The sequence below is a fragment of a genome, unplaced genomic scaffold (assembly GCF_019419815.1).
Source record: "Pyrus x bretschneideri cultivar Hongxiangsu unplaced genomic scaffold, Pyrus_bretschneideri_v1 Contig58, whole genome shotgun sequence".
NCBI lineage: Eukaryota > Viridiplantae > Streptophyta > Magnoliopsida > Rosales > Rosaceae > Pyrus > Pyrus x bretschneideri.
The window spans coordinates 1,220,243-1,508,600 of NW_025999796.1; the positions used below are offsets into that span (position 1 = coordinate 1,220,243).

The 288,358-nt window shown below is 37.9% G+C and overlaps 11 protein-coding genes and 2 long non-coding RNA genes across 26 annotated transcripts; 3 read left to right on the forward strand and 10 right to left on the reverse strand.

Moving 5' to 3' along the window:
• Positions 1-1,605: 1,605 nt before the first annotated feature.
• On the reverse strand, positions 1,606-26,087 carry LOC125471154 (the record flags this gene model as incomplete). Its single annotated transcript, XM_048571273.1, has 5 exons — positions 25,967-26,087; positions 11,417-11,960; positions 8,556-8,579; positions 2,609-2,719; positions 1,606-2,485 (listed from the first exon to the last, which is right to left on the reverse strand). Coding segments are annotated over exons 1-5 (1,680 nt in total), but the record flags the coding sequence as incomplete, so codon positions are not given.
• Positions 26,088-29,466: 3,379 nt separating this feature from the next.
• Positions 29,467-32,826, forward strand: LOC103957985 (succinate dehydrogenase subunit 6, mitochondrial). The gene is made up of 3 exons (XM_009370214.3): positions 29,467-29,676; positions 31,283-31,385; positions 32,492-32,826. The coding sequence occupies exons 1-3, from the start codon at positions 29,482-29,484 to the stop codon at positions 32,644-32,646; spliced, it is 453 nt and encodes a 150-aa protein (XP_009368489.1). The 5' UTR covers positions 29,467-29,481; the 3' UTR covers positions 32,647-32,826.
• A 229-nt stretch (positions 32,827-33,055) lies between these two features.
• Positions 33,056-37,784, reverse strand: LOC103958322. 2 transcript variants are annotated; one of them, XM_009370579.3, is made up of 7 exons: positions 37,635-37,784; positions 37,255-37,336; positions 35,549-37,153; positions 34,515-35,239; positions 33,681-34,444; positions 33,496-33,552; positions 33,056-33,346 (listed from the first exon to the last, which is right to left on the reverse strand). In XM_009370579.3, the coding sequence occupies exons 3-5, from the start codon at positions 37,125-37,127 to the stop codon at positions 33,707-33,709; spliced, it is 3,042 nt and encodes a 1,013-aa protein (XP_009368854.2). In that variant the 5' UTR covers positions 37,128-37,153; positions 37,255-37,336; positions 37,635-37,784; the 3' UTR covers positions 33,056-33,346; positions 33,496-33,552; positions 33,681-33,706. The 2 variants fall into 2 exon arrangements, with proteins under 2 accessions (XP_009368854.2, XP_048427251.1); XM_048571294.1 differs by having other exon boundaries at positions 33,496-34,444.
• Positions 37,785-50,566: 12,782 nt separating this feature from the next.
• LOC103957998 (E3 ubiquitin-protein ligase RHF2A) lies at positions 50,567-58,382 on the reverse strand. 2 transcript variants are annotated; one of them, XR_007253417.1, is made up of 10 exons: positions 58,145-58,382; positions 57,334-57,474; positions 57,207-57,253; positions 55,497-55,559; positions 55,294-55,402; positions 54,798-55,186; positions 54,574-54,681; positions 54,112-54,467; positions 53,504-53,620; positions 50,567-50,875 (listed from the first exon to the last, which is right to left on the reverse strand). XR_007253417.1 is itself a non-coding variant. In XM_009370224.3 (9 exons), exons 1-8 carry the CDS (start codon positions 58,148-58,150, stop codon positions 54,158-54,160), a joined length of 1,173 nt encoding a protein of 390 aa, XP_009368499.1. In that variant the 5' UTR covers positions 58,151-58,382; the 3' UTR covers positions 50,567-50,875; positions 54,112-54,157. The 2 variants fall into 2 exon arrangements, 1 of the variants encoding a protein (XP_009368499.1); XM_009370224.3 differs by lacking the exon at positions 53,504-53,620.
• A 23,831-nt stretch (positions 58,383-82,213) lies between these two features.
• On the reverse strand, positions 82,214-91,535 carry LOC103958009 (kinesin-like protein KIN-12E). The gene is made up of 22 exons (XM_009370236.3): positions 91,142-91,535; positions 90,775-90,930; positions 90,602-90,685; positions 90,340-90,459; positions 89,933-90,046; positions 89,745-89,837; positions 89,442-89,531; positions 89,247-89,317; positions 88,862-88,936; positions 88,650-88,737; positions 88,362-88,420; positions 88,057-88,120; positions 87,773-87,838; positions 86,757-86,915; positions 86,562-86,666; positions 86,063-86,298; positions 85,670-85,739; positions 85,520-85,576; positions 85,371-85,433; positions 84,787-84,846; positions 84,628-84,707; positions 82,214-84,497 (listed from the first exon to the last, which is right to left on the reverse strand). The coding sequence occupies exons 1-22, from the start codon at positions 91,391-91,393 to the stop codon at positions 82,466-82,468; spliced, it is 4,194 nt and encodes a 1,397-aa protein (XP_009368511.1). The 5' UTR covers positions 91,394-91,535; the 3' UTR covers positions 82,214-82,465.
• A 2,191-nt stretch (positions 91,536-93,726) lies between these two features.
• On the reverse strand, positions 93,727-95,812 carry LOC103958333 (probable carboxylesterase 15). Of its 2 annotated transcripts, XM_048571283.1 has the most exons (3): positions 95,087-95,812; positions 94,492-94,534; positions 94,069-94,209 (listed from the first exon to the last, which is right to left on the reverse strand). In XM_048571283.1, exons 1-3 carry the CDS (start codon positions 95,776-95,778, stop codon positions 94,138-94,140), a joined length of 807 nt encoding a protein of 268 aa, XP_048427240.1. In that variant the 5' UTR covers positions 95,779-95,812; the 3' UTR covers positions 94,069-94,137. The 2 variants fall into 2 exon arrangements, with proteins under 2 accessions (XP_048427239.1, XP_048427240.1); XM_048571282.1 differs by lacking the exon at positions 94,492-94,534 and having other exon boundaries at positions 93,727-94,209; positions 95,087-95,793.
• Positions 95,813-101,243: 5,431 nt separating this feature from the next.
• Positions 101,244-102,852, reverse strand: LOC125471160. Its single transcript, XR_007253425.1, has 3 exons — positions 102,744-102,852; positions 102,135-102,196; positions 101,244-101,449 (listed from the first exon to the last, which is right to left on the reverse strand). It is a non-coding gene; the product is annotated as an uncharacterized LOC125471160 (long non-coding RNA).
• Positions 102,853-108,781: 5,929 nt separating this feature from the next.
• LOC103958037 (probable carboxylesterase 15) lies at positions 108,782-110,764 on the reverse strand. The gene is made up of 2 exons (XM_018650122.2): positions 109,923-110,764; positions 108,782-109,363 (listed from the first exon to the last, which is right to left on the reverse strand). Exons 1-2 carry the CDS (start codon positions 110,612-110,614, stop codon positions 109,051-109,053), a joined length of 1,005 nt encoding a protein of 334 aa, XP_018505638.2. The 5' UTR covers positions 110,615-110,764; the 3' UTR covers positions 108,782-109,050.
• Positions 110,765-114,330: 3,566 nt separating this feature from the next.
• LOC125471166 lies at positions 114,331-116,018 on the forward strand. Of its 4 annotated transcripts, XR_007253429.1 has the most exons (6): positions 114,331-114,504; positions 114,619-114,695; positions 114,800-115,051; positions 115,204-115,267; positions 115,475-115,530; positions 115,764-116,018. It is a non-coding gene; the product is annotated as an uncharacterized LOC125471166 (long non-coding RNA). The 4 variants fall into 4 exon arrangements; XR_007253428.1 differs by having other exon boundaries at positions 114,331-114,695; positions 114,781-115,051; XR_007253427.1 differs by having other exon boundaries at positions 114,331-114,695.
• Positions 116,019-131,666: 15,648 nt separating this feature from the next.
• Positions 131,667-134,465, reverse strand: LOC103958019 (protein disulfide-isomerase LQY1, chloroplastic-like). Its single transcript, XM_009370254.3, has 4 exons — positions 134,098-134,465; positions 133,754-133,790; positions 132,457-132,540; positions 131,667-131,904 (listed from the first exon to the last, which is right to left on the reverse strand). Exons 1-4 carry the CDS (start codon positions 134,431-134,433, stop codon positions 131,852-131,854), a joined length of 510 nt encoding a protein of 169 aa, XP_009368529.2. The 5' UTR covers positions 134,434-134,465; the 3' UTR covers positions 131,667-131,851.
• Positions 134,466-135,692: 1,227 nt separating this feature from the next.
• On the reverse strand, positions 135,693-175,095 carry LOC103958051 (ubiquitin C-terminal hydrolase 12-like). Of its 8 annotated transcripts, none has more exons than XM_048571245.1 (33): positions 174,869-175,095; positions 174,480-174,549; positions 174,026-174,176; positions 173,776-173,933; positions 172,872-173,137; positions 172,571-172,789; positions 172,378-172,486; positions 172,186-172,301; positions 170,120-170,218; positions 169,320-169,429; positions 167,820-167,894; positions 166,906-166,984; positions 166,658-166,804; positions 166,238-166,318; positions 166,012-166,131; positions 161,038-161,151; positions 160,281-160,358; positions 160,103-160,191; positions 159,898-160,006; positions 159,457-159,525; positions 159,274-159,375; positions 158,649-158,704; positions 158,333-158,510; positions 158,158-158,259; positions 158,008-158,079; positions 157,745-157,810; positions 137,585-137,650; positions 137,395-137,460; positions 137,183-137,269; positions 136,938-137,054; positions 136,725-136,799; positions 136,489-136,575; positions 135,693-136,326 (listed from the first exon to the last, which is right to left on the reverse strand). In XM_048571245.1, exons 1-33 carry the CDS (start codon positions 174,896-174,898, stop codon positions 136,285-136,287), a joined length of 3,405 nt encoding a protein of 1,134 aa, XP_048427202.1. In that variant the 5' UTR covers positions 174,899-175,095; the 3' UTR covers positions 135,693-136,284. The 8 variants fall into 8 exon arrangements, with proteins under 8 accessions (XP_048427202.1, XP_009368548.2, XP_048427203.1 ...); XM_009370273.3 differs by having other exon boundaries at positions 159,274-159,381; positions 174,869-175,094; XM_048571246.1 differs by having other exon boundaries at positions 159,274-159,381; positions 174,800-175,094.
• A 30,963-nt stretch (positions 175,096-206,058) lies between these two features.
• Positions 206,059-206,556, forward strand: LOC125471147 (the record flags this gene model as incomplete). The annotated part of the gene is made up of 1 exon (XM_048571241.1): positions 206,059-206,556. A coding segment is annotated over one exon (498 nt), but the record flags the coding sequence as incomplete, so codon positions are not given.
• A 30,220-nt stretch (positions 206,557-236,776) lies between these two features.
• LOC103958066 lies at positions 236,777-242,120 on the reverse strand. Its single transcript, XM_009370291.3, has 7 exons — positions 241,646-242,120; positions 241,177-241,290; positions 240,924-241,082; positions 239,063-239,224; positions 238,815-238,931; positions 237,364-237,486; positions 236,777-237,259 (listed from the first exon to the last, which is right to left on the reverse strand). The coding sequence occupies exons 1-7, from the start codon at positions 242,006-242,008 to the stop codon at positions 236,777-236,779; spliced, it is 1,521 nt and encodes a 506-aa protein (XP_009368566.2). The 5' UTR covers positions 242,009-242,120.
• Positions 242,121-288,358: the final 46,238 nt, after the last annotated feature.

The window sequence follows — 288,358 nt, forward strand, 5'->3', positions numbered from 1 at the left end:
AATCAGCACATATATTTGTTGCGCTTGTCTCCACATGCTTCGATCTACCGTTTCCTCCTGCCTTATCTGTATTCCAAGCATCTGGTATCTTCTTTGGGGGTACATCAATGGTTGAATAGGTGTTCTCAAGGGAAGAAGAAAACTGAGCATGTTGAGAGGTTTGGTTGCAGCTACATTCTCGGGCGAGAACAAAAGTCATGCGTTTTTGGATGTATGCCTTGCCATGAATGTTGATGTATATAGGAATTTTAATCGCAAGTAGTAGTGCGGATGCGGCTTTGTCACCCACGCTTGTCGGCAAAAGTGTGAGATCTTTGACAAAGTTGCACGCGTTATCTGAAAAGCCGAGATTGCGGCTTTGTCACCCACGCTTGTCGGCAAAAGTGTGTAGTTGGGATAATGACCTCCACGCGTTTTCAACTTTGTCAGAGATCTTTTGACAAAGTTGCACGCGTTATCTGAAAAGTCGAGATTGTGTCTGAAGAGTGTTGACGAACTTTACGCAGGAAAATCCGGCTTTTAAGATTTGAAGAGTGGTGTCTCTTCAATTTTTTGGAATCGGTGGTTGTGTCGCCTCTCCTTTTATAGAGGTATCGATCACCACTAACATGCACACTTTGACGATTGCCCATTCGTGAAAATCGTCTCCAGCCCTTTGAGATTTTACTCCATCCAACTCTTCTCTTTTAACATCTTTGAAAATGGCTAACCCATCTAACATTTGCTTAGATTTGAGTCTCGGCAGTGATACGGGTGCGCCGCGTAAGGGTAATGTATGGTGCCCGTCTTTCTTATCTTCTAATGGCCCTCTTACAGGTGAAGACTCCGTGATGACAGATGCAACAACAGCTACGATAGTAGCTAGGAACCTCCTCACTCCTAAAGATAGTAGGCTGCTTTCAGGACGGTCCGATGAGTTGGCCGTTCAAGAGTCCCTAGCTCTCAGTGTTCAGTGTGCGGGCTCTGTGTCCAACATGGGCCAACGCCTACTTGCTCGATCCCGTCAAGTTGAATCATTGATGGCGGAGGTGGAAAATCTTAAGCAAGAGATCAAACAGCTTAAGCGCGAGAATAGAGGTTTGCACGTGCTTGCAAATAATTATTCGACGAGCATGAAGAGGAAGCTTGATCAGCTACAAGAATCTGAAGGTCGAATTCAAAGTGACCGTCAAAGGCTTGCGGCTTTCTTCCAGAGGCACCTTTTTCCTTCGTCATCTAGCGTTCCACCAAGTATTGAGGCCTCGAATGATCTATCTTCGATGCCTCCCGCTCCTGGAGTTTTGCCAAGTAGTGAGGCTTCACGTAAACAACCTTTGTGAAAGCTCCATCTTTCTTTCTTCTTGTTTTTTTTTTTTTTTTTTTGGAAGTACTTGTAATTTCTCCGAGATCAACGGACATGCTTTATTTTATTCAGTGTATGGGGTTGCCTCCCAAGTAGCGCTTTCTTTTACGTCTTGCAGCCGGACGATGCCACATTGATCAACCTTCATGGGAACCCATGGCATAGTGGGTTGTCTCCCCCACATTATGTTCCACAAAGCTCTCGTAGTAAGGCTTCAATCGATGCCCATTCACCTTGAACTCTTGACCTATTTTGAAACTACGAACTTGGACTGCACCATGAGGAAAAACATTAGTAATAACAAAGGGTCCAATCCAACGTGAACGTAACTTACCCGGAAATAGACGAAGACGAGAATTAAACAACAACACTTTCTGTCCAACAGAGAATGCCTTGGTGCGAATCATCTTATCATGAAAGGCCTTTGTCTTTTCCTTGTAAATGTGGGCATTCTCGTAAGCTTCATTCCATATTTCCTCAAGTTCATTCAATTGAAGCTTACGATGAATTCCTGCCTCATCTACATCCATGTTGAACTTCCTCACGGCCCAATGAGCCTTGTGCTCCAACTCCACAGGTAAGTGACATGGTTTGCCATAAACAAGCCGAAAGAGGGACATTCCTATGGGTGTTTTGTAGGCGGTCCTATACGCCCACAATGCATCCTCTAACCTCAAGCTCCAATCTTTTCTTGTTGGCCCAACCGTCTTCTCAAGAATCTGTTTTATCTCCCGATTCGACACCTCGGCTTGCCCGCTTGTTTGAGGATGATAGGGTGTCGAAACCCTATGTGTAACGTTGTACTTCTTGAGCAGTGCCTCGATCGTGCGATTACAAAAATGTGAACCTCCATCACTTATAAAGACTCGAGGCATTCCAAACCTAGCAAAAATGTTAGACTTCACAAAATCTGTAACCACTTTAGAATCGTTACTCCGGGTGGCTTTTGCTTCCACCCATTTGGAAACATAATCCACCGCCAACAAGATATAGAGAAAACCATGTGATGAAGGAAAAGGACCCTTAAAATCAATTCCCCACACATCAAATATTTCAACAGAAAGTATAGGGTTTTGTGGCATTTGATCCTTAACACTTATATTACCCATTCGTTGACAACGATCACATGTAAGGCAAAATATCCTAGCATCTCTAAAAATGGTTGGCCAATAAAACCCACATTCTAAGACTTTCAGGGCAGTGCATTGGGTGCCAAAATGTCCCCCACATGCATATGAATGATAGAATGTTAAAATAGATTGAAACTCAGATTCATTCACACAATGTCTTACAATCTGATCGGGACAAAATTTCCAAAGGTATGGGTCATCCCAAACATAAAACCTAGCATCCTTTTTAAGCTTATCACGTTGATTCCTATTAAGTGTGCTAGGGGTATGTTTAGACACTAAAAAGTTCACCAAATCTACATACCAAGGCTCACTTACCTGGATAGACATTAATTGCTCATCGGGGAAGGTTTCAGAAATTGGCGATGCTTCCTCATGCACCATTCGACTTAGGTGGTTAGCCACCACATTCTCCACGCCCTTCTTATCCCGAATCTCAATGTCAAACTCTTGTAGAAGCAACATCCATCGAATTAGTCTAGGCTTGGCCTCCTTTTTCGTGAGCAAATACTTGAAAGCTGCATGATCAGTAAAAATAATAACTTTAGTACCAAGTAAGTAGGATCGGAACTTATCTAATGCAAATACCACAGCAAGTAATTCTTTTTCAGTGGTTGAGTAATTTAATTGAGCATCATTTAGTGTCCTAGATGCATAATAAATAACATGAGGTTGTTTGTTCTTTCGCTGCCCCAAAACAACACCAATTGCATAGTCCGAAGCATCGCACATCAACTCGAATGGAAAGCTCCAATCTGGAGGTGTGATAATGGGAGCCGAAGTGAGAGCCTCTTTTAAGTGCTTGAATGCCATGGAGCATGCATCATCAAACTTGAAAACCACCTCTTTTTGAAGCAATCGGCATAGTGGTTGCACAATCTTGGAGAAATCCTTTATGAAACGCCTATAAAAACCTGCGTGACCAAGAAACGAACGAACCTCTCTAACCGAAGTTGGAGAGGGTAAGTGACGAACAAGGTCTACCTTAGATTTATCCACTTCAATGCCTTTTTCAGAAATAATATGTCCTAGAACAATACCTTGCTTAACCATGAAGTGACATTTTTCCCAATTAAGCACAAGATTCGTTTCAACACAACGTCTCAAAATTAAGGTCAGATTATTCAAGCAATGATCGAATGAATTACCAAACACGCTAAAGTCATCCATAAATATCTCAATAATTTTCTCCACATAATCAAAAAATATACTCACCATGCATCGTTGAAATGTCGCAGGGGCATTACACAAACCAAAGGGCATGCGCCTATATGCAAAGGTGCCGAAGGGGCACGTGAATGTTGTCTTCTCTTGGTCCTCCATAGCTATCACAATTTGGTTATATCCGGAATATCCATCAAGAAAGCAATAAAATTTATAACCGGTTAACCTTTCTAGCATTTGTCAAGGAATGGCAATGGAAAGTGATCATTCCTTGTCATGGCATTTAACTTCCTGTAATCAATACAAACACGCCAACCGGTCACAACACGAGTGGGTATAAGCTCTTGTTCTTCATTCTTCACCACCGTGACTCCGGACTTCTTTGGAACAACCTGCACAGGTGACACCCAACGACTATCAGAAATAGGATATATAACACCACAATCAAGCAATGTTATAACCTCCTTTTTCACTACTTCCAACATGGGTGGATTAAGGCGACGTTGAGCTTCACGAGATGGCTTGGCTCCCTCCTCCAAAAGGATGCGATGCATGCACGTGGTGGGACTAATGCCTTTGATATCCGCCAAGGTCCATCCAATGGCAGATTTGTGCTCCTTTAACACCCTTATCAACTTGTCTTCTTCTTGGGCTGTGAGTGAGCTTGATATGATGACGGGTAGTGTTTGATCTTCTCCCAAGAAAATATACTTCAAGTGACTAGGTAAAAGTTTTAACTCAAGTGTAGGTGGCTGCACAATTGATGGAAGTAACTTGTTAGTCAAAACCGAATCCAAAATTGAGAGTGGAGACTTACCAGAGTGTGAGGGCAATGACTCGAGGGCAGCAACCATTTCAATCACTTCACCACAAGCGGGCACGGCGATATGGTCAGATTGCATGCCGTAGGTTGCAAGAATTCCCCCACCCTCATTTCTTGCTCCTATGTCGTGCACTAAGGCTACATCGAGTGCATCTTCGCTCATTTGATCCAAATGCACTTGTGCCAACGAATCCACAATGTCAATAGCAAAACAAGAATGGTCCTCAATTGGATATTTAATGGTTTCAGAAAGATTAAAATTAATAATGTCCCCATCAAACTCCATGGTTAATGTTCCCGTAAACACGTCTATCTTTGTTCTCGCTGTTTTCATGAATGGACGGCCTAGCAAGATTGGCAATGATGGAGTATGGCTCGAATCCTCCATTTCTAAGACATAAAAATCTGCAGGAAAAATAAGATGATTGACCTGCACTAAAACATCCTCAAGGACTCCCTTGGGATAAGCGTTAGAACGATCGGCCAATTAAATTATAACGCCATCTTGTTTTAACTCACTGATGCGAGATTTATACGCACACAAATTAAACCCTCTTTTTGTCAATTGTAGTATAAGTATAAGTAGGGATCGTTCTGGACCGGGGATTAGGAGGGATTGTTAATCTCTTGGAAACTGACTCAAAAACGTAAAAACAATATAAAACACTAAACTAGACTCAAAGAATGTGAAACTAAACGTTAAAACACTAAGACAAACCAAAAGACTCAAAATGCTTTAAAAACACAAACTAAATTGATTTCTAACTAAATTGAACATTAAAGCAAAAAGGGGATTGAGGTTTGACAAAAATTGAAATAACGAAACAAGTTAATAAACTAGACAGAATGTAAATATGAAATTGATGAAATGGAATGAATGGATGCTAGCCAAGGGGTTCATCTCCACACATGTTATACTTGCATAATAAAAAGATTTCCAATTGCATTTCAATGAATTATGAAACTCATCACCCCGGGTTAATTAGGTCCGCTTAAATTAACCTTCAAATCTTCCTAACGTTATTGAATTGGATAATTGCATACGACAACCCAAAACATTCCCCACAAGTCCCCTACATGATTGCATAATAGAGATACAAGCAAGAATCATTACGCTCTATGAAAATTATAACTGTTGACGAGGCATTCGTTAATATGATTGCATGAAACTTATGCCAAGAATTTGTTTAACGTGATTGTTTATAAGCAACCTCCACTACTTGTGAATATAAGTTCATAACTATTACGTGAAACTCACTTATATTCTAGCGTCATATTCATGCATGAAAATTAAGCGTGAACTCTCAATAAACATACATAAATAGGTTATCAATCAAATAGTTAAACAAATTGAATTCACAACTTATGAAACGCAATTAGAAGTAATCAAATCAAAACGCAAACATAAACATATATTTCGAATCACCCCCTAGCTAAGGGGGGTTTAGTTCCTCATACGTACAAAACAAAGAGAATTGAAATTAAACATTGAAATCAAAGAAACGCCTAAACATTCCAACAACTCAAACTTGAATTGTATGAACGTTTAGGCCCTCTTATCTTCCTCTTTATTGTGGCACAAGGTCTAAGGGATGTTGTTGGTGTGTTGAATGGATTGGGGAATTATGGAAATGGATGAGGAATGGTGTTTGGATTATAAGGGAATGGGGACTCACGGCTAGGAAGAAGTGGATGTGTTTGTGATGTGGTGTTGTGTATGAAATGAGATGTGTTTGAATGAATGAAATGAGGTGTTTATTTATAGGTAAATAAGGGGGAACATGACAGCTAGGAGGTGGGTGGAAATGTGGCTGCAAGGTGAGTGAATGATTATGATTAAATGCATGTGGATGTGGCTAGGTTGGAAAGTGGAATGGTGATGATTTGCACGGCAAAGGGTGGAGTTTCTGTGGCTGCATGTTTGGGTTTGTTTAAAGGGTGCATGTGGGTGAATGTTAGGTTGGAAAGCATGTGCAATGGATGGAAATGAGTGTGTAGATGCTGGAAATAGGAGTGAAAGCCACGGTAAAGGGGATTTTTGGGTGTAAATACATGTGTTTGTGGAGATGTAAAGCAAAAGATGTGCTGGAAATGCATTTGAAGGCATGTGAAAGCTGGAAATGGGAGGTAGGCCACGGCATGGAGTGTGGGATGAGCTGATTTGTGGTGCAATGATGAAGAATACATGTGGAATGGATGCAATGATGAAGGAATAATCTGGAAATGCAAGGTGGAAAGCTGGAAGTGTGAGTGAAGGCCACGGCAAGGGTGTTTTCTTGATGGTTTTGGGGTTGTGATGCATGTGAATGCATGTGAATGATAGCTAGGGTGTGTGATGATGAGTGTATGTGGAATAAAGAATGAATGGTGGCTGAATTGAAGGAGTGTAATGGCTGAAAATGGGATGAATATGCAAGGGCCACGACAAAGGATGTTTTGATGGTGCATGTGACATTGTTTTGTGACATAGAATGGATAGGGTGAATGATTATGTGGCTGCATGTTTGAATGATTAAAGTGCATGTGGGTTGAAATGTAAAGGGAATGCAAGGTGAATGAATAATGAATGCATGTGTTGATGAAATTGCATTTGGAAAGGTTGGAAAGTGGAAGGGAAAGACACGGCAAAGAAGAATGTTTAGTGCTTGAAATGCATATGAGTGCATGTCTGTGTGAATGGTGGAAATCTGAAAATGGCATAAAACAACTAGGCTAAGGGAAAGGCACGGCAAAGAGATGTTTGTTGGTGTAAATGTGCAATGGTTGCAATGATGAAATGGATGGGAGTGCATGTGGATTAAAGGGGTGTGAATGGTTGTGGTTATGATAAGTGATAAGTGAATGGAAGTGATAAGTGAATGGTTATGATCTTCAATTTCGTCCATCTACTTGGCTTTAAGCATATGCAATCCATTCCAATCTCTAATTTGCTCCAAAAGGCTCCAAAAGGCATCCTTTTGCATACTTTGCCCTTAGAACTTGAAAACACACAAAAGAAGCATAAAGGACTAAAATAACTGTGAATTAACAACATAGATGCACGAAAACAAGCTAAGTAAGTCGCCTAAATATGCTCCTATCAAACTCCCCCACACTTAACTTTTGCTAGTCCTCGAGCAAAACAGAATAAAAACAAATAAACAAAACGACACTAAACACGTAAAACACAACCTAAACCTTCCAACAACCGTCTTAGGGATTTCCAATGCACATGACATGTTAAAAATCATCATTCTCACAGATTTTAGTCATCTTCACACTTAAGTACATTCTTAATCATAGTCACCACATACTATTTCACAATTAAACATTTAAAACCATGTTTTGAATGTAGTAACATGCCTTAGAGAATTTGCTCAATTCCTTACAAGATATGCACTCGATTTTCACTCAGATTTTCTAACTACACACCCTAATCTAGTCATATGTGAGAAGATTAATGAAAACGAACACTCATATATATATATCACAAAGAGAGCAATTTCTGGAGTTAATAAGCATGTTTAGATATGATCTCATGAATGGAATGCTACCACTTAGATGCGAGAACCAGTGACACCATATGCTCATACCAAGTTCAAACTCCACAAATTGAAACACATAACACTCAAGATTGAAGTCACGGGTTGTAATGGGGTTCGGGGCGTGTGGATAACAAAGAAGGGATATGGAAAACAAAGGTTCTTAAAGAAATAGTGAGCAAAGCACTTGAATCAACTTAGAATTCACTTTTGAATGAAAACTCAACTTTTGAACAAAAAGGGAGAATTTAGACAATTTACGGCCAGAATTGGTGTTTTGAACCCTTTCTTCAATCACTCATTCTTTCATTTTTTTCAAGCTCTTTTTTCTTTCTTTCTTTCTTTTCTTTTCTGTTTTTCTTTTCTTTTGAATCTCAAACATACTTAAAAACAAGCATTCCTTCCCCCACACTCATTTTCTTGCATAATGTAACTCAAAAGGAATTCATTTAAGTCATGCTCACTATCTTTTAAGAACAAGGGTGTGGATTGTCCTAAACTAGGCTAGGTGAGGATAATGTGGGTTAACAAAGAATAAAGGCTAAACAAAACTCAACGGGGGTAAAACTTACAACATATACGAAATATGGGAAGTGAGGCTATTTGGCTATGGTGGCAATTACACAACTTCATCTTGATATATGTTATGCAAATCAATAATATGCTTTGAATGAAATGGGCATGAGTTCTAGCATTTGGAACTATATGATGAAACGCCTTTTAAGTAGTAACCAAGCAAAGAATAATGAGATCATGCAACGACTTTAGAAAACAAGAAATCACAGATTATACTCTCCAAAGAACGTTATAGGCTCAAGTCTCTCAAGGTTGTAGCGTTTGTTTGAGTTCCTTCCTTCAGGCATGTTACAAAAACGAATTTTTCTTTTATGATTGCATGTGAAGTCATACATTATAACCATAACCAAGCATATACCAAGAGTAAATCAAACTTTTCTCTATGTTTATAACTCTTTTTAACAGTCATGCAATTAGAAACCAAATCCTTATCATTGTGTTGGAAGGTGACCTACGACACAAAAACGACTCAAAACACTCTTTTTAGGCTTTTCAAAACATGTTTTTCAAATTTTTATATAATTTTCGAATTTTTAAGTCAAAACACACTAAACACACTTAAAAACAGCAAGAAACAACATTTGAAGTTATGGTGGATAAAATCCTCCGAATTTGCATCAAAACACTTTAGTTACCAAAAGCCGGGAGCTTTTGACAAAGTGGCACACGCTTTCTGAAAATCCTGGATTGCGTCTGAAGAGCTGGCGATCTTTACGCCGGAAAATCCGGCTTTGAAGAGTGGTGTCTCTTCATTTCTGAATCGGTGAATGCCTCTCCTTTAATAGAGGTGATCGATCACCTCTATCATGCACACTCTGAAAATTGCCCAGAAATCGTCTCCGGCCCGTCGAGATTTCACTCCATCCAACCCTTCTCTTTTAACTTCTTGAAAAATGGCTAGCTCATCTAACCCATCGAACATTTGCTTAGATTTGAGTCTAAGCAATGATCCGGTTGCGCCGCGTCAGGATAAGGTATGGTGCCCGTCTTTCTTATCTTCTCATGGCCCTCTTACAGGTGAGGACTCTGTGATGACGGATGCAACAACGGCTACGATAGTAGCTCGGAACCTCCTCACTCCCAAAGATAGTCAGTTGCTTTCAGGACGGTCCGATGAGTTAGCCGTTCAAGAGTCCTTGGCTCTTAGCGTTCAGTGCGCTGGCTCTGTGTCCAACATGGGCCAACGCCTTCTTGCTCGCTCCTGTCAGGTTGAATCCTTGATGGCGGAGGTGGAGAGTCTTAAGCAGGAGATCAAACAGCTTAAGTACGAGAACCGATGTTTGCACGTGCTTGCTAATAATTATTCGACAGGCATGAAGAGGAAGCTTGATGAGCTTGATGACCGTCAAAGGCTTGCAGCTTTCTTCCAGAGGCACCTTTTTCCTGGGTCATCCAGCGTTCCACCAAGGATTGGGGCCTTGAATGATCTATCTTCGGTGCCTCCCGCTCCTATGCCTCTTGCTCCGATGCCTTCTGCTCCGATGCCTCCTGCTTCGATGCCTCCTGCTCCAAGAGTGTTGCCACGTAGTGGGGCCTCACGTACACAACTTGTGAAGGCTCCATCTTTCTCTTTCTTTGTTAGATACAATTGTAATTTCTCGAAAAATCAATGAACAAGCTTTGTTTTATTCACTGTATTGGGTTGCCTCCCAAGTAGCGCTTTCTTTTACGTCTTGCAGCCGGACGAGACCTTCTTAGGCTCACTTAGGACCCATGACATGGAATTTATCTCTGAATGGGGGGTGATACTTGAGATGATCCGGTAATGGTTCAAATTCTAAAGTGGGTGCCTAGATCATTAACAACATATTAGTATAAAAGAAAATTGAAATTCGGGGAGGCGGCTTACCTGTGTGCTTCGACAAGAACTCAAGGATAAACACATCTTCTTTGAACGTTTCAGGGACTTTGCACTCGCCCAGATGTGGTGTGAGGATTGGTCCTTGTCCTGTGTCATAAAATTCAATTTCTTTGGGGTTGTTTGCCTCAAGTATATCCTCTTCTAGACATTCCCCAGTCACATCTTGCTCTTGATTCTTTGGAAACGATTCGAAGATGCCTTTCTCACCCTCTTCTTCCTTGGATTGCATGATCCTGCAAGGACTAGGGATATTCAGTGGAACGGGGTTAGCAATAATTAACTTTGGAACAACCTTACCTGAATTGGATGGCGTAGGAGCAATAGGTGCCCATGGCAAAGGATGTTTTGATGGTGCATGTGACATTGTTTTGTGACATAGAATGGATAGGGTGAATGATTATGTGGCTGCATGTTTGAATGATTAAAGTGCATGTGGGTTGAAATGTAAAGGGAATGCAAGGTGAATGAATAATGAATGCATGTGTTGATGAAATTGCATTTGGAAAGGTTGGAAAGTGGAAGGGAAAGGCACGGCAAAGAAGAATGTTTAGTGCTTGAAATGCATGTGAGTGCATGTGTGTGTGAATGGTGGAAATCTGAAAATGGCATAAAACAACTAGGCTAAGGGAAAGGCATGGCAAAGAGATGTTTGTTGGTGTAAATGTGCAATGGTTGCAATGATGAAATGGATGGGAGTGCATGTGGATTAAAAGGGTGTGAATGGTTGTGGTTATGATAAGTGATAAGTGAATGGTTTTGATAAGTGATAAGTGAATGGTTATGATCTTCAATTTCGTCCATCTACTTGGCTTTAAGCATATGCAATCCATTGCAATCTCTAATTTGCTCCAAAAGGCTCCAAAAGGCATCCTTTTGCATACTTTGCCCTTAGAACCTGAAAACACACAAAAGAAGCATAAAGGACTAAAATAACTGTGAATTAACAACATAGATGCACGAAAACAAGCTAAGTAAGTCGCCTAAATATGCTCGTATCACTCACCAAGGTTCATAGATGCATAAATGGAATATGGCATGACATTAATAGAAGCACCTAAATCTAACATGCATTGTTCAAATCTAGTGTTTCCAATTATGCATGGAATAGTAAAGCTCCCTGGATCCTTACACTTTGGAGGTAACTTTCGTTGCAAAACGGCAGATACATTTTCACTTACTTTCACAACTTCCTTGTTTGAAATTCTTTTCCTAGTTGTGCATAACTCTTTTAAAAACTTTGCATACCTGAGCACTTGCTTAATGGCATCAAGTAAAGGAATGTTTACTTGGACTTTTCGAAAGGTATCCAAAATGTCCTTTTCGCTTTCTTCCTTCTTCGATTGTGCAAATCTGCGAGGGAAAGGAACATTGGGCAGATTAGTGTTCGAAATCACAACATTTGGGACAACATTACCTGAGATGGACGGATGGGAAGGCTTAGATGGTTGCGGCTTGGGTGGTGTTACACTTGCCGTGGGGTAGGATTGCTCATCTTCTTCAATTTGTATCTTCTCATCTTCCTTGTTTTGGGCAGATTCATGTGCTTTGCTTCCCACTTCTTTTCCACTTCTTAGGGTGATAGCTTTTGCAGATTCGAAACCACCCTTTGGATTGACCACCGTAGTGCTTGGTAACTTACCATTTTCATGAAATTGTCCCAAAAATTCGGCCATTTGTCCCATTTGCTTCTTTAGCTCATTAACCTCTTTTGCTTGGTTTTGCATTCCCTGTGCCATTGTGGTTAATAATTGATATGTTTTATAATCATTCATAGACGTACCTGAGTTGGTTTGGGATGATTGTGCTTGAGGAGGTGGTTGTGGTGCCATTGGCCTTGGAAAGAAACCCGGGGGTTGTCGGAATCCACTTTGTTGGGCAGGTTGTTATGCATCTCTCCATCTAAAATTTGGGTGGTCACGCCATCCTTGATTGTAAGTATTGGAGAAAGGATCACCCCTTGGTTGGTTTTGATTCCCATAACCCATGACATTGGCAGATTCCCACCCTCCATTCTCAATTAATTGAGGGCATTGATCAGATTGGTGTCCTTGAATGGAGCATACACCACAGATTGTAGCTCCTTGCGCTCTGGGGCCTTCAACAAACTGCGACAACATAGACGTAAGGTTAGCCATTTGGGATTGTAACTCAGAAATAGAACTTACCTCATTTACATGATGTGGCCGTGGGGTGTCTATTTGCCCAACACCTTCATATTGTTGTGCATTGAGTGCTCGATTAGCAATGAGAGTTTTGGCATCCCTGGGTGTCTTGTCCACTAGAGCTCCTCCCGCGGATGCATCCAACATTTACCGTTCAAGTGGTAAAAGACCTTCGTAAAAATATTGAAGAAGTAGCTCCTCCTTCATTTGGTGCTGTGGACATGAAGCAACAAGAGTTTTAAAACGTTCATAATAAGTTGGAAAATATTCACCTTGGCTTTGTTGAATTCCACTAATCTTCTTGCGAAGAAGAATGACTCGTGATGTCGGAAAGAACTTCTCCAAGAAGGCTCGCTTCATACTCTCCCATGATGTGACAGTTCCGGGAACCAACTCATACAACCAATCTTTGGCCTTCTCCAACAAAGAAAAAGGAAAAGCCTTCATCTTCAATATGTTGCTGTCCACATTCACCGGTGTCATACTTGAGCATACTACTTCGAACTCCTTTAAATGCTTATTAGGGTCCTCCATTGATAACCCATGGAACTTGGGTATATGATGTAGCAAACTGGACTTCAACTCAAACTCATCGGTCTTCTCAGGGGCTGCACTAGGGTATTGGATGCAAAGAGGGGCTGCATTGGCCAAACCCGAGGTAGAAAGCTCCTTGATGGTTCGATTGTCCGCTGCCATGGTTGGTACTTCCTCTTCAAACCTTGTCGTGGCCTCCTCTTCAACCTCAACTTCTTGCTTTTCTACTTCAGGTTCGGGACTAAGAGGATTAGACTCTTGCAATTTCTTGTTTCTTCTCAAAGTCCTCTCGAAATCACCGTCAAAGTCGGAGATATGCTCACGAACAGGTTGTGAGCTACGGGTCATAAACTAGTACCTACACACAAGAGCAAACAAGATAAGTAACCAACTTAATAGACTCAGCACAAGTAAGAAAATAAATTGCCAAGCCTTCTTGTAAGTAGTTTTAATCATTTCTTATATTTATGTACTACTGATGCGTGAATTATACGCACACAAATTAAACCCTCTTTTTGTCAATTGTAGTGAAGTGTATAAGTAGGGATCGTTCTGGACCGGGGATTAGGAGGGATTGTTAATCACTTGGATTTTGACTCAAAAACGTAAAAACAAGTTTAAAACACTAATTAATGCGAAGAATACAAAACTAAAAGTAAGAAAGACTAAGACTTAAACAAAATAAAGGGGGATTGGATTTGGACAAAAATTGAAATAACGAAACAAGTAAATAAACTAGATAGAATGTAAATATGAAATTGATGAAATGGAATGAATGGATGCTAGCCAAGGGGTTCATATCCACACATGTTACACTTGCATAATAAAAAGATTTCTAATTGTATTTCAATAAACCATGAATTCTCAACGCCCCGGGTTAATTAGGTCCGCTTAAATTAACCGTCAAGTTTTCCTTAAGTTAATGAATTGGATGATTGCATACGACAACCCAAAGCATTCCTCACAAGTTCCCTACATGAATTGCATAATAGAGATACAAGCAAGAATCATTAAGCAACATGAAAACTATAAGTGTTGACGAGGCATTCGTTACTATGATTGCATGAAACTTATGCCAAGAATTTGTTTAACGCGATTGTTTATAAGCAACCTCCACTACTTGTGAATATAAGTTCATAACTATTATGTGAAACTCACTTATATTCTAGCGTCAAATTCATGCATGAAAATTAAGCGTTCATTCTTAATAAACATACATAAATAGGATATCAATCAAATAGTTAAACAAATTGAATTCACAACTTATGAAACGTAATTAAAAGTAATCAAATCATATTGCAAGCATAAACATATATTTCGAATCACCCCCTAGCTAAGGGGGGTTTAGTTCCTCATACTTACAAAACAAAGAGAATTGAAATTAAACATTGAAATCAAAGAAACGCTTAAACATTCCAACAACTCAATCTTGAATTGTATGAACGTTTAGGCCCTCTTATCTTCCTCTTTATTGTAGCATAAGGTCTAGGGATAGTTGGTTGGGGGGATGGAAGTGTTGGGGAATTATGGAAATGGATGAGGAGTGGTGGAAATGGAAGATGGTTTTTGGATTCTAAGGGAGACTCACGGCTAAGGAAGGTGGATGTGTTTGTGGTGTTGTGTTGTGTTGTGAATGAGATGATTTTTGAATGAATGAATGCAAGGGTATTTATAGGAGGAGTGGAGATGTATATGGCTATTTGTTTAAGGTGTTTGTGGTTGCAATGATGAAGAATTGCATGTGGAAATAAAAGGGAAAATGTGGTGAAATGATGAAGTAGGAAGGTGGAAATGCATGTGAGATGTTGGAAAGGAAATGGGAATATGAGTAGGCCATGGCATGGGAGTTGTTTTGTTGGTGTAAATGTGCCATGGTTGCAATGATGAAGAATAAAGGGTGCATGTGGGGTGGAATTGAATGAATGCAAAGTGAATGAATAATGAAATGAGTTAAAGAGGGAGAATGTGGTGAAATGATGAAGTAGGAAGGTGGAAATGCATGTGACTTGTTTGTGGAATAAAGAATGAATGGTGGAATGATGAAGAGTTGCATAAAGAATGCATGTAGGGTTAGCTAGGTTGGCTTTGTTTGGGTGCATGTGTGTTAATGGTGGTTTTGCATGTGAATTGATGGATTGTTTTTTATGGAATGGATGGTTCTTTGCATGGCTTTTGAAGTGATTGTGGGCTTTGGAATTGGAAGGAAATGCATGGCCTTGGGGTTGGTTTAAGAGAGAATGGGCTAGGCCCTTTGTTTTATGTCCAAAATGAATACAAGGCCTTCAAATTCGTCCAACACTTTGGCTCCAATCATATGCTATCCATTCCAAGCCCAATTTTGCTCCAAAATGCTCCAAAATGCATCTTTTTGCTTCCTTAGCCATATGAACCTAAAAACACACGAAAATGGCTTAAACTACTAAAACAACTATGAATTAACAACATAGATGCACGAAAACAAGCTAAGTAAGTCGCCTAAATATGCTCCTATCAACTACCAGATCTCCTACCATCACCCCTTTTCAGCCAGCCAAAACACAAGAAAGTACACATCTAAAGAATTCCCAGTGTAAGTAGCTAGTAAGAAACGACACTAAGAACACTGTAGGCCCTACCCAAAAAATTTCAAGGCGAACCTAGTCTTGACTCTTGACAACACCTTTCTCAAGAAAGACAACATGCAACTTAATGGTTACAGACTTCCAACCTTTGAACAAAAACAAAAAACAAAAAGATAACACTTAGTCAGGGGATTAAGAAAAAATATAAAAACATATATTAACCACCAAGACCAAAATTTGACTCCAAAGAGTAAAGAAGAATCAAGACTGGAACAGAGAACTCACTGCCAGTATAACTCTACTTGAAGCAAAGAACAATTCACCAGCAATAGGATCTTTAGCAAAAAAAATCAAAATCTGGGGAACAATTAAAGAAAAAAAAAATCTAAAAACAATTAAAGAAATATAGAGAAACAAAGTAACTTGTTGTCAACTGAAAGAACTTGAGAAAAAATCGAACTTTTCTTTCCCCAATTTGATCTTGTTATGTCAGAGAGATAAGAGAGTTAGTGAATGAGAATCAAAGCATGGGAGAATGGCTGAGGGAGGGAGACGAAGGAGAGGTGGTAGTCGCTGTCGTTGGCAACCACCAAGTAGCTGGTCATCGAAGTCAGGGTGAAGGAGTAGATGAACGGGTGATGAAGACTGGGAAGAAATGAGAATAAATGGATAGGTTTTGTTATTTGGGGGTTTTGACAATTGCATCTATATTTTTTATTTTTTATTTTTAATTCAATATTATATGTCAGGAATGGCCAGGTAGCCTTCCCTCTTCTTATGTGATGAATTTAACATTGTGTCACATACTAAAATTTCGTTTGGGGGTAAACTTTCCTGCCCACTTTTTTGTGCCGAATCCAAAAGTATAAGTGCAAAATATTTTGGAGTCCTCCAAAAATCTTAAAGTGACGATTTTTAAAAAAGCATCACTTGTTTTACCTATATGTGATGAATTTCACGCACCACAAAAAATTCAGTCACTTAATCCATGTTTTCTTGTAGTGTGACCCAATGTCATTACTTTGTTTCCACGATCAACCCTGTTTGGTTTTGATCAACCATGTTTGGTTCCACTATTAATGATTCAATATTTTATTATTTTTCTTTGAACTGTTAACATGCTTTCGTAGTCCTGAAGCTACTTACACTTGAGTTCCTCAAGCAACCCAAATTACACTTTAGTTGTAATTGTATTTTGCATTCTTACATGTACCACTTTTATGAACCAGAAGTTCGTACCAAACTCGAACTTGTAGTTTCAAATTTAGTGCCTTTGATACCTGAAGTTTTCATAAAACAATAAACTCATGAAAACCCAAATTTTTTTCATGTAAACTATGTCTTAGTACCCGAATGTTCTAACTTTGATGCTTATGTATGTTTTATTTCCCATAGCACTAATCACAATCTTGATCCCTCCATTTGATTTCACTAGTTTGGATATTTCTCACAGAAACTACATCATATGGGTACAAGATGTGAAGGAGATTGGACTATCAAGAAGCAAAGAAACCATTGAAGCCAACAATGGTATGGAAGAGTTGAATAAGCATCCGCCATGATTTTCATTTGAAGACACATGCCCGAAGCATTACAAACAGAAGTATACATCACTAAAAAAGGATTCTATGGCTCCTTAGCTGAGTCTATGGACTCTTTAATCATGACGTTGTCTGAAGCAAACAATGATTAAAACCTTTATGTCCATGAATATGTACGATTTTGAAGCTTATAAAATCCGATCGAATTTTGATTGGAGAAGATTTTTCTTGTCCTTCCATGTCTCTAACACGCTCTTGAAGCAACATTGTACAAAGTGAAAGTTTACCAAATCCTTGGATCTGATTAATACCATAAATGTGAGAGAAAGGTACCCAAGTGATTCGGCTGGGAGGTATTGAATAATATAGGCTCAGTTTTGCTAAAGTCTATTGAATGTCCTCACCCAGTTTTGGTTAGAGCCTACCGAATGGCAATGTCCTACTTCAACATGGATGTATGAACAGAGTCACATAGTTTGGCTCAAACCTTTCAAACCTAAGTTTGTCTCTTTCTCACCCACTCTAGGGTTTATTATACAACCTATGGTAGAATCAAGGCCCGTCAAGAGGTGGCATCATGGCCAGAAGTGTGATCCTTGGCACCTATGACTTGAAACTTCAAGAATGTGAAATGGTATTCCCGAAACTCAACCTTGCAAAATCTACTTCCGTTTTGATCGAAGAAATCATTGGTTACACACTTATCTATGCCCTACCAATGTCGTTAAGGAGTACCATTCTCGTAGTCAATCTGTGAGACTAATTTTGCTCCACCTAAGACATTTGGAAGAGAATAATTTAACAGGGATGGCCTTTTTGGCCGAATCCACTTTGTAAACAATTTCCTATGTTCCCGGATTCAAGTTGGTATTTGTTTTATTTCTAGATAATCTTATGGATATTGTCTTCGAATATGAATTAAGAGAAGAATTTTAACAGGGATGGCCTTTTTGGCCGAATCCCCTTTGTAAACAATTTCCTATGTTCCCGGATTCAAGTTGGTATTTGTTTTATTTCTAGATAATCTTATGGATAGTCTTCAAATATGAGTTAATTGAATCATGTTTCTATACATTTTACCAAATTCAATTAAACATATTATTGGGTACAAACGTTGAAAAGTTAGTTGTTTGGATGAATATGTTGTTATGCACACTAACTTTATACGTAAATCACCTCTCTAGAAATGACTTCAGGTCTATCCAACCCGATTAAGAGCATTGGCACACTTCTCGTTGCATGATGGTACATAATTACCAATTTAAAAGACTTTATATTATCTCCGTTCCAGAAGAACGTTGTTAAGTCTTAAGGATATTCAAGATGACAATGATTATGATTGAAACCATTAAAGGAAATAATAGGGCTAATGTGCTGCCTCCTAATTGAGACATGCCATATGTGACATGCCTGCAACTGGGTGATTCAAGCAATTTACTTATTTTGGCATGAACGTTTAGGACACTTAGGTCCAACAATGATGCCCGTATTATACGACGTATCTCCTTACCTGAAGTTAGGATCTCTTATAAGCACACTTTGCCAAACCTGCTCGTTGGAGAAATTGGATTTCTGTACCATCCCTAACAAAGATACGAAAATGACCCTCTCTTCATAGTGGATTCAAATGAATAATTATGGACTAGTCTAACCAAAATGTAGACCATACAAATAATTATTGTTTTGGTTGATGGTATCAAAAATATGATCATATGTTTGTCCACACACACGTTGTTGCTAAACCTCCTGGCTAATTTTTACCCAAGGGTTCACCACCCTGATTTTCCCATAAAGTCTGGAAAATTGGATATTGCCCGAGTGTTATCAAATGTTTTCAATAAGTATTGTATGCCTTTTAGGTTTGTAATTGAAAATTAAATTCCCCGTGTTCACCACAAAACAACCTCGCAAAGCGATCATAAAGCGCAATTAAAATGATCGCCCAAACCTTGTTAAATGCACCAAGCTTTCATTTTCTTCCTAGGGTTATGTAATCTTATATGTTGGTCTACCTTGAGGCCCATTTCCACCCAACCATATCTGCATTTTCTATGCCAAGTTGTGCCACCATAGCGTACCAATATGGGCCCTCAAAGAAGGCTGTAAATCTTTGTCAATTATGATTCTCCTTCGCACTAGCTCTTTGGAGCCCTTGCAAGCGATATTTTCATTGCTTATTTTGTGGATTGTCAGTTCAATGAGACAATCTTCCCACTATTAACGGGAGATAAAAACGTCAATGTTCCTAAAGAATAACACTAATTTATGTGGACGTTACCCACTATATCTCATCTCGATCCCCGTAAAGCATAAGTATGCTAAGCAAGTGCGATATATTCTAGTTTTTAGAATGTTGCTCCAGACGCATTCCTCTAGTCTAGCTAAAGTGACACAATTATATACCAACTGCAATCATCCTTGCAAGGATAGACGTACCTAACAACGTTGAGTTAACATCCCTAAAAGGTGTGCGGTCCCTGTTGGATTGTCAGTACATCGACAGATAGTCAATCAATCTGTCTTGACCTGAAGCATAACATATCACTCTGTTCATATGATTCACTTCCCTTGAAGAGGAAGGTCAAGGCACAAAATGATTCCATACTCAATCGCCGTCAATCATTTTCATCTCATGAGATTAATCCAGATTACTCTTGAGACTTGAAGTTCTTGGTCAAGTATACTAGTTTAAATGAGATATAGAATTGGAATGAGATTATCATTGATGATGTTTTCACTTACATGGTAGCTACCAATATAAATGAAAATGATGATATTGGACCGTCTTCCATTGATTAATGACCACAATCCAGGTTTAATTCCTTACCAAAGTGTGTTTAGACATGTCATTCCTGAAGGAAATTATTTGAAAAAACTAAGTTCATTAAGCAATATAATGCATGCATTTAACGATTAAATGGAGAAAACATGCTTGTATGCACTTTTAAACAAAACTTAAACCATGAACTTCAAAACCTAGTAGTGGTGGTGAAACAAGACTCAACTCAAAACAAAATGAGTTGAGAAACTTTTATACCTTTGAAGCACCTCTTTCCTTAGCAAAGGATATTCACCCATGTGAGTGTCTTCTTTCTTTTGTCTCCTTGATCCTTGGCTCCATGGATGTATATGGAAGAACTTTGCATCTTGGCTCCATATCTTCTTAGATTTGGATGGAAGAATGGATTCTCCAAAAGACTCCAAAGTTGGAGGTCTCTAAGTTTTGACACCAAGCATGGTTGAGGAAGAAGATGAGTGACCATGGAAGAACAAAATGCTAGCAAAGTTCTCCCATGGTGGCTACCTCTTTGAAGACAAGGAGATAAATGTTTTCTCTCTTTTGCATCTTAGAAAACCCTAATGAACAAAAGGCTATAAAGTTGCTTTTATACTTTCCTAAATTTGAGTGGCAAACTTGTAATAAGTCCAAGACCACTCATTTCCTCTCTATGGTTGGCTTCCTTCTGTTAGAGGGCCTTGTGCTCTTTTGTGTTAATTTTTCATACAACTTAAGCTTATGGATTTGACCTTTCAATGCCCATTTGGGCCCCAAGGCCCAAAACTAACCCGAGTTCTAAAATGAACTTATTCGTTAGATTAATTAACATATCAATTAATCCTAACATAAATATTAAACTATTTAATTGTCCATAATCATCTTCGTTATATCCTTCAATCATTACTTTACACGTTATGCAATCCATTAGGTTCCTTTTGGTGGGCAATTAGAGCGATTAGAACTCTTTTTCTAAATCGATTGTGAATTGAAACTTACTTTCAATTCTCTCTTTAGTGATTATACATCTTTGAGGCTTCCACAAGCCATGAGTGACACCCAGCTATGTCATGGCTACCCAAGTTAATCAGAAGAGGTTAGAGAACCTATTCAATTTGGGATTATAAATGCAATACGGTCTTTCTTTAATACAATACTCTTGATCACATTGTTTGGTTTGATAGTTTATTCATATCTACTATCCAATGTGATTCTCTTACTTATATGATTACCTTGTATGTGATTTGGAAGGACTTTCTAAATCTCATTCATACTCTGGCCAGAAATTCTTAATTATATCATAAAGTATACTCCCTTAACGGTTTGAAGGTTAAAGATATTTTGTTGTACATTCACATATCCCCATGATTAACTAGCTTAACCCCAACTATGCCATGGACACTTTAATGGAATGCCTTTAACATAGTCAAAGACTAAGGACCTAACCACAAAACAACCGTGATATCTCGGGTCAAAGAACTATTTTGCATTATCCCAACTATGAATTCTCATGTGACATGACTACGAGAACTCTTCATTGATCGCGTTCAATGAACTCATTCTTTATTGAGCACTTACATACTTACCTTGGTATCAGTCACATTAATGACTCAAGACCAGTCACTCTCCCAGAGAGAAGTCATAACATGTACTGATCTTAACAGATCGTCAATGCCCAATTGGCAATCCTATGATTGAGAACGCTTAGGGTATATATATGAAAGAGAATGGTCTCATGAATCTAAAATCTTTAGATCACATTCTCGTAGTTACATATTTTTTGGACTTATTATTTACGTGTATAACATTTAATGAGACGGCTTTAAACAATAATCGTTGCTCTTACATTAAACTATTTAGTTTGACATGTGAAATGTTCGTAAAGTATGATCTTAGGATTGGGCTTAGGGCACATTTCCAACAGTTCCTACACTACCGAAGGTAACCCTGTCGTGTTACAAGTTAGAAAGAAAGTGTAATGAGATGAATGAAATGGTGCAATGTAATGCATGCCTTATGGCGCAAGGCTTTTCTTAAATGCCCTGTGATTGATTACATGGACTGTTCCAAAAGTTCCAAACCATAGAACACCCTCTGATAGGAGCATATTTAGGCGACTTACTTAGCTTGTTTTCGTGCATCTATGTTGTTAATTCATAGTTGTTTTAGTAGTTTAAGCCATTTTCGTGTGTTTTTAGGTTCATATGGCTAAGGAAGCAAAAAGATGCATTTTGGAGCATTTTGGAGCAAAATTGGGCTTGGAATGGATAGCATATGATTGGAGCCAAAGTGTTGGACGAATTTGAAGGCCTTGTATTCATTTTGGACATAAAACAAAGGGCCTAGCCCATTCTCTCTTAAACCAACCCCAAGGCCATGCATTTCCTTCCAATTCCAAAGCCCACAATCACTTCAAAAGCCATGCAAAGAACCATCCATTCCATCAAAAACAATCCATCAATTCACATGCAAAACCACCATTAACACACATGCACCCAAACAAAGCCAACCTAGCTAACCCTACATGTATTCTTTATGCAACTCTTCATCATTGCACCACAAATCATTCACCCACATGCACTCATATTCCCATTTCCTTTCCAACATCTCACATGCATTTCCACCTTCCTACTTCATCATTTCACCACATTCTCCCTCTTTAACTCATTTCATTATTCATTCACTTTGCATTCATTCAATTCCACCCCACATGCACCCTTTATTCTTCATCATTGCAACCATGGCACATTTACACCAACAAAACAACTCCCATGCCATGGCCTACTCATATTCCCATTTCCTTTCCAACATCTCACATGCATTTCCACCTTCCTACTTCATCATTTCACCACATTTTCCCTTTTATTTCCACATGCAATTCTTCATCATTGCAACCACAAACACCTTAAACAAATAGCCATATACATCTCCACTCCTCCTATAAATACCCTTGCATTCATTCATTCAAATATCATCTCATTTCATACACAACACACCACAAACACTTCCATCTTCTCCCTAGCCGTGAGTTTCTCTCCATTTTATGCACCATTTTCTCCACCACTCCTCATCCATTTCCATAATCCCCCAATCCATTCAACACACCAACAACATTCCTTAGTCCTTGTGCCACAATAAAGAGGAAGATAAGAGGGCCTAAACGTTCATACAATTCAAGTTTGAGTTGTTGGAATGTTTATGCGTTTCTTTGATTTCAATGTTTAAATTCAATTCTCTTTGTTTTGTAATATGAGGAATGGAAGAGAAGAGTGCCTAAACGTTCATACAATTCAAGTTTGAGTTGTTGGAATGTTTAGGTGTTTCTTTGATTTCAAAGTTATGAGGAACTAAACCCTTTTTGGCTAGGGGTGATTTCAATACCATGATTATTTATGTAATATGAATTGATGAATTCCGGTTATGAACTCTTGATTCGTGAATGCAATTGGCTTAACTATTTGATGATTAACTTATTTGTGTTTGTTGATTGAGGGTCGACACTTAATTAGCATGCATGAATATGTGGCTAAAGTTTAAGAAGGTTTCACATAATCGTTGCTAACTTATACTTGAAAGTAGTGAAGGTCGCTTGTCACGATCGCGTTAAGTTTAATTCTTAGCATGAGTAACATGATGTCATAGTTGCAAATGCTTTGTCAATGCTTATGGTTTTCATTATTCTTAATGATCTTCGATTGTATCTCTATTATGATGACATGTAGGGAACTTTTGAGAATATTTTAGGTTGTCGAATGATGTCATCCAATCCAATAATTTAAGGAAAATCTGAGGGTTAACTAGTGATGTCACGGTTAATTTGGGGCATTGTCGTTCATAATTCAATGAAGGAATAACTGGAAATTGATTCATATGCATAAATATCATGTGTGGAGAAAGAACCTCTAGCTAATTCACCAACCATCTAATTTCACAACACTTGTTTGCAATCTATCCATATTTACAATTTGTTTTGTTTCCAAGTATCCATTTTAGTTTAAATTCGTCCAAATCCAATTCCCCCCTATTTCGTTGAAGTCTTAGTCTTAATCTTTCTTATTTTTAGTTTTGCTTTCTTCGAGCATTAAATAGTGTTTTATATTGAGTTTTTATGTTTTTAAGTCAATTTAGAAGGTTTTAGCAAGCCCTCCTAATCCCCGGTCTAGAACGATCCCTCACTTATCCATTCTATTACAATTGTCAAACGAGGGTTTAATTTGAGTGTCAAGTAATTCTCGCATCACCCTCTCAACTCGTCTGAGGTGTTCACTTTACGAATTGAAGCAATCCCCGGCTAAGTTATTATTTGATTAGTAAGGGATATGAAATTATGCCCTTACGTGTTAAATTAAGAAGTTATATTCTGAATTGCTAAAGTTTCAATTTATATCAATGACATGAATCTCACTAAGGCTCCAGAAGAGCTTGACAAAATTACCTCGCACTTGAAGACAAAATTTAAGATGAAATATCTTGGGAAAACTCATTTATATCTTAACCTGGAGTTCAAAGCACTGTTCTCACGGTATTTTGGTTTACCAGTTGAACTACACCTGAACATGTTACCTTTGAGTATACCTATGGTCATCCATACACTATATGCAAATAAGACCCTTGAAAAGGTTATAGAATCTAAAGTTCCATATCTGAGTTGAACTTTCTGCTTTGTTTTACTTAACTCATTGCATTAGACATGACATCTCTTTTACTATTGATCTATTGGTAAAGATGCAGCACTGCGCCTACATGCACCCACTGAATTGGTATTAAAGACGTTTTCCCTCCACCTTGAAGATACTACGGATTTCGGCTAATCTATATGCATCCCGAGCGGATCCAACCCCTATGATCCTTGGAATGATGCTTTTCTTTATACTATGCCGCATGTATCAATCAGACGAAGGCATGCTACATTAATGCCAAGACATATTGCGTCTACATCACATCAACAAAGAATTAGGAGATTGAAGTCAAGCAATCTGATCCCAGACAACCTGGCCAACCTTTTCACGATGCCACTACCAAAGTCTACCTTCTAGAAGCCTATTTGAGAATTGGTATGTGTCACTATCTCATATGCAATGCTTGTAGTTCTCATTTGGAAGTTTTGTTAAACTCATGGGGTATCCAGAAGTATACTCACTTGATCGTAATGTAATCTTTTTCCCTACACTTAAGAGCATTTTTCCTACTAGATTTTTGCTACCTAACTAAATTTTTGCTACTTGCGTCCAAAAGACATATAGTTTTAACTTAATGTAACTTCTCGTGTTGCTTCTTAGTCTATCGGTTTTTATCCCACCTTGGGCTTTATCATAGTGAGGTTTTGTGTGTTTGACCTTTTTTTATGCATTCTTCCGTTGATTTGAGACTCGCATTAGCTTATTGTGCCAACAACTTCATTAATTGTATTTCCTTTATTGTTGAAGACCTGATGCGTTATTTACTTGAATATTTACACACTTAATGAGAAGTGTTGCGATCCTAATTAGGTTAAGAATGTGATTATATTTACGTACTCAATGTGTGAAATCCCATTCCCGGATTTCACTGTTATAATCTACGTATTTGTATTATTGAGATTTTATATTATTTTTGAGAAATTATATTAATTTATTTGAAATTAGATTTCAATTAAACTAGGTACAAAGGGTGAAGTTTGGAAAATTATTATTTACTTGTTGACCTTTTAAGGTCACAAGTAACGTTTTCGAATAGGTCTCGAAGCCACGAGCGCATAGGCGAAAACCGTTTGCAAGTCCGGGTTATAATGATATAGTTACGGATATTTGAAGTTGTGAAACTTTAGGTTGTGAAAATTATTTAATTTCCAGTAGAGGGTAAAAGGCCCAAATATATATTTGGGTTAACGGAACCGGTTAAGGGGAGAAGAAAGGAACCAAGGAAAAAAAAAAAAAAAAAAAAAAAAAGGGCTGCTGCTAACCCGTTTTGGGATTGAATTGGACCCGTTAACCCACAAACTTGATCTGCTTGTATCTCCTTCATCCGAACTCCGTTTTGAGTGATCTTGGTGTCCATGGAAAGCTCTTGATGAGCCCTACATCCTTGTAGTGTTAGATTTCCCAATTTCTTTCCCATTTTTCCTGTTTGAAGCCACAAACCCACGGGTGTTCCGGCGGCTTTATCCCTTTTTACGGTGGCTCCGGCAAGTTTCACCGTCCATGAACACCACCAAAAGACTTCCCTCAACCCTAGGAACAAATCCCAAGCGGTGTTAGAGGCGTCGGAGTTCGATTGGAAGCCGTATTCGAAGCACACCCACCTTAGGGTTCCGACGGTTCGTGGCCAGTTTGGGGTGTTTTCTGGCCAAATTGGCCTTGGCTGCATGTATAAATTTTACTCTACTCATTGAGATCTTCATTCCTGTAAATTTTGGTAATTTTTGGAGATAGTTGGATTTTTCCGACGAGTCGAGGCGACCGACCGCCACCTGCGGAGGCGCTTGCGGCGGTGCGTGGCCTATAGGCCGATGATATCTTTTAAAGCACTTTTAGATGCCATGATTTCATGTTTGATATCCGTACGACGTAAATTGATTGTCTGGACTTAGCTTCTTTTCGATACGTGAATAGGTCAAAATATAAACCGATGATCCGACCGTTGGATCGTCACCAAACTTCAAGACACTATAATAAGTAATATTTGAGGATGTTAGGAACTTACGGATCGGGAATCCGACATACGGATCTTCCCGAATTAGATTTCTAAGTTTGTAAAATAAATTGTTGATCGCCATTTAACTTTAGTAATTGGTGGAGATCCGACTGTCGGATCGCGATGAGATTTTTAGTATGTTGTTCTTTAAGAATAATGTGGACCTTAGGAAGTTACGGACCTAGATTATGATGTGCGGATCTTCTGGATCAAATTTTGTAGCGTTGTGGATCCTATTGTTGACCGAGAATTGACTTTTGGTCAACATGTCTCAAAACGTTCTAAATACTAAAATTAATACTACAGGGGACTAATTGGAGTCTAGTGGGCTTACATTGGTTAGAGAGTGACTTGAGCATATGAGATATGAATATTAATTTCTTTTCTTTTATTAATATCGTATGTGAATATGTCTTGGTCTTATAAATGGGATTTGTATTGAAATGTGATTTTATATATTAGCCATAGACTATGTTATTAAACATGAATTGGTTTGTGTACTGATGATGGTTGGGATACATTTGAGTTTAATTATCTTTTAGTACTGTGATTGATGTGTATGATTATTTTTTTTTTATGATAAGGTTATCCTAGAATCCTATTTGAAGCATGTTGTAGCACCTATATGCTTGTGTGACATATTAGTAATGGCCTTGACAAGTTGATGGTGTAGATGACTACGTTGAAACTCATAGAGGTTGAGATGTGGTTAAGTTGTGTGTTGAAGTTGTTACACCATGTAGCAAAGGTACATGGATGGTCCTGCCTGGTATATCCGCATTGGGTGATCATCGTCTGCACAATTATGTTGAAACATAATGATGTTTATGATGGAGGAAATAGAAACCTTGGTTATCATGTGGGTTATTATGTAGCTTGAATTGAATAATTCATGCTTGTCAAGTCCAAATGTTTGATTGAGGAATGTTATGCCTTTTTGGCTTGTACGAATCGTGTTATATGTCAAGTTATAGAGAAGTTGAACTACGAATGGCTTGATCCTTAATGAGGGTACGTAGTTAGTCTAATGAAGAGATTAGATGCAGCCATAAAGTATACAAAAAATTATTATGCAATTGGATCTTGAATGTTACTTTGTTTATATTCAGGAGGTGGGGTATATTAGATATACGGGTATTTGGAGACGTCACGTGTCGATACTGGACGTATGTCGAGATCGGGACGTGACACAACGACTTCACCAATTGTATTTACTTCATATCAAAATATTTACTCTGCACACTTTTCTCAAATATGAATTACCCCGTAGATCAATAAACTAAAAAATTGTAACTTATGCGTAGCACACCATGATTAAGAAAAACCTCTCGTCATGCATGAAAAAGTGTGTGCATAAAGGTTAATTAGAAAATTACTTTTTAAATAATCAAAATTGCATATTACTAGAATGCTCTTTGTCAACCAAAATAGGATGAAAATAATATTTAGTTTTCTATGAAAACAAAAAATTTAAGAGCAGTGATGTAATTTCACAAAACAAAATTTTACTATTTTTTGTTTCAGTCTCACCCACAGATAGACTTGGCATTCGTGTCGTGTTTCTCGTGTTTGTGTCATACTTGACAGCCTAACAGGTCGTGTCGTGTAATACTCGTTAAAGTAAACGGGTAATATGACCCGACCCGTTACCCGTTAAGAAAAATATATTTTAAATCAATAAAAATGAAAATGAAAAACATAATTTGACCCAAAAGAATGTAAAACATAATACTAAATTAGTATATACATACTAAATTTCGGAGTTAACGCCTTCATGAAAGTTGTAAAGCTTTTCATTACGAGTGATTACATTTTTCACACTTCTACAATAATTATTATTAATTTTATTAATTTTTCACTCAAATAAAAAACATTGTTCATGAGATTTGGAGGTTTTTAAAAATCTAAATGACCATGTAACCATCATCTAAACGTTGAGGATGCAATTATAAACGTTTATTATGCTTTCACATCTTTCAGACTTATACATTACTGATTATGAATTTTGTTTATTTTGAACTCCCTTAAAAATACTATTCATGAAAGTTTGTATGGTTTTAAAAACTCAAACGATCATACATCCATCCTCAAAGCGTAAAGGATGTGACTAAGAGCGTTTTCATATTTTTTCATATTTTTTGCACATGTAAATTAATTATTATAATTTTTTTAATGTGTTTGGTATTTTTAAATTACTTGATATTTTTATTTTTAATGTGTTTTATGATTTTTAATCTCAATCTTTGCCTATAATATACTACAAAAATAAATAAAAATTAAATTTTAAAATTATATAGAATAATAATTAATAAACAATATATACATATTCATTATATCTATTGTATTTTATAGTAAGTTTTTTTTAGTAGTTTAAAAAATTAAAATCATCAGAATAATTTTTTTCTTATCGTGTCGAAACAGATTACTCGTGTGTCATTCTCGTGTAACTTGTTAAGGACCCGTTATTAACGGGTTATTATGGTGTTACTCGATAATGATCCGATTAGCTATCGTGTTGATCCGAAACCCGTTATTTTCATGTCATTTATGTGTCGTGTTAACAGATCATATAAGAAATTCCCATGTGTACCTATTGATGATTTTAACATCTTTAATTTAAAAAAATAAAAAATAGAAAATAATACTCCCTCTCTATACTCCCACGTTCTCTGTCCTCTCTCCTTCAATTTTAAAAACAAAAATAAATTTTTTAATATTTTATAAACACATGATCTAGTTGGTGTAATCAGATGCGAAAATTAACGAGAGAAATCTACATTTTCTACGACCAAGCGAACAAGAGGAATAGAGGGTTACCATGGCCGATTCATCTTCGTCTCCTTCACAGTCCTTCGTTACAAAGCATTGGGAGGGTTACAAGGATTTCTGGTGCGAGCGATTCTCCTTCCTCAACAACTACTCCAAGTTCGTCAAGCGGGACAAGCCCCTCCCTTCCTGGTCCGACTCTGACGTCGAAGCCTTCATTGCTCTCGACCCTGTCAATGGCTCCGCTGTAATTTCTTACCCTTCTGTCTTTCTTCCATTTTATTCCTGTTTATAATTGTTTAGGGTATATGGGTGTCTTTGATTTCGTGTTTTTCTGACCTTTGTGGATCAGGGTGTACGTATTTTTGTTTCTGTTTTGATCTTTTTTCTGTTTTTTCATCTGGGTATTTGTTAATTTTTCTCGTTGATTCAATTTTGGTGGTGTGCCCCTTTTTGTCTAATTTCTTGATTTCATTTTGGAGCTGTGCCCCCTTTCTTTTTTCGAGATGAATAATGTTGGTTTGAGTTGATGTATTCATCTGGGTGAGGTATTTTTCCGTCTATCGTTTCATTATTTTTGTCTAATTTCTTGATTTCATTTTGGAGCTGTGCCCCCTTTCTTTTTTCGAGATGAATAATGTTGGTTTGAGTTGATGTATTCATCTGGGTGAGGTATTTTTCCGTCTATCGTTTCATTATTTTTTCGCTTATTGTTTATGCTTGGTGCCTTTCGGTTACAAATGAGTGAGGTTGGTGCTTTAATGTTTGGATGGTCTACGGGCGGGGCGTTTAAATGGCTTAGGCAAAACGATGAATGGATCTTCAGAAATTTGCATAGATTTGATTCGAGACTGTTGTTCTTTTGGCATGAAAGTAATCAAAATAAGCGACATGCAGTGTTTGGATTTGAATTTTAGTTTAATGATGTTTTGAAGAGAAGGAGTAACGAACCTGAAATCAAACTGATGCGTATGAACTAGTAGAGAAAGCAAAGAGCTATGTGGCTGGAGACTCCGTCCTTATTTTCTGTCATGTATTTCTGGTGGCATTTTGTTTAGGACCCTTTGAAAATGCTTTGTAAGCAGACATGTCTGGTTATTCGTGGAAACAGTCAAGATTCTTGATTGTTAAGAAATTTTGTCTAGTTACCTGAGCAAGCAAGTAAACAACTAATCAGTCTTGCCCTCAGAAATTATTGAGGTTCACTCCAAACAAACTGTATTTTGTATTTCAAGTGTGGAAAAAAACACGTCTAAATTGCTATTCTCTTCTTTTTGGTATCTTTTCATATTTATGTTGCCACTGGCCTCCACCTGAAATGCCGCATAAATGAAGTGGAAAAGCATACCTGATTTTGTTTACCTTATATATTTAGATTTCTTATTTATTCTTTTGCAGCTCTAAGTAGTGGCTTTGTGCCACTTAGTATTGCGGTCTAATGATATTCCTCTTCACTTGTAAGTGAGAGGTCTTAGGTTCGATTCTCGCCAAAGGCAGATTTGAACCACATTATTGCTAGCCCATTTTGAGGCTAAGCCCACCCCCTCCCCCTTAGTGTAAATAATGTCGCTTGTTCAAAAGAAAAAAGAAGTGGCTTTGTATTTCTTGTTCAAGACAAAAATGAAAGGTTTTCTAAATGCAAACAATTACCATTGGCTAATCTTGACTCCACCAACACTGTTCCACTCATGTATTATACTATTTTCTGGTAACCCAGTTATTTTGCCTGCAACTTGAGAAGATGTCTGCTAATATGATATCCGAGTCTTGTCTTATGGTTCAATGATGCATTTTCTGTACAGCTAAGCTGTGTTTTCTTTGAATAGCTGAGTTAACACATTTTTGTTTTGCAGCTGAAGACTGCTAGGGAAGCAGTGAACTTTGGTCTTACAGGAAGTGTTATTGGAGCGGTATCAACTGCTGGCTTTGCGTGGAAATATTCAAGGAGTTTACATGGTAACAATTTGCCTTTTATTTTAGGGTTTACGATTCTATTTGAAGAAGTACTGCACAAGGATCAGATGTATCTGGTTCCTTGTTTTTACCTTCACTTATTAAGCTGGCTATTAGTTGGATCTCTAATTATAGCACCACTTCTTCAGTTCGGCCTGACATTTTTTTTGCTTTACAGTTCAACATTTTCTTTAAACAACCTTTCAAATTTGTGGATGAATAAAAATGCATATCTAATAATTGGACACATCAACACATCTTGATATCTTATTGATGTACTAAGTTTGTGTTCACTGGCAAAAATGCTACTTATGAAAATGATAGTGCCTATAACTGGGTATGATAAGATGGACTGACATTGATTTCTATCAGTGGCAAAAAGAAAATATTGTATGAATAGTTCATTATTTCTTTCTTATGTTTTGTTTTTTCCATTCCACTTGGCCTGCATTGTCTATCTATATTCTTGAAGCATAAATTTCTGAAAAAATTTGGGTATACTTAGTGCACGAATTTTACCCTTTCCCTTATTGGTTTCTGTATGCTTTGGGTGTTCATGGGTGTGCCGTGTTTCCAATAAACTACCTTCTTTTATCAAGGACTTTGTCTCATTAGTTATTTTGTGGTGTCCTGTAATCTCAAGGTTCATATGCAGTGGAAGAAATTTTCCTTGTAATCTAGGTTCTTGTTTCAACTGTTTCCCTTTCCAAGAGCCGGACTTTATTTAATCTGTAGCCGTCATTGTAGAAAGCAAATTAAGATTAAGCATTCAAGCTTTGGTAGGGCATCATAAAGCAGCGGTAGGTTATGATGCAAATATTCCCCTTGTCTATTTGAGTGAGCTTATGCTCGTGTATACAGAATAGGATGTGAAGATATTAGTAACATGTCTTGGTAGGAATCAACCTTATTCCTATATTACATGTTGTAGTGTATTACAACAGATGAGTGCTATCGCTCGGTGATGCATATGACATCTGTCTTGGAATTTTAACTTGCAATCTTCATATGTTTCTATCAGGAGCATGACAATTGACGATAGGTTCTTTTAGAAAACATTATGTTATGGATGGGAGGATCTGGTTTCTGAACCCTTTTGCACTTGACAGGTGCTGGACTGTCCCTTCTAGCTGGAGGTGTTTTTGGCTGGACATTTGGACAGGAAGTTGCAAATCACTGGCTGCAACTTTACAGGTTCGACACCTTGGCTGCACAATCCAAGTTCCTTGAGTGGTGGCAAGAAAAGAACGAGAGACGATCTTAAACATGGCTTGCTCTCGGAAGCAAAGATAATAACCGTTGTTCCAGTTCTACAATAAGAATCAAACACACCTGTGTTGAAAGTTGTAATGGGAAAAGATTGTATTTACTTTATATTTGTGCTGGATTGTTTCTTTTGGGCTCTTAAGAAAATCAGTCTGATGAAATTGCAACATTTTGTGAACTTGGTCGATTGTGATGGATTTTTCGTGTGCGGAAAAAATTGTTGCATTTGGTGATTATTTAAGATGTTTCAGGTGACGTGCAATCTTGGATGCGCATTTTATTTGTGACCCAAGGACGAGGTTTACAATTAAAATGCGTCTCTCTCGGCGGAAAGTCCAGACTCCGTCGCTTGGTTAGTAAGATGGCATGACGAACTTGAATAAGAGTTTTGACATCACTCAAGTAAATCGTACAAAATCGGCTTACGGTAGTTCTCTATTCCAAGATAAAATCATGTTCATGCAAGCAACACGACAGTCACACGCTTGTAAGCTACATGGATCACAAGACACGGACTGTACATACTAAACTTCCATAGTGTTTGCAGCTAAACAAAACCGTTCACGTATTATCTCCAAAATAGTAAAAAGACGGTAGCAAGATAGAGTCTCTCATGCCAAACCTGCAGGCCACAGTGGGGAGGAGATTTTCCGCGGAGTTGGGAGCGAATGCCATTCAAACAGGGGTAACCTGAGAGGCTGCATGAGAAATAGCACAACAGTTGGTGAATCTTACTTCGCAAAATATGCGTGTCATATAGAGAGTACAAACTGTGAAATCTATGTTAATACATCAGGAAAAGAAGATGAATCTCATATCGATTAGATTGTAAGAACTTGCATCTCACCTTAAACACCTGTACTGCAACCACACACCAGCGATCACAAGCAGCAGGATGACCTCCCTTCAACAAAGACGGCATCCAAGATTAAAGGTTAAAAGTTCTTACAAAATTTCTGTCATGTCTACAGTAGTTGAGATATAAACTAACAAAATTTCTTTACAAGACTAGGTAAGGAAGTTGAGTTCTACCATGACTGCATTTATTTTCCAAACCTTCAAGGGTTTGCTTCCCCCGTTTTCTGAACGCTAATTAAGGAAAGCAATTGTTGGATCTGAACCCAAGTTGCTTCCATCGATTTAAAATTGTTTTTGGCCTGCATAGCTTTCTTCACCCAAGTTTTATCCTGCATACAATGATCCAGAAGCAGCTTCTGGCTGTGCTCAAGCTTGCAACGGAACTCATCCATTTCGGTTTTGTGGTTGGAATTTAACTCCTCCAATTTCTCCAAATTAGCTTTTTCTTCAATCAATTTTTTCTCAAGCTCTTCAACCCTTGATTTTTGCACAATGATGCAAGCTTGCAACTTTTCTTCATCCGCTTGAGCTTTTGAAAAAAGGCGATTGTAGACTTCTACTTCTTGTTCCAGTGCTATCTTCTGATTAAATTTTTTTCTAACTTCAGCTACGGTTCCATTGGCCTTGTGGTACTTGGACTTCACAGAAGCAAGCTTCACCTGGACATTTTCAATGTTCGCATACTCAACTCCAGTTTGGCCATAAGCGTTTAGCAAGATTTCCAATGATGACTTCAAGTTCCGTAAACATTCAATTTCCATGACTTCATCCAGAGAGAGTGTGGTGATACTTTGGATCTTGGCCTTGGCTTGAGAAATCTCATAGGAATCAGGAATGGGAGCATCTTCAGTTATAGCCAAGAGACAAGCATCTGGATGATGATGGAGATAAGTATCCAGAAAGTCCAAAGCTCGGGCAGAATGCAGGGGCTTTGACATCTAAAGTAAGAATCAGTAAGCATCATAACATAAAAGTGGATACGAAATAGTTGAGATAGATACAAATTACCTTGACATCAAGATTGTCATGAAAACGGGAGCGGTAGGAACCACTTTCTTTACTTATAGTATTTGGATGAGATGACACTGCTTGAAGCTGGGATTGAGCTACTTGAGGAGGCCGAGATTCAGCTGATTCTTCACTGGGAGGAGATGAAATTTGACTAGGAAGCTTCGCATTTGAAGCATCCGCAACCTCAGTAGGTGGCACATCTTCCAGCTTAGGAGTACTGTTATATTCAGTTACTTCAGCAATGTGTTGCATATCTATATCAGACTGTTGTCTTTTTGACAGAGGAGTACTCGTGCTTTTCTCATAGATGGCTTGCTTAGCCTGAGAATAGAATTCAGAATCGGACTTTGTTAGATTAATCAAAAGCCGGTGCACTTCTTCTTTGGTTATCCTTGTCTTTCCAAAACTTTTGCCTCGTCTAATCTCGGGTTCATTTTTGGATTGATGAGTGGTTCCTTGGCTTGCCAAAACCTTTGCCTCAGTTGGGTTGGCATGAGATAGATAATTCCCCTTTATTATACTCCTCAAAAACTGAAATGCTTTTTTGGTCGTTCTTTTCTTACAATGAGCTCTCCCTCGTCCACTCAAGCATTGAAAAGTAGGCAGAGGATTTGCTTCTTTTCCATCCTCAACTTGCGGAGCCACACATTTGATTCTTTTTTCTGGTGGGTGTACTTGCAGTCGGTCAGAACCGGGGCGTTCAGTTTGTATAAGGGTTGACTCTGCATAAACAAGAATGAGAAGAGAAAGTTACGAATTTTGAAGATCAAATATTGAAGCCTTCAAACGTAGTCAGCCATCAGAAAGGTCAACTCATGTAACAACTATTGAAGCCTTAAAAACGTAAGCAGGTTGACCAACCCAGTTAAACTTAAAAGCAATCTGAATAAAGTGGAGTACATATTAAATTAAGATACTTGATCCATCAGCCTTTACAATTTTGTTGCAGTAATTCATTAGTATTAATATAATAGTTGATTGATAAACTGTCTCACACAATTCACTAGGCAAGTATTTCGGATTGAACGTACCTTTACGCTTCTTCAAAGCATCATTTGACTTAAGGGGAGGAAGTGGTCTGTTCTGGTCCAAGTCATGAAGCTTGAAAAGATGGATTAAATCTTGATCACGAGGAAACACTTCCTCATAGTATTTTGCCCACCAGCCTTTGAACGATGAGGTGGCTCTAGGTAGAAGTGAAAATGGAACAAATTTAAGTTTCTTGAACAAGTGAGATGCGGTAGCCTCAAGCTCCTGGAATTGTTCAGAACTTTGAAACACTGTCCTCTCAGAAAAGTCTGTATTGAAAGAAAAGAAAGGGGGAGCAGGAATGTCCTGAATCAAGCCGAACTGACGGGCACAGAGATTTGGGCAATATGCTTCCACACCACAAATTTTTTTTCCAGATTTTCCACAAGTGATACAACCAGGAAGATCACGGCTAACCAGAAAGCTTGCCCACATGTCCAGGATTGTAGAAATTCCAGTTTTGGTCATTTCAGACTGAGGAAAGATCAACCATCGAGGTAAAGCATCCGACTTTGAATATGGCATGAAGTTAAAGTTCTCTTCTGTGTCTAAGTGGCACAGGTACAATAAACAATCGTGAAAGGAAAACTCAGGTCCTTCAAAAAATACATATTTCAGTCCTTCACAAGTGAGGTTGGGAACTGAAAAGCAACTGGGACGTACTTTAGGAAAGTATGTGTGAAGCCAAAGTTGAAGAATCCAAATCGGACCACCAGAAGCACCCAACTCTGAATCAAGCAAGTCCTTTATCCCTCTATACAAGTAACCAAGAACAAGGGGTCCTAAAGCGTATGGCTCACCCCTAGATAAAGCCACAGCCAAGGGTAAATTGGATGTAACAATCTTGAACGAACGAGAACAAAGTAGGTAACGACAAAGCCAGTAGTGAAGAAATGCTATATGCTCTTCATCTGTCACAAGGCCCTCAATTTTGTTATGTTGTTTAATAAAGGAAGAAAAAGAGGAGTTCTTTGTAATTCGAATGCCAAAGTTATCATCCGGAATGGAGATGGAATTAGCAACGAGAGCATCAAACTGGGGACCATCTGGTCTAAGTCCTAGCAAAGCACTAAGATCTAACAGAGTAATAGTAAGGGGACCATGACGAAGATGAAAAGAGTTTGTGGAAGTTGACCAAAAGCAGAGTGCAGCAAGTACTAAGGAACGATTGAAAGGGATGGCAAACTTAGAGAATTGGAGAATATCATATATTCCCGCTTTATGCCAAATGTACCCTTTTTGATCTTCGACTCTTTCAAACCAAGGGATCCAATTAGGGTCGTTAGTAGGCCACAAACCACGGTGTTCATAAAACCTTTCGTAGAATTTGGCATTTTGATTGTTTATAAGAAACTCTTCAGTTTTCCGCTTAGGAAACTCACTATTATAACAATCAGGTAACCTTTTTGTGGATTTCAGAGCAGGACCTAAGATAAAGTGTTGGGAAGTCGAATCAGGGATAAGTACTTGAAAATTTGTAGTTTCAGTGCCTATTTGCTCCTTCAGGTGGTTCAATCTGTCAAGAGCCTTGGCGTTGGCGTCAGCGTCGGCCGATTCATTGCTGGTGGATGTAAGAGCCATGTTTCTACTGAGAGGTCCTCCTGCTTCTAGAAAATTTCAACAAAAAATAAAAGTTACTATTTTTCCAGACTGGGATCACCAGTCTTCCATTGTATCATTCAAATTTTTTATTTTAACCAAAACTTACATAAACAATTTGGGTTAAAAAAGAAACTGCCTTGCAGACTTGCAGTGCGCCTTTTTTCCCCCCACAAAGCTCAAGAAAGCAACTGCACAAACAGATTAAGAGCAAATAAAATTAGGGTTACATGTATGACTGTGAGCAGTTAGAAAAGAAACGATCCGACGATTAAGACAAGCATGCAATGCATCAGACAGAAGAAAAATAATAGAAATGGAGTAGATGATAAAACTAGGGTTAGGGTTTAGCCCTTAGTTTTGCACATTTCAATGGACATAATTACTGCTAAGTTGAGGCATGGCATGAAAAAACTTGAACGCACAAACCAACACAAGTAGATAGCTCGAAAGAAGCTTTCCAAGAAAACGAAGAATCATAATTTTTACCGATTCAAACGAAACAAAGGAGATCAGAATCAGTTTTCTTCTTTTCCTACACGTTCTTGTTTTGTTGCTTGTGTTGGAAGAAGTGACGGGATGGAAATCTTTTTACAGTGGAAATGGAGCAACTGAAACCTGCAGGGAGGGGGCTGAGAAGTCTTGTGGTGTACTCTTCTATTACTGTTTATGTCTTTTAAGACACGATATATTTTTACTCACCGGTCAAAGATAATACTCATCATTCTATTTATTATTATCAAGTAAAATTTAAATTTAATGTTAAACGTAAATTTCAATATTTAATTTATTTAATAAAAATAAAAGAACTTTAACAGAAAGTTTTTCGTACTATTCATTTTAACGAAAAATTGCATTTTTATACTAAAAAATAAATCCTAGTACTATTTATTTTACCTTTTATTTTATTCTTATCGTTAAAACTCAAAATTTTCAAATTATTTTCTTTAATTTTTCTTAAAAATAAATAGAATGATTAACACGACTTAGCAAAATTGCACCCTTCCAAACTTTACTTTTTCTCGGGAAGAGCATGTCATTATATCAAACAAAGAATTTTAGTTGTTTTCAAGAAGTTGTATTTGAATTTATTTTTTTCCTTAGTAATTAAGTCCAAAAAGGCGATTAAAGTATTCTTCTTCATTGCTATTTGTATTAAGGTTTAATGATATTTATTTTGGTTTATTAATGGAATATTTTATATTTGAATTTCGTGAATAACAAGTTTGGTATCAATTTATTTATGTAATTAATAATAAATTATAAAAAACAAATAGAGATTTTTAAATTTTAAAGCTTAAATAAAAGTCTTTCTAGAGTGTTGTAAAAAAAATAAAAAAGTCTCTATTTTAGAAACTTACCATATTTAAGCACTTTACTTTACCACATTACTTTCCATCTGAATTTTCTACCATCCATAATTCAGGTATTTTTATTCTTTTTTAATCATATTAATAGATAAAAAATTATTAAAAATTCAATTTTTATAATTAAAAAAAAAAACTAATTCAGTGTTTATGAGCGTAACAAACTTATATTAGCAAAGTCAACATCAATGCAAAAACAATCTATGTTTAAAATGCAAAAACAATCTATGTTTAAAAATAAATCATAGGTACAAAAATATATATCGGGACCTAAGCTTTGGTACGCAATTACATTACGGAAATATTGGTATAAAAGTTTTGATACAAATGTATCAGTATGCAACTATAGTATATAAACATATATAGGTACATAATATGCATATAAATATATATGGAAAAATTCACGCAAGAATAGTTGATGATATATAACTGTTCTTATTATGGGATGGACAAAATTTTAATTGCATGTAAGGATCAATAAATAACCTACACACAAAACAAACTCAATAATTATTATTACAATCTAATTAATAAAAAACTTACAATTAAATGTCAAGGACTAGCGTTTAGCTTTTTAATCTTTCACAAGGTTTTATTCTAGAAAGAATATTTTTCAATGACCATAATGAAATTTTCTGAAAAATATTTGGCTTCACTTGTAGGTAGAAAAGGTTTTACGTTTGACTCTTATATATAGTGTTGACATACCCCGACCTAATTCGAGGTACGCTGGCCGTCACGTGAGGGTGACGTAGCCATGAGCACAGTGCGGAAGTGATAAAGATACGAAAGTGTGAGTAATTAAAAACCAAAACTAACTAATTTACACTCGGTAAGTATAGAAGTGTGAGTGAAGATGATTAAAGAATATATACACATTCTCAGAGCATAGATAACCTAAGTGCAGTCCAGCAGGCTAAATACTTATTATACAGGATATGAAAGAAAACCCTACCTTACTTAGAGTCTATCAGAACCGCCACCAAAATGAACATCTAACCATAACCTGGAGGGGCGCAAAACAGAAAACGTGAGTGGGCAAAAACAAAGCTTTTAAAAACCGTTTCTCTTTCCAAAAGTAATAACCCCTCACCGTAAAACCCGTATAATTTCCTAGAAAATAGTAATACATATGTATTTATAGAAATCAAGCTCAAGAGTACGAAAACCAGGTATATGCCATGTCACTAACTCAGAGTAATTATGTAAGCCAGGTGATATAAATCAATGCAAAAGTGATATGCCAGTCGGAGTCACCTAATGTAACTTGTACGGCTGAACCTATTGCTCATCAGTCCAGCCGGAGTCACCTAATGTGGCATGTACGACACTAAACCTACACACGAGTCGGAATCACCTAATGTGGTCTGTATGACAGGCTGGGTGTAAATAGATACGATTAAGTACTACGATCACGTGAAGGCTGTGCAAAGTATCGCAAGTCACCTAGAAGTCGGAACCACCTAATGTGGTCTGTACGACAGGCTGGCACCTGCCTTGGATCCAAGGTGAGCGTACGGTGCGGGAGGTGAACGATCACATAAAGGTTGGGCCTGGCCTCGGGCGAAGCACTAATATCGGGGTGCAAGACAATAAGCTCTATGTGCATCAACTCATAATCAACTACCATGCAACCATACCGTCAATATATACTCACCTGAACTTAACTGGGCCTCCGCAGCATCATGCAATATTATGCAAAGCTATACTAATGCATATGCTAAAATGTAAAGCAAAAATGACATGGCATTTTAAATGAAATTCCATTTGAAACAGTTCCTGGGAAACGCCTATATATATATATATATATAAAGCCCACTCACTGATATGTAGCAGGGTCGTAACCCTCAAGTCTCGCCTAGCTGCCCTCGTCCTCCAAAAACATCTCACATATATGTGAAACAACTATTTTAACATTAATTTTTAGCACATAACCAAAACCGTGTAATAACTTCTCATACGTTGCTCAATTGGGGTGTTTGAATATACCATTATGGCCTACTTAACACCACGAGCATCCACATATTGTTAGAATAATTTTTCGATTACCCACGTGCCCTCACGCACTAGCCTAGGCACGACCACACGCGCCGGCCACGTGTAGGCATATGCCTAGCACAAGGACAAAATATTTAACGCCGTTAGGGAAGATTCCGTTAAATAGTAGCATATGCCATTAACTTTTACCTAACGCCATTAGTATATTCCGTCAAAGTTGAAGAAATATTATCCTTCCTTCTCTGATGGTTCGCCGGAATTCGACGTTGGCCACCTCTGTGTCACCGGAAACTGGAAAATTGTAAAACTTCAATATCTTCCTCGTTTTTCAACCAAATTTCATGAAATTTATATCAAATTGAAGCTCTGAACGAGTAAAACATGATCTTACCTACAAAGGTTCCCAAATCGACGGAATATGGTCGGAAAATCTTTCGATCGTCTGTCTAAACTTTTAACTTGGTAAACCCGAGTATCTCGACGTCAAAACTACTTTAAAATTGTTCCAACGTACTAGAGAAGTTAGAAAAATATCTTCTTAGGTCTCAAAACTATCTAAAACCTTCATGATCACATCAGAGAAATTCACACTCCTCCCTGGAGCTCGGGTATCTCAAGTTCCGCAAATCCTCTCCTCTAACCAAGGGTACAACTCAACTTGTGAAGTTGAGGGAAGCACGATAATGTTATCCTTACACTCGATCTATGAGTGTGTGACAATGTTTGAAGGTTAGGGGTTTGGTCGTACGGACGTGAAGAGAGTTTGAGAAAGGAAGTGAGAAACGAGGAGAAGGCACCTATGTGAGTGTGTGACTGTGTGGCTCATGGAATTGGGCAATTTTAAATTGCCTCAAATCCTATTGGGCTGCAAGTTTTGGCTAACCATTTGGTCCAAAACAACCCTACAATTTTAATTAGACCCAAGAAAGTAGGAGGTGAAGTAATTGGTCCATTTCCTTAGCCCACTTATACATTCACATCACATCGCTTCAAGGACAAAATTGTCGTTTCGCTTTCGAGGATAAGATATATATTAATTTGGGATGGGTCGTCACAAGTTCGATGTTAATTTATTATTGTTGGTATATTGTGCAAGTTAGCCCAAATCTCTATCTCTTAGGCCTTCCACACGAGACTGAAAAATTGAGTTTGAATCCAATTTTAAAGGAATTAAACTGCTACAAAGCGCTAAAAATTTGAATTATATGAGAGTTATTAGAATCAACTCCTATAAAGGGATGAAAATTTTAAATTATATGAGAGTGATTCTAATTATTTAGTTCAATATATTGAACTCATTAACTTGATTTTTGTAAAACAAATGACCAACTTTATAAGGAGAGAGAAGAGAATAATGAATAGTAGATTGGAATCAAACTAACACCATTGTACCGATTGTTTTATAGGAATCAAACTCACTTAATTATTGTGGAAAGCCTTAGCGTAAATATATCATTGTATAAAAATAAAAAATAAAAATTGAAAAAGAAAAAGACCAAAACAAAATTAAGAACAAGAAGAAGAAGTTATATTAGTTCAAATGATCCATTTTCAATTTTGATTGCCAAAATGATCTACTTCTTGTAAACATGTTAAATTATTAATTTTGTATGTAAAATACCAAAATAGTTAATCGAGAAAGACATCATCAAGCAAACAAGGGGGCCACCATGTGCACCACCATAGAGCCTAACAGCTCCTTCTGAGCGGCTTAGTCGTTTTCAAGAATTTTTTTTTTTTTTGTTGAAATTTGTACTACAATCTTCTATATCTGTTTTTCACTTCCCAAATTCTTTTGTTACAAAAAAAAATGAGTGAGAAAGCAAATTGGTCGATCTAGGAAGACGTTGCTTTACTTGAGGCTTGGGTGCTTGTTACTCATAAGTCAGTCATGGGAAATGAGATAAGGGTACAACACGTGTAGAAGACGATTCATGCACAATTTGTCGAGCAAATTCAAGGCACATCCCAAATCAAACAATCTATGTCGAGTAGGAACAAACATCTACATAAAAATTTATAAGGTTAGCTAGAAGTCCTTGCAAAAGTGAAATGAATTTATAAAAATAGCGATAATCGCGTTATGAGAAGAAGGTTTTCCGTGCAAGATGAGGAAGTTCCGTAGATTCTAAGGGAAGACGAACCGAATCCCACTTGTTGGAACCAAATCGCGCACCACCATGTGTGGAGGAAGTGCTTGACAACTACCTGCAAAACAATAAACAACAGTGAGTAAGCCTAAAACTGGGTGGCGAGGTTGTGCCGACAAAGGCTTCCCATCGGTCAAGTCAGTGAACTATTTTAGACTCAAGCAGTGGACAAGAGAATTCAAGTGTATATATCACACCATCATAGATTACCTAGACATGTGTATTTATACAGTTGTGAGGGAAACCTTTTTAGGATAGAATCCTCGTTCTAAGCCGGCAAAATCCTAGGGGATATCTAGAAGTAATTATTACATTATTTTAGAAGTTGCGACTACTTGTGATACATGCCAATTCCTAGATTGTAGGAACTCCAAGACTTAAGGATCTGACTGTGTCAATATTTGGATCAAATCGTGTGTCTTGCAAAACAAGCATGGTTATCCAGCGAAGTCGCTCAGACTTCACCTATTGCCTCAAAACATGGTGATGGTGAGTCTATGATCGGACTTCTGAGGTAACTGTATTCGAATCAGCCTTACTCCGGTCCAAGAAAATCATTGTCCCATAGTTACCCCTAAAAGGCAACTTGTTTCCTTTGAGGATTTATAGTTATCCAAAGACCATGCCAGTGAATTGGAATGTGTACTGTTTGATCTTCCATTTTCGTGTGGTAATCTAATACTTGGAGAGTAGCTAGGACATTTCGGATTCAAAAGTGCAGTCGTAGGCGTCGTGCCATAAAGTTCACGATGATACAACTTTTTATGCCTACTGCGTGCGCATGAAAAACAAAACATTACCTTTAATATTCTTCTATGATTTCAACTGTCAGATTCACTGATCCCAAAGTGAATCAGTTTTGCATCCAACAACTAGGTGGTCCGACTGTGCGATGTATATAATTAAATTCTTCCTCTTGTTTTACCCAAACTTGCAAATCTAAAAAGGGCTCCAACTTTCTTCACATACAAATTCAAATTTTCCTTAGATTCTTCCATTCTTGATCAATGGCGTCCTCAAGCAAGATTCCTAACCAACCAAACTTTTTCCTTACACCTTTCACTCATAATGGTTCACAACTAGGAAGAATGTCAGGCCTTCATTCAAAGTCATTTGAGATGTTCTGGGTCAGTGTAGGGTCTGGTAGGAACCAAGCCAATATATCTATGCCAATTTGCCACTTCTTCTAATCCACAATGTCTATGTACCAAAATTTCTTGTTTTTCATGCACACATGACAAATGCAGAGTCTCATCATTGTAAAGCTTATGATGTGGTGCTCAAGGCAGCACGTCGAAATCAGAAACACCTTTAGTTCAATGCCAAGAATCAGATCAACACAAAAGATAGAAGATTAAACGGTGCATATTCCAGTTGCCTCTTAGATACATAGTTGGAGCAATAATGGGACCATGATTTTCTAAGGTCGGAGTAAGGCTGATATGAATATAGTTATCTCAGAAGTCCGATCATAAACTTATTGGCTCCGGGCAGAGTTGGAAAAGACGGAGTAGTGGTGCCACCATCTTCTTATTCCAGGACAATAGGCGGGGTCCTAGCTACTCAACCGGATGACCATACTTGTTCCGCAAGATACGCAATTTGATCAAAATATGGACACAATCAGATCTTTTAAGTCTTGGAGTTCCTACAATCCAAGAATGGGCGTGTGCCGCAATTAATCCAAACTCCTAAGAGAGTCCAATATCTACTTTTGGATCCTCTAGGATTCTGCCAACTTATAACGAAGGGTTTTATCCTAAAAATGTCTATCTCTCCATGGTATAAATACACCCTTCTAAGGTCATTTTGGTAATGCAATCTAAACACTTGAATTTTCTTGCACACTGCTTAAGTCTAAAACTATTTACTAATTTGATTGTTGGAGAGTCTTTGGACAGCACATAACCCTCCTGATAGGATTTTTACTACCTGCAAAAGTTGGGATAAAAACACTTAAAATACTTGTAAGTGTACAAGGTAATTGTAGTATAGTTGGCTCTAGCAAGATCGTTCTCCACATGGATTAAATGAATATTTATGTTAAAACCAAATCATAATTAATTATTTGAAAACAAAATTTGGAACAAGTTGATTTTATGACCTAAAATATTGAAAACAAATTTAATTTAAAAAAATTAAGTAAATTGGCAAAGTAAAGAAAACAGAAGCAAATAGTTTTGAAAATCAATTGAAGCACTAGGGTTCCACTATTTCCTTAACAATCCTATGTAGATCTTCCAATTAATTATGAATTACCCATGCAAATTTGAAGGTTAGGTTTTCCTAATATATGTCCTACTTGGAACCTTCAACATAGACCATATATCTAACATGTAACCCATCTGTGTGTCTAGATCAATTGTGAACATGCAAGACTCATTAAGTTTTGTGAAACTTTTTGAAAAACCATGCAACTCTTAAGACGTGACGTCTATCCTAAGTGAAGTTACACATATTAGCTACAGGAAGCTTTAGTCAATTTCAGGGGTAGCCCTCCGTCAAAATTACATCAAATTACTTTTCTAAATATCCTAATGGTGGCCAATCTTCAAGACAAGTAAATAGTTTCAAAGACGATGATTAATAATTCAAAACATGCATGCATAATATCATAAGAAAATTTAAAAAAAAAAAAAAAAAAAAAAAAAAACTACATAATCTAGCTAAGGCTTGTGGCCTCACCCTAGCAAAAGAAATTAGTTACAAGCAATCGTAAACAAACTATTATTAAGAACATGGATAGAAAACACCTTGAAAGAAGAGTACAAATCCTCAAAGCCTAGCAAAGTTCTCCAAATTGATCCCCTTAACCTAATGGCCAAATAGCCTTATTTATACTACTACAAGATAAAATCCTACCTAGAAAGGGTCTTAGAATAAAACTAGTAAACATTATAAAATAAGATAACTAGGAAATAAATTCGTATTCTAACTTTAGGAGATCTGGGCAGCCATAAAGAATGCTACGTTTCTAGATCTTTAGTGTCCCAAAACAAGCTCAAAAGGCTTGAATTAAAGCTTTAGATGTCTTGAACATAATTGCAGAAGGCCTTGAATCCAAAAGTCATCATCTTGGACGCCAAAAAGCCCAAATAAGCCCAAAACGCCACTTTGACAACACTACACGCTGCTCCTTTATTTAATCGCTAGAAAATATCCACTTGGTATTAAATTCTAGAATTTTGGTACAATCATCTTGAAAGACTCATGAACATCCTTCAATTAGAATCACTCCAAAATTCATCCATATGATCACTTTATGCTCAAGAGGATATCGCATGTCCTACATTAGAAATATAAATCAAAGTATCAAAATTCTACCAAAATAATTAATACTAAGAATAGGAAAGTATATTATCGACTCATCACCTCATCTTCCCCTGCCGATCCTAGGCTTACTCATGGTTGTTTTTTGTTTTGCAGGTAGTCGAGTTTAAAGCACTTCCTCCACACATGGTGGTGCACAAATTTGATTCTAACACAAGCCTTCATCTTCATCAAACCCACAGATCTTGATCAACCCAACCCAAAAATCAACTGATTATGGTGGTCATTGTAGTGGTGATCTTGGACGGAAATGGTTTCAAGAAATCCTGAACTACATGCGCTATCTCTTTTTCTTTCTAGAACAAAATTGCAGATCTGTTTCCTTCCCCCTCCTTTCTTTCTTTCTCTCTCTCTCTTCTCATCAGTCCAACAAGTTATTTTTTTCTAAGTTACAAAACCGCTAAGGTCGCCTAGCCTACCTAACCCACCCATCAGACATCTAGACACCGATAATAGTCTTGCCAATATGTTGAACAATTTTCAAATAATCGCGTCGACGGCATGCTGTCCAGCGCCTCAGCACCACCTAGCTGTCTAGCTCGATTTTTAGAACAGTGATGATGGTATACCAGTTAGATCTTCAGGAAAAACGTTAGGAAACTAGTTGACCACGTGCACATCTTCAAGTCACATCGGATTACCTTCTTTCACTGCGACATGAGCTAAAAATCCTTCACAGCCTTTTCACAGCATCTGTTTCAACTGTATGGCAGAGATTAATCCATGCTTCAGTTTCCTATGTTTTCTTATGAAAGTGACCATAGGCATGCCTGGTCGGAAATCCACCAAGGCATGATTTTGATGTAACCAATCCTCAATAAGATCACATCCAAGCCCACGATATCCAACATAATAAGATTAACTGACATCATTCGATTGGCAATGAAAACGGGCATCCTTTATTTCCCACTAGACGTAACAAACTTCACCTTGTGGCATTGCGATTCCCTTGTCGCACCCAATATGATTACCTTGTGGTTAAGTCGTTTGAGCAAACAAAGGTGATATGACAGTGGGTGACACATGGATCAATCGAAACACTAGCAAAGTGAGTGAGGATGTTTAGCGTACCCTTAATTAAGTCAGGATTGTTTTTAGCATCCTAGTGGGTGATATGTTAACACAACTATATATCTGCTCTCCTCTTGCACGACCTGCTTTTCTATTACCTCGATTCTAATTTCCTCTGCCCTATTTGCCTGCCTACCACCTTCCCCATTGTTGGACGTTTCTCCGACATTCTGATATTTTCTAACGTATACCATTGTACACCGTTATCCTGGTACTGAGTAGCTTAGATACAGGTTGACAACTCCCAAACACTAGGTATCATTACCTTGATAGTGGTTGGTACATCCATATGCTAGTGTCGATATAGGTCGATTTCCATGAGTAAGTTTGGCTGATAAGGGACTGCTCTTTGAGCTAAACTTGTTGCTTGAGGGGCCATTAGTTAGACCGTATATGTAGCAAATTGTACTCCCTCGTCGTAGTGATAAGTATTGCATATGAAGAAATTCCAAGCACTGGTGTTGCTGGAATTTCCTTAAGGACGAAAATAGGAATTACCGATGAATTTAGCCCTAAAACGGGGTGTGTTGGAACTCGAACTCGAGTAGAAGATCCAGGATTGTAACCGATTCATTTGAACAATTGACTATGCTAGGAACCAAAGGAAGGCTGCCCTTGGTGTTCTTCCGCTTAATGTTACCATCTTCATCATCAATATTGTCACTCAGGACATTTTTTCGAATCCTTGATGCGAAGTAAAGCATCGTAGAATTCCAAGTATGTAGTACATCTCGCAAATGCCACCAGAGAACTGAGGGGTTTGTAAGTGACATTTTCGAAGTCCTTGACGCGAAGTAAAGCCTCGTAGATTTCTTGGTCTTATATTCCGCTTGAATATACTTTTGTCTTCCGAGTTTGTTCCTTCTCATACCTCCACCACAACTTTGCTAGTCCTTGGAAGAACCATATTACTGTCGTAATCTATTTTGATCAACCAGAAAATTTTCCAGCTTCTGCATAGCGCAGAACATCTTCTCCACATGTTCGAACCAAGCCTCGACTATTTCGAGTTTCTCTATGCCATGGGAGTTTCTCACTTGAAGACAAGTGGCGATCTCCAAGGCATTCTTTCCAGAAGGGCGAAAAGCCTTCTGGATAATGTTGTGATAATTGCTTTGAATTGCCCAAAATCAAGAAAGATGGTGTGGTTCGTGCGCGACAAGGTGGCATAGTTTTGACATTAGAGATCAAGAATGACTAGCATTTAACATAATGTGTGTTATGAGTGTAGGACTACCTAAACATGTGCTCACCCTAACCCAGAATGTCCATACAGACATCATAATCAAGACATGCTAGTCGAAATCTGAAAGATGATGAAGTCATAAAGTGAAGGTTTTGTGGAGAACTATGAATAAATTCAAAAAGTAACTGAAATGAGATTCTGCAGTGTGCATGTTAGAACCCATATTACAAAACATAATGTCAAAGCATAAGTACAAATGCAGTATAAAGTAAAGAATATTCCCATCCTAGAAGGATGGACATTTATATAGAAAGGAAATTTACTTCCTATGTTGTCCGATGTCTTATTTAATGATTGTTTGTAATCCTCGTCGCGACAAGAGCACCACCAATAACACTTGGAGGGGCGTAAAAATAGAAAACATGAGCAGGTCCAAGAATAAAGTAAGCACATAAGTTTATTAAGGGACATTTGTGGGCCCCAACAGTGGGAAGGGCATATAAAGAAAGAGTGTAGAGATGAGAGACTGACGAGTGAACGAGAGAGTGAGATACTCTAGAAAAAAGAGAGAAACTAAGTGGTTTGTATGTGTGTGTGTTTGGGCTAAACCCACAAAGTAAATTATTTAGCCACCTGGCATAATTAGGAATAGTATATGGGCCAACTTGCCCACTTATTTAACAAGTCTAGCTAGCAAACCAACATTACCAGTGTGCAGCCTGCAATATTGACATGAGTAGTAAGACAAAGTTTAAAAAATGCACGAACATTCCAGGATGTGATCAAGGATCGAAGCAAGCTCAAATAACTGTCTTCCTCTCAACTAGCACAAGCTTCATCATATGGGTTTGGAGAAATTTTTTTTTTTTCCCCTCAAATGTATAATCTCATTATGCTACGACCAATGACTATAAAGTAGGAACTATGAGACCAACATGCACCTTAGACCCATCTGGCTTATCTAGGCCTACAGGCAAGTAGCCATGAGAAGGTCTCTCAACCTTTGGTAAAACCGGAACTGGAACCATAAAAGAACTAGAAAACCTAATAAGAAAATTAGGGTATGGTACACGGCAAGAATAACAAGTAATAGGCACAACAAGGAGCGTGAGCACAACAGGTACTGTACTACTAATGACAAGCAAATTTCAGTGGTATTCCTTCACTTGTAAGTGAGAGGTCTTAGGTTCAATTCTTGCCAAATGCAGATTTGAACCACATTATTGCTAGCCCATTATGAGACTAATCACATCCCTCCCCTTTAGTGTAGATACCTAATAGGAAAATTAGGGTATGGTACACGGCAATCATAACAAGTAATAGGCATGACAAGGAGTGCGGGCACAACATGTATTGTACTACTAATGACAAGCAAATTTCGGTGATATTCCTCTTCATTTGTAAATGAGAGGTTTTAAGTTCAATTCTCGCCAAATGCAGATTTGAACCACATATGGGCTAAACACATCCCTCTCCTTTAGTGTAAATAATATCGTTTGTTCAAAAAATAAGTAAAAAATAATAATAATAAAAAAATACATACCCCTCAAGCAAATTTTGGGGCGAAGGGCAGGGTAAAGGCAAACACACATCTTAACAACCTTGTTACAATGGCATCAATAATATACGATTTTATGTAGTGTAAAATCTCCGCCTAGTGCCACATAAGCGCTAGGTGGTTGGTTACCATCCAATTAATCCTTAGAAGTTTGAAAATTAAGAAAGAACGCCTGCTTAGGTGCCTGTCTAGACCGCATAGGCACCTGCCTAAACCTACCTAGGTCACAACTCTCACTTAACAAAAAATATATAACTTTCATTTTGCATTTTAATTTTTTCAATAAATAGTACATGTTGCACATGTTTTTATTATGTTTTTATCCTTTATAATCTATATTGTCATTCTATTTTGCAAGTATGCATCTCAATGCAATATGTATCTTTATGAACATAAATAGACACACTTATTTATAGGATATATAACAAATTTGCTTAAATCCGCTCGACTCTGCCTAGCCACCTAGGCAGTAGATCTCAGCCACCGCCCAACTAGCACCTAGCGTCTTTTAGAACCTTGCATGTCATATAAGGAAAAAAGAAAATACAATATGACAACCACAATGGAATTACATACATCATCCTAAGGTATACTATTTAGTTCAACAATGATAACTTTGGCACCGACTTCCTCGTCAGCGCATCCTAAGCTCGATAATAGACATTTCGACAATTTGATGCTGTTGTGTATAGTACCATAACAGCATTAAGTTCTGAGTCCTAACATAGTTTGGCAAAAGAAAGAAAACTATTCAAAGGACCTACAACACGAAGGAAATTACTGTATATCCATATAAAAGTTAATTGTCTACACGTATGTACGGTTCAAAGATACCTAACATGTGCGACGGAAGTATGTATTCACAAATAAGTTATAAGATAACCAATTTAAAAGCCGATAATGGTGTTCAGGTTTAAAAAGTAGAGCATACATTCTATAGTTTCTTTATTCTGAATTATATCTGAATCAGCAATGCTCTTTCCAAAAGTAGACAGACTATCCTCCACAGGAAGACGATGGCAAATGCGTCGTATCCACAGGGCTCTGGCAGTTCAAAGGGGAGATTCCACCTGCATTTAAACGAGCAATTTTCCCAGCAAATCAAATCTTTAGCAGATGAGACAACAGAAGAAACAATAATAAATAGGTAAACAAAGATGGCAAGAGTAATGAACTCAAATATAGAGAGTAAAATGCCAATAAACAAAACTATGAAATCTTCACTCTTCAGTAAGGGACGGCGCATCTTAAGCTCACAGGTGGCTGAGAATTGTGCAACAAGTTCTTTGGTTCATTTTTTACCATTCCCGGTTGCTTGATTAAGTTTGCAATCAACTAAAGTCTAAATCATGGCATGACAATCAATTCAACTTCCTGCTCACCAACTTACACATATATTCTCCCCACACATCCTTTGAATCCTGCACTGCATTTCAAACTATTGACGTTTGTTGCTTTCCACAACAATGCAGGCAAATTAGCCTTCAGACATGAAATTGTTATATTATGATTCCACAATATAACACTTTCCGAAACCTCCATTATCATTTTTAATCGCATGCCTTCAACTCCTGTAGATGACACGCCCACTAGATAGGTAGATAGACACAAACCAAACAGAAAGGCAAGCACTTCGGACCTTGAAGCTATATACCAGTTGACCATAGTAATGAGAGACTCCAGAAATAGTCAATTGTCCCTTGACTAATGACCCAAAAGGGCTAGCTTCATCCCCACTACCTCAACCTCATTCACCTCTCTTTTTATACTCTACTTTCCCCTTTGGGCCTGTTGCCCACCCCTTCATCTTTTCTTTGCACCTCAGATCACACGAAACCCTAACACACCCACAAAGAAGTGGCCAAGGAGCCCTGTATCCAAGGCCATTGTTGCCACACTCGGGGAGTTATTACTGACCTTGAGGACCTTGTCCCTAACGCTATGTTTGGATTAGAGAGCAGGACTTGATAATAATTAGGTGCAATTCATTTGAGAGAACTATGAAATGCTCCTTGCAAGGTGTATTTTTGTTAGTCCCAATCTCAGTATTTTTATAGTGCAATTAGGGTATGTTTGGGTGAGGAACTTCCAAATTCCAATGAACTTAGACAAAGTATGAAGACATGGATCACAAAAAGTTAAATAGGAGGGATTAGAAATGGATCACAACAAAGGCATATGAGAGGGATTTGCAAATGACTAATGCTGATGTGGCGCATTTTTAACTCCTAATTAATTTTTTTGTGATCAATTTCTTCCTCATTCTGCCTATATCCCTTGGAACTTGGAAGTTCCTCGCCCGATCATACCCATCAGGTGTTTTATTAGTACCTATGTGGTGCTCCAGTAGTTCATTGGTGGAGCTCATGAGTGCATTTTTTAAGAATTGAGACTAAATCTTTTTGGCCCCTCCTCCAAACATAGGGTGTGAGGACTTGAATTTTGGGTCAAATGCCACTCGCTCATGGCAATCCAGCTGGGGGTTTGGGTTAACATGGTCTTTGATTTCATCGATGGTAGTCCATTTCCTGATATAAATATTGAGGAAGAAAGATCAACTCAGATACATGTCCTGCAAATTTCACGATACCCAGAATCCAAATATACAGCAGCGACTCAAAAATTTTTAGTCCATGAACAGGTAGGGCGAGAGTTTGTGCTTTCTAGATAGAGGGGAGATTGGGACCAGACTGAAAGATATGTCGCAGATTTGGTGGTAGTGGATTTTGGCATTTCCATTTCTAGAGTTACGAGGCACAAGAGTTATAGAATAGACTGATAAGTGACGACCATGCATCTTGCTGAAGTCTTAACTGATGACACATTTTGACAGAAACGAATAGATTGTGAAAGAGAAAAAGAGAGTAAGGAGAAAAGCAAACACACATAAATGCTAAAGATATGTGACCAGTACGGAGCTGAGCTAAGTGAGTTGTGGAGCTGGTTTTTATCAACCATACTTTTGGATGAACTGATCAACAACAAAGGCATGGTTTCAGTACAAATAAAAGGCCCATAAGGATTGCTGTTTGACTAATTACGTTACTGAACCAGGCTACCTCATAGATCAATACAACTATTCATATGCATTAGTTTTCAACAGTTAAAAGCTCAGCAATATTTTCAATGAAATGATGCCAAACCATATGGAAGCTGTAGCTCATTCATAAGCACAAGATATTAACTGATTGGGACAGGGATAGGTAGTGCAACTGATACAACATTGAGAAAACTTCTTAAATTTGGTCCTAATTCATCTTAAGAGGCAAACAAATAAATCGAACCATGCAATACACAAACCTGATGAGAATGAAAGGCTGTGTATATTTGGTGTGCAAAAGTTTTAAAGATGAACCATATCAACTCCTCTTAAGGTTTACGATCACACTCCATCCACAAACATCAAAAAACTCTCCAACTTCTGATTACCAAACTGGGCCTCCAACTTATAAATGTCCCAGCTTTACACGACCGAGACTTTAGCTTTCATTACTTGGAACCTTTAAAAAACTTAAATTGTTTTTCTTGACCCTTCCAAAGATAATAGTAGCTGCTGCAACCTTATTCAAAGGCACATTACTAATGTAGGATATCTAACCTAACAGCAGCCATGTTTCAACTTTCATACACATGCACAGATGCACAACTACATTAACAATGAACGACCTCTGACCTTAAGACAAATAAAATTACTCAACTTGAGATGCAAACAATAAAGTTCTACATTCAGCTAAGAGAGCTTCCAGTGAAGAATCCTTGTTCCTACAAAGATACTTGAAGAGAAAATGCTCCTATTTGCAGCATCATTAGAGCAGCTACTGCCAAGGAAAACAGTACACACAAAAAGGCAAGTATCGAATAAGATTTTAAAACAAGCTTTCTCCTCCCTCATGCATTAATCTTGAACTCCCACAGAAATCCATGCTTATTCTTCCACTCTACCAAAATGTAATATGAAGCCACAATACAGAGAAGAAACAAAGACAACACACTAATCAAATAACAATATATTTCATCAAGAAGAGCAATAAACACATTAACCAACTAGAGAAAAAGAAACAAAGACAACACACTAATCAATTACCAATATATTTCATCAAGAAGAGCAATAAATACATCAACCATCTTGAGAAAAAGACACAGGACTCATGCAAAAAACATGGAGACCCGAAAGTAAAGAGAAAAGTAAACTAAATAGAAAGAAAAAAAATTACAGGAAAAATCCAAGTGGATTCAGAGAAAAGGAAAATACAAAAATCACATACTGAGTTCTAAAATGCATAAAAAAATTCAAACCCCAACTTACCTTATATAAGGAACTTCTTTGAGTTAATGCAATTGCTGAAAAATGCTTAATTTGAACTAGAACCTGTAGCACAAGCAGCTGGTTTATTGTGGTCATTTAAAAAAGTTTCACCATCACTTTCTGATATCTGTCGATTGTCTGATCCAGAAACCGGACTGTCTAAACTATTTGACACAGAAGCATCATGAACTCTGTTATTGTCTTTTGTTTCCAGACGCTCCATCATGCGTGATACAGTTTCAAACCCTGCATTAACCTCTCTTTTAACTTCCGAACCAAGATCTGCCATGGAAGTATTGCGAGAGAACAATCTCTCCTTCCAACCTTTTGTGCTTTTTGAAATTGACTCTTTGTATCTAATTGAAAATGAGAACGTGTGATGTTTATGCAACGAGAAAATAGGAAAATAAAACTCATTCAGAAATGGTAGAATAAATTACAAAGGTTAAAGCACATTTATACCTCGTTGATACTGCATTAAATCGAGCTTTCAGAGAGTCTGAAAATGATTGCATGTCTGATGGGCCAGCTCTATCTTGGGTACTTGGGGACGACTGGCTAGGCGACCTCCTAAAGGAAAATGATAATAAGATAGTAGTAAATCAACAACAGAGAAAAAAAAAAAAAAAAAAAAGATGTGCATTTGCGCACCAACATATATCTAATCAAGCTGAAGAATCTAGTACCTATTGCTCATGGAAGATCCTTGTTGATTTGGAGAAGAAACACTAGATCCAGACACAGAGGCAGCCACAGGACCAGATTGTGACGAATGTACGGGAGTTGTCATTTGAGACAATTCTTCCCCTATATTCGTAGGAGGCGAAGGGAAAGTTACTGCAACTGAAGGAGCCGGTTCACCTTCTTCCATCTGATCAGGGGAAGATGAAGCAGGAGCCGGAGGTGTGCTAGGATGGGTAGAGAAGACCAGGTATTGCTGGCGACCTTGAGCTGATGACCTATTTCTTTGTCCTTCCCTTCTGGCAATGTGGCGTGAACGACCCATTGCAGCAGCAGCAGCTAAGTGCTGAATTATACGCTCTTCAAGTTCAGCATCATTTACACCCATGGGTAACTACATCAGGAGCAAAATTGAAAAACTTTTAATAAGAATCTTCAGTTTTGGTGGGTTTATACTACATTTAACTTAATAACGTTAAAGAGCAAAGATAGAATACAAACATGCTGCAATTCAAAATCACCAAGAGTTGGATGATGAAATATTGTAGTATTTCGAGGTGGATTAGACCTAATACTTCTCTCTTGCACTACTGCCTCTAGCAGTTCTTGGCTGTAAATACACAAAATGAAGCTCTTATCATTTTGTAATACTTGTATGAGAGATGAATCAAAGGAATACCAGGACCAAGAAAAAAACTACTAACCCAGTGGGATCCTTCAAGCTGATGGGTTGCCAACACATAGGACATTGGGAGCTTCGCTGACACCTACAAGATTGAAACAAAATTTCAATTTTTGAGAACTTTCAAAAGTCACCGGTATATCTTTTTAAAATAAGGCTTAACATAAAATCACTGTTGCAAAAACTTTCATAGATTGTTTTGAGCGCTAAGGTAATTGCAATCGCTCCTTGCCCATTTTACACGTGGTGTCCCTTAAATTTTTTGTTTAAATTAATTTAACTCACATATTTAAGAACCATGTTTTCCCTACTTAACTCACTTGCCTTCCACTGGTTTCTCCGACCCAACCCGACAGTCCCAACCATTGCTGCACCTTCCAACCTAGCCACTGCCCCTCCTCCAGTTAGTCATCATTGTTCAAACGAAATTTCTAGATTTCTAATTCTGATAAAAACGAAATTGAAATCTTGGGCTTGCAGGAGGGTCTAACATATTCTCCACCAAGAAATTAAAAATGCCATTACATTTTTTATGTAGTTTTGTTTTCTTTGTATTTTCGTTTTGTCTCTTGTTTACCTTCTCCTTGATCATTCCCTCTATTTTTTTTTTTTTAAAATATAATTATGTGTAATTGACTGAGCGTTCCTTCTATTAATTTTCCTTCTTTTAAGTGACTGCAGTCTATTGCTTTTGTTTGGAATTTCAAGCTCTGAATATATGGTTTTATATGGAATCAGAAAGAAATACAGAAATGATTTCTAGGTTTAGGATAAGAGTGGAGAGACAGGATGTAAAAAGCTACAAATGGAGGGAGAGTGAATGGCAATGAGTAAATAAGTAAGACAAACATGGTTCATAAATCTGTAAGTTAAATTAACATATAAAAATTAAAAGGAAAGCCACATGAAAACTGGAAAGAGGGTGTTGCAGCAATTGATGCTAGCATTCCTCTTAAGTTAATAGGGAACTGCATAGAAACAAGCTTCTGGCATCATATCTATCTTGGATTCTTGGTAACCATAATAACTAAAAGCAAGGTGTATTTATTCGTGGGCAAAATGAAAGTTCATGAATCATGTGTGAGAAAGGAGACAAACCTCAAGATGTCAAAGAAAGCTCATTAAAACTACTATTGCAAACATAAAGATAAAAGAAGATAGGATATGAATTCTAATCCTTTCAGCTCAAATTAATATGCCCTAATCATTATTGTACAAGTTGTTAAAGCATGGTGTTGGTAGTACAAAAGTCAAAAGTATAACTAGGTTGACCATCATTACAAAAAGTAGAAATTCAACGCCATGTGAAGAGATTTCATTTGAAGTATCCCTGAAGGCTTTAGCAACTAGAATTTACCTGTTAATCAATTTCGATGAGTTCACAACTAACCAACAAGTAAATATCAGTAAATATGTTCGGTAAATATTTTGTTTCTTAGCCTGGAGTAGTTATGCCAACTATAAAATCACAATTCGCAATGCACACAGCATTCCCTAGAAGTAAGATGTGGAACCAGAACAGGGATTCTGACACAAATGCCTAGACCTAATCTTTAATTCCAACAATGAACTATTTGCAGAGTCACATTATTTGGCTACCTTATAATCCTGTGCTACCATTCATAGGCATTTCATGAACAAGAACAAGAAAATCTAACTATAATATCAACAACAAAAAAATTATAAACGGAAAAGAACTTTAAATACTAAGAAATGGGTATCAGAAAATAACCACTCAAGAATGCACTGAAGATGAAATTCATGCTTGCAACCTGTCAACTGCATACAGAAAACGAGAATTGATTAAAACGGAAACCAGATAAGAAAAGATAATAGTGTCTCAACCATTTTATATATACCGTAGAAGGATCATTTTCACAGAAGGCCTCTAGGCATATACTGCAAGCATCATCACAGGCTTCCTGGATTCCTCCCTCCACAAAAGCTGCTGCTGATGTCAAGCGGGCATCAGAATTGTTGGTCTCTTCTATTCCCGGAACCTGTAAAGCAACGCTATAAGCTTAGCAAATACGATTTGTAAAATTCAGAGAACTTCTTCCACGGGGACATAGAAGCATAAATAACGAAGGTGAAGTACTAACGCAATCAAGAACAATGGAGTTTAAAAAATTTGTATCCATTTTTCATGATATTATGCATGGATCAGATATATCATGGCGAATTCTTCAGAAAAAATTGTGTCTTCCACAATGGAATCTGATAAGTGATATTTCGAGTAAGTGTTTACATAATCTTCTTCTGTCCGTTCCTTAATCAAACCAATACAAAGTATGTTATTACATTGTATTTACAACAAAGGGAACAACTTCAGCACTGAAAGGCCAACACTAAGAACCACCAATAATTTGACCCACCAAGATAATCAGATCAAAAATTCATAAAATCAAATTAAGAGATCTAAAAATTACAAATAAATAACAAATACAACTCCTTTCTTCCCCTTGAATTCAGAATTAAAGCATTGAGGTACACTAAAACATATGAAAACGAACAATCAGAAGAATCAAGGGTCAATTAAACAGTGTTTAACACCTAATTTAAGAGGGAATATTACAATTCATGAGTTTCTCATATTTTCTTACCAATGGAAACCAATTTAATCATTTGATGGACAACCAAAACAGTCAAATCACAAAAGTACTTAATTACCTCCATGAAAATTGCAAAGTCTTGAAATTATACAGCCAAAAAATGGATCCTTGATTGCAGGGATGAAGTTTAAATTGGGATTATGGGAACAGCGAAAACCCTAGAGAGAGGGGGAGGAGAGAGAGTTTGCTAATTAGTCAGCTTTTTGGTTTTTTGTTCACTTTATTCATTGTGAGCGAGCGAAGACTTGACTCTTGAGTGCCGCGGAGTGGCGAAGAAGATTAGCTCTCTCTTTCTCTCTCCTCTCTCTCCCTAGAATTGTATATGCGTCGGCAGTCACCACAGTGTTCACACGTGTCCTTCCCACCGATTCGCTTTTGACTATTCATTCTAACTTATTTTACCCGCCAATCTCTTCGGTCTTTCTCGATTTTTTTTGGCTGTCAGTCCAAACAACTTGGAACAAATTAATTTCACAAACTACTTTTCTTTCATAGTTTTTTTCCTGGAAATTTGGCTGTTTTGATCCATTCTTTCCAATTTGGTTGCTAGAATGATCCATTCCCTAAAAATTTGTTGTTTTCTATTATTTTTTTTTATGTAAAATGTCTAAATTCTTATTGTATAATTGCACACTTTAACGACTTCATCAACTGTTCAAAATTCCAAATCTCCTCCCCCTCTCTTCAAAATTCCAAATCTCCTTTGGGGAGAAAAAAATAATCACAAAAATTCACAAGGAAAACAAGATTGCCCTCATTAAATAAGCAGAGCTCTTAAGCATCCTCATGCGCAGCTCAACAAAAGCTTGCCCAAAGACTAAACAAATCACTTACAATCAATAAGGGTAGTCGGAGCACGTAGTTCAAGTGAAGAGATCAAAAAGCCTATGGCGGGTTATCAACTGCCCAACTCCGTCAATATAACCCATGTCGAAGAAGTACTAGAACTCATCGATAGTCAGGTCCAAGTCAAAGAATTTACTCAGATTGGAAAAAGTCCACTATCATACGGATTGCATTTAGAGAACACTAGGCAGAAACGCAACACAAAGTAGTAAGGATGGAACTTGATCATGTTAGAACCAATCAAATGTCAATTATACAATATATAATAAATTCACAATTTATTTCAAATTACAATTTCACTATATATACAATATACCAGAATATGAACAATTAATAAAATTGCATATAAAATCACAAATCACTGACTTGTTTATGGAAGATAAAAGCTTGAAGTTACAATCTCCTAAGACAAAATTTGCCCCTACACCAGTGCAGTAGTTCAACGGACATCTATCTTACAGGATACAACTATCTAACCTAAGTTCTTGCACTCGAACTTGGATTCTTGGCGAATTACTATGTGTTTCTCTATGAATGATCAAAAAGAGAGGGTCATTGAATTGTATTTACGTTTCTAATATTACTGCCATATATATAATGTCGTTTTTGAACAGTTATGGTTGTTCATGCTTATCTTTCTAGAACAGATGTAACTGTTTATGTAAACAATCTTATCCTTTCGAAAAAAACTGAATCCTAAAATCAAAAACGTAAAAATCGTACTTGTGTTTTTCGTCCATCCAAGCCCAAAAGACCAAAGGCCCAAGGCCCATCTTTGCCATATATACACCCAAACCTTCGAAGTCCAAGGCCCAAGGTCCATGTCTTTGGCCCAATTCCTTTCAAACAATAAGTGAGTGAACTCACTTATAAAGGGGAAGTAGACAAAGTGTATGGGCAGTGTGTGACAAGTTCTAACAATACCCCACATTTTCTATTCAAACTCTAGTAGATGACTCTCTTAGCAGTCCCACTGCATGGTTCATGGTTGCTCTCTTCCTTTGCTCATCTTACGCGAACTCCAGACAGAATCACATGCTTGTACACCTCCTAAAAGTCCTCGAACTGCTCGTTGAAAGAAGGCCTGACAATTCCTGACACGACCTAATAACCCAACACGACACGACACGAAATTAACAGGTGTTCGGGTCAACACGTTAATGAATTGGGTTGTTATAAGGTAACCCGACAAGCACAACGGATTGGTTTGGATATACACGTGGATAACACGATACACAATAAGCAAAATATTGATTTTATAATTTTATAACCCTAAAAAAAACTATAATAATTATATATTAATTTAACAATTTAATACCCCTAAAAACTATAATAATTTTATGTGTGTGTGTGTGTGTGCGTGTTAAATTTAATTTAAAAAATTGGTGACCATTGGATCGGCTGAGATTTAATCTCAGCCGTCCATTGTGCATTAGGTTGGAGGCTATTCTTCTCTTCTTTTTTATTCACTCCGATCTCTCTAGTCCAGACTTACTACTACTCCATCTCCTTAATTCGCATCTCTCTCGCATCTTCCTCCGGTCACTTCCTTCAACTCGACTCTGGCAGCCACAAGAAAACCACACACAAGTAAGCACACGCTAAAGTTATGAATTTTGTATTTTTGGGTATTCTATGTTTTTATTTTCAAAAACTAGTGATTTGGGGTTTTCATTAAAATTATAACTAATGGTTGGGGGATTTTCTGGGTTAGGGGTTTCTAGGGTTCTCTGATTTTGGAGATTCTGAAGTTTCTGGGTTGGGGCATGTTTACAAACATTCAAAAAATCCAGTGATCGAGCAAGCATGCTTCGCAAGCTTGAAAATGACAAAAGGACGAGGCAGAAATAGAATCAAGTATTGGAATTTGGGAGTATAGATGTAGTTATGTAAATTAACTTTATTATGTCATGCCATTTAGTCGTATTGTAAGCCGTAAGGTGAGATTCATTACTTAAAGTCATATATATACATATATATATATATATATATATATATTGGGGATATGTTATCAGGGGACTGGGGAGGTTAGAATTCAGATGGCTTGTGAGGCAAGCAATGACAGAGTAGTGACGCTCCACCTATTTTTGTTTTGTTGTAGTAGATGCAATGTCTTAATTATTTGTATGGAATTATTTCTCCCAAGTATTGGCAATTGGCAGGCAAGTCCTCTTTTTATTGTGAACGTCGCGAGTTCATTTGTATCTATGTTTTATTTGGGGTCTATTTACTTGAAGTTAATAAGTGGGGTCTATAATTGTTTTCCAGATTTGGAGATTTGGAACAAGCAAAGCAATTAAGCAAGGTTGCAACCTGCAAGTGCAAGGTATTTTTAATTGAATTGTGAATTTGAAAGTAATTTGAAATTGATATGGTATGAAATTGGTATGAGCAAGATTTTACAGTTTTGTTTTTCTTTCTTTGGATGTTGTAGAGTAAGATTTTACGAACTTTAGTGATGGAGCGTCAGTGGAAGTCACAATAGGAATACAACTTGATCATGGAAGGGGATGGGTAATATGAATAGACATTTGAAAATGTGCCCTGGACTGACTGGTGGATTATTGTCGATGTATGAATTATGTTCCCAAAACTTTGATCCTGTGGTATTTCGTGGCTTATTGGTAGAGGTCATTATCAAGCATAATCTTCCTTTTAGTTTTTCTGAATATGAGGGAATTAGGACTTTGTTTGCATATATATCTCTTTATATTAAGTTACTGTGTAGAAATACAATTAAAGCCTGTGTGTTGAGGATGTTCAAAAATGAAAAACAAAGGCTTCATAATTTGTTAGGCTTAGTTGAAGGTAAAATTTGTTTGACATCAGACTTATGGACTTTGCAATGCATTGATGGGTATCTTGCTCTTACTGCTTACTTTGTAGACAAAGATTGGAAATTGCATAAAAGAATTTCAAGTTTTTTTCACATGCCTTCTCCGCATACTGGTGTTTCATTATCTGAGAAAATTAATGCATTGGTGACTGAGTGGGGGATTAAGAAGAAGTTATTTTCTATTACTTTGAATAATGATTCTTCAAATATTTCTGTTGTTAGCATTTTGAAGAATCAATTGAATCTTAGAAGTCTTCTCGTGCTGAATGATGACTTCTTTCATGTGCGTTGTGCTCATGTTTTGAATTTGATAGTCCAAGGTGGACTTAAAGAAATTGATTCTTCAGTGATAAAGATTTGTGAATGCATCAAGTATATAAAGGGCTCTGAGGCTAGGAAACTAAAGTTTTATGAATGTGTTAGACAAGTAGGGATATTGGATGGTAAGAGAGGTTTGAGACAAGATGTCCCTACTAGATGGAACTCAACCTATATTATGCTAGATAGTGTAATCTTCTATCGATATGCTTTGATTCATTTAGGGTTGAGTGATTCCAATTTAGTAGTTGTCCTTCTTTTGAAAAGTGGGATAAAATAATAAAGTTTTCCAAGTTTTTGGAGTACTTTTATGAGGTTACGTGCTTATTCTTTGGGACAAAGTCCCCCACATCAAATTTGTTCTTCCCTAAGGTGTTCGTAATCCAACTTCAAATTAAGGCAACCATGGATGACTCTGAAAGTTTCATGAATAAGATGGGGACTTACATGTACATGAAGTTTGAGAAGTCTTGGTCAAAGTACAGTTTGATTTTGGCAATTGCAATCATCTTAGACCCTCATTATAAATTGCATTTTGTGGATTGAGCTTACACAAAGCTTCATGATGTGAATTCAGTCGAATTTACAAAGGTTAATGACAAATTGAATGTTCTTTTTGGTCTGTACTTGGAAAAACTTTCACATCTTGATAATTCAAATACTCCAGTGAATTCAGTGCCTAATCATCAAACATGGAGATGTTCTCTTTGAGGAAACCTAAGTTTGTTTTTATTTACTTTATTTATTTGTAGTAGTAGTACTATAAAAAGTGTTGATATTATATTTGAAATTTACATGATGCATGATTCTTATTACGTTTTCGTTTTTATTTTTATGATGTAGGATTTTGATAATAATTATGATGGTTCAATTTCGATTGAAAAAAAAAAAAGAATTGTAGAAGTATTTAGAGGATAAAGGAATAGATAGAAAAGTAGACATAGATGTTCTTTCTTGGTGGCAAATGGAGCGTTTTCATTATCCGATATTTTCTCAGTTAGCACGAGATGTGTTAACAATTCTCATTTCAACTGTTGCATCAAAATCTGCATTTAGTATTAGGGGTAGAGTACTTGATCGATATCGTAGTTTATTGTTATCAGAAACAATTCAAACTTTGTTGTACACACGAGATTGGCTATTTGGAAAAGGAGGTAATATATTTTTATATGGTATAGTACTATTGTTTTATTTCTTTTCATTATTATTTTGGTAAACTTCTTATAATTTGAATGGTTTTTAATGTTTGGTTTTTCTATACTTAGTTTATGTGGAAGAGAGTTCTGACGTGAAAAAACTTACTGAAAACATCATCAACATAACTCTTGAAGGCAATAGATCAAGCCAAAGTTTCAATAAAATTTCCTCATGATGATTGATGAAAATTAAGGATTTTGTAAAAGGAATAACATGCCAGCTTTGAGTTCTATTGTCAAGGTTTAAACTTTTGAGAAAAGCTTCACAACCTTGAAAATAAAAACTCTTTCATTTTGCATATCCTTGCACATTTAATATTTTGTGATAGACTAGTAGTGTATGGATGTTTTTTTTATTAGGCTCTTATTTTCAAGTGTAGATGTAGTACTTAAACGACAAATGTGTTTTAATGTTTTGAAATAATATTTATGTGGCAATGCGTGGTATGTGCAATTTAAGAAGAAAAAAAATATTTTTCTTAACGGGTCATAACGGGGGTAAAGTGACCCCACCTGTTAATGACTCGTTAAGATAACTGGTGTGACACGACATGACCCATTAAGATAACATGTGTTACACGAAAACAACATGAACACGACAGACACGACTCATTTGCCAAGCCTAGTCGAAAGTGATCTTGACGTGAGCAGCCTTGAAGTAACCTACCTTACCAGAAGATCCTCCCTAACGAAACAATGGCAAAGGGTACTCGTCACCTTTGTGGCTTAAAGGAGACATGTTTAGAAATTTCTACAAAAAATGTGAGAAAAAAAAAATATCTGATGCATGCCCAAGAAATAAAATATATATATGTGGAGTAACGCGCCAGGCCACAACCAACTGGCTGCTCCATGGAGCAACCCAGCACGTCAGACGACCTAACCCACCAAAAGGCCCACACCAGGCAGCCCAGCACGCAAGGTGATGTCTCTCTCTTTCTCAATCCAAAAGGGCTAGCATCTCAAGTAAAACAGGAAGGGGGTTGATGCCCCCGCACTTCCTTTATTCTTTCTCAATCCTGCACAAGCCCGAGCTTATCAACCAATTGGCGGAAGGCCAAGCCCGTGTTAGCTTCCCCTATGCCCTAATGCCCTTTGGCCTAAGCCGAGCCAACACGTGGCCCCAACCAATCGTGTCGCGCCACACTTCTCAACTCCTCGCCAAGCCGTTCAACCTACAGCAATAGCAACAGCACAGTAGCCTCATGGTTACTTTATCCCCATCCTCGGCTAATGCCTAGCCAATTTTCAAGCTCAAAGTTACAGAAAATTAAAAAGAAGAAGAATTAAATTTTTTTTTTTCTTACCTTGGTGTGGCATGGAAAAGAAGAAAAGGAACGAGCAACGATTCTTTACAAGGGCAAGCAAAGAAGAAGGCTAGGAGAGGGGGAATAAATTCTCTCTGGCATTCTTTCTTTCTTGTAGTTTTAAAAATTTCTCTCCAAAATTATTTAACTCCCTACTTAAGGCAGACTTAAATAGGTTTTCGTGGCAATTGATTCCCTTTCCTAGAAGAATTTATCTCCAAGTCAAGGTAGAAGATGTGCATCAAATTAGGAAACAACTCTCTACTTACCTAAGCAACTTAGGATCTCTACACCTATTGCCTTTGTTGCTAGCAACCTTGCAGGTGTTAGGGCATTTTTGGAGCAAAAAATAATCCCAAAAATCCACAAGGTGACACGTGAACTTTTATTCAAGAAATACAAGATTGCCCTCATTAAATAGGTAGGGCTCTCAAGCGTCCCCACACGTAGCTCAGCATCCCTGAAAATTCAAGCACCTGACTATGACTGCTCCCATCTCCCCTGCTCGTGTGAAAAATTCAAGGGTATTAAAGATAAAGATTGATTACCAAATTCAATCTTTAATACAATCTTATACGAAGACCAAAGCATTAAGAATCCTTATCACTATCAATTAGGGATATTCCCATCATCATTCCAAGATATTATCTCCTAATTAATATCTTGGAAATATTCATTCCTTGTGCATCCTATGGATGACATAACTTGGCTAATAGGAAGCCACCATGTGTAGGGCAAAACAATATCCCCATAGTCAGCCACCTCCCTACCCTTATCTCCACAAAATTTTGGTAAGCTTTTTGCTATACAGAAAACCCTAAACATTCACTCTATTCAGAGTAGTTAGTCATCAAAGATCCATTGGCTAAACCCCCCCCCCCAACAATTTTCCCCCACACTCCTCGTGGGCATATGAGACTTTGATCTTTGATCAAAGATGTTAATTGTTTGGTAGATACTTTTTCGTCAAGACTGAAGACAGAGGAAATTTTCTACCACATCCTCCCTTTTCAAACCACATTCTCTTTCATACACTTGCCCTCCCTCTCACTCTCTCTTTAGGTTAAAGTTTCAATCTTCAAGTTTTCCCATTCCTCTTGAGCTTTCCAATGGAAATCAATCAATAGTGCAAAACAACGAAAACCTATAGTTTTTTTTCTCATGAAATATTGCAATTATAAAGTAGAGGTTTTTAGAATCCCCTGCTCTGAGAGATAAAGTAGAGAAAATACGAAAGAAAAGAGAGAATAACCCAAGTATCTTTCACTATCATTATGCCATCTTTATCTGCGGCATCAAATACATGAGTGGTCATCCAAAGATTCTCTATAGTTATCAAAAAGCCTCTCTACATTAATATAATTGTTTATGATGGTTTACTATCATATATTAGATAATAACAACCACTATTCATGTTTCACAACACTCCCCCTTGGATGTCCGTATATCAATGATAAGTTGCCTTGTTAAAGAAACTAGCTAAGTGTCACGTCCTGGACCCAAGGTCGATGGAAAAATATAACTCTACTACCAGTGCGCAAGCTAAAAATTAAACTAAACAAAAAGATTGAAGGCAAAACAAACTTCTCTTAAAAAAAAACTCCAAAATCTTACAAGTTGTAGAGAAATAAATAAATCCTTGAATCCTCGTCTAACACCACCTTAGTTCCCTCTAGCAACTCTCTTACCATATAACTCATTTGTAAAATAAAAGGTGAAGGGTGAGCAACAATCATCGTCGCCCAGTGAGTAGAATATGTAATACACCAATCAAGCATGTTGTTTTACTCACACTATACCAGAGTATAATTATAAACAAGTTTGCATCACATATATGCCATATCACATTACATCATCCCTTCACATGTTGGTCATTCTTCATAATATGTAGCTTACCACGTGATCCCTGAATTGGCATTTATGCCTTAATGTCCTCTTGTGCCATATATTTATCCCTTGAATAACCAAAATACTAAAGTTCTCATGCTCCATGAACAATCTCAACAATTCCACATATAATGTGTATATGAACACCAAAACATTTCCCGAAAGCTAACATGCTTGACTTGAAACTAACAAGATATTTAAAAATAGAGTAACACCCATGATAATTCATGGTTTTTATGTTATCTGAAAATAAGAATTTTTAGAACACATTATATAAACCACTCACCTCGCAAATAGAACCTTGGCATGACAACTATCTATCGATCCCGTATGTCAAATTCTTTCTCTCTCTAGGACTCACTATGCATGCATTCCATTGGTTTTAGGGCACATTTCCAACAATCTCACACTTGCACTAGAGCCAATCAGTCGTGTGTTTAGTGATGATACCTTTTCAGATGTCATTTCAAAGATAGCTGAGTAATAGGCCTCGATAACGGATATTTATATGTCATCTATAAAAGCAACTTTGAGATTAATGACATTACCGATATACATGATTTCAATTGTATGGTTTAGTCTCTCAATTGTGTTTGGAACTTGATGAGACCTTGATTCCCTAGCTTGAGCTATTGCCTTATTAATGTTGTAGTGTGGGTGCACTAATGACGTTTTCTTGTTGTAAGCTTGGCGATATATTTTGCAATGATTTTGAAAAACTAGAGTCATTATTTTTACTGTTTCCATTCAACTATTTCTTTATTCGTAACAAAGAGATATCCAATGCTTGATATGATGTTAGATTCAAAATCTAAATCAGTTTTACACTTCCTTTTGTTACTCTGAATTTTCCTCGTTATTGAGGAATCCTTCCTTTAGTATTTCTCAAACACTTAAGGACTCACTTGATAGTTAACATGGTTTTGATCTTGGGTTTGCATTGATATCGTCTTGTACCATTCTTAGTATAACTCTTACCAGTGTTTTCACACAATAAAAATTACTTCAACCACCTTTCTATGAATGCATAAAGGATTCTCTTTATACATTCCATTTCTTTGGCAATCTTTGGGTACACACTCTTTAAGAAGAGCAACTTCCTAGTCTCATTGGAATTGTTCTTCTATTTGAAGTTTATCATTTGAGAAACTTCCTTGCATCTTTATCTATTAATACGGATTGAGATAAACCACTTAACTCATGAAATCTATCTTATAGCTTTTCTTCCGTAGTGTATAGAGCATGTCTCCCATATACAGCCTATCATAATAGAACGTTTTAAAGTCAACTTTATTAAAGCAGCATTTTATTTTCATTTCCATCTATATGTACAAATTTAGGAATATGAATAACTCCCACTAATCTTTTGTAAACAAGAGATTTATTTACATCTTTATGAGAAATCAAATGATTTGACGTTTTCTCATTAGGTGCTTATAGCTCTCACTAGCTTGCTTAGACTCATGGTGGATGGATCTCTATAATATATACATCTTGTGATTCCTAGACTTAGACATATATCATCAAGACAATCTTGATAATGGTATCGGAAAACCATATTATGTTCAAACGTTAAATCACTGTGTAGTTGTAGCAAGCAATCTCTCAATTAATTGAAATCAAGACTATGTCAAAGATGGTTTCTTCAAAGTTAACCTATCTCTTCGATTGTGGTCACCTTAAGCTACTAATTGGCTTTGTAGGTTTCTATACTTCGGGTTAAATGTTAAATACCATTTCCTTGAGTGTAAATCAAACATACGCTCAATGTAGTCCCAAGGATCTTCTCTTTAATTCCTTTAAATTAAGGAGGTGTAACTCTATGACTAGTCATAACGTTCAAACCATTCAACTAAGATGATTTTTTTTTTTAATATTTTTTTTATCCTTATTGATCTTCTTGGAGCTTGTGGTGCAAGATCTAGGTTTTTAAATTTGTTGAGCAACTTATACCTCAAGGACATATTCCTTGAGTTCTATCTCTTGTTCATTTGCTCTTTCTAAGGCAAATCCTATTTGGAGGACTATAATGAACTACCCAACAAACAACCTTTGTTAGTAGGTCTATAAATATGATATCCATAGTATTATGTATCCCACAAGTGTACTTGCAACACACATTGCTCTTAGAACATATGCAAGTCTATTGACATATGTTTGACAATGCCAAATCTTAACTTAATTAAGACTTGCTTTCTTTCCAACTAAAAGTGTTTGATGACCACTCATGTGCTTGATGCCCTATATAAAGATGGCATAATGATAATGGAAGATATTTGAGTTCTTATTTTTTCTTTCTTATTCTCTATATTTTATTTCTCACATGTAATCAACACACTCTAGGTATAATTCCTTCATCTTTTGAATTTTTTGTTCTTTTATCTATGATACTAGTTAATTCGGATGGGATATGAATCTTTGCAGGTGTATTTGCAGCAGGTATATGTTATTTGTCACTCTTGCTATATTGGTAAATTCCCACAACCATCCCTCATCATTTCCACCTAATAACCGACGAGATTTGATCTCAGTTTCGTGAAGTTTGCACCGACGGGGCTTCGTGGGTGCACGACGGCGATTGGCTATTTTTTAAGGGTATTTCGTCGACCACCACCACCATTAAACATCTCTTGAACCCAAGAACAAAGCCTAAACAAGTTTGGGGGTGGCGGAGTTGCGGATTCAGCGAATTGAACAACATCCACTTTAGGGTTTTCGATGGATTGAGGCCATTTTTAGGTGTTTCTTGGCTGAATTGGACTTCGGCCCAAGTATGAAAAATGTTTCTCTCATTGAACTCTACATGTCTATAAATTTGGTGAATTTTGGAGTTGGATAATTCATGGTTTTCACTCGCCAGAAATCGTCGTCTTCGGTGGCGCGTTGCCAGAGGGCCAATTGTCTTCTTAAGCTAATTTCAATATTCTGAGTTAATATTGGAATTTTTTTTTTTATGTGATTCGATCATGGGGATGTAGTTTCATTTTTATTGGCCACTTGAATATTTTTATTAAATGGTTTAAATTTGACGACAAACTACAAATGGCTTGATCCCATTTAAGGGTACGTAGGCAGTTTAACAAGAAGGTTAGATGCAGTCATAAAATGATCGAATTAAATTTATTGTGGTTAATAGAGTATTGATTAACCATGACTTTATTTTTGGCCTATCACTGAGAATCGTTTCCGAATAAATTTTGGATCGTTACATAGTTGGGGTTAAGCTACTTAATCATGTGGGCATGTGAATGTACAACAAAGGATCTCTAACCTTCAAACCCTTGAGAAGAATACTCTATGATATGATTGAGAAACTCTGGCCAGAGTATGAATGAGATTTAGGAAGATGATCCAAATCACATTCAAGGTAATCATATAGACAAGAGAGTCACATTTAATAGTAGACATGAATAAACTATCAACCAAACAATGTGATTAAGAGTGATGATTTAGAGAATGACATTATTGCATTGTAATCCCCACCTGAATATGTTCTCCAACTTCTATGATTAGCTTGGGTAGCCATGACATAATACTGGGTGTCACTTATGGTTCTTGGAAGCCCTGAAGATGAACAATCACTAATGGGAAATTGAAAGTTTCAATTCACAATTGATTAGTAAGAGTTTTAATCGTCATATGCCTCGCTTAAGGTATCATTTGGTATGCAGACGGGACGGGACGGGACAGGACGAAACGGAACGGAGCGGGAGCAAAGATGCCCTCAGATGGAAACAAGGAGGAAGAAGGAGACGAAGAGGTTATAATTTTGTGTTCCACGGATGTGGAATGAGTTGTTCCAGGGGGTGAGGTGGAACGAAAATTCACCCAAGTCCCGTGGAACAGCTCGTTCCACCCGTTTTAGGCGCACTAAACGTGGGACGGAATGCCTTGTCCCACTCTGTTCCGTCCCGTTCCACGTACCAAACGGTACCTAAGGTATCGTTTGGTATGCATACGGGACGGGACAGAACGGAACGGAATGGGACGGGACGGGACGGAACAGGACAGGATGGAACGGAACGGAGCGGGAGCAAAGATGCCCTCGGATGGAAACAAGGAGGAAGAAGAAGGAGACGGAAAGGTTATAATTTTGTGTTCCACGGATGTGGAACGAGTCGTTCCAGAGGGGTGAGGTGGAACGAAAATTCACCCAAAACTCATCCCGTGGAACAGCTCGTTCCACCCGTTTTAGGCGCACCAAACATGGGACGGAACGCCTTGTCCCACTTTGTTCCGTCCCGTTCCACGTACCAAACAGTACCTAAAGGAACATAATAAATTGCACACCATGTAAGGTAATGATTGAAGGATATAACAAAGTTAAGTAAGGACAATTAAATAATTTACTTATATATGGTAAAGATAATATGTTAATTAGGCTTTAAGTTAATTTTGGGTTTGGGCCCAAATGGGTTTTAGTCCACGAGGACCATTGAGTTTAAATTGTATAACAACTAAAAATTAAATGAAAATTAACCCAAAAATAGTCTCAAAATCGTCCATGCTAGAGGAAGTGTGATGGTGGACTTATTACAAGTTTGCCACTCACTTGAAAAGAGGTATAAAAGTAACATGATAGCTTTAATCCCTTTAGATTTCTTTGAGGAAAGATGAGAGAAAACAAACTCTCTCTCTCTCTAGGAGGCCAGCCATGTAGGAGGAGGATACTAGCATCTTCCTCCTATATAACTCATCTTCTTTCTCAATCATCCTTGGTGTTGAAACTTAGCGGCCTCCAACTTTGTGGCTTTTGGAGAATCCATTCAAGCATCAAAATCCAAGAATCCAAGGAGGCAACATGATAAAGATTAACGCTATGAAGTTCAACTCAAGAAGATGAGTGAAGACCCTCTAATAAGTGATTAGCCTTGCCTATGCAAAGAGGAACTTTAAATGTATAAAGAAGCCTCAACTCTTTCTCTTTGAATTTGAATTGAGCCTTGGTTCACAACTTTGAATTTAATGGGTAAAATTTTGTTTTTGAGTGCATATGCTTTAACTTCCGCCATTTAATTCTTAAATGTTATATGTATGTTGCTCAAGTAAACTTAGTTATACAATATTTCCTTCACCACACTCACTGCATATTCTTAAATGTTATATGTATGTTGCTCAAGTAAACTTAGTTATACAATATTTCCTTCACCACACTCACTGCATATGACTATTTGGCTAGGTGTGAGCTAAAAATATTAACCTCTCAAAAAGCCGCTGATATTGTTCCTTATTGGTTGGTATTTGATCTTCATGCTAACACAACTTGTGATTCATCTATATTGGTGTGTCAACAAGTTTAAAAGCAAACATGTCAGTTTTTGTCAACAAATCCATTAAACACTCAAATAGGAAGTGAGAGATCTTTGGTTCAATTCTCGCAAAAAACAAATTTGATATTTCTAACACATGATAAGATTTAGCTTACTACTCCATTCAATATCATTTGTTAAAAAAAATGAAGTGAAAAATTTGATCTTCAAGTCGTCAGGTGGTAAAAATTCTCTTTTGGCCTTCATGCCGACTTTATATTCTTCATTTTTCAATCATTCCAAAAATATTACATTCTTCACTACCACTTAGTATTCCGAATATTCAACCACGTGTCACAACCACCCAATCAAATCTCACCGGCGGAATAACATCTGTTAACAAAAATGACGTCTCCAATTTCTCTATGTACAACCAATTCCGAATTCGCACAATGCCACATAATCGTTAGCGGATGAAAACGACATGATATTCCAAAATACAACATTCATCATGATTCTCTCCAGGAAGCACTCCTCCAAAATCCGGCACCGTGAAATCAGTCCGACATCTCCTTCTCCAACAAATCAGTGGCCTCCGTTTCAGCATCTGACATCTCCTTCTCCAACAAATCAGTGGCCTCCGTTTCGGCATCGCTCTTATTCTCTCCGTCGTTGTCAGTACAGTTGTTTGCTCTTTTTTCGTCGACATCGTCGCCACCGACCGCGAGCCGTTTGCTTTTCTGAACCGCGCACCACCACTTCTTCGTATAGGCTCAGGCCTTTATGCATAGCCCTTTCGGGACCTTATACACCGTCAATATCCACTTGGCTGCTGTGCCGCCGTCGACTTCTCCGACTTGCCGCTTCTCCCGAGGCGGCGGTCGAGTTAACATTGGCGATTGAAACAGAGGGTCCTGGGTCATTGCGAGTGAAAAACACACGTCAAAATAGAGACTGGAACGATTGGGAAAGAAAATTGTTGGAATTAGGGATCAATGAAGAATTGGAATTTGGGGTGGCAGAGATTGGGATCTTTGTGGATTCATGGTGCTTTTGCTTCATGGGGAAGATCTTTCCCACAAAGCTACAGAATCCAAACCCAAAATGATAAAGAAAGAGAAAAAGAGAGAGAAATGGAGGGGATTGGGTAGCGAAAGTTTCAGAAGAAAAACGGAAAGGCGGTGGAGAGAATAAATATGGCTTTGGTTTGGTTAGAAGACATGAAGGATAAGAAAACTGAAAGGGATCTCCGTGGAATGCACGGAAGCCACCAGAACCGCTCCACGCGGACACGATAAGTCAGACTGATCGAGAGTGGAAATGGAGATAGATGGGACATTAGACTAACAGCCTTTAACGAGTTTTTTTTTCTTTTTTAAAAATAAGGACATATGATGGCCAGCCACTGTTATCCACCTCTTTTAGGTGCCGGTAAAATTCACAAAGGCATTTCAGCCTTTCCTGATCACAAATTTAGCTTCCACACCAGCAATGAGTTTCGAACCCGAAACCTCCAATTTTTAGTTTGAAGGAAATCTCAGCTCATGGTTAGTCTTTAACAAGTTTTTATAAGACCCCTTATGTTTAAGAAATTACACTAACATCTCTTCAAGTTTTAATTCCTTTCATCTAAAAAAAAAAATTCTTCAACATAATTACCCATAAAATTAGTTACACTTGAAAAATACATAAATAAACTTTTATAAAGGAATAGAAAACAGTAATAAAAAAAAAAACCCTAGCAACCAACCATCTCATTCTTAATAACGCACCCATCTCCCTACTTATATGCCATGGCTTCCGGCAAACCTAGTTGCTTTTATTTCACACCTGCAACTTTATCCATAATTGGGTCTCTCTCTCCCTAGCTCCCTCTGTCGTCCATCTGTCCCTCCCTCCCTCCTATGTACACGTCCAATATTGAAAATGATATCCCCTTATTGATTTTCAATAAAAAAAGGAAACTATTATTAGCACTCTAAAAATCTCATTCTACACTCCTCACAAGTGTATTTTTTTTTCTAATTATAGAAAGTTTGGAGTGGCAAATGAGATTTTAAGAGTGCTAATAACAAATCCCATAAAAAATTGTAGCATTTACGTTTACTATTTTTTACATCAACACTATTATCAGTTGAAAGCCTATATTTTTTCATCATGTTACCATAACCAAGTTGAAAATAGATGAATGAACAAACGGATTATAAAACTAGAAATATTATTGAAAACGAACAATACAAATTTGTAGAAACAGCTACATGATGCAAAGAGATTACATTGTGTCTCACTTACTTACTACTAAAGAACAAGGCTCTCTATTTATAATAAACCAACCATAATCTTTAACAAGCAAGGAAACGAAAACCTAATTGCAATGGGCTGAGCCTAGAATCCAAATAATAAAAATAAACAACTAGTTTTCCGACAAACCACACCTCCTGTGAAATGGACACCAATTGTAGTACAAACCCCAGGAAGGAAGCCATGGTACTTTCTTTTCTTAAAAATTGCATAAAAAGTTTCGAAATACCAAAAAATATGACATTTTCTTAATCTTGGGACAGAAATAAGATTTTTTTAATATGCACACGGCATGCACAATAATCGAACAGAAATAGGATTTTTCTTACACGTTGAAATGACCAAATTGCCCTCGTATATAAATGGGTTATTTCCTCCTATTTTCTGATTTCTCTCTCTACTCTCTCTCTCTCTCTCTCTCCCTCCCTCTCTCTACTTTTTTCTGAAATCCATAAGACAACCAAATTTTGTTTCTTTGTAACCCAGTTGGAAGATTTGATTTATTTGGAGATTGTTTGTCTTTGTTGAGTGGCCCTTTTGGGAAATGAACACATTTATGTGCTTGCTGTTGCAAATTGGGGATTTCTTCCTCAAATCATCATCTTTTTCCCCAAATTCGAAATCCCATTCAAAACCCATCTGAGTCAAAACCAATCTGCAGTTTAAAAAATTTTCAGACGTCGAAGAAAATCCATTATGAAAAACTAAAGTCACCATTTTTTTGTGCTACAATCTCTCTCTCTCTCTCTCTCTCTCTCTCTCTCTCCTCCGCCGATGGATGCCTTCTCCTTCTAAGTTCGAATAAAATCCCAAATTTGTTATCTTTATCAATACATGCAACGACATCAGTTTTGTTGTGGACATGCATCGTGCAATTAACAGCATTAAGGGATATATGGGGTCTCAGATTCCAGACCCTTAGAGATCTATAGTTTACAAATCTTTGACCTGAGCCTAGATTCTTAATATCCCATTAAAAATCATCTATTTTCAGTGACATGCACATAGGGATGGGCAATAGTTATGGCGGGCGGGTAATCACAGTTATTTACCCATAACCGTTTAAGCCTATACTCGCATAACCGTTTACCCATTGGGTAATTGCATAAACAGTTATACCCACACCCATAACTGTTTATAAATGGTTAACCATACCCAAAAGCGCCTACCCATTTACCCGTTTATCATTTTTTACTCATTTACCCCTTTTTTACCCGTCTACACGTTTTTTACCCATTTATAGGTACATTTAACATGCATTTCCATATTTCAGTCTTTTGAGTCCTCATACCATTCTAATAATTGAAATTATAGTTTACGGACGATTTTTTTAGCTGTTACCAATGAACATAATATAATAAATTTGCTAAGAATTGATTTGTTTACTAGATCAATGAATGATATTTTTAACAAATTTGCTAAGAATTAAGGAGAAGTATCAACACAAGGGCATATGTCATGCCCCGGACCCGGGGTCAGTGGAAAAATTCAAACCCGAGTCTAAAACGCGAATTAAAAACTAAATAAATTAAATTAAAACTGAAACGGGGTGGAAAATAAAATTCTTCTTGAAATTTCCCTTGAAATATTAGAAGACGGTTTCCAAACGAGGTTTGATAAAATCACTCAAGGAATTCAGAATATTCAGGAAACACTAAAAAATCTGGAGCGGCAAATTGGGCAGCTTGCATATCAATTGGCAGAGCAGGACAACGATTCCAATTCAAATTTTCTTACTCAACCAATTGCCAACTTCAGAAGAGTGTTGTGCAGATCAAGCATTGAGATGGGGAAAAACCTACAATACTAGGATGGAAGAACCCCAATTCGATGACTCACACCCAAAGAAGGAATTAGCACCTGTTGATCTAGAAATTTACACTGCACTTAATTCTACCCAAGTCAATATGCCTTACATACCCAATCCCAAGACTGCAAAGCAACCCACTGAGTTGAATGAATGTATTGAAACTGACGAGTTGGACAGGGCTGTTCACAACAAATCAGATTCTGGAAAATCACATGGTCATCTTGCACAACCCATTAAACCTAAGGAAATTCATGGAAAATCCTATGAGCAACCAAATTCTTCGTCAAGAAATTCGGCCAGTACAAAAATTGTAGGTGTTAAATACAAGGTTTAAGTTTGTTTGATGGAGACACAAGCATCACTGGGAGGGAACTTATTTGATTTCAAAGATACATTCTCATAGAAGGGTGGATATGAAGAACTCAACTACTAAACTTAATTGTACAAATCAAGTCAATCTGTACGTACTATTGCTATATGATGTTGTTAAAGAGTGGTTGATTCTAAGAAAACAAATAACGTAATCATCAATTCATTCCCTTAAATCTAGCTATAGACATTAACTAAAGCGCTTATTGGGAGGAACCCAACTTTTCGAACTTTTTTTTTTTTTTTTATGTTTTTGTTTAATTTTTTTTCTCAGCTTTATTCTTATCACACACACACACACACACACACACAAAAACAATTTTTTTTTTTTATCCTTGTACAATTAGGTTTTTAATTCCTGGTCTTTGCAGGTTACATTCAGATTCAAAGTCGACCCTTAACATCCACCATACATGCACATTCGACTGAATCTTGCATTCGGCAGCATTCATCAGTCACCCATTCATCAACACTTGTCTGAGCTTTCATCATTAATTCATCAACATTCATAAGATTCAACAGTGCAGAAATCAAAGGCATATAGAAACAGAAACAAAGTTGAGGTTCAAAAGTGCTTAGACCATCTCCAAACCTTGGCCTAAAACCTAAAGTTTTTAGCCCAAAAAATTTAGGTTTTAACTCATAAACAGTTTTTCTGCTTCAAACATTTTGCCCTAAATTATTAAAGAATGAATTTAAGTTAATTTTTTTTCAAAATTAACTTTTAAAAAAAAAATTATGTACACTATCCTAAATTAATTTTAACCTAAAAATATCTAAATTCCGATAAATATTGAAAAATCACTAAATTGATACATGAAACACTATGGAAGAATATGAAAATCATGATAGAGATGTATAAACACAAAATACATGAAACACATAAGACACATATGAAACATATACAAAACACATGATAGATCAGTATAATACACCAAACATGTCAGATACATGACACACATGAAATGCAAACCTTCAATCATCCTCTATATAAGCATATGTTGAATATCTAACAATCACACAACATATTCACCAATCTTCTAACTTTCAAAGTGTTTTTGTTTCCTCAAAATCATCAATGGGTGATAGAAAAAGGCATAGCTTGACAATACAGATGGCACAATACCAAGCAAGCCTTGCAACGGCAGATGCAGAAATGAACAACGAAGAAGCTAAACTTGCAAACTCACTTATGCAATATGAGCACTATGCCGAATCTAGTTATTGTGGTTCTGTCAAGGGACGTTCATTTGTGCAATGTGATAAAGAAGAGTGTCATGACCGGATGATGAAAGATTATTTCATCGAACGTCCGAGATATCCTCCTCATGATTTTCGAAAGTTGTATCGGATGAGGAGAGAGCTTTTTGAAAGCATCTTGAATGCAGTTATCCATCATGACCATTACTTTGCAAGGAAGATAAATGTCATAGGCCAACAAAGTCTATCACCACATCAAAAACTCACATCTGCATTTCGGAAGCTAGCTAATGGGTGCTCTGCAGACTCTACTGACGAATATTGTCGACTTGCAGAAAGTACTGTTATTGAGAACCTTCCCCAGATAGGTAGTCTCGATTGTATGCATTGGGAGTAGAAGAATTGCCCTACTGCTTGGGCTAGCCAATTCAAGGGCCTTCACAACAAGCCAACCATCGTGCTTGAGGCTGTGGCGTCTTACGACAAATGGATTTGGCATGCATTCTTCGATGGTCCTGGATCAAACAACGATCTTTGGTCTTATCCTCTGTTCAATGATGTGTTATCAATGGATGGGCAATGAAGACTTGAAGAGGCTTTTACGCAAGGCAGACAAAAGAGGCTTTCCCAGATAGGAAGTTTCGATTGTATGCATTAGGAGTAGAAGAATTGTCTTACTGCTTGGGCTGACCAATTCAAAGGCCTTCACAACAAGCCAACCATCGTGCTTGAGTTTGTGGCATCTTACAACAAATGGATTTGGCATACATTCTTCGACACTCCTGGATCAAACAACGATCTTTGGTCTTCTCCTCTGTTCAATGATGTGTTATCAATGGATGGGCACCAGAATAGAGGTACAAGGTAAATTGTAATAGGCATGAACTAGGTTACTACTTAACTGATGATATTTATCTTAGTTTATCTACCTTTGTGAAAAGTTCTTCTCATCCCAATAATGTGAAGAAGAAATTATTTTCACAAAAACAAGAGTCATACAGGAAGGATGTGGAGAGAGCATTCGTGATCTTACAAGGTCAATGGGCAATTATTAGAGGGATTGTATGATTGTGGAAGACCTCCATTCAATCATGATGGTGTGCATAATTTTGCACAACATGAATGTGGAAGATGAGTACGTAGAAATTGAAGAAGATTTTGACAAAGATGTGGATGATGACCAACCAACATATGCAAGAGCTATGGCAAGAAATGTTGAATATCTCGCTGCAACCACATACGAGACCCGACAGGATAAGGTCACACTAAGTGCGTATATGAGAAGTTTAAATAGAATTCAAGCTTCTCAAGGTCATGACACACTCCGCAAGGATTTGGTTGAGCATATATGGTGTCAAGAAGAAGAACGTTGATGATGGATAATCTTAAGTGTATTAATGTGTTAGTATTGGTGTATTAATGTGCTATGTTGGTGTACTAATGTGTTCTTGTGTTAAATTTAAGTGTGTTATGTTGTTATTTTATGTAATAATTTTAAGTGTATTATGTTGATATTTTCTAGTAATAAATTGAAGTGTCTTCTTGTGACAAGTCTTTTGTCTAGTGTGTTGTCAAAATTATTGAAAGCCGTTTGAATTATTGAAGACATCTATTGTACATCAATGTGCAACAATAAGTACAATAATTATTGAATACATCTAGATTAATAGAAACAATAATTAATAAGCCATAAATTTAATACACACGATAATTATTCAAACGGCCTTTAATAATTTTGACAACGTCCTGGACAAAAGACTTGTCACAAGAAGACGCTTCGATTTATTATACCAACATAGTACACTTAAAATTGTTACATAAAATAACAACGTAGCATACTTAAATTTAACACAAGAACACATTAGTACACCAACATAGCACATTAATACACCAACACTAACACATTAATACACTTAAGATTATCCATCATCAACGTTCTCCTTCTCAACGCCATATATGCTCAACCAAATCTTTGTGGTGTGTCATGACCTTGAGGAGTTTGAATTCTATTTAAATGTCTCATATACTCACTCAATGTGACCCTATCCTATTGGACCAACACATGCATGAGGTTTCACATATTTGCACCATTAAATGCTAATGGACCATAAAATTTGTGCCTTATTTTTTTGTTTTGTTTCCAGCGCCTTTCCCCAGCTCTAGGTCCTATCTTCAAACCCAAGTGTGTCCATTCCCTTTATTTTTTTTTAGTTTTTGTTTTGTTTCTTATTTTGTATTCTGTTTTATTTTCTAGTTTTATTTCTTTATTTGTGTCGTATTCTTTCTAGTCAAGTTAAAATTTATGTATTATTTTTGTTTTATTTTCCACATCTTGAGGACAATGTGTGATTAAGTTTAGGGGTGGGAAATAAGAAAATTTTGGTTTTAATTTTTTGTCAATCAAAATATTTTGTTTTTATGTTAATATCCATAACTTATTTTAAACGTTAAAAGAAATGGACATGGTGAAGATTAATCCCATAGTAGAGCCTTTTCTATTTATTGATGTTTAGGCACTAATTCATGAGTTATACTTTGAAAATTTGCATGTTAGATATACGTTTTATATTGGAGGTTCCAAGTAGGATATACATTAGGAAAACCTAACCTTCAAAATATACATGTGTAAGTCATAAGTAATTAAAAAAACTACGTAGAATTGTTAAGGTGACGGTGGAACCCTAATACTTAAATAGATTTTCAAACTATTTTCTTTTGTTTTCTTTACTTTCCCAATTTATTTAATTGTTTTTAATTAAATTAGTTTTTAATATTTTAGGTCATTAAATCAACCTTTTTAAATTTTGTTTTCAAATAATTAATTAAGATTTGTTTTTAACATAAATTATTCATTCAATCCCTGTGGAAAACGACCTTACTTGAGCTGCTAAACTACGATAACCTTGTACTCTTGCAAGTATTTTTAAGTGTTTTTATCCCTACTTTGGTAAGTGGTAAAAATTCCATCAAGAATTTATGTCAATTTGGATGGAATCTATGGAAAAACTAACGGTAGGGGAGAAATCAACCAAAAAAAAAATAATTAAATCCTTAATTTTCCAAGTAGAAAGTTTAAGAGAAAATCAAAAGCTAAGTGAAAATTGAGTGGGAAATTGCAAGTTTACTCTTACGTTTCTCACCTTAACTGCTTTTTGGCCGTTGGTACTTTGCCACATCATCTCGCACTTTACAAAAGGTTTGGGACTGGGAGTCTTGGAAAAGACTTTGTTGTATTTAAAAGTTTACATGACATGACTACATTGCTAACGTGATTGAGTTAATGCCACATGAAATTGAAATTTATATATGACATTGCATATTTGACACAAATGAATTCACTATTTGTAAAATTGGCATATAACTAATTATTATTGTTATTTTATAAACAAAACACGTGATTAAGAATGTATAACATATTTGCCCCGGTTCGACTCGACCCATAAAAAACATTGCAAATTTTCATTTCCTCTACCATACAGGTTAGCTCCACTCTAGATCCATGCGCTTGTCTAATGGAATAAATCTTGAGCGCCAACATCACACACTTTTGTCGCGAGACTTTCGTTGAACAGTATGTTTGTCAACCTGGCACCTCTATGAATTATCGAAAGTTATTCACACATTTTGTTTTACTTTCCACATATTTTTGTTAATTTTTGTCTATTAATCTTCTTTAATTCATACGATTCAATGGTCGGAAATTGAGAGCGGTGTGTGAAAGGTAAAAATGATTGTGTGGATAACACCACCCTTATCGAAACAATGGCACCCCAACAACTTCTGTGGCTATCCGTAGACGAATTTCCAAAACAATGTCTTCGACCGTGCAAGAAATGGTTTCGGAAGATGATAATTTGTGTCATTAGAAATGATGAGCAAATCATCGTTGTAGTAACAGCCCCTTGGTGTACCAAAATAATTGTGCTTATTCAATATATTAACGCTCAAAACTTGGAAGGTCAACAAAGATCAGTATGGTCAACTCTTGATGGGGCTTGAGATAAAAGGCTAAGCGGTACACAATACAGTTTAAGTGGTTCGCCCTCAAAACTGCACTATGTCTACTGTAGTGATCTGTATATGTTTGATGTGGATTTGTTGATCCTAAAAATTACAAGACTTACATGGAATGCATGCTGAGCAACTATTGAGCTAACTACATCATTCTTGTGAATGCAGGCATGTCAACTCAGGATCAAGATTGGTCGGGTGAGTAGAATATATGTGGTGGTAGTGTCAAATGCGTTGCTGATTTCTACACTTAGCGACTACAGCTAGGGAAGGAACGCATCTCGACATAGGGTTCTATAACCTGAAAACAAGGTAGCTAAATTCCCCACGAAGTTCAAGATCTTCTGCACCAGGTTCGGCAATTTCAACTATATTTTTTAGAATATAAGTGCGTCAAATTGGTATGGTTGTAAGAACAAAGATACTCAAAAAAGATGAGTGTCTTTATCATGAATGTTGTTAAGCCATCTGAATGCCAAACTCAATCATAGAACACCTCACTTCCCTAGGAAAGCTAATAAAGTGACCTTTTGGCAAAAAAATCAAAGATTCTCCATTGGTTGAGACTTAGATAATTGACCCAACTAGAAGTAGTGTTGTTTCACTAAACTAAAGTTACTCCCAGACAAATTAGTTCTATGGTCTAGTGATGTACACCCAATCTGAATATGTTGCCGTTTGCCAACCCAATGATGTTTCAACGAACTGAATATGTGCTAACAAAGAGGTTAGGAGAATTAGTATTTTTCTCAAGGTTGTGAGAAAGATTTTTACAAGATTTACTTTACGCACGGGAGAGACTAATTAAAGATGTATTTTACAGGTTCATTGACAAAATCACTGATAAAACAGATGTTTTTCACTCCTGCTGTTGAAGTTTGAACACTCTAATTTGGAAGATGGACTGACTTAACAAGAAAAACAACAAAAATTGAAATGAAGCAGTAGACAATATTGTTGGCTCATACAAAACAGAAAAGAGGAGTGACTCCTAATTACAAGTGTAACAGTCAAAGCATCTTTTTGTTGAAGTAGTTTTCGATCGGGTTTCAACTGACAGTTGAATTGGCCTCACCTAGCAGCAATGACTTTGCCTCTACAACATATTTCCTAACACTCTGAAGCTCTTCCTCCATCTTTTCTGATAACAAGCATGGATGAGACCTCGTGTCCAACAACTGCATTGTCTTCCCAGCCGCTAAAACCCTTTCTTTGCGCAGCTTTTCCAACTTTCGTAATTCAGTCTGCAAATCTTCCTCCAAAATCTTTGACTCTGCCTCCTTCAATTCCGATTCAAACAAATGCTGCTGGTACTCAATAACCAGGCTTTCAATTTCAGTAATTCCGTTATCACTTACTTCCAACAGCATTTCTTTCTCCTTCATTACATTCTCGAGTGCAAGTTCCATCTCTCCCACTGACTTCGCAGCTTTCTGCATCTCCACTTGTACAGCTACCAGCTCACTATCTACCTTCCCAAACTTCCGGTTCAGATCCTCAAGTTCCCTTCTCGTGACTCCAATATTTTCTCGACATAGTTTCATCTCTGTCTGTAGTTTAGTTTTCTCTTCCGCGGACTTCAGTAACTCGGTAGCTTTACCTCCCAAATGCCAATTTTTCTGTGAGGGGTCTATCTTGTCAACATTATCTATCGCAAAGAGAACCTGTTCGTTCTCTTGTTTTTTATTTTCATCATCCAGCTTTGACTTGAGGCATGCAAGACTTTTCTTTAGTTCGACCTCAGATTGTTGCATTTTCATCTGTTCAGCAGCTATTTCATCCTTTTGTGTTTGTAGGAAGACCAATTCCCCGTTCTTTTGATCCAGATAAGATGTCGAAGCTGCTACCCTTGCTCTTGCCCGAGCTTCTCGCTGCTCAAAGTAAACAACCGAGGAAGAAAAGCTAGATAGGGAGTACTTGAGAGCTGACAACTTTTTGTCAATTAGAGTGCTGTTTTCTTTCAGTTTTTCAGAGAGGAGTTCATAGGATTCAAAAAGCTGCTGCTTGACCTGAATTTCATCTTCCATTGCTTCAATTTCTCTTGAGAGTTTGCCAACCTCTAAAATTAATTTCTCCATGCAACCAAATACGGCAACTGTTTTTGCAGAATCTAGAAGTTGCTCATCTGCTCTTTCCAGATTCATTCTGGCCAAATTGAGATCTTCTGAAAGCTTCACTGCAGTGAGATCTGACATGTCCAGTTCCATGTCAGACGCAATTCCAACATCAGCCTCATTTCCTGAACCCCCCTCAGTGTTAACGGTACATAGACCGGCCATATCAAGCACAGATTTTGAGCCACCACTTTCTTCAATATCCGCTTTCACTTCGTCAGATATATGGCCGAACCCAGTTTGCACATTCGATCCACATAAACCAAATTCCTCCACTGGGACTGGTCCTCCATCAGAACCAGAAAGACCATTATCGCCAATAAAATTCTTTCCCTCCAGAGACATAGGAGATGCACCTCCATCAGAAGCAAGCACATCCACAAGCTTCTTTAGGGAATCAAATTCTCCTTTAGCTTTAACTTTTTCCTGTCCACCAGATGCAAGCACCCTTTTGAGTTCATCCCTCTCTTGCATGGCTCTTTCATACAAACCCATTAGTTTCTCATTCTCTTCATGCAAATCCGCAAGTTGATGCTCTAAATTCTCAACCACTTTATTCATCTCAGCCTCCTTTTCTTTGGCAAGTTCTACAAAACCACCACCATTACTGTGGCGTTTGGTGCCATCATGAGCACATTCAGATTTGTTAGTATTTCTGTAACTAGTCTCTGAAGTCGCCCCTTCATATAATTCAATGAGTTTATTGTTATCTTCAATCAAAACCTTAAGCTTCATACGCAGTTCATCATTTTCTTTGGACAGGATTATTGCTGTTTCATGAGCTTCAGCTTCTCTTTGACTTGCAGCACCAATGGCATCGACCATTGTCTTCAGTTCCAATTGATCACTGAAGTTCATAATCGGCACATCAGCTGAGGATGAAGGAAGCTCAACTTGATGTGTGTTTTCTTTCATTGGTCTCGACGATCTGTCTTCTTCAAGTTTTGTCATCAAATCATTGATATTCCTGCAATGTTAAGCCACTTGTTATAGAGTAGAAACCTAATCTCATTACACTAAAAAGTTAACACCCAAGGATTTGCAGAATATTTCACAAAAAAGTAAAACCTCGCAATAGAAAACTACTAAACTATCACCTTTCCAAAGTCTCTTTCTCTTCAAGGCAGAGGTCTAGTTTCTTTTGGAGTGTGTCCATTTCTGACTGGTTGTGAATGGCCTGCCATGAACAATTTATCATCAAATATGAAACCACTTCTATCGGAAATAAAGCTCAAAATGTTTTTTACATGTTTTACCTGCATACGGAGAAATTCATTCTCCTCCTTAATTGAAGACTGCCAAGGTGATGCTTGTTCCTGTTCACATAGATGTAAAAGAAAAAGAAACATCAAATAAGAGAAAAGCCAACGAACACGAAAATAAAAGCAGAGAGGGTACAATATGGCGCAACTTGAATTCCAATCCAACCTCTTTTAGCGTGACACTCAATCACTCAAGCACCTCCAATCCAAAAATTCAAAATTTAAAAAGAAAATATATAGTATTTCGTTGAATTTGGGACACAAACATGACCATTTCTTCAGGAACTATAAATCTTAATTGAAAGTTAATGTAGTTCAATGCTCTTCGAACAACATGATGCAGATGCAAGATGATTAGATGTTAAAATTAGGTCATAGTAAAAAATTAATTTGATGTCAGACATTGCTCACCATGTCGCTGATGTTACTTTCCAGTTCAACAAGTTATTGAGACAAACAACTCTCACATTAAGGTATCTCACATTTGGTATGTAAAAAATACAACTCGGAAACTAACCATTTAAAAGCAATAAGAGATTAAGCTTCATTGGAAAAGTAGGAAATAGGTTGCAGCTCACCTGATTGGAAATCAGCATATTATCATCATTTTGACCTTCCATCACCACATCTTGGTTTGTATCCTACAGTATAAATGATTTGAAAATATGTTAAGATAAATTCCTTTGTCAACCTTCAAACTTTTAAAAAAAAAAACTGCATGGAATACCTGAACTGTTGAGGGCTCTGACTCATGCATGAGTTTCCAGTCGAGAGCTTCTAATAACTGCATGTATGCAAGAAGAATGTTCATATCAGTGGAAAAGACAAAGGAGAAATTATTAAAGCCAAACAATTGCACACTAGGCGATTTCTTTACCTTGTTTTGTAACACCATGATCTGTTCATTCATTATATCTCGTTCACCTTCCTCGTAAAATGACTTCAACCTATCAAATGTAAATAAGCAATAAAAAAATGGCACCAGTAAATTTTAGAGAAATTATTCAACATATAAGACTAATAGAACAAAAATCAACAAAGTAATTAATATAGCATTTAAATGTAAAAACGGATGATGTAAGTGAACGAGGGTTTCTGAAACTGATACATTTTTAGGCTCTTTAGATAGAATCAAGATGATTTTACATCAATTTAAGACCCTGAAAAATAGTGTATCTTGATTGGTTCCACAACCGTAGGAGACCAGCTGGAAGAACTGTATCTTATGATGTAAGATGGCTCGCATGGCTTAATAAGAACAAAGAGATACCTTCTAATTTCCTCCTTCAGCCGCAAATTTTCCATTGCAAACCTGGTCACTTCTTGGTTACGATCAACTTGGGCTCGTAGGACCTCAATTTCTTTCAAATATTCCTCCTTTTCTTTTAGCAAGTGTGTCTCGGCTGAGATCTTTCCACAGGCAACCGCTTCCAACCTTTTTATTCCAGCTTCTCGAAACCGTAGCCTCATCTTCAGTCCTTGTATTTCATCCTCTCTTTGTTTGGCCTGGTTCACCACCAGTATTTATTTCAGTAATAAAATTTGAATCTTTAATAACTGAAGATAGTTAAATTTGATATATTGGCCAAAACTAAACAAAACTAAAACATAATGGCTTGACTGTACAAGCCATATCCAAAATCAGTTTACGATATGGAATTATAAATCATGACAAATCGAAAAATCTTTTTGTGAAATAACCAAGGAATCTGAAACTTCAATACATAAGGAACTCTAAAAAATAACAAGGGACAATATTTTCAGCATACCAGCTGCAAAGCTGCCTGGCTTTCCCCAGCCAACGTCTGCAATGCAATGTCTTTGTCCTTTTCCCTCCTGAAAGCCCCAACAAGGGCAACTTCGTAGTCTTTTTTCTGAAAATCCAATGAATTTATTTATTAAGAAATTTTAAAAGACACACTTCCAAATTTTTAACTATACAAGTCGTAAAGAAACGCACAAACCTGAGATGTCCTCTTTCCAGAAGTGAATGGACTAAATGATCCATTAGGTCCTTCCCACTTAAAAGATCCTGGAGATCCTGGAAAGCTCACAGCTAACATATCATTGTCCTGATTTCCTGTTCCTCCATTGACCAGTCCTCGCAAGTGGGATACTTCTTTCTGAGAATAAATGAAGGTATACTCGTTGTTATGACAGAAAGTGCTAACTGAGTAAAGTTTGTCTAGTTTGAATCTAGAAAGAAATGTTCCCCAAGGCACTAGGTGTTACTCAGGCGGCGGGAAGGGGCCTCGCGCCTAGGGGACTAAGCGGGGCCTAGGCGGTTTTTATTATCTTAATTAAATTTATTATATGACACAAATAAGTGTCTACTTATAATACATAATTGTATTGGGAAACATAAATTGCAACATAGAATGATGTATAACTTATAAAGTACTAGACATATTGAGAACATAGGGAACAAGCATATAATGTGTTCATCTAAGTATCCAACAAGTCTATTACTATTTATTAAAAACATAAAATGCAACCCTAAACCATTTTCTAAAGACCAAAAAAAAAAAAGTCAAAAACCGCCAACCTACCTAGATCCATCTAGGCTCGCCTACGTGGGCGCCTAACATAATCTTTCACGAGGCGGTGGCCAACCCCTTAGCGCCTAGGCAGGGACTTTTAGAACACTGCTAGGAAGTGATTCTATTAAACAAGCTGCAAGATAGCCTTTCAGCGGTATCCTTAGTCTTCCATTACCTTATTCAAAATCAACATTCAGTGTAAAGTTATCTTAACATATTAGTTATACCATGTTTATCAGTAGTTTTATGACGGTTCCTATTAAAGTGTTTGTGAAGCCATGCATTTTATAATGAATAAACCAGTAAAGCTATAATCCCCAACATAATCTTTCACGAAAGATATCGAAGCAAGAAAGGCAATAATTAGCAAACATAATCTATATGACAAAAATATTGGCAATTTGGTAGTCCCCAAACACAGAGAAGATCAAACATTATACCTTGAGTTGTTGAATTTGCACCCTCATGGCAATGACATCTCCAGATGCGTCCTCATTCACAATTGCCTGAGTAAACATAGAACAATAACTGAGATAAATCTTTTTTCCCACTTGGAGAAATAAAGTAGTACCAAAATTCTCAATGTTCAAATACCAGCAGAATGCAAATAATAAGTCATGTATTTTATGTTCTGCTCATCTAATTATTTACCAAAATGTTCAAAGCAGCAAAACGATTACTTAAGAATGTACATGCAGAAAAGAAAAGAAAAAAACTAATATACATTGTTCTTAATGAATTTAGCGCGCTGTGCAAACTTCAAAGTGCTCAGTGTCTCCAACGAACAGCTGCAAAAACCCACATAAGACACTAAACGTAATTGATTATGTCGTAAATAAACTTGAAAATGTAATGTACAACAACAAGAAATCTACAAGATCAAAATTAAAACATAAAACAGGGCTTCGCAACCAATGACCCCTAGGAACTGCAAAACATAGTTAGCATAGATACATAACATAGCTTATGATTATATGGTATAAACGGAAAGTAAAATGAGAGAAGTGTAAGAAAAAGAGATTTACTAACCAGCTAGCAGGGCTAATATTTGCTATTATAGTTGTCTTTGAATTCCCTCCTAAAGAATCCTGAAAAGGAAACAATATGAAGTTTTTTATGCTACACACATCCAGATTATACAAGAAATTCAGAATTTCAAACAACTAGGCTTACAACGCCCAAATTTGTAGCCCACAAATACATGATGTTATCAAACATATAATTCTTCACTATACTATTCTATAATACTAACCACATATATACACAAATAAGAACTAACTGAAATTGATAGCATTTTAAAATAATATCACAAGTTACCTGAAGCAAAAATGTAAGCTTTGAATCCCTGTATGGAACATGGAGTGACTTCCCATTGGACATGTTCACCAGATTCATAATCACAAGTCTGAAAATATAAAATTCATTTCAACAAAATGAATTTTTAATTTATTTAGCACTTGGCATCAACGATAACCAAATTTTTAGGATTTTTTTTAACCACAAAAGGCTAAAGATTAGAGAAAACATACCCCAATGTTGAAAGAGACTTGTTAATATTTGTTGCTTCCTTTAGACGCTCACCTTCAGCTCCAGAGCTCTTTTGCCTGCCATGAACACTTAGACATATCAATAAACTGGACACTTTTATTCACTGCGGGCACCGAATGAATGATGAAGTATTTCCGGTATGGATATTGGGACCAATGCATAGATACGGTGAGTCATACTTCCCCAGAGATTCACACTTTATCAAAAAGAGCAAAGAACTGAATAAAAACTAGCTTCTTACAGCATACATTTTATCATATCTCTTCCTTTCCCTTTTATTACTACATATAGAGGCAGGTTGAACACTCAATAACATCCTTCTATTTACCACCAACCACTTTCCTTGAATTGAAGATTCACATTTACCTTTCAGATCCTGCTAAGTCAACAAGATTAAGACGAGCAAAACGATGGTGAGCTACTCCTTGGCATTCCCTCTGATAACAAAAGATCAATTAAAATCTCAAACTAACCAAAACTTGGAAAAGAAAGAAGAAGAGTAAGCCAAAATTATTAAACTTTTGTAAGGAAATGTAAATAGAAAACAGAGAATTCACTCACTTTACTCTCAATGATGCATGTAAATACACTATGAGACCGACTGCTAGCATGATTCATATTAGTAGCAGCTACCTTTCTGTTAGCTGCACCCTGTAACAAAATGGAGTTTGGTAAATAATGCAAATTCACTGCAGAAAAGTAAGTGCCCACAAATTCGGCAAGAGATAAAGACAAACTTTTCTATCAATCAAAATACAACATTAAAGATTCACAGAATGACTGGAAAGCACTATTATACAAATTACTAATTCAAATGTTTAAAGCTTAAATGATATAAGAACATTGAGAAGAGGTCTTATATACTTGAATAAGTTGTTGGATAACATCTCGAGCACTTGTCACTTCAACCTCTTTGAGATTTTCCACATAAACTCCTTTCTTTATGTCTTCTCTGATCTGCAATATGCTCATGATATTCACAACGAAGTCATATATTATATTTTTATTGATACCGTAGAAACAGAAAACTCTCTGTTGTATGTGATCTTTACCTGCAAGTTGTTAGATGAAGGGTCCAAAAGGTCTAAAATTTGTTCGTTGTATATTTCCAAAAAAGAACATTTACATATAAACTTTAATTTCTCATCTCGGCCACCCTCTTTTTCCTGGTACACCACAATAAACAAAGAAAGATGCATTAGTATCTTGTAATGAATTAAACATAGATAAGAATCGATGTGCAACTCCCATCTAACTGTCAGCTTTGAATAGTACTAAATGGTGGAAAGTGAGTCATGTAGCCAACCTTATACTCATGCTAGATTAAAGATGACTGTTTTTTGAGTTAGGTGGATTTCTTAATTTGATACTGAAAAATTGCTGGGACCGATACTGAAAAATTGCCCCATAAAAATGTTGCAGCATCAAAATTATACCACTAGTTCTACAAGTCACACACCTTTTGAATTCTCGAGAACAAGTATTCGAATACTCTAGGTGTCATCCCGCAATTGGCACTGTGCCTTCGGGTGCCTCCCTCAATATCTCCAAGCATTGTGTGGGTCTTCCCACTTCCAGTCTGCATAGACACAGTTAAAGTCATATGAAAACACATCCTCCAACCTCCAAATATCCTTTCAAAGACAAACTAATCACCGAGAACATACGCACATAAACAAGAATAACTTTTATTATGGAAACAGAAAATGTTGAACCCTCACTTGGCCATAAGCAAACATGCAGCTATTATAGCCTATCATGCAGTTGTCCACCATCGGCAACCCGGCCACTTTGAACAGTTGCTCCTGCATATGACAAACCTCAATAAAGCACACACCCGATGGAAACAAAAGGCCGCAAAAATGAAGAAGCACGGCCAAATGATATAACTAACCTGGCTAACATTCTCATCTGCAACAATGTCAAAAGTAAACCGTGACTCTGGATGGCCAGTCCAAGTAATTGTCTGACAGCTCTCTTGTCGAACGCATTTGCCATAGCCTTGCACTGATACTTCAGCGCTGTTAAGCGGACGAACCCGAATAATAACCTAACCAAAACAAATTTACTCTAAGCGCTTCAATTCTAAAACAAAAGGCTAGAAATATGATTTCGAGATTTAGGAACCTCAAAACTACATCAAAATTAATACGAATCGGAGAAGCATATGAGATTATAAGCACAAATTAACCTGCATTTGGAAGAAATAAAATTAATTTCGAAAAAAATCCACAGAACTAATGTTTCTTTGTATAAGGTACCTGCACGTTGTGGTCCTTCCAAAAGGAAGGGTCTTCATGAAACTCGAAGCTTTGGTTTGAGGAAGTCGTAGCGGCACTGGCTTTTCCGTCGTCATCATCGTCGTCCCAGTCTCCGATGCTCCGTAGCGCCGAGAAACTCTCTTTGGAAGCGGATTTGTGGAGACTGGGAGTGCTCCGGACCGGGTCTGAAGAGTGGTCGTGGAACCCGAAGCGGGTCTTGATGGCGCTGGCGGTGTCCGATAAGAACGGCATTTCGGGTCGGAGCAAAGTGAGTGGTTCGGGTCAGGGAGTGGAGATGGAGGTGTTGGTGTGGGAGTAGAGGGGAGATGACCAGATTGGAGGAGAAGTCGATTTGAATTTTGGGGGGGACGGGTTAGGGTGAAAGTGAATTTGAATTTGAATTTGGGAGAGGCGATCGGACGGTAAATACTGGTTTTGATGGACGTTCTGGATGATCTCAGTTATACAAGTATTTGGACAGTTGAATTCTAGAATCAAAATGTTCACGAAACCCATCGTGAAAGATTTTAGGTTTTATTCTCACTAAAATCAAATCTGTGGTGAGATTTTATTTTTAAGTCAATCACTGTGAAGGAAAAAAAATGTTAGAATTTATAAATTGACAAACACTAATTTTCGTCATTTTAAAATTTCTTAGTAATCTTAAATTTCCATATCCAAAGAGAGTGTAAATTCATAGACTAAATTTCGTCAACTAGATTAACATGTTTATTTTTTATTAGTGACATAACACTTAATTTTATAAATTTTGTTCACAAATTTAACCAATCTAGCATTACAGCATTACAGCATTACAAAGTCCATTCAAATACAGAGCAAAGCGGTCCTACTCTTTTTCTTTGGCAAAAAGGTCATTATATTCTCGTTGGCTATCCTTACTCTGCACACCCTATTTTAAGATTAAAGTGATCATTTTGTGTTGGAATAATTAAGGGAAATTTTATTCGGACCCAAAAGTTTAGAAGGATGATGAGTATTTATGATGTGAATAATCAAAGTGATCATTTTGTGTTAGAATAATCAAGGGAAAATTTTCATTCTAAACTTACTCTGAGTAAAATCATTTTGTGAAGGATGATGAGTACTTGTTTAATAAGTGTACTTGTGTCAAGAGGCATGGTTCTTCCATCTTATATTTTGTTTAAGAGAAAACAAGTGAGTAAATTAACCGTAAGATTAATGACCTTGAAAGGGGGTTTATTTTTGCTTTCTTCATCGCGCTTCTGCTCTTATTTTGTTGCACTCGTGCATGCATGTAGATTTTAGTTGTTAATATCATCATGCATGCATGCGTGCGTGCGTGCATGGGATTGGACTGCTAGCTTTGTTGCCAAGTTGGATGAAGGAGATATAGTACTAGACGTTGAACTTTGGCATCTTCCTCGTCAAGATTTGTCTAAAGCAACAAGTTGTGTGGTCAAAAAATTGCTTCTTCCCCGTGCTTGCATCTCTCATCATCTTTGTGATGACATAGATCATCTAGTTCTCATTGCTTGGGACGCCCTCGAGTTCATTTCGACACCCATCGAGTAATATGGTAGCAAGTAAATATGTAACACTTTAGACAAAATAGATGGCTCGACTCGTAGAATCATATGACCTATAAAATACGATGAAGCCAAGAAGCTATGCTGTTCAAAGTTGGCCTTCTCCTCTCTATCAGATTTTCAATGCTCAATTAACAATACGTTTTAGTTCAATAATGAACCGGTTAAATTTATGTTTGAGCAAATGCTAAGAATAATAGGACCTGTAAAATATGATGAAGAAGCCATGAAGCTATGATGTTCAAAGATGACCTTCTCTCTATCAAATTCTTAATGTTCAATTAACAATAGGTTTTAGTTCAATTATGAGCCAGTTAAATTTATGTGAGACTAGATGCCACCTTTATATAGACAAACGCTCCCTACAATTCTCCTACTAGAATACTTAGATGAAACTAATATTGTCTCACAATTTTAATATAAGTGAGTAAGCCAAGATTTATTCCCAATTTCAATCATTTATAAAATTAGAACAAACAAACCTCTTCCAATAAGACCTTTATAAACCAATTTGAACTCAAACATTCGGCCAAAATACACCTACACATAAAGTTCATATTCTAACACGACAAGCACTCGAGACGAACTTGAGTTATTTTCAGGAAGGGGATGGACTTATTCTCGAAGGCCCAGTTTGGTATTACTTTTTTTCACTAAAAGCTGTTTTACTATATCACCACCTCACCACAAACCATATCAGCCACCACTACAAATGCCACTACCATTGTGGTTGCCACCTCACCACCATCGCCACCACCATAAAACACAACCACCACTACTGTCACCAAACCACAACCACAACCACCATCATCGTTCTTATCGCTACTCCCAATCACCATTGTTACCTCTACAGCCTAACCACCACACCCCCTTATTGGCACCATCACCACCACCATCACAACCATTGTCCTCGTCACCGTCATCATCGTCATCACCACACTATCATGTCTATTTTTGTCATTACATACAACTATATGACTTTTTTTTTAAATAAACAATATTATCTACAAGGGATGGTGGGTTCACAATTATATCACTTTTACATTAAAATTTACCAAACATTTTTACACTGCTTTGCATACTCACAACCCTTTAAAAAAATAGTTTATCAAATGTCCAACAACTATAAAGCTTTTTTGTTGTTTTAGAATCTTAGATCCATGGCCGCCATAGCTGCAATGCATGTCTTAGCAGCAAGTGGAATTTTGAGCAATGAATCGTTTGATGAATAACATCAACTCCTTTGCAGGTTGGGAATTGGGTTGGATGGTGAAGAAAGCATGATGCTGTCCTTCAAATTCCACGCAATCAATCTTGTTTCCCCAATTTTTGAGCCTATCTGCGTAATCTTGAGCTCGATCTTTGAGCAGATCGCTTCCACCTACAATCACTAGGATCGGATCAAAAGCCACTCCTTCTAGGCTCCGGCTATTTGGCACAAATGGGTTCACAAGTGGGTGATCTCTGTCCTCTCCAATTGGTATTGACAACCTCCAAAACCTGCATGCATGCTTAATCTTAATTTTCTCATACACAAACCTCTTTTCTTTTTTAATTTAATTACCATTGTTTAGTTTAAGTTTAGAATTGATTACAATACTTACATGTATTTAGTACCATTATCATATAATTGTCGCATCTAATTTATATGAATATATATGTATTTAATACAATCACCACATGTATACATAAAAACATGAAACATCAAAAGTGCCTTTTTGAACCAAAAAACCATTCGTAAGCAAGCTCTTACACAACTAATGTAAATATTTCAACATGCACCTGAAATCTTGTGTTTATTTTACCGCTTCCACATTTGCATTTGCTAACAACAAAACAAAGCCAAATAATATTATAGACATTCCATCAACAATCATATATAATAAGTTGTATTGTAAAAACATCAACGTTATGTGATCGATTAACATAGTCTAAAAATCTAAATATTACTTACTCTAATATACTAAAAATAACGTTATTTACACATCCATTTATATTTTTCACACACCCCACTTTTGTCTCTTCAGTTGTAAACCAAAAAGAAAGGAGTAATGTTATTCATACCATGTTTTTGTACCACATTTTCATACCACCTTAGGTGACATTTGATGTGGACAGCCACATTATTTGAATTAATCAGATTTTTTTTAATTTAGTTCATTATTTAATAAACTAATAATTAAGAAAAATTAGTTAATTAAATAATGATTGTGGTATACGATGAATTTTTCTCCTTCGTTTCCTTGAGTTTTGCAAATTTTTCAAATGATTTGACTGTCCATATCAGATGTCACCTAAGATAGTAGAAATGTAGTATAAAAATATGATATAAATAGTATTACTAAAAAAAAGTGAAGGTAAGGTTAAAAGTTGAAACCTGTCAATGAGCTCCCAATTGAGAAAGGCTTCTTTGGGGCCCTCAGCCTCTGACCTAGTCAAAACCGTCCCACCAAAAAACGGTACCAAAAGTACATACCCTTTCACCCGAACCGGCCCCAATTCAACCGAACCGGCCCCGAGCTGAACCGCCAAGTGATGAGCAATATTCCCGCCAGCCGAGTCACCCGAAACAAACACGTTCCCAAAATCCGCCACATCAGTCAGCCACGTGTCCGGATTGTCAGCCTCGGCTTGGGCTTGAAGCCACTTCATAGCCGCGAAGCCATCGTCGATGGCAGCCGGGAGGCGGTGTTCCGGCGCGAGGCGATAGTCAGGTGCAACGACGACGCATTGGAGCTGGGAAGCAAGCTGAAAGCAGTAGTTCTGGCAGTTGGGCCAAGCGCGCGAGCCGATGCAGAAGCCGCCGCCGTGGATGTAGAAGAAGATGGGGAGCTTTTTGGACAACGACGAGGGGGAGTGTGTCGTTACAGTGGGCTTGTATAGGCGGAGTTGGAGTTGATTGGTTGGATCGAAAACGACGTCCTTCCAGGCAACGGAGCCGTCGTCGTCGACGGGGATGTCGAAGCTTGGTTTGGGAGAGCGGACGATGGAGCCGTCGCTGTAGACGCGGAGAACGCCGCGGCATTCTTCGTAGGGCAAGGTTGGAATGATGGCGGTGTTTGATGACATGTTTGGAGGGTTTGTGATTAATAAATGAGAGAATTGTTAGAAGGAAAAGGAAGTGAAGTGGCAAAGAAATTGGGTGGTGAGCAATGTATTAAAAGCGTGAGGCGTGAGCGAGGCATTCGAGAGATAATCCAATCTAGGCGTGAGGCGTGAGATGACTGGTTTGGTATTGATGTGCTTTAAAAAAAAGTTGCTTCTGTTGTGCTGTGAGAATAAGCAGCTGTGAAATAAAGCAGCAGAGTGTTTGGTAAACTTTTATGTAAAACAAATGTCAAAAAAAGTCGGTTTTTCAAAGTTAGGTTTTGCAGCTTCTTGTTTTTGGCTTTTTTTCATCCAAAACTGTGAAAAAAAGCTGAAGCTGAGTGTTTACCAAACACAAAAACAGCTCCCAGCTTTTTTTGATAGCAGCTTTTTTCAGAATCACCTCAATACCAAACCAGGTCGAAGTCTTATGAGATCTAAATTTTTTAATATATACATTAAGCGTACACATATATTACATTAAAAAAGAAGAAGATTATTAATCAACAACTACCCTGAGCACACACATATATTATAAATACATATACACACATATATATATACATATATTATATTATATATATATATATATATATAATAGAGGATAAAAACACAATGAGCACATATATAATAATGCACGCAGATAACACACACATCTATTATATAAAAAAATAAAAATCAGAAGAAAAAAAAGGTAGAGAGATGATAGTGCAAGGAAGAGATATGAGACAGTTAAAACCCTACCCAAAATTTGGGTTTGGGAATCAAAAAACAAAAAACGAAAAACAAAAACAAAAACCAAAACAAAAAAAAAAAAAAAATATCCCTTGAGGTGCTCCTAGGCGGCTCTGACGACGCCTAAGTACGTCTTGAGGCGAGCCTTTTAAAAATTTGGTGGTGAGTAATGGAGTTGGTCGTTTTGCCTGTCGCTTTTGGTGTTTTTGTATGCAAATGAGAAAAAAATGGTGAAGTGGGGTCCAATGGTGATCAAGTGGAGCAAGTTTCAATGACTTGTGTTTTTGTATCGATATGGTGGTTTGTTGTATGCACACGTAAATTGAGAATCTTTTGTGTTAGAAAAACGGCTCACTACATATCACAATAGGTTAGAATTCTCTTTTATGAGTTTTCAATCTATTATATTAGGTAAAATTGGATAAATGGTTCATGTGGTCTTAAGATATTCGGATGATTGTTTTTGTGGTAAAATAATTCAGACTCCAACCCTATGGTATAGTCCGTTTGTAAATTTAGTCCAATGTGATTTTTCCATTAAATATCTGTTAAATGAAGGGGTAAATTTGTACTTTTCACTTTCATATTTTGTGAAAATCAATGTTTTAGTAGCAATAAATACCTTCATTCCAATTCACCCATGCCACCAATTTTATTGTGGAGGATTTTATTTTTAACTTGTTGATTTTTATTTGTATGGGAATGCCACACAACTCTTGCACTGTGACTCTGAGGAGGAAATGCACTAGCTAAGAAGCTGCTCATCACAAGGCTGAAGACCCCTTCTCTGAGAGAAGCCGTCTTATTCTCACAAATTGTTTTCCAAGTGGGTTGGGTCACAGCAGGAGGTCAATTTTGATCAGCTGCTTCTGGGTTGGATCACAGCAGGAAGCCAATTTAGATGGAATTATATGCAAATTTTCAGAAACAAAGAAGAACCCGGAATCCAGTGTTGGGAAAAATAAAAATTCGTGAATTTTTTCATCTAAAAATCACATTTTGGGGATGAATAGATTAGAGATTACTTGAAATTTAGAAATAAATACTGAAGAACTATGGCCATTGCGAATTGAGAGGCATGGGCGGTGAAGAAATCAATGAGAAACTGAGAAGAATGAATTGGTGAGGCCAAAGGAGATGAGAGGAGAGGGGGTGGTGAGAGAGTTAGGGGATCCAAAACACGAAAGCAAAAGGGGAGAGAGGGAGAAGAGAGATACAACATGGTTTAAATCCGATTTTTTTTACCATATGAGTTATCTTTCGAATACCTTAGAACTACAGGAACTATTTATCCGATTTGACCATTATATTATTATAATTGATATACTGGAAATTGTTCCCAACATAAAAAGATTTCTCGCGTAAATGGATTTAGGTGAAGAGAATCATTTAGGATTGCCAATGGATCAAAATTTAATTATAATATAGGATTGAGATTTCCTATAAACATTCCAAATTCTATAAAGGGAATTTGGCCATAATTCACTAAAAAGTTTACTAATTATTCATATATCAATGCATAAATTTTTTTTTTAAATGTAAATAATGAGCTCATTTTAAATGACGTGTTTACCCTTAAAAGCCATTAGCCAATTAAATCAGCCCCTTCAATTTAGTCGCATGAAGAGAGCCCTAGCGTTCAACAGCTTGTCGCAGCAGAGCTTTAACGGCGATAGATTATTTTGCGACTTTTTACTTTGAGTTTGACCATGATGCTTACTTCTAGTGTCTGAAATGGTTCTTGGACAAGATTAGTATCCCGAAGTGTTTCCTCATCAATTTCTATCAAAGATTCTAGACGTTGTTCAGGGACATTGATATCGTCGTTGTCAACACTAGGATCTCAGTCCGGTATAGCATACACGTTCCTATGATCAATTCTCTGAACAACTTTCCACCCCCTTCCGGCCTTAGGGTTATTTACATAAAAAATATGTTTTGCCAAAACGTAAAGGTCAACATCAAACCAAGTTCTGTTAGTGTTTATAGATGGTACGGGTCAGAATTGGCCATCGTATGAACTAGGATATGAGGGGTTTGGGGCAAAAGAAAAAAAGGAAAATAAAGGATTTTGGGGAAAAAGCTATGAGTAAAAGGGAGAGAGAACTTGTCAATTAATACAACCACAAGACCTTTGCGCGATGCAGATTTCGTCGCGCAAATGCCGCAGTAATTACATTGGCTGAAACGTGCAGTTTTTGTTGGGCTAAAAACTTACCTTACCCATCTTTTTCCTTCCTCTTTGTGTGACGAAGGGTTTGGTTCCTTGAGCAAAAATATCTTGCGCGACAAAATCCTTCGTCGTGTCAAGTTTTCACCATTTGCGCGACGGGTTCCTAATTTCGTCGATCAAACACACTTTAAACGATGAAATTGTCATCGTCGCACAAGCTGTTTTTTTCTACTAGTGTCATTTGGATGAATAACTTTGTGAAAAACAAAGTACTGTTTCAAAGGGTATGGTTCTTCCAGCTTCTACTTTGTTTTAGAGAAAACAAGTGAATAAATCAACCGTACATGTTAATGACTTTGAAAGGGGGTTTATTTTTGTTTTCTTTATCATACTTTGTTGCATGCATGCATGCATGTTGATTTTAGTTATTTATATCATCCTGCATGCATGTACTGACTTTGGCTTCACATATTAGTTGCCAAATCAGGTGGTATGAAAATGTTGTTTAAATAAGGTAGCTAGTCTCCTTGCAGAAAAAGAGAAGCATACATATGAAAAACAAATATAGGCTCTAATGAGATCCGTGCTGAAGGTATGATCAGACATAGGGATGGGAATTGAACTGCTAGCTTTCTTGCCAAGTTGGATGAAGAAAGATATGGTATTAGATGCTAGACATTGGCCTCTTCCTGGTCAAGATTTGTCAAAAGCAACAAGTTTTGTGGCCAAGAATTGCTTCTTCCCCTTGCTCGCATCTCTCATCTTCTTTGCGATGACATAGATCATTTAGTTCTCATTGCTTGAGACGCCCTCGAGAACAACTCGAGTTCATTTCGATACCCCTCGAGTAATATGGTAGCAAGTAAAGATATAACACTTTAGACAAAATAGATGGCTCGACTTGGAGGATAATATGACCTGTAGAATATGATGGAGCCATGAAGTTATGCTGTTCAAAGCTGACCTTCTCCTCTCTATTAGATTCTCAATGCTCAGTTAACAATAGGTTTTAGTTAAATGATGAGCAGGTTAAATTTATGTTTAAGCAAATGCTAAGAATAATATGACTTGTAAAATACGATGAAGAAGCCATGAAGCTATGATGTTCAACAATAACCTTCTCTCCTCTATCAGATTCTTAATGCTCAATTAACAATATATTTTAGTTTAATAATGAGCCGGTTAAATTTATGTGAGAATTCGATGCCACCTTTATATAGACAGACAATCTCTACAATTCTCCTACTAGAATACTTAGAGGAAACTAACATTGTCTCTTAGTTTTAATATAAGTGAGTAGCCAAGATTCATTCCCAATTTCAATCATTTATAAAAGTTGAACAAACAAACTTCTTCCAATAAGACCTTTATAAACCAATTTGAACTCAAACATTCGACAAAAATACATCTGCACTTAAGGCTCATATTCTAACATGACAAGCACTCGAGACGGACTTAAGTTACTTTTGGGAAGGGGATGGACTTATTCTCGAGGACTTCGGCCCAGTTTGGTATTACATTTTTTTACTAAAAATTGTTTATCTTTAAAGTTAAGCAGTAAAAAAAATGTTTCGGTAAAAATAAAATATCCTGCCTATTTTACAAGAAATGACTTTAAGACTGCAGCTTTTAAAAGTAACATGTAGGTTGCTTTTAAAAACTGCTTTAAGAAAAAGCGGAGTTGAACCTTTAATGAATATTTTAAATTCCTATAATACACTCATTAATTTTTAAAAGTGACATTATTTATCCTTCTAGACATTTTATCCTTAGAGAATAAAGTGACCACCACCACCTACCACTACAAACCTTAACTTCTTATGCCACCATTACCATTACCACTGTTGGTGAACAATTTAGAAATAAATAAAAATAACAGAACTTGAAATATTGATTCTTTATTAATGAAAAATACTTGCAATATAGAATGAAATAACAAAAATAATTACAAGAATTAAAATGATACTAACTTGCTTTAATCACAGATAGAGGCTAACGCAAAAATCTATATCCTTCGAACATTATTTTTGTCTCACTTTTATGCTTGTGGTTCTACAACATCTGCTCGACCAGGATACAACTATCTAATTTTACAACCCACACTGGATTATAGAATTCTGGCTAATTGCTTGGGAATTTTGTACGGAAGAGAAAGAGGAAGAAACAATGATTCTAAGGGAAACTGAGATTGCAAACATATAGGTTGTTTCATACCCTTTCAAATACCTGTTGAATGTATTTGAAAGTACACAACCCTTTTCTAAAAGTTGTGTCTCTTAATCAAAACTGTTTTTAATTAATATGTAATTAAAAACTTAATCCGAAATTAAAATTAATGAACTCTGATTAATTGAAATCTTGAACTAGACGACTCAGTGAATATAAAATATTGAACTGTTCATCTCCATAGTTGACACGCCCCGACCCCGAGGTCCTAGAGACATCGAGATGGTCACGTGCTGGCCGACACCCGAAGGGTGACGAAACCATTTAATTAAAACAAAAACTGAGAAAATAAACTAAAGTACGTAATAAAGACTAAAAACCCAAATAAAAGTTCAACCTCTAAATATTGAAATTAGGTAAACCCACAGCACGCCCAGAGCATAATTCTAATACAGAGTACAAGCATAACTCAGAATAAAGAAGTGCTATTACAATAGGTGGCGAAGCGGAGTGAATATGACACAAATCACTGGTAGGGGAACGCCTCGTAGCTTAGGTCGTAATCCTCGTTCCAAGGTCCTGAAGGGGGCGCAAAACAAAGGTGAGTGGACCAAGTTGATATATACAGTAATAGTAAAACAGTTATCAACATACTAACCCCCAGGTTTTATGAAAACACAAGTATAATGATAAATATAGGTTTCCGAAATCTAGCATGACGCGCAAAGTCTCAAATCATAAATCGCATAAATAATAAACACTAGTGAATGTCCGATATAACACTTCAGGCCCCATGCCGGCTCCCTGTCTCTTAGCACACAGTCAGAGGAAAATACACTTCAGGCCCCTTGCCGGCTCCCCGTCTCTGAGCAGACAGTCAGAGGAAAACACACTCCAGGCCCTATGCCAACACCAAACCGTCGCCCGGGACGGACCGGATCTATCCCTACGTCCCGTAGCGGAAAGGACCACTAGGTAGGTCTAAAATCAGTGAACATACATATCTTGAAAATCAACTTCATAGTATAAAGTCATCCATCATCTATACTATAAAGAAGTGTTCTAAACATGTTCTAAATATCATATCGTCATCCATCAGATATTCTATAAGAACATGGGTTATAGGAAAAATAGTAATAATTCAAACTAGCCTCAGTAAGCATATTATCTTAAAACGTTTCATAAAACATAAACGTAAAGTCATGCTTTTCTGTGTATGCAATTCTGCCATTAAAACATGCATTTTTAGAAGGGGTCTACTCACCGTACACCGAGGGTGCAAGCTGTACCAAACAGGAGTAACGAAATCTCCGCTAAGAATCGCACCTAAACACACAATTGTTACTTTCAGTCAAACTCTACTCAAACGATTGAATTTGGGAAAACAGACATCGGAAACGGGTTCAGAACGTCGAAATTAGCCCAGGAGAGGTCCCGCACGAAAACCCAAAAAGTCAACAGTCAAAGTCAACGTTGACCGTTGACCGGGTCAACGGTCAACGGGTCGCGGTCAACGGGTCAACGGGTCAGGGTCAGGGTCAGGGTCACGGGTCATGGGTTTTGGGTTTTTGAACCTCACGGCCCAAGGCCTAATTAAAAAGGGGATATGGGTTTGGGCTGCAACCAAGGCCCTAAGGCCTTTTGGGTTTTTAAAAGAAATAAACTAAAAATAAAAACTGAAAGGGTGAGGGTATTGGGCCAAAGACCAAACGGGCCTAAGGCCCGCGGGTGTGGATAGAGAACGGCCTGAAGGCCTGGGTGCGCCGGAGAAGACCACCGGAGCTTCCACAGCTCCGGCCGACGCCAAACCTACAACCTAGACCCCGATCTAGGTACCAAAATGAAGCACTAGCCGAGAGGAGTAGTTTTATACCTTGGGTTCACCGTGTAACGGCTTGTGGTGGCCAGAAAATCCCTCGGAAAACACGCACTCGCCGGAAAATTGGGTGTACCTCCACCCTTGCCAAAAACACTCCAAAACCTTGAAAATTCACGAATCCATCTCAGTAACTACATTTAACCAACCTCTAACAAGACTAACCGGAAAAACAAGCTAAAATTCGCCGGAGATGCTCGTACCCTCTTCGCACCGTGAGCAAGGGAGAGAGAGAGAAAGCTAAGGTTTGGTGATGATGATGGTGGTTGTGTCCTCAAGCAGGTGCAACAATGGGTGTGTGTGTGTGTGTGTCTTTCACGGGGAAGAAGAAGAGAGAGAGAGAGAGTTTTTGAGAGAGAGAGAAAGAAAAGTGCAGACAAGCCAAAAGAAAAGAAAAGAAAAGAAAAGAAAAAGAAAAAGGAGAAGAAGACAAAGGTGTCACGGAAGGGGGGGGGACAAAAGAGAAAAAGTAAAGGAGTTGGGGTGCTGCCACGTGGCAGCCTAGGTGATAGGGTAATAATTTAAATTTCAGATCTTGGTTTTGTGACAAAAATGAGGACTAAAGTGATAATTCCATAAATTTTTAGGGAGAATTACAGAATTATCCTTATAAGCAGGGGCGGGTGTAACAATAGTAAACCAAGACAATAAGCAAAACATATGTCACACCAACACATCACACATTCATACCTTGTGTATTTTTTGGTCCTGAACAAATCCTGGATTCATTGAGAGCTTTAAAGAATGTAGCCATGTAATTCTCATAAATACGACCCCACATTTACTCTCATATAGGTGATATTGATTAAGTATAAACTGCTACTATTTCACTTGATTTACAAGTATCAATATCATTAAACTTATGTATCCTACAACCATTAGCAGTCACCACATTTCTTCCATCATAGGAATGGGTATGTAAGTGTGTTTCTTCTTTGAATCTAGCCAAACTAGTTTGCCTATTGAACCTAGACCATGAGATCTCCAATCAACTAGGTTAGGTTTCTGTTTGGTAGTTTCATTTTACTCTATTGGCTTTCAACCCATTCCTCTTTAGTAAGCGAATCCACAATATTATCTTTTGGCTTAACATAGTCAATAGAAATTACACCACTAGAGAGCCATTGCTTTATTGTATTATGCCTTCGTCTAATTTGTCTAGACTTCCCATTGTATACACTATTTTTAGCTTGATATTGTGCAACTAAATTGTCACAGTGTATACATGTTGCTGTTACAGGTTTAGGCCATATGGGAACATCTTCCAAAAAATCTCTTAGCCACTCAGTTTCTTCTCTAGCCTTATCGAGAGCTATAAATTCCGATTCCATTGTTGATCGAGCTATGCATGTTTGTTTGGAAGATTTCCAAGATACTGCTACTCCCCTAAAAGTAAATACATATACACTTGTGGATTTCGTATCGGTACAATCGAATATCCCATTCACATCAGTAAATCCTTCAAGCACATGAGGATACCTCCTATAATGCAATCCATAATTCATTGTATGCTTTAAGTATCTCAATACTCGAATTAAAGCTTCCCAATGATCATGCCCTAGATTGCATGTATATCTACTCAGTCTACTCACTGAGTATGCTATATCAGGCCTTGTACAGTTCAAAATGTACATAAGGCTTCCAATAACTTGTGAATATTCACGTTGAGATATAACATCACCACTATTTTACTTTAGTTTGCTATTGGCATCAAAAGGAGTAATCGGCTCTTTACTTTCCAAATGACCATATTTTCTAAGTGTAGCTTCTATATAATGGGATTGTATAAGAATACATCCTTCTTGGTTTCTTTTGATTTTTATACCAAGAATCACATCAGCTATACCACGATCTTTCATATTGAAACTTGATTTCAATATCTTCTTGGTCCAATTTATTATCTCGTTGTTAGTTCCCATTATAAGCATATCATCTAGATATAAACACAACATAATGAAAGCATTATTTTGAGCTTTCGTGTATACATACTTATCACACTCATTTATCTTAAACCATATGCGATCATAATATGGTCAAATTTTTCATGTCATTGCTTTGGAGCTTGTTTAAGTCCATAAAGCAATTTCACAAGTTTACAAACTTTGTGTTCTTGACCTTTAACTACAAACCCCTCGAGTTGTTCCATATATATTTCCTCATCCAAGTCTCCATTCAAGAATGTCGTTTTTACATCCATTTGATGTATTTCCATGTTATGGAGTGCAACTATAGTAATCAATAGTCTTATTGAAGTAATTCTCGTCACATACGAGTATGTATCAAAGAAATCCAAACCATGCTTTTGGCGGTATCCTTTAGCCATGAAACGAGCCTTATATTTGTCAATTGTACCATTTGGTTTTAGTTTCTTCTTAAATATCCATTTGTACCCAATTGGCTTATTGCCAGGGGGCAAATCGACTAATTCCTATGTATGATTTTGCATAATGGAATCTACTTCACTGTTAATTGCATCCTTCCAAAATGGAGCTTCAGGAGTGGACATTGCCTCCTTAAATGATTGAGGTTCTGTCTCAATTAATAAGGTCACAAAATTAGGCCCAAAGTCCTTTTGAATTTTTGTCCCTTTACTTCTTCTAGGTTCAAGTTCTTCTTCTTGAACTCTAGATGAGGATGAATGATCACCATGTTCTCTAGGTTCGTCATTAACCTCAAATACATCATCATGTAATCTCTTTTTCAAGAAATTAGACTTGCCCATTTCGTATGGGAATACATCCTAAAAAAATATTGCATTTATAGATTCTATAATAGCATTGACATTTATATCACTTACTTCGGAATAAAAAACTAAGAATCTATAAGCTAAACTATTGGATGCAAAGCCAAAAAAAACACAATCTATAGTTTTAGGCCCTAATTTTGTTCTCTTTGGCAATGGGGCGTGTACTTTTGCCAAGCAACCCCACACTTTAAGTAATTTAAATGTTGGGGTTCTTCCTTTCCATAATTCATATGGTGACTCCTTTCTCGTTTTAGGTGGAATTTGTTCAAAATTTTATTTGCAGTAAGTAAAGCTTAAACCCACAAATTGTTTGGAAGCCCAAAGCTATTCAACATGGAATTGATCATGTCTTTAAAAGTCATTTTTTTTTTGTTCAGCAACACCATTTGTTGTGGTGTATAGGGGGTTGTTGTTTGATGAATTATGCCATGAGTGGCACAAAATTCAGCAAAGGCATGAGACTCATATTCTCCTCCCCTATCGAACCTTAAGACTTTAATCTTTTTGTTAAGTTGATCCTCAACTTCTGCCTTATAAGTCTTAAACATATATAAGATCCCATCTATACTATGAAGTAAATAAACATAACAATACTTACTGAAATCATCTATAAACATTACATAATAGTTCTTTCCACCAAAAGTTGGATATGATCTAAAATCACACAACTCACTATGAATTAAATCTAACAAATCATTGGATTTTTCATGCATTGATTTAAAGCTTTGACTTGCAAATTTCGATATTATACAAGTCTCACATTTAATATTATCTAAATAATTAAGTTTGGGCAGCAAACCTAAATTATGCATTCTAAAAAGAGAACAAAAATTTACATGTCCTAGCCTAGAGTGCAATAAATTAGACGAATCAACAATATAAGCAGAAGCATTGTTTATTTCATTCATAGCATTAGCAAGTACATTCAGCTTAAATAATCCATCAACAAGGTAACCCTTTCCCACAAACATTCCCCCCTTAGTTAGTACAAACTTATTGGACTCAAAAAACTAGTTTGAATCCCTTATTACTAAGGATAGGCCCAGAAACAAGATTCTTCTTTATATCGGGTACATGCAACATATCAAGGAGGGTTAATTCATTTCCATAAGTAAATTTCATAATACATTTCCCTATTCTAGCCACAATAGATGCATGCGCATTTCCCATAAACAACTGCTCTTTTCCCTCGACTCTCTGGTATGAAAAAGAACATATTTCTGTCACCACATACATGGCGAGTCGCACCGGTATCTATCCACTAATTAGCGTGGTCAGATACAAGATTGATTTCAGAAATCATTGCAGCTAGGACGTCCTTATCATTTTCAATCAGGTTTGTGTAGTTGTTGTTGCCTTGATTTCCAAGACTTTGATCCCTTCAATGGCGACGCTCTTGAGCCATATGGCCTTGCTTCCCATAAACCCATCAACTTTCCTTAATTTTCTTGAAGTTTTTGCCTTTCACACTAGGGACAAAGTTCTTTTCCTTCTTCTTATTTTTTTGAAATTTCGGCCTTTGCTTTGATGAACTTCCTTCAACAACACTCGCCTTAGCTTCCATACTCGAAACCAGACCCTTCTCATTCTTTTTGTTATCTTCCTTAATTTTCAGCCTCACGATGAGATCCTCAAGGGTCATCTCCTTGCGTTTGTGCTTGAGATAATTCTTGAACTCCTTCCAAGAGGGTGACAATTTCTCAATAAAAGACGCCACCTGAATAGACTCATTGATCACCATCCCTTCAACATAAATGTTATGGATGATTTTCTGGAGATCTTCAGTTTGATAGACAACGAATTTGAATCAACCATTTAATAGTCCAAAATTTTACCCACGACAAATTTCTTTGAACCAGCATCCTCTATTTTATATTTTTCTCAAGTGATTCCCAAAGTTCCTTGGCTGTTTTAAATACAACATAGACATCATACAACGAATCATACAATGCATTGAGAATATAGTGTCTACATAGGAAATCATTATGATTCCAGGCATCTATAACCTTCAAAGTGTCTGCATAAATATTGTCTCCTTCTACACTAGGCATAGTCTCATGCATAACATTAGCCAAATTCAGAGTTGCCAAATAAAACAGTATTTTTTGCTGCCATCTTTTGAAGTCTCCACCCTTAAATTTCTCAGGCTTTTCAAAATGAGGTTTAGTTCGAAAATAGTTGGAGAACAATTCAGAAATAAATAAAAATAACAGAACTTGAAATACCGATTCTTTATTAATGAAAAATATTTGCAATACAGAATGAAATAACAAAAACAATTACAAGAATTAAAATGATACTAACTTAATTTAATCACAGATAGAAGCTAGCGCAAAAAGCTGTGTCCTTCGAACAGTATTTCCGTCCCACTCTAGTGCTTGTGGTTTTACGGCGTCTGCTCGACCAGGATACTACTATCTAACTCTATAACGCGTACTGGATTATAGAATTTTGACGAATTGCTTTGTGTGTTTACTCTCTAAGAATTTTGTACGGAAGAGAAAGAGGAAGAAAAGATGATTCTATTGAAACTGAGACTGCAAATATATAGGTTGTTTCATACCCTTTCAAATACATGTTGAACATATTTGAAAGTACACAACTATTTCTAAAAGTTGTGTCTCTTAATCAAGGGTTTTAATTAATATGTTAATTAAAAACTTAATATGAAATTAAAATTAATGAACTCTGATTAATTTTAACTTCCAATGCCTTTGTCTTGATTAATTAATATTAATTATATTAGACTATATAATATAAGCCTAATCCACACAACCATAAGCCTCAAGCCTTCAATCCTTTTCTAAATGGTCCAAATCCTAACTATTAGTACAAAAGACAAAACATATATAAAGACCATTGGGAACCATATGTTCCCCGATGTGGGACATGGAGTCTCAAAAACTTTAACAACCACCACCTCACCACAACCATATCTGCCACCATTACCACCACAACTGCCACTACCATCGTGGCTGCCACCGTCACCACGACCACCACCATAAAAACAACCACCACCACCACCATTGCTACCGAACCACAACCACAACCACCACCATCACCGTTGTCGCCGCTTCTATGACCATTGTTACCTCTACAACCCAACCACCACATCCCTTTATTGGCACCATCACCACCACCATCATAACTATTGCCTTTGCCACCGTTGTTGTTGTCATCACCACACTTTTATGTCTCTTTTTACCATTATATACAATTATATCACTTTTACATTAAAATTTACCAAATGCTTTTACATTGGTTTTCATACTCACAACACTTTTAAAAATACAGTTTACCAAACGCTCAACTGCTTTATTTTGCAGCTGATTATTCTTAAAGTACAAGTAGTTTTTAAACAAAGCACAACCGTCCCAAACTATCCCTAACAATAAGAGAGAATTTTACAACATGCTAAGAATAAATAAGAGAAAAAATACAATTTTACTCTCACATTATTTGTTACTATATTTGACAACATTAAGAGCTTTTGTTGTTGTTGTTGTTTTAGAATCTTAGAGACTTAGATCCATGGCCGCCTATAGCTGCATGCATGTCTTAGCAGCAAGTGGAATTTTGAGCAATGAATCGTTTGATGATTAACATCAATTCCTTTGCAGGTTGGGAACTGGGTTGGATGGTGAAGAAACCATGCTGCTGTCCTTCAAATTCCACGTACTCAACCTTGTTTCCCCAATTTTTGAGCCTATTTGCATAATCTTGAGCTCGATCTTTGAGAAGATCGCTTGCACCTACAACCACTAGGATTGGATCAAAAGCCACTTCTTCTAGGCTCTGGCTATTTGGTCCAAATGGGTTCACAAGTGGGTGATCTCTGTCCTCTCCAATTGGTATCGACAGCCTCCAAAACCTGCATGCATGCTTTAATCTTAATTTTTTCATGCACAAACCTCTTTCATTTTATTTTTAATTTAATGACCAAATAATATATTGGCTACAATACTTACATGCATTTAGTACAATTATCATCTAATAGTTGCATATAATTCATATGGATATGTATTTAATATAATTACCATAGGAATAAATGAAAACATAAAACTTCTAAAGTGTTTTTTTGACCCAAAAACCACTCATAAACAAGCTCTTACGCAACTAATGTAAACATTTCAACATGCACCTGAAGTCTTGTGTTTGTTTTACCGCTTCCACATTTGCGTTTGTTAACAACTAAGCAAAAGAATATTATATACTTATTACACCAACAATCATATATAATGTTATGTGATCAACTAACATAATCTGAACATCTAATTACTACTTACTCTAATATTCATTCATCCATTTTTATTTCTTGCACACCCAATCTTATGTCTCCACAGTTGTAAACTAAAACCAAAAACAAAATCACTATTAACATGAAATGAAATGAAGAAAAAGAAAGTGGGGGGAAGATTGAAAGTTGAAACCTGTCAATGAGCTCCCAATTGAGAAAGGCTTCTTTGGGGCCCTCAGCCTCTGACCTAGCCAAAACCGTCCCACCAAAAAACGGTGCCAAAAGTACGTACCCTCTCACCCGAACCGGCCCCAATTCAACCGAACCGGCCCCGAGCTGAACCGCCAAGTTATGAGCAATATTCCCACCAGCCGAGTCACCCGAAACAAACACGTTCCCAAAATCCGCCACCTCAGTCAGCCACGTGTCCGGATCCTCAGCCTCGGCTTGGACTTGGAGCCATTTCATAGCCGCGAAGCCGTCGTCAATAGCAGCCGGGAGGCGGTGTTCTGGCGCGAGGCGATAGTCAGGTGCAACGACGACGCATTGGAGCTGGGAGGCGAGCTGAAAACAGTAGTTCTGGCAGTTGGGCCAAGCGCGCGAGCCGATGCAGAAGCCGCCGCCGTGGATGTAATAGAAGATGGGGAGCTTTTTGGACAACGACGAGGGGGAGTGTGTAGTTGCAGCAGGCTTGTAGAGGCGGAGTTGGAGTTGATTGGTTGGGTCGAAAACGACGTCTTTCCAGTCAACGGAGCCGTCGTCGTGGACTGGGACGTCGAAGCTTGGTTTGGGAGAGCGGACGATGGAGCCGTCGCTGTAGACGCGGAGAACGCCGCGGCATTCTTCGTAGGGCAAGGTTGGAGAGATGGCGGTGTTTGATGACATGTTTGGAGGGATTGTGATGAATAAATGGGAGAATTGTGAGAAGGGAAAGGAAGTGAAGTGGGAAAGAAATAGGGAGGTGAGTAATGGAGTTGGTGGTTTTGCCTGTCGTTTTTGGTGTTTTCATATGGTTGAAAAAATGGAGAAGTGGGGTCCAATGGTGATTAGGCAAAGCAAGTTTTAGTGACTTGTCTTATGTTTTTGTGTGGACATGGTGGTTGTTATAGGCGGAAATGGTCCTCTCCCGATTTTTTTGTGGGGATCAGAAGATCAATCAATCATATTCGTTTATTGTATATCGTGCGATCAGTTTTCGTTAGATACTATTTATATTCAATTTAAAATTTTACATTTAAAATAATTTCTGACCACACAATATACGATGAACGGACGTGATTGATTTATCCCCGAATCCCCATAAAGAGGATCCGGTGAGGATCCTTTTCCGTTATATGCATATGTAAAATGAGAAATATTTTAATGTGTCGATAACACGCTCGTTACATCAAATGTAATAATATAATTAGTTAGAATTCTCTTATACTAGTTTTCAGTTAATTGTATTTTTACATTTGATATATCAAGCTATGTTTCCAACATATTAAAAAATCTCTCGCATGAATGGGTTTTAATAAAGAGAACCATTTAGGATTGCCAAGGATCGAAATTTAATTATAATAATATGGGATTGAGATTTCCTATCCCTAAAAACATTCCAAATTCTAAAAAGGGAATTTGGCCATAAATCAATAAAAAGTTTACTAATTACACATATATCAATGCATAAGTTTATTTATTTATTTAATCAATGGGCTAATTGAAATGACGTGTTTACCCTTTAAAAGCCATCAGCCAATTAAATCAACCCATTCCATTTAGACGCACGAAGAGAACCGTCACGTTCAACAACTTGGAAGTATCGCAACAGAGCCTTAATGGCGATGGATTTTTTTTTTCTACGATTTTTTACTCCGAGTTCAATCATGATGCTTGGTTGATTCTTACGACTCCAAATCTTCTAAGATTTTCAGATTTCTGTGGTGTTTGGGGATCAATCGTATTTGGTGTTTTATAAATTGAGTAGTGTGTTTGTTTACTTGCATTCTTATGTTTTATGCATTCAATTATTTCTACGTTTTTTCTCTTTGTTTACTTGCTTCAAATTGATGTAATTTTGTATTAAATTTTGAACTTGAATGTTTCAATTGCTTTGCCTATGGTTGTGGATTTGATTTGATAATTTTGTTGTTTTGATATTTTATCGTCCTTGAAATTTCAATTAATTACAGCTTTGGGCGTTGGTGATATAATTTCAATTTTGTAGTAACTTTATTGTAGTGTCTGTTTATGTTTTGTCTTAGTGATTTAAGTCCCTTTTTGTTTTGTTTAGGATAATGGAGCTTTAAATGATAGCAAAGTGTACATACAAAATGGAAATTGTGAGATTTCTAGTTCCACGTTGTTCTTCATTCGTTGATATTTGCAAAACAATTCATTTGAAGTTTAAGGAGTTGTGCACGAGGAGTTTCATACTTAAGTATTCGCAGCCTGATTGTGCACTACAAAATGAGAATGGCTTTGATATGATGTAGGGGCTTTCATGGGGCACTTGGTGCGGATAATGGCTCCCATGTGGTGAGTCAACATGCTATCGAATTTGGCGTCTGCTCGCTGATATCGTGGGTCGTAAATGACCACGATATTGACTTACATTATGCTAGTGGTCCAGTGTGAGGACAAGTCTCAATAAATTCCTCAGACATTCATCTTCTTCACACCCCCAGCTAGGAGTAGTAAAATGAGAATTAGTGGAACTTCATGATGCTTGAGAGTAGTAAAATGAGACAAGTGCTGATCCATTATGAACATTGTGATGAGGCGTAAACTTGTTTATGTTTAGATTTAGAATTGACTATAATACTTACATGTATATAGTACAATCATCATCTTACAATTGCATATAATTCTAGTGAATATAGGTATTGCATACAATCATCACATGAATACATGAAAACGTGGAACATCTAAAGTGTTTTTTTTAACCCAAAAACCACTCATAAACAAGCTCTCACACAACTAATGTAAACATTTCAACATGCACGAAGTCTTGTGTTTGTTTTACCGCTTCCACATTTGCGTTTGTTAACAAATTAAAAAGCAAAGCAAAATAATATTATATCCTTATCACATCAACAATCATTTATAATAGGTTGTTTTGTGAAAACATCAAAGTTCAGTGATCAACTAAAATAATCTGAAAATCTAACCACTACTTACCTAATATACTAAGAAGAGTGTTACTCACACACCTATTTTTATTTCTCACATATTCGGTAGTATGTCTCCACAGTTGTAAACCAAAACCGAAAACAAAATCACTACTAACATGAAATGAGAAATTTTTTAGTATGCCGGAAATACTGCTCGTTGCATCAAGTGTCATTATACAATTAGTTTGAATTTTCTTTTACTAGTTTTCAATTAATTATATTATTACACTTGGTATACCAAACCGGGTTCCCAACACATTGAAAAATCTTTGTGTAAATGGGTTTAGGTGAAGAGAATCATTTAGGATTGCCAATGGATCGAAATTTAATTATATTAACGTAGGATTGAGATTTCCTATCCCATGAACATTCCAAATTCTATAAGGGAGTTTGGCCGTAAATCACTAAAATGTTTACTAATTATCCATGTACCAATGCGTAAGTGTGGCCTCATGCCACTTAGTACTACGATTTAGTTGTATTCTTATTCACTTATAAGTGAGGGGTCTTTAATTCGATTCTTCGTATTACTGCTAAGTCATTGTGAGGCTTAGCCTGCTCCCCCAATCCTTTAGTGTAGATAATATCGTTTGTTAAAAATTAATGGGCCCATTGGAAATCACGTGTTTACCCTTAAAAATCCATCAGCCAATTAAATCAGCCCCTTCAATTTAGGCGCACCAATAGAGCCCTCGCGTTCAACAGCTTGAAGTATCGCACCAGAGCTTTAATGGCGAAGGATTTTTTTCTGTGATTTTTTACTCCGAGTTCGATCATGATGCTTGGTTGATTCTTGCGACTCAAAATACTCTAAAATTTTCAAATTTCTGTGGTGTTTGGAGATCAATCGTATTTGGCATTTTATAGATTGAGTAGCGGGTTTTTATATTTCAATTATGTTCTATGCATTCAATTATTTCTGTGTTTTTTTTTTTGGATTGATGTTTTTGTGATTTTGTAATAAATTTTGAACTTGAATGTTTCAATTTTTGGCTTTGCTTATGTTTGTGGATTTTATTTGATAATTTTATTGCTCTGATATTTAATCTTCCTTCAATTTTCAGTTAATTACAGCTTTAGGTTCAATTTAAGTTTATGTCTGCATGGTTTTGATTTTCATTATTTATCAAAACACTCTGTTAATCAACAATATTTCATAGTGAGTTCAATCAATTGAAAGGATTGATCAATAAACTTTCACAAAAATTGGTGTATTTGCAGCATGGCAGTCAAATTAAAGGTTGTGGCTGCTTAAGTAGAAAAAATCTACTATTATGCAATAAGATCAATGTATGGTTATAACTTGGTTGTATACATAATAATAACAGTACTGATAATAATAGCGTACGACAACGAGTTCAAATTATAAGAACCAATCATGAATTATATATTTAAATAACAAAATGTTACCTCATCTATTTTATCATGACCCCCCCCCCGGGGGTAAGATCAAATCCTGCCTCCGCCACTGTTTTCAATCTGTGAATTTATGGGTTATTACCATGACTGTGATGTGATTTTGTGTTGAAAAATTGAGGGTTTAGGCCCTGTTATTTCTCTGTGCATGCATAACCAGTCCGGTGACGAACTTCGGTGAAAAAATGTCGAGTTCGAAGCCAGCTTGTACGTACCTTCTCTGGGTTTTGGTTTCGTGTTGGTCTGAGGATGAAACGTGGACTATTTTGAGTCCAAATATGTGATTCTAATCCATGCATGCACCCTGTTCTTCTTTTCCAGTTTCCAGTGAGCTGGTTTGAAGGAAATCGGTCAAATCCGAGGTGGATTCGACCCTATTGCACCTAAATCCGTTTTAGGTATGTCCCTGGCCTTTTGGTAGTGTTTTCTACGAATTTGGAAGGCAATTTCATGAATTTTGGGACTGAAATCAAGCTCTGCAAGTCTTGGAAACTTTTTGTAGATTTCAGTGAGGCTCCGGCGTCGGTGATTGGCAGCAGACGACAGTCGTCGTTATGATTAATGGTGACATCAGCAAATCCGTTATCACTTAAACTCTAACCGACAACTGACGCGTGGCAACAACGATGGCAAGTGCGGCTCCTATATGGCGGCGAGTACAGCAACACGTTTACCGGTAACGGCGACCCGATAGGGGCGCGTGACATCATAGCGCCAGCTCGTGGTGACGCGTGGTTGGAGCATGGCAGTGCGTGTAGGACCCCATACTTACCCTTAGGTTTTTCGGTGTTCTGAATCACGTGGGGCCCTTCATTTGTTTAAATTTGAAGCCTAAATAGCAGTTTGGACGATTTTCCCTAAAATGTTCTTTAAAGCTTATTTAAGCTATATATATCTAATTCACAGGCTTAGTAGAGATTAAAAAGGATTCACGCAAGGAGCCTAATGATGAATGACGCTTTGCTTGCCAGTGAGTGGATCCCTTTGAAAACTAAACGTTTTTTTTTTTCCGAGTATTGTTACATGTTGATGCATATTACTATTATTGAATATTAGTCTTTGATGAGACTTTGGTATAACTAATTTAAATGATATCTTGAGACTATTAGTGATTTATTTTCACCACAAGGTTATCATACATATCGTATAACTAGCCACGACTGTATTTATTTTGCAGGTACTTATATTTTCAAAAAAGGCTAGATTCACTAGTAGACGCTAGTCATCAATCAGGTAGATGTCGTTTCACCTGCTTGCTATACATTTTATTTACTTTGATAATGTGATTGAGATTACTTTATTTAATATGACGAGTGATGTGATAAGAACTTGATTACTATTACGATAGTACTCTATGCAAGTAGTTTTCAACTATCTATGTGATTTCAAAATGGAGGTTATTATATTCGAATGATTTTGACTAGAATAAACTTGATCCACTCACACTTTGTTTTTCGACGCTTCAGGATATAGCAAGAACAAGGATAATCCAGGAAGTGGCGAGTGGGCTTGGTAGTGAGACCTTCACCTTCAGATTTTGGTGATAACTCTCTTATTGCAGTTTACTTTAGTTTGTAATAATTGCATGATCATACTTTCGATTATGCATGATATTGCACTACTTTGTGTTTACTGTTGTATGAAACTACTACCAGATATGGTATGTTGTGATAATAATGAGATTGTATCACTCAACATGTGTCCCCAAGTGTTTTTTTTTGGGGGGGTGGGGGGCGGTGGGGTGAGGGGGGAGAGGGAGGTTGATTAGGAACACTTTGTAGTTGCTTTTATTTATGAATAATGAACTGTTTGGTTCAAATTCCTTTACATCATAATTATCTTAAGATGATTTTTGTCATTAAGTTCGGCTTATGAAGTCATCTCATGATGGGGTCATATGGTCAATTTAGTGGCGGCCAACAAATTATAATCTCATAACTTGTGTTATTGGGATTAAGCATGGTCTGATTTGAATCCAATTTGTTTATAAAGGCTTGTCATTTAGATAGGCATGTTTATTAAGAAATATCATGTAATATATTTTGTAATATATTTACTTAATATGGTTTATGTCAAATCCCACCAAAAGAGGGATACGATTTTCTAGGACATTGATGTAGGGTTAATTGGTTGACCTACTAATGTATATATTGTATTGTAAAGTTATCAATAGAAATCAATTCGAAACCAATTCAATCTGCTCCTTTGAATTGCCCTGCCATTCAGACATTTTCATATTCACTCCTTTTTAAGATGGTATCCAGAGCATCAGGTCCTGGTACTTGATTGCCTACTTTTTCAACCCTTGTTTTTTTTTTTTTTTTTTTTTTTTTTCAAGCATCATGTCAGACACAGTACTTTAACCACAACCACAAAATAGTCAAACCCATAGCAAATCAGTATAGATTCATCAAACCCATACTATGTTCATCATTCAGATAGTCCTGGTCCTATGCTCGTACCGGAAAACGTTATCTGGAATCAACGCAATAGTATGATTTTAACGTGGCTCGCTCAATTTGTGGAGCCTGATTTATCCAAAGGAGTTGTTCATGCCAAAAGCGCTTAACAGGTATAGGAAGATTTTAAAGATCAGTTCTCACAAAAGAACACACCAACAATTTATCAAATCCAGAAATCTATCGTATCCCTCTCTCAAGGTGCCATGACAGTTTCGACTTATTTTACAAAACTTAAGGGCCTTTGGGATGAGTTGGAGACTTATCGACCTCTCCTTATTTGCGACTAGACAAAGGCACATAATGAACAAATAGAAGAAGATCGAATGATGCAATTTATCATGGGTCTCAATGATGTCTATAGTGGAGTTCGAAGTAATATTCTCATGATGGCACCTTTGCCTAAAGTTCGTCAAGCCTACTCACTTGTTATTCAGGACGAAACACAGAGACAAATGTCTTCGAGATCGAATGAAAATTTTTCCATTGTTACAGCCGTTCAAAGTCAATCAAACCAATCCTTCAACAATTCCAAAAATTTCCATTGTGAATACTGTGATAAAGACGGACATACAATTGATAATTGTAGGACTCGAAAATTTCATTGCAAGTTTTGTGATAAAAGAGGCCACACCGAGGACAGATGCTGATTTAAAAATGGCACGAATGGAGGAAATCATAAAGCACAGCAGCGTCTCCAAGGCAGCAGCATCCCACGTGCTGCCCATGTCTCTTCTCCTGCTGCCAGTGCAGGGACGGGTCCCATCACTGCTGCAAACGCAACACCTGTCACTCAGACTCAAACACAGCCTTCACCGAACCCGCCGAACACGTTGCAAGGTCTTTTTGCTGACCAACTTCAACAGTTGGCTTAAGTTGTGTCCATGATGAATTTAAACAATACCTCTGGTAATAACAGTGCTTATGCGAATGCAGCAGGTCTGTCTCATTTTATTGTTGCATCCATTAATTCTGTATATACTAAACCTTGGATTTTGGATAGCGGGGCTACCAATCATATCATTTCAGATTCTTCATATTTTTCCCAAAGCACATCTTCACCAATATCCACTGTTAAATTACCCACCGGCTCTTCAGCCAAAATCACTTCTATAGGCATTGTACCATTCAATTTAGATATTACCTTAGACAATGTTTTATGTCTTCCTTCTTTTCACTTAAATCTTATGTCTGCCAGTTAAGTCACTGATTCTCTAAATTGTTGCGCCATTTTGTTTCCCACTTTCTGTGTCTTGCAGGACTTGGCTATGGGGAAGATGATTGGATCGGGTAAGCAACGTGATGGTCTTTATTACATGTCCCCGTTACAACGAATGCCTCTCTCCTGTCAAGTTTCCCATTCCTCCAATTTGTGGCATATGCAACTTGGACATCCTTCACTCGGCTTAAATTAGTATTTCCTTCATTATCTTCAAATAATTTTTCTTTTGATAGTAATTGTACTGTTTGTCCCATGGCTAAACAAACCAAACTTCCATTTCCTTTAAGTTCTATATCAACTCATGCTTCCTTTGATTTGTTACATTGTGATATATGGGGCCCTCATAAAGTTCCTACACATTCAGGAGCTCGATTCTTTCTTACCATAGTTGATGATTTTACTAGGTGCACGTGGGTTTTTTTAATGCAACATAAATCTGAAACTCAACACCTTTTAAAATCTTTTGTTACTTTTGCTCATACACAATTTCATGCAAATATAAAAGCAGTAAGGGTTGACAATGGGTCTGAGTTTTTGTCTATGAAAGATTTTTTTCAAACTAGTGGCATTGAATACCAACGCACCTGTGTTTACACTCCATAACAAAATGGCGTTGTCGAACATAAGCATCGTCACATTCTCACCGTTGCACGTAGCTTACACTTCCAATCTCATGTACCCCTTTCATTTTGGGGTGAGTGTGTATCCACCGTTGTCTATCTTATTAATCGATTACCATCTCCTTTGTTATCTAACAAATCTCCTTTTGAATTATTATATAAACGTCTGCCATCTTTTGACCACTTGAAAGTTTTTGGTTGTTTGTGTTTTGCTACTGTTGTTCACCTTGCTCATAAATTCAATCCTCGTGCTCAACGATGTGTCTTTGTTGGACACCCCACTGGTCAAAAAGGTTATAAACTATACGATTTGGACACTAAAAAATTCTTTGTCAATCGTGACGTTAAATTTACAGAAAATGCCTTCCATTTTTAATCTCTACCTTCATCCCCTATAACCCCCACCCTTCCCCTACACGACAGCGAGCCCCTCATATCTCCCCACCCCACCTACCTGAAGGAAAATTTGTGAAAAACATGTTCATTTAAGCAACATCAATAGCATGCAATTAACAATTAAAGGCGGAATCATGCTTGTATGCACTTAAAACAAAACATTTACCCATGAAATTCAAAGCCTAGTAGATAGGTGAACCAAGACTCAACTCAAAACAAAGTGAGTTGAGAAATCAATACCTTTGTAGATTCCTCTTTGCATAAGCAAAGGCTAATCACCCAAAGAGAGGGCCTTCATTCCTTGCATCTTAGATCCATGGATTTGGATGGATGAAAAGGTTTCTCCAAGTTCCCAAAATTGAGAACCTCTAATGATTCATCACCAAGGCATAATGAAGAAGAAATGAGTGACCTTGGAGGAGTTTGATTGCTAGATGATCCCTCCAAGGTGGCCTAAATTTTAGAGAGAAAGGAGAGCTTGTGTTCTCATCCTTTCCCCAAAAATTACCATATGTAAATTTTAGGCTATAAAGTCCTTTATATAGTCCCTTCAAATAAGTGACCTAATGGACCAAAAGCCCTATTCTTCTAACATGGCAAGCCTATAGGGTTTATTGGGCTTTCAAGCCCTTTGTTTATTCAAGTTGTCATACAACTTGAGTTAATGGGCTTGACATTCAAATCCCATTGGGCCTTGCGGCCCAAAACTAACCCGAGGTCTTTAACGAACTTATTCGTTTGATTAATTAACATATTAATTAATCCTAGCCTTAGATAAATAATTAAACCATTTAATTATTCTTACTCATCTCCGTTGTTTCTTCAAACTCTACCTTACTTGGTGAACGATCCATTAGGTTCCTTTTAGCGAGGCAGTGGGCGATTAAAACTCTTTCTAATCGATTGTGAATTGAAACTTACTTTCAATTCTCCCGTTAGTGATAATACACTTTTAGGGCTTCCACAAACCATGGTTGACGCCTAGCAGCATGTCATGGTTACCCAAGCTAATCAGAAGAGGTGGAGAACCTATTCAGTTTTAGGATTACAAATGCAATACGGTCTTTCTCTAATACAATACTCTTGACCACATTGTTTGGTTTGATAGTTTATTCATGTCTACTATCCAATGTGAGTCTTGTGCTTATATGATTACCTTGAATGTGATTTGGAACACATTCCTAAATCTCATTCATACTTTGGCCAAAGATTCAAAATCATATCATAGAGTATTCTCCCTCAAACAGTTTGAAGGTTAGAGATCCCTTGTTGCGCATTCACTTGCCTCCATGGCTAAGTGGCTTAACCCCAACGATGCCATGGACACCCTCATGATGGAGTGACTTTGACATAATCAAAGATTAAGGACCTAACCACAAGACAACTGTGATGCCTCAGGTCAAAAGACTAATTTGCATTATCCCAACCATGAGTTCTCATGTGACATGAATATGAGAACTCTTCGTTGATCGTGTTCAGTGAACTCATTCTCTATTGAGCACCTACGTACTTGTCTTGATGTCACACACACCAATGACTCGAGACTAGTCACTCTCCCTGAGAGAAGACATAACACGTACTGATCTTAACGGACTGTCAATGCCCAATTGACAATCCTATAATCAGGAACGTTTAGGATGTGTCAACGAAAAAATGGTCTCATGAATCTAACTTCTTTAGATCGCATTCTTCCAATCACATATTCCTTGGACTTATCGTTTAAGCATATAACATTTATATGAGACGACTCAAACAATAATCTTTGCCCTTTACATTTAAACTACATTAGTTTGAAATGTCCATAAAGTATCATCATATGATTGGTTTTAGGGCACATTTCCAACAATCTCCCACTTGCACTAGAGCCAATCAGCTTGTTCATCAGTGATGATACCTCTTCTGTAATTCATTTCATAAATGGCTGAGTAGTAGGCCTAAATAATGGATATCTATATGTTATCCATAGAAGCAACCTTGAGACTAACGACGTCACCATTATACATGATTCTCAATCATGTGGTTTAGTCTCTCATTTGAGTTCGGACCTTGATGAGACCTTGATTCCCTGGCTTGAGCTATCGCCCCATTAGTGTCATACACTTTCTGGTTGGAACCGAATGGAGAGTTCATGAATGAACTTTCCCATCCAAACAACAATGTTGTAAGCTTCTATATGGCAATATATTTTGCATGCATGATGGAACACATTAAAATCATTTACTTTTAACGTTTCCACCCAAATATCTCTTTAGTCATAATAAAGAGATATCTCACTTCATTCATAATGAAGAGATATTCTATGATGGATTAGATTCATAATCTAATACATTTACGCTTCCATTACGTTACTCTAATTCTTCCTCATTCTTGAGGAATCCATCCTTAGTATTTCTTAAATACCTAAGGATTCACTTGACAGTTGCCATGGTTTTGATCCTGGGCTTGCACTGATATCATCTTGTACCGTTCTAGGTACAACTTATATCAATGTTTTCATACAATATGTAATACATAAATCACCTTTCTGCGTATGCATAAAGGATTCTATTTACGCATTATTTCTTTGGGAGTCAAAGGGTACATTCCTTTTGAGAAGAACAACTTCCTAGTCTCACTAGAATTGTCATTCTAATTGAAGTTTATCATCATATGAGAAACTTCTTAGCATCTCTTGTCTATTTTAGGGATTGATATAATCCAATTATATCTTGAAATCTATCATTATAGATTTCCATCCCATGTATATAGACTATGTCTCTCATATACATTCTATCATTATAGAATGTTTAAAGTCATAACTTTAACGATGAAGAATTCCTTTCATTTTCAAAATTAATATATATCATGTATATATATTTAAATTTAGGAATATGATCAACTCCCACTAATCTTTTGTAAACCTAGTAAACAAAAGATTCATTTACATCTTTATGAGAAATCAAACAATTGATCTTTTCTCATAAGACGCTTATAGCTCCCACTAGCTTGCTAAGATCCATGATGGATGGATCTCTACAACTAACATGTCTTAGAAGTATATATCATATATATATGGGTAATTGGTAATGTCCAACGAACTAAATCTTATTTATGTTCATTCTTCTCCTAATGGAGAAATTCATTATCTTACGATGCTACTTTCCTTGATATTTTTCAAGGAAATTAATCTAAAATGTTACTTTTGCCTTGGATCAAATCTAAGGAGGTAAATACTTTAGACGTCTTACTCATCTACTTACATTTCTTGAATTCTTTGAAACCTTTTGCAAAGTATTCGGACTTGTGTTTATTCAAAATAAACTATAGTCCAACCGAGAGTGATCTTCGGTGAATGTCATACAACATGAGTAGTATTATGTTGTGGACAAGTGCCACTAACATCTAAGTGAATTAACCTCAACAACTTTGTGATTCTTTCTTCTTTCCAAAAGAATAAAGATTCGAACATTTCGCCTCTATACAATTTTAACAAGAAGGTATTGGATCCGGATCTAACGATCCAAAGCATCCATCTATGACCAACTCGTAACTTATGTTTTAGAGGTATCACAACTCAGTTGGGATTAGTCACTACCTTGCAACCTTTTGGGTTTTAAGCATCGTTATATTCTTAAACAGTTAACACTACCACATCATCTCTACTATAGAGACAATTAATTAGATTATCATAATCTAATCATTCATTAATAAAGAACAATGTTTTGTCAAACAAAACATTCATCCATCTCTACAATAGTGACGGAATTAAGTTCCTTAAAATTGGGACGTAAAGACAATCTTTGGTTTTTCCAATTTCTTTGGTAGTTCATATGAGGAAGTAAGTACAATCCGCTTTCGCAGAGATCTATATTTTATTCACTTTCCGAATGTGAAGCACTTTCTCTTCTCTCATTAATCTTCTACTTTTTATTAGCACACTTTTACAACAATTGTAAAACATAGTTACTAATACAGAATCAAACATTCAAGTAGAAGAACCAACTGTTTTGAATTATTCAAGAACATTTTACAACACCTTCGAAAGGTGTGTTCTTGACACTTGCAAGACATTTCTTGCAAATACCCCTTCCAATGTCCATCCTTTCATAAAGAAAGTTTGTTCCCTTGAAGTTATTTTTGCTTTCTTCATTTGACTTCCCTTTTGACTACAATAGTCATGGTCCCTAAACTCCCACTATCTCTCTTGAAACTTATTTCAAATGTGTTATACACATCAAACGATTTGGAGAGCGTGCGGTTATTGTTCACTATATAGTTTACAATAAACTTAGTGAACCATTAGGATAGGGACACAAAGGTGAAGTCCTTGCCTAGTTTCCGTCTCGTTAAGTGGTTTAACACTTCAACACTCAATGATTCAAAAATCATCATAAGTCCATATAAATGGACTATTTTTGTCAACCAACCATTATGTTCTAAACATAATAACAAACTTTCAAGAGTTGTTCAAGACAACTCTCATTTCTTCATACAACAATTTGTAAGTGAAGAATCATGGCACATAAAGTGTCCATGCCCTTGTGCTTACTTCAAAAGTTCCTTGTTTATGTAACAAAGAAACAAGCACTAAAGTTTGTGTTAATTAAGGGTTGTTCAAAGCAACTCTTATTTCTTCATACAACAATTTGTATTTGAAGAATTATGACATTAAAAGTGTTGTCCTTCTCATGTTAGACTTATCTAAAATATTCTTCCAATGATACATTATCAATAGGAAGATTGTGAGGATGAGACTACTTAGTTACGTCTACAAGCCATTAAAGACAATCTATGAGATTGTAGAACTAAGTCCGGAAATTAAAGCATTCGGCTTTTCTTTGTCAAGTTTTGGATAGCGTTTGCAAATATATTGGTAAATAAATACATAACGAATATAAATTGATTGATTTTAAGCCATTTGATTCGGGTCTTTAAATCAAATAGCACCACCCACTATTTTTGGCAAATTCCATATCCCTCATCGGAATTCGAGAGTTTTGGAGGAAACTCTTAGTAGGGTATGGGAGGCTCACTATTACCAAGCCCACCTCACGATGATACGATGTTGGTTAGCAAAAATAATGATGAGAGAATAACGCTCTACTCATTTACAACGTTTGTAATTACCCATCTTGTTTGGCCTCTAGAGAATGTTGCCTCACGATGATACGATGTTGGCACTATTGCACTTAGTTAAGTTATTCCCACCATGCTTAGTTCGTGTAGGGGTTCAAGAATAGCCTCACAATGATATGATGTTGGCCATCCTCGTTGCCTACACTCACCTCATCATATGCGTATAGACTCCTCCTGAATGTAAGCATGCACTTTGTACTCCCCCATGATAGGGTGAAGCCGGTGTACAAGTCACAAACTATTGGAGCCTACCACGGTGGAAGGCCACGAAGAGATATTCAAAGCATCTCTCACTTATCAACTTAATATTGATTTGGTTGAGGGTTTTCAGGTCTCATCACATATAAACATACATTTTAATCCAATTAAAACATTTTGGTCCTATTACAACTATTGGTCCATATGATTGATTTAGTAGTATATAATACTCCCACTATGCTTTTAAAACGGTTTTTAAAGCAAGACTATATGGTACTACTAACATAAGATTTGCATTCATTGATGGACTATATAGTTGCCTTAGGGCCTTAGGATGACTATGAACCTTTGATTAGATCCAACACGAGCCTTGTGTTGAATCTCGGTCTAGGGATGGTGATTGATTTTAGTTACGCGTTTAATCACATTAAGGCGTGTTGTCTTATTGGGCGTTGGACCCAACTACTCCATTTCATGCACATCGAATAAAACAAGAAAGGAGTACTTCAAAGTAAATAAGAGCTTATGCTCTTTTACAACAATTGATCAAATCAAATTACTTTAAAGTAAAGAAGAGCTTATGCTCTTTTACAACAATTGATCATATCAAATTACAACCAAAATTTAATCTACACATTCCCATGGTTCAAACAAATTTGAAACGGCCTTTCACATAGCTCAATTATCGTAGGCTAAGGTTCATAATCACCCTTTCTTTAATTAATTAACGCTTTAACTAATTAAACTTGAATGCAACATTTTCATTTGGTTTTTGTATCCATAGAATTGATTTAAATGGAGCTAAATGAAATGAAAATCCAATTCTCATTTAAAGAGACAAAACAATTTTGTTCTCTACCTAATTTGGGCCAAAATGCTATGACCTCAACTTGTTTGGGCCATAGTGCAATTAACCTCAACTTTTGGGCTATTTTGCAAAAACTTAAACTTTTGGGGTCACTTTGTAAAAACACAAAAGTCCACTACTTCATGTAATTACAACTAGAACCCAAAAATTTCCACAAAAAATAAAACTTCATTAAAGGAGCAAAACAATTTGTCCTTTTAGTGATTTTGGACCTTTACGTAAAAACGTAAACTTTTGGGTCAAAATGCAAATACACAAAAGTATCAAAACTTTATATAATTGCATAAAAGCCCCACAAGGACCCTAATTGAGTAGGGTGGCCGGCCACTTTGAAACAAAGTGTATAAAAATTTCAAAGTTTTTTGTAAGTGGGTGTGTGTAATGGAATAAATCATTACACACCAACCCACTAAAATTTCTTTAATTTTTCAAAATAAATATCTAATATATTTAAACATAAGAAATATTTCAAAACAAAAACTTTATGAAATAAATCAAAACTTTGAATCAAAACACCAAACCTTTTGTTCTTGGCAAGAACATATCAAGAACAATGAAGAACATTCATGAAAACCCATAAGAGCTCCATGAACATTCTTCACCCAAAAACATACCAAAACCACTCAAACTTAAGGGAAATAACATACAACCATACTAGGGTACATAGGGGTTCCAAAAGTCACTTTAAAACACTTTTAACAAGTCAAACAAGAACCCAAAAATCCACCCTTTGGATTTGGCCGAATTTCCCCAAAAACATGGCACCAAATTTTAGCTCCAAAATTCATGCTCATATGAACTACATCTACAACATTTGAGATGGCAAATTTTCTAACAAAATTTACATTCAAAGAAGCAAGAATAAAGCTTGTAACAATTACAACATTCAAATCACAAACTATGAACTACAAAACCCAAAAGGATTCACCAACTACTAGACTTAGGCTCTTGATACCACTTGAAGGAAAATTTGTGAAAAACATGTTCATTTAAGCAACATCAATAGCATGCAATTAACAATTAAAGGCGGAATCATGCTTGTATGCACTTAAAACAAAACATTTACCCATGAAATTCAAAGCCTAGTAGATAGGTGAACCAAGACTCAACTCAAAACAAAGTGAGTTGAGAAATCAATACCTTTGTAGATTCCTCTTTGCATAAGCAAAGGCTAATCACCCAAAGAGAGGGCCTTCATTCCTTGCATCTTAGATCCATGGATTTGGATGGATGAAAAGGTTTCTCCAAGTTCCCAAAATTGAGAACCTCTAATGATTCATCACCAAGGCATAATGAAGAAGAAATGAGTGACCTTGGAGGAGTTTGATTGCTAGATGATCCCTCCAAGGTGGCCTAAATTTTAGAGAGAAAGGAGAGCTTGTGTTCTCATCCTTTCCCCAAAAATTACCATATGTAAATTTTAGGCTATAAAGTCCTTTATATAGTCCCTTCAAATAAGTGACCTAATGGACCAAAAGCCCTATTCTTCTAACATGGCAAGCCTATAGGGTTTATTGGGCTTTCAAGCCCTTTGTTTATTCAAGTTGTCATACAACTTGAGTTAATGGGCTTGACATTCAAATCCCATTGGGCCTTGCGGCCCAAAACTAACCCGAGGTCTTTAACGAACTTATTCGTTTGATTAATTAACATATTAATTAATCCTAGCCTTAGATAAATAATTAAACCATTTAATTATTCTTACTCATCTCCGTTGTTTCTTCAAACTCTACCTTACTTGGTGAACGATCCATTAGGTTCCTTTTAGCGAGGCAGTGGGCGATTAAAACTCTTTCTAATCGATTGTGAATTGAAACTTACTTTCAATTCTCCCATTAGTGATAATACACTTTTAGGGCTTCCACAAACCATGGTTGACGCCTAGCAGCATGTCATGGTTACCCAAGCTAATCAGAAGAGGTGGAGAACCTATTCAGTTTTAGGATTACAAATGCAATACGGTCTTTCTCTAATACAATACTCTTGACCACATTGTTTGGTTTGATAGTTTATTCATGTCTACTATCCAATGTGAGTCTTGTGCTTATATGATTACCTTGAATGTGATTTGGAACACATTCCTAAATCTCATTCATACTTTGGCCAAAGATTCAAAATCATATCATAGAGTATTCTCCCTCAAACAGTTTGAAGGTTAGAGATCCCTTGTTGCGCATTCACTTGCCTCCATGGCTAAGTGGCTTAACCCCAACGATGCCATGGACACCCTCATGATGGAGTGACTTTGACATAATCAAAGATTAAGGACCTAACCACAAGACAACTGTGATGCCTCAGGTCAAAAGACTAATTTGCATTATCCCAACCATGAGTTCTCATGTGACATGAATATGAGAACTCTTCGTTGATCGTGTTCAGTGAACTCATTCTCTATTGAGCACCTACGTACTTGTCTTGATGTCACACACACCAATGACTCGAGACTAGTCACTCTCCCTGAGAGAAGACATAGCACGTACTGATCTTAACGGACTGTCAATGCCCAATTGACAATCCTATAATCAGGAACATTTAGGATGTGTCAACGAAAGAATGGTCTCATGAATCTAACTTCTTTAGATCGCATTCTTCCAATCACATATTCCTTGGACTTATCGTTTAAACATATAACATTTATATGAGACGACTCAAACAATAATCTTTGCCCTTTACATTTAAACTACATTAGTTTGAAATGTCCGTAAAGTATCATCATATGATTGGTTTTAGGGCACATTTCCAACACTACCCGATCTTGCTAACACCACAATCTCACGGCCAGCTTGTCAACCTTCTCATCCATCACCCTCCAATCCTAACCTCCAGACCCTACCACCTAATACTACACCACCTGACATGCTTCCACACCTAATCCTACCACTCCTGCCATGCTTCCATCACCCTCCCCACCCAATGCCGTGTCTATCTCTCCTACCTCACAATCCACTGACATATCTGCCCTATCACCTGTCCTCTCCCATCCACCAGATGCCACGTCCGTTTAGTCACCCTCTCCACCCCTTCCACGCCAATCTCACCGTCCTAAGCACCCTCCCATATGGCATAAAGATTATCACGTGACTAACCAGGGCAGTCACTCTCCTTCGGCACCTCGTCCTTCCACAGATAGTCGTTACCCTCTCTTTAATTTTCTTTCTTACTCACGCATTTCTTCTGCCCATTGTGCTTTTCTAGCCAACATTACAGGTCACACTGAACCTAATTCATATGCTCATGCTATCCTTGATCCTAATTGGCAACATGCCGTGCATGCAGAATTAATGGCTTTGCAGCAAAACAATACATGGACCATGGTTTCCTTACCTGCAGGCCATAAACCCATTAGCTGCAAATGGGTTTATAAAATCAAATACAACTCTGATGGCACAATTGAACATTACAAGGCTCGTCTTGTTGCAAAAGGATACACTCAAATTGAGGGCATCGATTATCAGGAGACATTTTCTCCTACTGCCAAACTCACTACTCTTTGTTGTCTCCTTGCTGTTGCCAGTGCACGTCATTGGTTCATTCATCAACTGGATGTTCAAAACGCTTTTCTCCATGGTGATTTGCATGATATTGTTTTCATGGAACCTCCTCCTGGTCTTCGCCAACAGGGGGAGAACATTGTATGTCTGCTTAACAAATCTTTATATGGACTCAAACACGCATCTAGAAATTGGTTTTCGACTTTTTCAGTCACCATTCAAAGAGCAGGTTACCAACAATCAAAAGCTGATTATTCTCTTTTTACCAAGGCTCAAGGTTCTTCGTTTACTGCAGTCTTTATCTACGTGGATGACATACTTCTTACAGGGAATGATCTTCAAGAGATGGAACGCCTCAAAACATTTATTCTCACACGCTTCCGCATCAAAGATCTTGGTAATTTGAAATATTTTTTAGGCATTGAATTTTCTCGTTCTTAGAAAGGCATTTTCATGTCTCAAAGAAAATATGCACTAGACATTTTGCAGGATTCTAGACTTACGGGAGCACGACCAGACAAGTTTCCAATGGAACAAAATTTGAAACTCACTCCCACAGATGGAGCATTGTTAGATGATCCCACCAAGTACAGAAGACTAGTTGGACGATTGATTTATCTTGCTGTCACTAGGCATGACATAGTCTTTTCAGTTCGCACATTGAGTCAATTCATGCATGAGCCTCGCAAGCCTCATTGGGATGCAGCTTTACGAATTCTCAGGTACATCAAAGGTACTCCTAGCCATGGTTTATTATTCCTGTCACTGATAATCTTGAGTTAAAAGCTTTTTGTGATTCTGATTGGGGAGGTTGTCGTGCCACAAGAAGGGCAATTACAGGATATTGTGTTTTTCTTGGAAATTCTCTCATCTCTTGGAAATTCAAGAAACAAGACAATATTTCTCGATCATCTGCAGAAGCCGAATATTGAGCTATGGCCAACACATGTTTAGAGTTAACCTGGCTATGCTATATATTGCAAGATTTAAAGGTTCTGCAAAAGGCTCCTGCACCTTTATTTTGTGATAATCAAGCTGCCCTATATATTGCAACTAATCCTGTTTTTCACGAGTGTACAAAGCATATTGAAATTGATTGTCACATTGTTCGAGAAAAACTGCAAACTGGAATGATTATTCCCTCACATGTGCCTACACGTTTCCAGTTAGAAGATTTATTTACAAAGGCCTTGGGAAAAGATCAATTTGCAACACTACGAACAAGTTGGGAGTTCATAATATTCACTCTACAACTTGAGGGGGAGTATTAAGAAATATCATGTAATATATTTTGTAATATATTTACTTAATATGGTTTATGTCAAATCCCACCAAAAAAGGGATACGATTTTCTAGGACATTGATGTATGGTTAATTGGTTGACCTACTAATGTATATATTGTACTGTAAAGTTATCAATAGAAATCAATTCGAAACCAATTCAGTTTGCTCCTTTCAATTGCCCTGCCATTCAGACATTTTAATATTCACTCCTTTTTAAGAGTGTTCGAGTTTAAGTAGGTTTACATCTCAAACTACAACTAAACCAATGCTAATATTACAGGTTGATTTTGTTTGATTTAAGCTTCAAGCTAACTTAATCTATTCTATTAAGAGAACTCTCATTGTCAAATTTTCTCTCCTTTTTTTTTTTTTTTTTTTTTTTACTATTTTGTACTTTTTGACAAAATGACAATCATGTCCTCATTTTTCCTATTTTATCCTCTTTTTTTTTTTTTTTTTTTTTGAAAGGATGACAATCATATACTTATTTTTCCAATTTTACCCTTACTTTTGATATGCAATATTTACATAAGAAAGACAAAAAAGTAATTATGTAATATTAAAAAAAATGCACTTATTAAGAGAAATTGTTCACACGCACAAAATGTATGCTATCTGCTAGTAATAATAATAATTATTATAATAATCTAAACTGCCTATTAATAAAACTTTGTTTGTCAACTGAAAATCAATGAAATTATTATTATACCCTACAACATATAATTGAAAAAAAAAATTAGAAAAGAAAAAAAATGTAGGCATTAAAATAATTTCACATAATCAAGTTTTTACTGTTTTTTTTCTCAACCTCGCAGCATGTCAACTTATCAATACCTAAGCTGACATTTCTCTCTCCTGGTAACCGTCAACCCCAACTTACATCTCTCTCTCCCTGTCGACCCCCATTTTATTCATGCTGCCCGTTTAAAATAAGTAACTTCTCATAAAAACATTAGGAAAAAAAAAAAAAAACAACTATTTGAGAAAAAAAAAATATTTTTTTTCAAACTGTGGCATTTGCTACTACTAGTAGTAGCAATAATAATAATAATAATAATAATAATAATAATAATAATAATAATTAAAAAAAAACAAACAAAGAGAAAACCTCTTATTTTTTTTAAGATAGGGAAATGACGTCAAATTTTAATTTGTGTATTAAACAAAGGCTTTTGTTGTGAATGGTTTTAAAAATTAATCAAACTCCTCAATTTGGTCTTTAAGTTTCAATGTCAATCAGTTTATTCTTTGGCTTTCACTGTTTCACATCAATGTGGTTCTTTTGGTAAAATTCTATCAATAATTTAGTTAGTGTGTTGACGTAACCGTTTAGTAACCATTTTATTTTCAGTTTTTAGATTTTACTGTTTTTGAAAGCTGAATACTCAAACCACTTTTAATTTTTTGAAAAATGAAAAACTCAAAACCAAAAACTGAAAGTTACTTCTTTGAGTTTTGAAATTTTAGCTTTCAGTTTTTTATTTTTTTTTATTAATTTTATTTTTATAAATAAATAAATTTAATTTTTAACTAAAATCAGTTTCAACACGAGTTATCAGTTTAAAAAATAGTGAAAACGAAACGGCTATCAAACAACCATTTAGTAAATGGTTTTTATCCATTTCTCGCTAACGAACAATGCTTCAGAAGATCTTGATTCTAATAATAAACAAAAAAAAAATATATATATACACACACACACACACACACACAACGGAAGAAAATACGAATTAGAATGGAATAAGCACATGTACATTAGAGAATGTGGCTACCACTTGAATGAACAAAAAGAAGATATGCATCTAGGCAAAAAGGAGTTGGAGCTAGAGAAAGTTCATTCAGAATTGCAAATAGGGAGAGAGATAGAGAGCAAAGTAATATTCTAAAAATTGTTACATAGTTCATAGCCGTCGAGAGTAGCCAGAACCTGCACATTTCTTGCAAAGTACCAATCCTACAAAAAAAGAAAAGAAAATCGATGAAGCTACTGCGAAAGCTACGACCTTATAAATAAATATGTGAGAAAATGAGAGATTGAACCATACAAAACAAATATCGAAAATGTTCACAATCTGGTGAATAACTTGACAATCTGATTACTACCAGAATCTTTGAGGGGCATGCAGAGTTCAAGACTAAAAGATCCTAATAATCTATGTCCCCAGAAACCAAGAGGAATAGCCTAATAGGAGTACAAGACTACTGCTTCACTTGTTCTATGGCATTTCAGTACTTAGTAGTAGTAGTGATGCGATTAGGGTTGCATTAGTATTAATCTACACGATTTACTTCCTGGGTACTCGCTCAGTACTACAACTTGTGACATGTGACACGGTACTTCAGCAGCACTTGTAGTTGTAGTACCGCAGACATTAAAAAATCAGAAGGGTGAGAGAGTATTATTAACCAAAATCCTAGATCGATTATGTTCTTCGATGATCATACATGCCTAATTAAGGTGTAAGGATCGTAATAATTGAGCAAAGAAGATGTCAGAAACTATTACCTGCACCCTTGCAAACCTTGCAGTCAACCAAGCCCGTCTCTAGCTTCATTTTGCCATTGTTGCAGAAGACACATTTCGTACCACCTACCGGTCCCAAACATATTCATGTATTAGGAGAAGACGGACAGTACTGAGACACCACCGGGGGCAAGTCTCAGTGATAGACAAAATGTTCAAACAAATAAAAGAAATACTAAATGTTGAAACAAAGAAACTAAACAGATGGTTTACGTATATTTGAATTCCAGTACTAACATTTTTTGTTTGCAGCATTGTGATCCTAATCCTATATGATAGATCCTTGGATGCTTCAAACTAAGGTTTTGTAGAGTAGGGATCAACAAGTAGATGTTCAACACTACATCACGTTCTAATGGTTGAGTACCAACGTGATTCCCCTGACTCGAGAACTCGTCCAAAACCTAGCTCAAACTGTGCACAATACTGTGAAATGCTCACAAAACGAGACTCCAAGAAGATAAATCGAAGCATCCACATCACATTGAAACTGAGAGAGTTCAAAATCATGTTTAAGATAAAATTCAGAGTAGACTGTTCACAAGTTATAATGTGCGACAGTGCGAGCTACAAAAGGGCTAATTGTACTTAAAACCCTTCAGTCTAAACTGGTTGGGTTCAGTCCCACATTTAAACCTCAACCTACGCTGGTCACCACTGGGAAAATCTTACTTGTCTGGTGACTGAAACTACGTGAAAAATAACATTAATCAAGATCCAAACAACACATGCTGTCAACCAAGTCCATCTTCGGCTTATTTCTTCGCTGCAGATCCTAAGTTTAAAATTGATCAACCATAAGAGACTTTACTGCATGATTAGTGTTACAATTTTCCCTTCCATATTAGCATGAAAAATGCATTAAAAAAAAGGGCTAACTAAAATGCAAATGCCACACAAGTGGACATGAGCCCTAGCGGTCTAAAGCCTCCAGTAGGAAAAGCTGTTTGGTCTCTGCTTGCACCATAAGATAAGCATCTGAGTGTCATATTAAGGGCCTGTATGGGACTACTAGGAGAAGAGTCAAAAGCGTTTTCAGACAACTAAAAGTTCTTTTGACTTAGTTTGGGAGAAAAACTTAAACGTACATATGGGCCATAGAAGTGCTTTTTTGAGAGGCTTGGATTTTTTAATAAAATTTCAACGTGTTTCTCTAGTTCAATGACATAAGTGCTGAAACTTTATCTATATCATATTCATATTCATATTGCTGTCAATCATTCATTTCTTATGTCAAAATTAAAAACGAAGAAAACAAAAGCAACCGGAAAGTGATTACCATTGCCAGCACATCTCTCACAAGGCACAGGGTCACCCTGCAAAAGATTCATCACTTTAACCCAAAAAAGCTAAAATCCATAACCCCCATTTTGTAAAGATAATTATAATTTGGAAAAACAGCTACAATAAACGTATTTTGATATTTGGTTAGCAGAAATGATTAATTTTCAGTACAGACGGCATATTGATCTCATATATCAACGACACAACAACACAACAATGTTACGATGACGACATAATAAACACTGATCATTTCTACAAAGAAATGTTAAAATATGTTTATTGTAGCGAATTGCCCCTATAACTTTTCGAAAAACAAAGGCAGAAGTAGTAGGTAGTTACCTTAAGGCCGAGAAAGAGGGAGAGAGCAATGGCGGCCAAGACACTGATAGTGGCAAGAAAAGTTTGGGTGTCCAAGGGTCTGTCGAAGCCAGCAAATAGGAGAATAGGTTGGACCAACAGCCGAGTGGTTGGCTGAATTATGATTTGACGTCCGGGGGCGGCAATAGTGGCAATGCCGGTGGCGGAGCAGCGGATGAGCGGAGGAGGGGTTTCGGGTTTTGTTTGAGGTTGGTGTGGAAAAGATTGAGATGTTGAAGGAAAAGAAGAAGAAGAAGAAGAAGAAGAAGAAGAAGAAGAGGAAAGAGGGTGGAGGGAATAGCAGGAAAGTGTGGCCATGGATACAAGTTAAATGAGTATGTGGAGCTCAGTTTCGGTACTCCAATTCTTTTTATTTATTTATTTTACCTATTTATTTATAACTTTTTTGCAAGGAAAAGAAAAAGAAACTTTTTTCAATTTTTTTCAATTTTTGGCATTAATTTAATAATTCGAAAAAGAAACAAGGACATAAAAAAAAGGTTGCTTAGAATGGTAAAATGGGTGTGTGAAAACTATTTTACTTTGGAGTTTCATTTCATTGTCATGACTTTGACTGCCAACTATTTGGTAAATATTCCGTCTTTAACTTGTAAGTTGAAGGTCTTTGAGACGAATTTCGTGGATAATGAGTTTGATACAAAGTTATTATGAAAACAAGAATGCTATTTTTAATGTCATTTGTACCAACTATTTATTAGAGATGCAACACACATGTGTTTGTGGATTCTAACTCTATTAGACAGATGATACAAATAAGTAGTAAGTGTATTACTATTCTTATGAAAAACCCATTGTGCTGCTTAGGCCAAATCTACCACCCATAGTATAAATATATTGTTGAACTTAAAAAAAAAAAAAAAAAAAGAGTCGTGTGAAAGCCCAACTAGGCTGTCGTTGGACTTGAATTAACGACCTATGGGCTTAACTCAACATATGTTAGACCTGAACGAATACAATAAAACCTCTATAAAGTTGAGACTAAACCAATTTTATAACTTAGGAAGGTTCTTACTTAATAGAGGTGTAGTTAAAAAATATTAGTTATCGACTTATTTATCCTCAATGAACATTGCATTTACTAAAAAAGATTCTTTAAGCGCCAAGTATTTTATTTCTTGGATATTTTTGTCCTCATTGACAATTAGAAATATGTGGAGGCGTGTTTTCTTAACATGAAACCTAGAAAAATTTATAACTTATTACAACATGGAATTTATTCAATACATAGTTGGGCTCAAGTTGGGATCAAGATTTTTGATGAATTGAAAAAGAGGTTATTCCATTGTAGAGTACTACTTTAAAAATGTTTTATTATAATAGTTGGACCACTAGTAAGGGATTAATTACACTAACATCCCTAAGGTTTTTTAAGTTTTCACAAAACTCCCGCGTCCCTTCCTCTTTCCACCTCTCTTTTGAGTGTCTTTTCCAACAAACAAGAATGTTATGCAGAGATTAGGTATACAAAGGCTTCTATCCAATCTATTCCTATATGGATTTGGTATACAAGAATGTTATGCGGAGATTAGCAAAGAGATGGTGATGACAAATTGACAAAGAGAAAATTTACCAATTCAATAACAGAAAAGAGCATATGTACTGTACTGCCCTCAATTCAATAGCAGCGCCTGGCAAATCTCTTTTACAAAAGTTTAGAAACATGTTTGGGAACTGACTAATCAACCAATGCGCCACCCCATCCATCTCGCTATCTAAACCGACCAGAAACGCGAAGCAAAACATGCAAAAAATGGCTGACTGACACCAAACTATACCTCTATACGTTCACTAGTTCCAAAAATCTTGTTTACTTACTGTCAAAGTTTACATTGATCTGATGACGGAAGTCCATTCACACGTCACCCAACGACGAAGCACCTCTGTCTGAAACTGTAGTTGAGCTCAAGAGGGGATTTTTCTTCAAGACACTGATTTAGGAAATGAGTCGTCCCCAACCACTCTTGATAAAGAATTAAATAGCTAACAAATTCGACTACCGAACGTTGCCAGACACCTTTTCAAAAGTTAGTATCACTGGATGGCTGCACAATCACTTTTCACCAATTCCCACTTTCACAGCCACACGATGTGAAGAATTTGCCCAACGCATCTCTGGAACGACAAAAAGCTCAATCATCCAACTACTTCCTAGTTGTAAATTTTTACTGGCTTTTCAAATGTATGACGATTCTGCAAAACACAAATTGTAAAAGTGGCAGAGTAATGTCAACATACAAGCCTATCCACAAATATATTTGAGCAAAAATATACTCTAGTAGTTTCAATGCCATCCTTGTTTTTAAAGAAAAATGGACACATGGAAGACGAACAAAACGGAAATATGCAACTCACCTGATTAGCTGCATAAGATCTTTTAGGAGAACTGTCAGAGTGCTCCAGCCCAAGATATGGCTCCCAAGCACCATAGACATCTCTTCTCTATATAGGATGGCAGATGAAAAACAAAACAATGGAAGTAAAATCTTAGATTAGAAACATACTACGAAAGTAATAATGTAAACTTCTATCTCTAAAGATTTCCATATCTATAGTAAAATGTTTACTGATTTGCAATTTCTATTTCACACCTGAAACCGACTAGACACAATGTCCGAGTCCTGAAGATATTCTGGGCGACCTAGGGAAATAAATGCAAACTTCCACTGGCAAAGGGAAAAAAAGTGATGTTTCATCAGTAGAATACAAAAATCCCATTTCTTCATTTAAAACTTATGAGAATGTCTATCTTTCTAACAAAATTATAAAAGTGAATATGATGATAATGAGAACTTAGGTTGCACCTTAGCGAACTCCTCATCTGCGACCTGTAATTTCTCTTGTACTCGAGCTTTAATTTCAGCCAAAGTTTCACCTTCATGTATGACCAAGAAAAAAGGTTCCCCAAAGTTTTGAATTTGCTACAAAAGAAAGGGAAAATTTGAGCATATAAGATACACAACATCATATGATATTCATTTTTGAAAGGCAAGCATACATCTGGAAGGCGAAAAATAGCAGAACTGTGAAACTAAATAGTTGCAACTACCATTCGGTTTTGAGCTGTGTCTTTAGTGAAATGGTAAACATGAATTACACGATCATTAGGACCAAGATTTTTCTCTTCCTCAGGAACCTATGAATTGAAAGGATACAAAAACACATCAATTAGACACTCATAACATAAAAAATGCAACCAATAGCTAGAATTAAGACCTCTTAGAGCATAAGCATGAGAGAGAGAGAGAGAGAGAGAGAGACCTCTTCAGCTCGTAATGCCCAGTATTGATCATTTATGTTCTCAATCTTTTCACTGCGAGGAAAAACCTGCAGATATTTTACAGCAAGATTGATTAGTAGCAATAACAATAAAAATCATAAAAAATGCAACCAATAGCTAGAATTAAGACCTCTTAGAGCATAAGCATGAGAGAGAGAGAGAGAGAGAGACCTCTTCAGCTCGTAATGCCCAGTATTGATCATTTATGTTCTCAATCTTTTCACTTTGAGGAAAAACCTGCAGATATTTTACAGCAAGATTGATTAGTAGCAATAACAATAAAAATCAACTTTGTATTTATAAGCATTCTAACGGCCATAGAAAATGGAAAAATGGATAAAAAGCCCCAACTGTAAATAATCCCATTCTTCCAACCAGTTATATCAACATTTGATTGAGAAAAGAACTAGAAAAAAGGAAAGGTAGATCTCAAAGAACCACTGAAAGCCCAAAAGGTAATTAACAGAATAGTGTCATGCCACACAAAAACGGTGTAAACACGAAAAATTCCTGAAACAAGAAACAAGAATACGTGTACAAAATATATTTCTGTATTAATGATTTTGGGGTTACAATCTCTTTGTAATTTGATCCTCTGATTCTATCTTCGTAGGGTGTAAGCTTGTGGATGAGTTGTTGATCCAAAGGGCCGTCGGGGCTTGATCTAAAGATGAACAGTTGATGAATGGATCTTCAAGGGGCGTTGGGCTTGATCTTGAAGAATGGGTGTATGAGTTTGTTGAGGTTGTTGATCCAAAGGGACGTTGGGGCTTGATCTTAGGATGAACGGATGATGAATGATGAACACTTTCTTCAAGGGGCCTTCGGGGCTTGATCTTGAGTTGGTGTGAGTTCTTCAAGGGCCGTTGGGGCTTGATCTTGAAGGAGGATTTGACGAAGAACGAAAAGTGCTTTCTTGATCCTTCGGGATTTGCTTGAGAGCTTTAGAGTTTCAAGGCTTCAAGGTTTTGGTGTAATGTAAATTTCTCTTCCTTTTCTCCTCCAAAATGAATGCCTTGGCTTCCTATTTATATAATTCCAAAACTTGATTTTTGGATTTAAATAATCAGATGAAATAAATCATTTCTACCAGGTATTGACACGTGTCCTATTTGATGACTTTTCCAATTTATTTCGATTTTTTGTTGAGTCACACGCTACATGTAAAATTTATGTGACACGTGGGAGTTGAAATTTTAATTATTGGTCAACATTCATTTCACCGAAATTTTGATGTCTACAAATGCCCCCACTTCAAGGCGCGTCGTAGACATGTGCTTGTCACGTGTAGAAGATGCGTTTTGAAGTCCCTTAATGTAGATGTCAACCCAAGGGTCGTCGAGACTTGATCTTGAACTGGGCTGGAAATTTCTTCAAGGGTCATCGAGGCTTGATCTTGAGTTCGACTGGAAGATTTTCTGGTTTCCTCCAATCGTTGATTTTCCGCAGGCTTAATCTTGAACTGGGCTGGAGGATTCTTTTGGTCTCCTCCGAAGGTCTGAACTTACTTCTTTTATCTAGAGTTGAATTTGATTCAAGGGTGGTGAACACTTGATTTTGAATCCGACTTGTGATTTCTTCAAGGGCCATCGAGGCTTGATCTTGAATTGGAAATAAGACCATGAGTGGTTTCAGGATTCAGACACATGGCAGGCAAGCACGAGGTGGAGGTGATGACCTGTTTCTTTGTTCAATCTGTCCTATTCATATTTGAAGAGGGTTAGAGGATGACTCAGCATATGCAGTTGTTGCGTTTGCTGACGATCAACAAGAATGATGTTTCATTGTCACTCGTCTTAGCTGTTCTCCAAGCAGATGTGGTCCCTTCTCTGGAAGTGTATCAACCGTTGAAGATGACTACTCGATAGCAATGCTAGGTAAGCAACCAGAGAATAGATTCCAGGTAGTCGGTTCCAGATCGGAAGACTGACTCCGAGTGCTGGTTGATTGCTCTCTTTCACTTTGCTATGCGAGTAAGAACAAGGACAAAGTAAAGGACATGGAGAAAGCATGATATGAGATACCTTTGCTTTTGAAGAAGCAGCGAATGAATCAGCACATATATTTGTTGTGCTTGTCTCCACATGCTTCGATGTATCATTTTCACTTGCCTTACTTGCTCCCTTTGCAGAAGTGGTATTTCCTTATGCAGGTTTGTCATCTTCTCTTGTAGTATTTGTCCTCTGATACAGGAGTGGAATGCAAACCTTGCATTTGAATGGACCATCACTTCTTCGTGGCAGCGCAAGTTTGAGTGGAGGTTCCGACATATTGCTTTCTTTGTCTTTGTCTTGGCAGGTGAGAATAAGGGCAAAGGAAAAGACATGGAAAAAAGCATGATATGAGATACCTTTACTTTCACCCTTGATGATATGAGATACTTTTGCTTTTGAAGAAGCAGCGAATGAATCAGCACATATATTTGTTGTGCTTGTCTCCACATGCTTCGATCTACCGTTTCCTCCTGCCTCATCTGTACTCCAGACATCTGGTATCTTCTTTGTGGAAGAAGAAAATTGAGTATTTCGAGAGGCTTTGCTGGGAGTGCGCCCTCAGAGGTGAGGAAGAGTTGGGCATTTTTTTGCAGGTCTGCCTTGCCATAAAAGATGAAGGTCGACATATATAGGGATTTACCAATAACAAGTGGTGGTACTGTTCCTTTACCATTGTCGACAACTGTTGGGTAATTGAAATAGTAAGATTCACGCGTTCTCAACTTTGTCAGAAATCTTTGGCAAAGTTGTTTGTAATGTCTGTAAAGTTGAGGTTACATGTGAAAGGTACTGACAAGTTTTGATCCAGCAAACCCGGTTTTTTTTTTTTTTTTTTTTTTTTTTTTTTTTTTTTTTTTTTAAATTCAAAGAGTAATGACTCTTCGATCATTGAATAAGCGGCCCAGCTTTTAAGGTTCGGAGGGTGTTACCTCTTCGATTTCTGAACAAACGCTTCTTCGATTTTTTTGAGCAAATGCCTCTTCAATTTATGAATAAACAGCCATGTTGATAGGTTTGGTTGCAGCTACATTCTCGACCGAGAAGAAGAGTCATGCGTTTTTGGATGTATGCCTTGCCATGAATGTTGACATATATAGAAATTTTAATGGCAAGTAGTAGTGCGGATGCGGCTTTGACCTCCACGCGTCTTCAACTTTGTCAGAGATCTTTTAACAAAGTTGTACGCGTTTTCTGAAAAGTCGAGATTGCAGCTTTGTCACCCACGCTTGTCGGCAAAACTGTGTAGCTGGGATGATGACCTCCACGTATTTTCAACTTTGTCGGAGAGCTTTTGACAAAGTTACACGCGTTATCTGAAAAGCTGAGATTGCGTCTGAAGAGTTGGCAAAATTTACGCAAGAAAATCTGGCTTTGAAGAGTGGTGTCTCTTCAATTTGAATCAATGGTTGTGTCGCCTCTCCCTTTATAGAGGTGATCGATCACCTCTAACATGCTTATGTAGACATCAAAATTTCGGTGAAATAAATGTTGACCAATAATTAAAATTTCAACTCCCACGTGTCACATAAATTTTACATGTAGCGTGTGACTCAACGAAAAATCGAAATAAATTGGAAAAGTCATCAAATGGGACACGTGTCAATACCTAGCAGAAATGATTTATTTCATCTGATTATTTAAATCCAAAAATCAAGTTTTGGAATTCTATAAATAGGAAGCCAAGACATTCATTTTGAAGAAGAAAAGGAAGAGAAACTTACATTACACCAAAACCTTGAAGCCTTGAAACTCTAAAGCTCTTAAGCAAATCTCGAAGGATCAAGAAAGCACTTTTCGTTCTTCGTCAAATCCTCCTTCAAGATCAAGCCCCAACGGCCCTTGAAGAACTCCCACCAACTCAAGATCAAGCCCCGACGGCCCCTTGAAGAAAGTGTTCATCATTAATCATCCGTTCATCCTAAGATCAAACCCCAACGACCCTTTAGATCAACAACCTCAACAAACTCATACACCCATTCTTCAAGATCAAGCCCAACGTCCCTTAAAGATCCATTCATCAACTGTTCATCTTTAGATCAAGCCCCGACGGCCCTTTGGATCAACAACTCATCCACAAACCTACACCCTACGAAGATAGAATCAGAGGATCAAATTACAAAAATATTGTAACCCCAAAATCATTAATACAAAAATATATTTTGTATACGTATTCTTGTTTTTTGTTTCAGGAATTTTTCGTGTTTACACCGTTTTTGTGTGGCATGAAACTATTCTGTTAATTACCTTTTGGGCTTTCAGTGGTTCTTTGAGATCTACCTTTCCTTTTTTCTAGTTCTTTTCTCAATCAAATGTTGATATAACTGGTTGGAAGAATGAGATTATTTACAGTTGGGGCTTTTTATCCATTTCCGGACTCTGACATGGCTGCCATGTTAGATGACTTGCCTGACGAAAAGGTGTTCTACATCGATATTTTCCCGACATGGACGATGTTCTTCGATGGATCCGCACGAGCAGACGGAGCGGGGGCAGGAGTAGTATTCATGACACCACAAAGGCAAATACTACCTTACTCCTTCCAACTGAATGAGCTATGCTCCGACAATGTTGCTGAGTACCAAGCATTGATAATCGGGCTCTAAATGGCGATCAATATGGAAATCACAGCTCTTGAGGTGTATGACGATTCCAAGCTCATAATCAATCAACTCTTAACTGAATATGAGGTGAGGAAAGATGATCTCGTCCCATACTTCCGACTAGCGACCCAACTACTACAAAAGTTCGAAGCTGTGACCCTAGAACATGTGCCAAGAAAGGAAAATCAAATGGCAGACGCTCTCGCCAATCTAGCCTCGAGTATGACATTAGGAAAAGATGAAGTTGCAGACGTGCCAGTTTGCCAAAGATGGGTGATTCCGCTCATTAATGAAATGTCACTAGATGATACAAATGTAATCTCAGTACTTCCAGTCGATGCTGAAGAGTGGAGACAGCCGCTGATCAACTACTTAGAGCACGGAAAGCTTCCAGATGATCTTAGACACCGTTCCGAAATACGTTGACGAGCACCTCGCTTCCTTTACTACAAATGAACACTCTACCGACGCTCTTTTGAAGGAGTGCACCTGAGATGTCTAGGTGATGAAGAAGTTAATCAAGCCAAGGAAGAAGCACATTCAGGTGTGTGTGGGGCACATTAGTCTGGACCAAAGCTACATTTCCGGCTTAAAAGAATGGGTTACTATTGGCCGAGCATTCAACAAGAAAATCCGCCCAAGGTCTTTCCAAGCCGGAGATCTCGTGCTGGCATTGCGTAGGCCTATCATTATAACTCATAAGACAAAAAGCAAGTTCACATAAAAGTGGGATGGACCCTACGTAATACAAGAGATCTACACTAATGGCGCCAACTTAATCATGATAGAAGACGGGTTGAAGATCGGCCCCATCAACGGCAGATTTTTGAAGCGCTACTACTCCTAAAGCAAACGCCCTACGCTCCTGACCCGCAAGAGCATAAACTGTGTACGGCAAAATCATCATCAAAACCATCATTCATTTGAACTACGTCATGACTTGATCCCTTCTCAACCAAGGGTACGTAGACAACTTGAAACTTCAAAACTTCAAGTACAGTTACATCAAAAAAAAAAAAAAAACACTTTGAAGAATAAAGAGCAAATTCAAGAATGCAAACATTTTATTTCTTTAAAGGAAAAAGTCTGATTACAAAAGAAAAAGGGTAGAAGACACTACTCGAAAACTATGTCCCTAAAACTAAGGAGGCGGTCTTCAAGCAAGCCTTCCAAAGCTTTCAAAGTCTCTACCTCGGTGAGAGACAGGATGGGCAACTCCATAGCCATGTCTTTCTCTTGTTCTAGGCGTGAAATCTCTTCTTGGCATTGAGAAAGTGTAGCTCCCTGCTCCCCGAGAACACTTTCAAGTTTTGATGCCTCGATGCCCAGCTGTTCTTGTTCTCGTATCAACATATCTAGACGTACCCGGACGGAAGCTAAAGAAGTCTCTGTAGATTGATAATCTCCCGAAGCAGCTTGCTGAGAAGACCGGGCTTGGGTTAGGGACAAGTCTATTGCAGCAAGTTGGTGAGCTCTAACATCTGGACTCAAGTTCTTCAAGTAAATAACACGCAAGGAAGAATACTCAGTTGAGGCGGCCATAATTTCAGCAATCTTGATCTTTAAAGATGAAGAATCAATGTTAAGATTGTCAATTGCAGAAATAAGTTTCGACAAGTCCTCCTTAAGCAATGCAAGGTCCTCCGACGGGCATTTCGAAATCTTCCCCTCAATATGGCTCTTGATATCCATTGCCGCACGAAGATTGATGCGATGAATAAGCTGCTCAGTACCACTGAGGTTTGGCCCTCTCAGAGAGATCTCAGAGCTAGCTGGCAAAGGTATAGAATGCATGACGGGATCTTGCATGCCTCCACCTACACACGGCAAACTTGGGAAACTTGACAAACTTGGGATAAGCTCTGTACCAGGTGGAACCCCAATTTCCTCGCCTGTAGGTAGGTCACCCCCAAATAGCATCTCCGCATAAGAATAAATACCTGTGGTTACCAAGTCAAAAGAACAAGAAGGCCCAACCTAAAGAAAACAAAGAAAGCTGTTAGAAACAAAAGCTAGAACAATGAAAGCAGAAGAAGTCAAAAGAGAGAAGAAGATGCAAACGTCTTTCTCAAACGACACACTGCCATCGAGTTGAGGGAGTCTAAACACTTCTTTCTTCTTGTGACGAAAATTGACATCGCTATCGGCCTGAGCGCCTTCAAGACGTCGCTTGTTTAAAACTTGTTGACCCTGCCGCAAAACAAGTCCATCTTCGTGCGAATCAACTTCATCACCAGCCTCTTTAGATACATCCAGATATTGAGAAGACAAGCGTGGGCGTTGAGGGACTAAAACCACTGGTCTATCTTGCAAAGTAGCAGCACTCGCGCAATCAAAAGATATCAGTTGTGTAGGAACCACAGAACACCCCTCCTTCAATACATTAAGGTGTGAATGAGAAGAATTGGTAACACTTGCCATCCCCAAATTCTCATAATATACCTTTAACCACCAACTTACGTAAGCACGGGTTACTGAACTAATCTTGAACTCGTCTTTGGCCGGCAGGGTGATAGAAGCATTTGTACATGCACGGGTACAAGACTCCCAATGCATATACACGGCTTGCAAGGAGTCTAATTGGTTTTTTTCCTTCAACTTGCCTGGCACATGTTGGACAAAACCAAATTGCCTGCTGAAACGGTGGGGACTATACGGTTGAACAATGCATCGATCTTCTTGCCGTAAAGAAACATACCCTGAGCGAAGACTTATAAGGTAAGATAAGTCTGAGAAGCGAATCGTCCATGATGCCTCGCCGCACCGAGCCAACTCTCGTCAGATAGTCCATCTTCACGCCTTCGCAGCTTCTAAACAATGCTTGCGCCTGGGAATCATCGAGGCTCTTCGAAGAAAGCACGCCACAATACTTCGTCATCAAAGGCCCTGACTTGTTTAGAGTTGAAGAAAAAAAATGAGTGCCGAAGTACTCACCCAACCAACCATACACATAGTGGTAGGGAAGAACCACAGCACGATCTTCAGTGTTTTCCGAGTTCGAAACAACACTCAAGCCGTTATAAATATTGGCCAAAACCAGGATAGCAAGACTGAAAGATTCACCTGCAGCCATCTTGCTAGCAACTTTGAAAACCCAGGACAAACAAAGTTGACGTCGCCGATTGGAAAAACAAACTAACAAAGCCAACAAGCTAAGAAAGTAGCTAGGTAAGATTCTTCTACATGCTCTGATGCTATGCCAAGGTCCTCAAACGCTCTCAGCTCGGCAGGGGAACGACGCCTAGCTGAACCAATGGCACCAGACGGATATGGGTCTCCCTTTGGCTTAGTGATTTTGTTGCAACTTCTTCTCTTCGAGGACTTCTTGTACCTCGCGTCCTCCCAATACTAGAAGCGGATCCATGAAGAAATCTTCACGCCTGATTCACCTCGAGCATCTTGAGAAAGCTTGTGATATGCCCAAAATAAACAGCGACAACTCGCAGGCAATCCTCGGTTATTGCAGAGAGAAAGTTCCTCCGCACTAGGAACGACCTCGTCATAAAACTTATCTTGGATTGGCAATCCTCCTATCTTGTGGAGATCCCAAAGTGAAATTGACACCTCTCCTTGAGCTGTATGAAGCGTGTTAGTCGCTGAACACCAATGCTCGAAGAACGCATGAAGGACAGAATGATGGAGATTATAACTAAAAAAAGATGCGTACACGGTATGGTAAAGGCTCATGCTAGTAAGCACATGTTTAGATCGGCTCAAGACATCTTCAAGCCACTCCTAATAAGACTTAGCAAAAACAGCTTCTCCGGTAGTCGACAAGACATCATTCCAAGCCATAGCTCCGCTGCGAATGTGATCTCCGAAAAGCTTAAACGAAACCGGATGATTGTCACGAGCATGGTGCGAAGGGTTCAAGATAAGAATCCCCAGTGTGCACGCCTCCTTCTCCGTATTTGATCGAATAAAGTCTGCCACCTTCCAAGATACTTCAGAAGACCACGAATTAATATGCATGAAATTGTCTTTTGTAGGAAGAGCAAGCACCTTAAGGCCAGTCAGTGGGGCGTAAATCTTCAGCGTTGTTCCCCTATCTTGCGAATCACCTTCCTTCGCGAGAATGGTGATGGTGTTGCTCTTAAAACATTTGAAAAATACCATGACCGCAACAAAGCAAAATCAGCCACAAAACTTGAACAGTAGGACAACAGACAGTGCAATTGTGTGCAGCGAACGGTGCAGCGATGACGGTGCAGCAAGCAGCAGCAAGAGGCATGACAACGTCACCACCGAGGAAAATTATGATCAAAAGGCACTACACAACATAAACTCGCTGCAGTCTTTTGCATAACCCCACACGGTAAAAGTGACACACTGCAACAAGCTCCAAGCAGCGGCAAGAGAAAGGCTGCATAGTTGCTTGAGCGAATGAATCGGTTTGCTGAGCAGCAGACGCAGGTAAAAGCCGATGATCAATCTGAGACCCAGAAAGCACCACCACGTTTTGGCAGTGGCTGTGCAATGGTTGCAGTTGCTGCTATCCAATATAATATATATATATATATATATAAATATATATATATATATATAATGGTCTCCAGAGAGGCACATGAATGAGGGGCCATGCACAGCAGGGGAAATCAGAAACAAAATATTAAAAGCACTGATGGTGTGGTAGAAGTGATGGTGGCGTGCGGAAAGCAAATGTCAAAAAACAAAAGAAGGATGATGGCCATCATTTTGTGAGTAGTGGTGCACACACCAAAGAAAATAATAATACATATCAATTATAAAAGCTTCAGCACCACCGAAAGTAAAGAAAAAAAAGAAAAAAAAGAAAAAAAAAAAAAAAAAAACGTCTTTGGTGGATCAGCGCCACCGAAACCAAAGAAAAAAATAATAATAATAAAATAAAGTAAAAGGGAATGATGATGTTGGCAAGCAATAATGATGTTGGGAAACAATGATGATGTTGGAAAGCAATGATGTTGGAAAACATCTTGGTGATGTATATGTTTTATCTGTATTTAGCACAATACACTGAATAAAATAAAGCATGTCCATTAATCTCCGAGAAATTACAAGTTCGTACAAAAAAAAAAAAAAAGATGGAGCTTTCACAAAGGTTGTTTACGTGAAGCCTCACTACTTGGCAAAACTCCATGAGTGGGAGGCATCGAAGATAGATCATTCGAGGCCCCAATACTTGGTGGAACGCTAGATGACGCAGGAAAGAGGTGCATCTGGAAGAAAGCCGCAAGCCTTTGACGGTCACTTTGAATTCGACCTTCAGATTCTTGCAGCTCATCAAGCTTCCTCTTAATGCCTGTCGAATAATTATTGGCAAGCACGTGGAAACTTCTATTCTCGTACTTAAGCTGTTTGATCTCTTGCTTAAGATTTTCCACCTCCGCCATCAATGATTCAACTTGACGGGTTCGAGCAAGTAGGCGTTGGCCTATGTTGGAAACAGAGCCCGCACACTGAACACTAAGAGTTAGGGACTCTTGAACGGCCAACTCATTGGACCGTCCTGAAAGCAGCCTATTGTCTTTAGGAGTGAGGAGGTTCCTAACTACTATCGTAGCTGTTGTTTATCCGTCATCACGGAGTCTTCACATGTAAGAGGGCCATTAGGAGATAAGAAAGACGGGCACCATACATTACCTTGACGCAGCGCAACCGGATCGCTGCTAAGACTCAAATCTAAGCAAAGATTAGATGAGTTAGCCATTTTCAAAAATGTTAAAAGAGAATGGTTGGATAGAGTAAAATCTCAAAGGGTCGGAGACGATATTCACGGATGTGCAATCTTCAAAGTATGCATGTTAAAGGTGATCGATCACCTCTATAAAGGGAGAGGCAACACAACCACCGATTCAAATTGAAGAGACACCACTCTTCAAAGTCAGATTTTCCTACGTAAATTTCGCCAACTCTTCAGACACAATCTCGGCTTTTCAGATAACACGTGCAACTTTGTCAAAGATCTCTGACAAAGTTGAGAACGCGTGGAGGTCATTATCTCAACTACCACACAATTTTTGCCTCTATAAAAAAAGGAGGAACAGGGTTGTTCATTCAGAAATCGAAGAGGCGCTTGCTCAGAAATCAAATAGGCGTTTGTTCGGAAATCGAAGATACGATTGCTAAAAAATCGAAGAAGCGTCTATTCAGAAATCGAAGAGACGCTTGCTAAAAAATCGAAGAAGCGTTTGTTCAGAAATCAAAGAGGTAACACCCTCCGAACCGGTGGTTGTTCAGAAAATCTGGCTTTGAAGAGTGGTGTCTCTTCAATTTGAATCGGTGGTTGTGTCGCTTCTCCCTTTATAGAGGTGATCGATCACCTCTAACATGCATACTTTGAAGATTGCCCATCCGTGAATATCGTCTCCGACCCTTTGAGATTTTACTCCATCCAACCTTTCTCTTTTAACATTTTTGAAAATGGCTAACTCATCTAACCTTTGCTTAGATTTGAGTTTCAGCAGTGATCCGGTTGCGCCGCGTCAAGGTAATGTATGGTGCCCGTCTTTCTTATCTCCTAATAGGCCTCTTACATGTGAAGACTCCGTGATGACGGATGCAACAACAGCTACGATAGTAGCTAGGAACCTCCTCACTCCTAAAGACAGTAGGCTGCTTTCAGGACGGTCCGATGAGTTGGCCGTTCAAGAGTCCCTAACTCTCAGTGTTCAATGTGCGGGCTCTGTTTCCAACATGGGTCAACGCCTACTTGCTTGATCTCGTCAAGTTGAATAATTGATGACAGAGATGGAAAATCTCAAGCAAGAGATCAAACAGCTTAAGTACGAGAATAGAAGTTTACACGTGTTTGCCAATAATTATTGGACAGACATGAAGAGAAAGCTTGATGAGCTGCAAGAATCTAAAGGTCGAATTCAAGGTGACCGTCAAAGGCTTGCGGCTTTCTTCCAGAGGCACCTCTTTCCTGCGTCATCTAGCGTTCCACCAAGTATTGGGGCCTCGAATGATCTATCTTCGATGCCTCCCGCTCCTGGAGTTTTCCCAAGTAGTGGGGCTTCACGTAAACAACCTTTGTGAAAGTTCCATCTTTTTTTTTTTTTTTTTGTACGCACGTGTAATTTCTCGAAGATTAATGAATATACTTTATTTTATTTAATGTATTGTGCTAAATACAGATAAAACATATATATCACCAAGATGGGTTTTTTTTTTTTTTTTTCACTTGATGCCGTCCATCATCATTTATTTTATTTTATTTTATTATTGTTTTTTTATTCTTTACCTTCATCATTGCTTCCCAACATTATCATTGTTTTCCAACATCATCATTCCCTTTTACTTTATTTTATTATTATTATTATTATTTTTCTTTTCTTTGCTTTCAGTGGCGCTGATCCACCAAAGATGTTTTTTTTCTTTGCTTTCGGTGGTGCTGAAGCTTTTATAATTGATATATATTATTATTTTCTTCGGTGCGTGCACCACTACTCACAAAATGATGGCCATCATCCTTCTTTTGTTTTTTGACATTTGTTTTCCGCACGCGACCATCACTTCTACCACACCATCAGTGCTTTTAATATTTTGTTTCGGATTTCCCCTGCTGTGCATGGCCTCTCATTCATGTGCCTCTCTGGAGACCATTATATATATATATATATATGTTATATGGGATAGCAGCAACTGCAACCATTGCACAGCTACTGCCTAAACGTGGTGGTGCTTTCTGGGTCTCAGATTGATCATCAGCTTGTACCTGCACCTGCGCCTGCTGCTCAGCAAACCGATTCATTCGCTCAAGCAACTATGCAGCCTTTCTCTTTTCGCTGCTTGGAGCTTGTTGCAGTGTGTCACTTTTACCATGTGGGGTTATGCAAAAGACCGCAGCGAGTTTATGCTGCTTGCTGCACCGTCATCGCTGCACCGTTCGCTGCACACCATTGCACTGTCTGTTGTCCTCCTGTTCAAGTTTTGTGGCTGATTTTGCTTTGTTGCGGTCATGATATTTTTCAAATGTTTTAAGAGCAACACCATCACCATTCTCGCGAAGGAAGGTGATTCGCAAGATAGGGGAACAACGCTAAAGATTTACGCCCCACTGACTGGCCTTAAGGCGCTTGCTTTTCCTACAAAAGACAACTCCATGCATATTAAGTCGTGGTCTTCTGAAGTATCTTGGAAGGTGGCAGACTTTATTCGATCAAATACAGAGAAGGAGGCGTGCACACTGGGGTTTCTTATCTTGAACCCTTCACACCATGCTCGTGACAATCATCCGGCTTCGTTTAAGCTTCTCGGAGATCACATTCGCAGCGGAGCTATGACTTGGAATGATGTCTTGTCGACTACCGGAGAAGCTGTTTTTGCTGAGTCTTATTGAGAGTGACTTTAAGATGTCTTGGGCCGATCTAAACATGTGCTTACTAGCATGGGCCTTTACCATGCCGTGTACGCATCTTTGTTTAGTTATGATCTCCATCATTCTGTCCTTCATGCGTTCTTTGAGCATTGGTGTTCAGCGACTAACACGCTTCATACAGCTCAAGGAGAGATGTCAATTTCACTTTGGGATCTCCAGAAGATAGGGGGATTGCCAATCCAAGGTAAGTTTTATGACGAGGTTGTTCCTAGTGCGGAGGAACTTTCTCTCTGCAATAACCGATGATTGCCTGCGAGTTGTCGCTGTTTATTTTGGGCATATCACAAGCTTTCCCAAGATGCTCGAGGTGAATCAGGCGTGAAGATTTCTTCATGGATCCGCTTCTGGTATTGGGAGGACGCGAGGTACAAGAAGTCCTCGAAGAGAAGAAGTTGCAACAAAACCACTAAGCCAAAGAGAGACCTATATCCATCTGGTGCCATTGGTTCAGCTAGGCGCCGTTCTCCTGCCGAGCTGAGAGCGTTTGAGGACCTTGGCATAGCATCAGAGCATGTGGAAGAATCTTACCTAGCTGCTTTCTTAACTTGTTGGCTTTGTAAGTTTGTTTTTCCAATTGGCGACGTCAACTTTGTTCGTCCTGGGGTTTTCAAAGTTGCTAGCAAGATGGCTACAGGTGAATCTTTCAGTCTTGCTATCCCGGTTTTGGCCAATATTTATAACGGCTTGAGTGTTGTTTCGAACTCGGCAAACACTGAAGATCGTGCTGCGGTTCTTCCCTACCACTATGTGTATGGTTGGTTGGGTGAGTACTTCGGCACTTATTTTTTTTCTTCTACTCTAAACAAGTCAGGGCCTTTGATGACGAAGTATTCTGGCGTGCTTTCTTCGAAGAGCTTCGATGATTCTCAGGCACAAGCACTGTTTAGAAGCTGCGAAGGCTTGAAGATGGACTATCTGGCGAGAGTTGGCTCAGTGCGGCGAGGCATCATGGACGATTCGCATCTTCGCTTCTCAGACTTATCTTACCTTATAAGTCTTCGCTCAGGGTATGTTTCTTTGCGGCAAGAAGATCGATGCATTGTTCAACCGTATAGTCCCCACCGTTTCAACAGGCAATTTGGTTTTGTCCAACATGTGCCAGGCAAGTTGAAGGAAAAAAACCAATTAGACTCCTTGCAAGCCGTGTATATGCATTGGGAGTCTTGTACCCATGCATGTACAAATGCTTCTATCACCCTGCCGGCCAAAGACGAGTTCAAGAGTAGTCCAGTAACCCGTGCTTACGTAAGTTGGTGGTCAAAGGTATATTATGAGAATTTGGGGATGGCAAGTGGTACCAATTCTTCTCATTCACACCTTGATGCATTGAAGGAGGGGTGTTCTGTGGTTCCTACACAACTGATATCTTTTGATTGCGCGAGTGCTGCTACTTTGCAAGATAGACCAGTTGTTTTAGTCCCTCAACGTCCACGCTTGTCTTCTCAACATCTGGATGTATCTGAAGAGGCTGGTGATGAAGTTGATTCGCACGAAGATGGACTTGTTTTGCGGCATGGTCAACAAGTTTTAAACAAGCGACGTCTTGAAGGCGCTCAGACCGATAGCGATGTCAATTTTCGTCACAAGAAGAAAGAAGTGTTTAGGCTCCCTCAACTCGATGGCAGTGTGTCGTTTGAGAAAGACGTATGCATCTTCTTCTCTCTTATGACTTCTTCTGCTTTCATTGTTCTAGCTTTTGTTTCTAACAGCTTTCTTTGTTTTCTTTAGGTTGGGCCTTCTTGTTCTTTTGACTTGGTAACCACAGGTATTTATTCTTATGCGGAGATGCTATTTGGAGGTGACCTACCTACAGGCGAGGAGATTGGGGATCCACCTGGTACAGAGCTTATCCCAAGTTTGTCAAGTTTCCCAAGTTTGCCGTGTGTAGGTGGAGGCATGCAAGATCCCGTCATGCATTCTATACCTTTGCCAGCTAGCTCTGAGATCTCTTTGAGAGGGCCAAACCTTAATGGTACTGAGCAGCTTATTCATCGCATCAATCTTCGTGCGGTAATGGATATCAAGAGCCATATTGAGGAGAGGATTTCGAAATGTCCGTCAGAGGACCTTTCGTTGCTTAAGGAGGACTTGTCCAAACTTATTTCTGCAATTGACAATCTTAACATTGATTCTTCATCCTTAAAGATCAAGATTGCTGAAATTATGGCCGCTTCAACTGAATATTCTTCCTTGCGTGTTATTTCCTTGAAGAAGTTGAGTCCAGATGTTAGAGCTCACCAACTTGTTGCAATAGACTTGTCACTAACCCAAGCCCGGTCTTCTCAGCAAGCTGCTTCGGGAGATTATCAATCTACAGAGACTTCTTTAGCTTCCGTCCGGGTACGTCTAGATATGTTGATGCGAGAACAAGAACAGCTGGGCATCGAGGCATCAAAACTTGAAAGTGTTCTCGAGGAGCAGGGAGCTACCCTTTCTCAATGCCAAGAGGAGATTTCACGCCTAGAACAAGAGAAAGACATGGCTATGGAGTTGCCCATCCTGTCTCTCATCGAGGTAGAGACTTTGAAGGCTTTGGAAGGTTTGCTTGAAGACCGCCTCCTTAGTTTTAAGGACATAGTTTTCGAGTAGTGTCTTCTGCCCTCTCTCTTTTGTAATCAGATTTTTTCCTTTAAAGAAATAAAATGTTTGCATTCTTGAATTTGCTCTTTATTCTTTAAAGTGTTTTTTTTTTTTTTTTGATGTGACTGTACTTGAAGTTTTGAAGTTTCAAGTTGCCTACGTACCCTTGGTTGAGGAGGGATCAAGTCATGACGTAGTTCAAATGAGTGATGGTTTTGATTATGATTTTGCCGTACACAGTTTATGCTCTTGCGGGCCAGGAGCGTAGTGCGTTTGCTTTAGGGGTAGTAGCGCTTCAAAAATCTACAATTGATGGGGCCGATCTTCAACCCGTCTTCTGCCATGATTAAATAGGCGCCATTGGTGTAGATCTCTTGTATTACGTAAGGTCCATCCCACTTTGATGTGAACTTACTTTTTGTCTTATGAGTTGTAATGATAGGCCTACGCAATGCCAGCACGAGATCTCCGGCTTGGAAAGACCTTGGGCGGATTTTCTTGTGAATGCCTTGGATAACCGTGCTTGATAGCATTGCAAGTGTTGTTGAGCTTCGAGCTTTCTCTCATCCAGCGCTTCCAACTCCTGAAGGCGCAACTTTGCATTTTCTTCATCAGTCAAGCCTTCTTGTATAGCTATCCTTAGTGAGGGGATTTGACTTTCGAGCGGTAGAACAGCTTCTACGCCATATACGAGAGAATAAGGTGTAGCTCGGGTAGGAGTCCTATGTGTAGTCCTATATGCCCAAAGTGCTTTACTTATTCTTTCATGCCAGTCTCTCTTTGTTCGGCCGATTACCTTTTTCAGGAGGTTGCACAGCGTCTTGTTGAATGCTTCTGCGAGGCCGTTGGCCGGAGCATGATACATGGAAGACTTGTACTGCTTGAACTTATATTTGTCGCAAAGCTCGTCCACGAGTCGGTTGGAGAACTGCTTTCCGTTGTCAGTGATAATGTAGCGAGGCACCCCATATCGGTGGATGATATGCTCCTTGATGAAACGAACAACAGTTTCCTTTTTTACTTCCCTTAAAGGTATGGCTTCAGCCCACTTGGAGAAGTAATCTGTTGCAGCTAGGATGTAAGCTTCCCCTGCAGATGACTTTGGCGTAATTGGTCCTACAACGTCCAATCCCCATGCGTCGAACGGCCATGAAGCAACTGTAGGGTGTAATGGTTTAGGCGGTTGATGTATGAAGTTGGCGTGGAATTGGCAAGCTTGGCACCTTTTGGCGTGTTTCAGGTAGTCCTTCACCATGCTCGACCAGTAGTAACCCATTCTTTTAAGCCGGAAATGTAGCTTTGGTCCAGACTGATGTGCCCCATACACACCTGAATGTGCTTCTTCCATGGCTTGATTAACTTCTTCCTCACCTAGGCATCTCAGGAGCACTCCTTCAAAAGAGCGTCGGTAGAGTGTTCCTTTGTAGTAAAGGACGCGAGGTGCTCGTCGACGTATTTCGGAACGGTGTCTAAGATCATCTGGAAGCTTTCCGTGCTCTAAGTAGTTGATCAGCGGCTGTCTCCACTCTTCAGCATCGACTGGAAGTACTGAGATGACATTTGTATCATCTAGTGACATTTCATTAACGAGCGAAATCACCCATCTTTGGCAAACTGGCACGTCTGCAACTTCATCTTTTCCTAATGTCATGCTCGAGGCTAGATTGGCGAGAGCGTCTGCCATTTGATTTTCCTTTCTTGGCACATGTTCTAGTGTCACAGCTTCAAACTTTTGGAGCAGTTGGGTTGCTAGCCGGAAGTATGGGACGAGATCATCTTTCCTCACCTCATATTCAGTTAAGAGTTGATTGATTATGAGCTTGGAATCGCCATACACCTCAAGAGCTGTGATTTCCATGTTGATCGCCATTTGGAGCCCGATTATCAATGCTTGGTACTCAGCAACATTGTTGGAGCATAGCTCATTCAGTTGGAAGGAGTAAGGTAGTATTTGCCTTTGTGGCGTCATGAATACTACTCCTGCCCCCGCTCCGTCTGCTCGTGCGGATCCATCGAAGAACATCGTCCATGTCGGGAAAATATCGATGTAGAACACCTCTTCGTCAGGCAAGTCGTCTAACATGGCAGCCATGTCAGAGTCAGGAAAAGGATATGTTTTCTGTTCCAACTCTCTCAAGGTGCTCTTGTATCTGTCTTGGGTGCGAGGAGGCTCACTTGTCTTTATCTCCTTCGTTTTCTTCTTGGAGGAGATCTTGATGGGCGCTGAGGAGGTCTTGATGGGCGCTGAGGAGGGCTTGATAGGGGTAGTGTTGATGGTGAAAACTTCCTTAGCGGGTTTCTTCCCGGTCTTGTCTACATTTGGGGCGAATACTTTATCCTTATCGAAGTTAGTAATCGGCTCATTTTTCTCGTGATTAGCGATACTCAGCTCCATGTCGTGGGAACGAGTTGCTAGCTCTTCGAATGTTCTTGGTTTTATGCCTTGGAAGATGTAATGTAACCCCCAGTGCATGCCTTGAACGCACATCTCAATGGCAGAGGTTTCAGAAAGCTGATCTTTGCAATCCAGACTTAAGGAGCGCCATCTATTTATGTAGTCGACGACAGGTTCATCTTTCCACTGTTTCGTACTGGTCAGCTCTAGCATGCTTACAGTACGACGAGTGCTGTAGAAACGGTTGAGGAATTCCCTTTCTAGCTGGTCCCAATTGTTGATAGACTCAGGTTCGAGGTCAGTGTACCAGTCACAAGCGTTACTTTTCAGCGAACGCACGAACTGTTTGACGAGGTAGTCTCCCTCTATCCCAGCATTGTTGCCAAGTTTCAATGAAATGGACGACATGTTGCTTCGGGTTGCCTTTTCTATCGAACTGCATGAATTTTGGGGGCTGATAACCCCTTGGCATCTTCAAAGCATCAATCTTCTTGGAGTAAGGATTTGAGTACAGTACGGAGTCATGCGAGCTTCCTTCGTACTGTGTCTTGATAGTGCTTGCAATCATCTCCTGTAGTTGCTGGATAGAGAGAGATCCCATGAACGCCGTTGCTTGGTCTAGCTTCAGCTTCTCTTCGACTTTCTCTGCTGGAGGCTCCTCTTCTTCGTTAACTTCTTTCTTTACTAGGCCAACATTTGGGTCGACTTTCACGTCGGGCCGTGCATCTAGTTGGTTGACGAGTGCAGCAATCTGCAAGTCCTTCTCTTCCACAGTCCGTGTGAGCTTTGCAATTGCTTCATTCATCTGAGCTAGCTGCTCCTCGATTGAAGTTGCTCTAGTGGTCATGACTTGCATGGTTGTACTGCCGCTCGAATCAGCGTCGGAGAGTAGGGACTCTGAGTATTTCCTCGGGCTTTCCCCCCTTGATGCCCTTAGCGAGGCTAGGGTGATCACAGGCTCGTATCTCAGGTGCTCTTGTTCCTTTGACAGAGTTAATGCAGGGACGGAAGCCGCGACAAAAAAATCTCTTGCCTTACTTCGGGTTATGATGCCCGAAATATCACCACTTGCGACGATGATGTTCTTGTTCTTTGCTTTGATTGCAGGAACAACTTGATCATTTCTTGATGCCATTTGCGTTTTTCGATGATTTGAGGATAGAGATGAGAGGTAGAGATTGTCCCACTGGGCGTGCCAAATTTGTAAACACGAAAAATTCCTGAAACAAGAATACGTGTACAAAATATATTTTTGTATTAATGATTTTGAGGTTACAATCTCTTTGTAATTTGATCCTCTGATTCTATCTTCGTAGGGTGTAGGTTTGTGGATGAGTTGTTGATCCAAAGGGCCGTCGGGGCTTGATCTAAAGATGAACAGTTGATGAATGGATCTTCAAGGGGCGTTGGGCTTGATCTTGAAGAATGGGTGTATAAGTTTGTTGAGGTTGTTGATCCAACTTGATCTTAGGATGAACGGATGATGAATGATGAACACTTTCTTCAAGGGGCCGTCGAGGCTTGATCTTGAGTTGGTGGGAGTATTTCAAGGGCCGTTGGGACTTGATCTTGAAGGAGGATTTGACGAAAAACGAAAAGGGCTTTCTTGATCCTTCGGGATTTGCTTGAGAGCTTTAGAGTTTCAAGGCTTCAAAGTTTTGGTGTAATGTAAATTTCTCTTCCTTTTCTCCTCCAAAATGAATGTCTTGGCTTCCTATTTATAGAATTCCAAAACTTGATTTTTGGATTTAAATAATCAGATGAAATAAATCATTTCTACCAGGTATTGACACGTGTCCTATTTGATGACTTTTCCAATTTATTTCGATTTTTCGTTGAGTCACACGCTACATGTAAAATTTATGTGACACGTGGGAGTTGAAATTTTAATTATTGATCAACATTCATTTCACCGAAATTTTGATGTCTACAAACGGCCTACGTTTTTGTGGTGGACTCATGCTTCATTTTACTCACGGTTGGATTTTATGTCCTCACCCTACCTGTAATGCTTGATAAATATAAATTTTGATAAAAAGCCATGCCTATCGCAGAATTCACGATGTTGTACATTTGACATGCACAGATGTTGAAAACAAGCCAATTAACACTTAGCTCAAATAGCAGGGACATAGAAAACATTAACATCGCAGAGACATTTGACATGCACAGATATAGAAAACAAGCCAATTAACACTCAGCTCACACAGCAGGGACATAGAAAACATTACTTTCAAAGTGTGTTCTTACAAACTGTATCCCTATTTTTGCGATGGTATTGTATAATTTACTTTAGAAAGAATCCGTTAATCAGACCAATACTTATCAATTTTTTCTTTCATATATCTACTTCACAGGTATGGTAGTCAGAGCGTTTTTATTGGAAGATGAAGCTCATACCTTGTAAATCTTGTGATAGAAAATTTCAAGCAACCTAAGTTCTGCATCCGGACGAGACAATTCAACCTGTTCCAAGATGGGATACACCCAGTTAGAGCCATAAACTCAGGGTATTAAACTAAGTAAATAAATGATTAAAGTAAACTGTTGACAAGATCAAAAAAGTGGGCCAAAAAACAAAAAGTTCTACACACTACTAGTAAATAGTTAGTTTCAATTGGCTGGATAGGATGATAGTGACAATAACAAGCCAAAAATGTCACCTTAGTTTTAAGATCATTAATTACATCCCCAACAGTGCTCTGTTTTGGCAATCTTATGGTGTGAATGACCACCTGGTAAAAGACAGATATATCAGAAAATAATTAAAACTAACAAACCATAACTTTGTACGAACTTGTAGGTGTACTCACTTCTTCCTTAGTAGCATGATGGAATGCGACTTTCAGAGTTTTCAAACCTTGTAATTCAGGCAGAGGGATGTCCAACACTTCATAGTACAATATATCTGAAGTCTGTCATAGATTGATGTAAGAGTTTTGTTCTAGGTATTAAAATAAATATCCCCTAGGGATGTGGAATTATTACCTGACTGTAGTGGACCAGCATATCAGTCAAGTGGTCAACCCCACGATACTTAATTGGCTGGGGTTTGGGTTGTTGTGAGTAATAGTTGTGCGGTGTAAGCCTAAGTTTGGATGGATCATCCAAACCAAGTTGTCGAGCTACTCGTTCCACAACATCATCATAGGTATGGAGTTTTGACCTTAAAATCAATACGACAACCCGTGAGATTGTAATGACAAACTCACTTGTAGATCATATACAGGACAGTTAATGAACACAAATGCATTGGTATTGTAAATAATGTAGATAAACTTTAACCAACAATAATGTAGCTTACAGTTCTAGAGAGAAATCCTCTTCTTTGGGTTTCTCAAGGGATCGGAAGTGAACAACCTGTGACATATCAGATGATAAAGACTTAGCCAAACCAAGTTACCTTTTTTTATGAGAAACAATTTTATTAAAATACACAATACTTACCTCCTGAACTCACAGAATTGTGACAATGAGAATATATCACCAACACAGGCATACATAATAGAGATATAGGATACATTATCTGAAATAATGCTCCTCAAGAATATTTATGGTGAAATAACTAGATATTCAGACACAATAGTCATGACAGAACATGGTCTAGTAATCTACAGTATAAAAGTCTACAAAGAAATTAGAAAACATGACTATTCCATCTTATTATACATGATGACGGGACGGCACCCACAGTGCACCACAGTTAACTTCTTATATGGGTGGGTGAAACAAATCAATCATCCAGAAAACAAGCATGTATTTTAAATCCTTTTTCTAGTAACAGGACCAGCATGAGATCAAGCTTCAGTAAGAGTCTCACAACCATACCAAAAGTCTGTTCTCATATGACTACCAATTCAAATAAAGCACCAAAGGAATAGTAGTTTCCAAATTCCAACACATTAAGTATAAGTTTCAGGAAGTCTTACTTGACGGTTGTGCACGTATTTCAGAAAAGATGGGACATCATCATAGCGGAGATGTTCACCTTCAAATGAAGTTGACTTCTGAAAGCAGACAATGTCTCCATCCTGAAGCTGCATACAATGACAAGAAGTTCAAATATTGACGAGCAAAAGTGCTAATGAACACTGATAATATTTAGAAAATACCTGGCAGGCACGAAATGTGAACTTCTTATCGATGGGTTCACACATGACATTGGGCTCAAACTTAATTTCCTGGGAATCAGAGCATCGGTAAGAAACCATGGTTGACAACTAAAGAAAGAATCAAAATAAATCAACCGCCACATAAATAATTAGTAAATAACAGAGACCAGTAATCAGGCAGCTCTACACCAGACAAACTCAACTTATGGCCCATGAACCTTGGATTCAATCGGTGAAGGCACAAGGTTTTGGGTACTTGTTTATAGATGATGCAAACAAATCAAACTTCTTCAACCAGTCATGGTTACTGTCGTGAACTGACTATTGTGCCATCCTTAGCTAAATTGCTAGTTTCATTGTCATAAGGACATATACCATGTAGTTCTAGAAGTTGCCTACAGAATGACATAGAGCTGAGACAAGATGTGATTGCATACAAACCTCATACAGGTCAATCTCTTCCTCGGGAGCATAGCCAGCCATTTCATTTAATTTTGACAAGATTTCAGCTGCCTTACCAGTACTCTTCACGAAAAGTCTTCCAACATATCTGACATTATGGAGAAAATAAGCAAAAAACATAAAACTTCATCTTCTTCCGTAACTTATTGAGTAAGAGTAACCCAAATATGCCAAATTAATGTACCGTAATTCTTCTTTTTCTGGATCATAAAGCTTAAAGAAAAGCAGGATATCATCCTTTGTCTTGTCAGGTGGAGCAACAGGGTGTAAATCCTGAATAAAAATGCAGAAAATCTGGGTAAATGCTATAAAGAACATTCCATACAAGAATGACACAATCTTTAGTAGTAAAGTACAATTACCAGCCCAAGCTCTACTTCTAAGAATAACTTTAGTTCTGCATTATGAACCCTGTTCGATACCTCACTCAACTGTCCAACCTACAATGCAATGAAAGAAAGACTGATGTAAAAAGCACTTTTCTGGACTATGTTTGATGATGTAAAAAGCAAAGTCAAGTCATCCATGTGGCCTTTATTACTCTACTGTACACATCAGCTACTTCCAGAAAATGTTTTCTTTAAAAATACAAAAGCGAAAAACTCTTTACTTGATGTTATAGAATGAATATTTCTGAGTCTTTCCAAAAAATAAAAATCTAATTTTCTTCAAAATTGTAATTTTCCATGGAAAACCTTTCCCAACCAAGACATACTAATTGTTTAACCATTTTTATTGAAACAATGTGGAGCAATTCTCATTGAAACAATGTGGCCTAAAAAAATCAAATAATCTCGGCCAGGCTTCACTACCAGTCAACCATGTGTAACAATAAGTATACATAGTGCACAAATATGGAATTAAGGCTTCTATACATTAACAAATATAATAAGGCATCCGATGTAATGCAACATGAAAGAACTGCTTCAACAACCACAAGTCAAAGACAGAAAGTGTAGCTTTTTTAAAAACGCACTCTCTAAAAAGCATTAGCTTGTACATGCAAACATCATCAAATGGATATGGAGATGAATTTCATCTGTTCCACAAACATTGAAGAAAAAGAAGAAAAAAATATACTTTAAAACATAAAAATAGTAGCAGCACAAGATTAAGTACAGATCGTGTTTCCTCCTTAGGCGTTAATGGACGGTTAGGATGGTTTTGACGCTTTGCCCACAGCCAAAAACGCTGAAAATGCACTGGTATGCCAAACTCTTTCGCAACCTCCTCCTGAATGAATCATTATGGAAAGCAATTAAGAAGCGCAGCAAGGAAACACAATCCATGTTATTGGAAGCAGCACATCACCACTAAAAAGAAAACACAAGATTGGAAGTGAAGACAGTGATACATATTCGGAATTTGGAGGAGGTACCTAGTTATCAATCATTTCTTATACAAATCTTTTTGGGAGCAGCTTTTATATATATATATATATATATATATATGTATATATATATATATATATAATAAATTAAATAAACTTCAGAATGGATATACTATATACCTTGAAGTCCACTTAGAATACTATGCAAAAGGCATAAATCCCTTGGAATGTTTCATTGAAATTTTGATTCATCTGCTAGCAAAACTTATACCTTTGATTTTTAAATCTCAAGAGGAAACCAGAAATTTAATAAAATGGGGATACAAATTGAGCAATCATAGTCACAGAAATTTAAAAACAGCTGAGCACCTTACTCTCAAAACAGAGTAACAACAACAACAACAAAGCCTTTTCTCACTGAGTGGGGTTGGCTATATGAATCCTAGAACGCCATTGATCTCGGTTCTGTGTCATGTCCTCGGTTAGATCCAAGTACTCTAAGTCTTTTCTTAGAGTCTCTTCCAAAGTTTTCCTAGGTCTTCCTCTACCCCTTCGGCCCTGGACCTCTGTCCCGTAGTCGCATCTTCTAACCGGAGCGTCAGTAGGCATTCTTTGCACATGTCCAAACCATCGTAACCGATTTTCTCTCATCTTTTCTTCAATTTCGGCTACTCCTACTTTACCTCAGATATCCTCATTCCTAATCTTATCCTTTCTCGTGTGCCCACACATCCAACGAAGCATCCTCATCTCCGCTGCACCCATGTTATGTACGTGTTGATGCTTCACCGCCCAACATTTCATGCCATACAGCATCGTCGGCCTTATTGCTATCCTATAAAATTTTTCCTTGAGCTTCAATGGCATACGGCTGTCACACAACACGCCGGATGCACTCTTCCACTTCATCTATCCAGCATGTATTCTATGGTTGAGGACTCCATCTAATTCTCTGTTCTTTTGCAAGATAGATCCTAGGTAGCGAAAGCAGTCGCTCTTTGGTACTTTCTGATCTCCGGTCCTCACCCCTAATTCATTTTGGTCTCCATTTGCACTAAAATTGCACTCCATATATTCTCTGTCTTTGATTGGCTTAGGCGAAGACCTTTCAATTCCAACACTTCTCTCCAAAGGTTAAGCTTCGCATTTACCCCTTCCTGAGTTTCATCTATCAACACTAAACCGTCTACGAAAAGCATACACCAAGGAATATCATCTTGAATATGTCTCGTTAACTCATCCATTACCAATGCAAAGAGGTAAGGACTTAAGGATGAGCCTTGATGTAACCCCACAGTTATGGGGAAGCTTTCGGTTTGTCATTCATGAGTTCTTACGGCAGTTTTTGCTCCATCATACATATCCTTTATAGCTTGGATATATGCCACTCGTACTCCTTTCTTCTCTAAAATCCTCCAAAGAATGTCTCTTGGGACCCTATCATACGCTTGTTCCAAATCTATAAAGACCATATGTAAATCCTTTTTCCTCTCTATATCTTTCCATCAATCTTCGTAAGAGATAGATTGCCTCCATGATTGAACGCCCTGGCATGAACCCGAATTGGTTGTCCGAAGCCCGTATCTCTTGCCTCAATCTATATTCATGCAATTTTGTACGTCGCCCTTATTCTTGTAGATAGGCACCAAAGTGCTCTTTCACCACGCATTTGGCATCTTCTTCGTTTTCAAAATCCTATTGAAAAAGTCTGTGACCCAAGCCATACCCTTCTCTCCCAAGACTTTCCACACTTCGATCGGTATATCATCTGAGCCCACTGCTTTTCTATGCTTCATCTTTTTCAAAGCTACAACCACTTCTTCCTTCCTGATTCGACGGTAAAAGGAGTAGTTTCTACACTCTTCTGAGTTACTCAACTCCCCCAAAGAAGTACTCCTTTCATGTCCTTCATTGAAAATATTATGAAAATAACCTCTCCATCTGTCTTTGACCGCGTTCTCTGTAGCAACAACCTTTCCATCCTCATCCTTGATGCACCTCACTTGGTTTAGGTCCCTTGTCTTCTTTTCCCTTTCTCTAGCTAGTTTATAGATATCCAACTCTCCTTCTTTGGTATCTAGTTGCTTATACATATCATCATAAGCCGCTAGCTTAGCTTCTCTCACAGCTTTCTTCGCCTCCTGCTTCGCTATTCTATACCTTTCACCATTTTCATCAGTCCTATCTTTGTATAAGGCTTTACAACATTCCTTCTTAGCCTTCACCTTTGTTTGTACCTCCTCATTCCACCACCAAGATTCCTTTTGGTGTGGAGCAAAGCCCTTGGACTCCCCTAATGCCTCTTTTGCTACTTTTTGGATACAACTAGCCATGGAATCCCACCTTTGGCTAGCTTCCCCCCCTCTATCCCACACGCATTGGGTGATTACTTTCTCTTTGAAAATGGTTTGTTTTTCCCCTTTTAGATTCCACCATCTAGTCCTTGGGCACTTCCAAGTCTTTTTCCATTTTCTCTCTTTTGATATGTACATCCATCACCAACAAGTGATGTTGATTAACCAACCTCTCTCCTGGTGTAACTTTGCAATCCTTACAAGTTATACGATCCCCTTTCCTCAGAAGAAGAAAATCTATTTGTGTTTTTGACAACCCACTCTTGTAGGTGATGACATGTTCTTCTCTCTTCTTAAAGAAGGTGTTGGCTAAGAGGAGATCATATGCCATTGCAAAATCCAAGATGGCTTCCCCATCCTCGTTTCTCTCCCCAAAACCATGGCCACCATGAAAACCTCCATAGTTGCCTGTCTCCTTGCCCACGTGTCCATTTAAATCTCCTCCTATAAATACCTTCTTCGTCTGGGCAATTCCTTGCACCCAGTCTCCAAGATCTTCCCAAAATTTCTCCTTCAAACTTGTATCCAACCCTACTTGAGGTGCGTACGCACTGATCACATTGATGAGTTCTTGTCCTATTACAATCTTGATTGCCATAATTCTATCTCCTACCCTCTTGACATCTACAACATCTTGTGTCAAGGTCTTGTCCACGATGATGCCAACACTGTTTCTCATTCTATTTGTGCCCACTCTCAAACCAGAGTATGCCCAGAAACCCAGACGAGCATACATACCATTCAAGCCTAATTTGGCACATCCCAGATGATGCCATCGTATTAGGAATATTTGCGATAAAGTTAGAGGTACTTTGGTTACCTACGGTTTCCCTTAGGTTTTCTGCTGGACTCTTGTTATTTCATATTATTTAGTTTGGCGTATTTTAGTACTTTTGTTACCCTAGGGTTTTCTTAGGTTTAGGTTCTATAAGTTTCCAACTGTAATCCCTTAGAGAGGATTTTGGAAGATTGAATAAATTTGCAGCTCTATAAGTTCCTTCCAATATTTCATGGGAGCTACCGGTCACCACATGCAACCGGTGTTTGGACTGCTGGATTTGAAGACTGTTCAACAAAATTAAGCGTGGATCAAATCTGGCGGTCCAAACCATGATGCACTTAGTCACCGGTTGCGCGGAAGGAAAATCGGTTTGCTTCTATCAGGATTGTGTGTTGCAACCTAAACTAACCCTACATACAAAGCCACTGGGAGTGATTCTTACAAATTTAAGCCCTGCACCATATGTTTAACAATTACTCAATGGCATCAAATTTAAGCCACTGGGAGGAAAAATATAAATAGCCATATCTCACCATGAAACTTAATCAAAATCATACAAAAAAGAAAAAAAAAAAAGCCAAAACAAGGACCTGCCGTCCCTAATCCATGGTAGAAACAAATAGAACATATCTTTTGGTATACCTATAAATGTCATCCAGTGCTCAAAAGCATCACATGATTATCAATTGAATGAACGCCAAATTTAATCATACATTTGTTCTCTATATATAACTTCACTTGCCAGTTGATATAATATTGTCATGTTTACTACTTTTCTAATTCCCTATAGTGCAGACCCTCAATAATACACACACATATATACATATACATATATATACATATACATACATATATATATATATATATAGAGTTAGGATCCGGATAGTGGAGACGCATTTGACACACATGTTTGTGGGGCCCACTACATAATGTATTTAAACAATCCAAACGTCTATCTTTTATGTCTTACCTCAAAGATCAAGTCTACCAAAATCACACAAATCCAAAACCGTATGACCGTTAGAATAAATTTAGTGTTTCTTGTAGAACTGCATTTTTCCATTTTCTTCATTACAAATGAATGTCTTAATGGTTTTGGATTTGTCTAATTTTTTGCAAGGATGATTAAAGCATGTGTCCCCAGATCCTAAACCATATATATAATTAATATATATATTTATAATATATATTCCTCTTCGTGTGTGTACTTCTGCTTGTGTAGAATGGTTACAGTTACTAAACCGTAACTATACAAATGAAAATATAATGACACAAACAGGTCAGTTAACTGTTATGAGACAATGTAAGAGGACTTGAAAGCATCTAGAGTTCTATCCTCTGCTTCTACCTTACATCCAACCTACAAAGGGGGGAAAAATAACTTATTTTCTTTAAGAAAAAAGGAGAACTATCGACAAGCAAAGCAATAACTCTAGCCTTTCGAGTTTTAATACACTAACTAATATCTTGCAAAACGAAAGAGGACATAAGCAACCATTACAGCCATAACGTATTTAGCAGACAATATGGATAGTTGGATGCCAGCGGAAGAAGAAAGTTTTTTTTCTTATTGATAGAAGAAAAAAAAGGTTTAAAATCAGGTGCAACAAGCACCTTCTGAATTGTACCTTAAAAAGGTTAAAAGGAGTCTGGTTCTGAATACGAAAACTTCTAACTTTGTCATGATCCACAAGATCAAAATAAATATCCTTCCCAATTTGCTCCATGAGGTTCTCATCCCTGGCAACCTAGATGAATCATATACCTCTTAAGCATATTCAAACTACAAACTTGTACAAATTGACCATTAAAGTCACTTGTTAATAAGGGAGACGTTAACAGCTAAACCCCAACCTTTATAATAGTATACAGGTGTGCCTCTGCCTTTTCTTTCTTCTTGTGCTCCTTTTCTTCTTGTTCCTTTTTTAACCTCTCCTGACACAAGTCAATGAATTTATTTAGAACTTATCTCCCGTAAGGCAATAGTGTATTTGTTTTCATTTGTATATAAGTAACTCATAAATTAAGCAAGTTTGTCCACAAAGCAGTTGATGTGCCAAATGTATGAAACAAACAAGCAAAGCATGACCTTCTTTGTAACTCATTTATTTCTGATTCCAAGTTCAAGTAGAACTTTACTGATCTCAAACAACAGGACAATTGAGATAAGCATTGTTCAGAGGTTCATTCAAATACATCGTCAAATGGAGAAGCCACAATTTCTTAAAAATGAATAACATACCCTAAAACTTGGCCTTAAGAACAGGATCTCACCCTCAGATGTTCAGCAATGTCCTTTTCATCCACATTGCAGATTATTTTATCTCTGTCACTTTCCCGAATGTACACCAGCATGTATGCATTTGAATATTTCGTAAATTTGAAAAGAGTGTTATTAAACCCAGGGTTTGTCTGCGGTAACTGTAAAACAATAAGCAAATTATGAAAAAAAAAAAAAAAAAAAAAAACTTAAAAATATAAACATCAATTCAATATCACAGGCAGAAAATGGAAAAGCATACCTCTTCCTCACCACCATACTGCTCCTCTAGTGCCCTCTTTATGTCTTCTTTTGTTACCCTCTCATCATCGAATTTATACCTGCTAACCACACTTAATGACATGTGAAATGAAGGGTGCTTGATTGAAGATAGTAGCAACTTCAGTTCCTTGCTTTCCCAGCATTTCTCAAAATTCAATCAAATGTCTAGAATTAGCATAAAACTTGGGAAACAGAATTGGCACAGAAACATACCAACTGAGGTGCCTATTATGACCCAAGGCCTCAAAACATCCGTATGGCATGGTCATTTACTATGTTATCATTACCTTATTGTGGCACACTGAAAGTGAATGTGAGTGTGGTTGCTACTTATCGAGGAGATTGATATGAAGGTGGTATGCTTAGTTATAGTCATATATATAGATTGCTATATAAAAGTTACAACCACATCCATCTTCATATATATAGAGATAGACACTGCTAAAAATCAAACTACAGTTCACCCAGAAAGGTTGACAATACAACTGTAGTGAGTCATTAATTGCCTGAAGATTCAAAGAATTCACAGATAAGGTCCCTTTTGTTTTAGATAAGCTTCCTTGTTTTTTTTTTCCAGCTTTTCTGAAGTGGTCCACTTCCCAATTTTGAAATTTGGATTTCTACTGTTTATAGGCAATGAAATTGTCTCTCCTGAAAAGACAAATGCAGAAAAGGGTCCTCCTGATGCTAGGAAAGAAGTCGATCAAATTTAAAACGTAAAGTATATAGGCATATTTGTACATGTGTGCTTCTAGAAATTCTGGCTTCAAACAAACAATATGAAACCCAAACTAGGGGGTTGATCCAGCAAGGTGATGAGAATCAATCATAAGTTTTCCAGACAAGCAAAACATGTGTGCACACTTGAGAGATGGATACAGAACTGTGACATACCACTGATCAGAAAGTGTTGGCCTGACAAAGGCATAATAGTGTCCACCGTGCACCCCACCACTATGCACCAAAACACTGTAAACAACCATAAAATGGGTAAGTACAATAGAAAAATTAACTACAAATCGAAACTAATTCTTTTATAGGGAGATCAAAACATAGTCATCTTGTGTCTAAGGGAGACATAAAAATGCCTTAGAGTGTTTGTTTATTCCACAACAATAATTTTTTGTAGAGTAAATTGTAGCAATGGTCCCTGAACTAAAAATCCATTACCATTCGTCCCTCAACTCATCAAAATGTGCAGGTATGGTCCCTCAACTAAAAATTCATTACCAATGGTTCCTCAACTTTAACCCAATTGGAGAAATGGTCCCTTAACTTTAACTCAATTGTAGCAATGCTCTTTCCAACATAACTCATTTTGACAAAATTGACTAAAAGGACCATAGCTACACGTTTTAATGAGTTGAGTGACCAATGGTAATGGATTTTTAGTTGAGGGACCATTGCTCCAATTTGATTAAAGTTGAGGCTACAATTTACTCCTTTTTTAAGAAAAAAACATTATAGGTGAATGAGCAGTACAAGACAGGGAAAAAGCAAGAAGAAGAAGAAAATAGAATAGGAAAGCACACCACATATATAAAATGAAATGTGTACATACATATAACATCATAGCAACTAAAGGTGAAGAAGAAGAAAATAGAATAGGAAAGCACACCATAGATATAAAATGAGACGTGTACATACATATAACATCATAACAACTAAAGGAACACAGCCACTTAGAGCATCTCCAATGGAAGATGCAAAATGCCTTGAAATTGACATTTACATTTTTGGGTTGGCTTGAAAACACTCCAATGGAGGGACGTCAAATATCCATATTCGCCAGAAGATATAAATAAAAATGTAAATTTACATCTTTTGGAGGTCGCCCAACCAATCAAATAGAGAACGATGAATGAAATTCCAAATTTTACATCTCTCCCATTGGAGTAAAACCAACATTTACACCTCCTGAAATGTAAAATGAGATGTAAATGTGGGTTTTACATATCAAATTTGTATCTCTCTTAGTACTATGAATCTTGTGGCTGGCGAGTTCGATACCAATTTATTTCCCCACAAACAATGTGCAACAAAAGTGAAATTCAGCACCACTATCAGATAGTAATGTCAACCAAAATATCCTCAAAGCAGAAATTTTGGCACCCTACCAAGATTCCTTAAACAACGAAAATAGTTCTGTCCAGAAAAAAGAGATGCAACTAAAAGAGCAAAGGGGTTTCCTACAAAGCATGCATGAGGAATTTAGAATTCTTTCAATAACAAGAGCTACATAGAATATTTCCCCAACTATATCAAGCACCAGTAAGTGAACCTCATAACTATTATTATCACATGAAAGGGATCACCAGAAAGCTTCCCTAAGAGATTAAACTAAACAAAGTGGACTCCGATACATGACAAATAAGAATGATGCTGAAAATGTACCTGTGAAGTGTGTAAAGGTTGCGAACACTCCTATCAGCTTCAGGCGATAAATATTTTCCATTCTCTCGATCAAGGTCAAGTTGTAACGGGAACTCATAACGATCATTAATCTACACAATGAGACCATCAAGAACTATATTTAATGTCAAGTAAAGAAATGCAGTTTATCAGTCTTATGTAATCAAATGCTAATCACATCACTCCAATCTCATCTGGAATAAATTATGAATGGATCAAGTTATAAAGGCCCTATTCACTTAAAAGCTGTGAAGAATTGAGAAACAATCACTATGGAAAACTAGATGGGAGAAATAATGGAACTCAAAGCTATATTTTCCGGTGACAAACCCATATATGACAGACCAGTCTAATAAACAGGTCATTCAAGTCAAATGTCTGATAATAGAACCATTAATGGCCAGATCACAGGACATGCAAATCATAAGGATATCTTTAATGCAAACACAACATGGGTCCTTACCCTTTTTTTGTCTAAACTTTGATTAAAATTGGTTTAATTGACTGAAACTGAACTTTCAGTTAAATCTAAATTTACTCTCTTTTGTATTCTTTCCTCAGCATTCATACTGACCACAACTTATCAAGTAAATATACTCTGATTGCGAATAAATGGATCATTAAATACAGACAACAGTTTCCCATTTTCATTTTCAAACAATCATTTGGACACAATTGTGATGGACAAACTATAGTGAAATTCATGGTAACAAACTAATCATGCACAAATAACAGTCACAATGGCATGTTATATCAATTTTTTCCCCTTATTGAATTCCAACCTTCACCATTGTGTCCCGCATGAAGTCATACTCAAATCGTTTCAGTTGAAGTTGAAGCACAGGGGGGAAGTCAATGAACAGAACACCTTTCTTGGCATCCTGAAAAGATCCCACAACGTCCAAAATGATCATCCAACAAATATAAGCCAATAAAACAATAGTTTTTCTTATGACAAACAGCCAAAAACAAAATGCAACAAACTGAAGATATAATCACACTTGTGGCCGAAGCAAACCAACTATTAGATTTGGGACGTTACAATCCCTCCACAAAACAAAAGACAAAGGTAGATTTATCATGGGAAAGAGAGGGGAACAATAAATAGGAGAGAGGTAGGCAACAGGAGGAAACCAAGGAAAAGAAAAAACTGAACGTAAATATTGATGCTTAAAACTACCCACCAAATCAATTATATAAGTTTTTACTTTCTAAGATAAGATCCGCTTTTACAACTTCTACTGAATTTACGCAGCAACCTGTTTGAAAAGACCGTCAGTTTCTTTTGAACACCCCTAATATCGTGTACAAATAGGCTATTCAAACATTGTTCTGCCTCATTATTCAAACATTTTGTTTTAAAAAGAACCAAACTTTCATTTCAGATTGAAACAATACAACAGAAAACAAGATCTCTCTAAATTACAAGACAGAGGCTTTCCAATTTGAAAAATAACAGAAAACGAGCTCTCTCTAAATTCCAAAGCTACATGCACTCACAAAGATGCCCAACAGCATGCCCTTTCCCATAAGCATTCCACCTCCTCACAATATCCACAAAATTTCTGCTTTTCCTATCTACACGTACCACTGGAAAAATTCACAGCACTAAACCCCTTTTCAAAGCTTTTCACATAGTAACTTATTAGATGACATTGGAATGGACCAGTATAACCCTGCCTCCTCAATTAACCAAGCCCACAAAGAAAAAGCCAAGGGACAGGGCAACAACATTCAAAGTTCCAAACTTTTCAGTAGAAGAGATGGAGCCGGGATATCCAATATGTATTGAGTGACTTAGAAGAAAACGTTACAGAATGCTCCAACTTCCAAACTCTCCTATTTGCTTTATGAGGGACGAGGGAGACTGGTCCTACAGTTGACAACAGCGACAACTCTGCTTCTTGATCATTCAGATTCCTTTGAAACCTCCCAACTTTAAGGCGAAGCAAAGAACTGACACACATTCTTGGAATAGATATGAAATTGTGATTACCTGTACAGATGCAGATATAACGAACAAAACTCTGTACCCTCAATCCATCTGTCCTTCCCAAAACCTCACTTTAAACTATGTCCTTCAGAAAGATTTGTCGATGGGCATCAACTTGTATCTCTTGCCACAACCTTCAGATCCCAACCAAATCAGATAAACCATACTTCTGAATTTGTTTTATCCCCTTGCAGCTGAGAAGAACAATCCACTATTTTCTTCTTCTTTCTTTTTTCTTTCCCATAATAAAATAACTCATCATATTTCCAAAATCCTGAAGGTTTATGAACTTGGATTGTGTAGACTATATCCATTCCAGCATTCAGGAAATTAAGTTTAACAACTGCCAACCTATTTCTTCCCCTCCCTCAGTTGTAACACCTATTTTACCACGCCTCAATCTTATTCATCAATTTGAAGGGCCTGTGAAAGCCCAACCCTTGTGACTTTGCTTTTTATAATTTTCTTCTCTTGTTTGGGTTGAAAATGCCTTGCAAAAGCAATGGTTCGATAAGTTGAAGAAAAAAAAAAATAGCTAGTCACCATCTAATTTGCAATCATCTTTACCTTGACTGCCTCAAGTTAATTTGTCTCCACCCAAGATGTCAGGTTTATTTGTTTACATTGGGGCCAAGAGTGTCCTAAGACACAAAACTAAAATTCAAAATAGAAAGGCACGGATGGCATTGCAAAAATAGCATCCTGCAATCTTGATCAATGCAAGGAGCAAGCAAAAGTGAGCTGCTCAGAAGCTTAGTCAACAGAAACAAGTTTAGCAAGCAGACAAGTCCCACAGAATTTCATGCAAAATTGTCCAAATTATCTACAGCCTGAAAATTTAATAGAGCTACCAACCTGTAATCCATACTGTTCAGCATGATACTTGTTACCACCCTCAAGACGTTCCACTTCAACATACTTATCAAAAGAAGCATAAACATCACGACAGCCTTTGACATCAAGTTGAAGATCTGCCAGGCACATATTAAAAAATGTTATGCAAAAGGAGCAAACATGGGAGAGCTCAAAACAGAAAAATCGAAGTACCATAAAATGATTCCCTTCTTGTAGATTTGTAGTCCACGTTGATGCATTCAATGTAGTTCATATGGTGTCCTTCGAAGAACTTCTGTATAGTTCCCTCTACAACAGTTCCCTGATGTACTTTTCATTAAGTATCCAGAGCTTCCAATTCATAAGATTTTCAAATTCATCAAACTAAGTTTAGTTAGAATTTTACCTTCATTTTGTGCTCAAGTTTTTCACACAAAACTCTATTGAGTTCTTGCACATCATGCTGCATAAATGAATCATATGTGTCCCATCCAAAAGACTTTGTAAGCTCTTTGGTCACCACACTATTGTCACTGTACTGGAGCTTGTAAAATAGACTCTGCAGAGCCAATGGTATGCTTTGCGATGGCAAATCACTCTCGGTTGTGGGCATATGGTAAACAGCCTGAAATATATAATCCAAGAAATTGTTTTCCTCAGATCTCTAAACAAACAAGTTAGCATGAGGGAGAAGGGCGGCCGCTAACCTTTCTGAAATAAGGAATATGATACAGAGTCTGGAGAAGAGAGTTCATGTAGCATGTTGCTCCTTGGTTCTTAAGCCCCACATAACCTGTCTCCTTTTTTGAGTCATATGTCCAGTATTCAAAAACCGTACAAACGAGAACCTCGGCTTCAACTATAAGTGTATCATTCACAAGATACCCTCTACTGGGATCGTAAAGTTCACTAAGAGGCATAAAGGATGCAAAACCCCAATCACTTTCTCGCTCATAGAACTGGTGCTGTGTGTCTGTATCACACAAATACAGTGAGTTGAAATTTATATGCACAACAACAACAAAGCCTTATCCCACAAAGTGGGGTTGGCTGAAGAATTCTAGAATGCCACTGCGCTCGGTTAGTTGAAATCTATATGCACATTTTTGTTTAATTCTGCAGGTTTCTGTCTGTAAGTATACAAAATGTCAGCACCAGCTTACAGAATCGGTAAAATTTTGGTTTTCGAAACAACTCCAACTAATACAAGCCTAAACATAACTATTGAATTTCTAGATCACATGAACTGAATTCACCAAGCTTAAGTACCAGAAGCAAACCGAAAGGCCAAACACATCTACATTCTGAATTTCCCTATTACATAATGCACTCCCTACAACCAAGTCCTCCATTAGATTCATTGGGCTCTGATACTTGTAATGAACCATGAACGATTTTCTTTCCTAGCAAATCTACTTATTTTCATCAACATAAGAAACCATTATTTGCAACATTCCTGATTTCCACGTTTAAATGCACACATGTTCTGATAGATAGAGAATCACACCCAACATCGTGGATTAAGTCCGGAAATTCTTATATTGCCAAATGCTCCAATCCAAAATTTAATGAGCAGTGGAAGATTAGAAGAATATATATCCAAGGAGTTACCTTTTCGTACTGAATACTTGTTATGAATTTGATTGATAACCCCCAAGCTAAACTGGGCATGTCTACTCCACCCATATGGCAAACTTGAAGAATCCGCAACATCCAAATACATAGACAAATGATCCACATTGTTTCCCTTAGGAAAAATAAGCACGCGCCTGCCAAAGCAAAGCAAAGAGGAACATGTCAAAGAGGAATGTATCACAGCACAGTGAAGACGTAAAAAAAAAATAGAGAAGATGATCAGTACCATTTATAGCCGCCAACAACAAATACATCTGAATAATACTTCTTCGTATTCATCCTAGTAAAGTTGTCAACTCTCCATGTGAATCTTGATGATGGAGGATCCTCCACTGGCTGGTTCTCCACATTATTAGCAGTTTCAGGTTGTGCAACGACTAATATGCAAAGAAACAAAAATGAAACATAAATATGTTACAAAATTTTCATGCTGTTAGTTGTTGAACGTACAACTAAAATAACAGTACTGCGAGAAAACTAAAAACTAAACTCAAAGGATCTATTTCAGTATCCAACTGTGCAGAACATGTATATATGATCTTTTTCAATGGACACTGTATGAGAACTTCCTAGAGTTTGCTTTCAAAAGCAAAAAAAATAACTTAGTGAAGACAACCACTTGTCAGATACAAGTAAAACTAAAATTACAGGGAATGGACATGCTGTACGCATCATAATACCTTCCATCGGTTGGTGATTGTTTTCGGGCAAATCCGAATGCGGGACAAGCATCTCCTCGTCCTCTGGTTGCTGAAACAAAAACACAAGGGTGACGAAGAATTCTGAGCATTTACCAAAAGCAAACGCTTATTACTATTTCCAACAAAACCCTAAATTTCAAACAGCAATGGAGAGAATCATAACCATATTACAGAAATTTGGAAACCAAAGCCCTAAACAACCCCAAATTTCAATTTTAGTTCTGGGAAAAAAAAAAAAAAAAAAAAACCAATTACAATAATCTTAGGAAATACATACAAATTTGAACCAAAAACCAAACCTCTGATATCGGCAAACACCAAACACATAGATGGATGTACACTTAGAGAGAGAGGAGAGAGAGTCATACATCAATAGGGGCAGGCGTCACGACTGTCATGGTTGAAAGAAGCTGCGGAATGAGATATGGAAATACCTCACAGAAAGGTACGAGAGAGAAAGTGAGAGAGGGAGAGGGAGAGTAAAGGCTTGCAGTAAGAGAAGTGCAAAATGGCGATCACCAGAAGCCAGTCGAGAAGGGAGAGAGAGTCCTTGCTCTCCTTTATATGTAGGTGTCGGGTAGTACAGTAGGAGAAAATTTTTATTATATAGCAGTGGTATCATTCTATATTCTGAACATACTGAAATATCCTCGTGTTGGTAAGTCAACCAACGCAAATTCTTTTATGCAGACTGGTCTTTGGGCGTACATCGTTAGATCTGATCTTAACGGCTGGGAACAAAGCAATCAAAGCAAGCACAGGGTGAAAGCAGGTCTCTCCTCTCTCTACATTTACCCATCAACTTTTTATTAATGTCCGCTTCTCTCTCCTCTCTCTGTTCCTCTCTTTTTCCTTTCTCTCTGCTTCTCTCGACCCCTTTATTACAAACAGATCACAAGCCACCATCTTCTACGTCCAGTAAAACCTCCTAAAGAAATTCCTTGTCATCCCTTATCATCCATGATCTTTCGTCCCACGAGCAGAACCACCTGAAGAAATCTAAGCCCATCAAGCTCAAAATCTAAACTTTGGAGCACGAGACCAAAATGTGTTGAGCTCGAGCAACGCGAGGTCACGATCAGGGACAACTTCGAGGTACGCCACCTTTATAACATCGTCTTGTCATGGCACAATGTGAGGTCATGATCTGGGCTTCTTCAAGCGTCTATGGAATTTACGGTTTAAAATTGAACAATGGATCATATTCAGTACTCCGAGAAGCTGTTAGATGTGAGATCCACATGCAACTCTCCCTGCGTAAGTGATGGACTCTGTGTTCATTTAAAGGTGTCTTGCCAAAGCCTTGAGCAGGCTTTTAGGCTCTTCTAAACGAATTGATTAGGCGTGCTACTATTGATCAAGACCAAATGATTGATTGTTTATTAAATGTTTGTAAAGCTTATTTGTTTACGGCACAAGTAAACTGAGCCTTTTATAAAGGATTGTGCCGTGGAAGGATTAAATTCATGTTAGGTTTTTTTTATGCGTTGGTGACAAGGATTATATATTTTCTTTGTATTGGTGCCAAGAAAGAACCACAAACCATTCGGAAGTAGTCCAAGTCAGTTTGCAATTTCCTTTTTAAATGTAAAGACAAAAAGTAAAATAGAAAAAATAACAAGTAAAGGGCTGAATGTAAATAAACTTTATAGACTTACCAAATTATTCCTATACTAAAGCACAACACAAAATCACTGTTCACGGGCGAAAATGCCCTCCAAATACTTTGTTGGTTGGGTTTTTTTATGGGGTTTTTTGAAATAAGTCCAAAGTAACTAAAAATTGGACTTATTTCAAAAATCAAAAGTCACTAAAAATTGGACTTATTTCAAAAATCAAAAGTCACTAAAAATTGAACTTATTTCAAAAAGTAGTCTATAAAATTGGACCTATTTCAAATTTTTTCTTTTTTTATTTGCTTTTCCACAGTGAAAAGGCGTTTATGCCCTTGCTTTGCACTCTTCTCTCTCGAGTTGCCCTTGGACTGGAGCCCGGTCGGTTACCGCTGTTCCCCAGCCGTTTGGCCATGTGTTGGTCATCGATGGACTCTGTGGTTTCAAATGTTGTTTTTGCCCATTTTTGCAACGCGTCGGTCATCCTTGACGCTGTCCTTTCTGTCAATTTCGCTTACTTTACCTTTCGTTTTTGGTGTTCGTTTTCGCAAATCATTCTCTTTGCTTATCAATTGCTATTCTCTCGCTTTCAAGGGTCCTTATCTCTGTGTGACTATTTTTGGGGCAAAAGCCTTCGTCTCCAACCCCCGTGTTCGGGCCCATTTGAAAGAGTTGTGTGTATGTGCAAGCGAGGAATGATTGGTCGTAGCTGAGCACTGCTTGTTTTTCGCTTTGCCATTTTTTCTCTTGGTGGAGGTATGGTTGCTGGGTGTGTGCATGTTTGTTTTTTTAGTTCATTTTGATGCTATTAGTCTAGTTCTTTTGTGTGAGAATCTGTAAATGCAAATTTTTTTGCCGAGCGAATTCACTGGCAGAGCTTCCTCTGAGTTGAATCATTAAACTTTTAATTGGACTTCTTTTAGAGTTTTTGTAATTTTTTTTTTTATTTCTGTTGTTGTTTTTGGTTTTTTTATTTTTTATTTTTATGATTTTGTGGAATTGATTGATTATCAGATGTTGTGGCTTGGCATGCATTGTAATATAATTTGAACGATTCTTATTAATTTTAATTTTTCCATGATTGCAGTAGTAATTTGCATCTTTGCGGTTCTTTGAAACTGGTGAACTACAGTCAGAGAGGAAAAGTGTGACATCTCACTTCGTCCAGGGGAGGGATCCTTAAATGTATATTTCCATCCCTACCTAGCACGAGACCTTTTGGGAGCTCACTGGCTTCGGGTTTCGTAGGAACTCCGAAGTTAAGCGAGAAGCGCTCGAGAGCAATACCATGATGGGTGACCCACTGGGAAGTTGCTCGTGAGTTCCCAAAAACAAAATCATGAGGAAATGGTAAGCCCAAAGCGGACAATATCGTGCTATGGTGGTGGAGCGGGCCCGGAAAGTGATCTGCCCGAGGCCGGAATGTGACATTTGGTATCAGAGCCTAACCCTGACCGCGTGTGTGCCGACAAAGACGTCGGGCCCCTAAGGGGGGTGGATTGTGACATCCCACATCGCCCAAGGGAGTGATCCTTAAATGTATATTTCCATCCCTACCTAGCACGAGGCCTTTTGGGAGCTCACTGGTTTCGGGTTCCGTAGGAACTCTGAAGTTAAGCAAGAAGGGGGCTAAAGCACTCCCATGATGGGTGACCCACTGGGAAGTTGCTCATGAGTTTCCAAAAACAAAACCGTGAAGGAATGGTAAGCCCAAACCGAACAATATCGTGCTATGGTGATGGAGCGGGCCCGGAAAGTGATCCGTCCCGGGTCAGGATGTGACAAAAAGGTTGGTCTCGCTCTTGGTTTTTATTTTTATTTTTTTTATTTGAGTTTTGGTGTTATATGGTCTGTTTGGTTAGTGGGAAGGTGGTTTATTTATTTATTTATTTTTTGCTTTGGATAGGTGCTATTTTTAGATTTTGTTATAATATGTTGTATAGAGGGATTCAAAGAGTATTGCTATAACATGTTGAATTTTATCACCTTATTTTAATATATAATTCATAGGAATGGATCATGGATGTTCCATTTCTATGCATTTGTATTGTTACAAATACAAATATCAAATAGTGCATTTGTTATATTTGGATTTTGGCTTCCAAATATAAGGATAAGCAATTTGTCTATGTAACAATTGTTATGATTCTAGCTATACCCCCAGGTTATATGAATTGCAAAAATAATGTATAAATATCTCAGGTGATATTTATACATTATTTTTCCAATTGAACCTCTGTTGCATAGCTGACGTTTAAGAGTTTACTTTTTGTGTTTTTTATTTATTGTATCTAATGACAATTCATGTTTAATAAATTTTTCGTTATTACAATATTTCATTTAAGCTTTCTTTTTTAACCGCTCACAAAAAAATTGTATGGAAAACTTCATTTTAATCCTTAAAAAAAGATGAGTTTCAGACTATAACCTTGTGTAAGATTAAAATTCAATTGTAGTCCCTGATACATCTCATTTATTATTTATATTTTGATGTTTTATTTATCTTTTTCTTTCTTTTTTAATGTATTAATTACATATAAATTTAATTTTCATTTCACCCATTATAATATATTTTAATGTCTAAATTTAGGCAAACTAAATTTTTATAATATATTCCAATAACAATTTTGTATGTTCTTCATTTAGGTATATTAATACATTTGAATATTTTGGTATATCCATCGATACAAACATATAGGTATATTAATTCAATATAATGCATATTGGTACATACATTTTAATACACATATTTGGGTATTGACTTTTAGGTACATTAATTCAATATATTATATTTTGGTACGTGTATTTCGGTATATACATTTAGGTACATTAATTCAATATAATACATTTTAGTACATATATTCAGGGTCATTATAATATATTTCGGTACAAGCATTTAGGTACAAATATTTCGGTACAAAGAAGTCAATTTTATATATTTCAATACAATCATTTCTATACCCTTGCATATTTACATATTTTTATATCACAAATTTCTTTTAATATTTTCTCATTTATGTTCATTTATAATTAAAGAACTAAATATGACACACCGACCTAAATCAAGGCATGCTGGCCGTTATGTGAGGGTGACGTAGCCATGTGCACAGTGCGAAAGTGATAGTGATACGAATATGTGAGTAAATAAAAACCAAACTAGCTAATTTACACTAGGTAAGTATATAAGTGTGAGTGAAGATGTTTAAAGCACGGATACACATCATAAGAGCATAGACAACGTGCAATCCAACAAGTGTTAATTATACAGGATGTGAAGGAAACCTTACATTGTTTGGAGTTTGTCAGAATCGCCGTAGAGTCCTCGTGAGCCACCAACACGAACGTCTAACTAGAACCTGGAGGGGCGCAAAACAGAAAATGTGAGTGGGCAAAAACAAAGCTTTTAAAAACCATTTCTCTTTCCAAAAGTAATAACCCCTACTGTAAAACCCGTATAATTTCCCAGAAAATAGTAATATATATGTATTTATAAAAATCAAGCTTGAGAGTAACGAAAACCAAGTACATGCCATGTCACTATCTCAGCAGTAAATATGTAAGCCAGGTGACATAAATCAATGTAAAAGTGATATGCCAGCTGGAGTCACCTAATGTGATCTGTACGGTTGAACCTATTACTCATCAATCCAGCCAGAGTCACCTAATGTGACCTGTACGACACTAAACCTGCACACGAGTCGGAACCACCTAATGTGGTCTATACGACAGGCTGAGTGTAAATAAATACGCTTAAGTGCTACGATCACATGAAGGCTGTGCGACGAATCACAAGTCACCTACGAGTCGGAACCACCTAATGTGGTCTGTACGACAGGCTAGCACCTGATTTGGATCCAAGCTGAGTGTGCGGTGCTAGAGGTGAACGATCATGTGAAGGTTAGGCCTTGACCACGGGCAGAGCATTAACACCGGGGTGCAGGAAAATGAGCTCTACGTGCATCAATTCATAATCAACTACCGTGTAACCATACCGTCAATATATACTCACCTGAACTCACCTGGGCCTCTGCAGCATCATGCAATATTATGCAAAGCTATACTAATGCATATGCTAAAATGTAAAACAAACATGACATGGCATTTTAAATGAAATTCCATTTAAAATAGTTTCTGGGAAACGCATGTGTGTGTGTGTGTAGAAAATCAAAATCCTCTCACTGGTATGTAGCAGGGTCGTAACCCTCGAATCTCGCCTGGCTGCGCTCGACCTCCGGAAACGTCTCACCTATATGTGAAACAACTATTTTAACGTTAATTTTAAGCACATAACCAAAACCGTGTAATAACTTCTCATACGTTGCTCAATTGGGATGTTTGAATATATCATCGTGGCCTACTCAACACCACGAGTATCCCCATATTTTTAGAATAATTTTTCGATGTTCCACGCGCCGACCACGTGCAAGCACGTGCCTAGCACACGGACGGAATCCCTAACAGCATTAGGGAATATTTCGTTAAATAACAACATATTCCGTCTAAAAACTAACTGTGATACCTAACACGGTTAGTATATTCCGTCAAAGTTGACGGAACATTCCTTGTCTTCTCCGGTGGTCCTCGCTGGAGCCGCCGTCTGTGTCATCGGTTTTTGGAAAAACTTCAAACTTCAATATCTTCTTCAAAACTCAACCAAATTCAACGAATTTTATATGGATTTAAAGCTCTCGAAGAATGCAACCATACCTATTTGGGTCCTAAAACCGATGAGAAGTTGTCGGAAGATTCCTCGAAATTCCAACTAAACATGTAAACCCACAATTGAGCTTATTTTGATGTCCACAATACTCCAAAATTATTCCAAAGTGCTAAGGAAGCTAGAAAAGTAACTTCTTAAGTCTCAAAACTAGGTAAATCCTTTGAGATCACATCAGAGAAAATTAAACCCCTCGCCGAAGCTCGGTATCTCGAGTTCTACACGCCTTCCCCTCAAACAAATGGTATGGCTAGACTTGTGAAGTCGAGGGGAGTATGATGGTGTCGTCCTTAAGCTCGATCTATGTGTGTGTGTGTGTGTGTGTGTGTGTGTGATAGTGTTTGAAGGTTAGGGGGTTTGATCGTACGGACGAAAGGGAGAGTTTGAGAAAGTGGAAGAGGAAGTTGACGCGCGCGCGCGCGCGCGCGTGTGTGTGTGTGTCCAAATTGGGCAATTTTAAATTGCCTCAAGCCCTAATTGGGCTGTATGTTTAGGGCTAACAATTGACCCCAAAACAAACCTTAAATTCTAATTAGACCCAAGAAAATAGGAGGTGTGGTGATTGATCCATTTCCTTAGCCCAATTACGCATTCATTTATTCGTAACATTTTCATTACGGACCCAACTCGACTCTAACTCGCTTCAATGCTCTCGTGACGTCAAGTACAATTTAATCACATTAGCAGGAAAAATAATTTAAAACTATATACATACATCCACGTCACTAAGCCTCGAGGGTATATTAATTCGTTATCTTCACTCATTCGAGAATAAAATGTATATTAATTTGGGACGGGTGGTCACAACCTACCCCCTTAATAAAATTTCATCCCTAAAATTTCTATACACTAACATAACAAACCACCAATATCCATAAAATAAGCGTGGATACATATCTCGCTTATGATCCTCTGTCTCCCAAGTGGCTTCCTCCACAAAACTTTCACCATGCACACAGTTTTGTTCCTCAGAACCTTATCCTTCCAATCTAAAATCGTCACTGGCTCCTCGTCGTATGTTAAGTTTGGATTAATTTCAAGTGGCTAAGGATGTATCACGTGTGATGGATCAGAGACATAATGACGAAGCTTAGAGACGTGAAAAGCGTCGTACACCTTTGATAACTCTGGGGGTAACTCAAGTCTATAGGCAACTTCACCGACCTTCTCGGTGATCCAGTACGATCCAATGTAGCGAGGACTTAACTTACCTTTCTTACTGAACCGTACAACGCCTTTCCATGGATATAGCTTCAGAAATACCCAATCTCCAATTTTATACACCCCATTGGTGGCGTGTTTATCAGCAAGGCTTTTTTGTGGATTCTGGGCTGCTTTCAGGTTAGCTTTAATTACATGAATATTCTGGGTAGTCTTATCAACAATCTCTGGGCCCACTAACACCCTCTCACCAACTTTTGACCAATAAAAAGGAGTACGACATGATCTACCATAGAGTGTCTTGAAAGGTGACATACCGATACTAGAATGGTAGCTGTTATTGTAGGCAAACTCAATCAAATCCAAACGCTTATGTCAAGCATTGCTAAACTGCAGTACTAAAAATCTCAGCATATCTTCTAGTGTTTGGATAGTTATCTCAGATTGCCTGTTTGTTTGTGGATGATACACCGTACTATAGAGCAATCTTGTACTAAGAGCTTCCTGGAAAGCTACCCAAAACTTAGAAGTGAACCTAGGATCCCGATCAGAAATAATACTAACCGGAACCCTGTGGTATTTAACAATCCCTGATATAAATAACTCAGTTAATCGGCTTAAAGAATAGTTTTCTTGAACTGGTATAAAGTGTGCTAACTTAGTAAGCCGATCCACTATTACCCAGATGCCATCATAACCATTTCGTGTACGAGGAAACTGATGCGAGATTTATACGCACACAAATTAAACCCTCTTTTTGTCAATTGTAGTATAAGTATAAGTAGGGATCGTTCTGGACCGGGGATTAGGAGGGATTGCTAAAACCTTGGAAACTGACTCAAAAACGTAAAAACAAGATAAAACACTAAACTAGACTCAAAGAATGTGAAACTAAACGTTAAAAAACTAAGACAAACCAAAAGACTCAAAATGCTTTAAAAACACAAACTAAATTGATTTCTAACTAAATTGAACAATAAAGTAAAGGGGGATTGGATTTGGACGACTTTAAACTAAAAATGGAAACTTGGAAATAAAACAAATTGTAAATATGGATTTGACGGAAATGAATGGATGGGAAGCTAGCTAAGGGGTTCATCTCCACATATGTTATACTTGCATACAAAACGATGTGTAATTGCTTTTCAATAAACCATGAATTCTCAACGCCCCGGGTTAATTAGGTCCGCTTAAATTAACCGTCAAGTTTTCCTTAAGTTAATGAATTGGATGATTGCATACGACAATCCAAAGCATTCCTCACAAGTTCCCTACATGAATTGCATAATAGAGATACAAGCAAGAATCATTAAGCATCATGAAAACTATAAGTGTTGACGAGGCATTCGTTACTATGATTGCATGAAACTTATGCCAAGAATATGTTTAACACGATTGTTTATAAGCAACCTCCACTACTTGTGAATATAAGTTCATAACTATTACGTGAAACTCACTTATATTCTAGCGTCAAATTCATGCATGAAAATTAAGCGTTCATTCTTAATAAACATACATAAATAGGTTATCAATCAAACAGTTAAACAAATTGAATTCACAACTTATGAAACGTAATTAAAAGTAATCAAATCATATTACAAACATAAACATAGTTTCGAATTACCCCCTAGCTAAAGGGGGTTTAGTTCCTCATAACTTTGAAATCAAAGAAACACCTAAACATTCCAACAACTCAAAACTTTGAATTGTATGAACGTTTAAGCACTCTTTTCTTCCATTTCTCATACGTACAAAACAAAGAGAATTAAAATGAAACTTTGAAATCAAAGAAACACCTAAACATTCCAACAACTCAAAACTTGAATTGTATGAACGTTTAGGCACTCTTCTCTTCCTCGTTGTTGTAGCACAAGGTTCAAGGATAGGTTGGTTGGGGGGATGGAAGTGTTGGGGAATTATGGAAATGGATGAGGATTGGTGGAAATGGAAGATGGTTTTTGGATTCTAAGGGAGAAAGGAATGTGTTTGTGGTGTGTTGTTGTGTTGTGAATGAGATCATCTTTGAATGAATGAATGAATGCAAGGGTATTTATAGGAGGAGTGGAGATGTATATGGCTATTTGTTTAAGGTGTTTATGGTTGCAATGATGAAGAATTGCATGTGGAAATAAAAGGGAAAATGTGGTGAAATGATGAAGTAGGAAGGTGGAAATGCATGTGAGATGTTGGAAAGGAAATGGGAATATGAGTAGGCCATGGCATGGGAGTTGTTTTGTTGGTGTAAATGTGCCATGGTTGCAATGATGAAGAATAAAGGGTGCATGTGGGGTGGAATTGAATGAATGCAAAGTGAATGAATAATGAAATGAGTTAAAGAGGGAGAATGTGGTGAAATGATGAAGTAGGAAGGTGGAAATGCATGTGACTTGTTTGTGGAATAAAGAATGAATGGTGGAATGATGAAGAGTTGCATAAAGAATGCATGTAGGGTTAGCTAGGTTGTGTGATGATGAGTGTATGTGGAATAAAGAATGAATGGTGGTGTAATGATGAAGTAGGAAGTGGAAGAATGTGGTTGGAAATGTTTAAGGGAAAAAGGATGGGAGTGCATGTGGAAGATTGTTGTTGTGATAAGTGATAAGTGATAGGTGTATGGTTATGATAAGTAAATGAGTGTATGGTTATGATAAGGAGATGAATGAATGATATGTTAAGTGATAAATGAATGATATGTGGTGAGTGATAAGTGAATGATAGTGATAAGTGAATGGTATGATAAGTGAATGGTATGATAAGTGATAAATGAATGATATGTGGTGAGTGATAAGTGAATGGAAGTGATAAGTGATAATAAGGCTAGTTTAAAGGGCTAGGGTTTAAGTACATAGAATGGGCCTAAAATAGGTTGGTTTGCATGGCATAATATGTTTGATTGGGCTAGAGGTTTTCCATGGCTCAAAGGATTTGTTTGATTGGGCTAGGCCCTTTGTTTGATGTCCCCAAAGAGCATACAAGGCTTCAATTTCGTCCATCCTCTTTGCTCCATGATTAAGCTATCCAATCCATGCCCAAAAGTGCCCCAAATAGCCTCAAAATGCACTTTCTTGCTCCCTAAGCCCTTAGAACCTGAAAACACACAAAAGAAGCATAAAGGACTAAAATAACTATGAATTACCAACATAGATGCACGAAAACAAGCTAAGTAAGTCGCCTAAATATGCTCCTATCAGAAACTTATACACGAAATCCATGGTAATATTTTTTCATTTCCATTGGGGAACAGTGGCTGCATTAATCCAAAAGGCTTCTTCCTCTCAACTTTGACTTGTTGACAAATTGCACATCGACTCACATATTCAACAATCTCTATTTTCATGCCAAGCTAGTAATAGAAAGGTCGAATAGTGTGATACATCTTGGTACTTCCAGGATGCATCGCATATGTTGATATATGTGCTTCATCGAGAATATCTTTCTTTAGTTATGCAATATTCGGCACGTACATCCGACTTCCTTGCATAAGCATGCCATCAGATTCCCGAATCCTAAGATCCTTCTTTTTCCCTCTTGATACTGCCTCTGATAATTCCTGAGATTCCTTATCATTCATTTTAGCCTTTAGCACACGATCAATTAAAATTGGTCTGACTTGGAAACTGGCAAGTAAAGCTTTTTCTCGATCTATCACTCCAAAATTTGCATGACCATGTGGTTGATAGGAGCATATTTAGGCGACTTACTTAGCTTGTTTTCGTGCATCTATGTTGTTAATTCATAGTTGTTTTAGTAGTTTAAGCCATTTTCGTGTGTTTTTAGGTTCATATGGCTAAGGAAGCAAAAAGATGCATTTTGGAGCATTTTGGAGCAAAATTGGGCTTGGAATGGATAGCATATGATTGGAGCCAAAGTGTTGAACGAATTTGAAGGCCTTGTATTCATTTTGGACATAAAACAAAGGGCCTAGCCCATTCTCTCTTAAACCAACCCCAAGGCCATGCATTTCCTTCTAATTCCAAAGCCCACAATCACTTCAAAAGCCATGCAAAGAACCATCCATTCCATCAAAAACAATCCATCAATTCACATGCAAAACCACCATTAACACACATGCACCCAAACAAAGCCAACCTAGCTAACCCTACATGCATTCTTTATGCAACTCTTCATCATTCCATCATTCATTCTTTATTCCACAAACATCTCACATGCATTTCCACCTTCCTACTTCATCATTTCACCACATTCTCCCTCTTTAACTCACATGCATTCTTTATGCAACTCTTCATCATTCCACCATTCATTTTTTATTCCACAAACATCTCACATGCATTTCCACCTTCCTACTTCATCATTTCACCACATTCTCCCTCTTTAACTCACATGCACCCAAACAAAGCCAACCTAGCTAACCCTACATACATTATTTGTTCACTCTTCATCATTGCATTCATCACCAAAGAACTCCCCATCATTGCCATGCATTCCCCCTAATTCCATCCATCTTCCACACCTTTCCAACCTAGCCACATCCTTTAATCATCCCCCCTTTAAGTTATGATTTTATTTCCTAACCCTACATGCATTATTTATTAACTTTTCATCATGCATCCACATTCATTCCAACACAAAACACATACATGCACTTATTCTTTCATCATTGCACCACCAATTCACCCACATGCATTTCCAATCATTCACACCCCTTTAATCATTCTCCTAGCTATCATTCACATGCTCTCCCATCCATTCTCTCCCTATATGTTCCCTCCACTACTCCTATAAATACCCTTGCATTCATTCATTCATGCATCATCTCATTCACAACACAACACACCACAAACACTTCCATTTTCTCTCCATTTTCTCCACCATTTTCTCCACCACTCCTCATCCATTTCCATAATCCCCCAATCCATTCAACACACCAACAACATCCCTTAGTCCTTGTGCCACAATAAAGAGGAAGATAAGAGGGCCTAAACGTTCATACAATTCACGTTTGAGTTGTTGGAATGTTTACGCGTTTCTTTGATTTCAATGTTTAAATTCAATTCTCTTTGTTTTGTAATATGAGGAATGGAAGAGAAGAGTGCCTAAACGTTCATACAATTCAAGTTTGAGTTGTTGGAATGTTTAGGTGTTTCTTTGATTTCAAAGTTATGAGGAACTAAACCCTTTTTGGCTAGGGGTGATTTCAATACCATGATTATTTATGTAATATGAATTGATGAATTCCGGTTATGAACTCTTGATTCGTGAATGCAATTGGCTTAACTATTTGATGATTAACTTATTTGTGTTTGTTGATTGAGGGTCGACACTTAATTAGCATGCATGAATATGTGGCTAAAGTTTAAGAAGGTTTCACATAATCGTTACTAACTTATACTTGAAAGTAGTGAAGGTCGTTTGTCACGATCGCGTTAAGTTTAATTCTTAGCATGAGTAACATGATGTCATAGTTGCAAGTGCTTTGTCAATGCTTATGGTTTTCATTATTCTTAATGATCTTCGATTGTATCTCTATTATGATGACATGTAGGGAACTTTTGAGAATGTTTTGGGTTGTCGAATGATGCCATCCAATCCAATAATATAAGGAAAATCTGAGGGTTAACTAGTGATGTCACGGTTAATTTGGGGCATTGTCGTTCATAATTCAATGAAGGTTAATGCTCGAAGAAAGCAAAACTAAAAATAAGAAAGCAAAAGGGGGATTGAGGTTTGACGAAAATTGAAATAACGAAACAAGTTAATAACTAGACAGAATGTAATTGATGAAATAAGATGGTTGGTAAATTAGCTAGAGGTTCTTTCTCCACACATGATATTTATGCATATGAATCAATTTCCAGTTATTCCTTCATTGAATTATGAACGACAATGCCCCAAATTAACCGTGACATCACTAGTTAACCCTCAGATTTTCCTTATATTATTGGATTGGATGGCATCATTCGACAACCCAAAACATTCTCAAAAGTTCCCTACATGTCATCATAATAGAGATACAATCGAAGATCATTAAGAATAATGAAAACCATAAGCATTGACAAAGCACTTGCAACTATGACATCATGTTACTCATGCTAAGAATTAAACTTAACGCGATCGTGACAAGCGACCTTCACTACTTTCAAGTATAAGTTAGTAACGATTATGTGAAACCTTCTTAAACTTTAGCCACATATTCATGCATGCTAATTAAGTGTCGACCCTCAATCAACAAACATAAATAAGTTAATCATCAAATAGTTAAGCCAATTGCATTCACGAATCAAGAGTTCATAACCGGAATTCATCAATTCATATTACATAAATAATCATGGTATTGAAATCACCCCTAGCCAAAAAGGGTTTAGTTCCTCATAACTTTGAAATCAAAGAAACACCTAAACATTCCAACAACTCAAACTTGAATTGTATGAACGTTTAGGCACTCTTCTCTTCCATTCCTCATATTACAAAACAAAGAGAATTGAATTTAAACATTGAAATCAAAGAAACGCGTAAACATTCCAACAACTCAAACGTGAATTGTATGAACGTTTAGGCCCTCTTATCTTCCTCTTTATTGTGGCACAAGGACTAAGGGATGTTGTTGGTGTGTTGAATGGATTGGGGGATTATGGAAATGGATGAGGAGTGGTGGAGAAAATGGTGGAGAAAATGGAGAGAAAATGGAAGTGTTTGTGGTGTGTTGTGTTGTGAATGAGATGATGCATGAATGAATGAATGCAAGGGTATTTATAGGAGTAGTGGAGGGAACATATAGGGAGAGAATGGATGGGAGAGCATGTGAATGATAGCTAGGAGAATGATTAAAGGGGTGTGAATGGTTGGAAATGCATGTGGGTGAATTGGTGGTGCAATGATGAAAGAATAAGTGCATGTATGTGTTTTGTGTTGGAATGAATGTGGATGCATGATGAAAAGTTAATAAATAATGCATGTAGGGTTAGGAAATAAAATCATAACTTAAAGGGGGGATGATTAAAGGATGTGGCTAGGTTGGAAAGGTGTGGAAGATGGATGGAATTAGGGGGAATGCATGGCAATGATGGGGAGTTCTTTGGTGATGAATGCAATGATGAAGAGTGAATAAATAATGTATGTAGGGTTAGCTAGGTTGGCTTTGTTTGGGTGCATGTGAGTTAAAGAGGGAGAATGTGGTGAAATGATGAAGTAGGAAGGTGGAAATGCATGTGAGATGTTTGTGGAATAAAGAATGAATGGTGGAATGATGAAGAGTTGCATAAAGAATGCATGTGAGTTAAAGAGGGAGAATGTGGTGAAATGATGAAGTAGGAAGGTGGAAATGCATGTGAGATGTTTGTGGAATAAAGAATGAATGGTGGAATGATGAAGAGTTGCATAAAGAATGCATGTAGGGTTAGCTAGGTTGGCTTTGTTTGGGTGCATGTGTGTTAATGGTGGTTTTGCATGTGAATTGATGGATTGTTTTTGATGGAATGGATGGTTCTTTGCATGGCTTTTGAAGTGATTGTGGGCTTTGGAATTAGAAGGAAATGCATGGCCTTGGGGTTGGTTTAAGAGAGAATGGGCTAGGCCCTTTGTTTTATGTCCAAAATGAATACAAGGCCTTCAAATTCGTTCAACACTTTGGCTCCAATCATATGCTATCCATTCCAAGCCCAATTTTGCTCCAAAATGCTCCAAAATGCATCTTTTTGCTTCCTTAGCCATATGAACCTAAAAACACACGAAAATGGCTTAAACTACTAAAACAACTATGAATTAACAACATAGATGCACGAAAACAAGCTAAGTAAGTCGCCTAAATATGCTCCTATCAAACTCCCCCACACTTATCTTTTGCTAGTCCTCGAGCAAAACAGAATAAAAACAAATAAACAAAACGACACTAAACACGTAAAACACAACCTACACCTTCCAACAATCGTTTCAGGGATTTCCAATGCACATGACAAGTTAAAAATCATTATTCCCACAGAATTTAGCCATCTTTACTCTTAAGTACATTCTTAATCATAGTCACCACATACTAGTTCATAATTAAGCATTTAAAACCATGTTTTGAATGTAGTAACATGCCTTAGAGAATTTGCTCAATTCCTTACAAGATATGCACTCAATTTTCACTCAGATTTTTCTCCACCATTTTCTCCACCACTCCTCATCCATTTCCATAATCCCCCAATCCATTCAACACACCAACAACATCCCTTAGTCCTTGTGCCACAATAAAGAGGAAGATAAGAGGGCCTAAACGTTCATACAATTCACGTTTGAGTTGTTGGAATGTTTACGCGTTTCTTTGATTTCAATGTTTAAATTCAATTCTCTTTGTTTTGTAATATGAGGAATGGAAGAGAAGAGTGCCTAAACGTTCATACAATTCAAGTTTGAGTTGTTGGAATGTTTAGGTGTTTCTTTGATTTCAAAGTTATGAGGAACTAAACCCCCTTTAGCTAGGGGGTAATTCGAAACTATGTTTATGTTTGTAATATGATTTGATTACTTTTAATTACGTTTCATAAGTTATGAATTCAATTTGTTTAACTGTTTGATTGATAACCTATTTATGTATGTTTATTAAGAATGAACGCTTAATTTTCATGCATGAATTTGACGCTAGAATATAAGTGAGTTTCACGTAATAGTTATGAACTTATATTCACAAGTAGTGGAGGTTGCTTATAAACAATCGCGTTAAACATATTCTTGCCATAAGTTTCATGCAATCATAGTAACGAATGCCTCGTCAACACTTATAGTTTTCATGATGCTTAATGATTCTTGCTTGTATCTCTATTATGCAATTCATGTAGGGAACTTGTGAGGAATGCTTTGGATTGTCGTATGCAATCATCCAATTCATTAACTTAAGGAAAACTTGACGGTTAATTTAAGCGGACCTAATTAACCCGGGGCGTTGAGAATTCATGGTTTATTGAAAAGCAATTAGACATCGTTTTGTATGCAAGTATAACATTTGTGGAGATGAACCCCTTAGCTAGCTTCCCATCCATTCATTTCCGTCAAATCCATATTTACAATTTGTTTTATTTCCAAGTTTCCATTTTTAGTTTAAAGTCGTCCAAATCCAATCCCTCTTTACTTTATTGTTCAATTTAGTTAGAAATCAATTTAGTTTGTGTTTTTAAAGCATTTTGAGTCTTTTGGTTTGTCTTAGTGTGTTAACGTTTAGTTTCACATTCTTTGAGTCTAGTTTAGTGTTTTATCTTGTTTTTACGTTTTTGAGTCAGTTACCAAGAGATTAACAATCCCTCCTAATCCCCGGTCCAGAACGATCCCTACTTATACTTATACTACAATTGACAAAAAGAGGGTTTAATTTGTGTGCGTATAAAACTCGCATCAGTGGTACTTAATCGTGCAATCATAATCAATGAGCAGTTCTATCCACCTTCGCTGTCGAAGGCTAAGATCTTTAAGAATGAAAAGGTACTTGAGGCTTTTATGATCTGTGAAAATTTGGTACTTTTCCCCATACAAATAATGCCTCCAAATCTTCAAAAAGAAAATAATGGCTTTTAGCTCGAGATCATGGGTAGGGTAATTTATCTCATGTGGTTTCAATTGTTGTGAAGCATATGCAATTACCCTGCCATGCTACATTAATACACAACCTAAGCCATTTAAGGAAGCATCACTGTAAATCTCAAAATTACCACTGTCGTCTGGAAGCGCCAAAACAGGTGCGTGAGTGAGACAATACTTTAGCTGCTGGAAACTTCGCTCACAATCATCGTCCCACTCAAATCTAACATAATTTCTAGTCAACCTCGTCAGTGGTAAAGCTATAGTAGAAAAATCTTTAACAAACAGTCGGTAATAACCTGCTAAGCCAAGAAAACTCCGTACCTCGGTGACGGTTTGTGGCTGCTCCCAATTTTCGATCGTAGCTACTTTCTATGGGTCCACTTGAATACCCTAAGTTGATATAACATGCCCCAAAAATGCCACTTGATCTAGCTAAAACTGGCATTTGCTAAACTTAGCATATAATTGGTGCTTCCTCAATTTCTTCAAAACCAAAGTGAGATGTCGAGTAGGCTCTGCCTTAGACTTAGAATACACCAAAATATTGTCAATAAAGATAATAACGAACCTGTCGAGGTATGGCTTGAATACCCGATTCATCAAGTCCATAAAAGCTGCGGGTGTATTTGTTAACCCGAATGGCATCACGAGGAATTCGTAATGACCATATCGAGTACTAACAGCTGTCTTAGGTACATCTTCACTTCTGATCTTTAATTGATAATACCCAGATCTCAAATCAATCTTGGAGAACACGTAAGCACCTCGAAGCTAGTCAAATAAATTATGTATTCGCGTCAACAGATAACGGTTCTTAATCGTTACCCAATTCAGCTGTTGATAGTCAATACATAACCTCAAAGTCTCGTCTTTCTTCCATACAAACAAAATTGGAGCTCCCCAAGGTGAAGTACTAGGCTGAATGAAACCTTTATCAATCAATTCTTGCAACTGAGTTTTTAATTCCCTCAACTTAGTAGAAGCTATTCGATAAGGAGATAGGATCTGTACCTGGAAGTAAATCAATAGTAAAATTTACTTCTCTATCTGGTGGTAATCCAGGTAAATTGTCAGGGAAAACATCAGGGAAATGCCTAACTACTCGAACATCCTCCACATGGATATAAGTATCCTCATTCAATACCACGTAAGCCAAATAATCCTGGCAACCTTTCCTCAATAGCCGATTGGCCTTCATGGCATAAATGACGCCGTGTTTCAATCCACTACGTACACTCATAAATGTAACCACAGGCAGGTCCGGTCGATGAAAAGTAACTGTCTTCTCATAACAATCCATCTCATGATTGTAGTGTAACCAATCCATGCCTAGAATAACATCGAAGTCAACAATATCTAATGGAACCATATTAGTTGACATAACGATGTTCTCCACCAGAACAAGACATCCTTGATACACCTAGCTAACTTAACATGTCTCACCTTTAGGCATCGAAAATTATAACTCATAACCAAAATGTGTGGGGTAGGGTTGCGTTGTCTGAACAAACGTATGAAAAATAACAGAGTGTGTGGCACCAGGATCAATTAATACTCTAGCAAAATGGCCAAGAATATTTAACGTACCCATAATCAGATTAAGATTGTTCTGAGCATCTTGCAAGGTGATATGGTGAACATAGCCCTGTGGCTGTTGCCGTCCTCCACAACCCCTATTACCTTGATTCCCACGTTCTTGTGTACCGCATCCTTGACCAGGCTGATTAGGCTACCTCGATGATCTTGCACTGCTAGAAGCAACCTCAACGTTCTGGGATTGCCCTCCGGGATACCACTGTGATCCACCAACTGAATATGTTGGATATGTCGCATAACCTCTTGGATACTTAGCATAACCACTCTGTTGATATGGATCATGTGGGTACTGATACTGTCCTTCAGAATATGGAGCTATACCACCCTGATAATGATATGCTCCACCATAACCCATTTGGGTATAACCACGAGGCCCGAGAATCTGCTAAATAGGAACTGGTGGTGGCAAGGCAGATCGCTAGGGTTTCTGCTGGCTCTGTGAGCACTGGATAGCCCAATGTCCCATCTGACCACAAACAAAACATCCACCTATGTTGCCTTGTCTACAATCCCCAAAATGTCGACTATTACATCTACAGCAAAACAGACCACTAGAACCACCAAAATCTTTGTCTTTGAAAGCGAGAACCGCGTGAACGTCCGCCCCTCCGCGGCGCAGTGGAACTCGAGCCCCCATTAGAAGAACCAAAACTGGTACCACTTTTCTTAAAACTTTGTGTCTTGCGATGACTGACCTTTATCTTTATTACTATTTTTCTTTTGATTATTATCTTTTTCTTCTTCCTCCTCACTATCATCTGGAGCATTTTTAGAATCCTCAACTCGAAGTATAACTTCATAAAACTCTTGATATGTCGAACAGGGAGTAGTAGTCGCCATGGAATGCCACTTCTTTCTAGTACCCCATTTAAATCGTCAAAGCATTTCAGCAGGATTTTAAGCAATCTCCGGACAACACCGGGACAAATCAGTAAACTTTCTATAATTCTCATTAGCTGACATTTTCCCTTACTTTAATTGCGAGAATTCTTGCCTCCTATGATCCAAATACTCTGGGGGTACAAATCTTTTATGGAATAATCACTTAAAAACCTCCCAATCTGCAACTTCTTCTGGTGATAACTGAAAAGATTCTTGCCTTCACCAGCATGCAGCATCCTTACCCAAAAACCAAGTAGTCGTCTTGACCCATCTATCCTCAGGGAAATTCCCTTGTCGCTGCATTACTTGATAGGTTTTCTTGACATGATTAAGCCATTACTCGGCTCCCTTTGGTCCCTCATGACCCACAAAATTATTCAACTTTAAGTTATATACAGTTTCCAAGGAAGTTCTCTGTGGAGGACGAAGTGAGGACATAATGGCATTAGCAATAGCCTCCCCAAGTTAGGTAATATTCGGAAAATTAGGCTCAAAAGAGGTATGTGACTCTCTATGAGGCGGCATGGTTCTGACATAAGACATCAAAATGATTATAATACTCACAAAATATGCAGGACTGCTAAACCTAGGCTCTGATACCAAGCTGACACACCCCGATCTAAATCAACGCATGCTGGCCGTCACGTAAGGGTGATGTAGCCAAGTGCACAGTGCGGAAGTGATAGTGATACAAATATGAGGGTAAATAAAAACAAACTAGCTAATTTACACTAGGTAAGTATATAACTGCGAGTGAAGATGTTTAAAGCATGGATACACATCATCAGAGCATATATAACCTAAGTGCAGTCCAGCAAGCTAAGTGTTAATTATACAATTTATGGAAGAAACCCTACATTGTTTAGAGTCTGTCAGAACCGCAGTAGAGTCCTTGTGAGCCACCAACACGAACGTCTAACTATAACATGGAGGGGAGCAAAACAGAAAATATGAGTGGGCAAAAACAAAGCTTTTAAAAACCATTTATCTTTTCAAAAGTAATAACCTCTCACTGTAAAACTCGTATAATTTCCCATAAAATAGTAATACATAGGTATTTATAGAAATTAACCTTGAGAGTAACAAAAACCAGGTATATGCCATGTCACTATCTTAGTAGTAAATATGTAAGTCAGGTGATATAAATCAATGTAAAAGTGATATGCCAGCCGGAGTCACCTAATGTGACATGTACGGCTGAACCTATTGCTCATCAATCTAGCCGGAGTCACCTAATATGACTTGTACGACACTAAACCTGCACACGAGTAGGAACCACCTAATGTGGTCTGTACAACAGGCTGGATGTAAATAAATACGCTCAAGTGCTACAATCACGTGAATGTTGTGCGACGAATTACAAGTCACCTACGAGTCGGAACCACCTAATGTGGTCTGTACAACAAGCTGGCACCTAACTTGGATCCAAGTTGAGCATGCGGTGCAGGAGGTGACCGTTCACGTGAAGGCTAGGCCCTGGCCACGGGCGGAGCACTAACACCAGGGTGCAAGACAATGAGCTCTACGTGCATAAACTCATAATCAACTACCATGCAACCATACCGTCAATATATGCTCACCTGAACTTACCTGGGCCTCCGTAGGATCATGCAATATTATGTAAAACTATACTAATGCATATGCTAAAATGTAAAGCAAACATGACATGACATTTTAAACGAAATTCCATTTAAAACAGATTCTGGGAAACGCATATGTGTGTGTGTGTGTATAGAAAACCAAAAGCCCACTTACTGATATGTAGTAGGGTCGTAACCCCCGAGTCTCACCTGGCTGTGCTTGTCCTCCGGAAACGTCTCACTTATATGTGAAACAACTATTTTAACGTTAATTTTAAGCACATAACCAAAACCGTGTAATAACTTCTCATACGTTGCTCAATTGGGATGTTTGAATATACCATCGTGGCCTACTCAACACCATGAGCATCCCCAGATTTTTAGAATAATTTTCTGATGTTCCACGTGCCCTCATTCGCCGGCCAAGGCACGGCCACTCACGCCGCCCGCACGGCGTTAGGGAATATTTCGTTAATGAACATCATATTCCATCTAAAAACTAACGATGATACTTGACGCCGTTAGTATATTTCGTCAAAGTTGACGGAATATTACTTGTCTTTTCCGGTGGTCCTCGCTGGAGCCGCCGTCTGTGTTGCCGGTTTCTAGAAAAACTTCAAACTTTAATATCTTCTTCAAAACTCAACCAAATTCCACGAATTTTATATGGATTTAAAGCTCTCAAAGAGTAGAATGCAACCATACCTATTTGGGGTCTTAAAATCGATGAGAAGTTGTCAAAAGATTCCTCGAAATTCCAGCTAAACTTGTAAACCGATAGTCGAGCTTACTCCGACGTCCACAATACTCCAAAATTGTTCCAATGTGCTAGGGAAGCTAGAAAAGTAACTTCTTAAGTCTCAAAACTAGGTAAATCCTTCGCGATCATGTCGGAGAAAATTAAACCCCTTGCCGAAGATAGGGTATCTCGAGTTCTACACGCCTTCCCCTCAAACAAATGGTACAACTAGACTCGTGAAGTCGGGGGGAGTATGATGGTGTCATCCTTAAGCTCAATTTGTGTGTGTGTGTGTGATGGTGTTTGAAGGTTAGGGGGTTTGATCGTATGGACGAGAGGGATAGTTCGAGAAAGAGGATGAGGATGAAGGAGGTCTGCACGTGTATGTGTGTTTTTGTGTCCGGATTGGGCAATTTTAAATTGCCTCAAGCCCTAATTGGGCTGCATGTTTAGGGCTAACAATTGACCCCAAAACAAACTTTAAACTCTAATTGGACCCAAGAAAGTAAGAGGTGTGGTGATTGGTCCATTTCCTTAGCCCAATTACACATTCATTTATTTGTAACATTTTCATTACGGACCAAACTCGGCTCTAGTTCGCGTCAATGATCTCGTGACATCGAGTACAATTTAATCACATTAGCGGGAAAAATAATTGAAAACTATATACATACATCCACGTCACTAAGCCTCGAGGGTATAATCGTCATCTTCACTCATTTGAGGATAAATGTATATTAATTCGGTACGGGTCATCACAAAATATGTGCATATTAATAAAATTAAAATGTAATGTGGAGAGGTTAAATAAAAATACACATTAAATAACAAAAATTGAATATAAATTTTAATAAAAGTGCACTTCAAGGGATTAAATTAAATATGTAATCCAGTACTAGGTTTTTTATTTTTTATTTTTTTTATTTTTTTATTTTCATTTTTTGCAAGGACTAATGTTCAAAAACCCAAAAATTGTACCATTTTGAATAGGTTGAAATGGAAGTTGTAATCCCAACTCTTCTTGATCGGTTATGGCCTACCAAAAACTGAAAAAAATTAAAGCCCGCATATGAGGATATGGAGGCCAAGAATTACGGGAACAACTGGCAAATATATTGGTCTCCACTGCATATTGGTTTATGAAAAGGTGAACAAATTAATAATTCTAATTAATAAAGATTTTATATTGTGTGTTGAAAATTTGTTAATTGTTTTAATGTGTATGATATAACATTTTTAGTTTCTATGATAAGTAGTATCTATAATTTGTTTTTAAACTTTACACATTGCTTAGTTTTGTCACATCCCGGTCCGGGGCGGATCACTTCCCGGACCCGTTCCACCACCGTAGCACGAAATTGTCCGCTTTGGGCTTACCATTCCCTCACGGTTTTGTTTTTGGGAACTCACGAGCAACTTCCCAGTGGGTCACCCATCATGGGATTGCTCTAGCCCCCTTCTCGCTTAACTTCAGAGTTCCTACGGAACCTGAAGCCAGTGAGCTCCCAAAAGGCCTCGTGCTAGGTAGGGATGAGAATATACATTTAAGGATCACTCCCCTGGGCGATGTGGGATGTCATAATCCACCCCTCTTAGGGGCCCGACGTCCTCGTCAGCACACCACGACCAGCGTTAGGATTTGATACCAAATGTCACATCCCAGCCCGGGGCAGATCACTTCCCGGGCCCGCTCCACCACCGTAGCACGAAATTGTCCGCTTTGGGCTTACCATTCCCTCACGGTTTTGTTTTGGGGAACTCACGAGCAACTTCCCAGTGGGTCACCCATCATGGAATTGCTCTAGCCCCTTTCTCGCTTAACTTCGGAGTTCCTACGGAACCTGAAGCCAGTGAGCTCCCAAAAGGCCTCCTCTAGCCCCATTCTCGCTTAACTTCGGAGTTCCTACAGAACCCGAAGCCAGTGAGCTCCCAAAAGGCCTCGTGCTAGGTAGGGATGGGAAAATACATTTAAGGATCATTCCCCTGGGCGATGTGGGATGTCACAAGTTTAGTGTTGTCAAGTAGAATATGATAAGTAGTAGCTCCAAAAATTGAAGATGGTAGTTGTTATCAGATTATGAACTTTCGAACTAATTGGATAAGAAACCAATATATGGTGGTTCCATATGATACTCAGATTGTTTTTACTACTAAGACTACTTTTCACAAATTGACATGTGTATTTCCACCTATTCCTCACCACCATTTTTTCTTGCAAGACTAAAATCGCCTGCATCCTCGCTTGAACAAGGTTGATATCCTTACAGATAATTTTTTTATATTTTTTTATATGTATTATGTATATATCTTGCAAAACACTTTATCACAGTTTAACTGGATTTATTTGTCAAATTGCAAGACATCATTGGTCATGTAGTTGCAGTGCAAGACATAGAGCCTAACCAGATAAACCAAAGAATAGCACAAGTGTGACATAGTTGTGCAAAATATCAGGTTGTTTCTTCTGCATAATTAATTGAGTTTTAGATTCTTTTCACTCTTCATTATATCTGTACTACAAATATGTCAACCATTGTTTAGTCATTATATACCATTAAACAATTATATAATCATGTTAAATAATTTAGAGTAAATTACATTTTACCACCTTAGGTTTGGGGTCTATTGCAACCTCACACAACATCTTTAAAACATTTCACTTTCATACCTCAAGTACTATTTTATTTCAATATAATACATTCGTTACATTTTTCATCCATTGATATGTTAAGAGCTGACGTGGCTGCCAAATTTGTGCCACGTGGCAAAAATATAATTTTTATGCATTAAAAATATTATAATAATTTACCCAATTATAAAAATAAAAAAAAACTTGAAACCCAGAAGCCTCGCACCACCAGAACTCACCGAATCAATCTCCAAAAAGCTCACAATCTACGTCAACTACCTCCGATTCCGAGTTATGTGTCACAGCTAGTAAGCCTCCGTCCCCAAAACGCCGCACCACCTGCCTTCCCAGCTCCCCTGGCTGATACTACCCTAATCCAAGCCCAACCAATCCCACCGCGCTTTTTTCAACCTCTCTAATAGCAGAGGCCACTTCCTCCACCTTCTAGAAGCTTCTCACCGCAAGTGCCGTTGCGGCTCCTCCCATGAATGGCTCGTCATCCTCGATGAAACACCTTCCATCCTCCTCGTTAACCCCCTCACGCGCACCAAGCGCCACCTCCCTTCGCTCTCCACCTTCCCCAACGTTGTTCGATTCGATTTGATTACTTCGATTTGGAGCTAGGGATTAGAGAGAGAGAGAGAAAGAGAGAGAGTGTGTGTGTGTGTGTGATTTTGGTTGGGGGTGTGCTCGGGTGGGGAAGACGAACAGGGTTTTGGTTTTTTTTTTTTTTTTTGCTTAACTAATTATTTTAATATTTTAAATTTTTTATTCAGTGTTTAGACACATCAGCACAAATGAAGACCCTTTATTTACCACGTCATCACTTAACGATTTACTTAACAGATTTTCTAACGGATGTATGAAATTGGAATAAAATGATAAGTAAATGCATGAAATTGAAATATTTTAAAAATATTATAAGGAATTGAAATTAACCATAAACCTGAGAGGGTAAAATGTAATTTACCCAATAATTTAATGCCTCTTTGATAAGAAATTAAATTTGATTTTAATTGACTTTTAAAAGTTGGTTAATAATTTTTTTTTATCTTGCAGAAAAGAAGAAGTCACAAGCACTTTATGGGCAGACATTGCACAGAGTTTTTCTTCTCCCTTGTTTCAAACGTTAGCATGACCAATCATTGCAGTTTTTACAAGCTTGAAATTCAGGGTGTATCTAGGTATTTAGTTCAATACAAAATTAATTTGTTTTGTTGTTATTTACAAATCCGATATCTAAAATGGTAAGATAGGTAACTCTGTAGGTGTAGATAATATCGTTTGTTAAAAATGAAAAATAAAAAAAATAAAGAGAGAACATCTATCTATTAGTTTAAAAATAATAATAATAATAATAATAATAATATTGTCTGTAAGTGTAGATAGTTATAATTCTATATCATACAATTAAGTTCTTAGTTTTAATCATACAAGTGAAAACCAGCCTAAAAATTCTGCATTTGTTATTAATAAGTTTATATTTAAGTTTTCTAATTACATCGTCAAACATTATAATAACAAAAGTTCTTTAATGTTCTGTTTGTTTTTTCAAATTTTTTCTTTTGCTGCCAATTATTTGAAATGTGGTATTATATAAATGAACTTGTTGTGTTGTTGTTGTCTCACAATTGTGTATAATTGTGCTTTTATTTCTTATTTACTTAACACTAATGTTTAAGTATGTACCAAGAATATCCCTATAAATGATGGTTGAAATTGATCATAGTACTTAGATTTTGTGCTCAGCAATTTCAGTAATTTAATAATTAAAATTTCTATTGCTATGAAAAAAATATTAATAGGCATTGTAAAGTGATGATCAATCTCTATTAATTTTTTTTATACTACAAACTTAATTCCAACAACTAATTTTAACTTTTTTAATACAGGTACAAAGTATCCTTAATTCTTGAACATGAAACCAATGAAACCAATGAAACCAATACCCTTATAATTGAGAAATCAGGTGAAAAAGTGTTTGGTGCAGCATGTAAAGACTTAGTGTTCAATCAAAGATTAGGAGATTAACAACCGTTACCAGATGAGTTTCTTAGACTTACAGGGCAGAAAAAAGTTTTCCACCTAAATTTAGAGCTAGAAATTTTTTTGTCAATTCAAATGGTGTCTTGATCTACAATCTTTCTGAAAATTTAATGATGCAAGCAGCAACTTCACAGTCCTTTTGTCAAAGAAATTAGCATGTCTTCAACAACAGTGTCATCTTTAACTACTCCACCTGAAACAACTATAGAATCCCATAAAAGACAAAGGGAATCAATCAGAAGGCTACTTTTTATTGGTAGTGAAAAAAGGGTTTCTTCTACTTCATAATATATGTTTCTATTCCTTAAATTAATTCCAAGTTGATCTACATTTATATTTTCAACCTTTTTAATATATTTAAAATAGTGAGGCATAAGATGACACACCCCGACCGAAATCAAGGCGTGCTGGCCATCACGTAAGGGTGACGTAGCCATGTGCATAGTGCGGAAGCAAAAGATAATAATAAAGTACGAATAAATAAAAACCAAACTACTAAATAAGCTAGTTAAAGTAACACCCTAGTGCGAGACTAAGTGTGATAAACATAATCAGAGCACAAAAAGCCTAAGTGCAGTCCAGAAGAACGAATACTAATTACACAACACCCAAAGGTGATCCTACATTTGTGATGTTCTGTCAGAACCACCGACAAGTCCTCGTGAGCCACCACAGCACTTCTAACTAGAACCTGGAGGGGCGCAAAACAGAAAGTGTGAGGGGGCAAAAACAAAGCTTTTCAAAATCATTTCATTCTCAAAAGTTCTAACTCCTCTCCGTAAAACCTGTATAATTTCCCAGAAAATAGAATATATAAATATATCACAACCATGCTCAGAGTAGCAACATTCACAAATATGTATGTATTCAAGCCATGTCAACTAACTCAGCATATATGTAAGTAACCTAGGTAAATCAATGCAGAATATAAGTCAGCCGGAGTCACCTAATGTGACCGGTACGTCTAAATCTAGAGCTCAAATCCACAACTCAATCACTACACCTGCACACGAGTCGGAACCACCTAAAGTGGTCTGTACAACAGGACTGGGTGTAAATAAGTATGCTCAAGTGCTACAATCACGTGAAGACTGTGCGAATAATTGCGGGTCACCTACGAGTCAGACCACCTAAAGTGGTCTATACGACAGGACTGTATACCTAACTTGGATCCAAGATGAGCGTGTGATAGGAGCATTTTTATGCGACTTAATTGGCTTGTTCTCATGCATTTATGTTGTTTTTCCTTAGTTAGTTTAGTGTTTAAAGTCATTTTCGTGTAATTTCAGGTTTTAGTGTCAAAGTATGCAAAAAGAAGCAATTTGGAGCATTCTAGAGCATTTTTGGGCCAAGATTGGATAGTGCAAGCATGGAGGCATGAGGATGGACGAATTTGAAGGCTTGAATTCAGTTAGGGAGCTGCAAGGGGGCCTAAAAACCTTATTTCTAGAAGGCTTTATCTATTCACACATGGTGCCTAATTTCTGTATTGGAAGAACAAGCCGTCCTAGCTTGTCACTAGCCGTCCTAGCTTGTCACTAGCCGTCCTACCTTGTCTCCTAGCCGTCCTAGCTTGTCTCCTAGCCGTCCTAGCTTGTCACTAGCCGTCCTAGCTTGTCTCCTAGCCGTCCTAGCTTGTCTCCTAGCCGTCCTAGCTTGTCACTAGCCGTCCTAGCTTGTCTCCTAGCCGTCCTAGCTTGTCTCCTAGCCGTCCTAGCTTGTCTCCTACCTTGTCCAAGCCGTCCTACCTTGTCCAAGCTACACACATATATCCTTTAAGTGTTTCATGTATAGAATTTTTGGTACAAAACCTTTTGGTTTCAACTAAGTTCTAAACCTTTCCTAGCCCTATAAATAAGGCTTTGTAGCAAGGCACTAAGGGGATCACTCATTCACCCAATTTTCGTCCATTCATCTAGCCACACCACTCTACACATCCTAAAATCCTAGAAACACAATTCCAACCAAACACTACACCTTGCCGTGCCTATCCTCCATCCAATTCCGTAATCCCTGATCCTAAAACACATCCCAACCATCCCATCCACCTTTGTGTCGTAGCAAGGAGAAAGAAGGAAGGACTCTTGGATGCTCAAGCTTCGTCGTTGGTGCATTCTAGGTGTAATTCGTTTTATGATTTCAATGTTTAATTTATTTTCCTTTCATTTTGCTATGAACATGAGTGGCTAAACCCCTATTGGTTAGGGGTGATTTCGAAGCCATAACTATGTGTGCAAGATGATTTGATAAATTCCAGTTAAGAGTTCTTGAATCGTGAATGCAATTGGCTTAACTGTGCGAGTAATAACATATTTGTGTTTGTTAATTAGGGGTCGACACTTAATTCGCTTGCATGAATATGATGCTAGAATATAAGTTTGTTTCACATAATTGTCACACACTTATATTCACAAGTAGTGAAGGTTGCTAGTCACAATCGCGTTAAGTTCAATTCCTAGCATAAGTGTCATGATGTCATAGTCACAAGTGCTTTGTCAATGCTTATAGTTTTCATTGAACGTAATGATCTTTGATTGTATCTTTATTATGATGTCATGTAAGGAACTTTTGAAGAATGTTTTGGGTTGTCGTATGATGTCATCCAATTCAATAACACAAGGAAAACTTGAGAATTAACTAGTGATGTCACGGTTAATTTGGGGCATTGTCATTCATAATTCTATGAAGGAATAACTGGAAATCGAGTCATTTGCATACTTGTCATGTGTGGAGAAAGAACCCCTAACTAGTCCATCATCCATTAAAAACCCCAAAAACGTTTCAAAATCAGTTTTACTTTGCAATCTGTTTTCTCAACTTTAATTTCGTCCAAATCAAATCCCCCTTTACTTTGAAGTCTCAATTTAGTTAGAAATTGTTTTGGTTCATTTTTTTAAGTGTTTTGAGTCAAGTTTTCAACCAATTTCGTCCAAATTAGTGTAGGTGCTCAAAACTGCCCAGAAAGTGGTTTTTAGGCAGTTTTGAGTCTTCTAATTGCTGTTTTGAGTTTTTGTTTTGTTTTAGTGTTTTAACTTTGGTTTTTCATTCTTTGAGTCCAAATTAGTGTTTTTAACTTTGTTTTGGAGTTCTTAGGTTAGTTTTCAAGAGTTTAGCAATCCCTCCTAATCCCCGGTTTTGAACGATCCCTACTTACATACTTTGCTACAATTGTCAGAAGAGGGTTTAATTTGTGTGCTTAATATATTTCGCATCAAATTTTTGGCGCCGTTGCCGGGGATTAGCAACTTTGCTAATCCCTTGGATTGTTTTTGTTTCATTTATTTCACTTTGTTTCTGATTTTGTTTTAGTTTCTGACTTATTTTTGTTTCTTGTTTTTTAGGTACTAGTGCATGACGCGGAGTTCTCAAACTGTGCATGCACATATCTTAGACTTTAACGACGATTTTGAACGTGATTTGAGAAGAAAGAGGAGGCATCCCGAACGTAGTGAACCTAGTTCAAGTTCAGAGGCCGAATCTGAGTTTGAAGAAGTGGAAGAAGAAGTTATGGCAGCGGACAATCGGACCATTAAAGAGCTTTCGGCCTCAGGGTTGGCCAATGCCGCACCATTATGCATTCAATACCCTACGGCTGCCCAAGGCAAGACCGATGAATTCGAGTTGAAGTCAAGCTTGTTGCACCACATTCCTAAATACCATGGGCTTTCCATGGAAGATCCAAACAAGCATCTTAAAGAGTTTGAAGTAGTTTGTTCAAGCATGACTCCCGTCAATGTTGACGGAAGTATTTTGAAGATGAAAGCTTTTCCGTTCTCTTTAATGGATAAAGCTAAGGATTGGTTATACGAGTTGGCTCCTGGCACTGTCACTTCATGGGAGAGTATTAAAAGAGCGTTTTTGGAGAAGTTTTTCCCAACTTCTCGCATCATTCTTCTTCGTAAAAAAATAAGTGGAATTCAACAAGATGAAGGTGAGTCTTTTCCTGCATACTATGAACGTTTTAAATCACTTGTTGCTTCTTGTCCACAGCATCAGATGAAGGAGGAGCTACTTTTGCAATACTTCTACGAGGGCCTCCTACCATTAGAACGTCAAATGCTCGATGCCTCGGCAGGTGGAGCATTAGTGGACAAAACACCTATGGCTGCCAAGACCTTGATTTCTAATCGAGCGTTGAACGCTCAACAATACGAAGGAGTAGGCCCAAGAGGACCCCCACGGCAACATGTTCATGAGGTAAGCTCTACTTCCGACATTAATTCACAATTGGCTAATCTTACTTCTATTGTGTCTCAGTTGGCCGAGGGCATGAAGATGCAAGGACCAATTGTATGTGGCGTATGTTCTATGCATGGACATGCCTCTGAAAAATGTCCACAGTTGATTGAAAATGGTGGATGGGAAAGCGCCAATGCAATTGGGTTTCAAGGCCAAAACCAACCAAGGAACGATCCTTATTCCAACACATATAATCCCGGTTGGAGAGACCACCCAAATTTCAAATGGAGGGAGCCCCAACAATCTCAAAAGCAAGGAGGCTTTAGGCAACAACCCCCTGGGTTCTTTCCCAAAACCTACGGCCCACCCCAAAATCAAGCCCAATCTGGCCCAAGTGCCTCAGGTACATCTCTTGACAATGATGCACTTCTTAAGATACTAACTAAGTTGTCTAATGGGCAGGACGATCAAGCTAAGGCTATGCAAAACCAAGACAAAAGGGTGGATCAATTGGAGAAACAAATGGGGCAAATTGCCGAGTTTATGGGGCAGTTTCGTGAACAAGGAAAGCTCCCTAGTTCCACCGTTCCAAATCCAAAGGGAGGTTTCGAAAGTGCAAAGGCCATAACCTTGAGAATTGGAAAAGAGATTGGGGCAGATCCTACACCATCACAATCAGGTCCCAAAGGTGATGAAAACTTGCAAATTGAAGAGGAAGAATCAAGCAAACCCACGGCACAGGTGGGAGAGTCTTTGCCACAAGTTCCTAGTGCCCCAAAACTGTCTAATTCGGCTAAAAAGGGTAAGAATGTGTCAAATTCGGTTTCTACTAATGCTTTTCCTTCGAATGCTCCTTTTCCTAGTAGGTTTATGCAAACAAGGAAGGAAGAAGCTGAAAAGGACATCCTTGAGACATTTAGGAAAGTTCAAGTGAACATACCCTTGTTGGATGCAATCAAGCAAGTCCCTAGATACGCCAAGTTTTTGAAGGAGTTGTGCACCACTAGGAAGAGGATGTCGACCAAGGAAGTGGTAAAAGTAGGTGAGAATGTGTCCGCCATCTTGCAACGCAAACTACCTCCCAAATGCAAAGATCCGGGTAGTTTCACCATTCCTTGTGTCATAGGTAACACTAGATTTGAATCTGCCATGCTTGACTTAGGTGCCTCTATAAATGTTATGCCATATTCCATATATGCATCTATGAACCTAGGAGCATTGAAAAAGGATGGTGTTATCATACAATTGGCCGATAGATCTAATGCCTATCCAAAGGGAGTTTTGGAAGATGTTTTGGTGCATGTTAATCATTTGATCTTTCCGGCGGATTTCTATGTCCTTAAGATGGATGAATCGGATCATGCACCCTCGCTGCCCATTCTACTTGGAAGGCCATTCATGAAAACGGCCCGGACTAAGATTGACGTGTTTAATGGAACTTTGTCCATGGAATTTGATGGGGAAGTTGTTAATTTCAATCTTTCCGATTCTATTAAGTATCCTAGTGAAGATCATTCATGTTTCTCTATTGATACTGTTGACTCTTTGGCACAGGGATACCTTGAAGATTTGAATGATGATATGCTTGAAAAAGTCATTACAAGTGGTGTAGAAGTCAAAACCAAGGGAGCAACATCCATGCAACCCCACGGCACAAATACACTATCCTATGCCGTGCCTCCTAGTGAGGATTTTCTTGAAGTAGTTGCTGCCCTTGAGTCATCACCAATACATGATGGTAAGTTTCCTAACAAAGAGTCCATTCCCATTTTGACTAACAAGTTGCTTCCATCCATAATTCAGGCACCTATCCTTGAACTCAAACCTTTGCCAAGCCATTTGAAGTACATTTTCTTGGGAGAAAATGAGACACTGCCTGCCATCATATCATCATCCCTCACGGCACAAGAGGAGGAAAAACTCATGCATGTGTTGAAGGAGTACAAATCTGCCCTAGGATGGACATTGGCCGATATCAAAGGTATAAGCCCCACAACTTGTATGCATCACATATTTCTTGAGGAGGGGACCAAACCAACTAGAGAGGCTCAACGCCGTCTTAACCCTCCAATGATGGAAGTTGTGAAAAAGGAGATAATCAAACTTCTTGATTGTGGAGTCATTTATCCTATCTCCGATAGTCGTTGGGTTTCACCTATCCAATGTGTGCCTAAGAAATCCGGAGTGACGGTTGTGGAGAATGCCGAGAATGAGCTTGTACCCATGAGAATCCAAACCGGTTGGCGTGTATGCATCGATTATAGGAAGATAAATGCCACCACAAGGAATGACCACTTCCCATTGCCGTTCCTAGATCAAATGTTGGAAAGGTTAGCAGGTCATTCTTTTTATTGCTTTCTTGATGGATATTCAGGTTATAATCAAATTGTCATTGCCCCGGATGATCAAGAAAAGACCACTTTTACTTGTCCCTTTGGAACATTTGCATATCGACGCATGCCATTTGGTTTGTGCAATGCCCCTGCCATGTTTCAAAGGTGTATGGTAAGCATATTTTCTGATTATGTTGAAAGGATTATTGAGATATTCATGGATGACTTTAGTGTTTTTGGTGATTCTTTTGATAAATGCTTGGATAATCTCACTTTAATCTTGAAACGTTGTGTTGAAACAAACCTTGTTTTAAATTGGGAAAAATGCCATTTTATGGTTAAACAAGGTATTGTTTTGGGTCATATAATCTCTGAAAAAGGAATTGAAGTTGATAAGTCTAAAGTAGATCTTGTACGCTACTTACCCTCTCCTACTTCGGTTAGAGAGGTTCGTTCTTTTCTTGGTCATGCAGGATTCTATAGACGATTTATCAAAGACTTTTCCAAGATTGCACAACCCCTATGCCGCCTCCTCCAAAAAGATGTGTCTTTTGAGTTCAACGAGGCATGCGAGAAGTCATTCAAGCATCTCAAAGAGCTCTTAACCACGGCACCCATCATAACTCCCCCGGATTGGTCCATTCCATTTGAATTGATGTGTGATGCCTCGGATTATGCACTTGGGGCTGTTTTGGGTCAAAGGAAAAATAAACAGTCACATGTTATTTATTATGCTTCCCGCACTTTAAATGATGCTCAATTGAATTATTCTACAACCGAAAAAGAACTCTTGGCGGTTGTATTTGCTTTAGATAAGTTTAGATCATATCTTATTGGCACTAAAGTAATTGTTTTCACTGACCATGCAGCCTTGAAGTATCTTTTCACCAAAAAGGAGGCCAAACCAAGGCTCATTCGTTGGATGCTCCTACTTCAAGAGTTCGATATTGAAATTAGGGACAAGAAAGGTTGTGAAAACGTGGTGGCTGACCACTTGAGTAGATTGGTGCGTGAAGAAGAGTCCCTCCCCATTTCTGAGACGTTTCCGGATGAACAACTTCTGTCCATTGAGGTAAGTACCCCTTGGTATGCCGATTTGGTCAATTTCTTGGTGACTAAGCAAGTTCCTAACACCCTAAGCAAGGTCCAACGTGATAAATTGATACATGATGCAAGATTTTATGTGTGGGATGATCCATATCTATGGAAATATTGCCCAGATCAGATTATTAGAAGATGTGTGCCAACTTCTGATTTTAACTCAATTCTAGCATTTTGTCATTCTTATGCATGTGGAGGCCATTTTGGTACCCAAAGGACAGCTCGTAAAGTGTTAGAATCTGGTTTTTATTGGCCTACATTGTTCAAAGATGCTAGAATGTTTTGCTTAACATGTGATAGATGTCAAAGAACAGGTTCTATTGGTGCAAAAGACCAAATGCCGCAAACACCCATCTTCAATGTTGAAATCTTTGATGTTTGGGGTATTGATTTCATGGGTCCTTTTCCTTCTTCATTTGGTTTCACTTATATTTTGCTTACGGTTGATTATGTTTCTAAATGGGTAGAAGCAAAAGCTACCCGTACTAACGATTCTAGAGTGGTTTCAGATTTCATCAAGACTAACATTTTCTCTAGATTTGGGATGCCGCGGGTATTTATAAGTGATGGAGGTTCACATTTCTGCAATAGGACCATTGAGGCACTCTTCAAGAAGTACAATGTCAAGCATAAGGTTTCAACACCTTATCACCCACAAACAAGTGGCCAAGCCGAAGTATCAAATAGAGAGGTCAAGCAAATCTTGGAGAAGACCGTGGGGCCTAACCGGAAGGATTGGAGCATGCGTTTAGACGATGCACTATGGGCATATCGCACTGCCTACAAAACACCCCTAGGGATGTCTCCATTTCGGCTAGTTTATGGAAAACCTTGTCACTTACCCGTGGAGCTAGAGCATAAGGCATATTGGGCCATTAAAACGTTCAATTTGGACTTAGATGCTGCTGGAATGCATCGGAAGCTCCAATTGAATGAGCTTGAGGAACTAAGGAATGAAGCCTACGAGAATGCCCGCATTTACAAGGAAAAGACGAAGGCGTTTCATGACAAGATGATTAGGGGCAAAACCTTCACAATTGGGCAGAAAGTTTTACTTTTTAATTATCGTTTACGTTTATTTCCTGGAAAGTTACGTTCTAAATGGATTGGACCTTTTGTTGTTACTAATGTTTTTCCACATGGTGCAGTTCAAGTCCAAAGCTTAAGGAATGGGGTGGAATTCAAGGTCAACGGACATAGATTGAAGCCATACTATGAGAATGCCGTGGGGCAGGTTGTGGAGGAGATCTCACTCCATGCCGTGGGCACCAATGGTGCCTGAACGTGTTCTTCGTCCGGCTGCAAGACGTTAAAGAAAGCGCTACTTGGGAGGCAACCCATGCCATTCAACAAAGGAAGACCTAGAAAGCACTCCAATTCCAGATTTGCGTTCCTAAACCCTTCTCTTTGTTGATTCTTTCTAATCTGCCTATTTAGTTGTTTTACTTGCTGTTTGTGTGTTTCTTTGTGTGATTCTATGCTTAAAACATTGAGGACAATGTTTGATTTAAGTGTGGGGGGGTAACTAAGTGTTTTTCATGCAAATTCGTGGGATTTTATCACCCATTATTTCAAAACTTGTTCCTTGCTGTTTTTAAGTGTTTTTAAGCAGTTTTGGTGTGTTTTAGTATGTTTTGAAGAAAAAATCCGAAAATCAAAGAAAAATTTGTTTTAAAAAACCCAAAAAAGAGTTGTTTTTGTGTGTTTGTTTGTGTCTTAGGGTACCTTCCAACACAATGATGAGGATTTGGTTTTTAAATACATGGCTGTTAAAGAGAGTGATTAACATGGATGAAAGTTTGATTTACTCTATGTTTATGCTTGGTTGTGGTTATAACTTATGAATTCACATGCAATCATAAAAGAAAAAAAAATTAGTTTTTGTAACATGCTTGAAGGAAGGAACTCAAATTAACGCTACAACCTTGTGAGACTTGAGCCTAAACGTTTATTTGGAGAGTTAAAATCTGTGCATTCTTTGTTTTCTAAAATCGTTGCATGATCTCATTATTCTTTGCTTGGTTGCTACTTAGAAGGCGTTTCATCATTTAGTTCCAAACACTAGAAGTCATGCCCATTTCATTCAAAGCATGGTATTGATTAGCATAACACATATTCAAGATGAAGTTGTGTAGTGACCACCACTTTAGCCAAAAAGCCGTGTGCCCTACTCCATTATATGTTTAGGTGTTAACCCCTGTGAGCCTTGTTTAGCCTTTTCTTTGTTAACCCACATTACCCTCACCTAGCCTAGATTAGGAGTATCCATACCCTCGTTCTTAAAGTATAGTAAGCATGATTCAAATGGAATTCCTTTATGGCAGAAACCAAGTGTGGGGGAAGTTTTTATTTTGAGAATTATGTGCCATAAGCACGGGTAGAAAGAAAAGAAAAGAAAAATTCGTGAAAAAAAAAAAGAAAAAAAAAAAAGTATGAAAAGAGTTGAACAACATGAGAAAAAGAGTTCCAAGGTGTTGTTTGTTGAAGAAAGGGTCCAAAAAGTTGAATTCGGCCCCAAGAAGTTGTTTAAAGTCTTCCCCTTGTGTTTTTAAGTTAATTTCTGCAAACTAAGTGAATTCTAAGTCTTAATTTCATTACTTTGCTTACTAATGCTTGAAGAACGTTTGTTTTCCCTATCCTTTCTTTGTTAACCAATACCCTAAGCCCCGTTGCAACCCTTAAACTTCTATCTTGAGTGTTATGTGTTTCAATTTGTTGAGTTTGAATTTGGTATGAGCATATGGTGTCACTGGTTCTCGCATCTAAGTAGTAGCATTCCATTCATGAGATCATATCTAAACATGCCTATCAACTCCGGAAATTGCGTTCTTTGTGATACATATATGTGAGCATTCGTTTTTTTATCTACATCAATTCTCTCACATATAACTAGTATAGGGTGTGTAGTTAGAAAATCTAAGTGAAAATAGAATGCAAATCTATTAAGTATTGAGGGAATTCTCTAAGGCATGTTAATACATTCAAAACATTGTTTTAATTGGTTAATTGTGAACTAGTAAGTAGTGACTATGATTAAGCATGTGCTTAAGTGTTAAATTGACTCAAATCTGTGGGAATGATAATCTTTAACATGTCATGTGCATTGGAAATCCCTGAGGCAAACGTTGGAAGGTTTAGATTATGTTTGTTTGTTTTGTCTTGTTTTATTTCTTTGTTTTGCTCGAGGACTAGCAAAAGCTAAGTGTGGGGGAATTTGATAGGAGCATTTTTATGCGACTTAATTGGCTTGTTCTCATGCATTTATGTTGTTTTTCCTTAGTTAGTTTAGTGTTTAAAGTCATTTTCGTGTAATTTCAGGTTTTAGTGTCAAAGTATGCAAAAAGAAGCAATTTGGAGCATTCTAGAGCATTTTTGGGCCAAGATTGGATAGTGCAAGCATGGAGGCATGAGGATGGACGAATTTGAAGGCTTGAATTCAGTTAGGGAGCTGCAAGGGGGCCTAAAAACCTTATTTCTAGAAGGCTTTATCTATTCACACATGGTGCCTAATTTCTGTATTGGAAGAACAAGCCGTCCTAGCTTGTCACTAGCCGTCCTAGCTTGTCACTAGCCGTCCTACCTTGTCTCCTAGCCGTCCTAGCTTGTCTCCTAGCCGTCCTAGCTTGTCACTAGCCGTCCTAGCTTGTCTCCTAGCCGTCCTAGCTTGTCTCCTAGCCGTCCTAGCTTGTCACTAGCCGTCCTAGCTTGTCTCCTAGCCGTCTTAGCTTGTCTCCTAGCCGTCCTAGCTTGTCTCCTACCTTGTCCAAGCCGTCCTACCTTGTCCAAGCTACACACATATATCCTTTAAGTGTTTCATGTATAGAATTTTTGGTACAAAACCTTTTGGTTTCAACTAAGTTCTAAACCTTTCCTAGCCCTATAAATAAGGCTTTGTAGCAAGGCACTAAGGGGATCACTCATTCACCCAATTTTCGTCCATTCATCTAGCCACACCACTCTACACATCCTAAAATCCTAGAAACACAATTCCAACCAAACACTACACCTTGCCGTGCCTATCCTCCATCCAATTCCATAATCCCTGATCCTAAAACACATCCCAACCATCCCATCCACCTTTGTGTCGTAGCAAGGAGAAAGAAGGAAGGACTCTTGGATGCTCAAGCTTCGTCGTTGGTGCATTCTAGGTGTAATTCGTTTTATGATTTCAATGTTTAATTTATTTTCCTTTCATTTTGCTATGAACATGAGTGGCTAAACCCCTATTGGTTAGGGGTGATTTCGAAGCCATAACTATGTGTGCAAGATGATTTGATAAATTCCAGTTAAGAGTTCTTGAATCGTGAATGCAATTGGCTTAACTGTGCGAGTAATAACATATTTGTGTTTGTTAATTAGGGGTCGACACTTAATTCGCTTGCATGAATATGATGCTAGAATATAAGTTTGTTTCACATAATTGTCACACACTTATATTCACAAGTAGTGAAGGTTGCTAGTCACAATCGCGTTAAGTTCAATTCCTAGCATAAGTGTCATGATGTCATAGTCACAAGTGCTTTGTCAATGCTTATAGTTTTCATTGAACGTAATGATCTTTGATTGTATCTTTATTATGATGTCATGTAAGGAACTTTTGAAGAATGTTTTGGGTTGTCGTATGATGTCATCCAATTCAATAACACAAGGAAAACTTGAGAATTAACTAGTGATGTCACGGTTAATTTGGGGCATTGTCATTCATAATTCTATGAAGGAATAACTGGAAATCGAGTCATTTGCATACTTGTCATGTGTGGAGAAAGAACCCCTAACTAGTCCATCATCCATTAAAAACCCCAAAAACGTTTCAAAATCAGTTTTACTTTGCAATCTGTTTTCTCAACTTTAATTTCGTCCAAATCAAATCCCCCTTTACTTTGAAGTCTCAATTTAGTTAGAAATTGTTTTGGTTCATTTTTTTAAGTGTTTTGAGTCAAGTTTTCAACCAATTTCGTCCAAATTAGTGTAGGTGCTCAAAACTGCCCAGAAAGTGGTTTTTAGGCAGTTTTGAGTCTTCTAATTGCTGTTTTGAGTTTTTGTTTTGTTTTAGTGTTTTAACTTTGGTTTTTCATTCTTTGAGTCCAAATTAGTGTTTTTAACTTTGTTTTGGAGTTCTTAGGTTAGTTTTCAAGAGTTTAGCAATCCCTCCTAATCCCCGGTTTTAAACGATCCCTACTTACATACTTTGCTACAATTGTCAGAAGAGGGTTTAATTTGTGTGCTTAATATATTTCGCATCAGCGTGTGGTGCGGGAGGTGAACATCACGTGAAGGACTGTGCCTTACTTTGGGCAAGAGCATTAACACCTGGGTGCAGGTTTATGAGCTCTTTATGAATCTCACATAACCGCTGATTCACAACCATAAACTATAACTTACCTGGTACTTACCTGTGCGTCCGCAGCACCAAACACAAATATATGCAACTACTAATGCATAATTAAAATAGGCAAAGACTATGCATGGCATTTAAAACATATAACCATTCAATTTCATTTTTTGGGAAAATCCACAAGTATATAGGTATATACGGAAAACCAAAAACCCACTCATTCGTATGTGGAAGGGTCGTAGCCCCCAAGCCTCAAGTGATTGCGCTCGTCCTCATGATAGGTCTCACCTATATGCAAAACAACTATAAAAACGTCAATTTAAAGCACATAAACTAGGTAATAACTTCTCATACAATGCTCAAATGGGGTGTTTGGATATACCAACATGATCTACTCAACCTCACGAACATCCCCATATTTTTAAAATAATTCTCCGAGGCCCCACACGCCGACACGCACCGGGGAGTGCACGGACCTACGCGCCCTCAACGCGCGGCCACGTGACAGTCACATTGACGGCGTCAGTTAACGCCATCAGGAATATTCCTTTAAACCCTAACGGATTCCAATAAAATTGACTGACGACATCAGCATATTCCGTCCAAACTGACGAAATATTCCATCTTCGTCTCCGGTCGTCGAAAACTGGAAAATCTTTAAAACCTTCGTTTCTCACTCGTTTCTTCACCATTTTCTATGAAATTTGCACCAATGGAAAGCTGGAGATGAGTAGAACAACGTTATACCTGTTTGAAACCTCAAAGATCATGGGATCTCGCTAGAGAAATTTGAGAAAAATTGGCCAACTTCAAAACTAGATTTCCCGATGTCCACTTTCATCCAATGAACCACTTCGAGCTTCCTGATGACCTCACTAAGCTTCCTATAAGCTTCAAATTCCCTAAAAACCAATATTTCACGTGTGCATGAATAGTGACAAAATCGGAAGTTCATGGTTTGACGTGAAATCAAAGGATTCCTTACCTGAATTTGGTATGATTGAACTTGTATGGTCCTCACGAACACAAAGGTACCATTTTTCACTTCGATCCGTCACGTTTGTAAGGGTTTTGAGTCCCGTCCGTACAAGTAAGAAGGGGAGAGAGAAAGAGTCAAGGGGAAAAGAAAAGGGATTGGGGTGTGTGTGTGTGTGTCCTGTAGAATCAACCCCCAAAAAACAATTAAACAACACCCCAAAATGGCGAATACCCACCAAAGGCAAAATCGTCATTTCACACCTACAGTACAAATAATTCGGGACGGGCTGTTACATAAGGGGTATCAGAAGAAAATTGCAAGAGTTTGACAAAATTCACATCAAGTTGTTGAAAAAGAGATCCCTCTCCAACTGGTTCAAGAGCAGATGCTCTTCCACAAAAGAAAAACTAGGTAACAATGCTTTATCCTTTTGTTTTTCATAGTATAAATCTATTCATATGCAAATTTAATCCAAGTGTTTAAATATTTTAATTTCTTTTCTATTTATATAGGTTGCTTTATCGATAATCAACGCCAAAATATTTTTGATGTACTACGAACGAAGTTTATCATCCTCTGCTATTGTACATATAGCAATCTTCATTGATATTTTTTGCTATGTGAATTGCCCTCTGTACAACATGAATTCCCCATTCTGCCAGTTTAAAACGAATTCCATATCCAAAAAGGTCCCTCTCTTAACAAGTATAAATACACCCTTCTAGGGTTAATATATGGGAATGCAATTATCACATACTATTCTTTTGTCCACTGCTTAAGTCTCATGTATTGCTTAATAACTTGACCGTCGGAAAGCCTATAGCAGATACCACACCAGTGCCAAGGTTGTCTTACGTGTGTTTGCTATTTTACAAATAGTTGAGTTTGTGCATTTATTCCGTATACGGTGATGCGCGAGTGAACTTATATTCCTCTAACCAAATCACTCTACCACAATCATGTCTGCCTCAGATTAACACCCATACGCCTTTGTCGTTCCACATCACAACTATGCCTTCGTTGACAAAACCACCCTTACTATGGACCAAATATGGTAAACTTTGACGAGGATTAATGCCTCTATTAACAAACTTCGAAAGGTTTCAAGGGCCTCTCAAATGAAGGAACTATTAAAACGTATCGATCTCAAAAGACATGTGAAAGCCCTGGAGGACGCAATATTTGGCATTAAGGAGCTGCCGACTATGACACGCTTGTTCAGACCCCAACAGAATTTGTTAATTTGAACCTCTGTGTGAAGCGCCATCGTCTGACTCCCAAAACCTCTCGCAAGATGCCTAGTAGTGGAGGGAAATATTGAGATTTCTAGTGACTAGCATGCATATACAATTCTAAATTCATATACATAAGTAACAGAACCATATTATCACATATTATCAAAGCTATAGTCATGTAAATCCCCTTCAAGAAGCATAGGTTCATATATGATGCATCAAACAAAATATTGAAGAACAAAGTGAAGGTTGAGTTTTATACCTCTTGATCTAGACATTAGACCAAGGATGGACCACCTCCAAGCTCTTTGTTTTTTTGAACTCCTTGAGTCTAGCCTCCCTCCTTGCTTCCTCCACTTTTAAGATTTAGAGCTCCTTGGTTCTCCTAAGCCTTCAAGTGTAGAAGACCTCTAAAGATTCACACCCACTAGTGTAGTGAGATAGATGAAGGAATAACCAAAAGGAGAAAAGATGATTAGTTAACTCTCCCTTTGGTGGGCAGTTTTGTGTGAGAAGAAATGAGAGGGTTTATTTTCTCTTTGAGGCAAGAAAGACTCACAAAAACCCTAATGAAACTTTTTCCATTAAACCCCATTTATAAAGGTAGAAGAAGTAAGTCAACTAATTGACTTTCTCTCTTTTCTTTCATCACCTTAGGTCGACCACTTAGTGTTGCTTTGGGCTTTGGGCTTTTATCATTTCAAGTCATCTTATGCTTGAATAAAAAGCCAATGGGTTTGGGCCTAATGGGCACGAGTGAACCGAACTTTTCCTTAAGCTCGAAATAATCTTTCATCGCTTCTATGCTTTATTTAGGCTTTCTAATTAATCATTGTTAGGGCCCAAAAATGTCACACACCAACCAAACCAAGTCTTAAGGCCAATTGTCATGCAAAGCCTACATTCAAGCTGAAACACATGCCAAGGCACAAGATCAACGAGGAATATATTTACAAACATGCCATGCCATGCCATGGTAATTAAGTCAGATATTCATGCCATGCTTCCTTAGCCACAATTCATGTTAAGGCCAAGTCACATATTCAGGTTTGTTAAGAGGATTGTGGTGTGGATGGTTACGGAAGGTTATCGGGCCTACGTTGAATCAGGGTCATGGAAGACTTTGGGCTGCTTGGGGGCCCAAAGATTCAAGCCCATACCTTTTGCATTTCACGCATGCATCATTGAGAGAGAACTAGCCTAGTTTACCCCTTTCCCTAACAAGCCAACTCCCTTAGTTAGGACTAAATTAGATTCTTGCATTAAATGCATGTTAAGCCTAACAAGTCAGGCATTTAATGTTGACTTTTCCTTCCCAACCTGCATAGACAACCAACACGCGAAAGCCATGAGGCTTGCTACAAAAATAGTGCATGTGGAAGGCTGCCTTGGGAAAGTCGCGTCTCAGGAAGAAGTAATCTGCAAGTCTCAACAATGCAGTTACCTTACACCAAAAGGGGAATAATATGAGGCCTAAAGAGAAATGAGGGGAAGACCAAGCCACAAAGGGGGATTCTTTTAAAGCCTAGAAAAGAACCATTCACTTACATAAGGAGAGAGAATCCATTACAGAAGAGAGGATTGGAAGAATAAAGAGAGAGATAGAGATAGCGTAGTGAGAGAAAACCACCCAGGAAGAAGCCTAGAGAGTTCCATTGAGCTCAAAAGCCAACTCCAAGCCTCAAGCATCATCATCTATGCAATCTTAGTAATTCCTATAACCTTCCATCAAACATTCCAGCCATTAGAAGCCTCACTATCACCCTAGGAAAGCCCAAATCATGCAGTTAAGAATGCCGCGTAACTGTGCAAACCCTTTCTCTCTCATGTAAACTGATAATCTTCTAGCTTCCACACCACGCTTCACTTGAGCAAGTTATTATCTCGATCATTCATGCTATTTTCGAGTTGTTGATGTTACCAGGGTATTTCCTAAGACAAGCTAACTTTTTCGAGATATTCCGGGACTTGTTGCGAATTTGTACCAAGGGAGACAATAAAATTTTCTTAAAGCCGAAGTCTACCTTGACCTAAAAGTCCCCCAACATAAATTGGCGACTTGGATAGGAGACATGAGTGGCAACACATCTGACTCAGACGAGGCTGCTACCTGACTTAATGAGTCTCAACGCGAAGGCCAACACCAAGAAAGCTAGGAAAAACTAGACGAATATGACTTATCGGACTTCACAATGACCATTCATGCCTTGGGTGAAGCCTAAAAAGAAATTGTTGTGTCGGTGAAAGAGTTGAAAAACTTCATCCTGAAGCCAAGCGAGAAAGCCAATGACAAAGACTGCACGCCCAGGGAAAATGCTTCTCAAGAGGAGTTAGCTGCTTCTGGTGGTGGCAAGGGTCCTTGAGAAAACAACATCCTTTGTCACTCAGGAAGACATCATATCTATGCTAAAAAAGAAGTTGCACAGGAGTTCGGACGACTGGAAATATGTTTATGAGCCACCATATCCAACCAGTGTTCTTCACATGCCATATACTAAGGGATACGCGACTCTCAACCTTGTTCTCTTTGATGGGAGGAATGGTAGCCTTAAAGAACATATAAGTCGTTTCATTGATGCTTTGGGTCCTCATGCCGGTGACTCCAACCTTCATCTCAGGAAGTGCTCAAAAAGCCTAACAGATTGTGCCTATACTTGGTACACCACCTGCATACCAAGTTCAATCCGGACTTGGGAAAAGCTGGAAGGCAAATTCTATAAAAAGTACTTCTAGCATGAGGAAATAGTCACGACGACTTAGCTTAACAATAAACGACAAAAGCACGGGGAAAATCTGGTGACTTTTGTTAAGCTTTTCCAAGACCTTGCCCTTGACTGCTATAATGAGAATGACGAGGAAGCTCTTGTAGAGATCTACATCAGCAACATTGTCACTGACTAGAGGGTGTACTTAGAGAACATTGGTATTAACCATTTCTCGAGGCTTCCGGAAGCAATGAGGAAGACCAGCTTATCAGTCAAGCCTTCCACGGGAAAATCCTAGAATACTGACAAGCAGGAAACTCATCATGCCTTAGCCATCAATGACATATCTGATTATAACCCACGAAAAAGGAAGGAAAGGGAAAGTGATAGGAAACCTATCCTCCACTAACATGCTCAACGAGGAATTCCAAGCCATCCTTAATACCATGCTAGCAAATAAGGCCATCAAGTTGCCCCAGCCGTACAAAACCTTTTCTAGGGAAGATAGAAGGGATCCCAAGTACTGTCACTACCATCAGTATATGGGACATCCCTCTATTCTATGCCAAACTTTGCGAAAAATTCTACATGTAAAAATCCACAAAAGGACACTAGAGCTACTATGCAAGACGCAAGCCATAGACACTGACCCTCTACTGAAGCACCGAAGGAAGGAGATAGCAGTCGTCATTACATGCTCTGGAGATGATGATGACTACCATCCATGGATCCACGATCCTAAGCCATTGAAAGCCATTTGGGAAAATTCCGGGAACATAGAGAAGGCTTACTGGTGTAAATACTCCAAGCCGCAGAGTTTTGATACGCTATGGCCTCAAGCTGAAGGATTGGGAGATAATGATATAAATCTCATAGATTTTTCCCCAAACTTAAGTGACAAAGCCTTCACTATTGATATGCCACAAGAATGCAACGAGAAAGCCTCGGAAGAGCAAGTGTTCAACCAGGAAATGACGGCTGTGACTTTGTACAGCCTTCCAAACATGAAAGCTGACATAGTTGAGCATTATCTTTCCCAAGGGCAAGGGCCTATTGCAACACAGGTCTCCCAGGAAAACCCGAAGCTCAAATCCCTTTTTGACTAACTGGAATATAGCCCGAAAGCAAGGACTGCTGTTACTGAAGTTTTCATGCATATTTTCAAGGACTATAGCCCTTAATGCTACGCTGCCCAGCCGCATAAGGTTTTGCTTAAGAACAACAACACCATTATTTTCACTGACGAAGACATAGAAGTGGTTTTCCCTGACCATCGAAGGCCACTATATCTGAAAGTGCATCAGGTGAGCTTTGAAACTGGTTCCTTTGTTAACATTTTGTCATTGGCAGTCATCACTGCAACAGACGTCTCAACGTCCAAGATGGTAATGTCTCAAATGTCCTTGCCTACACTCCACCTCAACGCTCCAGGGTCGTGCTTCTTGATGACTGCATCGTTTATCAACGCTCCAGGCTCCATCTTTCTGCCATGTTTAGATACAATTGTAATTTATCGAAAAAATCAATGAACAAGCAAAAGTTTTATTTACTGTATTGGGTTGCCTCCCAAGTAGCACTTGCTTTAACGTCGTACAGCTGGACGATGCTCCCTTGAAGGTTTATGGAACCCCACGGCATGGAGGGGTGCAACTCCAATCTGTCTGACGAACCACTTCATGCTTTGGGTCCTTGAATGGAGTGGGATAATGATCCTTTCTTATTGTCGTGTTTTGCTTTTCTATATCAACACGAATTCTCCCACGACGTTGAATTCGATTAGGTACCTGCACCACACGAGGTAACAACCTATTAGTTGAAATGGGAATCGAATTTGGAATAGGTGGCTTACCTTTGTACGGCAAAGAAGTGGTAGCACAATGGACGGATGCACAAGGGTTGTTCATGGCCAATTGTGGTGCTTTCAAGGTTGGAGCCGTGCATTCCTTGTGCTCTACTCCAAGTTCCTTCTCGGTGGTAGTTCGAGAAACATCCTTCTTGATCCTTGTTGAATACTCCGTCCCTATGTGTTCAATTACATTAATGGCACAACAAGAACGAACATCATTAGTATTCTCAATCGATTCAGGAATCTTAAAGTTAATCATATCATCACCAAAGGTCATAGTGACTGCTCCCTTGGCCACATCAATCTTGGTTTGAGCTGTTTTCATGAAAGGTCGTCCAAGTAAGAGTGGTGATGATGGAAAGTGTGCCGAATCTTCCATGTCTAGGACGTAGAAATCAGCCGGAAAAATTAAATGGTTCACCTGCACAAGCACATCTTCCAAAACTCCTTTTGGATACGCGTTAGAACGATCGGCCAGTTGTATAATTACACCATCTTATTTTAATTCACCCAAATTCATAGATGCATAAATAGAATAAGGCATGACATTTATGGATGCACCTAAATCAAGCATGGCATGTTCAAAACGATTATGTCCAATCACACAAGGAATCGTGAAACTACCGGGGTCTTTGCACTTGGTAGGCAGTTTACGTTGCAAAACAGCAGACACATTCTCGCTTACCTTTACTACCTCTTTGTTTGCCCTTCTTCTCTTTGTATTGCATAGGTCCTTGAGGAATTTAGCATACTTTGGAACCTGTTTGATTGCATCGAGAAGCGGTATGTTCACTTGTACCTTCCGGAACGTTTCAAGAATGTCCTTCTCGCTTTCTTCCTTTTTTCTTGCATGAACCTGCGAGGAAAAGGTACATTGGGCAGATTAGGACGTGAAGTACATGAATTTGAATTTAAATTACCTGATTTGGCCGAGTTAGGGTGATTGGGGGCCTGCGGCATTGGGTTTTTCACCCTTTCCGTGGGTGAGCTAGACACTTCCTCAGGTTGTGTCGTCTCTTCATCTACTTTCTGGGCAGATTTGGGATTGGTTGGCTCGGTCCCAACTTCTTTTCCACCCCTTAGGGTGATGGCCTTGACGGATTCGAATCCTCCCTTTGGATTGACTGTGGTTGAGCTAGGAAGCTTTCCTTGCTCTCTAATCTGTCCAAGGAACTCAGAAATCTGCCCTATTTGTTTCTTCATATCCATCATCTCCTTCTCGTTATTTTCTATCCGGTTGTTTTGATTTTGCAACCCCTGCGAAATAGAGGTTAGTAATTGCATAGCTTGATTACTTTCCAATGACGTACCTGAATGAGATGATGCCGAAGGTTGTTGGGATTGTTGGGGTGCATACGGCTTGGAATAAAAACCAGGGGGGTTTGGCCTAAATCCTCCTTGTTGGGCAGCTTGTTGTGGTTCCCTCCATTTGAAGTTTGGATGGTCCCTCCATCCGGCATTGTAAGTGTTCGAGTATGGGTTGTTTTGATTTTGTCCTTGGAAACCAATTGCATTGGCAGATTCCCACCCACCATTATCGATTAGTTGAGGGCACTTGTCGGATGGATGCCCTTGAATTGAGCACACGCCACAAACTTGGTGTTCTTGTGCTTTTGGACCAATCACAACCTGAGAAACAAGAGAAGTAAGATTAGCAAGTTGTGATTGAATTTCAGAAATAGCACTCACCTCATTTACACTTTGTTGCCGTGGGGCTTCCCTTTGGCCCACTCCTTCATATTGTTGAGCGTTGAGCGCTCGGTTGGCTATGAGAATCTTGGCATCCCTTGGTGTTTTGTCTACCAATGCTCCTCCTGCTGATGCATCAAGCATTTGACGTTCGATAGGAAGGAGGCCCTCATAGAAATATTGAAGGAGAAGTTCCTCCTTCATTTGATGTTGCGGACATGAAGCTACAAGGCCCTTGAAACGCTCATAATAAGCCGGGAATGTCTCACCATGATTCTGTAGAATACCACTAATTTTCTTCCGTAGGAGAATCACTCTCGAAGTAGGGAAGAATTTCTCCAAGAAAGCACGCTTCATACTCTCCCACGAAGTCACAGTTCTCGGGGCTAGTTCGTAGAGCCAATCTTTGGCCTTGTCCATAAGTGAAAATGGAAAGGCCTTCATCATCATTATACTTCCATCCACAGTGACGGGGGTCATGCTCGAACAAACCACCTCGAACTCCTTCAAGTGTTTGTTGGGGTCTTCCATAGACAAGCCATGGAACTTCGGAATATGGTGTAACAAACTGGATTTGAGTTCAAACACCTCAGTCTTCCCCTCTGCAGCCGTGGGGTATTGGATACAAAGAGGCAATGCATTATCCAAACCCGAGGCCGAAAGCTCCTTGATGGTTCTATTATCTGCTGCCATGGTTTGTTCTTCTTCAAAAATCTGATCCGTGGGCTTTTCTTCTACACCTACTTCGTCTTCTTCAAGCCCAGGTTGTGGTGGAGGTTGTGGTTGCTCTTGTTGACTCCTCGTTCTCCTCAAAGTGCGTTCAAAATCACCGTCAAAGTTGGAGATGTTCTCTATAAAAGGCCGAGAGCTACGAGTCATACACAGTACCTGAAAAACAAGAAAACAAACAAACTAAGAATCTGAAATAAGAATGCACGAAAAACAAAAAAATAAAATAAAATAAAATAAAATAAAAATAAAGATAAAGACAAGGGATTAGCAAAGTTGCTAATCCCCGGCAACGGCGCCAAAATTTGATGCGAACTAAGTAAGCACACAAATTAAAACCCTCTTGTGACAATTGTAGTAGAATGGATAAGTGAGGGATCGTTCTAGACCGGGGATTAGGAGGGCTTGCTAAAACCTTCTAAATTGACTTAAAAACATAAAAACTCAATATAAAATACTATTTAATGCTCGAAGAAAGCAAAACTAAAAATAAGAAAGATTAAGACTAAGACTTCAACGAAATAGGGGGGAATTGGATTTGGACGAATTTAAACTAAAATGGATACTTGGAAACAAAACAAATTGTAAATATGGATAGATTGCAAACAAGTGTTGTGAAATTAGATGGTTGGTGAATTAGCTAGAGGTTCTTTCTCCACACATGATATTTATGCATATGAATCAATTTCCAGTTATTCCTTCATTGAATTATGAACGACAATGCCCCAAATTAACCGTGACATCACTAGTTAACCCTCAGATTTTCCTTAAATTATTGGATTGGATGGCATCATTCGACAACCCAAAACATTCTCAAAAGTTCCCTACATGTCATCATAATAGAGATACAATCGAAGATCATTAAGAATAATGAAAACCATAAGCATTGACAAAGCACTTGCAACTATGACATCATGTTACTCATGCTAAGAATTAAACTTAACGCGATCGTGACAAGCGACCTTCACTACTTTCAAGTATAAGTTAGTAACGATTATGTGAAACCTTCTTAAACTTTAGCCACATATTCATGCATGCTAATTAAGTGTCGACCCTCAATCAACAAACACAAATAAGTTAATCATCAAACAGTTAAGCCAATTGCATTCACGAATCAAGAGTTCATAACCGGAATTCATCAATTCATATTACATAAATAATCATGGTATTGAAATCACCCCTAGCTAAAAAGGGTTTAGTTCCTCATAACTTTGAAATCAAAGAAACACCTAAACATTCCAACAACTCAAACGTGAATTGTATGAACGTTTAGACCCTCTTATCTTCCATTCCTCATATTACAAAACAAAGAGAATTGAATTTAAACTTTGAAATCAAAGAAACGCGTAAACATTCCAACAACTCAAACGTGAATTGTATGAACGTTTAGGCCCTCTTATCTTCCTCTTTATTGTGGCACAAGAACTAAGGGATGTTGTAGGTGTGTTGAATGGATTGGGGGATTATGGAAATGGAAGAAATGGAGGAAAAATGGAAGAAAAACTCACGGCTAGGGAGAAGATGGAAGTGTTTGTGGTGTGTTGTGTATGAAATGAGATGATGAATGAATGAATGAATGCAAGGGTATTTATAGGAGTAGTGGAGGGAACATATAGGGAGAGAATGGATGGGAGAGCATGTGAATGATAGCTAGGAGAATGATTAAAGGGGTGTGAATGGTTGGAAATGCATGTGGGTGAATTGGTGGTGCAATGATGAAAGAATAAGTGCATGTGTGTGTGTTTTGTGTTGGAATGAATGTGGATGCATGATGAAAAAGTTAATAAATAATGCATGTAGGGTTAGGAAATAAAATCATAACTTAAAGGGGGGGATGATTAAAGGATGTGGCTAGGTTGGAAAGGTGTGGAAGATGGATGGAATTAGGGGGAATGCATGGCAATGATGGGGAGTTCTTTGGTGATGAATGCAATGATGAAGAGTGAATAAATAATGCATGTAGGGTTAGCTAGGTTGGCTTTGTTTGGGTGCATGTGAGTTAAAGAGGGAGAATGTGGTGAAATGATGAAGTAGGAAGGTGGAAATGCATGTGAGTGCATGTGTGTGTGAATGGGTGTTTCTTGATGGTTTTGGGGTTGTGATGCATGTGAATGCATGTGGCTAAGGCTTGTTGATTGGGCTAGAGGTTTTGCATGGCTCAAAGGATTGTTTGATTGGGCTAGGCCCTTTGTTTTATGTCCAAAGTGCATACAAGGCTTTCAAATTCGTCCAACACTTTGGCTCCAAAAATATGCTATCCATTCCAAGCCCAATTTTGCTCCAAAATGCTCCAAAATGCATCTTTTTGCTTCCTTAGCCATATGAACCTAAAAACACACGAAAATGGCTTAAACTACTAAAACAACTATGAATTAACAACATAGATGCACGAAAACAAGCTAAGTAAGTCGCCTAAATATGCTCCTATCAAGACGCCTCTTCGATAAAGCTGCACGCGTTTTCTGAAAAGCAGATAAAGCGTCGCCGAACTTTGCGCTTGTCGGCTAAAGACGTGTAGTTGCGATGATGGCCTCCACGTATTGAACGCGTTTTCTGAAAAGCCGAGGCTTTTTGAATCGGTGGACGCGTTGCCTTGGCTTTTTATAGAGCTATCGATCACCGCCAACTTACACACTCTGAAGATTTTCCATTCTTGAAACTCGTCTCCGGCCCTTTGAAAATCTACTCCGTCCACCCCTTCTCTTTTAACTTCGTGAACAATGGCTAGCTCATCCAACCCATCGAACCTTTGCTTAGATTTGAGTCTAAGCAGTGATCCGGTCGCGTCTCGTCAGGGTAAGGTATGGTGCCCGTCTTTCTTATCTTCCCATGGCCCTCTTACAGATGAGGACTCTGTGATGACGGATCCCACAACGGCTACAATAGTGGCTCGGAACCTCCTTACTCCCAAAGACAGTCAGCTACTTTCAGGACGGTCCGATGAGTTGGCCGTTCAAGAATCCCTGGCTCTGAGTGTTCAGTGCGCTGGCTCTGTGTCCAACATGGGCCAACGCCTTCTTGCTCGCTCCCGACAGGTTGAATCCTTGATGGCGGAGGTGGAGAGTCTTAAGCAGGAGATCAAACAACTTAAGTACGAGAACCGAAGTTTGCACGTGCTTGCCAACAATTATTCGTCAGGCATGAAGAGGAAACTTGACGAGCTTGATGACCGTCAAAGGCTTGCAGCTTTCTTCCAGAGGCACCTCTTTCCTGGGTCATCCAGCGTTCCACCAAGGTTTGGGGCCTTGAATGATCTATCTTCGATGCCTCCCGCTCCTATGCCTTCCGCTCCGATGCCTCTTGCTCCAATGCCTTCTGCTCCGAGACCTCCTGTTCCGATGCCTCCTGCTCCGAGAGTGTTGCCACGTAGTGGGGCCTCACGTACACAACCTTTGTAAAGGCTCCATCTTTCTGCCATGTTTAGATACAATTGTAATTTATCGAAAAAATCAATGAACAAGCAAAAGTTTTATTTACTGTATTGGGTTGCCTCCCAAGTAGCGCTTGCTTTAACGTCGTACAGCCGGACGATGCTCCCTTGAAGGTTTATGGAACCCCACGGCATGGAGGGGTGCAACTCCAATCTGTCTGACGAACCACTTCATGCTTTGGGTCCTTGAATGGAGTGGGATAATGGTCCTTTCTTATTGTCGTGTTTTGCTTTTCTATATCAACACGAATTCTCCCACGACGTTGAATTCGATTAGGTACCTGCACCACACGACGTAACAACCTATTAGTTGAAATGGGAATCGAATTTGGAATAGGTGGCTTACCTTTGTACGGCAAAGAAGTGGTAGCACAATGGACGGATGCACAAGGGTTGTTCATGGCCAATTGTGGTGCTTTCAAGGTTGGAGCCGTGCATTCCTTGTGCTCTACTCCAAGTTCCTTCTCGGTGGTAGTTCGAGAAACATCCTTCTTGATCCTTGTTGAATACTCCGTCCCTATGTGTTCAATTACATTAATGGCACAACAAGAACGAACATCATTAGTATTCTCAATCGATTCAGGAATCTTAAAGTTAATCATATCATCACCAAAGGTCATAGTGACTGCTCCCTTGGCCACATCAATCTTGGTTTGAGCTGTTTTCATGAAAGGTCGTCCAAGTAAGAGTGGTGATGATGGAGAGTGTGCCGAATCTTCCATGTCTAGGACGTAGAAATCAGTTGGAAAAATTAAATGGTTCACCTGCACAAGCACATCTTCCAAAACTCCTTTTGGATACGCGTTAGAACGATCGGCCAGTTGTATAATTACACCATCTTGTTTTAATTCACCCAAATTCATAGATGCATAAATAGAATAAGGCATGACATTTATGGATGCACCTAAATCAAGCATGGCATGTTCAAAACGATTATGTCCAATCACACAAGGAATCGTGAAACTACCGGGGTCTTTGCACTTGGTAGGCAGTTTACGTTGCAAAATAGCAGACACATTCTCGCTTACCTTCACTACCTCTTTGTTTGCCCTTCTTCTCTTTGTATTGCATAGGTCCTTGAGGAATTTAGCATACTTTGGAACCTGTTTGATTGCATCGAGAAGCGGTATGTTCACTTGTACCTTCCGGAACGTTTCAAGAATATCCTTCTCGCTTTCTTCCTTTTTTTCTTGCATGAACCTGCGAGGAAAAGGTACATTGGGCAGATTAGGACGTGAAGTACATGAATTTGAATTTAAATTACCTGATTTGGCCGAGTTAGGGTGATTGGGGGCCTGCGGCATTGGGTTTTTCACTCTTTCCGTGGGTGAGCTAGACACTTCCTCAGGTTGTGTCGTCTCTTCATCTACTTTCTGGGCAGATTTGGGATTATTTGGCTCGGTCCCAACTTCTTTTCCACCCCTTAGGGTGATGGCCTTGACGGATTCGAATCCTCCCTTTGGATTGACTGTGGTTGAGCTAGGAAGCTTTCCTTGCTCTCTAATCTGTCCAAGGAACTCAGAAATCTGCCCTATTTGTTTCTTCATATCCATCATCTCCTTCTCGTTATTTTCTATCCGGTTGTTTTGATTTTGCAACCCCTGCGAAATAGAGGTTAGTAATTGCATAGCTTGATTACTTTCCAATGACGTACCTGACTGAGATGATGTCGAAGGTTGTTGGGATTGTTGGGGTGCATACGGCTTGGAATAAAAACCAGGGGGGTTTGGCCTAAATCCTCCTTGTTGGGCAGCTTGTTGTGGTTCCCTCCATTTGAAGTTTGGATGGTCCCTCCATCCGGCATTGTAAGTGTTCGAGTATGGGTTGTTTTGATTTTGTCCTTGGAAACCAATTGCATTGGCAGATTCCCACCCACCATTCTCGATTAGTTGAGGGCACTTGTCGGATGGATGCCCTTGAATTGAGCACACGCCACAAACTTGGTGTTCTTGTGCTTTTGGACCAATCACAACCTGAGAAACAAGAGAAGTAAGATTAGCAAGTTGTGATTGAATTTCAGAAATAGCACTAACCTCATTTACACTTTGTTGCCGTGGGGCTTCCCTTTGGCCCACTCCTTCATATTGTTGAGCGTTGAGCGCTCGGTTGGCTATGAGAATCTTGGCATCCCTTGGTGTTTTGTCCACCAATGCTCCTCCCGCTGATGCATCAAGCATTTGACGTTCGATAGGAAGGAGGCCCTCATAGAAATATTGAAGGAGAAGTTCCTCCTTCATTTGATGTTGAGGACATGAAGCTACAAGGCCCTTGAAGCACTCATAATAAGCCGGGAATGTCTCACCATGATTCTGTAGAATACCACTAATTTTCTTCCGTAGGAGAATCACTCTCGAAGTAGGGAAGAATTTCTCTAAGAAAGCACGCTTCATACTCTCCCACGAAGTCACAGTTCCCGGGGCTAGTTCGTAGAGCCAATCTTTGGCTTTGTCCATAAGTGAAAATGGAAAGGCCTTCATCATCAAAATACTCCCATCCACAGTGACGGGGGTCATGCTCGAACAAACCACCTCGAACTCCTTCAAGTGTTTGTTGGGGTCTTCCATAGACAAGCCATGGAACTTCGGAATATGGTGTAACAAACTGGATTTGAGTTCAAACACCTCAGTCTTCCCCTCTGCAGCCGTGGGGTATTGGATACAAAGAGGCAATGCATTATCCAAACCCAAGGCCGAAAGCTCCTTGATGGTTCTATTATCTGCTGCCATGGCTTGTTCTTCTTCAAAAATCTGATCCGTGGGCTTTTCTTCTATACCTACTTCGTCTTCTTCAAGCCCAGGTTGTGGTAGAGGTTGTGGTGGCTCTTGTTGACTCCTCGTTCTCCTCAAAGTGCGTTCAAAATCACCGTCAAAGTCGGAGATGTTCTCTATAATAGGCCGAGAGCTACGAGTCATACACAGTACCTGAAAAACAAGAAAACAAACAAACTAAGAATCTGAAATAAGAATGCACGAAAAACAAAAAAAAATAAAAAATAAAAATAAAGATAAAGATAAGGGATTAGCAAAGTTGCTAATCCCCGGCAACGGCGCCAAAATTTGGTGCGAGAATTACTTGACACTCAAATTAAACCCTCGTTTGACAATTGTAGTAGAATGGATAAGTGAGGGATCGTTCTAGACCGGAGATTAGGAGGGCTTGCTAAAACCTTCTAAATTGACTTAAAAACATAAAAACACAATATAAAACACTATTTAATGCTCGAAGAAAGCAAAACTAAAAATAAGAAAGATTAAGACTAAGACTTCAACGAAATAGGGGGGAATTGGATTTGGACGAATTTAAACTAAAACGTAAAAAACAATATAAAACGTTAAACTAGACTCAAAGAATGTGAAACTAAACGTTAAAACACTAAGACAAACCAAAAGAATCAAAATGCTTTAAAAACACAAACTAAATTGATTTCTAACTATATTGCACATTAAAGCAAAAGGGGGATTGAGGTTTGATGAAAATTGAAATAACGAAACAAGAATGTAATTGATGAAATAAGATGGTTGGTGAATTAGCTAGAGGTTCTTTCTCCACACATGATATTTATGCATATGAATCAATTTCCAGTTATTCCTTCATTGAATTATGAACGACAATGCCCCAAATTAACCGTGACATCACTAGTTAACCCTCAGATTTTCCTTATATTATTGGATTGGATGGCATCATTCGACAACCCAAAACATTCTCAAAAGTTCCCTACATGTCATCATAATAGAGATACAATCGAAGATCATTAAGAATAATGAAAACCATAAGCATTGACAAAGCACTTGCAACTATGACATCATGTTACTCATGCTAAGAATTAAACTTAACGCGATCGTGACAAGCGACCTTCACTACTTTCAAGTATAAGTTAGTAACGATTATGTGAAACCTTCTTAAACTTTAGCCACATATTCATGCATGCTAATTAAGTGTCGACCCTCAATCAACAAACACAAATAAGTTAATCGTCAAATAGTTAAGCCAATTGCATTCACGAATCAAGAGTTCATAACCGGAATTCATCAATTCATATTACATAAATAATCATGGTATTGAAATCACCCCTAGCTAAAAAGGGTTTAGTTCCTCATAACTTTGAAATCAAAGAAACACCTAAACATTCCAACAACTCAAACGTGAATTGTATGAACGTTTAGGCACTCTTCTCTTCCATTCCTCATATTACAAAACAAAGAGAATTGAATTTAAACATTGAAATCAAAGAAACGCGTAAACATTCCAACAACTCAAACGTGAATTGTATGAACGTTTAGGCCCTCTTATCTTCCTCTTTATTGTGGCACAAGGACTAAGGGATGTTGTTGGTGTGTTGAATGGATTAGGGGATTATGGAAATGGAAGAAATGGAGGAGAAACGGAAGGGAAATGGAGAGAAACTCACGGCTAGGGAGAAGATGGAAGTGTTTGTGGTGTGTTGTGTTGTGAATGAGATGATTTTTGAATGAATGAATGCAAGGGTATTTATAGGAGGAGTGGAGATGTATATGGCTATTTGTTTAAGGTGTTTGTGGTTGCAATGATGAAGAATTGCATGTGGAAATAAAAGGGAAAATGTGGTGAAATGATGAAGTAGGAAGGTGGAAATGCATGTGAGATGTTGGAAAGGAAATGGGAATATGAAGAATAAAGGGTGCATGTGGGGTGGAATTGAATGAATGCAAAGTGAATGAATAATGAGGGAGAATGTGGTGAAATGATGAAGTAGGAAGGTGGAAATGCATGTGACTTGTTTGTGGAATAAAGAATGAATGGTGGAATGATGAAGAGTTGCATAAAGAATGCATGTAGGGTTAGCTAGGTTGGCTTTGTTTGGGTGCATGTGTGTTAATGGTGGTTTTGCATGTGAATTGATGGATTGTTTTTTATGGAATGGATGGTTCTTTGCATGGCTTTTAAAGTGATTGTGGGGTTTGGAATTGGAAGGAAATGCATGGCCTTGGGGTTGGTTTAAGAGAGAATGGGCTAGGCCCTTTGTTTTATGTCCAAAATGAATACAAGGCCTTCAAATTCGTCCAACACTTTGGCTCCAATCATATGCTATCCATTCCAAGCCCAATTTTGCTCCAAAATGCTCCAAAATGCATCTTTTTGCTTCCTTAGCCATATGAACCTAAAAACACACGAAAATGGCTTAAACTACTAAAACAACTATGAATTAACAACATAGATGCACGAAAACAAGCTAAGTAAGTCGCCTAAATATGCTCCTATCAGCACTATATCGCACTATGGTTGAAAAACTCATGGCAAAGTTCAAGCAGGTAGTGTTGGAACATATTCCTAGTACAACCAATAAATATGCGTATGCCCTAGCCATACTTGGCTCCAAGCTTACCTTCGCCGAAGAATAACCCAACATTGCTGTGATTAGAAAGGAGGCCCTAACCATTGACGCAACCTTCCCGGAGGAAGCGTCGGAAGATGACGACTGAAGGAAAATCGTCAAAAGGGAACTTTTTAAGCCAATCAGAGAACTCAGCATCAAATGCCTTAAGAAGTACATCAATGTCATTGGGACACTCTATAAGTGTCTTTTGGGAAGAGTGCTAACCTGATGTCTTGGACCAAAAGAAGCACAAATACGGTTGCATGAGATCCATGAGACCACATGCGGAATCGATCAAGTTGTGACTCTTTATTGCTGATTGTAAAGAAAAGGGTATTAATGGCCCGAGACGAAACAACAAGCCACATACATCCAAGCCGAATGTTCAAAATACAGCAGAATGATTTCCTCATGAGAGGCATTTATAGTTTCCATCATTGATGACTAGAGGTCTCCATACCTGACCTTCTTTATCGGTGGGACACTGCCAAGCAATGCCAGGGATGTATGCAAATTAAAAGGGACAACCAAGAGGTACTTCGTGTATGGGGCAACTCTATACTGGAAGAGATTCAATAGGGAACCATTAAGATGCCTTGGGCCATCTGAGTCTTTATAAGTCATGCAAGAGGTAAATGCTAAAGAATGCGGAGAGCACCAATGAAGGAAGAAACTGCATAAGCAGCTATTGAGCCTAGGATACTATTGGCTAACCATGAGGGAAGACACACTCAATATGGTCAAGTGATGCTAAACATGCCAAGTTCATGGAAACTTAATCCACAAGCCTTCAACGCTACTGCAAGATATGCGTACTTCATGACCATTCCATACTTAAGGGCTTGATTTAATATAAACAATCAATCCAGCTTTCGAAGACTACATATGAATCCTAGTAGCCAATGAGTACTTCACAAAATGGGTAGCATCAATCCCTCTCAGGAAAGCAATGAGAGTAGCAGTATCTAATTTCATCAAGGAATGCATCGTTTGCCGATTTGGGATACCTTACAAAATAGTGAGTGACAATGACACTATTTTGTGAGCAAACAGGTAAGTGCCACACTTGATAGTTACAGGATCAAGCATCATCTTTCTATGTTGTACTATCCCTAGGGAAACGGTCAAGCCGAAGTCACAAACAAGACACTACTAAGAATCCTAAGCAAGATGGTACATAATTACGCTGGGGGCTGGAGCACTCATCTTCCAGATGTTTTATGGGTTTATCACACATCTCCAAGAAAAGCTACGAGTTTTTTTACCTACTCCTTGGTGTATGGGTCCGAAGCTATTTCCCTTGTGGAAATGATGATGCCCACAACAAGAGTTTCAGCATTCAACGATGTGGAATAGGATGCTACAACATGCGCATATTGGAGGTGGAAAAACCTAGAGTTACTCAAGGAAAAAAGGGCAAAAGCATCTAGGAAAACAACCCTATACCATCAACAAATTACCAAAGCCTACAACTGAACAATCAAGCCACACCATTTCAAGGAAGGATATCTCATCCTCAGGATAACCGATCACATAAGGAGGCAGATCTCCGGATCTTCGAAGTTCACCCCACACTGGGAATAACCTTTTGTGATCAAGGAAGCCTACCAAAGCGGTTACTACTACTTGACTTCAATTAAGGAAGGTATGCGAACAGAACCTGTCAATGCAAAGTGGCTAAAGCCATATTATTGCTAAAATGCTCATGCTTATTTTAGAAGAACAATCTATTTCTATGCAATGATCATTTTGCTTACTCTATGAGACCTTGTAAAGCCATGCAACGATTGATGCACCCCAAATTTTAATGAAATGAAGGAGCATTTTGTCAAAATCTTTGGTACTTTTGTTTCTTTACATTGGCAAGAGTAACTAGAAGGATTAATTCTAAACAAGTTATAGTAGTAATCATGCCAAGGCTATAAGGAAAGCCCATGCCAAGCAAGCTGCCTTAAGGGGTAAATCATGCTAAAGCTATACTTATGCAACATGCTAAGCCTATTAATGCCATGCTAGTTGCTCAATGGTTCAATGCACATGCATCATGCCAAGCCAACACGCCATGCAAACCATTAAGTCAAGCAAATAAAGCTTTTTCAAAGCTATACTTATGCAACATGCTAAGCCTATCAATGCCGTGCAAGCTGCTTAATGATTCAATGCTCATGCAACATGCCAAGCCAACACGCCATGCAAAACCATTAAGTCGAGCAAATAAAGCTTTTTCAAAGCTACATTTATGCAACATGCCAAGCCTATCAATGCCATGCAAGCTGTTCAATTGTTCAATGCTCACGTAACGTGCCAAGCCAACACACCATGCAAAACCATTGAGTCAAGGAAATAAAGCTTTTTCAAAGCTATACTCATGTAACATGCCAAGCTTATCAATGCCATGCAAGCTGCTCAATGGTTCAATGCTCAAGCAACATGCCAAGCTAACACGCCATGCAAAACCATTGAGTCAAGTAAACAAAGCTTTTTCAAAGCTATACTCATGCAACATGCCAAAGCCTATCAATGAAAAATCAAGCCAAGCAAGGAAAAGCTTTTAAAACTAGCAAGCCAATCAATGCTAAGCAAGTCAAGCTTTCCTAACATGCTCTGTTTCCCTACAGAAGCTATAACATTTTTCTAAATTTAATGTCAGCAGCCAAAGCCAAGGGCATTAAGCAAAACGCAAAGCAAAGCGGCCTCATGGCCATTGTTCGAAAAGCAATAAACTAGCTGTCTAAAAGGAAATTACAACTAAACGTAAAAGTGGAGTGAGGAAAGTAACTTTCTTCATGGGCTATTACTTCAACATCTCAAGGTTCATGCTCTGCCAAGAAAAAGAAGCCGATGATGAGAAAGATGCAAAGAGTCATGTAAAGCGCGTAGTTGAAAGAACATAATTTCTTTCCAATCATAATTTCTTCTATATCCAATCATAATTTCTTCTATATCCCCAGTATTGAAACGGTTGTCCAGCGAAAGTGCTATTATGGAACGGGGTGAAGAAAAATTATTGTGAGTTCTCATATGATAATTGTGGTATCCTAGGTCAAAGGACTACATTGCATTATACCAACTAGTGAGTTTACATATGACATCAGTATGAGAACTCTTGGTTGATCATGGTCAGTGGACTCACTCTTTATTGAGTAACTACATAGTTTCCTTGGAGATATTCTAGGGCACAATAGTCATTTCTTTGGTTTTGACTCACCAAGGTGGAGATTGTTGTGATTTGGCTCGTCAAAGTACCACGACCAAACAAGTTTAGTTTCCAATTGGTGTTGGGAAAGGAGAAAAGGAATGTGCACATGTTATTTCCCATAAGAATTTGCAAATGTTATTTAAATTAGGAAATAAGCCATGTAAACATCAGTTTATGTACTATAAATAGGCTTTTGGGAGCTGTTTATTCTCATGAACAACAGAGACAATACATGGGTAAAGAGCCAAGAGTGATAGAGACATCTAAAGAAAGGCTTGGCGTTTTGCACAAGGGTTTTCAATAAGTTCTTGTAACCGAGTTGGTATTCTCCATAGTGCAGGTGATTTCTCAACAGAGATGACACGAGGAGTAGGCAAAGTTCGCCAAACCTCACTAAATTCTTTGTGATTGTAGGTAGCATGTTTACTTTATTGTTCATATATTCGGATAGCACTATCTTATAGGTTTGCACAACACTGGATGTTAACAATAAACAAGATTAACTAAAGGGAATTAAAATCTACAGAACCGTTGCTAATTAATTTTTACTTTGTGATTTAGTAAAATCTCACACACTTGGTTACAACTGAAGGAACTTTGGCTATCATTTTGTAACTTTTCTGTGAAACATGATTGGAGAAGCAGATATAGGGCTGTTTCTACAACATCCCTTTTTTGTTGGCACAACAAGATTTGTACGATCTTTTCCCCATGCTACAATCTCAAGGGTAGTGCTATTCACACACCCTATTTTACATCTCACACACCCTTATTAACTTTTATCCATTGATCTTTTTTACGATGGCCAAAAATTAAGAGGGGGTGTGAGGTAAATATGAATGCACGGATAGCACCACCCTAACCTCAATTGGTGTTCTCGTAGAGTTGCTAAAAGTTGCAACCATTTCATCTGCTTAACTTTGACATGTATCTTGTTTCAAACATTTCAATAAGTCTTTTGCTTTGAGGCTGTCCACTGTCCTGCACAGCATCTTCAACTGGTTTGAACACCACCCCCACTAACCGCTTTGCCGCATCCTTGCATTCCTTTAGCCCCGGCTGGGTTTCCCCACTAAACCGCAATAACGAAGCAATCGTGAAGTACACAAGGCAACAAGAGAAAATCAAGGAATCGGAGAGTGTTTGATTATCTTCTGTTAGGCCACTAGTCCACCAAATCGATTTAGGTTGAACAAGCATGGCGGAAATTAGCTGCTATGCTTGTTCAACATGAGCCTCGCTCTCCAAACAAATTCAGATTCCTCTCTTATTCAGAAAAAGAGAAACGATACAGAGCCCTAGCCTCCCCTGTTTTACCTTTCATCTACCATTGTGGTTCTGTGCAAGCATCCAGTCAATAAATTTGCATTAATATGGCATATAAACATTGCATCGCACATTGCTATAGCACATCCTTCTCTCTATATTTTGAAATTTGCCCTCAGACCGCCATATCCATGTTAAAACATCACATTCTCACACCCTTTACCACACGCTCTCCCCAACCATAAACTTAGTCTTACAATTTTCACGAATAAACTGGTAACGGGGTAGCATAAAATACTTCTCAACATCTAGGGAAATGACGACTAAATCATTATCGCTGCAAAAGAAAAAAGAAAATACTAACAAGAAGAAAGGGCTTATGGACTGACGAATAACCCTTTGCAGCCGCTTCCTTCCATTGGGTTTAGTAATGCCCATTATATTCATCACCTAACCAATCATAATTTCTTCTATATCCACCACCATTAGAGTTGTTAAACCTCGATGCAGAATATCCGTGCTGAAAAGACTTCGACGACCCTTTTGAGATAGGGCTTTTGGAATCCTCCCAAATCTTTTTAGATGATCTAGAACTTGAAGCATGACCACCTGCAGTTAAACTAGGAACCCTATGACCCCAATTAGATGGTGTTGCCGGAGACTTCCTATTGTTCTTTTTGCCTTTTCTGGGGGAAAAGTCCCCTGGATCATCCATTATCCAGCCACATCTATGTTTTGCCTTTTGTGGTGTTGTAAAAACTCTTTCTTCAAATTGGGTATGTTTCCTTTTATGGACCTTATTTAGGTCATGAGGAGCAGACTTGAATCCCGTGTAGTCTCTCTTTTCCTTATGGCGTTTCAAAACTGGAGTAGAATAATTAGATGATTCCCCAAATCTTTTGTGAACCTACAAGTTTCACAAAACACATCAGTTAGTATTTTCATGAGTAAACTACCACTGCCAATCGACAGAGAAGAAAATTGCGCTAAAAATAATTCTGGGAGGTGTACACTGAGAGTTACATTGACCAAACTTGCACATTCACGAGCAATATGACCACCTTCACCACACTTGTAGCATAACCGAGGCGAACCAAAACCAGTGGTTTCCCCACCACGTAAGCTTACGCATGCCTGCATGTACAGAATCCCCTTTCTTAGACAAAAGTAAGAAAAGGAAGGGTATTTCGGGGAAATGGAAGTGAAAAAAAAAAAAGAGGACGTGCATTTCGGTGAAATGGAAGTACAAACAAAAAAAAAAAAAACCAGTGTGAAGCCTCTTTTGGACACAGGCAGGAAACTATAATTTTTAAGAACCAAATTTGATTAGATTTTAGACGGCCAAAAGATGCTGTAAAAAGAAAAATACGATTGCATAACATCCAATCTCCTCAGAAATCACAAGATATACTTGATAAACATGTGCAACAAGAATGGAGCATGTAAAGAATTGTCAAATGAAAAAAAAAAAAAAATACTCCCAGCCAAAAACTAAAACATGATCTAAATTAATCTATTCTTAAAGCAAGTAGTACGAAATAAAATAACCATGAGAAAAATTCTAATTCCTATTGTAGATAAAATTCATATCGTAAGTGAAAATTTAGATCCAATAATATTTCAAGCGAGAAATAAACTAAACTTCAGACTGAGATATTTGTATGAATCTAAGGAGTATATTTGATACATAAGTGGGTCCCTAAAGGTATGAAGTTGATTGGTGCTTGGTAGTTTCGGGATTAGTGAAGTATGGTACAAACACATTGCATATATAGTTTTAACAAGGGAAAGACGAATCAAAGAAATACAATGGATAAAAAAGAAAAAAAAGGAAGATAAAGAATTTTCAAAGACCAGGAGTGCAATAATTAGTTTCTTCTAGAATTCATCAATAAACATAAGGCTTTTAAAACAACAAATTCTTCTAAACCATACTGTTGAAATCACATCACTGCCTATACAAATAAAATTTATCACATGATGTTTGTCATATTTAAGCAAACCAATGAAACCACTTCACAGCGCGAATCAAGGGTATTCATCTAAAACTTTTCTCCGAAAAAAGGTCCTTGAATGCACATGTGTTTCTCATTCATTAGATAAGCATGGATGACTGAAATGCATCTGACTTGTCCACAAAGCTAAGAGGTCCTTAAAATTCTTAGGCACCCATGCATAAGAGGAAATTGTACTTATAAATCATCACAGATATAGATAATACAACTTATCAAAGCAAATTCCAACAAGTCAAAAGACCACTTTAGCACTATGTTTGTGCGTGGACAATATATCCCTATCCCCATTGCAAAACAATAGACCTTGCTTGCATATGTATGCAGCTTCCAAGACAATGCGCCTTGTTCACGTATATGCAGCCTTTAATGCACCTCACCAACCAACCACAAAGATAAAACACTAAAGAAAAATTAAAAAGAACATTGGAAAAATGTAACAAAACTTACCATACCAGTATGTCCCATTGAACCACATTTGTAACAGGAAACTTCCCACGGACTAGTATCAACATATTTGACACAACATAAATGACCAAATCTCTTGCAGACATAGCATTGGATTTCCTGATTCATTAAAAGAAACATAGAAACCATTGTTGAACATAATGCTTAACAATATAACTAATTATTAATATCATATCAGAAATCATATGAACATTTCTGATATGAACATATGCTTAAAAATCTCAAAATACCTTAAGATCATCATTTGAATAATTATTCCTGCACGATAACATATCATGTCCAGAATCTCCACATTTTAGACATATTTGGGACTTCAATGAGCCACCATTCTGCTTTTCTGTACAGTCTTTAGCATGATGTCCACCCTTTTTGCAGATAAAGCAATCTTGTCCCTATAGAGATTTAAAACAGATACCATAAGAGGCCACATATAAGTAATGGATGCATAAAAACCCTAGATAGAGCATCCAATGAGAACACGGCAAATTAAGAGGAAAAGTAGGGGAAATATTTTAAAATCCATCTTTGTAACAAGACATAAAAGCATTATGACATGCAGAAACTGGTGGCACTATCTGAACAATTATCTCTACTAATTAATAAAACACTCATTGTCAACCAAAATCCTATGAAATTACCAGTTTAGCCCTCTTATTAAAACAGAATATGAATAAGAAATATGGGGCAGAAATGTAATTTCACACAACCAAATTTTGCTTTTTTTTTTCAAAACCTCAGCTACATGTAATCCTAACATATCTCTAATTAAAAATAAAAAATAAAAAAAAACTTCCCACTCCCACATTCTCTATCACTCTCTTCCTCTCTCCTATTTCAAAAACAATAATAAAAAAATTTCTCACACACTTTGTGTGTTCCCATATGCTAGTATAGCATTAACAAAACAAGAAAACCCTTCTTTATATATTTGGATCTTTCTTATCAAACATGACCTAGGAAACAGAAGAGAGCATGTGTATCAGCAGCCACTGTTCTAAAAATCCCCGCATAGGCGCTAGGCGGCTGGCCACCACCGCCTAAACCTCCTAGGCACCTGCCTAGCCCGTCCAGACTCGCCTAGGCACCTTCCTAGGTCGTGACTCACTCTGATAGAAAATAGATCACTTTAATTTTGCATTTTATTTTTCTTAATAAATTATAAGACTTGTTGAATACTTAAATGAACACATATTATATGCTTGTTCCCCATGTTTTCATTATATTTTATAGTTTATGATGAAGTTATATATATTCAAGTATAAGTTGACACTTATTTATACGAAATACAATAGATTTACTTAAATCCGTCTAGTTTGCCTAGGCGCCCTTCTAGCCGCCTAGGCGCTAGGCCCCAACCCGCCGCCCAACTAGCACCTAGCGTATTTTAGAACATTGTCAGTAGCCTACGTCTTGAACATGCACTTAATCCTTCTTCGAAATCAAGAGGAGAAAAAAAATATATCGATTATTAATTGCACTACCAAAAGAAAGTTCTCCATCCTTCCACAATTACTATAAAAAAAGTAAAAGAAGGAATCAATTTAAATCTTTCATGTCAAGATAAAACATGTGGACTACGCTCCACCACCCTCCGGACTAATAAACGTGTAGTAACTTACACTATGTTTGGATAAAGAAATTTAAAATTAATAAAGAATTTTAAAATGACCAAAATTGAAATGATGGGATTTTATTTTCTAGAATTTGTGAATTTTCTTGTTTGGTTAACTTAAAAGAACAATGGAATTGAATACGGAATTTATTATTTTCAAACTCTCAACCATAGAAATTGTAAATGACCCCTATTTAGATGGAATTTAAACGTGGGAATTGGATGTCCCAAATTCCAAGTTTTTTTTTTTTCCAAGCGGAAATTCTAAATTTCTATGCTCAGAATCCAAACAAGGGAATTGGTGCCTCTCAATTTATAAATTCTGACTTTTATCCAAATTCCAGGTTTATTTTCCTCATCCAAACATGGTGTTAGACTTCGAGAATAGGGCCAATTCAACTAATTACTCCAGACTATTTGACAATCATTTTCAAAAAGTAAAAAGAGCCAACTTAGAATTGTGTTCTCTTCCAACTAACCTTTCTGCAGTGTTTGGCATTGTGCTCCAAACTGCCACAAACAAAGCACGGCTTCTTTCGCTTAGCTACGGTACAATTCACTGCCGCATGACCTTCTTCACCACAATTAAAGCATGCTCCCCAGCTACTATCTGGAGGATCAAAATACCTTGGTCCCCGCTGATATAATAGAAATCAGATAGGCACTATGCTAAGGCCTTCATATAGTTTTTCATTTTCAAAAGGGCATTTCAAAGCAAATATTTGAACTCACAAGAAGTCTCCGCAGCACAACATTGTCGGTAAAATCAACATTTTCCAGTTGTTTTGCCTCAGCCAAATCTACAGCATTAGCCGCCTCTACCTTCTCTCCCTCTTTTGGAAGAACCTAAACAAATAACCGGATGTATGTCAGTCATACATAAACAGCTCTATCATCCTCTTCTCAATCAAAGAATATTGTATACGCCAGAAAATGAGACCAAACAGACAATAAAATTAATAGTCTAAGTGCCTTCTCGAGTTTATAATCTAATTCTCCAATTCAATCCATTATTTGAAATCAAATAAAAACTGCTCTAACATTACTTTTTTGAGTGAAAAAAAAAATGCTTCTCACCATTTATACTTCTCTAATCACAATTAAAAAAATTGTATACCAAAAACGATCAAAGAAATAACGGAATTACTCATTAAATCAACTTTCTATAGAAACAAACAGAGTAAAATCGAAAATTACTCACAGCTTGATCTTCAATGTTCATCTTCTTAATCTTCTTCATCCTCTCCTTCCTCCTTACCTTCTTAGTCTCCAAAACTGCACCCGCAACTTCCTCTTCTGGCGAAGGAGACGAAGAAGGGAGTTCAACCAAACCGCCACTCGGCTCGCCAGACACGGCAGCGTTGTTATCGGGAGCCAACTTTGCCGCCCGCATTAACAAAGCTTTCTCGACGATTTTGAGGCTGAGATCTTCGTTGGCCTCATCGTCGTCGCTGCTGCTGTGCTCGGCGGCGGATTTCGAAGGGTATTTATTAGTTAGTTCTCGTTCTTCTTCGCTCAGTTCGTCCCAATCGAGCTTGGCCCTTTGCCTCTCTCTCTTGCCCATGTTCTTGTTCCCAAATCTCAAACCCTAACCCTAGTTTTGTGAGGACTTACGACTGTCAAAGCAACGAGATGGGCGTGTTTTTAAATTTTGATTGAAACGGTGTTTCCACTGGATTGCGGCCCTCGTTGGAGGACTTAAGTTCTAATGGACGGTTGTGATTGGACTTGGACAAACTCTGATGATGACGCGAATTCTGAAGAAGAGGCACTTGCAAGTGGTCAATTGCGATGGAATTTCCTCTTCTACACTTGAAAAATTGTCATTCTTCTCATCTATTTGTCTTTCGGATTCAAATTCAAAACTAGCACAATTTATGAAATTTAGTCTTCCTAATTTTTTGTTGTTGTAATGGTGAGAAAGGGTAGAGGTTGAAAAGTGCTAGACTATGTCTAATGATAAGGTCAAGGGTCGCGTGGCGTGTCGTGTTTTTGTGTTTATATTGTTTTCGTGGCATACTTGATATTTTAATGAATTGTATCATATAATATTCGTTAAAATGAACAGGTAATATGATATCATCTGATTTGACCCGTTAATACTAATCAATAATATGATCCAACCTGTTATCAAGGCCGTTTCTGAGATTTCGAAAGTCCTGTGCGAAATTTATAAAATGGACCCTCTTATAAGACAAACTTAAAATAAAAAATTGAACAAGTATTGATGCTAAAAAGCTATACCGAAACAAACTTTAAAACTCACCAATTATCATTTTCTAAATATCATTAAATGTAAGAAAAAGCTACAAAAATAGCCATATTTCTAAATAATCAACAATCAGTTCAATCTTAATAAACCAAATGAACAAAACTTAAGAAAGTCTAGCATTGAAGTTTCACTTAAAATGATTATTCGGGCATTCTTTGCTGAAAAATCATCATTTAAACCTTCATAGTCAATCTTATCTAAAAACCCACTTTCAACCAATATCAAAGTAAGTCCATTTAACATTTCCTGCAACATGGTTGATTGCAAGTATGATTATAATAACTTTTAACTTTGATTTATTTCTATGAATTTTGCCTTGAAAAGTACAAAAGAAAAAACAATTATTATAGATGAGAAATACCTAAATCTTCAAATTCCAACGCAATATATTTAAATTAGTAAATAGCTTACTTTAATCGAAGTATGCACCACTCTGATCACTTGAATTGCCTCCGTGATTTGAAAATTTCTCTTCAATTGCATGAAATTATGAATTAGGGTTTAATATTGTGAGAAAAAAAGCAGTGAAGAAGAGAGATATCGGAGAAGCAGCATGGGGGTGTGTGGCGTGATAGAGAAAATTGGACTCTGACTCTCAATTGATTACCTTTTTTATTCAACTCCTTTGCTGTATTTTTTTTTTTGGCCAAATCGGATAAATGATCACCGTGGTCATAAGGTATTCGGAAGATAGTCCTTGTGCTAAAAAAACTCGGATTTAAACCCTTGTGGTGTACTTCCAAATTTAGTCCAAAGTGATTTTTTCCATTATCAAAGTATGAATTTGGGGTCACTGGATTCATCCGCCACTTAAGAGTCAATAGCACCAAAAGCTCCATTCCGAAAACATACTTTGTTTCCTCCACCTAATCACAATCATGAGAAATCCAATAAACACAACAGTCCAGCAATTTCACAAACACTCAAATTACAATTGGAAATTTACACGTACTTGCAAATTTAAGAGAAGGGGCACATGGGTCTCCTTTACTTTGGCGGCCAACGAGACGCAGATGACGGCGACGAGCTGACTCATCCACAACTTGCCCCTCTGAAACCGATACTCCTCCCCTTCTTGAGAGAGTATGGAGGGAATGGAGGTTATGGAGGGGAGGGAAGCCAAATAAATTTCACACCCGATACACAAAAACGGTAAGAGTAATTAAAGAATATCAGACAAATGCGCTAGTCTATGGCTAGATGAAGATGAAAAACTAGGAGATAACTGCAAATCACGACACTTAACTAAACCCCGCGCCGCGAAGCTCGTTCCCTGAAAATATGACCTAAACCTTTTTCAGGAAATTGAAGAAAATAGGGCCTTGACTGCCCTTGGGAAGCTGAAAGAAGACCATAAAGGCTATTAGTCCCCATCAGACCCTTGACGATTTGAATGGGTTTGCTCCCATTCTCGAGGATGAGTAGATTTTTCATCAAGTGTTGTTCGAGCTCCATTTCTTTTTCAAACGAGGATTTCCCTTTAGTCACGCTTGGCAACCTCGACCAAGTCTCGTTGGTTCAACTACTTTTTCTAGGTACAGCCACATTGGTTGGTGGCATAGTCTTCCGTAAGCTAGACGGATGAGAGAGTCCTCGTTGGAAGGCAAATAAGAGATCCAGTTGTGTCTACTTGTGGTGTGCATAACTCGAACAAGGAGATGTCTAGCCAATCAGAGGAGTTGTTGCACAACGTCCAGGGGTTTCTACGCCAGGAAAGAGAAAAACTCTTAAGTGGCAAGAAAGTTCCCAAAGACGAGTTTCACGCCTTCTACAGGGATATGGTCTCCATCGTCTGGTCTTGCTTTTCGTCTTCCAATCTTGTCTAACTTTGCTAACTCTCCATTCTCAACCTGTATCTTGTTTGTTCTGGAAACACGTCTTTCTATTCCATCTTTCTTTCCTTTTAATAAAGAAACTAAACCTTACCTAAGAAAGCAATTCACCTACTACTGCTACTACTAGTATAGAAGAAGATCTATTAACACGCACGGCTACCTATATAACAAGTTGCCTCTGACCTCTGTTTCACGGTCGCAAATAGAACCTGTAGCTTCATGCCCTGACCTAAACTGAGCTACTATTGGCACTTTGTGAAGCTTTCATGCTTGGGTTTTAAATATATCATTCAATTTTGTTTGTTTGAGCTTAGAATGGAACTGGGCTTTTTTCTATTTTGTGTGCGTGCCTGTATCTGTCCATTTATGTAAAGCTTAAGATAACTAAGCATGTATTTGTACCAAACCGCATTCCAATTGAATGGTCGGTGTATTTGTTCCAGACGATATCCGAATTAGATGTGTTTGTACCATACTTGACTAATCCTGAAACTACCGGGCATCGGTTAACATCATACATTCAAGGACCCACTAAGAGGTTCATGCTGAGGCACCCTTGCTGAAGCACAAAAAGTTTCCCTCTAACTAAGAAGCCAATCACAGCGTGACATATGTCAACATCAGAATAAAGCTTAATGAGTCCCACATCGACCGCAGACAAAAGCTAAAGACTTTCCTCAACCATATAAGGATACCATTCTCCTACAATTAATCCCTAATGTCATTACTGTACTTAAACTAGTCATTAGAACTCACTAATGATGATGCTTAGACCTATGTATTTGTGTAAACCCTTCATTATTAATGAGAACTCCTTTATAGCCGGTGAACAATGTACATCTTGTACTTATTTCTCTATCTCTATCTCTTTACATATTTATCCTCACTAGTGACCGCAGCAACCCAGCGAAGGTCACAAACTTGACACTTTACGTTGTTCCAAAGTCTTCACTGATTTTGTGCATCAACATTTGGCGTCACTATGGGAAAAGACACTTATTCCTACTCTCTTCAACTTTGTCAAGCTAGTTTTCATCATTCATACACTCTTATTTGACCAGGCATCCCTCTCCAACATGGGGAGCGAAAGAAGCTACAACACATATAACGATACTCATCTCGTACCTAATGTGAGGTAGCGAAGAAAGGAACGAAAAAAGTTTGCTCTTCAAGCGAAAGTCAAAAAGCTGGAGGCTTAGAACAACAAGATAGCAAAGAAGAATGAAATCCTCCATAAGCAATATGAGAAGCTTTTCGAAATGCTCTATGAGGCTAGACATACTCAGTCATACAAGTCCATTACCCCTATGAACGTCAACCATCACCTGGGTACCCCTCAACACGAAGGGTCACCGGTCTTCAATATGGATATTCCTAATGAGGAACGAGCTACTCATTAATGTGTTGATCAACAAGAGAATTTTCTCAACCCAACTGCTTCTACCTAAAGCAGAAATGGAGGGAGACACCTTCTTGCTGAAGGAGTGGAAGGATCGAAAGTTGTTTATCGTGACTGTCAAGACTTCCTAAGGCAATGTCGAGAGAACCCCATCCACATAAGCTCAAAGATTAATGACCCAAGGGTTTCTGAAAGACTTGGTTTTCTACCATAGCCCAGGCCAACTACCAATCCAAGGACGAAGTGACAAGTCCTAAAGGAATATGAGGGTATAAGGGACTCGGATGTCTTCCGACAGACACGCCCTAGAAGCCATTACGGTGAGTCCAAGGAAAAACCACATGCCCTTGATCAAACTTCCCTACTGCCAAGAGGTGATGCAACCTTACACAAGAAGGCTCCAGTAGAACATGACTCGACTTAGGACCCCTTTGGTCTACAGCTCATTGAAGAAGTAAACAAGTTGAAGGCCGAACGCCAGGCTAAGATTTCTGACTAGAATCAACCAAGGCCCAGCCTCCTTACAAGGAGGATCATTGACACACCCCTCCAAGCAAAGACAAATCAAAAGCTTGGCTTACAACTATATATTGGAAGGGAGGATCCGATTGAACACCTTAACCTCTTTGAGTCCACCATGGCATACCAAATGCATATTAATGAACAATGATGTATTCTCTTCCCCTCCACCCTCTCTAATAGAGTTCTGAACTGGTATTGCCATTTTCTACCTGAGATGGTAGATTTATTTAAAGAGCTGAGAAAATTGTTTGTTTCTCAACACATTTTCCAGACTGATCGCTTGCACTCTTCAGATGACTTGTACACTATTCGCCAAAAGCCAGATGAGTCGCCAGTTACTTCAGCCATGAATATTCTTGTTGCATTGAGGCAGATGACAAGACTACCTTCAAGGCCTTCACATCAGGCTTATATAAGTGTTTCTTCAAGTACATAATCAATGTTAACACTTGGAAGACTTACTCTGAAGTGATGGCATAGGCTTACAACTATGCATCTACTAAGGTAAAAACATATCAAGGGAAACCCCATATGGCTATCCCTATCAACAAGTGGGAAATGGGAGCCAGATCCAACCAAGTGAGAAAACCTCAACCTTCCAAACGCACAGGTATTTCAAGGGAAACCCCCTGCTTTACCTAGCGCGTCCTCAGGATAACAAACATATCAATCTCAAGGCAAAAGGAAGGATTTCCATCCTTAACAATCTCATTTTAATAAGAAGAGCAAGGGACACTATCGGGATAACCCAAGTTTTCTCTATGATAATGCTCACCTTCATGCAGTTAATGTAGTGGGCCAAGCGTAAGTCAAGACAAGCCCTACCCCAAGGTATGAGACATACATACCTTTGAATGCCACATGCGCAGCCATTTACCCTAGTATAGCTCATTTGATACCAAAGCCAAAACCAAGGCAGCCAGATTATAAGTCCACGAAGAACACAGACGTGTTTTGTTGTTACCATGAGTATAATGGTGATGTGAGAATTATACGCACACAAATTAAACCCTCTTTTTATCAGTTGTAGTGAAAAATGTAAGTAGGGATCGTTCTGGACCAGGGATTAGGAGGGATTGTTAATCACTTGGATTTGACTCAAAAACGTAAAAACACAATATAAGACACCAAACTAAACTCAAAGAATGCAAAACTAAACTTTAAAACACCAAAACAAACCAAAAGACTCAAAACATCACCAAAACACTCAAAACTGCCTTAAAAACACTATCTGGGCAGTTTGAACACTAGACATAACTTTGGACGAAAATTGGTTTTAACTTGACCTAAGACACTTAAAAACACAACCTAAATTGATTTCTAACTAATTTGACACTCCAAGTAAAGGGGGATTTTGATTTTGACGAATTTGGAAACAAAACTTAATACTTTGTAAAACGAACAGATTTTAAAAACGAATTTGATGGAATTGAATGGATGAGAAGCTAGCTAAGGGGTTCATCTCCACACATGTTATACTTGCACACAAAATGATTTCTAATTGCTTTTCAATAAACCATGAATTCTCAACGCCCCAGATTAACCGTGAATTACACTAATTAACCCTCAGATTTTCCTAACGTTATTGAATTGGATGATTGCATACGACAACCCAAAACATTCCCCACAAGTCCCCTACATGATTGCATAATAGAGATACAAGCAAGAATCATTAAGTTCTTTGAAAACCATAAGCATTGACGAAGCACTTGTTACTATGATTGCATGAAACTCATGCCAAGAATTTACTTAACGCGATTGAGATCATCAACCTTTACTACTTGTGAATATAATTCCATAACGATTAGGTGAAATTTCCTTATATCCTAGCATCCAATTTATGCATGATAATTAAGCGTGCACTCTCAACCAACACACACAAATCAATGTAATTCACATAGATAAGTAAATTGAATTCACAACTTATGAAACGCAATTAGAAGTAATCAAATCATATCGCAAGCATAAACATGTATTTCGAATCCCCCCCTAGCCAAGGGGGGTTTTAGTTCCTCATACGTACAAAACAAAGATAAGTAAATTTAACCATTGAAATCAAGGAAAAGAAACACCTAAAAATTCCAACAACTCAAACTTGAATTGTATGAACGTTTAGGCCCTTCTCCTCCTCTTTGTTGCGGCACAAGGTCTAAGGATAGGTTTTGGGATGTGTTTGTATGTGGAATGGATTGGGGAATGGTTGGGTAGTGTTTTGGAGGGATGGGGAGTGGTGGAAATGGAAGGGAAGAATGCTGGAATTAGAAGGGCATGCACGGCTAGGGGAGTGTGATTGTTGTTGTGTTTGTGGAAGAATTTCTGTGGTGAATGGAGGTGTGGAATGGTGTGGATGTGTGATGGGATTGCATGGTTTTATAGGGAGAGAATGGGAGAGAATGTGAGGGAATGTGGCTGAATGATTAAAGAGGGAATGCATGTGAAAAACAGCTAGGGTGGTTGGTGGAAAGCTGGAACTGCAAAGGGGGTGCACGGCAATGAATTTGTGTTAGGTGATGGGTGCATGTGTTGGCTGAATTAATGAAGGGAATGCATGTGAAAAATAGCTAGGGTGAATGATGATGAATGCATGTGGATTAAAGAGTGAATGGTGGCTGCAATAATGAAATGGAATGCTGGAAAGGGTATGAAATGCACGGCAATGGGTGTATTGGGTGTGGCTAGGTTGGAAAGTTGTGGAAGATGACTGGAATGGAGGGTGAATGCACGGCAAAGGATGGGAAAAAGGGATGGTGGCTGCAATGATGAAGGGTTGCATGTGGCTTAATGATTAAAGAGTGAGGGGATGCACGGCACAAAGGGAGATGACTGGGATTGTGGAGATGCACGACACACCAAGGATGTGCTGGAAATGAATGTGAAAAGCTGGAAAAGGAAGGGTAGGCCACGACAATGGTGAGTTAGGATTAGGAAACTTCTAAGCCAAGAATAGACACTTTCAAATTTAGAAACTTTGGTTTCCAATTCTAAACTCTTTGTTCTTCATTTTCATTTCTTCATCTCTTTATTCATTCCTAGCCTCCTTTGGTCTTCAATTTTGTCCATCTACTTGGCTTCAAGCATGTGCAATCCATTTAATGCCCAAAACTACTCCAAAATGCACTTTCTTGCTCCTTTAGCCCTTTGGACCTACAAACACACGAAAATAGCTTAAAGTACTAAAATTACTAAGTACTAGCAACGTAAATGCAAGAAAACAAACAAACTAAGGTGCATAAATATGCTCCTATCAAATGGCCATGACAGCGATAAATATGTCACCCTCTATGACCGTATCGAGGATTTGGCACACAAAGGGAAAATCAATCAATTCCTTCTTCACCTCCTAGGGACAACCGTAACCAACGCCAGGTGAACATGATTCTATCAACGGTGGCATACCCCTATTTGAGTCTTCTAACAAGGCCATGAAAAACAGTGAACGAACTTTGAGGTCTGGCCATTAGGTATTTCATGTGGAAGACATCAGGGGAGGCAAATATCAAAAGCCTAACTAGGATCCGATATGTTTTTACCTTGAGGAGGAAAGAGGCATCATCTACCTTCACAACGACCCACTAATTGTGAAGGTTCACATATCCAACTTTGATGTATGATAGATCCTTGTAGACACATGTGTTTCGGTCAATATCATGTTCGCCAAAGCTTTCAGGGCACTTAATGTAGTTGAACACTTGCTTGATCCTCAATTACTCTCTTGATCAGCTTTTCTGGTGATATCGTGCAACTTTTGGGGAGTATACATTTACCACTCACCGTTGGTACAGGCTCTTACACGACTACTATTACCACTAATTTCCTTGTGGTCAATTGCCCGATGGTGTACAATGTCATTTTTGGACGCACAGGCATCAATGATCTTATGGCCATGGTATCCACATATGTTACTGATGAAGTTTTCAACACCTTCCGGCAATGGTTACATCAGAGGAGATCAACTTAGTGCACGATCATGCTACAACACTTTAGTCAGGCAATAACACTTACATGTGCCCAAGGAAACTTTTTCTATACATGGCCAAGTCATAAAAACTAGCCCAGATAAAGCCAACTAGGCTCTTCGTGATGGCAATGGTCAACTCGACGATCCACGAGATGACTCTTTCACCCAGCAAGCACAGCCTGCTGAAGAATTGGAGAAGGTCTCTATCTCAAAAGACTATCCAGATCGCATGGTGAAGATTGGCACCACCTTGTCACCATCTCTTCGGTTGGCATTGATCTCCTTTTTGCAAGAGAACGCCGAGATCTTTGCTTGGTCATACAAGGACATGTCGGGCATCTCTCTCGATATCATCTGTCATCGCTTGAGCATTGATCCCAAGACCAAGCTAGTGAGACAGAAGCGAAGATCTTATGATGTTGAACGATACGAGGCAATGAAGGCAGAAGTTGAAAAACTCAAAGACATAGGCTTCATCCGTGAAGTCAATTATCCAATGTGGGTAGCAAATGTTATCCTTGTTAAGAAAAATCTAACCAAGGAAAGCCTCCTGCTCCAAAAGACTTTGTGAAGAATGTGTGTTGACTACACTGACCTTAATAAAGGATGCCCTAAGGATAGCTTTCCGCTCCCTCTCATTGATAGACTTATCAACTTAAAGGCATGATGTGAACTCTTGAGCTTCATGGATGCTTACTCAAGGTACAACCAAATCTTCATGTACCCTTCGGACTAAGAGCACACAACCTTCACTACTGATAGGGGACTATATTGTTATAAAGTCATGCCATTTAGCCTCAAGAATGCAAGCGCGACTTATTAGAGATTAGTCAATTCAATGTTCGCTGAACAGATTGGCAAGAGCATAGAAGTTTATGTTGATGATATACTAGTCAAGAGCAAACACGTTGACCAACACATCATTAACCTGTCTGAAACCTTCACCATCATGAGAAGGTACCAAATGAGGTTGAACCCCAACAAACGTGTTTTTAGCATGGGCTCTGGCAAATCCCTAGGCTTCATGATTAGCCAACGAGGCATTAAAGCTAACCCCAAGAAGATCAAAGCAATCATTGACATAAAAGAACCAGTAACTTCAAAAGACATCCAGTGCCTTACTAGCAAAGTGGCAGCCTTGACCAGGTTCATCTCTAAAGCCACAGATAGATGTGGTATTTTCTTCAAAGTACTTAAGGGAAGTAAAAAGTGCATTACATGGGCTGATGAATGTGTCGAGGCATTCAAGAACCTGAAGGAGTACATAAGTAAATACCTTTTACTCTCCAAACCTGAAGTTAGTGACAAATTCATTTATCTGTTTCAGCTTCAACAGTCAGTTTTATTCTCATTCGAAATAATAGTAATGTTGAGCGACCCGTCTACTACGCTAGCAAAGCCTTATAAGATACAGAGACACAGTCCTCTAACATTGAGAAATTGGTAGTAACATTGATCATGTCTGCTCGAAAACTCCACCCTTACTTCCAAGTACATTCCATCATCGTGCTTACCAATCACCCCCTCGACAAGTACTCCAAAGTCCTGACAATTCGGGATGAATGATCAAGTGGGCGATAGCATTAGGGGAGTTTGACATCTCTTACCAACCAAAGCCAGCTGAAAAGGGTCAAGCAATTGTAGATTTCATCTCCAAATTCACATATTCTATTGACATTTCTCCTACACCTGAGGCATTGGTTTCGTTACCCTTAGAAGCTCAGAAAGTAGAACCAACATTTCCAGTATGGACTCTGTATGTTGATGGCTCATCCAACCAACAAGGTTGTGGAACAGGACTAGTACTTACTACGCCCGTCAAAGTTGCAATGGAGTATGCTCTTCGCTTCAAATTCAAGGCGTCAAACAATGAGGCCGAGTATGAAGCCCTCTTGGCAAGCTTACGTTTAACCAAACACCTTAGAGTTAAACAACTTGATATCTTCAGCGACTATCAATTGGTGGTTAACCAAGTCATGAATAACTTTGATGCTAAGGATAGCTCCATAGCAGCATATCTTGTGCAAATATAACTTTTGCTCAAGCATTTCCACTACCAGATCATCCAAGTCCCTCGAGCGGCAAACAATCATGCAAACGCCTTAGCTCGCCTTGTTTCAGTAGTGGAATACGAGATTGGAAGAAACATTCATATCGAGTTATTGGCAGCACCAAGCATCATGGCCATGGAAGTGTGCAACTTATAACAAGGGGATAATTGGATCACCCCAATTTATAAGTTCTTTGCTCACGACACCCTTCCAGATGATAAGTCCAAGCTAAGCAAATTCGATACAAGTCTACCCGCTTCTTGATCATCAATGACCAACTTTACAAGCAAGGTTTTACCCTACCATACTTGAGGTGTCTTACACCTGCTGAGGGGGAAATTGTTCTTCGAGAGATACATGAGGAAGTCTACAGATATCATGTTAGATCTCGATCCCTAGCATATGAAGCTTTTCGCCAGGGATATTATTGGCCAACACTTCACTAGGATGCCATCAAAATATCTTGCTCATGTGACATGTGTCAACGCTACGCAACTATTCCTTACTCCCCTCCTGAACTTCTCACTTCTATGATCAACCCTTGGCCCTTCACCAAGTAGGGACTTGACTTGATCGGCCCAATATTTGTGGGGAAGGGCAAGGTCCATTATGAGATCATGGCAGTTAACTACTTTACAAAGTGGGCTAAAGTAGAACCCTTGGCAACCATTTCTGAGGCAAAGATAGAAGACTTCACATGGAAGAACATCCTTTGCCGATTTGGCATTCCCAATGCAATTATCACTAACAATGGGTGATAATTTGACAGCAAGAAGTTCAGGATTTTCTGCTCTAAATTCAATATCAACTTATGTTTCACCTCCCCAGCTCATCCTGAGGCTAATGGATAAGTTGAGGCTATCAACAAGATAATCAAGCGCACCTTGAAGATTAGCTTAGATAAGGCTAAAGGTTGTTTGCCAAAACTTATACCCCAGGTCCTTTAGTCATATCGAACTTCGTATCTGACTTCAACAGAAAAAACTTCATTCTCACTTGCCTTTGGTATAGAGGCAGTTGTCATAGTTAAGCTTAAGCAAGAAACATACCGAGTTAAGAACTACATGCAAAATGAAAATGACAAACAACTCACCCTCAACTTAGATCTAGTTAAGGAACATGGGGACAAGGCTCACTTGAGGAACATCGTTTACAACCAGCGTGTCTCCAACTATTTTGACTCTAGGGTCAAACCTTGCTCTTTCAAAGTGAGGGACTCGGTATTAAAGAAAATGCTACTTTATGATAGAGTCTCAAGCGAAGGCACGCTCAGTCTAAATGATAGACCATTTGAAGTTATTGGCTGATGTGATATATAATAGCACTCAAATTAAACCCTCTTTTTGACAATTGTAGTATAGATAAGTAGGGATTGTTCTAGGCCGGGGATTAGGAGGGATTGCTAATCTAATGAAAACTGACTCAAAGATACAAAAATATGCTTAAAAACACTTAAACAAACTCAAAGACTCTTAACTAAACTTATATGACTCAAAACAAACTTAAAAGACTCAAAACAACACAAAACAATCAAAAAGACTCAAACTAGACTCTAGGACTCAATTTGGACGAAAATAGAATTGGTTTTGACTCAAAACACTCAAAAACACTAATTAGGACAGATTTGACACAACTAAATAAAGGGGATTGGGTTTTTGACGAATTTAAGATAAAAACAAGTAACTAAAAGACTTAAATAGGATTTGGACGAATTTGGGAAAAACGATGGATGATTAGATAGCTAGAGGGTCATTCTCCACACATGACACACTTGCATACAAATTGATTTCCAGTTGCTTTTCGATAAACCATGAACCTCAACACCCCAAATTAACCGTGACATCACTAATTAACCTTCAGATTTTCCTTAAGTTATTGGATTGGATGACATCATACGACAACCCAAAGCATTCTTCAAAAGTCCCCTACATGACATCATAATAGAGATACAATCAAAGATCATTACGTTCTATGAAAATCATAAGTATTGACAAAGCACTTGTAACTATGACATCATGATACTCATGCTAGGAATTTACTTAACATGATTGTGAAAACAACCTTAACTACTTGTGAATATAAGTTTGTAACGATTATGTGAAACTCCCTTATATTCTAGCCCCAAATTCATGCATCCAAACTAAGTGTGCACCCTTAATCAACAAACAAGAATAAGTTATCCATCAAACGGTTAAGTAAATTGCATTCACAATTTATGAAATCACAACTGGAATTAATCAATTCATATTGCAAATATGATCATGGTTTCAAAGTCTCCCCTAGCCAAAACAAAATTAGTTCCTCATGTTTACAACAAACAACGAGAATATAAATTAAACATTGAAAACAAAGATTAAATACACCTAGAAACACTCCAGGTGGCTCCTCCTTCCTTCCTTGCTGCCAACAATGGGGATTTTGTGAATTTAGGCTCTTGAGGTGTGGTGGATGGTGTGTGTGAATTTGGGGTAAAGTGTGGTGGTTTTTGAGTGTTGTGGCATCAAGTATTTATAGGGTGAAGGGGAGGCACAAATTTGGGCTGAAAAGGAGAGGAATTAGGACTCCAAATCACCAAAGAACAAGGATACTTTCAATCAGATTCCAAGGAGGACAAGGAATGGTCTTTGTGGCAGATTCTAGAACTTCTAGAAGGGTTACATGTGGCATAAACTTAATGCACGAAAATAGGGCTTCTAAAACTTGATATTTAGGTGATTTAATGTGAAAAGGAGTCCTCTTTGAAGTTGGAATTAAGGTAGGAAAAGATTAGGATAGGATAAGATAAGATAAGGTTGGATAAGGTTTGGATAAGATAAGGAAATTTGGATAAGGTTCCTTATTTCTTGCTCTTTCCTTATCTTCTTTGCATTTGGACTTCTTTCTCCAGATTTTTAGCCTTTCCTAGCATTTCTTGACTTCAATTTCGTCCATCCACATTGCTCCATAGTTATGCTATCCAATCCATGCCCAAAACTGCTCCAAATAGCCTCAAAATGTACTTTCTTGCTCCTTTTGCCATTAGGATCTAAAAACATACGAAAATAGCTTAAAAGACTAAAATAGATAGTAATTAAGTAACTAAATGCAAGGAAACAACATAACTAAGTAGCATAAATATGCTCCTATCATTGGCATCAGTCGCCCTAGCTCCTACAAACTCAGAAGTTTTGATGCGAAACTAAGTAAGCACACAAATTAAAACCCTCTTGTGACAATTGTAGTATATAAATAAGTAGGGATCGTTCTTAACCGGGGATTAGGAGGGATTGCAAAATCACTTGGAAACTGACTCAAAAACGTAAAATAAAGTTTAAAAACACTAAACTAGACTCAAAGAATGCAAACTAAACAATAAAACACTAAAACAAATCAAAAGACTCAAAGAATACAAAATACTTATAAACACAAATTAAGACACTTTCTAACTAAATTAGACACTAAGGTAAAGGGGGATTGAGGTTTTGACGAAAATAAATTAAATGCACAAATTGTAATTTAAAGGCAGAATTTAAATATGAATGTGATGAAATATGGAATGAATGCTAGCTAGAAGGTTCTTCTCCACACATGTCACACTTGCATACAAAATGATTTTCAGTTGGTCTTTCGATGAATTATGAAACTCAACACCCCGAGTTAATTAGGTCCGCTTAAATTAACCGTCAAGTTCTCCTTAAGTTAATGAATTGGATGGGTTAGCGCAACGCAATTCAAAATATTCTCCAAAAGTCCTTTACGTGAAAAGCACAATAAAGATACAATCAAAGATCATTAAGCATCATGAAAACTATAAGTGTTGACGAGGCATTCGTTACTATGATGAGCATGAAACTAGTGCCAAGAATTCATTTAACGCGATTGTTTATAAGCAACCTCCACTACTTGTGAATATAAGTTCATAACTATTAGGTGAAATTCACTTATACTCTAGCATCATATTCATGCATGAAAATTAAGCGTGCACTCTCAATCAACATACATAAATAAGTTATCGATCAAGCACTTAAACAAATTGAATTCACCATTCATGAAATTCCAACCAAAAGTAATCAATTCATATTGCAAGCATAAACATGGTTTCGAATCACCCCCTAGCTAACTAGGGGGATTTAGCCTCTCATATTCGCAAAAAGAGAAATACAATTGAATTTAAACATAAAGCACAAAGGAATGATAACACCTAAAACGCCCAACGAATCCACGTGAATTGGTGCGCGATTTAAATTCCTCTTCCTCCTTTCTTCTTGCTGCGGCAGAGAAGGTAAAAATGGCTGGAATGTTTGGGAAAAAGCACGGCTGGAAAATGGAGAATGGTTGCGGCTTGGATGAATGATGTATGATTCTGGAGTAAGGTAGGAATTAGTCACAGCTTAAGGGGAAGAAATATGGGATATTGTTGCGGCTGCTTGTATGAATGGGATAAAAAATAGCTGAATCATGAATTGTTTTTTGGGATGGTGGCGGCTGTTATGAATTTAGGTTGCTGCGTGACTATGGGGGAAGGCTGGAATTAGGTTAGAATATTAGGGTGTTGCGGCTGTTATGGAATGTTAGGTTTTGAGTCAATTGGTGGCTGATTAGAATATGGAATATGAATGGGATTTTTGCGGCTTAAAATGGAATGGTATTATGGGTGAATATTTAAATGGGGGCACGGCTTGTGAATGAATATGGGAGAATGGCTGATTGTTGTTAGGGTTTGTAGGTTATGGAATGCACGGCAATATGGGAGAAATTATGGGATGGAAAAGGTTAATGGCTGAATAAAAAATAAATGGCATGAATGGGTTATTAGGATAAATATGCCACGGCTAGGTTTATGGAATGGGAGAAAAATAATAAATGGTGGCTGAAATAAGAAATGGCATGCATGGGATTTATGGGAGAATTTGGGAGAGTCTTTTTGGGAAGTCACGGCTGAGAAGAAAATATAAAAATCTAGTGGCTACGACTTAGGGAATGAATTATGGGAATGAATGGATTGAATGGCTTACAAAAATAGGAAATTAAAACATAAATATAAAGGTGCGGCTAGGAAGGGAAATAGGGCTAGGGCCTTGGTTCTGTGTCCTAAAGTGCCTATAAGGCCGTCAAAGTGGCTAGAAAATACGGACGTTTACGTTTAGGAAAGGTTACCAAAACGGGAAACTTAGGGTTAACTTTCCCAAAATAGGAAACCTTGTTTGAGTAGGATTCCTCGTTTTGGTAAGAATTCATCGTTGGAGTAGGATTTCGTCGTTTCTTCAAGTCTTCAACTCATTCGTTCCTCTTTCGCTCCAAAAGACTCCAATTTGCATCTTCTTGCACACTTTGGCCTTATAATCTGAAAATACACAAAAGTGGCCTTAAACACTAAAACAACTAAGTAAACACAACATAAATGCAAGAGAACAAGCTAATTAAGTCGCATGAATATGCTCCTATCAAGTTTCGATGGCAAAACCTTTGGCCATTGGTGGAACATTGTTCTCCTGAAGTACTATTACAAGTAGACTCTCATTGTACAAGTGCTGAGCTATAGCCGTTCGATATCTTTTGTAAAGAAGGCCATCTGGCACAAACTTAATAAAGAGGTGATTCAGAAAACTTTGTCCTAACTCTTTTACATTCCTAGCACCAAAACACTTGGTCTTACCCTGACCTAATAAAATTTTAACTTAAAATCTCAAATGACACTGCATACTCAAGTTCGAAGCTTCAACATGAATGTTTTCAACATGAAATATAAAGTCTAAGTATATGTCAACAAGACTATATGTAACATCCCACATCGCCCTGGGGAGTGGATTCTTTATGTCTTATATGTATATTCCCATCTCTACCTAGCACGAGGCTTTTTGGGAGCTCACTGGTTTCGGGTTCTTTAGGAACTTCGAAGTTAAACGAGTTCGCGCGAGAGCAATCCTAGGATGAGTGAGCCACTGGGAAGTTCTCTTCTAAGTTCCCAAAAACAAAACCGTGAGGGCGTGGTCGGGGCCCAAAGCGGACAATATCGTGCTACGGTGAAGTCGAGCCTGGGATGTGGTAGGGGCCCAGGCCGGGATGTGACACTATACAAATAAATAAACATCTTTAAGGTATATTCATTCAATTATACCCAAGTCATGGATTGTATCCAATTAGGGGATCCATTTGAACATAGCCAAGTATTCATAAATGATAGTGTAAACACTTGGCACTTAACATCAAAATAAACGGTGCAATGTTGTAAACATCTGTAAACAAAAAGCCCTCAGGGTCCTAACTTAACTCATGGCATATATACAACAAACTAGTGTATGAAGGAAATGAATGCACTATGAATCATTCTCATCTGAGGCCAAACTCTCGATAGTGTCATGCTACGTCTCACCTCCATTGTCATCACCGTCATCCTCGGCATCTTCGGGACCATCCTCACCCTGTTGAGTCTGCTCATCAGCATTGGTGTCATCCTCAAACTCATCACCATTACTGGGATTGAGTTGAGGATTAATTGTTCACCTTTTTGCCGATGCTCCTCCATCTCTACATAGTATTTGTCGATAATGCCTCCGTCGTCATATCGATCAAGGATGGCCATCCACTTCTTTTTCTCAAGTCGAATTTCTAGGGTGTAGTAGGGCATGATGACATGGCGGAAGGCTTGGGAGCCTAAGAACTCTTATACAACAGTTTTCCTCTCAGCTGGGAAACTCTTCTTCAGCTTTTCGACCTCCCCTCTAAGCTTGGAAGCCTCAAGGATAGTCACATCTAACTGCTTCTTAAGCCATAAGTTCTCATCATTCCGCCTCTTCAGCCTCTCCATGGATTGGTCCTTGAGCTGGACGACTTTAGTCAAAGCTTTGCTCATCTTTCTAGCGTTATCTACAAGCTGCTTATTCTCTTAAAGCTTCGCCTTACATTGTTCGACCTTTCGCAGTCTATTGTTGTACTCAGTCATGACCTACATGACCAAATGATCGTCAATGCCAAGGGAAAACGAAAAAAAAGAAAAGAAAAAAAAAGTAAGGAAATGACAAAGTAATACTTACATAGGCAGATAGCCTCATCATTCGGTCATGATTCGATTCATTCTCAACTAGTGGCTTAACGAGCTCGTCAACAATGGCTCAACGCCCTGCAAGGCAATTATTGACAAACCTAAAGCTATTTGGATGCATGGCAACCTTCAAGTCCTTCCAAGGGATGCTACCAGCCTCTTTTTTATACTTCATCTTACGGCTGGAGCTGGGTCACCTTTCTGGACGGCATGCTCCATGATTGAAGGAAAGATGGGATCGATGTTAGGAAGATGAGGCAACAGTCGCCTCTCCTCCCCTACAACTATGGCAACAACACATCCAATGGCCTCAGCTTTGGCCCTCTTGGTGGTGGCAATCTTGAAAACCACCTCTTGAGACTTAGGCCTAGGGACTAGCTTCACCCTGTGCCAAGCACATCCCTATGTTGTTAGGTATACAACAAGACTTCCTTAAGGCCTTCAGCTAATGTCTACTATCTAGCAAGTTTTTACTTAAGTGGTTCGCCATAAACTTGAAGCGAAAGATGGGTATAGCATTGATGACACCCTCCTTAACTACCAATGTGTGGGAAGTAGATGCACCATATCTAAGGCTCTGTCATTTGACCTATGCTCCTCACCCGCCTCTTCATCAGATAGAAGGCATGTTTGGTGATCATGAAGGTCACCCAACATTTCTTCTTCGGAAGACTCTAAGGAAGACTTTGGCGGCTCAAACCTAGAGCCAAAGTTAGATGAGCCTTCATTACTAGAACCTTCAGATCCTGACATCTACAACAAATATAAACGCACACCCCTATTACTACATGGAAGATTGACGTCTAAAATACTCCTAAGTCATGATGGAAAGTCAACTAGTTCATCATGTTCTTAGCCAAATGCATATAAACTCAAACAATTCAACAATAATGGATGCATTTGATCCAAAGAAAGGGCTACTAATCGGAGAATGGTGTCAAGCACTATCGAAACCCCTCACATGTCAAAAAAAAATAAAAAATTCATAATTAATTAATTAACTAATTAGTAATTATTTTGATAATTATTGATCATTTGATTAATTGTTCATTACTAATTAATTAATTATTAATCAACTAATTAATTGCTTAGCAATCATTAATTAATTTTAAGCATAAGGAGGTCAACAAAAACTTCAACACATAGGAGATAACTATAGCATGTAGACTTCAACAGTGTGGAAGCAAAATATATTTATGTACTCTTCGAAAAAGCTTCAACTGAAAGCTTCAACCCTAATTCAAAAAGCTTTCCACACTCTTCTTCAAGAGTGTGGAAGCATCTTCAAGAGTGTGGAAGCAAAATCTATTTATGTACTCTTCGAAAGAGCTTCAACCGAAAACTTCAACAAAAAAATTCAAAAAGCCTTCCACACTCTTCTTCGAGAGTGTGGAAGCAAAATCTATTTATGTGCTGCAAAAAAAGCTTCAACCGAAAGCTTTAACAAAAAAATTCAAAAAGCCTTCCACACTTTTCTTCAAAAGTGTGGAAGCAAAATCTATTTATGTGCTTCAAAAAATGGCTTTAATCGAAAGCTTCAACAAATAATTTCAACAAAGACTGATGTGAAAATTATGTTGACACACAAATTAAACCCTATTTGTGACAATTGTAGTAATGATGTAAGTAGGGATCGTTCTAACCGGGGATTAACTAGGGGTGCTAATCTAATATAAATTGATTTAAAAACACAAAAACTAAACTTAAAGACTCTAACAAGACTACTATGACTCAAAACAGATTTGAAACACGCAAAACTGCCTAAAACAATGAAATTGACTCAAAAAGAAACTAGAACTTGATTTGGACGAATTTGAAAGTGTTTATGACTCCAAATGCTTAAAAGCACAAAATAAAACAGATTTGAATGATTAAGACTTGATAGGAGCATATTTATGCACCTTAGTTTAGCTTGTCTTGTGCATTTAAAGTGTTTTTCCTTAGTAAAGTAGTCTTTTAAGCTAGTTTTATGTATTTTCAGGATTTAAGGGCAAAGTATGCAAAAGGATGCATTTTGGAGCCTTTTGGAGCAAATTAGAGCTTGGAATGAATATCATGTGCTTGGAGCCAAGAGGATGGACGAAATTATTGCAGCCACCAATCACCCTAGCTGTCACTCACATGCTTTCCCATTCTATAATTCACCCACATGCTCTCCCATCATCATTCCTTCTTTAATCCATTCAGCCACATGCTTTCCCGTGTGATTATTAAGCCACATCCATGCACTCTTCATGATGGCAGCCACATTCTCTCCCTAGCTGTCATATTCCCTCTTTAATCATTCATCCACCTATAAATAAACCTCCATTGCAGCCACAAAGGATGGATTCATTCACCATTCACGCCAGAAATTCATCCCCTCTCTATAACACATCCATACTTCACCATTCTTCATATTTTCTGCCCAAAAATAAGCCTTGAAGTCCCCTACATCCATCCCTATCCTAAACACATCATTCTACACCATCCATAACCCCCAAAACCTATCCTTAGACCTTATGCCGCAACAAAGAGGAGGAGAATGGTCTAAACGTTCATACAATTCAAGTTTGAGTTGTTGGAATTTTTAGGTGTTTCTTTTCCTTGATTTCAATGTTTAATTTCAATTCTCTTTATTTTGTGCGTATGAGGAACTAAACCCCCCCTTGGCTAGGGGGGGATTCGAAATATATGTTTATGCTTGCAATATGATTTGATTACTTCTAATTACGTTTCATAAGTTGTGAATTCAATTTGTTTAACTGTTTGATTGATAACTTATTTATGTATGTTTATTGAGAGTGCACGCTTAATTTTCATGCATGAATATGACGCTAGAATATAAGTGAGTTTCACCTAATAGTTATGAACTTATATTCACAAGCAGTGGAGGTTGCTTATAAACAATCGCGTTAAATGAATTCTTGGCAAGAGTATCATGCATTCATAGTTACAATTGCCTCGTCAACACTTATAATTTTCATAGAGCATAATGATCTCTCATTGTATCTCTTCTATGCATTCATGTTGAGAACCATTGGAGAATGATTTGAATTGTCGCATGCATCATCCAATTCAATAACATAAGGAAAATTTGAGAGTTAATTAGTGCATCACGGTTAACTTGGGGTGTTGAGCATCATGGTTTATTGAAAAGCAATTGGAAATCGTTTTATATGCAAGTGTAACATGTGTGGAGATGAACCCCTTAGCTAGCCATCCCATCCATTCTATTCCATCAAATTCGTTTTACAATCTGTTTTGTTTCCAAGTTTCTGTTTTAATTTCAAATTCATCCAAAACCAATCCCCCTTTACTTTATTGTCCAAATTAGTTAGAAAGTGTCTTAGTTTGTGTTTATAAGTGTTTTGATTCAATTTGTTGCACAAATTCGTCCAAATTCACCAAGGTGCTCAAAACTGCCCAGAAAGTGTTTTTAAGGCAGTTTTGAGTGTTTTGGGTGATGTTTGAGTCTTTTGGTTTGGTTTAGTGTTTTAAGCATTTAGTTTCGCATTCTTTGAGTCTAGTTTAGTGTTTTAAACTTTATTTTACGTTTTTGAGTCAGTTTCCAAGTGATTTGCAATCCCTCCTAAACCCCGGTTAAGAACGATCCCTACTTACATACTTACTACAATTGATAAAAAGAAGGTTTAATTTGTGTGCGTATAATTCACGCATCAAGACTCAACAAAATATGGGGGGATTGTGTTTGGACGAAATTAAACTTAATGGGCAGATTGTAAAGAAAACAGATTGTAAGACAAATTTGTGATGAATCAATGGATGATGGAATAGCTAAAGGGTTCTTCTTCACACATGAAATATATGCAACGTAAGTCAATTTCCAATTATCAATTCAATAAGTTATGAACCTCGACACTCCAAGTTAATTAGGTCCGCTTAAATTAACCTTCAGATTTCCCTAGAATCATTGAATTGGATGAATATGCATCGCAAACAAATTATTCCTAACAAGTTCTCTATATGAACAGCATGATAAAGAAACAAGTTAGAATCATTACGTTCTTTGGAAATCATAAGCATCGACAAGGCATTTGTAACTATGAAAAGCATGATACTCTTGCCAGGAATCTACTTAACACGATCGTGACTAGCGACCTTCACTACTTGTGGATGTAAATTCATAACGATTAGGTGAAACAAATTTATACCCTAGAACCAGATGCAAGCATGCAAATTAAGCGTGCACTCTTAATCAACATACAAGAATAAGTTCTAAATCAAACAGTTAAGCAAATTGTATTCACGACTTATGCAACGATAACTGGAAATAATTAACTTATTTCACATATATAATCATGGTTTTGAATAGGTTCCTGGGCTGTTTTGATGATATAGAATGGATTTTGGGGGGGTATAGAGGCACGGCAAGGGGTGTAGGTCGAGTGTGGATGAGTGTTTGATGGTTGGAAGGTGGTGGAGAATTCGGCAAAGAGGGTGGAAGGAGGTGGGCCGACTGCTTGTGTTTTCTGCGCTAGAATGGTGTTTTTGGGGTGTTTTGCTGCCTAGGGTGTGTATGGACGAATTTCTGTGATGAATGATGAATGGCTGCCTAGGTTATGTGTTAAGGGTTGTGGCAACTTAAGGTTCATATATATATAGCATGGTAAAAACCCTAGGAATCAGAATTAGGGTTAAATCTAGCAGATACAAGTGATTAAGGCCCTTAGGGCTTGCGGCAAAGGTTGGGAACTTAAGTCCTAGCCCAATTGGGTTCAGATATGGGCCAAATAAAATCAGAATCCAATTAGAAATAGGTCTAAGAATTTTCGTCCAAAATTAGGCCTTCTAGAAACTAAGTGTCTTATGGCTGATTTTGGGTATTCTAGAAGGCATAAAGGGGGGAAAGGTGTGGCACCCTTTTAGGGTCAGATAGGGCTTCTAGAAATTAGGTTTTTAGATCCACTTGTAGCTAGGATTAAGGTGAAACAAGATTAGGTTAGGACAAGATAGGATAAGGTTTGGATAAGATAAGGTTGGATAAGGTTTTGGATAATGTTTCCTCTTTTCTTGCACTTTCCTTATCTTCTTTGTCATGAACTTTCCTTTTTTGATTTATAGCATGTATCTAACCTCTTTTGACTCCAAATTCGTCCATCCACCTTACTCCATATACAAGCTATCCATAATAAGCCCAAAACTGCTCTAAAAGGCTCCAAAATGCATCATTTTGCCAAATACGTCTTATGACCCTGAAAACACACAAAAGAAGCTTAAAGAACTAAAATAACTAAGAACTAATAACATAAATGCACGAAAACAAGCAACTAAGTCGCATAAATATACTCCTATCAAAGCCTTCCACTCTTCCTCAAGAGTGTGGAAGCAAAACCTATTTATATAGTCTTTCCCACATTAAATCACTCAAACTACAAGCTACACACATGAAGAAGCAAAAAACCTACCATCCTCAAATTATAACTACAAGGGCAATTACTACCCAAATCCAACAGGATGATTGGTTTATCTAGATTAGTCTTTTCCGGCCCTATTAATCGTTGCACTTTGCAAAGTCATTATTGATCCTGCAATTATTGTTTTAAATTTATTTTTGTTGGGTACAAGGCATGTTTTGTGGGTTTTAGTGTTTACGGAATATTTTGTGCTTCATTACTATCTTAATGTTTCATGTCTGCCCTACAATCAAATGAACATTACATTAATCAATGTGACAATGAAATTAGTCACATATTCCAAGCATAATGCATCAAAAGTGCACCGAAACCAAATTCTAAATAGAACGCAGTTAAGCAAGAACAAGGTAGATGAACATACCGTGAGATGATCAATTCCAGAACGCATTTTAACATCTTTATCCAGATGGTAATTGAGAACATTATCAAGTATAAATGACTGGTAGTTAGCTACCAGTGGATCCCTATCATTGCACTTGGATAGAATTATTTAAAACCTCATTTTGGGTCAGAGCATTGCCAAGCACCGAGCAAAGATGTCTTAATATGATTCGTTAGTTAGTTTTTTCAAGACACAATTTCAATTTTTTTGCTTTATTTGGAAATTTGTGCGTCTATCTTTGGTCAAATGTAGGGGACGTAGTGAAAATTGATGTTCTCAGACTTAACCTTTGTTTGGTGCTCTGTCACAAATTGAGTCCATTGTACCATTACAGTTTGAGTTACTTTTACTGTATCTGTTTGTTTGGGTTTTGAATTCTTACTCTCAATCTTGCTAATTTTTTGCAATTTAGATAGGGGTCTCATCACAACATCATAATTGCTCTTACTGCTACCTTTCACCTAAGGTTTCTGAGCCATTACGTTTGAATCAAGGCTTTGGTATGTCCTGAACTTCGATGCGTTGTTTCCCCATGCTTTTCGTTTCAAACGGCATGGCTTTATCATTTTTTATTTGATTGTTTGTTTTTTTCGGACTATATTTTTCCTTTGCTCTATGCTTTGTTTCTCATTCTTCGTTGTCTCTGTGACCTTTGGTTTTAATTTGGACTGTGCAATATTGTTATTGTTCGAAGGTCTCTTGCTATCTCTGTGATTCTGGTTTAACCAGTGTTCTTGATTCTTTATCGATCATTGTTAGGCATTTTATATGTTTTTTTTTTGTTGCTTCCTTTCTTTGTTGCATTCTCCATTTTCCAAATCGTTGTTCGGTTATTGCTCACAATAACGACATGCCCTACGGTTATACAAAAAACATAGTTTATAAAGATGTTTTAAAACATTTACATGAATCCTTTTGTTTATTTTTCTAAACAAGACCTCACCATTACTTTGATAAATCAGCTTATTTAGTTTTCAATTTAATTTGCTTCTGAATTTTTTATCTATCTAGATTCATAAAGGTGATGCCAGTTCATTGTCTGAGGCTATACCAGCCAGCAAACAAGCTACGAATCAGGGTTTGCAGGATGTGGGTCACAAAAAGCATCAGAGATGATCCTCAGCCTCAAAGTCTTGATTGTGTGTTTATCGATATATATATAAGACTTTTACACCTTTTTTGTTATCATAAGATATTAACGTTTTTATGTATCCAAGTGTGCACGCCGTGTTCTTAGTACAACAAATTTTGTGGTCAAACATGCCCTAAAGTTCATGAACTAACTGCTCTATGCATTTCGCTACCCAATTATACATCGCTTCCACGTGATTAACGTTTGCCTGGTTTATTATTTTACTAGATTCAATCATGGGCCTCAACATTAATTTTTATGCTGGGCCAACAGATTCATGCAAATGGACAAGAAATCAAAACTCCATCTTCTCCATATAATGGCATGTGACACATCCCGACCCGAGCCCCCACCACATCCTGGGCTCAACTCCACCGTAGCATGATATTGTCCGCTTTGGGCCCCGACCAGGCCCTCACAATTTTGTTTTTGGGCACTCATGCAAGTAGAACTTCCCAATGGGTCACCCATCCTTGGAATGCTCTGGCCCCTTTCTCACTTAACTTCGGAGTTCTTATAGAACCTGATGCTAGTGAGCTTTTAAAAGGCCTCGTGCTAGGTAGAGATGGGAATATACATATAAGGCTTACAGGATCCACTCCCCTAGGCGATGTGGGATGTCACAATCCACCCCCCTTAGAGGCCCGACGTCCTCGTCGGCACACTTTCGGCCAAGGATTGGCTCTGATACCAAATTGACACATCCCGACCCGAGCCCCCACCACATCCCAGGCTCGACTCTACCGTAGCACGATATTGTCCGTTTTGGACCCCGACCACGCCCTTACAGTTTTGTTTTTGGGAACTCACGCAAGTAGAACTTCCCAATGGGTCATGCATCCTGGGAATGTTCTGGCCCCTTTCTCGCTTAACTTCTGAGTTCCTATGGAACCCAAAGCCAGTGAGCTCCCAAAAGGCCTCGTGCCTAGGTAGAGATGGGAATATACATATAAGGTTTACATGATCCACTCCCCTAGGCGATGTGGGATGTTACAATATGGCTTACGATAAATTTCGTTCTTACAAAACAAATTTCAGATTGCGTCATAGACACTTTTGCTTTCTTTGCATTTCACTGGAAATATTATATTTTATTCTGTTTGAACAAAATTTTTTAAATGTGCAAACGAAACTAAGTAGAAACCATCAATTCTTCCTTTTCTTAAGTTGTTTTATTTGTTTTTTGACCCATAAAAATAAAACTAAAAGTGATTTTACAAGGTTGCTTCAATTGCTGCTAATTTGATTTTTAACGCAATCTCCGCTGTTATGTTGCATTTGATCTTAAATGCTATCTCTATGGCCACAATTGTGCTATCCTCACTATTTATGAGATTCTTAAACCACATGCGCTCCCGCTCATTTAATAATCTGTCTTATTTTTATTTTCTCCTTCTTATAGGGGGATGCAGTTCACATGAGCATGAATGCTTGAGACATCCAATTTTATTTGGAGCATCTGAGAGTCGGCGATGCATACGAGATCAACAAATTTCGTGTCGTTCACAACAAGATATCAAGCAAACTTGTCCCTTATCCTGTTGTGGTTGAATTGAACATGAAAATAGCAATCGTTCCCATTGAAAAAACAAACCAAGAGATCCCAAAGCAGTGGTTCAATTTGATTAAGCTTGATCAGCTTCATAAAAAAATTGACAATGATGCTGAGCTTACAGGTAACAAATTTAGTTTTAAGTGCTGCACCAAAATCTAAAATCATCATTATAATTTTTTTGCAAGCTTCGGTGTGCAATCATTCAACCACTGAATATCATTTGCTTATGTATTTGGTTGCTTGATGGCTGTGTAGCCGAATGAAGAGGTCACTGTTCAAAACGCAAGAATTTCGAAGAAGAAAAATCTTAACCTGCAAAATATCAGGTAATTTCTGTTTGTATTAAGTTCTGATTACAATTTACACAAGTGGCGCCATATTTATGACGTATAAAAAAACTTTGCCTTTTTTTATTACTTACAGGGGCGAAACAGTTAAGATCACCTTATAAGGATAGGCTGAAACAAGTTTTGAGGACTGCGAAATACAATCACTTTTACCACCCATATTCGTTGCTTTAACAAGCCTCAAAGTAAAACAATACCAAGGTTATACCTTGACGTGCTTTATTTAGCAGCTTAAAGCTTTAGTTTGTTGATTGTTATGTTTTATCTATAGGAAACCCTGTTCTTGGAAGTACAGGATCAACCGTTTGTGTTAATCTGGACATTCCATAGCTCTCCCAATGCAAACAAAAGTAAATCAACAACCCTTCTTTAATAACTTTGGCATTTATATTTCTTCGGTTGATCTTTCCTAGCCTAAACATACACGAAATAGGTTTGAGCATCTAAGATCACATTTCAAATCCTACCCACCTTAGATGAGATATAAGTCCAAAACAATTGATTATGAGTCCAAACAATTGATTAGTTGCTTTTACTTGATCCTACGTTACACAGGGTTAGTCTCTTATCACTAACTTGTTAACAAAAATTGTATCTTTTTAATAATAGAATTTTAGTGGTGCATCTTCCTTGTCTATCTCTCGCTTTGTTTCTTTATTCATTTTTATTCCATGTTTACAAGGTGATGGTTAAATGTCTTTCATTATTTAAAAACCATGTGATTCCATAACAAAATGCAAGTTTTGCATGCCAAGCGACTGTCATTGGACTCGATTTGACTAAGGGGTTGGTGGTTTAAGTTGTGCCCATCCTGCCATAAAGCTGTCAAGAAAACGTCTAGATCGTTTGAGTGCAATGAACATGGTTTGTTAAACAAATTACCCAAACCATGGTAATTTTCTTTTGCACCTGTTTTACATCTAACTGTTATATTAAGTTGCTTTGTAATTTTTGAATTTCTTGCAATTATTGATGACTAATGATGTTTATATACCTATAATCTTTTGTGCAACAATAAGATTTAATGCATGACGAAACTGGCGTTACGTATGTCTTTGCACTTAATAGAGAGATCAGTGTGCATGTGTTATGAAACTGCCTTTTTTATGTTTATCAATCGTCAATTTTGCTATACTAAAGAATGTCTTTCAGTTTATCTTTATACTTCATGACTCAATCCACAACCGCTTGAATTCACTCTCATGTACATATGGATGGGATTGTGTTTGGTTGATAAAAGTTATGGAACACTCATGGATTCTTATTGGATTTTTTTTTTTTTGGGTAAAGAAAGCGTCTTTGTAGTTGGAGTTCCAATTGTTGGACTTGCCATAGATGTCGGGCCATCGAATCCTCATCACTACATGTGAAATTAACCCAAAAATTGCTAAGAGGGCATCACTGTTTTGTTGTATTTGTTATTTTGTCAGAGAAATGGATTATATATAATGCAAATCCACTGGATTATGGCATTATTTTGTGTGCTTCTAGGAAGTTAATTCCCAATGTTAAAGAACTCTCCACAGCCACTTTCGTAATAGACCCACACTTCTTTTGGTCAAGTTATCATTCTAAAGGTAGTGGTTAAACTAATTGACGACAAAGTATTGGCTTATACATGTGATTTGAAAGCATGTAGCATTGTTGCATAATCAGGTTAAATTAGAAGGTTGGCTCCATTAAAAGTCACCTAAGGGGTCAGGTGGTTTGGATAAAAGACATTGAATCCAAAAAAAAGTGACTTATTAATGTAGGGCATTTTTTTGTAAACAATGGGAGGAAAGTGTACATCATATATGTGTTTCACTATTCTCACTCCTTACATTTGTGGTTGAAACTATTTAAATAATTCGTTGTGTGCTGGGTTATCCACAGTGGTGCATTGAGTTGTTAAATATTCAATTCATGGCTTTCCAAAGGGGTATTTGGTGTTTCCAAAGTCATTTTGATGGAGTTTAATGTGAGTGTCGTTGATGATTATAAAGGGGTTGGGCCGGAACATATGTGGGGTATGCATTTTGGTTGTTGGTTGCTGCAGATCTTAGGGGATTCCTTATTCAAGTATTTACACGTGTTCATTAGTTTGGGATCCAATGTATCCCTTTGATTTGAAAAGGTATACTCTTGCTACTTTTTCAATCGGATCTTGAACTTCTTCTACTCAATTTTGCAGCTTTATTATTTTCATTTGATTTTTATAATTTTTTGTATTTTATTTGTGTTTAATTTGTTGAGAAATATTGAATTCGGATGCTTGAGTAATTAAGGATTTGGTTGCTTGAGTGTCCTTAAGGGTAGCAGATTGAATCAATTTCTGCAGCTCTATATATGTCCCGCACACTGTCACTGTGCTTATTTGTGCATCAGTGAGGTCAGTTTTGGTGGTGTTTGGTACCCGACAGTGTTGCAAGAAAATAAATGCTTAGAAAAAGATGAAATTGGAATCTATGTTTGTCTAATTTTGCAAATTATGCTGAAATCCAGAGGTTTATTTGACTGTTTATATATTTGATTTGAGGACGGGTTCTGCCATGGTTTTGCATTCAGTACGCATCCCATCTGGAAAAAAAAAAGAGATGTGAGATTTGTGAAACCGTTTTCATTTAGGTAAACTTTGTTTTCATTTTTTTGTGATGTATATAGGGAGATTGGTTTTCCGTCTTAATTTTTTATGAAGATGTTTTTGGCAATCTATAGTTTCGGATTGGTATTAGCAGTTATGGTTGCCTGACATAAAAATAACCAACCCTTGCATAGGTTCAAAATCAATCTTATTGTGGAAGATAGCACGAATCAGCACAACTTCCTCATGATAGTAAGGCACACCGAAAAGATGCTTCGTATTTCTTGCCACACTTTGGTGATAAAGGATGAATATAAGGATCCCTTCATGGTGCTGCAGGCTCTAAAAAATTTAGTTGGCAAGGCAAAGAGATTTTAGCTCTCTTTTGGGAATCAAAACAGTGACTTCTGAAAAACGGATTTCATCATTTATGGACTGCTTCAAGATCAACTGCTCTCGAACCCAGCGATTGCCTCAATCGAGCCACAAACCCCTACTGCCACCACAGGAAAACAAATTATGAGTGAAGCGACCCCCACCTCATTGACACCTTCCTAGTGGCTAGATCAACAACCCCAATCAGTTGCACCTGCCAAGACTTCAAAGAGAGCGTTGTTCCTTGATCAAGCAGACAAATCTGACAGGTTAAGTTTTCCTGTCAATTATCGGTTGAATATATATAAAAGTCGAATTGCTTATCTTATAGACACTGTTCACTCATATGTCCCTTTTGTTGTTCGTTCATGATTATGTTGAACTTTTTACAAGTTAAATGTGTCTTATTCATGTTCTTAAGGCTGGTGCATTCCAAGTCCTGGAGCAACGAGTATGCATTTTTACTAGTTTAATACTATTTTATATATTACTATATAAGATAGAAAACTATTTTGGGGCCCTGTGCCATTGAATTGGTCACTCTTCCCAAAGCCGGCTCTGCCCATTACGAATTAAATAATCAAATGAAGTATTGAAAAAACATATGTGAGATTAAAAAATCCAACAGTCAGGATTTAATCTCACTTACGTGAGAATGAGATTAAATCATATGGCTATTGTTGTAGTAAGGTTTTTTTTAAGGGAGTTTTCATGAAAAGCCCACGGTACTGTTCACTTTAACGAAAAACCACATTTTTACACTAAAAAGTCAATCCTAGTACTATTCACTTTACTCTTTATTTTGTCCTTATCATTAAAACTCAAAGTTTTCAAGCCATTTTCATTAGTTTTCCTTTTTTTTTTTTAATAGGTTTTAATTAATGTAGGAGTACGAAAAATATAAAATATATATATACCCACACAAATGCTCATAATGACAAGTTCTATAACTTTTGTGAAGAGGTTAACTCCAAAATTTGCCACCATAATCCCAAAAACCATTTTAAATTTAATCGTTGTCATTTACGTTTACGCTTCATTCTTCTTGCCAAATTTCGTCTTTTCAGATTTTTTTTTTTTAACATGATCTTTTAGTAGATGCAGGAAGATGAATGGTTCAGATCGTTGTTCACATTCATATTTTTACGATTAGTGAAAATATTGTACGGAGTTTGTAAAGTCTCTAAAAATTATATAATATCGACTCATATTTCAGTTAATCGTAAACCAGTGTTCTAAAAATCAACCTAGGCGGCTGCCTAGGCGCTCGGCGGTGGAGTCCTGATCTGATTTAGGCTAAATCGTTCAGGTAAGGCGGGAAGGATTTAGGCGGCTGCTTAGGCATCTCTAGGCGCTCAAGGCGGCCTAGGCGGTGCTAAGTGGCTGTCGATGCTCTGCAAATCTCCCCTCGCATCCGCACGATCCACAACCCACAACCCAAATCTTCAAACCTGGGCTCTTGCACCCAACATCAATCGATGAACCCAAGTAGATTGAGAATATACAAGGATGAACAATACACATAATCCGTCCGTTGGATTTTACTGTAGAGAGAGAAGGGGATCTGTTGAAGAGATCTGTCCGTTCTGTTGAAGAAAGGGAAAGAGAGGGAGAAAGAAAAGAGAAAGAGAAAGAGAGAGAGAGTCGAAAGAAAAACTGAAAATGGGAGGAAAAGAAAGGCATAACTAAAGACTAAAGAAAGAGTCTGACAAAAAAAAAAAAAAAAAAAAAAAACCAAAGAGAGAGAAGGGGATCTCTCTGCAGAGAGAGAAAGAAGAGGAGATCTGTTGATAATAAATGCAAGCCTAGAGCCACTAAACAAGTGATGGTTGATTGGAACTAGCATTGGAGAAACCGGAAAAGCTGTTGGTTTAATTGAAAAAAAAAAAGGCTTTTCTTTCAAGTTGGGTCCATTTTGTGGCCCACTATTTTGTTCAAAGAAAAAACAAATTAAGCCCAATATTCTTGGTATAAAATTAGAAAAAAAAAGTTCGAAAATTATACACATATACTCATATTTTATAATATGTAGTATAAATTTATGTAGATCCGCCTAGGCGCTAGTCCACCGCCCGACTAGCGCCTATCGTATTTTAGAACCTTGTCGTAAACATCAGAAAGTGATATCAACGATATGAACGTTCTGCATCTGCTAAAAGGCCATGTTTTTAAGAAAAAAATCTAAAAAACAAAATTCAGTTAGAATAATATAACGTAAATGACAATCGATGGTTAACTATAAATCTAGGGTTATGGATTATGGTGTCGATTTTCAGACTTGACCCCTTTAGGAAAGCTGTCACATCCCGGCCCAGGTGGGACGACTTCCCGGGCCCGCTCCACCACCGTAGCACGATATTGTCCGTTTTGGGCCCCCACCACGCCCTCACGGTTTTGTTTTTGGGAACTCACACGAGAACTTCCTGACGGGTCACCCATCATGGGAATGCTCTCGCGTGCTACTCGCTTAACTTCGGAGTTCCCATGGAACTCGAAGCCAGTGAGCTCCCAAAAGGCCTCGTGCTAGGTAAGAATGGGAATATACATTTAAGGATCAGTCCCCTGGGCGATGTGGGATGTCACAATCCACCTTAGGGGCCCGACGTCCTCGTCGACACATACGCGACCAGGGTGGGCTCTGATACCAAATTGTCACATTCCGGCCCGGGTGGGACGACTTCCCGGGCCCGCTTCACCACCGTAGCACGATATTGTCCGCTTTGGGCCCCCACCACGCCCTCACGGTTTTGTTTATGGGAACTCACACGAGAAATTCCCGACAGGTCACCCATCCTGGGAATGCTCTCGCGCGCTACTCGCTTAACTTCGGAGTTCCCATGGAACTCGAAGCCAGTGAGCTCCCAAAAGGCCTCGTGCTAGGTAAGAATGGGAATATACATTTAAGGATCAGTCCCCTGGGCGATGTGAGATGTCACAAAAGCTGTAAAGCTTGTCATTATACTTTTTGACAGTTTTTGTAGTTCAACATTTATTACTATTAATTTTGCATTGAACAATAAACACTATTCATAAGTGTTTGGAGGGTTTCAAAAATCTAAACGATGTTGTAACCATCTTCTAAGCTTAGAGAATGCAACCACGAGCATTTGTATACTCTTTTCACATTTTCACGTTAATTATTATGATTTATTATGTATTTTGAAATCCCACTAAAAGCACTGTTCACAAGGGTTTGTAGGGTTTTAAAAATCAAATGATGATGTACTTATTGTCAAAGCATAGATGATGCGATCACAAGCATTTTCATATTTTTTTCACATTTTTACACTTGTAAATTAATTATTATAAATTTTTATGTGCTTTAGTATTTTTTAAATTGCTTTGGTATTTTTAATGTGCTTTGAATTTTTTTTAAATACAATGGCTATTGTATAAGGTTTTTTAGTAGTTTAAAATTATCAAACTAACTTTTTTATTATCGGGTTGAAATGGGCTAGCTGCAAATAAACATGTTAACAGGTTCTTAACGTGTGACTCGATAACGACCCGATTAGTTAAAATGTTGATCTGAAACCTGTTATTTTCATGTCATTTCGTGTTGGTTAACAAGTCGTGCAAGAAATTACAGGTTTGTGCTGAAGATAAAATCTAGCCCCCAAATTGACATCATTCATGAAATGCCTTTCTAATATTTTGCTATTCTAATGGCGAGAGAAGTTAGAGGTTAAAAAGTGTTACGCGACTCATTTTTATTGGCTACCAGTTTTGTCCTAAACTACTCTCTAAAGGAGTTTTGGGCAAGTGTTGAGGCTATTTTGCCCTCACAAGGAGCCTTGGCTCCAACTAGCCTTGGTTGATTGGGTGTGTTAGAAAGCTTTTCTTTGCAACGCGGGGCTAGATATTATAGCATGAGCTAAAAGTTAAAGCGTTAGATTTGCTGGTGGCTAACTTTCATTGGCAACCATTTTTATCCTAAACTAGCCGCTTAAAAAGTCGCGGGAAAGAAGTGGGGCCAAACTGGCCCGTATAAGAGGCATAGGCTATTTTAGTATAGGCAAGATATGTCTCGTTAGAAATTAGATTTTTGTCATTTGGTTCTAGATAGCACATTAGCCAAGGTTAGTTTGAATGCATCAGATATGCTCATAGAGGCAAATGGATGTTTATTTATCAAATTATGATTAAATGGTATTTCTGCTCACTTTATGAGTATGAAATAAGTTCGAATTTTGTAAATAAAAAGTTCGACATCAAATTATATTCTCTCACACTTTAATATATATATATATATATATATATATCATGAATATCAAAATTAAAATAAGCTTTATGACAACCAATACAAAAGAGGTCTAACTGTATATAATTAATTTTGCTTAAAGAAAAATATTATATTTTGTCCTAAAACAATAATAAGGCCCCATGGAATTAGTTTATATATATATATATATATATATATATATTTTAATTCAAAAGAACTAATACAAAACTGTCAAACAAAGTTTATGCAATGTACTTTTTGTTTACTCTTTCACGTTCAATTAACCTCAAACAAGTATTTAACAAACTACAAACTTGTCTTTATATATGAAAAATTAAACCGGTATAAGTCAATTTAATTAATAACTCAAAACACACCCTAGTTGAGGCATCAAAAACTGTCAACGTATAAACTTCTTAGTTAATTAACAAGTGTAGTCAATAAGAGGACATATAGATGATGAACAAATAAAAATCTAGGTTACTAATTTGGTGGTCTTTTAGACTTTTACCAAACTTAAGGCAGTAATTAAAAAAAAAAAAAAATTATGGGCGTCTATGTTGAAAGATAAATTCACCAAAACAATTATTAACATATCTTTTACTTGATCTCTAAAAACTTACAATGCGGACTTTATAGTTTTCTGAAATGTTAGGCAAGGATATCAAAACAAACCAGCGATACTCAAACCAACAAATTCTTCTTAATTTTTCCATGCAAGTGATAGGAGCATATTCATGCGACTTAATTAGCTTGTTCTCGTGCATTTATGTTGTGTTTACTTAGTTGTTTTAGTGTTTAAGGCCACTTTTGTGTATTTTCAGATTATAAGGTCAAAGTGTGCAAGAAGATGCAAATTGGAGTCTTTTGGAGCGAAAGAGGAATGAATGAGTTGAAGACGTGAAGAAACGACGAATTCCTATGCCAACGATGAATTCTTACCAATACGAGGAATCCTACTCAAACAAGGTTTCCTATTTTAGGAAAGTTAACCCTAAGTTCCCCGTTTTGGTAACCTTTCCTAATTCTAAACGTCCATATTTTCTAGCCACTTTATAGGCCTCGTATGCACTTTAGGACACAAAACCAAGGCCCTAGCCCTATTTCCCTTCCTAGCCGCACCTTTATATTTATGTTTTAATTTCCTATTTTCGTAAGCCTTTGATTTAATTTTAAATAAGCTAGGGTTAGTTTTCTAAAACCCTACACATTTTTACTCCCCTAGCCGCACATTATTCTTCATATATTCCATAATTCTTAAAAACCTAGCAACCATCCAAATCCATCCACTTTACCCGTGCATTCCATAACCATTATCCCATTCAATCTAAGCCGTGCTTTTTCCCATGAATTTCAGCATTCCATAACCTAAAAACCGTGCAGCCATCAATCCATGCATCCATTCACAACCTAATTATCCCATCACCCTAAACATAATTGCGGCAGCCATAAATTTGCACAAAACAACAAAGCCGCAATATATTATTCATATTCTTTATTTAGCCATTCCATTCCTTTTTTGTCTTTGGCCGCAAAGCCCATTGATTCCATTTTTTTAATCAGCCATTTTTTCCCTTGAATCGGTCCACACCATCCATACAATCCGCATAACCTACTTCACCCTAATTCATGCAGCCACTTCCACATTTTTGAATTCTCTCCATTTTTGCCGAGCCACCATTGCATTATTCTCTAGCGGCAACCATTCTCCCACTTTTTCCATCACAGCCGCAGCACCCTTCTCCACCCTTCCAGCCATTCTACATCCTTCCACACCTTCCTACCACCTTGCCGCACCACCACACTTCCCTAAACCCATTCCTAAACCAGAAAATCACCCAAAAACACAATAAACCTTCTCTGCCGCAGCAAGAAGAAAGGAGGAAGAGGACTTAAAATCGCGCAGAAATTCAAGTGGATTCGTTGGGCGTTCTAGGTGTAATCCATCCTTTGTTCTTTATGTTTAAATTCAATTTTATTTTTCTTGTTGTGAACATGAGAGGCTAAATCCCCCTAGTTAGCTAGGGGGTAATTCGAAACCATGTTTATGCTTGCAATATGAATTGATTACTTTTGGTTGGAATTTCATAAGTTGTGGATTCAATTCGTTCATCTATTTGATTGATAACTTATTTGTGTATGTTGATTGAGAGTGCACGCTTAGTTTTCATGCATGAATATGATGCTAGATTATGAGGGAGTTTCACCTAATAGTTACAATCTTATAATCACAAGTAGTGAAGGTCGCTTGAAAACGATCGCGTTGAATGAATTCTTAGCATAAGTTTCATGCAATTCATAGTAACGAATGCTTCGTCAATGCTTATGTTTTTCATAGAACTTAATGATTCTTGCTTGTATCTCTATTATGCAATTCATGTAGGGAACTTGTAGGGAATGTTTTGGGTTGTCGTATGCAATCATCCAACTTAATAACTTGTGGAAAAACTGATGGTTAATTAGTGCAATTCACAGTTAACTTGGGGCGTTGAGTATTTATAATTTATCGAAAGACCAACTGAAAATCAAATTGTATGCAAGTGTGACATGTGTGGAGAAGAACCTTCTAGCTAGCATTCATCCATATTTTCATCACATTCATATTTACATTCTGCCTTTAAATTACAATCGTTGCATTTAGTTTAATTTCGTCAACACCTCAATCCCCCTTTACCTTAGTGTCTAATTTAGTTAGAAAGTGTCTTAATTTGTGTTTATAAGTGTTTTGTATTCTTTGAGTCTTTTGATTTGTTTTAGTATTTTATTGTTTGGTTTTACATTCTTTGAGTCTAGTTTAGTGTTTTTAACGTTTGTTTTACGTTTTTGAGTCAGTTTCCAAGTGATTTTGCAATCCCTCCTAATCCCCGGTTAAGAACGATCCCTACTTATTCATATACTACAATTGTCACAAGAGGGTTTTAATTTGTGTGCTTACTTAGTTCGCATCAAATTTTTGGCGCCGTTGCCGGGGATTAGCAACTTTGCTAATCCCTTGGTTCTTTTCTTTTTGATTTAGTTGTTTTCGTTTTAGTTTCTAACTTAGTGTTGTTTTCTTTGTTTGTTGTTACTTTTGATATTTGCTTTAGTTCTTTTTCTTTGATTTTAGGTGCTTGAGAAGTAAGACATGGATGTTGCTAGCATTCAAGCTCAATTGGCAAATCTTACTTCTCAATTGTCGCAGATTGCTGAAAGGACCACAATACAAAATGTCCCTACATTTGGTACGTCTTATAGGCAAGGATACCAAGCCAATCAATATCCACAAAGCGATTGGAGGGATCATTCAAACTCTATGTGGTGGAAAACTCAACAAGTTCAACATGAAGCATATTGGCAGCCATATGAGGAGTTCTGTTCAAGACCTATGCAGCCGCCACAACCTTATATGCAATATGCTCAATCAAACTCAGGTTCGTCAATAGATTATAATCAAATTCTTAATGAATTAAACTCTTTGGTGCAGGGTTCACAAAATCAAGCTAAGGAGACTCACCAAGAAACATATTGGCAACCATATGAGGATTCATATGCACCACCACAGCCTTCCCCTCAATCTTCACATCCAAATTCAGGTATATCAAATTATTATAAGGAAGTTATTCAACAACTGAATTCTGTGGAGCAGGGCAGGGAAGCTCAACCATTTCAACAAAACGCATTTTGGCGACCAATTGAGGATTTCTATCAAGCAAAAAAGTTGGCTGAGTGGAACAGTCAATTTAGGCAGAATGCAGAATGCATGGAACAAATTCAAGAACAAATGGTTGAAGATGAGCCCATGGATGAATTGCTACTGCTCGAAGAGGAGGAGGATGCACAAGGCACGGCAAGGGAAGAACAACCCTTGCTGCAACCTCCCAATATTCCTACACCACCCCATTCAAGTAAGGTTGTTCCAAATTTAATTATTTCTAACTTTGTTCCCCCAAATGCACCCTTCCCTGGCAGGTTCATGCAATCCATGAAAGATGAGGGGAAGAAAGACATCTTGGACACCTTTCCAACAATTCACGAGGAAAAAGTGGTTGAGGAGCATCTTGAATTCATCAAGGAGGAAATTGGAGTGGATCACACAGCCACAACCTTCAAAATGTCCAATCTAAATGAAAACATCCCTTGTGCATTTGTTGAATGTGCTGTGACTTTAGAGCCAATATTGCAGCCCATAGGTAAGCCACCAACTCAAATTCCAATTCCCACTTCAATTAATCGTGTGTTACATTCTTCATTGCAGGCACCTACTCAAATCCAATTGGGTGAAAGAGTTTACATGGATCTTAGGACAGATCTCTATTCCACTCCATACAAAGATCCAATTCTTGAATGTTTTGAGAAGCATTTCGTGGAGGATGTACTTAAGTTCTTATTGGAGCATGTAGGTAAGCCACCAACTCAAAATCCAAAGTCGTTTTTGACTAATATGTTGTTGATGTCAATAATTAGGGCACCCACTCTTGAAATTCAACCATTGCCGGAACATTTCAAGTATCATCATCCATTCAATGATCAACTCCATGCCGTGGGTTCCATTAAGGCATGATTGTGTTCGTCGTCCGGCTGGAAGACGTTAAAGCAAGCGCTTCGTGGGAGGCAACCCATGCAATCAACAAAGGAAGAACTTGGGAATCGCTCCACACTCAGATTTGCGTCCCTAAACCCTTTCCTTTGTTGCTTACTTTATGTTATTTGTAATGTTTTTAATTGTGTCTCAAACATTGAGGACAATGTTTAGTTTAAGTGTGGGGGGGTAACATTCTGTTTTGAGATATGTGTGCATGAAATTCGTAGGGTATTACCACCTAACATGTTTAAACTTGTTCTTTGCTGTTTTTAAGTGTTTTTAAGCTATTTTAAAGTGTTTTAGAGTGTGTTGACTTAAAAATCCGAAAATACCATAAAAATTTGAAAAATTGTTTTGAAAAACCCAAAAAGAGTTGTTTTTTTTTTGTGTGTTTGTTTGTGTCGTAGGTCACCTTCCAACACAATGATGAGGATTTGGTTTTTAATTGCATGATGGTTAAAGAAAGTTACAAACATGGTTGGACGTTTGATATACTCTTTGGTTTATGCTTGGTTGTAGTTATAGTTTACGAATTCACATGTAATCACAAAAGGAAAAAATTAGTTTTTGTAACATGCTTGAAGGAAGGAACTTAAACAAACGCTACATCCCTGTGAGACTTGAGCCTAAACGTTATTTGGAGAGTTATAATCTTTGCATCATTGTTTTCTAAAGTCGTTGCATGATCTCATTATTCATTGCTTGGTTACTACTTAGAAGGCGTTTCATCACTTAGTTCCAAATGCTAGAACTCATGCCCATTTCATTCAAAGCATGTCATTGATTTGCATAACACGTATTCAAGATGAAGTTGTGTAGTGAACACCATAGCCAAATTGCCTTATTTCCCTTTTCGTTTGTTTTGTAGGATTTAACCCCGTTGAGCCTTGTGTAGCCTACTTTCTTTGTTAACCCACATTATCCTCACCTAGCCTAGATTAGGACCATCCTTACCCTTGTTCTTGAAGCATAGTAAGCAATGAATTCCTTTTGATTAATGTGTTGCAGAAAATAAGTGTGGGGGAAGGATTATGGATGTGAGTTTTTGTGCCATAGGCACGGTTAAAAAAAAAAAAAAAAAAAAAAAAAAAAAAGAGAAAAGAAGAAAGAAAGAAAAGAAAAGAAAAAAAAAATGAAAGAAAAAATTGAAAAGTATTGGTTGTTGAAGTAAGGGCCCAAAACAATGAATTAGGCCCTAAGAGTTGTTAGAATCTCCCCTATTTGTTTAAAAGTTGATTTCTGCATTCTAAGGGAATTTTAGGTCTTAATTTCATTACCTTACTTACTATTGCTTAAAGAACTTTTGTTTATCCCTACCTTTCCTTGTGAGCCAATACCCCAAGCCCCGTTACAACCCTTGACTTCTATCTTGAGTGTTGTGCATTTCAATTGTGGAGTTTGAATTTGGTATGAGCATATGGTGTCACTGGTTCTCGCATCTAAGTAGTAGCATTCCATTCATGAGATCATATCCAAACACGTTTAATTACTCTAGAAATTGCCTTCTTGGTTATAACATATGTGAGTACTAGTCTTTCATGTTTACATCAATCTTCTCACATATAACTAGTGTAGGGTGTGTAGTCAGAAAATCTGAGTGAAAATTGAGTGCATAACTAGTGAGGAATTGAGGGAATTTTCTAAGGCATGTTACTACATTCAAAATGTGTTTTAATTGATTAAATGCGAACTAGTGAATGGTGACTATGATTAAGTATGTGCTCGAGGGGAAAGAAGACTAAAAGTTATGTGCGTAATGATTTTTGACATGTCATGTTTCATTGGAAATCCCTGAGGCAAACGTTGGAAGGTTTAGGTTATGTTTTGTTTGTTTTGTTTCGTCTTGTTTAATTTAGTTGTTTTGTTTTGCTCGAGGACTAGCAAAAGTTAAGTGTGGGGGAATTTGATAGGAGCATATTCATGCGACTTAATTAGCTTGTTCTCGTGCATTTATGTTGTGTTTACTTAGTTGTTTTAGTGTTTAAGGCCACTTTTGTGTATTTTCAGATTATAAGGTCAAAGTGTGCAAGAAGATGCAAATTGGAGTCTTTTGGAGCGAAAGAGGAATGAATGAGTTGAAGACGTGAAGAAACGACGAATTCCTATGCCAACGATGAATTCTTACCAATACGAGGAATCCTACTCAAACAAGGTTTCCTATTTTAGGAAAGTTAACCCTAAGTTCCCCGTTTTGGTAACCTTTCCTAATTCTAAACGTCCATATTTTCTAGCCACTTTATAGGCCTCGTATGCACTTTAGGACACAAAACCAAGGCCCTAGCCCTATTTCCCTTCCTAGCCGCACCTTTATATTTATGTTTTAATTTCCTATTTTCGTAAGCCTTTGATTTAATTTTAAATAAGCTAGGGTTAGTTTTCTAAAACCCTACACATTTTTACTCCCCTAGCCGCACATTATTCTTCATATATTCCATAATTCTTAAAAACCTAGCAACCATCCAAATCCATCCACTTTACCCGTGCATTCCATAACCATTATCCCATTCAATCTAAGCCGTGCTTTTTCCCATGAATTTCAGCATTCCATAACCTAAAAACCGTGCAGCCATCAATCCATGCATCCATTCACAACCTAATTATCCCATCACCCTAAACATAATTGCGGCAGCCATAAATTTGCACAAAACAACAAAGCCGCAATATATTATTCATATTCTTTATTTAGCCATTCCATTCCTTTTTTGTCTTTGGCCGCAAAGCCCATTGATTCCATTTTTTTAATCAGCCATTTTTTCCCTTGAATCGGTCCACACCATCCATACAATCCGCATAACCTACTTCACCCTAATTCATGCAGCCACTTCCACATTTTTGAATTCTCTCCATTTTTGCCGAGCCACCATTGCATTATTCTCTAGCGGCAACCATTCTCCCACTTTTTCCATCACAGCCGCAGCACCCTTCTCCACCCTTCCAGCCATTCTACATCCTTCCACACCTTCCTACCACCTTGCCGCACCACCACACTTCCCTAAACCCATTCCTAAACCAGAAAATCACCCAAAAACACAATAAACCTTCTCTGCCGCAGCAAGAAGAAAGGAGGAAGAGGACTTAAAATCGCGCAGAAATTCAAGTGGATTCGTTGGGCGTTCTAGGTGTAATCCATCCTTTGTTCTTTATGTTTAAATTCAATTTTATTTTTCTTGTTGTGAACATGAGAGGCTAAATCCCCCTAGTTAGCTAGGGGGTAATTCGAAACCATGTTTATGCTTGCAATATGAATTGATTACTTTTGGTTGGAATTTCATAAGTTGTGGATTCAATTCGTTCATCTATTTGATTGATAACTTATTTGTGTATGTTGATTGAGAGTGCACGCTTAGTTTTCATGCATGAATATGATGCTAGATTATGAGGGAGTTTCACCTAATAGTTACAATCTTATAATCACAAGTAGTGAAGGTCGCTTGAAAACGATCGCGTTGAATGAATTCTTAGCATAAGTTTCATGCAATTCATAGTAACGAATGCTTCGTCAATGCTTATGTTTTTCATAGAACTTAATGATTCTTGCTTGTATCTCTATTATGCAATTCATGTAGGGAACTTGTAGGGAATGTTTTGGGTTGTCGTATGCAATCATCCAACTTAATAACTTGTGGAAAAACTGATGGTTAATTAGTGCAATTCACAGTTAACTTGGGGCGTTGAGTATTTATAATTTATCGAAAGACCAACTGAAAATCAAATTGTATGCAAGTGTGACATGTGTGGAGAAGAACCTTCTAGCTAGCATTCATCCATATTTTCATCACATTCATATTTACATTCTGCCTTTAAATTACAATCGTTGCATTTAGTTTAATTTCGTCAACACCTCAATCCCCCTTTACCTTAGTGTCTAATTTAGTTAGAAAGTGTCTTAATTTGTGTTTATAAGTGTTTTGTATTCTTTGAGTCTTTTGATTTGTTTTAGTATTTTATTGTTTGGTTTTACATTCTTTGAGTCTAGTTTAGTGTTTTTAACGTTTGTTTTACGTTTTTGAGTCAGTTTCCAAGTGATTTTGCAATCCCTCCTAATCCCCGGTTAAGAACGATCCCTACTTATTCATATACTACAATTGTCACAAGAGGGTTTTAATTTGTGTGCTTACTTAGTCTGAAATGTTAGGCAAGGATATCAAAACAAACCAGCGATACTCAAACCAACAAATTCTTCTTAATTTTTCCATGCAAGTACCTTTTCGCAAACTTTAAACTTCTTTATGATAGGAGCATATTTATACAACTTTGTTATCTTATTTCTTTGCATTTACTTAGTTAATTTCTATTTATTATAATAATTTAAGTTATTTTCGTATTATTGTACGTCCAGTTGGTAAAGATGACATAAATAGTCAAATGGAGCAATTTGGAGCAGTTTTGGACTCGGATTGGATAGCATGCGTGGATAGTATATAGGCTGGACGTTTTTGGTGTTTAAAAGATGTTAAACATGTGCCAAAATCTAGAAAAAGTAAAGTTGAGGCTTGGAAGGCAAGGAATTACACAAGAAAGAGGAATCCTAGTTGGAGAGAAACATTATCTTATCCTATCTTATCTTATCTTATCTCTAGCTGCAAGGAAGAATCCTAATCACATTCCAACACTCTCCACCTATTTGTTAGAGTCCTAAAATAATTCAAAACACCTAATCCCTTTCCTCCTTGGATTTAGCCGTGCCTTATATATATGAAGTGTCCTGCAACATTTGAGGGGTGTGCTGCATCTATCATTCATCCATTGAAGTTGCTGGAATTTTCAGAGTTCTTTCTCTTCTTTGTTTTAAGTTTCAATGTTTATTTTAGATTGCTTTCCAGTTATGATGAACATGTGCAAATAAGTTTCTTTTTAGTTAGAGGTGAATTCGAAGCCATGATCATATGTTTTATATTGATTACATCCAGTTATTGTTTCATAAAACATGAATGCAATTTACTTATCTGCTTTATAAAAAACTTATTCTTGTATGTTTATTAAGGATGCATACTTAGTTTGCATGCAGGGATTTGATGCTAGAATATAAGGGAATTTCACCTAATTGTTATGAACTTATATTTGCAAGTAGTAAAAGTCACTAGTCATGATTGAGTTAAGTAAATTCTTGGCAGGAGTATCATGCTTTTCATAGTTACGAATGTTTTGTCAATGCATATGATTTTCACAAAGTTTAATGATCTTCGAGATGTATCTTTATATGTTTTTCATAGTTAGGGAACTTGAGAAGAATACTTTGGTTGTGTCGCTGTGTCCAATTCACTAAACTTAGAAAAATCTAAGAGTTAATTAGTGTTGTTCACAATTAATTTGGGGCATTGTCATTCATGGTTTATAGGAAGAATAACTGGAAAACGATTTGTATGCATATGATTCTGATGCGAAAATTACTTGACACTCAAATTAAACCCTCGTTTGACAATTGTAGTAGAATGGATAAGTGAGGGATCGTTCTAGACCGGGGATTAGGAGGGCTTGCTAAAACCTTCTAAATTGACTTAAAAACATAAAAACACAATATAAAACACTATTTAATGCTCGAAGAAAGCAAAACTAAAAATAAGAAAGATTAAGACTAAGACTTCAACGAAATAGGGGGGAATTGGATTTGGACGAATTTAAACTAAAACGTAAAAACAATATAAAACGTTAAACTAGACTCAAAGAATGTGAAACTAAACGTTAAAACACTAAGACAAACCAAAAGAATCAAAATGCTTTAAAAACACAAACTAAATTGATTTCTAACTATATTGAACATTAAAGCAAAAGGGGGATTGAGGTTTGATGAAAATTGAAATAACGAAACAAGTTAATAACTAGACAGAATGTAATTGATGAAATAAGATGGTTGGTGAATTAGCTAGAGGTTCTTTCTCCACACATGATATTTATGCATATGAATCAATTTCCAGTTATTCCTTCATTGAATTATGAACGACAATGCCCCAAATTAACCGTGACATCACTAGTTAACCCTCAGATTTTCCTTATATTATTGGATTGGATGGCATCATTCGACAACCCAAAACATTCTCAAAAGTTCCTTATATGTCATCATAATAGAGATACAATCGAAGATCATTAAGAATAATGAAAACCATAAGCATTGACAAAGCACTTGCAACTATGACATCATGTTACTCATGCTAAGAATTAAACTTAACGCGATCGTGACAAGCGACCTTCACTACTTTCAAGTATAAGTTAGTAACGATTATGTGAAACCTTCTTAAACTTTTAGCCACATATTCATGCATGCTAATTAAGTGTCGACCCTCAATCAACAAACACAAATAAGTTAATCATCAAATAGTTAAGCCAATTGCATTCACGAATCAAGAGTTCATAACCGGAATTCATCAATTCATATTACATAAATAATCATGGTATTGAAATCACCCCTAGCTAAAAAGGGTTTAGTTCCTCATAACTTTGAAATCAAAGAAACACCTAAATATTCCAACAACTCAAACATGAATTGTATGAACGTTTAGGCCCTCTTATCTTCCATTCCTCATATTACAAAACAAAGAGAATTGAATTTAAACTTTGAAATCAAAGAAACGCGTAAACATTCCAACAACTCAAACGTGAATTGTATGAACGTTTAGGCCCTCTTATCTTCCTCTTTATTGTGGCACAAGAACTAAGGGATGTTGTAGGTTTGTTGAATGGATTGGGGGATTATGGAAATGGAAGAAATGGAGGAAAAATGGAAGAAAAACTCATGGCTAGGGAGAAGATGGAAGTGTTTGTGGTGTGTTGTGTATGAAATGAGATGAGATGAATGAATGAATGAATGCAAGGGTATTTATAGGAGTAGTGGAGGGAACATATAGGGAGAGAATGGATGGGAGAGCATGTGAATGATAGCTAGGAGAATGATTAAAGGGGTGTGAATGGTTGGAAATGCATGTGGGTGAATTGGTGGTGCAATGATGAAAGAATAAGTGCATGTGTGTGTGTTGTGTTGGAATGAATGTGGATGCATGATGAAAAGTTAATAAATAATGCATGTAGGGTTAGGAAATAAAATCATAACTTAAAGGGGGGATGATTAAAGGATGTGGCTAGGTTGGAAAGGTGTGGAAGATGGATGGAATTAGGGGGAATGCATGGCAATGATGGGGAGTTCTTTGGTGATGAATGCAATGATGAAGAGTGAATAAATAATGCATGTAGGGTTAGCTAGGTTGGCTTTGTTTGGGTGCATGTGAGTTAAAGAGGGAGAATGTGGTGAAATGATGAAGTAGGAAGGTGGAAATGCATGTGAATGCATGTGAGTGCATGTGTGTGTGAATGGGTGTTTCTTGATGGTTTTGGGGTTGTGATGCATGTGAATGCATGTGGCTAAGGCTTGTTGATTGGGCTAGAGGTTTTGCATGGCTCAAAGGATTGTTTGATTGGGCTAGGCCCTTTGTTTTATGTCCAAAGTGCATACAAGGCTTTCAAATTTGTCCAACACTTTGGCTCCAAAAATATGCTATCCATTCCAAGCCCAATTTTGCTCCAAAATGCTCCAAAATGCATCTTTTTGCTTCCTTAGCCATATGAACCTAAAAACACACGAAAATGGCTTAAACTACTAAAACAACTATGAATTAACAACATAGATGCACGAAAGCAAGCTAAGTAAGTCGCCTAAATATGCTCCTATCAAACTCCCCCACACTTATCTTTTGCTAGTCCTCGAGCAAAACAGAATAAAAACAAATAAACAAAACAACACTAAACACGTAAAACACAACCTACACCTTCCAACAATCGTTTCAGGGATTTCCAATGCACATGACAAGTTAAAAATTATTATTCCCACAGAATTTAGCCATCTTTACCCTTAAGTACATTCTTAATCATAGTCACCACATACTAGTTCACAATTAAGCATTTAAAACCATGTTTTGAATGTAGTAACATGCCTTAGAGAATTTGCTCAATTCCTTACAAGATATGCACTCAACTTTCACTCAGATTTTCTAACTACACACCCTAATCTAGTCATATGTGAGAAGATTGATGTAAACATGAAAACGAACACTCACATATATGTATCACAAAGAACGCAATTTTTGGAGTTAATAAGCATGTTTAGATTATGATCTCATGAATGGAATGCTACTACTTAGACGCGAGAACCAGTGACACCATATGCTCATACCAAGTTCAAACTCCACAAATTGAAACACATAACACTCAAGATTGAAGTCACGGGTTGTAATGGGGCTTGGGGCGTGTGGATAACAAAGAAGGGATATGGAAAACAAAGGTTCTTAAAGAAATAGTGAGCAAGGCAATTGAA

Excerpts from the sequence above, each read along its gene's own strand:
- LOC103957985 (XM_009370214.3), top strand. The coding sequence starts at position 29,482 with ATGGCCGATTCATCTTCGTCTCCTTCACAGTCCTTCGTTACAAAGCAT. Across the intron at positions 29,677-31,282 it reads ACCCTGTCAATGGCTCCGCT|CTGAAGACTGCTAGGGAAGC; the intron begins GTAATTTCTTAC and ends TTTGTTTTGCAG. Across the intron at positions 31,386-32,491 it reads ATATTCAAGGAGTTTACATG|GTGCTGGACTGTCCCTTCTA; the intron begins GTAACAATTTGC and ends TGCACTTGACAG.
- LOC103958322 (XM_009370579.3), bottom strand. The coding sequence starts at position 37,127 with ATGGCTCTTACATCCACCAGCAATGAATCGGCCGACGCTGACGCCAAC. Across the intron at positions 35,240-35,548 it reads TGCTTTGAAGAAGCGTAAAG|AGTCAACCCTTATACAAACT; the intron begins GTACGTTCAATC and ends TTGTTTATGCAG. Across the intron at positions 34,445-34,514 it reads ATGACAATCTTGATGTCAAG|ATGTCAAAGCCCCTGCATTC; the intron begins GTAATTTGTATC and ends TTCTTACTTTAG.
- LOC103957998 (XM_009370224.3), bottom strand. Across the intron at positions 55,560-57,206 it reads CTTCAGTGCATTCTTGAGTG|GTGTCAGCGAAGCTCCCAAT; the intron begins GTTATTTTCTGA and ends TCAATCTTGTAG. Across the intron at positions 55,187-55,293 it reads GTGATTTTGAATTGCAGCAT|TTACCCATGGGTGTAAATGA; the intron begins GTTTGTATTCTA and ends CTCCTGATGTAG.
- LOC103958009 (XM_009370236.3), bottom strand. The coding sequence starts at position 91,393 with ATGCCGTTCTTATCGGACACCGCCAGCGCCATCAAGACCCGCTTCGGG. Across the intron at positions 86,916-87,772 it reads TGCAAATTCAACAACTCAAG|AAAGAAGTATCCCACTTGCG; the intron begins GTATAATGTTTG and ends ATTTATTCTCAG. Across the intron at positions 84,708-84,786 it reads ATGAATTTCTCCGTATGCAG|GCCATTCACAACCAGTCAGA; the intron begins GTAAAACATGTA and ends TGTTCATGGCAG.
- LOC103958333 (XM_048571282.1), bottom strand. The coding sequence starts at position 95,778 with ATGTCATCAAACACCGCCATCATTCCAACCTTGCCCTACGAAGAATGC. Across the intron at positions 94,210-95,086 it reads AATTGGGAGCTCATTGACAG|GTTTTGGAGGTTGTCAATAC; the intron begins GTTTCAACTTTT and ends GCATGCATGCAG.
- LOC103958037 (XM_018650122.2), bottom strand. The coding sequence starts at position 110,614 with ATGTCATCAAACACCGCCATCTCTCCAACCTTGCCCTACGAAGAATGC. Across the intron at positions 109,364-109,922 it reads AATTGGGAGCTCATTGACAG|GTTTTGGAGGCTGTCGATAC; the intron begins GTTTCAACTTTC and ends GCATGCATGCAG.
- LOC103958019 (XM_009370254.3), bottom strand. The coding sequence starts at position 134,433 with ATGGCCACACTTTCCTGCTATTCCCTCCACCCTCTTTCCTCTTCTTCT. Across the intron at positions 133,791-134,097 it reads CCCTCTTTCTCGGCCTTAAG|GGTGACCCTGTGCCTTGTGA; the intron begins GTAACTACCTAC and ends AATCTTTTGCAG. Across the intron at positions 131,905-132,456 it reads CAAGGTTTGCAAGGGTGCAG|GATTGGTACTTTGCAAGAAA; the intron begins GTAATAGTTTCT and ends CTTTTTTTGTAG.
- LOC103958051 (XM_009370273.3), bottom strand. The coding sequence starts at position 174,898 with ATGACAGTCGTGACGCCTGCCCCTATTGAT. Across the intron at positions 172,302-172,377 it reads AAGAAGGGAATCATTTTATG|ATCTTCAACTTGATGTCAAA; the intron begins GTACTTCGATTT and ends TGTGCCTGGCAG. Across the intron at positions 160,192-160,280 it reads TAGAAGTAGAGCTTGGGCTG|GATTTACACCCTGTTGCTCC; the intron begins GTAATTGTACTT and ends ATTTTTATTCAG.
- LOC103958066 (XM_009370291.3), bottom strand. The coding sequence starts at position 242,008 with ATGGGCAAGAGAGAGAGGCAAAGGGCCAAGCTCGATTGGGACGAACTG. Across the intron at positions 241,291-241,645 it reads TGAACATTGAAGATCAAGCT|GTTCTTCCAAAAGAGGGAGA; the intron begins GTGAGTAATTTT and ends TTATTTGTTTAG. Across the intron at positions 238,932-239,062 it reads ATTCAAATGATGATCTTAAG|GAAATCCAATGCTATGTCTG; the intron begins GTATTTTGAGAT and ends TTAATGAATCAG.